At 39.0% G+C, this 288358-nt stretch overlaps 1 pseudogene; it reads right to left on the bottom strand.

Annotated features, from left to right (window-relative positions):
• Nucleotides 1–70462: 70462 nt before the first annotated feature.
• LOC149188240 (uncharacterized) lies at nt 70463–197378 on the bottom strand (annotated as a pseudogene).
• Between the last annotated feature and the right edge of the window lie 90980 nt (nt 197379–288358).

Below are 288358 nucleotides of genomic sequence, written 5' to 3'. Positions count from 1 at the left end.
ACTTTGGTTCTTCAAGTACGGTAAAAACCCATGATATTTGTGGATTACTATCTCCTTTCCCATCATATAATGCTTCCACTTCTTCACAACTTGCACCATGGCATAAAGCTCCTTGTCATAGGTAGGGTAGTTAAGAACTTCCCCATGAAATACTTTAGAATGGTAGCATACAGGCCTTCCTCCCTACATCAAGACAACTCCAATAACATACCCACTTGTATTTGTCTCCACTTTAAATGGTCGTTGCAAGTTTGGTAATGCCAAAACTGGTGCTTGACTAATATTCTACTTTATCTCCTCGAAATCCTTTTGGTAACCTTTTCCCCACTAGAAAATATTTCCACGTTTTTGTTATGGCATGGAGTGGTGCTGCTACCATTGAAAATGAGGCTATGACTTTCCTCAGGTACTATGTTGCACCAATGAAACTCTTGATCTTAGAAACATAAGTAGGTACCGACCATTTCGTGATGGCCTCAATATTGGAAGGATCTATCTTTAGTTCTACTCCACTCATCGCATACCCCAAATACATCAAGGACTGCTGCACAAACTCACACTTCTTGAGATTTGATAACAATTGGTGCTTCTTCAGTGTTTGTAGCACCTGCATCAAATATGAAATATGCTCCTCACAGGTAGCATTATATACGAGTATATCATCCAAATAGACAATAAAAAATGAATATATAAAAGGTCGCAACATATCATTCATTAATGTCATAAATGTATCTAGTGCATTACATAGGAAAAATGGTATAACTAACCACTCATACAAACCTTTCCTAGTTTTGAAGGTGGTCTTCCATGTATATTCTTCTTTTATTCAAACCTGGTGAAGTACTTTGTTTGCTACAACTGACCTAGAAAATTGTCTATCCTCAACAGGGGGTATCTATTGTTGTGTGTGATTTTATTCAACACTCTACAATATCTACACATATGACAAGTCCCATCCTTCTTTACCACAATGACTATGGGTGACCCACATGGTGATGTACTTAGTCGAATAACACCTTGTTCAAAAAATTGCTACAACTATTTCTTCACCTCACTTGATTCTATAACAAACTGCATATACAACCCAATATTTTGCAATGGAGAGTCTAGTAATAGATGGATCCTATACCCCACTTATCTATTAGGTGGTAACATTTTGGGCTCTAGGAACACATCCTTGTATGCCTGTAAAAACTCCTTCAATTCTTATTTATGTTTCTTATTACACCCTTCTAGGGATGCCTTTCCTCTTATTGACTCCTCTTCACACTAAGTTTCTCTTAAAAATAATAAAACATACTTCTTATTGGAACTAATCAATTTCTTAGCTTGGTTGGCACTTATCAATGAAATTTTAGACTTGCCTTTATGTGTGTTTATGATGAAATATTTTCCATCCTTGATGAACCAATATAGGTTAGCTATCCTCATGAATATTTCATGACACATATACATGTATGGACTCCCAAACATGACTCCACATAGTACATCAAGGGGAACCACATCTAGGTCTACCTCATCAATAAAATCAACACTAATAACAAATCTAATTTTACATTGTTTTGTTACCTTCAACTCTTCATCCTTATTTACCCATTTCAATGGATATGGTTTTGGATGATCATGAACTTCTAGCCCCAACTTCTTGACTAGATCTTCTCCAATGAGATTCACATATCATCCTCAGTCAAACAAAACATCAATCTTTGTCTTCTTAACCTATATCTTTATATGGAAGATTTTGGTCATTTCTTTCTCTTCTTATTGTTGAAGGATACTTAGATTGACCTCCTTCTGCAATAATGTAAAAATGATCATCTAATCCATGTCTGAGGTACTTTAACCTTGCTTACTTGAATAGGTGGCCATGAGATTATTCTTCTTATTATCTTTCTTCTTATTCTTTAGGTTTAGCTTTGGATGCAATTTCCAACACTTCTCCTTTGTATGGCCATCAATGTTGTAGAAGTTGCAGTGGTTGCTAGGATATTTGCACTAGTGTGTTGTGGCTACTATATTTTTATATTTTACCCATTTTTACTTCTTCTTCCCCTTCTTAGAAGCTTCATGTTTCTCCTTCTCCTTCAATCCACTTGATTGCAGTCTTTTCAGGCCTATTTTCTCAAGGTATTGTACCTGTACATAAGCCTCATCCACTAAGTTGGGATTGAAAAAAATCACTTTCTCATGTAGATGGAGGTGTAGACCCCCCAAATAATTGAGGAGTACATCTTGTTTCCTTGGAGAGATACCCAAAATTATAACCATCTTTCTGAATTTCATGGTGTATTATTGCATGCTTTGGATTAGCTTTTGCGAAAAGTAATGCCACTAGATCCACTAGTCCTTCACATACCCTATGGGATAAAACTATGACTTAATGAGGCCTTTGAATTTTTCTCACTTAGTCATCGAAGGTTCTCCCTCCAACCTTAGGGTTTCCATGTGGCTCTCCCAACAAGTCAGTGCATGACCCTCCAATTTCAGTCGTGCGAATGAGATTTTCTTCCCTTCCTCAATCTGATGGATGCTGAAATAAACTTCTAGTTGCTACAACTAGTGGTTCAACTTTAGAGCATCAATATTGTTGTCGTATGACTTGATATCAACTTTTGCTTCCATTTTAGGTAGGGATTGGTTCACAAGACTCGAACTAGGTTGATATTTTTCAGGTTCTTTCTTTGGTTGGTTCTTTGTGTCTTCCTGACCTCCCGATCCCCCTTATGATTTGTCTTCTACATTCTAACCCCCATCTTCTCCAAATATCCCAAAATTATTTCTTAGGGCTACCATGAGGAATTTTACATTATGTTTATATCCACGACTTGTTATTTGAGCCGAAAAAACCTCACCTCTGTGGGATCACGAGCTTCATTTACAAATTCATTGGCCATGATTAAGTTTTACGATTTTTGGCCCCATCGATCTAGATCCATGAAATCTCCACAAAATACCCAAATAAATATTTTATAACATTAAAAGATCCATAAACTATCCTATCTATTCAACTGGAGAGTTCATCATAGCATATCTAATAATATTATATTAAAACTCTGGAAATTATGCACTATTATAGTTTATTAAACTTTAAGATTTGTGGATTTAATAGTAATTAGTGCATGCATGTAAATGGAAATTATTCAGAAAATTAGAGAATGAAAAAATAAGCACATACACATAGAAGACACAATATATGCTCTCTAGGAAACCTTTCGGGATAAAACTGAGTTGGAAGGTGAGGCTGCTCCACTCTCTTTCTCTATCTGGAAATATGGTTGTAGGTAAAAAGTAGTAATGACTATGGCTTGTTGATCTAAATTTAAACAAGAAGGAAAAAAATTACATATATAACCATAAATATAGAGATGCAACATAAATAACACTTCATTTCGTTAATATCAAATACTAAAATATGCTTACAAACAGAATGAAAATAAGGCTAGCTCGGGCAATTACAACTTACCTCTGAGAACACATGTGGTGGCTACATCCCTCTAAAATGTGTTACAATGAGGCTTGAAGGCCTATTTATTATTGAGAAAGAATGGAAAAACCTAACCCTAGGAGTTGAAATGCCGAACTATGGGCCCTGTTGGGGTAAGTTGGTACATCAACTTCGTGGGGTCGTATCTTTGGCATTCGATCTCCGTTTGATGCACATGGTACCTCATTAGAAAGATATATCAGAGGATTACAATTACTGACAGTGAATAGGAAGTTAAAGTATTATATTCGCCACCGGTGGGTTTCCCAAAAAATGTCATTTAGGGCCTCAAAACAACGCCGAAAGTTTAGGACCCAAAAAACTACCAAAAATAGTAAATTGTGCTACAATTGAGGAAACTAAAAAAATGAAAGAAATAATGGTGGAGGTCCAAGTGGAATAGGTGGGTGGCCACTAATATCCACCTAAATCACTCTTGGGATGCTACAATGCATAGATCCTCTTTGTGTTCTCTACCGTCTATCTCTCCTCGCTATCATTTGTAGTTAATTTTGACTACATCAACTCTTCACTAGAGTTGCAATATAGACTCTTCTATAGTCTTTTATATAATAATCACATGGCTAGCCCATTTTCCATGAATAATGGGGCTTAACATGGCATCCTCTTGAACTATAGGTGTCAAAACAAGAAGGTCAACTTCCGAGGCATAACTTTTTCATATTGACTCTAATTGATGCGCTTGTTATACCGTTGGAAATATCTATGTGTGTAGAAAAGAATCAAATGATGCCACATTGAAGCGGAAAATTTTTACCCCTACAAATGCCATTTGATGCCTCAAAATGCTCTCAAAAAGTTTCAAGCCCCATTTCGCCAAACTGGGTCTCACTGGTAATAATTTTCCTGTGAGGGGATTCCTCCAATTTTTTCACTCCAACTGCATCAAGATGGATGAAAAATAATATAATGATCCAATTCGGATCAATAAACCATAAGGATTACCATAATAATAATGAGAAGAGATACCTAATGGTGTTCCTAATTAACATATGTATAAACCATTAACCATTAGAGAGAATATAAATGTGGAGTTACAATAATGGTTACAACAAATAAATGAATTAACTACATAAATTGAAGATGGAGCATTATCATATATATATATATATATATATATATATGTATATATGTATATATATATATGTATATATATATATATATATATATATATATATATATATATATATATATATATATATATATATACATATATATATATACATATATACATATATACATATATATATACATATATACATATATACATATATATATATATATATATACATATATACATATATACATATATATATATATATATATATATGTCTGAGGTATAAGTTAGGGTCTTTACAAATGGTATCAAAGTTGTTGTTACAACATTTGGCCTCTTATGGATCCTAAAATTAAATTAATTATACCTATCATGAAAAAATTACATAAAAAGAACTGAATAAATTGAAGTATGGATGAATAATTTAATGGAACAACCTCTATAGGATCACGAAGGGGTGATGAAAAGAATGACACCAAATTAAAAATGGTTGATGGTGGAACCAACGATGTAGAAAGGAAAAAATATGAACTATTGCAACTAATAAGGATTTTCAAAATAAATCTAGATGATATAAATGAAAATCAGGAAATGTTGGCCAAGGATAGAGAGGATCAAGAGGAGATAAATGGGTATTTGTTAAGGATATTATAAAATAAGAAATTTGATAAAAATACTCACACAAAAATATCTAGGAGTAAATCTACTAGCATGTCAAGCATAACCAATTCAATAACTTCTAGTGAAAACTAAACAAATCAGTCTAGTGGTCAAGAAAAGTAGAAATCCACTAGAAACACCTCTTTACCAAGGAAAAGGAGATCATCCTCTCAATTATAGGGAGAATTTAAGAAAATCACACCTCCGAATTTTGATGGTCAATTTGAGGAAGGAGTAGAAGCATGGCTCCTCAGTGTGTCTAAATACTTCGAAATATTCAATTATCCAAGTAATCTCATGGAAAGAATGGTAACTAACCAGTTTAAAAGTAAGGAAATCTTATGATAGGAAGAAAATAAGTTTGTCAAAAGAATCAGAAGCAAGAATCTAACTTGGAAATTGTTTAAGAAAGAATTTGAAAGGAAATATATCACTGAGATATATTTTGATGAAAAGGCTAGGGATTTTCATGAGCTAAAGTTGGGAAAACTTACTATGGATGAGAAGAAGGAGGAGGAAAAAACCGAATTTTTTTCCAGTAACCTACCTTTATCATATAGGGAAAGCATGGAGTTTTATCAACCTAAAACTATGGATGAAACCATTAGGAAAGCTAAACTATGTTTCAACTAGAGGAAGCCAAAAGGAGAAAATTTTAAAGGATGGATATCAAAGAAGCCTTACCAATTTGACAAAAAAAGAAAGGGTTTTAAAAATCCCAAGAATGGAACTACAATAGGAATTTTAGTTAGTAGAAAAGTTTTGGACATAAAGGAGGATATGTTATAGGAAACAAAAAATTTAGTGAGTCAGTAAAACCACCTATAAAATGTTGTGGTTGTGGTGAAAACTACTCGTGGATAGATTTTCCACAAAATCCATTAAAGAAGAAGATAAATTTAAATAATTTTTAGGAAGCATCCTTTGTAAATGATGTTGCATGTAACATACGTGAAATTAGCACTGCATTGGATGGGAGGCAAGCAGATCATTATTCAACCACGGTTGAAGTTCAAGATAAAATCTCTAATAAAATTGTTTTTGTACTCATAGATTGAAGATCTACATTAAGTTATGTTTCCCTTATTGTAGTTTAAAAGTGTAAACTTGGAAAAGAAAAACAATATAAGCCTTGGTTAGTATAGTTGGCCACAAGAACTAAGAGAATAGTGACTGAAATGAGTAAAAACTGCACAATAAATCTGAACGGAATGCAAACTACCCTTAATATGAACATCTTACCATTGGGATATTATTATATCCTCGTAGTAATGGATTGGTTAGGAGCACATAAAGTGATATTAAACTGCCTCAAAAAGTCTTTTACCTATGTTGATGATGAAGGAAAATCTCGTATGCTTCAAGGGATTTCAAGAAAAAAAATTGTTAGACAATTTTTTGTTATACAGATGAATAAATATTCTAGAAAAGGGTGTCGTCTATTTATATTCCAAGTACAAGAATTTTCTGAAAATAAACAACAACCATCATTAGAAGAATATCTTGTATTAGAACAGTTCAAGGATGTATTTCCAAAAAATAACAAGACTTCCTCTAAGGAGGGATATTGAATTTACCATTGATATTATACATAGTGTTGTTCTAGTTTCCAAGGCCTCATACAAAATAAGTGTTCTTGAACTAATGGAGTTGAGTATTCAATTATAGGAATTATTGGACAAAAACTATGTAATCCAATTGTATCTCCTTTGGGAACACCAATGTTATTTATGAAAAATAATGATGGAACATTGAGACTATGCATAGACTATAGACAACTGAATAATACGAACATAACAAATAAGAAGCCCCTGCCAAGAGTAGATGATTTATTTGATCAAGTTAGAGGAGCTTATTTATTCTCTAAAATTGATCTAATATCAGGGTATCATCAAATCAGGATTATGGATGTGCATGTTAACCCTATACAAAGATTACCTAGAGACAAATTGTAAAAAATTACAAAATAAACAATGATGAGAATATAAAACAAATACATAGATATTTTCCCCTCGATCCCAAAACTGGGACTACCAGATTGATTTTTCATTATGTTCCTTTCAATGTTACAATACATATGTATACATAATGAAGAATTCATAAACCCCAATCTATTAACCCTGGATTAGAACATAACCATAGTTTCCTTGATCGGATCTATAAAATACCGTGCATAGAAAACCATCATGCCCAAAACCATGTGCAAAACCCATGCACAAACCATAAGTAGGTTCGACCACCTAATTTATGGTCCAATTTTTTTTCTAGGGCACTACCTTGGACCTCGTGCAGGGGGGTTGTGCCCCCGTGCACATGTGACTAGTTGTGGAAAGAATATACCACACACTCAATATTCTCCCACTTGTTGTTTTCTTTTCCAAACAGGGGGTCACAGGAGAGCTTAGTCATTGGTCCAGTGTTGTAATGTCCATTATTTCTCTACACCAAGAAAACTTCTCAATACTCACATACTTCATCAATGCATCTGCAACATTATACAAAGTGTCCACCTTTACCAGGAACACCTTTTTGTCCTCAACCATATCGCTCACAAAGTGATACTGAACATAAATGTGCTTTGTCTTTGAATGATAAGAAGGGTTCTTTTCCAAGAAAAATCTACTTTGGCTATCACAGTCTATCCTTATAGCTCGTTGTACTAACCCCATACTTGAACACAATATCTGAAACAAAAATACTTCCTTTCTTGCATGAGTGGCTTCCATGTATTCTGCCTCTATAGTTGAAAATGCCACTACATACAGTCTCTTTCTCATCCAACTGACTGCACCTACAAATAGCGTAAAAACCTACCCACTTGTAGATCTTCTCCAATCTAGATCTCTAGTGCAATCTGCATCAAAAAAGCTGAAGATTTCGAAACCTGTGTCCAATATTTGTCTTCCTTGGTAGCACAAACCATAATCAATAGTGCCACACAAATACTTGAAAACCTGCTTCACTGTTGTCCATTTCTACTTCCTTAGTTTTGACATAAACTTGTTCAATACTCCCACTACACGTGCAATGATTGTTCTAGTACATACCATTGCATACATCAGGCTACCAACTGCACTTGCGGATGTAGCATGAGGCATGTCCTCCTCCTCTTCTTTCATCTTAGGACATTGTTCAACAAATAATTATACACCTACAGGAATCAAAAACTTAACTAGTGTACTATCCTACATATTAAATCTTTGCATTATTGTCTCGACATATTTCATCTAGTTTAACCAGAGCTTCCTCTTTCCCCGGTATCATTTAATTTCCATGCCCAAGATATAGTTTACACTACCAAGATCCTTTATGTCGAATTTGGAGGAAAATTGGGTCTTCAAATTATGGAAAATTTATTTTTCATTTCCAACCAACAACATATCATCCACATACAAGACGAGATAAATAACATGGTCATCAATTGATTTAAAATGCACACAGTGATTCGCTTTTCTTCTTGTGAAGCCAAGTCCCCGTATATATGTATCAAATTTCTGATACCACATCCTTAGTGATTGTTTTTACCCATACAAAGACTTTTTTAACCTGCATATTAGTTATTTCTTTCCCTTCACTGCAAAGCCTTAAGGTTGCTTCATGTAGATATCTTTTTCATGATCCCCACAAAGAAATGTTGTCTTCACATTCATCTATTCTACCTCAAAATCAAACGCAACAACAATGGACAAAATTAATCTAATAGAAGCTACCTTTGTAACAGGAGAAAAAATATTACCAAAATCAATTCCCGACACCTGGGAATAACCTTTTTCTACCAACCAAGCTTTGTATTTCTCCACCTTTCCTTCTACATTCATATTCTTCTTAAGCACCCATTTGCTTCCCAACATGATGAGAACATACACAAGACAATGTTTCACACACGTTATGGACTATATGATTTTATAGTTCTTCCATTGGAGTTGACTAATTTATAGTGTTACATTCCTGTGTCTCATTAAGAATTTACTAAGGCGATTTCTAGATAAGTTTGTAATTTTCTTTGTAAACAATATTCTGGTATATTCAAAGAGTAAGGAAGAGCACGACCAACATCTGAAGGCGATCCTTCAAACTCTCAGAGAAAATGAGCTATATGCTAAATTTAGCAAAGTGTTCATTTTACCAACCACAAATTCACTATCTAGGACATGTAATATCAGAAGAAGGAATTGTTGTAGATCTTAAGAAGATAAAAGCAATGATGGAATGGCCAACGCCCAATAATGTGGAAGAAGTCAAACATTTTATGGGCATCACATGCTACTATATGACTTTTATATAAGTTTTTTTTAAGCTTGCATACCCAATCACTAGTCTACATAATAAGGGGATCGAATTTGAGTGGAGTCAAAAGTGTTAAGATAGTTTTGAAAACCTTAAACAACTTTGCATCCAACTAGAATTTTAAAATTGACTGACCCCAACAAGGAATTTGTGGTGTGTGTTGTCACCTACTACACCTTTTCATAATTGTGTAAAATGATGTCAAATGGTGGCCAAAAAGGGGAGCTGAAGTGAAAAAAGGCTAAAGAGGAAGCCAAAACCAAAAGCCTAAGTCTCGAAGCCAAAAGGAAACTCGAAATCTAAAGAGGAGTGCCGAAATTCCATTTTTTAAGTATAAGTGAGGGTATTTACAGAAACAATTTCTATTAATAACATTTACATATTGGTCAAAGGTGCATACCTTATACCAAATGGAAATTTTCTAGAATTATGATGACACCAATAAATATTCACAAGTTCCACCTTAGATGGAGATAATATGTTCCCTTGAAATTCAATAATGAATCCAATGAAAAAAATAAAATATCACAATGTTTCAAGATGTTGAGAATTCAAATATTATCTTTCTTTGGATAATGTGAAATAATTATGGATTCCCTAGGATGTAACTGTGAAAATTGAAAAAAATGGTTGAATATCAAGATGTAAACAAATAGTATCACTCTAAACTTGCATATTGTTGTAATAAAGCTCATGTTTAAACTCGCGTTTAGTCATCGATTATAGAAAGAGTACCAATGAAATGAACTAGTATATTCATTTCTAATATTGCATTAAGAATACCATAACACTTTGTCAATTTTATCACCTAAACATGTTTTTCACTAAATTTGAAAAAATATCCTCAAAGTGAGTCGATAGCTTATAGACCTATATAATAAAAGTTAAACCAACATTTTTCTAGAAACTTATTAACAAGAGTTAAATGCACACTTTTATAGATGTATGGATATAGGTATGCAAGTTTGTATTGAATAACTTGGTATCTTATAACCTATTTCTATGAACTATGGACAATTTTGTTTCAAGCAGTGCTACCATATTGTTGTTTTGATGCATAAAAGTTGAAGAGATGAAATTTTGCAGCTGCCACAACATGTAGATGACTTTGAAAACCTTAGAAGTAGTAGAAAAGAAGCATATTTCATTTCTAATGTTGATCATAAATTCCATATGGTTAAACACAAAGCCCCAAAAGAAGAAGAAGAAAAATATGTATTAAGTTTATTTTGTTTCTTTTCTTTAGTCACTTTCTAGTAGTAGGGAAATGATAGCAAAATAAAATTCATTTTTTCTTTTATAAAACAGATGAATAACAACTATTCAAACAAAAAACTAGGTGATCAAATATTTAAATATATAGATCAAATATAAGTCTTCCTTGAACCACAAAAATCTCTTGTATATATATATATATATATATATATATATAGATAGATATAGATATATATATATATATATATATATATATATATATATATATATATATAAAGGTCATAACTAATAAAATTAGATGGTGATTACTAAAAATATTTTGATAAATTTACACTTTCATAACCTATAAGTTTGAAATCTTTATTATATTATTATTATTTTTTTGAAATTGTAGAAAATCATTTATGCTTATGAGTTCATGAGGTTTGTTGTTATAAAAATGGTTAATACCATTTACACTTATTAAGTGGTTTGCAATTATTATTTCCACTTAATGGTGATGCCCTTTAAATTATTAAACAATAACTTTCATTTTCATGTATTTGATAATAACCCTTAGCTGTCTTCCTAGCATGCCAAATTCCCATGCCCACAAAAAAAAACATTCAATTAATAGTATAACCATATTAGTCTTATAACAACTGTATGTTTATTTTAATCATCATAAATTGATATACATTATTAATATTAGGTACCCCATTTTTTAAAAATATTAACCAAGTATCTAAACGAATTAACTCTGAAAAACATTTAATTAACCTTAGAAATTATGAATTACAATTATTACGCCGTAAGGCGTTTCCTCTGAGAATAACTCTGGTCGCATGCGACCTGTCCAATTGTGAGTCATTGATTTTCATGTTAGATGATAGAAATAATTTCTGCCATCGGATTGATTGAAAATGGCTATTAATTGGTTATTAATGGGTATGACCTCACCCATCTTTGAAAGTCTTGCGAGCTAGCTTGGTTAGCATTGAGGGTTATTTTGTGCCAAATACTCAGGGTTATTTTGTGCCAAATATATTCAGTGTTGCTATCCTGGTATACGATAAGCTCACACAACACGGTTCTCTTCTCTCCAGATGTTTAACTGTCAGAAAGTTGCGGATTTGGATGGGAAGAGAAGCAATATTACTAAAGAATGAGAATGGCGTCGCCGTTCGAATGAAAACCATCGCACCAGGCGCCCCCAAAGCTTGGAATGCTAGGTCTATGGCCTCATGCTACGTCTATGGCCCTGTCTGAACGCTCAAATCTGGCATCCGCTCAGAAAAGGGCACTCTGGCTTCTGGTATGTAGACACTCAGGGAGCTCATTCCCGGAAGTCGCTGGCTGGACACGCCCGTTTTCTTGGAAGAGGTCGCTGACGACATCGTGGCGCTCAAGATGCAGGTCCAGGGTATGCAGGCACTCACATGATGGTACACAAGTTAGAGTGCTTATGCTGCTTGCCACGTCTATGTATAACGCCGCAAGGTCGAATCCTAGGCCAGTCAACCAAGGATGAAAAGCATTTTTCACGCAGAATCTGGTAGTATATACTATAATGGGTATTTGTTGCAGAAAGAACAGAAAATATTACACCGTGTCGAGGGTGGAGCGCTTCTAAGTGGAGATCCTAAATGATTTGGAATAAACAGACCGGGGAATTCATATGAAGAAATTAGGTTTTATTTCATTCGCAAAGCGAGCAACCCTCTGTATGTCATATATGTCTTTGATCATATTCTTCCAACATTAATTCCATGATAGAAATCTATGTATCTTCAGTCTTCCATTTGATAATTTTTCATTCCATCTAGTAGAGAAACTGTCAATATAATTTGGCATTCATCTTTAGGGTTCTGTATGTAGGGATGTGTGATGAATATGAAATTATAATGTTGGCTTCTGTTTGAAAAATTAGCCGTTCTTGTTTTGTAGAACTAGAATTACAGAATACATACGTACGTACTTTTAGCACTCTAGCATTCATCCACTACTTGTTCAGGTTTCCAATTCTTTTTCGGTTTTCTATATTAACAATTTCACATGCTCGAACAAATAGGCAGCCCTCAGCACCTAGTGAAGAAGTGGCTTAAACACGGCTCCAGGGGTAAGCGAATGATATTGGGCGTGGTTACAAATTCTGAATTAACTAATGGATACATATTGAACATTAAATTAAATGAATGATAACTTTAGATGCCTTTAAATTCTAATTTTATAAGCCATGGAGAAAGATGATAAGATTCTTCACATTTAAAAAGAGTTGGAAGAGGACCAATAATATATTCTTTATAACATTTCAATAGTAATTTTAAAATAAAAATTATCGAATTTCTACTTCAAAATAAATACATTTATTAATTTAATAACAATAAACAATAAATTTAGATTTATTTTAGTTTAAATTTATAAACGAATTAGCTAGATTTAAAAGATCTTCAAATATTTTTTTACCTCTTAAAAATGAATGAGAAAAGATCTTCAAATATTTTTTTACCTCTTAAAAATGAATGAGAAATAGACATTGAGTAATTTAATATTTTAATTCAAGATATTTATAATAAATATAGATCTATTTTAATCTTTTATTTACAAATTATCTAAAAAGATCAAATCTCTCCAATTGTGAACCTTTTTTTAAACACAAAACATGAAGAAAGATTTACACCTCTAAGATTCTTCACATTTAAAAAAAGTTGGAAGAGGACCAATAATATATTCTTTATTACATTTCAATGGTAATTTTAAAATAAAAATTATCCAATTTCTACTTCAAAATAAATACATGTATTAACTTAATAACAATAAACAATAAATTTAGATTTATTTTAGTTTAAATTTATAAACGAATTAGCCAGATTTAAAAGATCTTCAAATATTTTTTTACATCTTGAAAATGAATGAGAAATAGACATTGAGTAATTAAATATTTTAATTCAAGATATTTATAATCATATAGATCTATTTTAATCTTTTATTTACAAATTATCTAAAAAGATTAAATCTCTCCACATGTGAACCTCTTTTTAAACACAAAACATGAAGAAATATTTACACCTCCAAGATTTAATTCTCTTGACAATAAGATTTTTCACATTTAGAAAAAGTTGGAAGAGGACCATTCAAAATAAATACATTTATTAACTTAAGAACAATAAACAATAAATTTAGATTTATTTTAGTTTAAATTTATAAACGACTTAGCCAAATTTAAAGATCTTCAGATATTTTTTTACCCCTTGAAAATGAATGAGAAATATACTTTGAGTAATTAAATATTTTAATTCAAGATATTTATAATCAACATAAATCTATTTTAATATTTTATTCACAAATTAGCTAAAAAGATCAAATCTCTCCAAATTTGAACCTTTTTTTAAACACAAAACATGAAGAAAGGACCAATAATATATTCTTTATTAAATTTCAATGATAATTTTAAAATAAAAATTATCCAATTTCTACGTCAAAATAAGTACATGTATTAACTTAATAACAAGAGACAATAAATTTAGATTTATTTTAGTTTAAATTTATAAATGAAAAAGTTTTCAAATATTTTTTTACCCCTAGAAAATGAATGAAAAATAGACATTGAGTAATTAAATATTTTAATTCAAGATATTTATAATCAACATAAATCTATTTTAATCTTTTATTCAAAAATTATCTAAAAAGATCAAATCTCTCCAAATGTGAACCTCTTTTTAAACATAAAACATGAAAAAATATTTACACCTCCAAGGTTTAATTCTCTCCACCTACTAAATTTCTTAAAATTACCTCTGTGTTTGTGTCCAAAGTAATTTTGGGAATGTAAAGCATGGCAAGCTTCTCATCAAATTGTATTGTGTTGAGGTCGGCAACAGTTGGAACGAATTTGACTCCAGCAGAGTGTAAGTCGACCACATATGGAATAGCCAGTTCGTCATGCGTAGGCAGTATGATATTAATAGATGATTCTTTATCCCCCTCCTCAGTCCTTACGATATCCTTCTTGAAAAGACGAGCCAAGGGTCTCACTAACATAGTCAAAAGTGACAGAATACCAAAGATCAAATTCATTATGAACTACACTTCCCTCCCTTTGAGCGCTCGCTGACTTGAGTCCCTGAGAAATTGAACAGGGCCAGCGGTTAAAGAGAACATAGACTTCCAGAACATACTAGGGTCTCTTGTAATGGTTGAAGTCTCCACTCTATCAGCAACCTCCCTCAATCTCTTCCTCAATTGGATTTGTATTTGGCTTTGGATTTAGATTTAGATTTTGATTGTTAGGAAATGGAACAATATTGTAGCACAACACTTCTAGAACATGGCCTCTCTCGATTGTATGGATCTTTGAATCTTTGGGGAGATTTAAAGTGAAAGGCGATAATTCTTGGCACACAAGTCTTAGTAGATTACATAGCCTCTCCTCTTCTCTGGCTTCACAACCCAACTTCAACTCCAAAATCTTTTGCAAAAGAAATAACGACAATTGATTTTCGAGCATGAACAAATCTCTGACAATGGATTTGTGCGCAGTGTTGGTGCCAGTCGAATCAAAGACTCGACCAAGTTGCCTGACGTCTGCATCTAAGATTTGGTCTGCACGTCTCACATAAAACTGGCAGGCATTTGACAAGGAAGGCGACATTTGGAGCCATGATCCATGACAAGGTTGCTTCCTAGTATTCAATGAGCTATGAGCTCCAGATTCACGAGTCATGCTTCATAAACTCCTCCACAACGACGGACTCAAACTTTTGACCGTTGAGTCTTTTCTAAAATCTTTGAGTAACTTTCCCGTTGGGAACTATTTCTTCTTGTTGTAGGTCCATACCTTGCTTGATTTGAATAACAAACCCATTCTCATCGATTTTAACTTCAACCTCAGATTTGGATTCCATGTTTCCTAGTCAAATATTACAGAAAATAAAGAAGAAAATATGGGAAATATCAGTAACAGTTTGGGAGTATAGAGGCCAGAGGAGGTAATGGGTACTGCAAAGTTCCCTTCCCTGATAGAAACTTAGCATTGTACCTGGTAATGTCAAAATAGTTAACATGGCATTATGTTTGGTTTTTTTCCCGTCATTTGCTTGGGCTCATCCCGGTCAATTTACATTGAATAAACTGGACTTATGTTTGACTCCCTTTGGGATGTGAGCCACCGCCTAGTGAAGGAGTCACTTTGACTAAAGAATAAGTCTCTCACTCAAGTTAGTGAAGAAAGAAAGTGATAAATTTGTTAAGGGTTTATCCATGTCAAAAATGGGGGAAAATAAGTTCAATTCTCTGCTTTTGGAGAAGCACTAGTATAGAGGTGTCTAAGTAGGGGGGCATATAGGTACTTCTTGAATATCTCTCAAGAAGGAGTGATCAAGGAGTCTTTCAAGTGTGGAAATTTGAGTCATTTTAGACTAATTGCTACTAATTGGAACTTGTGTGAATAATTGTGGTTGTGTACGATTTTTCATTACATAAGTCATGGGAAGGCTCCCCCTTTGAAACATAAGGGAAAAAATGGATCCTTATCAATATTATTTTGAATTCGTGAAGTAAACCTACTCCTAGCTCCCTAGAAAACTGTTAGTTTTAACCTAATAGTCAGCTCCAAAAAGTCCTTTCAATGCCTTCCTTCTTATGCAGAACTTTAATGAGCATGAAATCCACATCAAAGAAGTGGAGATGCATTCAAATGGTCATTAGAAGAGATGCAAAATTATCTTGCTAAGATAGTAAGAGACCTTTTTGTGCATATAGAGAAAGAATAAGAGGATAAAAATTAGGTAAATAATTAGTTGTTGTGGAAATTTGCATAAATAAATAAACAATTGAAAGGAAAATAATATACAATGGAAACATAGATTCCAATGAGAGAACTCATGGATCAAGGAATTCACCCTCTGATTCCACTTCCTTAAGAGTCATCATAGAGTTATCATAATTTGATAAAAAGGTAGAAATACCCACCAATAATCTTCAATGAATATGAAATAAAGCAAAATTGCTAACATTTGATGCAAAGATGAGAATGAGGCAAGAATTTGAAGCATGGTTAACAAGAAGCCAAAAGGCAAGATTGGAAATATATAATTGGCTGAGAATACCTCATTGTCATGGGAACATAATCGACAAGGGAAGAAGCATAGACAAAGAAAAGGAACCTAGAAACAATTTAGAAGGTACCTTGATAAAAGATATTGATTTTTAGAGAAAGATTCTTCAACGAAAATCACATGGAATATCATTTGTCGACGCGTTTCAAACCAACCAGTGTGGTTCATAGTCAAGACAAGTTGAAGAAACAGATCAAGCTTATCATGCTAAATAGTCTGAGCGGAGCCTCCAACAGCTATCTTCTCTAACGGCTAGTTTGACTCTAGGACAGGGGTCAAAATTATTATATTAGTTTAATTAGTATAAAAAATTTTATACTAATTTATTTATTTTTATACTAATTAAACTAATATAATAATTTTGACCCCTGTCCTAGAGTCAAACTAGCCGTTAGAGAAGATAGCTGTTGGAGGCTCCGCTCAGACTATTTAGCATGATAAGCTTGATCTGTTTCTTCAACTTGTCCTGACGATGAACCACACTGGTTGGTTCGAAACGCGTCGACAAATGATATTCCATGTGATTTTCGCCGAAGAATCTTTCTCTAACTTGATATGGATCACAGAAGCCTGAACTCTAGATATTGATTTTATTCTTATTATATGAAAAAATTCAATGAGTTTCATGACCTAAATAAGGGAACTATGACACTAAGTAAATATGAATGTAAGTTCATGAAGCTTCTAAAGTATGTCTCATTTATCAAGGATGGACAATTTAAGTCAGTTGTTTTCTCAACGAACTGTAGATTCTAATAAAAAATGAGATTCAAGTCATGGAGCCAAATAAATTAGAGGAAACAATGTGACTTAAGACTAGTGAGGAGGCCAACATGATTTCCATAAGATATGGATGGATAAAAAGAGATAAGGGCAAGAAAATAGGAAGAAAGAGTATAATCATTTCTTCTTTAAGGGTAACAATAATACTTCTCAAACCCGCCAACTCAGAATCAAACTTATGATACAATGCAACCTCCAACTAAGAGAAAGCTAGTGAATGTGTAGCCTTTTTTGTGTGGGAAGTGCATTATGTAGTCCTAGTGTTAAGTTGTACTTGTAATAGCACCCATCACCCTAAATATTCCACACAATCCATGTTCCCAATAGACGACGAGAGTAGTATGCCAGACCACAAGAGAAGGTCCCCATCACTGAATACTTGAAAGAAAGAGAAGGCCTTTTAGCCACCACCACCACCATAAGAGATTAAGCCAAGATATTACCATATGATCTTCTTGAGTTCCCAAGTTTCCACTAGACTCGAGAAAATTAGTTCAACAAAGCCATGCAAATGAAATTTTATTATGTTGTTGGCCGGATGGAGGGGAGGTGATACTTAGCAAGCACCCATTCCCCAAACTCACCCATTCCAAGTTGCCAACAGATGAAAGAAGAGATGTTTGCCATATGAGAGAAGAGATGTCCCCCATCATTCCCAACTGATTAGAGAGGGAAGTACTTACCAACAAACAAGTGAGGTTACCACCAACGAGCCAACAAACAAGCTTGTCTACCCGAATTCTCCTAGCAAGCATCAATCAATAGCAATAGTGAAGAATCTGTAATGGATTCCAACCTTTTTGTTAATAATCAATTTAATGTATGTTTAATCTCTTCTGATTTTAATATATGTCTAATATGTTATACTTGGTTTACTAGCTTCAATTTCATAGTCTGCATTTATACTTAGCTCCTATTTTTATACTAGCTCCTATTAGGATAAATTTTATCCTAGGATTTTCTTAAAAGAAGGTTCATTAAAATCTCAATTTAAATCCTATTGCCTAGGGCTCCAACTTCCGAGTTGTAATTTTAAATGGATGTATTTGTTAATAGAATTTATAATCAATGCTTTACATGAATCGATTCCAATAACATATTTGAGTGGATTGATTTTGATGATAGATTTTATACTCTTTAGAAATATACTTGAATACTAGCCAAAATAAAATAGGGGATAGAGATAAAATAGTATGAAGTCAAATATGTTAAAAAACAAACCTTCAAAAAACTAGAAATCCCTAGAATATACAGAGGGGTTACCATCTAAGTTAAAAGATTGCAAAATGATATACAATTTGTGTATCACCACCTTTCTTTCTCTAAGGTGAGTCCTAATAACTAGAATGCAATTTTGAGTATCCTTACCTTTTCTTTCATAAGTAGAAACCTACCACCTAGAAGGCAATTTGGGAAATATTGAGAGCATAACATCAAAATAAAATAAGTATAAATAGTTGGAATTTATCTTTATATTTCTTCTAACTAAAATATGACATAATACTTGTTATTCTTCAAAATCAATAAAAATATTAAACAAAAATTTGGCATATTAATGTAAGTGATTTCTCTTTATCCTCTAGCCTTGAATGACATTTTGTTTACTAATTTTTATCTTCAATGATCTTTTATATATCATGATTCTTCTTGAATTTATGCCTTACAACGTTTCCTTTGCAACATCTAGTGCAATTGCTAGTTTTAACCATTTCTTATGTAATTAATCCCCAGTTATATATCAACTTGATTACACCTTAGTAATTTAAATTAAGTATAGTTAATGGTATTAGGTAATAAGAACAATAATAATATTAAAATTGAAAATTAGAGAAAAACAAAACTTTATGAAATCTTAAAATATAAGAAAGAAAAATAAAATTATGTAAACAATGCCCCTACCTGAATTAGAGGATTATGTAATGGAATTGGGGGGTTAGCCAACATGTGGCCTTGTATGAGGCCCACATCCCATCCCTCAATGGAGGACTTGGACAAAAACCCTACTCGCTAGGTAGTTTGGTTAATTTCTCATTTTTTTCATTTGAGTTTCGTGGTTTTCTCTCCATAGATTCAATGGAGCATGACCTTGTTTGTGGATTTAGTGACCATAGTTTTTCGTGAGATGATTCAACTAGAAAGGGTTTATTATGAGGAGGGGGGAATTACAATATCCCACAAGCTAATTTCTCATAAATTAGAACACTTTATATTCATAATGGATGTCGTCATCATGTCCCCCTTAAATTCCTCATCTCATCTTAGTGGTCCTACTCATGGTTTAAGGGTTTTTCTTTCATAATGCAAATGGCATGGTCTTAGATCCTTAGCCAATTTACCCTTCATTCATCTCACTTCACTTACTTTACATACCAAGTACTCTATTTTATTAAATACATCATGATTAAAACACCTCGTTAGTGGGCTCTTGCTTCCTATAATGCATTCCTTGCAAATATCAAATGATAAACAAAACACATAGTGTATTCAACCTCTTGAAACTGAATCATACATTACTGAGACTTTGGTGAATCCCTGTATTTGATTCTCATTTGGTTAAAGCAACATTGTGGTGCTTATTGCTAGAGACACTCAATAAACTGCCTAGACAATGGACTGCTTGCCTTGATTATCTATTAACTAAATATTACTATACATTCCCTTGCACACTTAACTCCTCCATATCTAAATATGGTTCAAGGGTGGTCAACTACAATAATTCTTTGGTATGTTGGCCTATGGTTGGGTGGAGAGTGGAAGTACTTCCAATTGAAAACCATTTTTAGATACACAACTAGGTATAATTATTTGTGCATATTTGGATTATGAGCCATCACACTCTTTGTTGTGTTTTTGGAAAATGCCTAGTCGTGTATGTTCATGAATGAGTAACAACATGCCCCCCCATTTGCTGAAAGTATTTTTTTTGTTTCATAAATTTTGGTGTGCTAGCATTATTTCATGTGTGAAATAAGATATTATGTCCAAATGTAACTCCCATGTTTTTACTTGAAAAAAATTGTCTAGGAATTTATACTTACGAGAAATTTTTTATTTTTTGGTAAAGGATTTATTAATTCAATTAATGGAAATATATATGTGCATAAATTAATGTCTATAGACTTGTGTCAGAAGTTTCCCCCTTGTATAATTCTTACCGAGCCTATAATTGACGGAAGTTGTTGGAAATACAGAGAGGGGGTGAATCAATATTTTAAGAATTATTATAAATTAATACTTTGAATTTTTTTAGCAATCAATCATATGAGAAGAATCGTAAAACATAAAATTGCATATAAACGTCAAGGAAAAATGACAGAAAGATTTTTGTGGAAACACATAACGGGACAAAACCACCATACTTATTCTCTTCTTGATATTCAATATTTTCTTACGATAAATTCACTTTCATTGACTCATAGGAAACACCAACTCCCTAGTAAAAATTTTCTACCACCCACCAATAGGAAGAACTGTTTTGGAGAATTTGGTATCTACAGATAAATACTAATTCGCTAGATAAGTAACCATATCTAGAACAATAGTTTAAAGTATTTTAGTCTTTCCTTATAAGCAATAGATAAGATGAGAAGATGAGAAGACCTACTTGTAGTTCTTCTTTCCTCTCGTCTCCTTTGTATTGATCTTGTCGCTCTTTCCCATACTTAATACACTTGAGAAGTACCTGCAAACACAACAGAAAACAAAGAATCAATCAAAGAAAGATATCTATTAAATGTAAGTGAATGGAATTAGATACATTTCACACATATAAGCATTATAAGACAATACAAAAATATGGGAGAAAGGTTCAAATACTTTATTGAATAGAATAAGGAATTACAACCATGGTGTCTGATTCGAAGTCATTCCTCCAACTTGGATCCCATCCACATCACATAAAAAGCATGACAAACTTGTATCATTACAATACTTGCTTCAAAGACAATTCTCATATCAACATTATCTCCTTACAATTCAACATAATCCAGCCCCTGATCACTTAGATGAGTGGTCAAGTTATAGGGAGATGAAGGAGGTTTTTTCATAAATGGTGGTATTGAATGGCCTTCCATAATTAGAATTAGTTCCATTGAGGAAGGGATGAGAGGATAGGATTTATCTTAACTTATTCGTCATCCATTTTCGAGCTCATAGGAGTTGATAAGTGAGGGAACCTTCTAGATGAATCCAAAAGATAAGAATATTCCCCAAACCCTATGTGAATTTCACTCAAACTCGCCCAGCGCAAGTGGAAGGAAGCCTAAGTGCTCTACAGAGCACCCTGGCATGGACTTAACTGCTCTGTAGCCCACCCTTACATGGGCCTACCTGCGCTAGTCCCTCTAGAGGCGATTTCTGGATGTCTTCAAGTCATGAAACTATTTGGGAAGGAGGCATTCAAATGGGTGAATTGTTTAGGGCATGTAGCAACTAAAATTAGGGTTTTTTGAGACCTAAAACACTAATCTGGATGATGGGAGTGATGTGCCCAAATGGATCTGTAATAGCTCCCCCCTAAAGCATGAAGTCGGAAAAATGCCAATGTTGAATGAAATGCTTTACAATGTGATGAGGGGATTTCGAAGTGGAAGGTGACCTGCATCAATTACAATACATATTGTTGGGTCTAAAATGTAGATGCAAATTAGAGTTTTATTTACTGTCAACCCAAGAAAGTAAAACTTCGAGGAACATACACCATATGTGGACTTAGAGACAAACTAAATTAAACTAGGTTGAGAAATACCAAATCTCCCTTACAGGAGGTCTATGCATTAATATTTCTAACCATTTGAATCAGTGATCGGAGAATCCACAGTATGAACATTTTTATACCAACGTTTCAAATCCCAAGTGGGATCCATCATCAGGGTTGAAGAATGATGATAAAAGAAGAGCAATAAGGCAGAATAAATACTAATGAGGAAGAAAATTTCAAGGAAGAACACATTGTCGGCTAGAATATTTAATTTTATATAATTTTATTTTTATTTCATATTAATTATTATAAATAATTAACATTTAAATTAATTAATATAATAATTCATACATTAATTAATGAAATAACTATTATATATATTAATATAATATTAATATAATAATAATCAATTATTATATAAATATGCAGATGCAAGAAATGACAATGATAAGGTTAACTTCGCAGTTATTTCCAAGGACTGCGCAGATTATTCTATCATTAAATCAAATAATGGAAGCGATAATAACTGCGCAGAAGTAAACGTTGTTAAGTCTCCCAAGGTTACAGCGGAACCAGTTAGCAGCTATGAAAACTACGCAGATGCAAGAAACGACAATAACTGCACAGTTAGTAATAACCCTAATTTAAAAAACATTGCTATCGGTTTCGGTCACAGCAGTCTTGAAGATTCAAAAGAGGATAGCTTTGAAAACAATTCATTAAAAACTCTCTGGTCGCACAATTGTGAGCACATTCAGAATTCTGGTGATGGCACGGGAAACAATAGAAATCAAGGCTTAGACATGAATGTCTAGAAAGAAGAAAAAGCTATGTCCTCAACAAACACCTGTGAGTCAAGATCTAATAGAAAAGTGGTCAACCTTTCTTCCCAAGAATTAGATCCTCTAGTAACCAATGTTCTCAGCAAAGGTATGGGGTTTGCGGTTGCTCCTAGAAGCCTCCCCATTGAGAGCATGATATGCAGCATAGAAGATGGGATTAGTAACCTCCCTTTGGAAGACAAAGAAGCATTGAGGCAAGAATTTTCTCTCATCATGAGAAAAGCCAATGCTCCCAAAAGCAACCTGAGTAAGGAAGAACAAAAAGCTTTCAAATCTTTGCGGAACAATGACAAAGTGGTGGTTCTTAAAGCAGATAAAGGAGGAGCAGCAGTCATCTTAGATAAAGAAGACTATGTGCGCAAAATGAATGATCACCTAAACTGTGGCAGTTATAAGAAGTTGAACAGTAATCCCATCCCCAAAATCATGAAGGATGTAAAAAAGATCATCTCAGATTCTAATCTCGACGAGAAATTAAAAAAGAAATTAACCCCATCTTGTGAAACCATCCCTAGAATCTATGGATTACCCAAGATCCATAAGGAAGGGGTTCCCCTTAGACCGATAGTTAATACTATTGGCTCCCCAACCTATGAACTTGCTAAATATGTTGCTAAAATCCTTAAACCCCTGGTCGGAAATACTGATTCCTTCATCAAAGACTCCCATGACTTTGTGAATCTAATTAAAAATGAAAGGATGGAGCGTGATGACATTCTTGTTAGCTTTGACGTGGTATCCTTATTCACAAAGATTCCTCTTGATGAAGCCATTCAAGTTATAAAAGATGTTACTGATCCAGGGACTGCAAAGCTGGCTGAAATCTGCTTAAGGTCAACAGTGTTCACCTTCCAAGGAATATTTTATGAGCAGACATCAGGTGTGGCAATGGGATCACCCCTATCGCCGATCGTAGCCAACCTATACATGGAACACTTTGAAAAGAAGGCTCTGGAATCTTATCCTTTAAAACCGGCGTGGTGGAAGCGTTTTGTCGATGACACCAACATAAAATGGACGCATGGTAAAGCAGAACTTGATAAGTTTTTCATTCACTTAAACTCCATCTCTCCAGAAATAAAATTTACGATGGAACTTGAAGAAAATATGAGCATCCCATTTTTGGACGTTCTAATCATCAGAAAGGAAGATGGCTCTCTAGGCCACAAGGTTTTCAGAAAGTCAACCCACACGGAAAGTTACCTCCATGCGGATTCCCACCATCACCCGGCCCAGAAGTTTGGTGTTCTAAACACCCTTGCCATCAGAGCCCTTCGAATTTCCGACTCAGAGCATCTAAATGAAGAAAAGAGGCATTTGGTTTCAGCTTTTAAGAATATAGGCTACAAAGAGCATGAGATTAAAAAAGCCATAGAGAGAGCTGAAAGAAAGTTGTCATCTCATGAGCATAAGGCGCAAGATCAACCTCAGGGTAAGATTTTTCTACCTTATATCCTTGGTGTTACAGACAAAATCGCTAAAATCCTAAGAAAGAAGAACATTATCACTCATTTCTCAGCTCCCGGTACCATCAGACAAGGTTTGAAATCTGTTAAAGATGATATTGACAATCTTCAGCTTAAAGGAGTCTATAAGATAGACTGTTCTTGTGGAAAAAGCTACATAGGTGAAACAGGTCGCTCCCTCCAGACAAGGCTCAAAGAACATGGCGCTGATATCAGGAATGGAAGATCTCGTACCTCAGCATTGGCAGAACACTCCTTGAAGACTAAGCACCATATTTTTCTAGAAAATGCATCTATTATCGCAAGAGAGGAACATCATCAAAGACGAAAGATCAGAGAAGCTCTTGAAATTATTAAGCATCCTCAGAATCTGAACAGAGACAATGGTATGGAAATTAGCGGAAGCTGGCTGCCCTTGATCAAAGAAATTAAAAGTCGCCAACCCATCCCCAGGTAATGCATCCCTCAGGTATGTTGTCCCCTCTCTTATTCTATAATAATTTGATTTCTATCTATATATAACTATTAATTAATATATTTATTATCATATTAGTTAACTATAAATATTAACTACTTATGTTCACTAATATAATTTAAATATATTAATTTATATAATAATTATTATATTAATTAATATATTAATTATTATATTAATTATTTAATTATTATTATATAATAATAATTAATTAATTATTATAGAATAATTGATTATTATTATATTAATATTATATTAAGTAATATTTGTATTATTATATTAGCTATCTATAAATATTAATTATTATATCAGTTAACTATAAATATTAAATATTAAATATTAATTATTTATATTTACTAATATGGTTTAAATATATTAATCAGTTAGTATGATTTAAATATATTATTTAGTTAATTATTATGTTAGTTAAACTATAAATATTAATCATTTATAATTACCAATATGAATTAAAAATATATTAATTTAATAATTATTTCATTAATTTATATATTAATTATTATATTAATAATTAATTATTTATTATATAATAATTGATTATTATTATATTAATATTATATTAATTTATATATTAGTTATTTTATTAATTAATATATGAATTATTATATTAATTTATTTTAAATATTAATTATTTATATTTTCTAATATGATTTAAATAAATATATTAAATTAGTTAGTATGATTTAAATATATATTATTTAGTTAATTATTATATTAGTTAACTATAAATATTAATCATTTATAATTACCAGTATGATTTAAATATATTAATTTAATCAATAATTATTATTATAATATTTAAATATTATTATATTATAATAATTAATTATTTATTATGTAATAATTGATTATTATTATATTAATTTATATAATAGTTATTTCATTAATTAATGTATGAATTATTATATTAATTAATTTAAATGTTAATTATTTATAATAATTAATATGAAATAAAAATAAAATTATATAAAATTAAAGATTCTAGCCGACAGTGTGTTCTTCCTTGAAAATTTCTTCCTCATTAGTATTTATTCTGCCTTATTGCTCTTCTTTTATCATCATTCTTCAACCCTGATGATGGATCCCACTTGGGATTTGAAACGTTGGTATAAAAATGTTCATACTGTGGATTCTCCGATGACTGATTCAAAAGACACAAATCACAGATCTCTTAAATCCAATTTCTAACCATCTTAATCAATAAACTAAGAAATGAAGGGATTTAAACATAATTCAAATTGATTACAGGAAATATTAAAGCTCTCTTACAAGAGACTATTCATTTATATTTCCAACATCGAGATCTTTAAACTAATGAAATTAAAAACATAAATGAAAGCTTACTATACCAAAACAAGTATGCAAGTGAGGCAATAGGGGCCCTCCATAGCTCCACAAGCACACCTAGAAAGAAGTCAAATGTAGAAGAAAATCCAATCCACTTTATTTATCACCAATTTCAAATTGCAATTACAAGCTCCAAGTTCTACATTCCAAGAGATTCTAAATCTCCATTATAATGATCCTAAAATCTAAAATTACAAATGAAGGACTAAGTTTCTAAATTCTAAGGGAAATTAAGATTACAAATGAAGGAGATAACACTCCTATTTATACAACAAGATGAGATAACAAACTCATAATGATGATCCACTATTCCCTCCTTTGATCCACATATTTCTCAACTAATGGTGACACATAACCCTATCATCCATTATCTTCTCCATGAGGTTCATGATCTCCTCAAATTCGAATTTGAACATAGAGTGCCACATAAGGGTGCCTTAGAAGCTTCCTTTGTACCTACACATGTCAACAAACTCATTCTAATTGTTAGGTATAAGTATATGGATATTATTTTCTAAAGTTTAACCACAAATTCTCTTAAAAATAGTAAGAATTAACAATGTTTTGAAAAACACAATGATAACCCATTTAATGATGAAAGTTAAGCTAATGTGATGACATCGTGATGGAATACAGGTGAGAAAATGTGTGAATGGAGAGAAAGTGGATGTTGAATGGAGTGAAAGTGGATGTATTTGAAGGATAATTCTTAGGCCCAACATACCCCCAAACTGAAAGTATTGCATGTCCTCATACAATTTATTACATTACTTTTGATACTTGAGCTTTAGCTTAAACTTTGCATGATATCATTTACTTAAATCTTGCAAAGTGTTTTTGATGAATTGCAACTTGGTTGGTTCTTTTGTTTCAACCATATTTTTTTTGTTGCATTCAATTTTAATGTATGATCTTTGCATATTGATAATGTGATTTTTATTGCAATATACTTTTGTTGGAATGCATCATGGTTGGTTCTTGTGTAACAACCATGATTTTGTTGGCATCCAATTAACTTTTAAATACTTTTTACAAAGCCATTTTTATGCTCATGGTGTTGTAATAGTAAATATATTTTGGAAGTATGTGGGTTTTAGAATGTGATATATGAATATGGAAAAATATGATGGTGACAAAGTATGAATGTAAATGTATCCCCCCGCCTCCCCCCAAACTGATGGTTTTGGCAATTTTGTGAAATGAGGAAAGGAAGTTTATTTTTATTTTTCCAAAAATTATCATTCTAGTTTTTCAAGGAATTAAATGGTTAAAAGTTAGAACATATCATACCTCAACTTAACCTTTAAAAAATTTATGAGAGTTGCGCATGCATGGCTGCAAAATTCTGATCATAGTCTTCTGCACTTGGTTGTGAAAATGGTGGATGAAGTTAAAAAAGTGAATCTTTTATTGTTGTTGCATCTGCTACTAAATCTGTTGTTGGATCTTCTGCTGAATGTTCGGAATCTGCTGCTGAATGTGGCTGAAAATGTGTAAGGCTTGGAAGGTATACAAAATTTAGAATTTACACTCCCCCCCAGCCTTGTTTATTGACTTGTCCTCAAGTCATTTACATCAAAAACTGAAAAGTAATGAAAGTAATTATGCTTCCTCTGCTACGAAATGATTGGTCTTCATGTCTTCAATGCTCATTGTTACAATTCTTGTCATGTGAATAAATGTTTCGGTGTCGAACATAACAAGAAATTGTTAACTTAGTGGCCATAGATGTATGCCAATAGTCAACACGAGAGCTCCCATATTTGATGTTGATGAGAGTCAAGATGCCTCGAACACATCTTTCTAAGTATGAATGAATTTGTTGTTGTCGAATACTCATAAGATCCGATGAACAAGGGACATTGATGTATTCTCTTGTTTATCAGCATGACAGCTTGCCCTTAAGGCATGCAAGCTTCAAGGTGTTTTTAGAAAAATATTTAGACTCAAGGACTATGGACTCAATGGTGTATGGAAGCAAGGTTTTATTTGCAAGGGTAGGAAAAAAGAAACCGACAATGAATATGTAAAGTGGAACAAAAAGCTTGTAAGTTAGCTTAGTCGGTTTTATTGGTGGATTAGGATTGAAGAAAATGTAATGATGTGTCTGTGGGTAATGGGAATTGGATAATGACTCTTGCTGGGAAAAACTGAATTTTGGCATGCAAAATCTCAAAAACAGCAAATCTGCTCATTAATTCCTAATTTATGCTAAAATAACTAAGTTTCACCATTGTTGAATAGCCTCCTATATTCTTTGCATTCATGTGTGGATAGGTATTTCACCATCCTTGTACATTTAGGAACAAACCCCAGATCTTCGAATTTGCTAATCTATCATGCAACATGTCAAACCATTAAGCTATTACAGGAAGGTTCAAGAACTTGTAATTTTCTGGAAATTTTGTTTATCTGCATGGACTTGTTTTTTAGAATTGTCTTTTGAAGACCAATTGTGTGCACAATTTTTTTCCTTAATGATCAGTTGATCATCCGAAATCTGCAAAAAAACTTGGCATAAAGAACATAAGTGTGTTCAAGAAGAATTAGCCATTCCCTTCCTGATTCTTACGCAAAAATTAATGCCAAATGAGACAGATTATGGAGAACCAAAAGCATAATTTCCAGTCCAATTTCATAACATTGATAAAAATCCGTTTTTAAGTAATAACCATGAAAATTAAATTACTTCCTGTTTGTGTCAGATGGTTCATGGAATGTGAATGGAAAAAGGCTTGGCATTAGAGATTTTTTGTGTCCTGCAGCTTAGTATGTTACATAAAAGCATACAACAAGAGTAAAAGCATAGTTGTTAATGCCATCTCTAATCCTCTAAATGTTCTATAAATGAATCCTCCTAATTTGTGTCCAATTGTGAACGTATTGAATCACTTTGACTTGTTATTCAACTATAACGCAGACCACTTGTCAATAATTCATTGTAGCCAATCGACATGCCATTCACCTTCTATACACGGTTTCAATATTTTTGTTGCATGTCAAATGTTAGATTGCTTATTTGACTGACTGAGTGATTGTCCAATCTTATTTCATTTCTTCCTTAAAAATATTTTGTTTAAGAATATTATATTTATAAAATTCTGCAAAAATCTACATTGTGATTGAGTAATTGTAAGAGTTATGATTAGAATATCATATTTATGAAAATCTACATTGTGAAGGAATTATAAGAAAATAGGAGCTAGGAGCTATTCCAGTTATGACTCTTTGAAATTTTCAATGAATCAATTTTTTTTCATATATAAATTATTATATTTATATGTGCTTTCAAAAAATTTACAATACATAGTATCCCCCTTTATTGCCCTTTATGTATACCATCGTTACTGAAGAAATCAAAATGTAGGTGAATTTTCAATCATTATTACACATAAATTTTGATGGGTGCTTACCTCTTACCTCCGACTACAATCGATTCTGGAATGACATATATGTGAAACAAACCATTTCCATACCGTCCTATCACGCCAACTTGTTCTCCTCGTGTAAATGTTTTTCTAAGATTATTCTTCATGAAGTTGATAATAGTGCAAGGATTCTATTCAATAGATCATATGTCAGTGATAAATGTTAGATCGTACCTAATTCGATGATATTTTTTTTCACAATCGGTGGTAAATTACCATTGGTATGCAAAGTTCTTGGCAAAATCCATGAAACAGCACATGAAAATTGGTAGCATTAACAACATTTGGTGGAGTTTTACGATGAAGGCATTGGTGGGATGATAGCCAACAAAAGGTTCCACGTTTGTTTGAGTTCTTTCTTGAGGAACGATATGTGCACAAATTTTACTCCACATTATCCGCTAGCGCTATTGCAATCCACTGTGGTAATTGAGGGATTATTTCAATGGAGGTTGGCGTATAGTGCACATGCCACATCGCATTTAGTACATTTTATAACGGTGGATGGAAGTGAATCATTTCTTTGACCATAGCTTGTAAATAAACAAGGTGGGTAGATCAGATTCGCATATCATGTGATCCAATCCTACGACGCGTTCCAACTCCTCCTGAAGCTTCTTCATCACCTGCGGGTTTCTCAGGGCTTCTACCATTGCCCACTCTATCACTATAGATGCCGACTCTAAGCCACCCAACAACATATCAAAAGCAAGTGCTTTTATAGTATCACATGAAATCTGGAACTTGCTATCTTTCTTTGCAGAAGTTGCAAGTAAGAAATCCACAAGATCACGTGCAATGCTCAAATCATATCAGTCAACGTGATTGTTCATTATTTTCTCTAACAACTGAAATATGTTTGGACATAACCGTCGACTCTCAACACCAAGACTCTTTCACAACGTCGAGTTTTTGAACCACTATACCAAAACTTTGGCCACAACACAAACAATAATGACTTTCCCCACATCTCCACCATAGATAATTGAAATTCATTTTGTCTACAGTAGTCGTGGTTGTGTCGGTTATAGTTCATGCATATACTCAAATCCTGGTGTCCAGAAACTATATACAATCTTGACTTATCCTTGGATGAAATATTCCTCACGCAATAAAATGGAAGAGTGTCCCTTTATTCTGGAATATTAATCCAAGTGAATGCTTTAGTGATGACCTTCCCACATACTTCACATAATTTCACATAACTTCTGTGTGAAGCCCTGAGAAAATAAACCTTGCATTGTAGAGAAGGAGATCTGCCTCTTTGGATTTCTCTACGCCAAAGCATGTGGCTCCAATGTTGGAGATGGCCAAGAACACGTAGCCTAAGGAGAGAGAATGTTATACATAGTCCACGATTCCTTTCTAGATTTACTTGCTTGAAGCTGCCACAACTACGTTTGGGGATGGGGTGTTGCCTTTCGTGGAGCTAGTGGCAATGACAAAAAAGAGTAGAGAGATAGATGTTGCTAGCCCATGCTTTCTTTATATACTGATGAGAGAAGAGGTGTTTGAGATAAAGGCACAAGCATATGAGGAGCATAATGGAGAGACGAAGCACAACAGGGATAGATAGTATAATGGAGTTAAATGAAAACCATGGGAGGATTGTTAGACCTTGAATCACATGCAAGTGCTTGTCAAACCTGTGCATCAATTCATAGATAAGACATCTGAACCCAAACACAGACATGAAGCAGCTCAAGTGAAGGAAATGAGGATTGGTTTGTGATTATCTTGTGGGCTGAAGTGATTACAAACAAGGCTGAGTAGGTGGAGGACATTTCTGGAATGGTACCAGATTCAAAGAAAACTGGCGGAGTTATGCTTGTTTTTTTTAGTAGTCTCGACAGAGGCCTGTCACTTAACCGGAGCATGGGAAGGGCAGCAACAAATCTCTATTGAGTAAACCTGTCAATGTACAGACTCCCAAGAGTAAATTCCTAAGCAAATGTACATTAAAGCTGCATTGATTTGATAAAATGCTCCTTTCAGTATTAGATTGACCGATTATGTAGGAAACACCGGAGTAGATGGTGGCTCCTTTCCTTTTTCTTAAGATCAAGATATGCAGATCGAATCTCTATTCTAGTGAAATGGCAGAAAATCTGCATGCAATCACAAAATCATTAATAGCTTCACAAAATCTGCATGTAATCCTCAAATCATCAAATCGCTCAAATCGTGCCCCAAAATATGCATGCTCAAATCGCTCCTCTCGCATTCTCTGCTTCCTTTACGAACTGTTGTATATATTCCGCTTGCCTCTGTTCAATTCAGGAAGCAAGAGCAACAACAAATGATTCAGCTACTAAGTTTGATTTCGATTATGATATAATCTCTCTTATCATCTGCCAGGGTCTTTGTTATTAAATGGAAACGTATGTAGCACCAAGTATCGAAATATTTACAGAGATGCAGAGGAGTAGATGCAGTCATCAAATTAATCCAAAATACAACTGTGCATTCATCATTGTTCGCTTTCTCTGGAATTCTCTTGGTACCGAATATTTTGGTGTTCTGCTCAGTGCTCAAATTGAAGTAGCTAATAGTGTTAACATTGGCAGAAACTACAAAGGTGTTACCTTATGATCTCTTGATGCAACAACTAGATGTTTCAAATGTTCGTGATGCAGAGAAGTTTTAACACAATTATCAAATCATGAAACTACAGATTTAATTTTGAAATCGAAAATAAATAATTTCTTAAAAAAAAATGATTTCGATTTCTTATAATGCTTGTAGTTTTAATGATTTGTGAAAATTCCTAGCAAGAAATTTTTATTTAATTTTGAAAATAAATCAAGAGATTTTTTTATTTCCCTGATCGCTCGAAGCGCAGGAAGAGAGCATACTAACCTATTGATTTGTTTTTTTTTTAAAAATTTTTTTTTGCAGGTTAGCGTGGATGAAATGGCTCTTACCTAGACTTATTCATGAGAAATGTGTATGCTTTTTTTTCAAAGAAAAACTAGGCTAAAAAATCTAGTGAGATCTCATTTTATTTTTCTAATCTATTCTACCTTAACTTGGTTGAAAGAAATTTTTTTTCTTAGCTAAAAGCATGCTTCCAGTGAAGCCACCTACATACTAAGAATTCGAAAATTCTCACCTCAAGATTTAAAATTTTTACCTGATTATTTGCAAGGATGTGAGTAACATGTCTTATTCTTGGAGTTGGCACAAGGTTCTTTTGAAACCAGTCTTCAATATTGTCCTTTCTCTCCAAGAAGTACCTATTTAAAATCTTCAAATTTCTCATCTGTAGATGAATTAGTAAGAAATGGGGGGTTTGATAAAAAAACTAAATTTAAAATCAAACTATGTATGAAAAATAAAAAATCTCAACTTGAACATCTTTATGAAGATCCTGCTGTCACCATGTTTCACAAGTTAGTCCATAAAAAGAAATTGCAATAAAGATAAGTTCCTAAGTCTACCTCTAAATGATCCTCCCTGGCAGCAGCGCCAAAATGTTGGGTCTAAAATGCGGATGCAAATTAGATTTTCATTTACTATCAACCCGGGAAAGTAAAACTTCAAGGAACATCCACCGTATGTGGACTTAGAGACAAACTAAATTAAGCTAGGTGAAGATGTTGGCATTATGATGCATGTGTTGTACTTGATGGAAACCCACTCGTAGAAGAACAACTCACTTATATATAACTAGATGAATCTACATAAGAGATATCAAATGTGAAAGAATACATGGGATGCAGGACAGCTCAAATGACAGCTCTCAGTATGACAAGATAGCTTTGCCATCAAGTCCAAAGGGGGAGATTGTTGGCATTATGATACAAGTGTTGTCCTTGATGGCAACTCACAAAGATGACAGATCATAGTGCAGCAGGTCAGTAGCAAAGAATTGATGATCAAACTACAAAGAATGAAGAAAGAAGAGTATATACGTAGGTTCACTATATACCAAGTCATGTACACACGCAGGTTCACTATATACCAAGTCGCGTATATACGCAGGTTCGCTATATACCAAGTAGGGTATACACGCATGTTCACTATATACAAAGGTGCGTATACACACGGGATTGCTGATCAAAAGTCGTGTATGTGTATGCATGCACTTTCATGCACGAAAAAGCGCGTACATGTGGGAAAGCTTATTTTTGGGTCCGTGGTATTTAGACCTATGGTTTTGGACCTTGGTATTTTGTTCGAAGTGTTGAACCTAGGTATTGGGTCCCTAGTATTGGTTCTAAATGGTTTTGGACCATGGTATTGAGTAAGGCCTAAGACTATAAAAGGAGAAGAAGATCATTAGGCAAAAGCATTGAGAAAGTCTTGAATATCTGATGAAGAATGAGATCCATTATGCAGGTTATGGGTTCATGATGCTTTGCTTGATCTGAGCTAAGGAGGAATCTCAGCGGTCGATGGGGAACAAGATCTAAGGATAGATCGGGATCTAATGGCTTGGAATGAATCATCTCTATACGGTTTGATCTTGTTTAGTCTAGATCTGTATACTGACACATGTAATGTAAATATTATGATCTGGGTATAACTCAAGTTTGGAATAGCTGCAAATCATGAATGAATATTTACAGACATATACGCTGGTTGACTATGATAAAAGTGCATACATACGTAGGTTAGATACATCTAAGTAGCGTATACCATATGAGCTATGATGTTTGAAGTTACAGGTGTTTCTGGTTGTTGATGAGTTTTGATGACTGTTTACTGGTGTCAGTATTCTGCATATTTAGACTGGTTGATTATGTTTAGCTTCAGTGTTATGGATGAGATCTATAATGGATCAGGATCAGAATGACTTATCTTTATGTGATCTGATGACCTAGATTTGGTTGCTAACATACGTATTATCCTTGTATATGTAATGATCTGGGTATGTCTGAAGTCAGGAAGAGCAGCGAAGTTATAAGTAAGTATTTAATGACATATATGCTGGTTTGCTTTGGTGAAGTTGCGTATGCACGCTGGTTCGGCACTTCCAAGTAGCGTATGCAATCTGATGCATGACTTTTGATGATACAGTTGGTTCTGAATATTATTGCAAAGTTCAGTGTTCTGCTCTGTGTTCTGGTGATTGCATTTTGTTGACAGAGTTTCAGTGATTCAGTATTGGGTGATTCATAGATTGATGATGCTAGTGTTGATTGATTGTGTGCTTCAATGATATTGATGGGTCGAGTATGAAAATTGGATGAAACAGATTATGGTGTTGTGCTTCAAGAGTATCCAGTCTAAAAATGTATGAAACGTGGTACCTGGAGGAAGAAAGAGAAGGTTGTAGCCTTTTGTAGGTCGGCACCTATGTACTAGTACATCAGTTAGTACAAGAGCCAAGGGGGTGGTAGCTCCCTTCTAGTAGCAGCTAGAAAACGAGTGAAGGTTGGAGCATTTAGTAGGCCGACACCTACGTACTAGTACATCAGCTAGTACAAGAGCTAAAGGGGGTTGTAGCTCCCTTCCAGGAGAAGTGTTGGAAATAATACTGAGAGGGAGGGGGGGGGGGGTGAAACAGTATTATATAATCTGTAAAACTTTTCATTTCCATAGTTAGATACATATACGCTACTTCAATTAAGTGAACCCGCGTGTATACGCAACTGTGTCTAAAGCAACTAGCGTATATCCAGAATACTTATGATTCAGTTAATCCATTAAATGTGAGTCTTTAGTTAGGCATCAGATCTTCATTAACCATATGAAAAGTAAGCAAGTGCAGTAAACAGAATAGATCATCACACACAAGAAGCACACATGAACACCATGATATAAGGTGGAAACCCAATGTGGGTGAAAACCACCTGCTGCAAGTCATCTCTATCTTTCCTTAATAAGAAACTTCAGTTTACAATCTTTTGTACTGGTGCAGCCTTATACCAGTACGCAGGCTACAACCTGTAGAGGGCTACAACCCTCTCTCGTTTTCGAGACTCTTCTAGATGGGAGCTACAACCCCCTTAGCTCTTGTACTAGCCGATCCATTTACTAGTACGTAGGTGCCTGCCTACAGAATGCTCCAATCTTCACTCGTTCTCCAGCTGCTACTGGAAGGGAGCTTCTACCCCATTTGACTCTTGTACTAGCTGTAGTACTAGTACATAGGCGTCGGCCTACAATCTTCTTTCTCCAGGGACCACATTTCATACATTTTCAGACTGGATACTCCTGAAGCACAATACAATAATCTGAAGGCCACATTTCATCCAATTTTCATACTGGACTGATACATATCATTGAAGCTCAAAAACAATCAATACTGACATCATCAATTTCTGAATCACTGAAACACTAAAACCCTGTGAACAACACAGTCACCAGAACACAGAGCAGAACCCTGAACTCTGCAACAACATTCAGAACTCACTGTATCATCAAAATCATGCATCAGAGTGCATACGCTACTTGGAAGTGTTGAACCTGCGTGTATACGCTACTTCATCAAGGTGAACCAGCGTATATGTCATTAATTACTTATACAAAAACTTCACTGCACTTCCTGACTTCAGATATAACCAGATCATTACATATACAAGGATAAAAATGTGTTAGCACCCAGATCTAGTCCATCAGTTCACATAAATATGAGTCATTATGATCCTGATCCAATATTAGTTCTCATCCATCAATACTGAAGCTAAACACAATCAGCCAACCAAGATATGCAGGATACAGACTCCTTTAAACTGTCATCAACAATTAGAACTACCTGCAACCTTAAACATCATAGCTCAAATGGTATACGCTACTATAATGAGCCGAACCCGCGTACATACGCTCTTTCTCCAAAGCCAACCCGCGTACAGATCTATAAATGTTCAATCATGACTTGCAGCGATTTCTAACTTAAGATATACTCAGACCAGATCATTATAAGCGTCAGTATACAGATCTATATTAAACATAATCAATCATATAGAGGTAGTTCATTTCAAACCATTTGATCCCGATCTCTCCTTAGATCTTTTTCTCCATCTACCAGTGAGATCCCTCCTTAGCTTAGATCAAGCACTGCATCATCAACCCATAACCTGCATACTGGATCTCATACTTCATCAGATATTCAAGACCTTTTTGATACATTTGCCTAATGATCTTCTTCTCCTTTTATAGCCTTAGACCCTTCACAATACCACAGACTAAAACCATAGTAACACAATACCATCAACTCAATACTAGGGATCAACACGTCTGTCGAGATACCATGGTCCAAAACCATAGGTTTAAATTCCAAGGACTAACCGCCACAGACCACAGGTAAGTTTTCCAACATATACGCACTTTTCCTTGCATGAAAGTGTGTGTATACGCATACGTGCGTTTATAAAGTCCAACCTGCGTGTATACACAGTTTGGTCTTAATGAACCTGCGTATATGAATTTTCTCTTCTTCTTATAGTATGATCATCAAATCCTTGCTGCTGACCTTCTGCACTATGATTTTCCATCTGTGTGATTTGCCATCAAGGACAACACTAGTCTCATAATGCCAACAATCTCCCCCTTTGGACTTGATGGCAAAGCTAACTTGTCACACTTAATTCTATCATTTGATTCCTTTGAGCTGTCCTGCATCCCATGCATTCAATCACATCTGATATCTCTTCTGTAGATTCATTTAGTTATATTAAAGTGAGATAATATTTTATGAGAGGGTTGCCATCAAGTACAATACATGCATCATAATGCCAACAATCTCCCCCTTCGGACTTGATGGCAACAACACCAAATCACTCTCCCCCTTTGACATCAAGGGCAAAGGGTGAACCAAGATATTCTCTTTCCTGGATGAGTATTATGTTGTTCATACTCCCCCTGAGTACCTGCTGAAATCTCTGAATGAGCTCCCCCTTTGTATATGCCAAGGTGTACCAATCTATCCATGCTACATGCTGAAAGCTCTGCTCTTGCTGAATTGTGTTGTTCATGCTCCCCTTGACTGTAGGCAAGATCTGAAAAAGATGCTCTTTAAGAAGAACAAAGACTTATACATCATAAAAGACCTTCCTATCACCAAAAGACTCAATACATACATCTATCACCCAACCAAGTGGGGATCATCCACCCAACCAAGTGGGGATACATCAGAAATTTACATATGACAACGAATTACATTACATCAATCATCCCAGGCATAGTGGGGAAACCAAAATAGGCCGTTACATGACCTTGACACCATAAAAGAGATACCACAAAAGAGATACATGACATAGAGACGAAATATCTAGACCAAGACTTATGAAAGTCACCAACAACTGATAGCAGCAGCATCTGTCAATCACCATTCAGATCAGCAACATGATTTCTTTCTAATCTCCCTCTGCATTTGTTCCACCTGAAACCAACAACAGCTGTGAACTAGCACTAAAAGCTTCTAAGGTAATGCCGACAATGCATTATTAGAAGTTAATCTGCTCCCCCTGAAGCTTTGCCAGATGGTCTCTGTCAGACCCATAACAGACTCTTCTCACCCTGAGTCTGGCCCACTGATTTCCTCCATATCAGCATATATGCGACTGTATCCACAGAAACAAGCGTATATACGCGGATACTCCTTATGAAACTCGCGTACAACCAATTCCATATCATCAGCCTATAAAATTCCTATGACAGGGTATGATTGCAGATAGGTATCAATTCATCATCATAGAATCATTCACATTACACCATAGCCATCTTATCAACAAGGTCATCCTTGTGTCACTTGGGAATATCTGCATCAATCAACATATGTAAGTATCAACCCATCAATATATGGATAAGAACTCATTATCATCATGTCTTCAACAACCAGCATTCTGTATCTTGAGCTCAAGATCATTTGTCAAGACTTATCTATATCATCATCATCAACAATCCTCATCCAAAATAGCTATAGGAATCCTTCATCACATATGCACCATCTAGGAACCAATCCACTAATATGATCTGAACATCAAATATATAATCCCAAGAAGCATATGAGATCAACTCATAGCCACAACATATCATAAGCATCATCATCAAGGATTATTAACCTTAATGCCAACAATGTATTATTAAAGGCATGTGCTCCCCCTCAACCTATGCCATTTGTTTGCTGCTAGATCTAAACATGCATACATCAGTAGTAAGCATCAAGACATCATCATCATCAAGTTAGGATTAAAACACTTCTAGCATCCTACACGTATCAAGACATTTCCAGACATCCTCAGCAGACTGTAACTGTTAACCAATAGAGCAGATACTGGACTGAATCATATCAGACCCCTTTTCTGAGGCTGTCCCCACTGCTTTTCTTCAAACTGACATATACGCGACTTTTCAGTGTATAACTCACGTATATACGCGACTTCCATTTATGAAACTTACGTATGAGTTTCAGGACACTGAAGTTTTACACCTTCAGCTCCCTCTGAGTTTGTTATGTCTGTGCTGTGCTGTACCTGAGTAATTTGTGCTGTGCCACATCTTTCTGGCTGTACTTCCTTCTTCTTCCATATCTTCAAGTGTGATGTTGTTTTCTCCTTTTGGTGTGATGTCTGCCCTTTGTTCCTACATTCCTTTGCTATATGTCCAAGCTTGTTACATGCATAACATCTTACATGTTTCATATTCCTCCTGTAGCAATCAGCAGCTTTGTGACCAAACATATTGCAAGAAAAGCAATGTCCATTAAAGTACCTTGAATGTGATGATCTTTCTGCATGATGTTCTTGAAACCTTCTTCTTCTACATATGGCTGCAACATGTCCATGATTATGACAGACATAACATTCAACATTATTCATAGGAGGAGTAAAAGATTTTCTTTGAGGAGTCTCTTTCCTTGATTGTTGATGGGGTTGACCTTTCATCTCCTTGTTGATCATTTTAGATTTCTCTTTAGAGTTCCTTGCCTCACCTTGTGAACTAGATTCACCTTCAACAGATTCATGAAAACCAAGACCAGTTTTGATAGCAGGAGACCTTTGGATATTAAGGATATCATCCAAGACTTTAGAACTATCTTGAAATCGTAAAAGCTTATCCTTTTCTTCTAATTTACCTTTCAAGATATTTACCTCTACCTGAAGATGTTCTTCCTTTTCCAGAGATTGCTTCTTCAAAATTTCTTCAGATTTTCTTCCTTCTTCCATTTATTCCCTTAGCTTGAGTATCTCCTTTTCTTGTTCTTCATTTAGATCCTGCTGCATTTGATGAATTCTGAATGCACATTCCAGCTGAGATTTTAAGCTGGTGACTTCGTTTTCTTGTTTTGCAATAGCTTGGAGTAGATCTGTATTCTGCTTCTTTGATTCTTCAAGATCTCCTTTTAGTGAGAGGATTGTAGCTTCAAGACTTTCATAGTAGTTGCATCTATCTTCGAGTTTCTTGATGGTTGTGCTCCTTTCGTTGACTTCTTTTCTTAATGATGTCACTTCATGCTGCAATTTTTGACATTGGTCTTCCTTGTCCTTGAGTAGCTTCCTTACCTTGTTTCCTTCTTCTAGTTGGGCCTGTAGTTTGGTAGCTTCTTCTTTGAAGTCACATTCCCTTTTGTTCAATAGATCTTGTTGATCTCTAATTTTGTCTGTCAGCCTTTTAAATTCTGCCTCTATTTGATATCTTTCTTGTTCAACCATAAGAGCAAATTTAGTAGTTTCTCTATCACTTTCATCTCTTCCAAAAGGAAAGATAGCTGGAACGTTAGAGGATAATATATTCATACCTGATAATGATTCTGAATCTGATTCTGAATCTGAAGAGTTTCTTATACCTAATCCCCAATCGATTCTTCCACTGTCATAGTTCTTCTGAGATGACTTCTTCTTCTTAGATGCTTTCTTCTTAAGCTTCTTTCCCATTGTTCCACGGATCTCCTTCAAGAAATCAAGCTTCTGTCAAAGGACCTGCTCTGATACCAATTGTTGGAAATAATATTGAGAGGGGGGGGGGGGGGGGGGGGGGTAAATCAGTATTATCTAATCTGTAAAAATTTTCATTTCCATACTTAGATACATATACGCTACTTCAATTAAGTGAACCCGCGTGTATATGCAACTGTGTCTAAAGCAACTAGCGTATATCCAGAATACTTATGATTCAGTTAATCCATTAAATGTGAGTCTTTAGTTAGGCATTAGATCTTCATTAACCATATGAACAGTAAGCAAGTGCAGTAAATAGAATAGATCATCACACACAAGAAGCACACATGAACACCATGATATAAGGTGGAAACCCAATGTGGGTGAAAACCACCTGCTGCAAGTCGTCTCTAACTTTCCTTAATAAGAAACTTTAGTTTACAATCTTTTGTACTGGTGCATCCTTATACCAGTACGCATGCTACAACCTGCAGAGGGCTACAACCCTCTCTTGTTTTCCAGACTCTTCTGGATGGGAGCTACAACCCCCTTAGCTCTTGTACTAGCCGATCCATTTACTAGTACGTAGGTGCCTGCCTACAGAATGCTCCAATCTTCACTCGTTCTCCAGTTGCTCCTGGAAGGGAGCTTCTACCCCCTTTGACTCTTGTACTAGCTGTAGTACTAGTACGTAGGCGTCGGCCTACAATCTTCTTTCTCCAGGGACCACATTTCATACATTTTCAGACTGGATACTCCTAAAGCACAATACAATAATCTGAAGGCCACGTTTCATCCAATTTTCATACTGGACCCATACATATCATTGAAGCTCAAAAAAAATCAATACTAACATCATCAATTTCTGAATCACTGAAACACTGAAACCCTGTCAACAACACAGTCACCAAAACACAGAGCAGAACCCTGAACTCTGCAACAACATTCAGAACTCACTGTATCATCAAAATCATGCATCAGAGTGCATACGCTACTTGGATGTGTTGAACCTGCGTGTATACGCTACTTCATCGAGGTGAACCAGCGTATATGTCATTAATTACTTATACAAAAACTTCACTACACTTCCTGACTTCAGATATAACCAGGTCATTACATGTACAAGGATAACAATGTGTTAGCACCCAGATCTAGTCCATCAGTTCACATAAATATGAGTCATTATGATCCTGATCCAATATTAGTTCTCATCCATCAATACTGAAGCTAAACACAATCAGCCAACCAAGATATGCAGGATACAGACTCCTTTAAACTGTCATCAACAATCAAAACTACCTGCAACCTTAAACATCATAGCTCAAATGGTATACGCTACTATAATGAGCCGAACCTGCTTACATACGCTCTTTCTCCAAAGCCAACCCGCGTATAGATCTATAAATATTCAATCATGACTTGCAGCGATTTCTAACTTAAGATATACTCAGATCAGATCATTATAAGCGTCAGTATACAGATCTAGATTAAACATAATCAATCATATAGAGGTAGTTCATTTCAAACCATTTGATCCCGATCTCTCCTTAGATCTTGTTCTCCATCTACCGGTGAGATCCCTCCTTAGCTTAGATCAAGCACAGCATCATCAACCCATAACTTGCATACTGGATCTCATACTTCATCAGATATTCAAGACCTTTTTGATATATTTGCCTAATGATCTTCTTCTCCTTTTATAGCCTTAGACCCTTCACAATACCATGGACTAAAACCATAGTAACACAATACCATCAACTCAATACTAGGGATCAACACGTTTGTCGAGATACCATGGTCCAAAATCATAGGTTCAAATTCCAAGGACTAAACGCCACGGACCACAGGTAAGTTTTCCAACATATACGTGCTTTTCCTTGCATGAAAGTGCATGTATACGCATATGCGCTTTTATAAAGTCCAACCTGCGTGTATACGCGGTTTGGTCTTAATGAACCTGCGTATATGAATTTTCTCTTCTTCTTATAGTATGATCATCAAATCCTTGATGCTGACCTTCTGCACTATGATTTGCCATCTGTGTGATTTGCCATCAAGGACAACACTAGTCTCATAATGCCAACAATCTCCCCCTTTGGACTTGATGGCAAAGCTAACTTGTCACACTTAGTTCTATCATTTGATTCCTTTGAGATGTCCTGCATCCCATGCATTCAATCACATCTGATATCTCTTCTGTAGATTCATTTAGTTATATGAAAGTGAGATAATATTTTATGAGAGGGTTGCCATCAAGTACAATACATGCATCATAATTCCAACAAGAAGCTGGAGAATGAGAGAAGGTAGTAGCCTTCTGCAGGTAGAAGCCTGTGTACTAGTATAAGATTGCACCAGTATAGAAACATTGTAAAAAGAAAGTTTCTAATTGAAAGAAGATAGAGACGAATTGCAGCAGGTGGTTTTCACCCACATTGGGTTTCCACCTTACATCTTGGTGTTCATGTGTGTTGCTTATGTGTGATGATCTGTTCTGTTTTACTGCTCTTGTTTACTATTTATATGGTTAATAATGTTCTGATGCACTCATAAAGGATCAACTAACTAAATCATAAGTTTACTGGATATACGCTTGTTGCATTACACACAGTTGTGTATACACGCGGTTTTCCTTAACTGAAGTAGCGTATATGAATCTGAATATGGAAACGAAAAAGTTATATTGATTTGATAATACTGATTACCCCTCCCTCTCAGTATTATTTCCAACAGAAGAAATACCAAAGCTCCCTTACATGAGGCCTATTCATTAATATTTCTAACCATCTTAATCAATAAACTAAGAAATTAAGGCATTTAAACATAATTCAAATTGATTATAGGAAATATTAAATCTCTCTTACAAGAGACTATTCATTTATATTTCCAGCATCAAGATCTTTAAACTAATAAAATTAAAAGCATAAATGAAAGCTTACTATACCAAAACAAGTATGCCAGTGAGGCAATGGGGGCCCTCCATAGCTCCACAAGCACACCTAGAAAGAAGTCAAATGTAGAAGAAAATCCAATCCACTTTATTTATCATCAATTGCAAATTGCAATTACAAGCTCCAAGTTCTACATTCCAAGAGATTCTAAATCTCCATTACAATGATCCTAAAATCTAAAATTACAAATGAAGGACTAAGTATCTAAATTCTAAGGGAAATTAAGATTACAAATGAAGGAGATAACACTCCTATTTATACAACAAGATGAGATAACAAACTCATAATGATGATCCACTATTCCCTCCTTTGATCCACATATTTCTCAACCAATGGTGACACATAACCCTATCCTCCATGATCTTCCTCATGAGGTTCATGATCTCCTCAAATTTGAATTTGAACATCGAGTGCCACATAAGGGTGACTTAGAAGCTTCCTTTGTACCTACACATGTCAAAAAACTCATTCTAATTGTTAGGTATAAGTATATGGATATTATATTCTAAAGTTTAACCACAAATTCTCTTAAAAGTACTAAGAATTAATAATTTTTTTGAAAACACAATGATAACCCATTTAATGATGAAAGTGAAGCTAATGTGATGACATGGTGGTGGAATAGACGTGAGAAAATTTGTGAATGGAGAGAAAGTGGATGTTGAATGGAGTGAAAGTGCATGTATTTTAAGGATACTTCATAGGCCCAACACATATATCATGATATTTTGATTTTTAAATGAACTTGCTGAGGGAAGGCATAACCATGCTCAGCTTATAAACTTTCATTACATGTACATAAACAGTCGTCTATAGATATAGACCCATGATCGGAATGACTATCAATGTAAAGCCATTGTACATATGATTTAGTACTCCTGAAATCACACCCCAGATGGATGAAACTAGATCCGAGTTCTTCTATATCGTTCAATCATTTACTCAGGTACGAGTCTAACCATGTGAATATATGATCTGAAGTCAAACACGGGAAGACACTGTCTAATTACCAGCCAATGATGTAATCTGTTAACAAACGTGAGAGAAATCACTGACAATGAAAATGATCCTCAAGGTAGTACAACACATTCTGCATGGTGTGAATGGATGATTTGATGTATAACACCATACAAAGTCTTTCGTTCGAAGGCCATTGATTTCAACCTATCGTTAGAAGTGAGAAACCTACCATTGATGTATGCAAGCCTCAAGGTACTGGAAGGGTGTTTCTAAGTCAACTGCTTGGATAATGTGTTGATGTCGACAAGAAGTGACTCATCGCAGGAGGGCCTTGATGTATCCCACATCAATGACACGAAATGATTGTAATGATTTTGGAGATGGAGTTTGATTGATGACACGAGGTTTAGGAATGGCGGTCATGAAAATGAAGGTTTATGGTATTGCAAAGGAAGAATTTTGATTGAATGACTTCTCTTGAACATGTCGACGACACTGAAATGAATTGGTAGCATTGACCCAAAACAATGTGATGGATGGTATGATAGACCAATGGTGTGATAACCATCAAGCTAATAACCCAACCCAAATAGTCACGGTGATGGAGCGAAAGTGTCATGTTCAAGAGTGACCTACGACCATAAAGTGGTTTCCCCCTTTTTCCCATTTTCCCTAGTCATTTCTGACCAATGCCTCTTTATTTTTATTAAGCTTGAGGAGGATAACATATTCTTGTTGTGTAATTCCACCCTTTGGGTGAATCCATCACTATGTGATGTTTTAATGAGTCTAGCGAAGGTGAAACTTAGACTTTTCTAGATGGACAAGTATGTCGCTATTTGATGTTTTAACGAGTTTAACGACAAAGAAACTCAGTCCTTTTCATGTTTAGAGAATTTGAAAATGGAAAAAAAGAAAACTCCATAAGTTTTTTCGTAAATTAATCTCTCAAGCCCGAAAAAGCGTAAAACAATACGAGAGAGATGTTGTTTCCAATCCGTTAATGAGCTGAAAAGGACAAGCACTCGGCAATATTTTCATATTTAGAGAGTCTGAAAAGAGCTTAAAGAGTACTCCACTTTGAGGAACTAGTAGTGTCTAGGGTAGCAACTGGTTCTGGTGATGTTGGAACTTCTCAAAACATGTTGATTTATGTGAAGAGGGTGGCTAGTAAGACCACTCATTGCAACTGTTCCTCAAAAAAGGGTAAAACAACCAAGTGAAAGCGTATGATCGGCCAAAGGGTGGGTGGCAATGGGATGAAAACAACCAAGTCTCATTTGACGAAAAGGGTTGATAGAATGGAAATCACGAGGGTTAAAAATGGAAATGGGTTCATTTTTACACAAGCTTGAACCATAGGGAACTATGCTTGGATTCAGTTTCATTTTTACACAAGCTTAAAATGAAGAACTATGCTTGAATTTAGTTTAACTTTTACACATGCTTGCAACGAAGAACTATGCTTGAGATTGGTTTACATGCCCCCAACATGATGAAAGGGAGAGTCTCATGTAACCAGCTCGAAGTCGTTGCGGTGAAGCAGGATGGTTATCCAACACCTTTTTGGCTTCGTCCAGATAGGGAAAAAGGTGAATGGGATGATTCCCTTCACATAACCTATAGGGAAACTTAACTTTACCACTAGATGCATGCCCCTCAAGCTTCATTACATTCACCTAAGTCGACTACTTGTGGCTGGTGAATGGAATAAAAGTTCATTTACGAGATCAAGCGAAAGACTCGACTGGGATTTTACAAGATCTACTCAAAGACTCGACTTGGAACTTTTCTCCAGGGGACCTTGTTTCATTTTTTTAATGAGCTTGACATAAGAAAAGGAACTTTGCTTAGATTATTTGTTTCATTTTTTAACGAGTTTGACACAAGACAAGGAACTATGCTCATATCCTTGGTTTCATTTTTGAACGAGGTTGACACAAGACAAGCAACTATCCTCATATCCTTGGTTTCATTTTTTTAACGAGGTTGACACAAGACAAGGAACTATCCTCGTATTCCTTGTTTCATTTTTTAACGAGGTTGACACAAGACAAAGAACTATCCTCATATTCCTTGTTTCATTTTTTAACGAGGTTGACACAAGACAAGGAACTATCCTCATATCCTTTGTTTCATTTTTCAATGAGGTTGACACAAGACAAGGAACTATCCTCATGGGAGATGTTTCATTTTTTAATGAGGTTGACACAGTAAAAGAACTATCCTCATATCCTTGGTTTCATTTTTTAAGGAGGTAGAGACAAGACAAGGAACTATCCTCATACTCCTTCTTTCATTTTTTAACGAGGTTGACACAAGACTAGGAACTATCCTCATACCTACTCTTTCATTTTTTGACGAGGTTGACACAAGACAAGGAACTATCCTCATATTCCTTGTTTAATTTTTTAACAAGGTTGACACAAGACAATGAATTGTCCTCGTATTCCTTGTTTCATTTTTTGACGAGGTTGACACATGACCAGGAACTATCCTCGTATCCTTGGTTTCATTTTTTAATGACGTTGACACAAGACAAGGAACTATCCTCATGGGAGTTGTTTCATTTTTTAATGAGGTTGACACAGTAAAAGAACTATCCTCATATCTTTGGTTTCATTTTTTAACGAGGTTGACAAAAGATAAGGAACAGTCCTCATACCCTTTGTTTCACGACCCATGATAGGAGGTCATGACTTCCAAGAGGTTCTCATTAGATTGGAGAACAATGCTCTGGAAGGAGATATTTGGTTCTAATGCCCCCAATACATAATGTACAACATCATTGAATTGATGGTTAGTTGATGTAGTCATGGAATCGGTTGCCACATAATTAACCCGTGGTGGGAATGATATTGTTGGTACAAAAGGACCATTTAGGGAAGATGGTTGACTGGAAGCCATATTTGGACCAAGAAATAAAATCTGGTCAAGAGTGACAATTCTTCCTTCATGCGGGAAACACATCACTCGAAAGAGTGTTGAAACAATAGTTCCCATGTCATAAACATAGTCACTCCCAAGAAGTAAATTGTAATCTTAAGGGCCTGGGACTATCATCACATTCAAATAAATGATTTTTCCTCCCAAAGTAATAGGCAACTGAGGAAGGATCCCTAATGGTTGACTGGTTCCTCTATTAAAATCCAACAAGTTCTGGGTAACTGGCACAAGCGGCGGTGAATCGAGTGCTTGCAAAGCAGTGGAGGAAAGGATACTCACTGATGAACCTTCATATATAATAGTACCGGCTACAATCATATTACAAACATGTACTATGATGTGGAAAGGCACATAAGAAGGAAGATGACATCCTACCAGTCGATTCAAATCAAAGGAAGTGACTAGACTACCTGGAGGGGGTATCGTAGAAATCGAAGTATTATCCCCTCGAGTTACGAGAATGGGAGGAGTTTCCTCCTATCTTGATGGAACAGGAGGGTTGCCCCCAAGCTCATTTGAATTTGAAGAAACAAAAAGAACCTGAGTGGTATCATATTCACTCTCTTTGGGAAAGGTAAGATTAACTGAAGGTGAAATCGAGTCGAGTGTTTCCTCGACCTGTTGATTTGGGTCAGGTATAGACTCATAGTATTCACTTTCAGAGAGAGTGTGTTTGACCGACGGTTTATTTGAGTCAGTCAATTCATAAACTACTGAAGGATTAAGGGAAAGCCTCCTGTAACTAGATGGAAGTCACTGCGGTGAAGCAGGACAGTTATCCAACACTTTTATGGCTTCATCTAGATAGGGACAGAGGTGAATGGGGTGATTCCCTTCACATAACCTACAGGGAAACTTAACTTTACCCTTCCTTCCATGAACTTTACTGCCACTAGTTGACGGTGTGCCACCAACAGGATCTCTAGAAGTTGATGACACAGGATGATGTGAACGAGAAGACCATTCTTCTAAGATCTGAGGAATATCACGACAATTTCGAAGAAGATGGTCTCCCGCACAAAGTTTGCATGGATATCAAACTTTGTGAGGCTTGATGGATGGTCTCTCATCAGATGTTGCATTCAAAGCAATGGTTACTTGGTTGCCCCTCTATTGAATTTGCTTCTTCTTCTTCTTCTTCTCAGCCATTTGGTTACTAGTACCAATACTTTCACGAGGTGAAGAGGAAAAAGGGAAGGAAGAAACAACTGAGGAAGAACGAAAAGGGTCAACTTTAGGATCAATTGGAGGTTGATTTTGTCCAATTGGAGGTGTACTCGATTGTGTAGAAATTGTAGGAATTTACAGGGTAAGTTCCTCAGACAGAACACCAAAGGACATCGCTCACAAATAGATCACAGATCAATACACCAGTATTTTTGACATGGTTAAAACCCTCAAAGAGGGAAATAGTCCACGGCCTGAGCCAACGCGGCCACTTCAGGCAATTTATTAATAAAATAATGAAAATTTACATAAGCTTCTCTCATGGACAGTTACCCTACAAATGACCCTCCATGCTCTTTAAATAGAGATCATGGACCAATCAGGTGTTAAACCACGAATCAAGTGTCGGTAATACTAAGGAGAGAATGAATCGTCGGATCACTACATATCGTGACCGTCGGATTGTAAGTTACAAAATGTACATAGTAAAGAAACACACTTTACCTAACTCTATAGTAAACCAAGTTATACTTAACTATTTCCTATGTGTCGGAATATCCTAACAGAAATCACGATGTTTTGAACTAAGGAGGTTGAAAACAACCATACTGGCAAGTCAACGGTAAGTCTCAGAAGGGACAATGTAGCAATATATGGAGCACCAATATTGCCAAAAGGATGAAAAGGACTAGGATTCCCATCAAAAGGAATTCCTTGATCGATGGACTTCGAATTTGTTGCCATACGTCTCAACCTAAGATCAACTAAGGAGCGAGCATGGAGAATGTTATCCGCAGTCAATTAATTTTATTTTAATCAAAGTAACATTGATAAGCCCCAAAAAAGGATAATTATATGGGCTCATTCAGCCTCCTAATTCGACTTAATCCACTATTCTTATTAGTTTATTGCATGTTTTTTATTGTATTTATGCTAATAGAGTGAATTGGGTTAGTCATTATGCCAACAAGTCTAATGTGTTCTTTATGCTGTCTTTTTGGTCAATTTGGAGACAAAATCAAAGGTTTAAATGAGCACTTGGCAGCCAAATTCGTGGAGAGGATTTTTAGGAAGGTGTCCCCTTCATTTATGGGCCCTTACCTCGAATTATCCACCATCAGCTCGGAGTTCAAGGGCCACCAAATCGATTATCACAAGGGCAACCAAGCAAGTCAAGTAGGACTACTGTTAACTGCAAGTTTTGGGTAGTCGAGTCCCTAAAGTTTAGGAGGACTGTTGGGGTCGTCAATTTGTATAATAAGAAGGCTTAGGGCCTCATTTCAGTTAGTCACTTTGTAGGTAGAAGTTAGCTAGTTGGCAGTTCGATTTTAGTCATTTTTTAGGCAGTAGGTTAGCTCTGCATTTCAGCACATTTTCAAGCTTTTCCTTGTGGACAGTTTTTTATGTAACTATTATTTCTTGCTCAATAAAGATGAATCCAGCTTTGCACCAGCTCTAATCTCTCTTAGGAGGCTATAGCTCTTGGGGTTGGGCCCAACTCAAGTGCCCAGTACCTCCTTTGTTTACTTTTATGTGTTTTTACTGCATTCTTAGAATAAAATCTGCTATTTAGATTTAAATCTTGTTTTGTTATTTAGGTTGCTTTTGATGATTAAAAAGGCTTTTCATGTTCAGATTGATTTGATAGGTTAATAACAGAGAAGATCTTCAGAAAAAGGCTATCAAGCACCCCTGATCTCACCTCTCCCTCAGTGGGATCATGAGCTGGGACCAAGGTGTCCTTGCTGCCACCAAAAACACTGTCTTTGCTTCACCATGCAATTATTAGTGTTAGATTTTCATTTGCTGAAGTTGATATCAGTTGTGGTTGCCTGCTTAGGTTCATGATTGCTTAGTTGCATAGTTACTTCACATGGTTTTGTTGCAAATAGGCTTCTGTTCATTTCCTTTGCTGTTAACTAGGTCAGATTAGGTCAAAGTAATTAGGTCCTTGATTTTCCAAGTCTTCATTTGTCCAATTCAAAAAATAACTTGTAGAGCACCTGTAGTACTTCTTCATCTGCCCGTACTCCATCAATCCTGCCCGCTCCATCCTCCAACTCAGATTCTTGCCTCACGTTTTCCATTTGCTCACTTTGCCCTAAATTCCCATATTTTTGTGCAACATTGCTCTACCTCTCCTTGAACAAATCCAACCATCCTCGCCACTCCTCAGCCCCATTCCCCAAGTCCTGTACCTCCTCACACCCTTATCTCACCTTCATACCCACTCCTTCATCTTTCTTCCTCTATTCATCCTCCAAAATCCCATTTCTGAACATCTTGTAGAAAATTACAGAACATCCTGTAGAAATTCCAGAACATCCTCTAGAACCCCTGCAGACTTCCTGTAGAATCTCACGAAAGTGGTTTCTGGAGATCCGATCACTGTGAAACTCTTAGGAAGGGTTCTAGGGAACCCTTAGGCCCTCTTCTAACCTTCCCAACCTCCTACAAGCAATTCCTTTCGCCAATCCACTTCTGCACAGTCAAAAACAGTTAAAGCACATGCACAATAATTCTGCCAACTTACTCAAAAATACAAAAAGATGTTTCTTTTCAGATTTCACTTTAGAAGTAGCTTAGTCACATGCATTTTATCTTTCGAAGAGTCAATGGCATTCCTTTCTGTAGCTTTCATCATTTTTCTTGCACTAGTAGGGTTAGTCGGTAAAACTAGGGTTTGTTAAGGTTTGCATTTCCTTTCCGCTTTCAGTTTCTTTCTGTAAGTAGATTAGCCTCCTTTGGGTTAGCTTTCATCCATCAGTTAAAAATATTCTTCTAAGAGCTCATAGAAGTTGGCTTAAGCTCCTAGAAAACTTGTGCCAGCTAATCAAGTGACAGCCGCGGCAAGAGCTAGTACTTGTGCATATAGCACTGTCGCTTCCAAGTTTGTTACGGACTACCGGGTTGATAAAAGTAAAGAAGGGAGCCCTAGGAGTTGCAACATTATTGCTACAATACTGGGGCCCACCATTATTTTTGGTGCCATTGTCGGGGAAGCGTCAGAGTATTGGTGATTGCTTCTTTTCTTCTATTTTCTACTACAACATTCTGCTAAGTAGTTTATTTCATTTCCATTTTGCAATTTCATTTCCGCAAAAGTAGATTAGACAATTCTTGCTTTCATAGTTTAGCATTTCAATTCCGCAATTTCAATTCTGCAAGCATAGATTAGCATTTCAATTCTGCAAGCATAGACTAGCATTTCATTCCTGCAATTTCATTTGAGAAAGATAGATTAGTCCTTTCCTGCTTTCATTTCAATTCCACATTTTCATTTTAGCAAGATAGTTAGTTTCAGTTTAATCTATTTTAGTTTTGCAGGTACAAGAAGAAAAATACAAAAATCAACCAAAAAGATTTCATTTCATGCCTTGTAGGAGTAGAGATAAGTCAAAAAAAATTTTGCACAACACCCCCATTGCTTCATACAACTAACCTTCTCTCTTCTTCGATGGCTGTGATTAAGAAGAACCCCTAGGTGGACAACAAGACATATTTGAAGAACCTCTAGGGGAGAAGAAGAAGAAAACATTCCTCTGGAGCGAATGGCTACAAGCAAAAACGTTGGGAGCAGTACCTTATCCAAAAACGAATTTGCAAATCAGATGGAAGATTTCAAGAGCAAGCTAAGGCAGTTTCTTGCCATGCAACTGGATACCTTGTGGATCCAAAAGAAGCAAGAAGAAGCCAAGAGGGTTTTGGCCATATTTTGTCCCAGGTGCACTAGAAAGCATCCTAGGAATGAATGTCCATTGCAATCCATAGAAGTGTGTTTTGTCTGTGAAAAAGACCATCCTACAGATCCATTCCCTTCCTTACCCAGATTCAAAGCTGCATATCAGAGGGCTAAAGGAGCCACTGAACCACTCTATTATATGAATCAAAGGAGGCCACATGGACCCATACCTTACCATCAGGGAATGCAAGGGACATCCCAGACCTATTACGACCCCTATCAAGCGACTTCCATGCCTTCTTGGGATCCCCCCGCTCATCCTTCCTGGTCCACACCTCCTCCTCAGTCATTCAAATATCCACGTTATGCCCAACCAACTGCTCATTAGTTTCACTCCTATGCTCTGCCACAGCCTCAGTGGAATGCATCTCATCAGGGGTGGAGGCCCCAGTACAACTCTCATCCCGCTCCTTTTCCTCCACCACCTGCTCAACCACAACCATCACCTCCTGCTCCACCAAGGCAACCCCAAATGCCTGCCCAACCACAACCCCATCCACATCCATCTCAAATATACACCCCCACTCAACTACCCATACCACCATTTCCAAACCTACACATTGGAGTAGCTCAACCCAATTGCAATGCTGAGGCACAACATGTCCAAATGACTCCTCTTGAGCTCAATGATATTCACCATAGCTCAGGAAGAGTATTGTAAAAAAGAGATTATATTGAAAGCATTGAAGGACCACATCCAGCAAAAGAAGATTGAAAGGAGGAGATCAAAGAACCATGGGCTGCACTTGATGAAGAGAAGACATCAAAATCAGAGATCGAGAGAGTTCCCTTATGGTTACCATCAAATCCTCCATGTATTCAAGAGAAAGATCAACGAAAAGAGGAAGATGTGAAGGTCATGATAGAAGGTGACATGAAGAATGATCGAGATCAGCAAAAGGACCAAGGATATTAGAGCTATATTGAGTTATGGTTCCAGACGGTCACTAAGTTACAACAGTACTCTCTTCCTCAGCTATGCTTGATCCCTTCAAAGTCAAATCAGTTGGTCTCTGAAATCTAGATACTTGTCAAAGCATGCATTTCAAGCCTCCACATAATTTTCCCTCTAATCTCGATGTGTTTGTTTTTCAAGTAGGGTAGGGTAGAAAAAAGAAAAAAAGAGAAAAAAAATGAAAAAATGAAAATAAGAGGAAAATAAAAATCTAAGGTGAAAACCCCCTCGGAGGCACCTTAGACTGGCTCATTGATTGAAAACCTCCATGAGGCAGTCAATGGGTTGGAAAGAAGAGAAAATAAAAAGAGAATAAGATCCCTGGGTGAAAACCTCCCTTGGAGGCACCCAGGGCAGACAATTAGGGTGAAAACCTCCATGAGGTGCCATAGTTGTTTTCAAAAAAAAGAGAAAAAGGAAGAAGAAAAAGTAAACCTAATTTCTATCGAATAATTGTAGGTTGCAAGAAGGACATTGCAGGTCAGAAGGATCTCTCAAAACAAAGACAGAGGAAGTTTTGTGCCTTCTACAGGAAGTTCTGTGTCTTCTACAGGAAGTTCTGTGTCTTCTACAGGAAGCCTACAAACAAGCCAAAATTGATCTCCGAAGAGGACCAGAAGGCTAGGAATATGTCCATGTGGCCTGCAAGCATCCATGTTTCTATCGCTCACCCTTCTCCATCATTTTTTCCATCTCCTTGTGCTTCTTTCCTAAAAACTGTGTGTTCTACAGGAAGTTCCTGTAGAAATTATAGGATTTCTACAGGAAGCTAGAAATGGATTTCAAAAAGGTAGTTTGGCGAACATGATAGCTTCCTCAAGGGTTTAGAAGTCCTCCTACAATCTTCAAACTCCTCCTACATCATCTCCATGCCTGCATCATAGCCCAAGCTCATTTTTTCTTTCTATGCAAAAACTTGCAGAATGCTTTGAAACAAAAATACATATAACAGAATTTGTTTTTTGCCTCACGTGAAAACCGTGCATCCATTTACAAAACCATTTTACGGGGAGTTGTACAGGGATGATGACAACATGCTTGAGCAGTTTCAGCCAATTCCAGTGCACGATTTCCAAGAAACCATCCTCCATCACCTTCAGCCATTTTTGCATTTTCTCCATATCCATGCATCCGTTTCAAAACCTGTTTCATGGGGAGATGCATATGGGTGATAGTAACCTACCCAAGAAGTTTTAGTTAATTCCGATGCATGGTTTCCGAGAAATTGACCTCTTTAATTTTCAGCCGTTTTCCATTTTTCTCGAAATTTGTGCATCCATTGATCACAATTTTACTATGGGAGGTGCATAATGATGATAGAACCATGCTCAGAAAGTTTCAGATCGATCCGGTCTATTGTTTGGGAGCTGTGGAGAAAACAAGTTGCTGTCTTGGAAAAATTCAGCATCAACAGCTTGAGGGTGCAGATCTGAACGTGGAAACAAATTCCTGCAGCTTAGATCCAGCTAGAGGATACCTGCACAAGAAAAAATAGCCATGAATCAGCCACCAAGCCATCATGCAACCACAAAAACAAATGCATGCAGCAGCAAAAAAAGGACCCTGCAACACGTCAACTTACAGGTATGTGTCTAAACCAGTTCCTCTATTTTTCATCAATATGATTCGAAAATGCTTAAATGAATGAAATGGTGGGATTAAGCCAGGAATCTAGAAAATTTAACCCGACAGTGCCTTCTCTAGCGCTCAGCCAGAAATCATGGAGTATATGTGGACAACCGACTCACGTGAAAAAAAAAAAAAAAAAACAGGGAGTGTTGGTCGGTTGAACTCCAATGCAACTGATCAAGAAGAGAACATGCAGTTCGTGATAGCATTGCAGTCTGCATGTGGCCACGTACCCCTAGCCACTTCACTCCCTCACCACGAATCACTTCGTAATTAAAATTGCTCGGCTAACTCTCACCACCTGCTGATTCTCACCACCTGCTGATTCATTTGCACCTGCAACGTTCTTAGCTGAAGTACGCATCCTCTGCTCTCACAATCTGTTAACTCGTTGTCCTCCACTGAGATTTTCAGCTTGGTTCAAAATTCTCCCACGTACCGGGCTTGTTCAGAGGCGCAGTGATATCCTTTAGAAGCCGGCAAGAGTTCTACAGGAAGACATTCTACAGGAAGTACGACATATCCTTCCGAAGCAGAGAAGCCTAGACTTTTCTTCATCAAGTTTGGAGTTCTGAGAGAGGTAGGCTTGAAAAAACACTCTTCCATGCATAATATGTTCAAAAGGTGGTGAATTAAACTGTTTTAAATAAGAAAGTATGAAACAAGTCTACCTGTGAGTCAAAAAAAAAATAGCAGCTGCCTGTGTGTGGCACGGAATTTCTTAGTCGATTTTGTGTCAAAATTCTCCTCCACAGTTCCCGTTAAAAAATTTCCTCCTGTAGAAAAGATAAAGCATTGTGAGGGCTAACCTGTGCATGAAGAATTCAAATTTACATGGCTGTATGAGCACTGGGGATGAGAATTGAGCTCTGTGCCCTATCTATGGAAACCTAAGTCTTCCTTTTATACATGGACAACTGAGTATTTGGGCAGCAAAAGTCTTGAAACCAGGGAATTGTTGTTCATTGATATCAAACAGCCGAGGAATTCTTCCTTGAGTCTAGGGGGAAACTATCAACAACATTTCCTTTTCTGACAAAAGCATAAGAAAAAGGGAGCACTCTCACCATGCCAAGGGGATTCATAATTCAGCATTATCCATGGTTATCATTTTAGGTTGCTGTGTGAACTTAGACATGGAATTGATTCACCTCCAGAAAAGAAGTTAAGCATTCTTTATTTTCTTCTGCAGTAATTAAGTGAATGTGCCACAAAAATGATTGAAGGGATTCCAAACCAGTTGGCCCATCATGGGCTCATCAAATTATTAGTAGAAGACGCCCTGCACACCTACACTATCCCCATATCATGGGAAATCTTCTGAAACATGTCTCGGGATGACAATATCAGAGTTTTGGCCAAAAATATCACCCCATATAGCAATGAGGAAGAAATAACACATTGAAAAAGGTGAGAAAACCAATGATGAAGAAGCACAACAAAAACAGAGAGGAAAAGGAGAAATGGGCCAAATTGCTAAGCCTAAAACTGTGGGAGGAACAATGGCACAAACACCCCGGGAAAAAATATTGCAGAATAGAGCAGAGAGGACTGAAAAAGTCCAAAAAAAGGAGGGCACAACCAAGGCAACCAAACAGGAATTAAGAGGAAAGCCACACCCAGCCAAGCAGACCGAAATAGTGAAGAAAGTTTCTACAGGAAGCCAGAAAACAGTCGACACAGGACTTTCTACAGGAAGCATGGAGACAGGGCAACAAAAGGAAAAATCGCCTGAGATTTTAGCCAGGGAGGCAACAGCTGTGCTGGCTACCCTAAGCACACCTCCAAAACAAAAAGGGAAGAGAAAAAGGCAAACTTCCCTGTACTTTAAGGCAAGGAGGAGCACACAGGTAGAAGTAGGTAGACCCTAGCCACAATCAAAGGAGAAAATTGTCATTAAGGACACAACAGCTAAACAAAAGGAGGAGTCTCCTTCAAAGATAACCATCACCTATGAACAAGGAAGCCAAAACCCTTCACTTGGAGAGAGAGAATTCAGATGATGGACTCAAAGACAGCTCTACAGGAAGCTGAGACAGTTCTACAGGAAGCTGAGAATTCTCTATAGGAAACTCGGGTTAAGTTAAAAGAGACCGAGAAATTGGAGGAAAATGTGGCCAAATAATCACAGGAAGAAGGAAAGACAAGAAAACATCTGATGAACAACAAGGAGAGGACAAGCTGCCGGCTGAGGTTGAAGCTTTAACAAAACTACTACAGGAAAAGGAGCACAAGCAGTGGGAAGAAGTAGAGAGAAAATCATGGTTCCATGACCGAGTAGAGGACATCACTTCAGAAGCTTGGCATGACAGGGAGGAAGAGATAGATTAGTTGCTCAGAGGATGAGCAACACTTTCATTAGGGGGTGATGATGAGCCCCAAAAATGGATAATTATATGGGCTCATTCAGCCTCCTAATTCGACTTAATCCACCATTCTTTTTATTTTATTGCATGTTTTTGATTATATTTATGCTAATAGAGTGAATTGGGTTATTCATTATGCCAACAAGTCTAATGTGTGCTTTATGCAGTCTTTTTGGTCAATTTGGAGACAAAATCAAAGGTTTAAATGAGCACTTGGCAGCCAAATTCGTGGAGAAGATGTTTAGGAAGGTGTCCCCTTAATTTACGGGCCCTTACCTCAAATTCTCCACCATCAGCTCAGAGTTCAAGGGCCACTAAATCGATTATCACAAGGGTAGCCAAGCAAGTCAAATAGGACTACTGTTAACTGCAAGTTTTGGGTAGCCGAGTCCCTAAAGTTTAGGAGGACTGTTGGGCTCCTCAATTTGTATAAATAAGAAGGCTTAGGGCCTCATTTCAGTTAGTCACTTTGAAGGCAGAAGTTAGCTAGTTGGCAGTTCAATTTTAGTCATTTTTTAGGCAGTAGGTTAGCTCTGCATTTCAGCACATTTCTAAGCTTTTCCTTGTGGATAGTTTTTGATGTAACTATTATTTCTTGCTCAATAAAGATGAATCTAGCTTTGCACCAACTCTAATCTCTCTTTGGAGGCTGTAGCTCTTGGGGTTGGGCCCAACTCAAGTGCCCAGTACCTCCTTTGTTTACTTTTATGTGTTTTTGCTGCATTCTTAGAATAAAATCTGCTATTTAGATTTAAATCTTGTTTTGTTATTTAGGTTGCTTTTGATGATTAAAAAGGCTTGTCATGTTCAGATTGATTTGATAGGTTAATAATAGAGAAGATCTTCAGAAAAAGGCTATCAAGCACCCCTAATCTCACCTCTCCCTCAGTGGGACCATGAGGTGGGACCAAGGTATCCTTGCTGCCACCAAAAACATTGTCTTTGTTTCACCATGCAATTATTAGTGTTAGATTTTCATTTGCTGAAGTTGATATCAATTGTGGTTGCCTGCTTAGGTTCATGATTGCTTAGTTGCATAGTTACTTCACATGGTTTTATTGCAAATAGGCTTTTGTTCGTTTCCTTTGCTGTTAACTAGGTCAGATTAGGTCAAAGTAATTAGGTCCTTGATTTTCCAAGTCTTCATTTATCCAATTCCAAAAATAACTTGCAGAGCACTTGTAGTACTTCTTCATCTGCCCGTACTCCATCAATCCTACCCGCCCCATCCTCCAACTCAGATTCTTTCCTCACGTTTACCATTTGCTCACTTTGTCCCAAATTCCCATATTTTTGTGCAACATTGCTCTACCTCTCCTTGAACAAATCCAACCATCCTCGCCACTCCTCAGCCCCATTCCCTAAGTCCTGGACCTCCTCACACCCTTATCTAACCTCCATACCCACTCCTTCATATTTCTTCCTCCATTCATCCTCCAAAATCCCATTTCTGAACATTTTGTAGAAAATTACATAACATCCTGTAGAAATTCCATAACATCCTGTAGAACCCCTGCAGACTTCCTGTAGAAGCTCACGAAAGCAGTTTCTGGAGATCCGATCACTATGAAACTCTCAGGAAGGGTGCTAGGGACCCCTTAGGCCCTCTTCTAACCTTCCCAACCTCCTGCAAGCATTTCCTTTCACCAATCCACCTCTGCACAGTAAAAAACAGTTAAAGCACATGCACAATAATTCTGCCAACTTACTCAAAAATACAAAAAGATGTTTCTTTTCAGATTTCACTTCAGAAGTAGCTTAGTCACATGAATTTTACCTTTCTAAGAGTCAATGGCATTCCTTTTTGTAGCTTTCATCATTTTTCTTGCACCAGTAGGGTTAGTCGGTAAAACTAGGGTTTTCTAGGGTTTGCATTTCCTTTCTGCTTTCAGTTTCTTTCCGTAAGTAGATTAGCCTCCTTTGGGTTAGCTTTCATCCATCAGTTAAAAATATTCTTCTAAGAGCTCATAGAAGTTGGCTTAAGCTCCTAGCAAACTTGTGCCAGCTGATCAAGTGACAGCCACGGCAAGAGCTAGTACTTGTGCATACAACACCGTCACTTCCAAGTTTGTTACGAACTACCGGGTTGATAAAAGTAAAGAACGGAGCCCTAGGAATTGCAACATTATTGCTGTAATATTGTGGCCCACCAAACATAACAAAACAAGAGGGATAATCTAGGCAAAAGGTTTACCAAGAGACTGTGAACTGCAGAATACCTCCCGCAAACCAGGAAGTATGGATAGACAATCTCCCTGAATGTTGTCTTCGGTGTATCATAGTGTACAAGGAGGGCGACTCGATTACCTAAGGATGGATAGAAAACTAGTGTTGTCCTCCCATTTATACCCGAAGGTACATGGAGACCTAATCCGTATAAGCGTTGTCTAATGCGAAACTGCATAGTGAGAGCATTCCCATATACTTTACATACTGTAACACTGCCCTATATACCTGAAGGTACATGGAGGCCCAATCTGTATAAGTGCTATCTAATGCAAAACCGCATAGTGAGAGCATTCCCATATACTTTACCTACTATAACACTGCCCAATATACCCAAAGGTACGTGGACGAGCTACGATATACTCACGTACGTGGAATGAGGTATCACACTTGGGATGTATTTCAGACAAGTTAGTGACGACTTCTTTGTTTTATGACACCGGAACATGTCTCTAGCCTAGAACCTCTAAATGTTATTCGTTAGGTGACAATGCTCCATTAGGTAAATTTAGATAAATTTTAAGTTGATCTTCTTTAGAATTTGCCTTTCAAGGTTCACCACTTGATGTATGTTTTCAATTCCTAAAATGCAGCTAATATGATAAGCATTCTTCTCATTCAACTGAACAATGAAAACCTTAGATAGTAGGGATAGAGCAATTAGATATTTGACAAAGAGCAAAGAGCACATATGATGGAATTTCCCTAGCTAGTCCTTTCAATAATTCACAAACTACAATATGAACGATGCAAGTTTTTCTTTTCAAATCCCTTAATGTTATGATGAAAAAAAAAGGAAACTAATGCACATACAATCAATCAAGCTTTAACAAGAATGAAGACTTTACGACAGTTCTGTTTCGAAAGAAAAGAAGACTTTTACAACACTTTATTTTGAACAAAGATTAATTGACTATAATCTAACTTTGACTATCGATCGATGATGACAAAAAAAACATTTAAGAACCATTAATCAACCAAGTCAAAGTAGGGCTAGCAAAGGAGATAGAAACTTGTTCTCCGAGACATGACATTTGTTGATCAATCAGCAGGCAAACAAACAGAGAAAAGTTGGCCAAAACTCATTCCAGAGGTGGGAAACTGACCCTAGGAGGATCAACGTAACCTTGAATGGGAGATAGTGCCCTTCACAGCACTGTCCCTAAGCCAGGGGTGCTCTGCAGTGCACTGTGTCCCTCACAATCCTGCGCTGGTGATAGTGAGCCATTTCAAAAGGCAATTTGACATCGTTTTGACGAAAATTTCAATGAAAAGGAGCTTAAATACAATCAATGAACACAAGTAGGCTCTGCAAGAATGTCCTAGGAGGTGGATAAGCTACTAGGAAAGGTGATCATCCCTAGTGGAGTTGCCAATTTGTTTTGGAGAATTTGGTATGTACGGATAAATACTAATTCCCTAGATAAGTAGGCATATCTAGAACAACAGTTTAAAATATTTTAGTCTTTCCCTATAAGCAATAGATAATATGAGAAGATGATAAGACCTACTTGTACTTCTACTTTCCTATTGTCTCCTTTGTATCTATCCTATCGCTCCTTCCTGTACTTAATACGCTTGAGAAGTACCTGTAAACACAACATAAAACAAAGAATCAATCAAAGAAAAAGATATATTGAATATAAGTGAATGGAATCAGATACATTTCACACATATAAGCATTATAAGACAATACAAACATATGGGAGAAAGGTTCAAACACTTTATTGAATAGAATAAGGAATTACAACCATTGTGTCTGATTCAAATTCATTCCTCTAGCTTGGATCCCATCCACATCACATCAAAAGCATGACAAACTTGTACCATTAGAATACTTGCTTCAAAGCCAATTCTCATAGCAACATTATCTCCTTACAATTCAACATAATCCAGCCCCTAATCACTTAGATGAGTGGTCAATTTATAGGGAGATGAAGGAGGTTTTATAATAAATGGTGGTATTGAATGGCCTTCCATACTTAGAATTAGTTCCATGGAGGAAGGGATGAGAGGATAGGATGCATCTTAACTCATTCCTCCTCCATTTTCAAGCTCATGGGAGTTTACAAGTGAGGGAACCCTCTAGATGACTCCAAAAGATAAGAATATTCCCCAAACCCTATGTGAATTTCACTCAAACTTGCCCAACGCAGGTGAAAGGAAGCCTAAGTGCTCTACACAATACCTTGGCATGGACTTAGTTTCTCTGCAATGCACCTTTACATGGGCCTACCTATTCTGGTCCCTATAGAGGCCATTTCTGGATCTCTTCAACTCATGAAACTATATAGGAAGGAGGCATTCAAAGGGGTGACTTTTTTAGTGCATGTAGCAACTAAAATTAGGGTTTGATGAGCCCTAAAACATTGATATGGATGATGGGAGTGATGTGCCCAAATGGATCTGTAACAAGAACCCAGTCCTTTTGCATTTTTTTTGTTGGGACTCACTAGAAAGAAGCAACTAATCCCTTTGCAATGTTTCACTGGTACCGACCAACAAGAAGCACCTACTCCCTCAAATAATTTCTCTAGAACTAACTAACTAGAAACACTGACCTTAAAAATCACCATGGACCTCCCTTTCATCCATTTTTAATTTGGATCCACTCCCTTAAGCATAAAATTTAGAATAAGATTCAAATCAGTATATACCTTCCTACAAATTCCTCTCTCTGCAAACATACTCTCACTCAATCATCCACAACACATTCTATCTTCTCACAATAAAATTACTATATTATCAATAAGTAGTCTCACAATTCATCATAGCATCAAAACCTTTGAATGATAACTAATATATATTACATCATCCTTGTCCAAACATTCTCATTAGATTTCATACCTAAGAAATAGCAAAGAACCAACTACAAATTGTGTCATCAACAACATAACCATACCATATGTCATTAGCAACACACTAATTCTCTAACTCTGTAGGAAGAACCATTAACAATATCATGCTCAACAATGCATTCTTGCATCAAAAATATCTCATGATCAAACCATGGTAGAAGAAATAAAACAATTTTTCTCTTCACATAGTATAACATAAAAATAATTGTAACATACTCAATGCAAGCTTGCATAAATGGTGAGTGTTCAACCTTTGTATCTACATTAAAACAAAAAGAGATTGATTTTTCAAAGATAACTCTAACACACTCCCATGTCTTACAAAAAATCTTTGTCACTCTGAACAACCCCTTACTCTATCACATATCTTAGTCACAATAGAAACATTGCCATACACCTAATCAACATTTATCATCTTACTCAACTACAACAACAAGACCGTCAGCATGAATTACTCTCATATAACACATAAGAACTCTTACAAGTATTTAATAAAACAATAAAACCATTGAACTCACTTCATCAAACAATTACATAGAAAACCCAACCATTATATAAACAATTATACCCTCTATCACAACAATGGGTTAATTTTCAAATTTTAAACTTATATAAGCACCACAAGAAGTAAATATTTCAAATAGTCCTAACATTGTTCCAAGGACCTGTTGTGCTATACAACAACGGCCCCCTCCCGCCCCCCCCCCCCCCCCCCCCCCCCCCCCCCCCCCCCCCCCCCCCCCCCCCCCCCCCCCCCCCCCCCCCCACAATTTCTAAAAACTTTTACAAAAACCTTTAGCTAGAAATGGGTCCCTTTTAAAACTTAGTGAAATTTGTGATTTAATAAACCTACATGCCTCGCATTAATCATATCATACATAAAAAACAAAAAACCTTTATCAAAAGGCCCGATGTAATTGAACTATTATATGAAACCTTTTGAATAAAATATAAAGTATTCCTTTGAACAAATCATCATAAATAATTTTCTGATGCGATAAAGCGATCGAAGATCGCATATTGCAATGATCAAAGGATACACTCAAAAAGGGGCCTCATCAAAACCTCTGATCCGATAAACGTAATTCTAATCGGTAGTCGAAGGTATCATATGACAAAAGGCCAAAGCACTAGTCAATTCCTCGATTGCGATTCATAAATAAGGCGCGCATTTCAAGGATAAATCGTTAAAGAGGTATGGTTTGCATGCATAAGTCTTTTAAAATAATAGATTTAACTAATTCTCTTAAAAGCATACCTCCACCTTATTATAATTTTACTCTATCGCAATCAGAGTTATTAGGGGCTATCACACTAAACCTTCCTGATTGAGATTTGTGATTTATCACTTATCACTGAATGGAGAAATCTAAAGACATGCTTGAAATAATCATTCAACATATGGTCAATGCGACGGGTAATTATGACATTTATTCACTACAATTAGCGGCTATGATGGTTATTAATTTGACAAGTTAAGGGTGAATCCTTCAAGGATTTCACCCGTGGTGTTTCTTAATTACATTTGGTTTATCATATGTGAATTGCCTTAACTCTCTTTTCATTTCCGTATTAGCTTTCAGCAGTAAAATATTTCTCTGTTACGTTTTCCATTTTCTGTGCAAAATTACTCTGAGCTCATGAATCCAGAGAAAATGGGAAAGAAAGCAAAGAAAGCCAAGGCCCCTACCGTAGTTAAAGAACCAGAGCCGAATAAGAAAGGATTGATATCATATACGACGTGCCTCGGTCTAGGAAACACATGTTGGGAGAGTCTCTATAATTTAATAGAAGCAGAAGAACCTGAAGAACTTGAAAAGAAAGGTACAGCTGATTCCACAAGCAAATCAGAAGGAACTTTGAAAGATTTGGCATATTCATACCTACATAGAATAGCAATGCGGGTAAAATTATTGATGTGGTTTAATAGGTTGTTGAGAAAATTCCAACCACAGATTGAACGTTTTCCATGGCCGATGGAAAAATATTCGGGTCATTTAAACCAGAGGATCTCAAGAAAATATATCATTTACCTCAGCTAGAAAAGCACTATAACAAGGCATTTCTGGAGGCATTTGAAAAATAAAATGACATAGAGTCGGACCCGATTAGGCACTGGAGGCATTTCCCGAATAAACATAAGAACGAGTCATCGGGTATGTATTTTGTTGATTCATTAGTCTCTCCTTATTGCTATGCTGGCGCTATGATGTGTAAAGTGTGGGGAGTCCATGATTCTGCTAAGTTCTCCATACGCATGGTCCCATTAATGGAAGTTGCAATTAATGGTTATGTAGTGGATTGGGCAAATATTCTCTCTGATAGAATAGCCACTGAGATACTGGAATATAGGAAAAAGAGGTATGCAACTACCCAAGTCATTCCTCCTTTTTATTACAGTGCCTATATTCTTGACATGATTTGTTTTAATTCTGAATACCCTGTTCTTGGATGGAAATGGACTTCCCAGGATCCCAATCCTATTCATATCTATCACAAAGAGCTATGGAAGGCCCATTTTAAGAATCATTTGTATAGAATTTATAATGGTTTTATTTTGCCTGTATATTATGCTATATTCAATAAGCCTGCCCCTAGGATATCTGAGGAAGCAGCAATTGACATAATAGCAGTGGGAAGTTGGTTTGGAGAAGATAAATTCACTTATGCATGGCTTTTTGGCAGCCTCATTGATCCCCATGTTCTTCCTCTGTATGTCCCTGATAAACTATTTGCCTGTGAGTTAGCATATCAGATAACAGTTGCGGGAACATCAAAGACCCTTAGGGATTCCAAGAAACACATGTGGCCTACATTTCCCCTTCAATGTGGCATTTTTACCTTGCATGATTATAAGCATGCACAGAAAGAGGCTGAGAAAATTCAGATGTTAAATCTCGCAACTATTCCAACGAGGCAGTATGACCCTAAAAATATTGCCTATAATGTTACTTCTCATGCTAAACTCACCAAATTTGATCATGAAGAGGATATCTTTGATGACTTGTTTTCTTCAGCAGAATTGTTTTTCCAGGTCAAGGGGTTGGCTAAGATTAAATTGGGAATAAAAGAATTCAATAGGATCAGAGCCCAGAGACTGCAAACCCTGCCTTTGGATTTATTAGCTACAACCCCAGCAGTTCAACCACAAGGTCAGAATGAACAGAAAATTGCTGAGAATCCCCCTGTAGTGGAAAAGGTTCCTGAGAAGAAGAAGACACCTGAACCAGAGCAGAAGTAGGTAACAGGTAGTGAAACCTTTGATACACACATTAATGTTGACCCAAAGTTGATCAAGGAATGGGAAAAATTTGATTTTATCATCAATACCCAAGGGTTTACTACACCAGAGGTGTCTATAGCACATAAAATAGTAGTCAACATAGTTCTGATTGAAGGAACAAGCAGCCCACCCAAGATTCATAAAGACATAGAGATAATCCCTGAAAATCCCTCTGATGAGATTGTTTTGCATGTAGAAGAGATACCACCACTAGATATCTTCTACAGCCCTAAGCATAGGGCTGTAGTCAAAAGGCAAAGGAAAAAGAGGAAAATTGATCACTCTCCTCTTTTGACTCCTCAAATGGAAATGATGAATGTGGTATGGAGGGAGGAAGTAAATCCTTCTGAAGATGTAACCAAACTTTCTCAGTATGTTGGAGCATATACAATGGCAACAATGGATAAGGCATCGAAGGTCAATAACTTATTGAAATAAAAGGACCAAGCAATCAGTCTGCTAGAGGCACAGTCACGGGAAAAACAACAGAAGATAGAATAGTTGGAACAACAGTTAACAACACAGAAACAACTTAATGAACAGTTGTGTTATCTCAAAATCAGACCCTGGAAGGCTGCTAACCAGGAAGACCTTAAGTAACTATTTCAAACCTACTTTAGGCTGAGGCTTAGCCTCCCCAACCTCACAGGGCTCTCTCAAAGGATTAATGTTTTTTGATTATGAATAAGATGGCTAACTCTATGAAACAAATGTAGAAATGTAAGTGGTGGAAATGCAATTAGAAAGTATCCATTGGGCTTATTTATTACTATGGGATGAGCCATAGTAATAAATAAGGTGGTTAACCCATGTCATGTAAGGGACCACAAGTAATTAATAATAATGTAAGGGGCCCATGGTATTAGTTGATGGTATGAGGGAACCATGGTAATGACCCATGGTATTGTATGTATGAGGCCTATATAAAGGCTAGAGACTCCACATGGAGGAAGATGAAGAGAAGAATTATTGTATGAACAGGCATATGGCTTGTGGAGTGCTCTCCTTCCTTAAGGAGTGAATGTATGGTGTTGCCCTACCATAAGGGTTTTGACAATAAAGAAGCATTTCCATTTATTTTGATCTTGTTATTATTGGGTATATTTGTTATTTCTCATATATTCCGGGTCAGATCTATAATATTTCTGGGTTAGATATACAACAATTGGTATCAGAGCTACAACAATTGGTATCAGAGCACTTTCTTGGGCAAACTGTGGAGAATTTTTTTTATTTTTGCAGGGATTTTTTGGGTGGCGAAATTGCAGATCAGATCTGTACGTTTTGGTGAAAAATTTGTAGAATCTAATTGCAGATCTGTATTCCTTGTGAAAAAATACCCAAATTGAAAAAAAAAATCAGTTGAATCAGAGTCCGGATGAAGGAGCTATCGCTGATCTAAAAATCAGTGGGGTTGCAGACAATTTTCAGGGCAGCGAGTTTTCTGGCGCAGATCTAGAATTCCTGGTGCAAGATCGGCAATATCTAATTGTAGATCTGGAATCTTTGTGAAAAAACACATGATTTCAAAAAAAAATCAGTCGAATCGGAGTCCGGATGAGGGAGATATCGCTGATTTAAAATCAGCTCTTTTTTTTCAGAAATTTTGGGTGACGGCGGGAGAATAGCAGCGCAGATCTGAAATTCCAGTGTCTGAATCAGGATTTCTATCACATGAGAAGATGCAGAATGGTTGTTCCATTTCCAAAAACAGGTTATAATAGAGATTCTGAGCAATATTGACGAAACTGTGACATTTTCAAATTTTCGCCAAGTAACTGAATTTTTTCCCAAACCATTCATGGCTTCTAGCAAGGTTCTATACTTTACAGGAAAAGATGATGGTCCTACTATTGAAGAATACATAAAACACCAGAAGTGGGCATGGGAAAAAAATTGGAGGAATTCATGGTGGTATGGTTTCAAAGATGAGGCTTACAAATGGTATCTCTCACTTGATAACAAACAGTTGACCAAACTCTCAGATGCAGAATTTGAAAAAGTACTTTTAGACAAATGGTCTCGTGCTAGAAAAAAGGAGAATGAGCCACGTAAAGGGTTATTTCCTACTGGTATATCTTTATTGCAGGTTCATGGATTGATTCAGAAAGAGAACATCATTGTTTCTATCAATCCTAGTTGTAAACATAATTTTATCAGTGTTAGTTTGGCAAAAAAATTGCAAGTCCCAGCAAAACAAATTGAACATACACAGGTTGATAATGAGAATGTTCAAGTGTACAAGGATTTGAAGATTTCTATGGATAAATATGTGTTGCATGGTGATTTTTATGCTTCAGAGATGGATAATATGGATGTTGTTTTGGGATATCCTTGGATGGAATCCGTGGGTACTATCAATATTAATGTGCAGAAGAAATTCCTGAAGCTATGGTATAAAAAGAAGAAAATTACATTACAGGATATTTCCATCCATAAACAGGTAGAGCATATGGAGGTTGAAGCAGAAGATGTTCAAGGGACTGACATATCAGATGATGAGCAGTTGATGGTCGACAATCAAACACAAACAGAGGATGAAGCAGAACAGGTTACAGGTGCTGACACATCTGATGAGGGTTCAGTGGTTGAAGTCATATTAGAAAAGAAGCCACGACAACAGGCACCACAGCAGGGTGAATTAAAGAAAAAGACACCGTGGGTTAAAACTTCAACATATCATCACCCACATCACCCCGCAAGAAAACAACCAACAAGATGGCAACCAACTAGCCACAAGGACAACAACCCCCGTATGATGGATAGCAAGGAGCCTAGATCCACCTACTACACATCAACACAGAAGAGCTGCCACGGTCAACTTCCATCTCAAGCGAGCGAGGCACCAGCGAGATCGAGGGTTCACCTTTCTCTTGGATGGCTAGATGCACGTGCATGGTACCAGTGGACTACTCTTTTGAGTAGATCTTATTATTTGTGTTCTTCCCATGTTTCGGGGACGAAACATGCTTACAGGGGTGGAATGTTATATACCTAGGGGGATAATATGGGGTACCAAGCGAGGTACCCAAGGTAATAATGTAATAATGGGATGGGCCATAGTAATAAATAAGGTGGTTAACCCATGTCATGTAAGGGACCACAAGTAGTTAATAATAATGTAATGGGCCCATGGTATTAGTTGATGGTATGAGGGAACCATGGTAATGACCCATGGTATTGTATGTATGAGGCCTATATAAAGGCTAGAGACTCCACATGGAGGAAGATGAAGAGAAGAATTATTGTATGAATAGACATATGGCTTGTGGAGTGCTCTCCTTCCTTAAGGAGTGAATGTATGGTGTTGCCCTACCATAAGGGTTTTGACAATAAAGAAGCATTTCCATTTATTTTTATCTTGTTATTATTGGGTATATTTGTTATTTCTCATATATTCCGGGTCAGATCTATAATATTTCTGGGTTAGATCTACAACACAAAATCTTTTCAGTATAACAATGATATCAACCTCACATAGAAGTCAGGACATCTAGAATTCAACCATTCAGAACACAGCAGAAATATATAGGACAACATAGTTTATAAATATGTGAAGGAAATTAGAGCACCATCAGTGATTTCTAAGTGATCACACATCTATACCACTGCAAATACTGAGGAGAGGATAATATACAACATTTTGAACAGTAAATTCCTTCTGATTCCTGAGAAGTAAAGCCAAGTCTTGTATTACTAAAACAGAGTCATATATATAGCACAATAGTTCCAATTTCTCTGAAATTTTCCAACGCTTGGTACATTGCTCTTTCTCCTATATATAGAATTTTTTACATAGCTGAGATTCCTCCTCTAGCATGAAGGGAACTCAAATTCTGCTTGCTATGACACCTACTCAAACTTTAACTAACTATTAAACGCAACAAACTACCAACTAGAAGTTTTAGAAACCTAAGACAATTAGGAGTCTAACTACATATCATGCTGGTAATAGCTTTTATTACAATCAAATCTCATTCTCTGACAAGTGGTCTCCTTCAGGTTGGCTTGGTGAATGTTTAAAACTCCTTGCTGGCCCTTAATGTCTCATCTCCTTTACTGCTCCTGAAAGGTAGGAAACTGCCCCTGTTTTTCTGCTTTTGGTTTCCTCAAGGATATTTGAAACCAATTAACCATGTTGTTCTTCTTTGATTACACCAAAGTGTATCAGAGTGCCACGTTCTTGATGTGTTGTAGACTCTTCCCATATACTCGTATGAAGACAAAACCTCTTCAAAGCTATTTGAAATGACGTAGACAATACTAGTGGTGATCATTTGCATGACAAAAAACTTAGAGTTCATATATCATTTCTTCTGCTTGTTTTACCCTTGCTGGTTGCTTGTACATTGTAAATGATCCTTTTCTGAAATCCCCTTTCAAAAAAGTTTCCCCTTGATTACTCAAAATTGGTCGACTGAGTTTAATTATGCAGCTACAGCAGTTTCGTAGTGTGCTACGAAACTGTTGTGCATTATGCGTTACCTATAGCAGTTTCATAGCGCGCTACGAAACTGCTGTGTAATCACAAAACACAGTTTAATACCAAAATCTGACTGTCTTGAGCCTCTTTTATATTTAAATGTCCCTTTCAACTGCCCTGAAACTATTCAAAATTGTTGTGTGATTTCCTTAAGGAAATCTTTCCCGCTGGCTTAGCTGCATCTTCAAAAAATTTAAATTGAAAGCTTATTAATTTTCTTCCCATGTATGAACCCTGAACGCGATGATGTTCTAGGTGCAATTTTTTTTTTTCGCTTCATCAATAGTGACAATCCGTTCAAGCAACTCCACTGGTGATGCCTCTGCTGAACAAAGTAGCTTCGCCTTGTTCTCATACATTACATCAACTAATGTGACAAAACGATATGCTGATGTCCTGTTGTGTGCTCCAAAAGTAGGTACGCCTTCCAGTGCAAGAGTATGGAAATGCTTGAAAAGCCCAAAATAATCTGCTGCACCCAAAGGTTTTTCACAGAGATCTTCAAACTGGAAATAAGAACAACCATTGGCTCCCAAAAGGAATCTGTAATGTCTGTCCCATGACAACTTCAACAGTTGTTGGAGTGGCCATATATCCACTTATCAATTCTTGAAATTTTTCTTTGAGCAAATGAGAAGAATCTTTGCCACAAAAATACAATCCTTTCTGAGCTGAAGTGAGCTTTCGATAGTCAGTGGAAGATCCAATCTCATGAACAACACATCGCTCGACCACCTTCATATAAATTATTAGGAGCCCTGTTGGAAGTGGAAACCAAGATAATTCCTTTGTTAAATAAATGTCTAAACATCTGATTCAGGATCAATGCATCTGCCACATCTGTTACCATGAACTCATCAATGCACAACAAAATTGCTTCACTTGAAATATCATTAGCAACAGCATCCAAAGGATCACTTAGACCTTTTTTCTTTTGAAGAAGGCTATGTACATCCAACATAAAATCATGGAAGTGAATTCTCTTCTTCCTCTAAGATTCAGGCATTTGCTCATAGAACATGTCCATTAACATTGTTTTGCCTGTGCCTACCCCACCATATAGGTACAGACCATGAACAGGTGACAAAGAAGCTTGTGGCTTTATGAATGAGAACCAGCTGTTGGATTTATTAGAAGATGTGGATCTTTCCAATCCACAAGATTCAGCTACATCTACCAGCTCATCATATAATATCTGGAGAGCTCTGAGGGTCTCTTCCTGACATGTGTCACCTGCCATGAGTTCTCCTGCTGCTATCCGCCTTTCATACTCTATTAGAGGACCCCCTCTCTCCACATCTTTGCTTGAATCTTTGGCTGTAGATGACAACAAGGTCCTTGAAGTTATAACCTGTTGTAAGCCTATGCTAATTTCCTTCTCCCCGAGAGGACTGCAAGATGTCAAAAATACCGAGGATGACTGCGATTTCACAACCAACCTTCCGCCCCTGCTTATGCACCCATCAGATCCACCCACTTGTGCACACCGAGATATTGATCTTGCACGATAGGCTGCTCTTATCAAAGAAACATCATCATGATTGTGAACACTCGGCTCCTTTTCGAAACTTGCAACCTGTGCGTACCAAGACACCTAATGACCTAATGATGAGGATAAGTGGTTGAATTGACAGGCAAAGTGTATGGGATGATAACTGATGATGTAGAAAGATAATGGATTTTGATAAGTTTGACAGCTGGATGAGATTTGCTATCGATTAGCACGAATCCCCGATTTCGTAGCGCATAAGAACTTTGAAATAGGATTGACATATGGAGCTTAGGTGTGATGTTAGACCAGTGATGGATGAAAACGGAGTGTTGACCTTTATTTGAACATACCAACAAGACTCCTAGGACTTAGACACTAAAGAAAACATGGAAAAATTAAACCCGGACTAACACCTAACCTTTACGATCGAACTGATGTGAACAATTTAGAAATTGTTCCTTAAGTGATAACAAGTTGAATGAGCAATTGCTCAAAGAAAAGAAAAGAAATGATGAGCAATCTATTCATAAGCAGCAAGAGTTGTCTCAAGCATTGAGCAAGTTATAACTATGGAATGAACAGATGAGTAAATCAAAAGAAGAGAAAATCACTCAAATGACAGTTTAGATAGAGCGATTCAAGGAATCTCCCCAAGTAGGAGAATTTAGAACTGAGGCCCTAGAAATTAACAGGGCATTGTCTCGGCAGTTGAACCTACTATTTCACAATATTTCATTGGCAATTCCTCTGTGCGATATCTCATCATCCATGATTGAAAAATCAGTGGATGCAAGACTGGAGTTAGAGAAAGCAGATGAGAAATTAACGAATTTTCTGTGTTGGCAGGATTCGAAAGAGGGAAAAGCTGCCAATTTACCACAAATCCAGGAATCGCATAAAGAAATTTTGTTCACCGAATGGGAGTCTCAGCTAATGAAGGCTGAGAGAGAAACATCCAGATGCAAATTAGCAACAAGTAACCTGGTTGAATTAATCATCAACAGTCTGTATCTATCAAGCTTAATAACAGAATGTTCCCCAGGCAAACTCCCACAAGTGAAATCATTAGAACAACAGTGGAAACAGGAGCTTGAGCAAAGGGAAAAACTGATCGCAGGCATTCACAGCTTAACATGGGAAACCTTTTGGTTTTTCCTTGTGAAACCACATAGTTAGCAAACAGCGATGAGATGTCTCACCGATGCGATTAGTAACATGATCCCCAAGCTTGCAGATGCCACATACACAACTCAGTTAGACTCACGTATGAGTCATCTGCCAGAAGTCCAACCGATGCTTGCCATTTGTCAGTTCTGATCACAAAATGATCAGCCAATACAGTGAACCTCTTTGACCGACTGCAGTACTACTATTTTGGGATGAGTCCCATATTTTTATGTTTCGGTTATACCAACGCATAGCATATTTTCTTTCATAGTTTGTTATTTTTGTAGTATTTATGGACCCTTTCAATGTTTTGTAAAGGGTCCTCAATTTTTTATATTAAGACTTAAATCGGAGGTTGTACTATTGTATTTCCAATATATATATTTTTATAAAAGATTGGACTAGATTTCTGAGTTTTGATAAAGAAGGCTTTTATGTGATATGCACTCTTGCTTCCTATGAAAGTAGTCTCAAATTAAAAGCCAGGATTTGAATGGGATTCATATTGGAGGAGACCCAAATGCATACGGTACTGCTATCTGTGCCTTTGCTATATGCTTCTATATGAATCGACATTTATCAGCTTTGCTAATATTGATGTGTATATGTTTCCATAACAATTTTTTAACCTGTCACTATTGAATGTTTCTGAATTGTCATCTTTCATATGTATATGTCAGTGATATATAACGATCAGTGAGATAATATTTTAATTATTAATTTATTCAATTACTTGAACAAAGTAATTATCTTATGAATGAATATTTTTATTTATGAGTAAGTCATATTCATGTCTACTTGTTAATAAGAAAAACCAAAAATCACTTTAAGAGAAAGAATTCTTGGGATATATTAGTTACTTTTATATATATTTTTTGTATTCTAGAATAGAGCACTTATCACCCCGTTATATATTATAAACCAATCATCCATCCAACTCATATATCATTGGGAAACTGGTCCCATTATATCCAGTCGTAGCCACCACACCAAACAGAAAAGGAGCTGCTTTAACGTCTAGACCGAGTGGTTTACCCTTATGTTGATGCAGCGATTTTCGAGGCATCAACATTTTTGGCGCTAGAAGGAGGGAAAAAGCTGTGAATGGTGAGCAAATCCAAACCTATAGCCCATTTTGAGAGTAAATCTCCCTCCACATCACCTCTGACTTCTCCCTCGCATTCTCAATCTCCAATTTCTAAGTGAGAAATTGAGAAAACAACAATCGCTACTGAACCCCAAAACATCTCAGATAAATCTACTCTTGAACCTCTTGAAGTTCAGTCTTTAATTCACAAACTTCAAGAATTTTCAATATCAATACAGAAATCTGAGTATCTCAAGGCAGTGTGACTTTGCAATACATTCCTTCCCATCCTCTTACCAAACTATAGAGTGAAAATCTTGGTATTGAACCTATAGAATTTCCACTACCTAAAAGAAAAAGAGCAAGGAGGACACCTGAAGAGTCTGATAGTGAGAGTCTTTCATCATCATCATCCATTTCATCAACTCCATTGCAAAGTCAACAATCCACCCCTCCACTCCATATTGTTGTTCAACAGGGTATTGGAACTTCAACGTCTTCTTCCCAACCATTAGGGACTTCATTTGCCCTTTCCTCTATTAGTAGCTCAACAATGGCTCAAAGACCATGGAACAATCGAGGGGCAATCACAATGCCTGCACCCTTGAGTCAATTTCCAGCTCATCTCGATAAATGGCTGCCAAAGTTTAACCCAGATACAAGCATACTAGTGGAAGAACACATAAACAACTTTATGTTGTCAATAAACTTAAAAGGAGTAAGTGAAGAAGATGTGGTTGTTAGGCTTTCCCGTATACTTTCCAAGGAGTAGCTGGGTCTTGGTATTTTTCATTACCATCAGGATCTATTACTAGTTGGAATATTTTCTAAGAGCAGTTCTTGACTAAATATGGGGATGATAGATCAAGAGTAACATTGGTCAACGATCTCTCAAATCTCAAGACTGAACCAAGAGAACCGGTCAAAGATTTCAACTCTCGATTTAATAAGCTCTTAAACAAGATTCCTACTACATCTAAACCTAGTGAAAAGGTTCGAAGTGAATGGTACATATCAGCCTTACCTTCAAATATAGCAATCTTTGTTGACAGAGCTGCAAAGCCCACTTTAGCAGAGAATATGAAGGAAGCAATCGCTGTCGAAAAATGTGTCATCGCCTTAGAGAAGAAAACTGCCATTGAAGAATGAAAGTCCAAAAAGGTTACCTTTAAAGATGATTCAAAGAAGAAAATGGCTAAATATCCATATGATATGGAAGGTCTCCAAAAGGTTCTAAAAACTATGTCAAATGAAATGGTAGAAATAAAAAAACAAGTAGCTGAGACCTCAACTAAGAAGCCATTTAGAAACTTCAAAAGAGCTGAAACAAAACCACCTGATGCTATATCTAATGTAGAATCAGATCTAGACAATGATGAGGAGGAAGATACTATCTTATCATCAGAAGAAGCTGAGGAAGAAGAGGTTGTTGAATTTCATGGTATGTGGGACTTCATTTTACCAAATTCTGATACTGAAAATGAATAGGAAGCATTCCCAGTAAGTACAAGAAGTAAAGGAACCACAGAAATTGTTCAACCAACTCTAAAGAAGAAAAATATGGGTCCTACTACCAAAGATAAGGTTCCCACAAGGAAGTCTACAACAATACCTACTCGAAATCAGTCAACATCTACAAATCCTTCCTCATCATCCAAAACATTGGTAGTCTCAGACTCTATGGATTATAATATCATAGAAGACATGAAGAAGACTAGGAAAATATTTCTTTATTTGAGATTAGTAAGCTCAAACATCAACAAAAATTAATACTTAAAGAATTAAATGTTGTGCCTTCTTCTCCTCTTCCAAGCGTTGTACTATCCAAGGCAACTAATGGAACAGGGAAGCCACCATCCGATAGAGTAGAAGCTATTGATGTTGTTTTAATCGAAGATAGATCTAATTCCCATACTCCTCCTTTTATCTTGACCAATGAGATTTATAATAGAAATTTTCATAACTTCTTGATAGACATAGGGGCTTCATCGAGTATAATGCCAGATTCGGTTTGTTCAAAGCTGAATATTGAACCCCAAAAGTCTGCTGTGCATATTGTCCAGTTGGATAGAACTAAGGTCCAAGTATTAGGAGAAATCAATTCAGTTACCATTAGGCTAGCAGCTGATCCAAGAGTAGTTAAGAGAATTGATATATTAATTGCTGATATTCCTGAGTTTTATGGTTTGATTCTAAGCAGAGATTGGTTTGAGAAACTTCATGGTTACATTTCTACCGATTGGTCTCACATGTGGCTTCCTTATAAAGGAAAGTCAAATCAAATTAAGATTGATCGGGAGAAGCACATGACTCATACTGTAACAGAATTCGATCAAGAGAATCAGCCTATAGCATTCAACAATAACATCCTTGGCAACTACTCATCTGAATCATTCTTTGGTAATTTTAATGCTCAATTATCACCTTTCTCAGTTAATAGTTTCACATCTCAAATATAAAATTTTTCTCATACAAATACATCAAGGTGTGTTAATATTGCTGAGGAAATTGTAAATAAAATTGTAAATAAACCTATATTTTGTTCTTTATATTTTGATGGGTCAAAGTCCAATGACGGTGCAGGAGCAGGATGTATTTTAGTCAGTCTTGAGGGAGAAAAGACTATGCTATCTTGCAGGCTAGAATTTGAGTGTACAAATAATACTGCTGAATATGAGGCATTGATCCAAGGACTTTACAAAGCAATAGGCTTGAAAGTGCAGTATCTTAAAGTATTCAGTGACTCTGAAATCATTATTAAACAAGTAAGGAATACTATACATTGCCTTTCTAGTCATCTTAAACATTATCAGTCCTTGGTTCAAGATCTTGTATCTCATTTTCTTGTGTTTAATATTTCTCCCATTCCTAGATCCTAGAATGCAGGAGTTGATTTACTAGCTAATGTCGCTTCTAAGCTACTACCATCTGAGGATTACAATCCATATAGATTTTCAGTTGAATTAATTTTTAGACCATCGATTCTTGACAATGTCACTAACTGGCGGGTTTGAATTTCTTGACTTCTGATAAATCCTATGATGACCAGATTATTGATGAGAGTGAGCATGATCTTCAAATGAAGCAAAGACTTGAGGATAATTCTATACCTAAACCAGTAGTCAAGCTTGAAGATCTTTATGACAAGGATAGGTTTAAATAGGTTACTAATTCCAAACTTCAGAGCTCCACTTTGAGGTTTGAATAAATAAATCTTGGCACTGAGGTCAAACCACAAACTATCAATCTGGGATTAGGACTTACTCCAGAAGAAAGATTTGCATTTATCAGATTGTTGAATAGATATAAAAATGTCTTCGCTTGGAATTATGATGACTTGAAAACATATGATACTTCTATCATACAACATACAATTCCAATGATATCTGAAGAGAAGCCAGTACAACAAAAATTGAGCATGATTCATCTGAACCTAGAAAGTTAGATTAAAGCAGAGTTAAACAAACTCTTAAAAGCTAAGATAATTTTCCCTGTTAGACATTCAAAATGGGTTTCTAATTTAGTGCCTGTTAGAAAGAAGAATGGTGACATTAGAATTTGCATTGATTTCAGAGATCTTAATAAATCTTGTCAAAAGGATAATTTCCCACTACCAATGATGGAACAAACTGTTCATTCAGTAGCTGGTTCTAAATTAATGCCTTTCTTAGATGGTTTTTCTGGATATAACCAAATATTGGTGCACCCCAATGACAGACTCAAGACTACTTTCAGAACTAAGTGGGGGACATATGCTTACTAGAAAATGCCTTTCGGTTTAATTAATGCTGGAGCTACCTTCCAAAGAGCAATGGATATAGCATTCAAAGGTCTGATTAATAAGTCAGTAGTTGTCTATTTAGATGACATTACTGTCTTTTCCAAGAAAAGATCAAATCATTTGCATGATTTGAAGCAGATCTTTGAACGCTGTATAAGATATGGAATTTCATTAAATCCCAAGAAGTCATTTTTCACTCTCAACCAAGGTAAACTCTTAGGATTCATTGTCTCAAAAGATGGTATTTACATTGATCCAGAAAGAATCAAAGAGATTTCTGATATTCCACTTCCTCATAACAAAAAGTCAATGCAATCATTCTTAGGTCAGATTAATTTTGTAAAATGATTTATCCCAGATTTTTCACAAATTGTTTTACCATTACAGAATATGATCAAGAAAAATTCGGTCTTCAAATGGGGGTATGAAGAAAAGGAAGCTTTTGATTCAATCAAGTAGTCAATCATAAATTCTCTTGCATTAAATACTCCAAATTTTTCTCATCAATTCATTTTATATACTCTAGCATTTGATACCTCTTACGCAGCAGTATTGACACAAATCAATTATCAAAACATGGGAGCACCGATATCATTTTATAGTTCAAATCTTCAAGATGCTGAGCTTAATTACTCAAAAGTTGAAAAACAAGCCTTTGTTGTGTTCAAATCCATTAAACACTTTAGGCCCTTCCTCTTAAAGACTCATACAAAAGTAATAGTCCCTTTTTCAGCAATAAGACAATTACTAGTGCAAAGGGAATTGGGAGAAAAGAGGGCAAACTGGGTTACAGCTCTACAAGAATATGATTTGGATATTAAACCAGCAAAGATTGTCAAAGGCCAAGGTTTTTGCAGGTTGTTAGCAGGAGCTTCTAATATTCAGGAACATGAAGATTCAAACAATATTGAGGAAATCAATGAGATAAGTATCATCAATCCTGAATCTCAATATGCAGATTTGATATTTTATTTAAAAAATGGATATGCTCCTTTTGCTCTTTCCTATAAAAATAAACGTGCCCTAATACTGAAAGCAAAAAACTTCATTATGGTTGATGATGTGTTGTTTAGGAGGAATTATGATTCGATTTTGTTAAGATGCCTGGAAAAAACTGAAGCCTAAAAGGTCTTGCAGGAATTACATGATGGTCCAGTAGGTGGACATTTTGGAGCTGATACAATAGCTCACAAAATTATACATGTTGGGTATTATTGGCCGACCTTATTTAAAGATACGTATGAATATGTGAGGAAAGGCAGAACGTGTCAAACTGCGAGTGGAAGACAAAGAAAGCCAGTTTTTCCTTTGCAACCAGTTAACATTGAGCAGCCCTTTGAACAATGGGGATTAGATATCATTGGAGAAATTACTCCTCATTCTTCCAAATAGCACAGGTACATCCTTACAGCCACGGATTACTTTAATAAGTGGGTAGAAGAAATACCTTTGAAGGCAACCAACTCTGAGACAATCATCAAATTCATAAATCAGTTCATCATTACTAGGCTTGGTGTACCAATGCTCTTATTTTCGATAATGTATCTTATTTCTCTAGTAATACTATACTTGAATTTGCTATCAAAAGAGGGTTTAAATTGAAATATTCTGCAAACTACTATCCTCAGGGTAATGGTGTAGCAGAATCAACCAATAAAAATCTCATCAAAATCATTAAGAGAACTGTTGATCAGAATCAAAAGAATTGGCATAAGTATTTAATATTTGCATTATGGGTAGATCTCATAATGCAGAAGGCCTCAATAGGCACTTCTCCATTTAATCTGGTGTATGGAAAGGAGGCTATCATACCGGCAAACTTAGCACTCCCTTCCCTGGCCCTGGTGTAGTTTATTGAAGAAAATCCCTCATCTTCTATTCAATTGAGACATAATCAGATCCTTAAATTAGAAGAAGATAGAGAGAAAGCCAGAATTACACATGCAAAGCATCAACAAGTTATTAAGTCTTCTTTTGATACAATTTCTACCAGCCCAAAATTTTTACAAGTTGGTGATCTTGTTTTGAAATGGGACAAAGCACACAAGGATAAAGGAAAACACACTAAATTTCAGAAAATGTGGCTAGGACCGTTTCAAATCATCGAGAAGATAGTCCCATCAACATTTATATTGCAAGATCTATCAGGAAAGAGAGATATTACACTAAAAAATGTCACCATGACTATTTACAGTTAGTATGGCTCTATCAACAGTCATGCTATCCCCTTAGGCAAGTCTTATGCCTCTGCTCTCCATGTCAAACTCCAAGAAGAGAGAAAGTCTTTGTAAATGTATTTATCTCTGGGTACGCAGGTTCTCTCAACCTTACCTGCAGGTACGCACCCAATGTTCACAATGCCTGCGTCCAAAGACGCTCTGTATGTAAAGGGGCATGTGCATCCCCCTGTAAAGGTCAAAATGCGCAAGTTTCATCTTTAAAAAGTTACTTGTGGTCATTTCTAGAGCATTCTAGAAGGTTGTTCGACGTGTATTGAGCGCCTCCAGATGGTTCATGTATCCCTACCAAAGAGGAACTTATCCCATCAAGAGAGGAGCTATCCCATCCAAAGAGGGGATTATCCCATTGATGGTGGACCTGATTAACTTCCTCTTGAGCACTATAAATACATGCATTGGGCCAGAAGGAGGGGAGGTTGAAAGCTAAAAATTTCTAAGGGTAGATGCTGCAGGAATTAGGACTCCCATTTAGAAGCTTGTGAGGAGAGATTACCATCTTTGCTTGTTCTATTTGGAAGTGGGTGAGCTTTGTCAAAGTAAAGGAGAACTCTTGATGGACCCTGGGAGGGACTTGCACAACACCAAGGCTCAGGTTGTAATTGTTCCTTTTGTTTCCTATTAATGCAAATGAGTCCATTCTTCTCAATAACTTGTTATTTATGAGTTGTTTCATATACTCCTTGGTCTATATGTTAAATGTGTTTTATTTTATGAGATTATCAAGTGCTATTTAATCGTTTGATTGTTAGTGAATGCAGGTTTCAAAGTGAAGGAGGAGCTCATCCGGATCGGCGAGGCTGGACTACTACAACAGCGTTGGACTACAGGTAGGATCTAAACACTTGATTTCTTGTATGGTAAATGCATGTTTAGAGAAGGATTGCTCTTGTTTGCCATTTTGTCAGGTGGAAAGAGTCGTTTGTGCGGACACAACCAACCTCCCTAGGAGCCTAAGACTCTCTAGTGACAAACAAGACAAACAAGAGCAATCCTTCTCTAAACATGCATTTACCATACAAGAAATCAAGTGTTTAGATCCTACCTGTAGTCCAACGCTGTTGTAGTAGTCCAGCCTCGCCGATCCAGATGAGCTCCTCCTTCACTTTGAAACCTGCATTCACTAACAATCAAACGATTAAATAGCACTTGATAATCTCATAAAATAAAACACATTTAACATATAGACCAAGGAGTATATGAAACAACTCATAAATAACAAGTTATTGATTCCGTGTGACAAAATGGCGACTCCGCTGGGGACTCCATTGATGTGAAAGTTTTTTTCTTTGAATGAACTTTGCTCTGAGAAAATTGGTTTATTTTTCTGGTTTTTGGCTCTGTGACTTTGTTTTTGGGTGGGTTAGCTTAGGATTAAATTAGATTTAGTTTTTCTTGAATTTTCTGGTAGGACGCACCCTCTGAGTATTGCACAGTGCGTCCCTGTACGCACTGTCGCTGTGTGCACAGAGCGGGCCCGCACCTGTCTTAACAGGTTGCCTGCGTCCCCTGCTAAAATTTAAGAAAATTTCATTTTTTACATTTTTCTCTTAGATTTTGCTTTTTCTTAGTTTTTACTGCCCAGATCCACTGGTTACCTGTCAGAGATCTTCATCTAAGCTTGTTTCATTGGCATTCTTACTCTAAGCTTTCATCAATTGGGTGTCTTGAGTCTCTTTTTGAGAAATTCTTGATTTGTTTTCCTTTGGTCATTACTTGGAGGTTTGTCTCAGTCTTTTCACAATTTTGCATCTTTTTGCTTCTGTTTTTGCAAAAAAAAATTTCCCCCTCATTCGCCGGGGGGGGCTAAATTGTGTATGAGTGTTAATCGCCTTTGAGTGTTTTTATTTTTGATCTTTGGAACTCTCACCCAGTTTTCTCGACTTGCACTTGATTGGTTCTTAGATTACATTAGAATTGTCTTGTGTTTGAGAATTCTCTTGCATAGATCACATTTGCATAATTAGAATTCTCATTTTAAGAATATGAATGAAAATGTGCATAGATTACATTTGCATACTTTTCAAGTGAATTGTGCCTAGATTACAATTGCATCGTTTACGTTCTGAAAAATCAATTGTAGATTTAGATCAGTTTTCTTTGATTTGAATTTACACAAAAAAATTAAAAACTGTTTGGGAATTGATTTGCATTAGTTTTTCTTGATGAAATTAGTGCATTAGAGAATTTGTTATATTTTCTCTTAGTGATCAATTTTTGCATTGTTGGAAGTGAATGGAAACTCTCTCCTTACTTTAGTTAGGATTCATCGAATTGAAAAGATTACATTATCATATTCGATTGCATTCAGTTGAGTCGGGTCATAACACCATTGGTTTCGTATCCATTTACCCATTTGAGTAATAACAGCCTTAATAACACAGCGCTTAATTAAAATTCATCTAGTAATTTTTACATTTCTAGGGCTCTGATACACCAACTAGCTTAGGCTAGTGTCTTGGATTAGGATCTAGTTAACAATCCAAGACAGTAAACCAAACAAGTAGCTCATCTTGTGGTAGGATAAATCCAACTGTTTCATTTGTACTCTGGGAAAGCTCCTCTTAAAGGAGAAGCACGAGACCGTGTCCGAACCAGTGAGGGGATCAATCCTCCTTCATTGGGAAAGACGCCAGATACGCACGTACTACAAACGGTAAACCTCGGATTATTGTCAAGGAGCCTGGGGTCACTTGTTGGTAAACCTTGGATTATTGTCAAGGAGCCGGCAAGGGGATTGAGCTTGTTACTCTGCCCTTGCGTGCTATCGGGTCGTAGACTGTTCCCCCAGGTATATTTGTTGCTGTTGGTAACCTTAGTGACCATTATCTTTAGGGTTCTACCCAAGGTGACGGTGGAGGGAAGATCCCACTGTACCTGGAGCAGACGTCGGCTAGACTCACTTGGATTTTCTGGGGGGTTCACTTCACTCGAGACGGTTAAAGTGGAGGAACTTGTGCCGGTCTATTCATTAAGCAGGTTGCCGGGGTAACTGTTCCACCCGCCACTTCTATACTGAATTCTGCGATGTTGGGTTCATCACCAACTAGTGTTTTCGGTCCGGAAGGTTACTGTTTGTGTGTGGTTTGACTCCTAGATTTGTTAGCGCGTGTTAATTTGTTTGTTTTTACTTTTAGAGACCATAGGTGTGAATAGTGAATTTTAATTGTTAGGTGTGAATTGTGAATTGTTAATTTTAGTTTTAAATTGTTAATAAAATTCACTGAAGTTGAATATAATGGCAAATGTTCTGGAATTTATCAACCTAGGAACCCCTCCTAATGAGAATCCTAGTACTTTTCCTTACTTTGGAAATGTTGGTCCTCCTTATATGGCTACTTTGTCATTACCTGGATTTACAATAGGTTTACCGATATGGTTATTTTCAACTTCGTTGGCCCAAAATACTCCAATTGTTCCACCTCAACCGAATGCTTCACCTCAACAGAGTTCACCATCTCAACATCACCAACCTTCTGTTGACCCTTTACCTTCTTCGCCTAATTTTTCTTCCTCCATTTCTTCCTCTTCGCCTAGTAAAAGCCTTGACGCTAGTAACCAGGTGTCTAAGAAGAAGAAGAAAGGGAAGAAGAAGAAGAAGAAGAAGAAGAAGCAAGATAAGAAAGAAGTCAACCAACCAACCGTGACTGTAAGTGTTAGTTGTGTTGAGGAAAACTCTGACATGCATCGTAAACCCAAATACCCTTGCAGGCTTTGGAAGGGTGACCACTTCCTTGTCAATTGTCCTGGTATTCCAAAGGTCTTGGAAGTATGGTCAGAAAAATCACATCAACTTTCCATTGATCCATCAACCAGTGATAGTCAGGTTCCTGGGAAAAAGGGTAAAGTTAGGTTTCCTTGTAAGTTATGCAAAGGGAGTCATCAAACTCACATTTTCCCTCACATGGATGAAGCCTCAAAATTGTTGGAAAACCTTCCTGTTCCACGGCAAGAATTTCCAACTGGTTACCGTAAAATTTCTCCCAACCTACCGTCAACTGACGGAGTGATTGATCTAACTTCAAGTACGGTCAATCACACTCTTCCATTGGGGAGTGAAACTCATGTCACTCACGTTGATGATCCATTAGTTGATCAAGTGGTCGATTCAATTTCACATTCGGTCGACCACACTCTCCCTTTCGAGAGTAAATTTCATACCGCTGATGTTCTTCTTGTTACATCAGATTCTTCTATGCCGGGGGGCATTTCACCTGTTTCTACAGAACCCCCTCCAAGTACTGAGGTCTTTTCCTTTGATTGGAATAGACTGACAGAACCTCGTCTTCCTTCCTCCATCGCTTTCCAAATCATTGTCAAGGCTGGTGGTAGGGACATACATCGTACTCAGGTAGATGAAGGTGCTTCTGTTAGTATTTTATCCTCAACTGTTTGGAAAGCTTTGGGTTCCCCTCAGCTTGCACCTATTACACAGAATCTGAAAGCTTTTAACAGAACCATTAGCGAACCTTTAGGGATCCTTCCTAAGTTTTCTATTACCTTGGAAGGTAAAATTGTCTGTATTGATCTTATGGTAATTCGAGGTCCCTTGGATTTCAATTTACTCCTTGGGCGAGACTATGTTTATGCAATGAAAGTTGTCGTATCGACACTCTTTCGCGTGATGTCTTTCCCTCACAATGGCAGTATTGTGACTGTAGACCAGCTTTTGTTCCCTAGTCTTGTTTCAACTACCAGTAATATGACACCCCTAAATGTTCCTGATTCTAAAGTGGTATCTACCCCGCCACGGGTTAATTATGTGGCAACTGGTCCCATGTTTTCAGTTACCGATGTAAGTGAGCCTCTCACTATTTGCTCATCTTCCTTTGATTTAGATCCGGTAATTGACATGGAAAACTCTATGGGATTACATGAACACGATGTTCTTATCCCTTTTGAGTCCCTTGACATGTGTTCCTTCCAGAGAACTATTCTTCCTTCTGATGAAGACCTCTTGGAAGCCATGATCAAGGTGTGTCCATTGACATGTCTTTCTTCCAATTAGAAGCCATGATCAGTGAGTGCGAGGAAAGTTCCTTTTACTGAGTCAACCTCGTTAAAAAATGAATCAGTGAGTACGAGGACAGTTCTTTTCCTGTGTCAACCTCGTTAAAAAATGAATCAGTTAGTGCGAGGATAGTTTTTTCCTGTATCAACCTCGTTAAAAAATGAAATAGGCTGTAGTGAGGATAGTTTTTTCCTGTATCAACCTCGTTAAAAAATGAAATAGGAGGTCATGAGGATATTTCTTTTACTGAGTCAACCTCATTAAAAAATGAATCAGGTAGGTATTAGGTTATATAGATAGATTGTAGAAAGTAGGATTAGTGAGGAAAGTTCCTGTTACTGAGTCAACCTCGTTAAAATAATGAATCAGGTTTGAGGAAAGTTCCTTTTACTGTGTCAACCTCGTTAAAAAATGAATCAGTGTGTAAGAGGACAGTTCTTTTCTTGTGTCAACCTCGTTAAAAAATGAAACAACTCCCTTTTCAAGTCGAATCTTTACAAGATCTTGAAAGTAAAGCTTCGTTCCATCCAACTGGTTGCATGAAATGAAGCTTGGGGGGCATGTACCTTGATTTGCGTCATTATGCTGGGGGCATGCGAACTTCTTGAGCATAGTTCCTTATCTTGTGTCAAGCTCATTAAAAAATGAAACAAGGATAGGTTAGATAGGTAGATTTTAGAGAGTAGTTATGAGCATAGTTCCTTGTCTTGTGTCAAGCTCATTAAAAAATGAATCAAGGATTTTAGAGCATAGTTCCCTGTCTTGTGTCAAGCTCGTTAAAAAATGAATCAAGGTTTTTAGAGTAAAGTTTTTTGTTAGGTAGCTTGTAGAGAGTAGTTACGAGCATAGTTCCTTATCTTGTGTCAAGCTCGTTTAAAAAATGAAACAAGGGTTTTGAGGATAGTTCTTTTCTTGTGTCAACCTCACTAAAAATTGAAACAACTCCCACGAGTCTTTCCAAGATTTCGAAAGTAAAGCTTCATTTCATCCAATTGGTTGAATGCAATGAAGCTTGGGGGGCATGTACCTCGTTTTGCGTCATTACGCTGGGGGCATGTGAACTTATAACAAGCATAGTTTTTCGTTTCAAGCTTGCGTAAACATGAAACTGAATCCGAGCATAGTTCTTTTCCTGTGTCAAGCTTGTTAAAAAATGAAACAAATCCTCCCCTAATTGAGTCGAGAGTTTGACTAGATCTCATAGATGTTAAGTTGTATATTTAGGTTAGTTATTTCAGTTTTTGTTTTAGGTCCAGTCTTTCAAATGATCTCGTAGCTGAACCTTCATTTCATCCAACTGTTTGAATGAAATGAAGCTGGGGGGGCATGCGCTCTAGCAATTATGCTTAGGGGGCATCAAGCACAGTTTTCTCTCTGTTTCAAGCTTGTTTAAAAAATGAAACTACTTTGAAGCATAGTTTTTCTCTGTTTCAAGCTTTTGTAAAAATGAAACCTATCTCGAGTCAATTTCAGTTATTTTCAAGACTCGTTAAACTCATGAAAATCCCGAGATTATTTTGCTATCTTTCATTCTCGTAAAACAAATGAAAATGTTGAGTTCTTTCCGTCTTTTCCTGCTCGTAAATTAAATTGAAAGTCGGCCATATGAGTACATTTTTATCATTTTTTCAAACTCATTAAAACTTACGAAAAAATGAAAACCATGAGTACATTTTTATCCCTTTTTCAAACTCGTTAAAACTTACGAAAAAGTGAAACCTTGGAGTTCTCTTTTAAGCCCTTTTCTGACTCCTAAAACATGAAAAGATTGCCAAGCGTTTCTTTTACACTCGTTAAAACGGAATTAAAAGACGGTCCTCTTATAGCCCTTTTCTGACCATAAAAACAGGAAAAGATTGCCGGGTTTTTGTCGTTTCAAACTCGATACTGGAAATAAAACGACGTGTCCTTGATCGCTTTTTACTTTTCAGGTCAGTGGCACTAATTATGAAAGTACTCCTTGGTCGCAAGATCAAGCGGTTCCCCCAGGTATTATTTTATACTTTTTCGGGCTTGGGGGACACAACTTTACGAAAAAGTTCAACCTAGAGTCTTCTTAAGTTTTTCAGACTCTCTAAAATTGAAAAACGCCGAGTTTCTCCTATACTGGGCTCGTTAAACATTTCACAGTAAAGGACCTATTCAATTACAAACAGGAACGAACCACTCCTTCCTAGGGTTCGAATCAAAACTAGGTTGGACTCATCCGAAGGATGAGCTTATAACCAAGCATATGTTATCCTCCTCAAGCTTGTTAAAAATAAAGAGGTACTTGCCAGAAATGGTGGGGGAAAAGAGAGAAGAATGAGCCCATTTGTTATCCTTTGTCTCAGAAGAAACCTTACTACCACTCTTGAACACGACACTTTTCATTCACCTGGGTTGGGAAATCCTTTGCCTCACAGTTGATCAAACCACATTGAAAGTCTTCAGCCGGGTTCCGGGGATTAACTTTGAGTCACTCGTTACCAAGCCATCTGTTGTGTCGTTATGTGTTCAAGAGGTCTGCAAACAAAACTTTCATCTGCAAAATACTTTGTCATCCATTTTGACCATCCCTGAGTCAGTCCTTACAGCAACATTTTCTTCAACTTGAACTATGATTTCGTGTTGTGGGCTTGCCTGCAACGGGTCGCTTTCTATCGACATCAGCACATTATCTAGAAAGATGACTTAGAAATCGTCAGTACCTTGAAGTCTGCATGCATCAATGGCAGGTTTCTCGCCTTTGACGACAGTTTACATCATTGACTTTCGATCAAGGGATTCCGTGACGTGTTCGACATCAACTCATTCATTCACATTTCATGGATTGTACTGGATACTTTGAGAACCATTGACATCACTGGTGGTCTCTCTCACACTTGTTAACAGTTTACATCATTGACTGGTAATCAAGTGGTTTCTACCATGTTCGACATCAACTCGTTTATTCGCATGGCTAGAATCGTACCAATTCGGGAAGTAGAAAAGAAGACCCTGGATCTAGTTTCCACCATCCAGGCTGCGAGGAGTTTTGTATTCATTATATAGTAGACCAATTATAAACAGATGGTTGCGTCCATACTGTGTCTACAAAAGTCTATGATTATGATGTACTGCAAGATCATTTCTGTATCAGAGTAGTTAGTCTGTTAGTTAAAGTTTTGATCTGAGTATGGGAATGCCTACCTCAGCGATGATATAATCTTATACATGTATTTTGTGTTGAAAATTGCAGGTTCTGACCGGGCTCTCCACGAGATAATCCTTGAAATGATAAAGCGCTTCACCCTTCCTAGATAATACAAAACCCTAATCTACTACAGGCTTCACACTTTAGGGGGCAATCTGTTACACTAAAAAATGTCACTATGACTATTTACAGTTAGTATGGCTCTATCAACAGTCATGCTATCCCCTTAGGCAAGTCTTATGCCTTTGCTCTCCATGTCAAACTCCAAGAAGAGAGAAAGTCTTTGTAAATGTATTTATCTCTGGCTACGCAGGTTCTCTCAACCTTACCTGCGGGTACGCACCCAATGTTCACAATGCCTGCGTCCAAAGACGCTCTGTATGTAAAGGGGCAGGTGCGTCCCCCTGTAAAGGTCAAAATGCGCAAGTTTCATCTTTAAAAAGTTACTTGTGGTCATTTCTAGAGCATTCTAGAAGATTGTTCGACGTGTATTGAGCGCCTCCAGATAGTTCATGTATCCCTACCAAAGAGGAACTTATCCCATCAAGAGAGGAGCTATCCCATCCAAAGAGGGGATTATCCCATTGATGGTGGACCTGATTAACTTCCTCTTGAGCACTATAAATACAGGCATTGGGCCAGAAGGAGGGGAGGTTGAAAGCTAAAAATTTCTAAGGGTAGATGCTGCAGGGATTAGGACTCCCATTTAGAAGCTTGTGAGGAGAGATTACCATCTTTGCTTGTTCTATTTGGAAGTGGGTGAGCTTTGTCAAAGTAAAGGAGAACTCTTGATGGACCCTGGGAGGGACTTGCACAACACCAAGGCTCAGGTTGTAATTGTTCCTTTTGTTTCCTATTAATGCAAATGAGTCCATTCTTCTCAATAACTTGTTATTTATGAGTTGTTTCATATACTCCTTGGTCTATATGTTAAATGTGTTTTATTTTATGAGATTATCAAGTGCTATTTAATCGTTTGATTGTTAGTGAATGCAGGTTTCAAAGTGAAGGAGGAGCTCATCCGGATCGGCGAGGCTGGACTACTACAACAGCGTTGGACTACAGGTAGGATCTAAACACTTGATTTCTTGTATGGTAAATGCATGTTTAGAGAAGGATTGCTCTTGTTTGTCTTGTTTGTCACTAGAGAGTCTTAGGCTCCTAGGGAGGTTGGTTGTGTTCGCACAAACGACTCTTTCCGCCTGACAAGAGATTGTCTTCCTGTCAATGGGCTTATTTTAAAAAACTTCTTTACTTGAGGGGGTAATCCCTTCTTATTTGTAAATATTCAATTTTTAGCTATATTTGTGTGAATTTGCAGTTTTGTTTGTTTCTTAGAAAATAAGGTTGTAAATAGCCTTCTATTGGTCTTTACTATTTTGAAAAAGTTTCTAAAGAAAATGGTGTTAATATTTACTTTTGATGAATGGAAGCCTTGAAGGAAAAGAGGAAAGTTCTAGGAAATAAGGTTATCAATAAAAATCAAAGATGATCCAAACTTAGCATCTTCAACTCTTAAACTGTCATCCATGTTCTCTTAAGGAGTAAATCATTCACCCCATCCATAAAAGTTTATGATTTTTCAAAGTGTAATTCTAAAATATGTTTAATATAAGAGATAATAGGTCTCATTACGAGTATGCTTACCATGATCATAGGGAACTAATTCAACTGACATTACCAATACTGCATACCAGAATAGGGTAATGAATTATAATTATAAGATAAGGGGTCTCATCACGAGCCAGCTTGTTCAGTTAAATTACAACCAGTGAATGGCATTGCCAATAGCTGGCCACCAAACCAGGACAATGGATTTTTATCTTTTAAAATAAGAAATAAAGAAGATGGAAAATACAAAAAGAAGCAAAATATGTGGAAACATATCTTTTTGGATTGATTCTTAGAAATTATACTCTCAAATGGATGGGACAATGAATGATTGAATGGTTAAAAGGTAACCCTGTCAAGACTATAAATGTTTGCTGGCAGCAAAGGATCTACCTGTGACAACAGAGCCATTATATAAGCTAAGTTGGAGAAATATTTTTGTTTTATCTTTATCGACCAATTAAGGATTAATAAAACTTGGAATGTTTTTTTTTGAGATAAGAAAGAGATAGCAGACATGGTTTTCATTATATTCAGAGTTCATAATTATCTAGTTATTTTAGATTTTTTCTATACCCAAAGGTTTTCAGATTAAGAAAGTTAGAATATTGCATTACTTTCTCAGAGATAACTATTTCTCCCAGTGAATCGCCAATTTTTGTGTTGTACAACAACCCTCCCCCATTTCTAAAAAACTTTTACAAAAACCTTTAGCTAGAAATGGGTCCCTTTTAAAACTTAGTGAAATTTGTGATTTAATAAACCTACATGCCTGGCATTAATCATATCATACATTAAAAAAAAAAAAAAAAAACCTTTATCAAAAGGCCCGATGTAATTTAACTATTATATGAAACCTTTTGAATAAAATATAAAGTATTCCTTTCAACAAATCATCATAAATAATTTTTTGATGCAATAAAGCGATCGAAGATCACATATCGTAATGATCAAAGGATACACTCAAAAAGGAGCCTCATCAAAACCTCTGATCCGATAAACGTAATCACAATTGGTAGTTGGAGGTATCATATGACAAAATGCCAAAGCACTAGCCAATTTTCTGATTGTAATTCATAAATAAGGTGCCCATTTCAAGGATAAATCATTGAAGAGGTATGGTTTGGAGAAGAGAAATTCACTTATGTAAGGCTTTTTGGCAGCCTCACTAATCCCCATGTTCTTCTTCTGTATGCCCCCAGTAAACTATTGGCTTGTGAGTTAGCATATTAGATAACAGTTGTGGGAACGTCAAAGACCCTTAAGCATTCCAAGAAACACATGTGGCCTACATTTCCCCTTTGGTGTGGTGTTTTTACCTTGCATGATTATAAACATGCAGAGAAAGAGGTCGAGAAAATTCAGATGTTAAATCTCGCAACTATTCCAACGAGGTAGTATGACCCTAAAAAGATTGCCTATAATGTTACTTCTCAGGCTAAACTCACCAGATTTGATCATGAAGAGGATATCTTTGATGACTTGTTTTCTTCAATAGAACTATTTTTCTAGGTCAAGGGGTTTGGCTAAGATTAAATTGCGAATAGAAGAATTCAATAGGCTCAGAGCCTAGAGACTGCAAACTTTGCCTTTGGATTTATTAGCCACAAACCCAACAGTTCAACCACAAGGTCAGAATGAATAGAAAATTGCTGAGAATCCCACTTTAGTGGAATAGGTTATTGAGAAGAAGAAGACACCTGAACTAGAGCAGAAGCAGGTAACAAGTAGTGGACCCTTTGATACACACAGTAATGTTGACCAAAAGTTGATCAAGGAATGGGAACAATTTGATTTTATCATCAATACCCAAGGGTTTACTACACCAGAGGTGTCTACAACACAGAAAATAGTAGTCAACACAGTTCTGATTGAAGGAACAAGCGACCCACCCAAGATTCATAAAGACATAGAGATAATCCCTGAAAATCCCTCCAATGAGATTGTTTTGCATGTAGAAGAGATACCACCACTAGATATCTTCTATAGCCCTAAGCATAGGGTTGTAGTCAAAAGACAAAGGAAAAAGAGGAAAATTGATCATTCTCCTCTTTTGACTCCTCAAATGGAAATGATGAATGTGATATGGAGGGAGGAAGTAAATCCTTCCGAAGATCTAACCAAACTTTCTCAGTATGCCAGAGCATATACAACGGCAACAATGGATAAGGCATTGGAGGTCAGTAACTTATTTAAAGAAAAGGACCAAGCAATCAGTCTGCTAGAGGCATAGTCACAAGAAAAACAACAGAAGATAGAACAGTTGGAACAACAGTTAACAACACAGAAACAACTTAATGAACAGTTGAATGAGAAATTGCTCAAAGAAAAGCAAAGAATTGATGAGCAAGCTATTCATAAGCAGCAAGAGTTGTCTCAAGCATTAAGCAAGTTACAGCTATTGAATGAACAAATGAGTAAATCAAAAGAAGAGCAAATCGCTCAAATGACAGTTTAGATAGAGCGATTCAAGGAATATCCCCAAGTAGGAGAATTTAGAACTAAGGCCCTAGAAATTACGAGGGCATTGTCTTGGCAGTTGAACCTACTATGTCACAATATTTCATTGGAAGTTCCTTTGTGCGATATCTCATCATCCATGATTGAAAAATCAATGAATGCAAGACTGGAGTTAGAGAAAGCAGATGAGAACTTAATGAATTTTCTGTCTTGGCAAGATTTGAAAGAGGGAAAAGCTACCAATTTAAAACAAATCCAAGAATCAAATAAAGAAATTATATTCATCGAATGGGAGTCTCAGCTAATGGAGGCCGAGAGAGCACCATCTAGATGCAGATTAGCAACAAGTAACCTGGTTGAAAAAATCAACAATAGTCTGTATCTATCAAGCTTAATAATAGAATGTTCCCCAGGCAAACTCCCACAAATGAAATCATTAGAACAACAGTGGAAACAAGAGCTTGAGCAAAGGGAAAAACTAATCGCAGGAATTCACAGCTTAACATGGGAAAACTTTTGGTTTTTCCTTGTGAAACCACAGTCAGCAAACAGCGATGATATGTCTCACTAATGCGATTAGTCACATGATCCCCGAGCTTGTAGATGCCACATACACAGCTCAGTTACACTCACATATGAGTCATCCACCAGAAGTCCACCCAATGCTTGCCATTTGTCAGTTCCGATTACAAAATGATTGGCCAATACAGTGAACCTCTTTGACTGACTGTAGTACTGCTATTTTGGGATGAGTCCCATATTTTTATGTTTCAGTTATACTAGCGCATAACATATTTTCTTTCATAGTTTGTTATTTTTTGTAGTATTTATAGACCCTTTCAATGTTTTGGAAAGGGTCCTTAATTTTTTGTATTAAGACTTAAATCGGAGGTTGCACTATTGTACTTTGGATATATATATTTTTATAAAATACTGGACCAGAATTCTGAGTTTTGATAAAGGAGGATTTTATGTCATATGCACTTTTGCTTCCTATAAAAGTAGTCTCAAATTAAAAGCTAGGATTTGAATGGGATTCATATCGGAGGAGACCCAAATGCATACGGTACTACTATATTTGCCTTTTCTATATGCTTCTATATGAATCAACATTTATCAACTTTGCTATTATTCATGTGTATATGTTTCCATAACAATTCTTTAAACCGTCACATTCAATGTTTCTGAATTGTCATCTTTCATATGTATATGTCAGTGATATATAATGATCAGTGCGATAATATTTTAATTATTACTTTTTTTAATTACTTGAACAAATTAATTATCTTATGAATGAATATTTTTATTTATGAGTAAGTCATCTTCATGTTTACTTGTTAATAAGAACAACCAAAAATTGCATTAAGAGAAAGAATTCCCGGGATAGATTAGTTACTTTTATATATATTTTTTGCATTTTAGAATAGAGCACTTATCACCCCCGTTAGATATTATAAACCAATCATCCATCCAACTCATATATCATTGGGAAACTGGTCCCATTATATCCAGTCAGAGCCACCACACCAAACGGAAAAGGAGCTACTTTAAGGTCTGGACCCGGTGGTTTTCCCCGATGTTGATGTAGTGATTTTCGGGGCATCAAAAGGACTGCAAAAGTATTAAATACAATAACACTACTTTAACATTTCATAAGTATGATCAATATTAAGATCAACATGATTCATATTTTCTTCCTTAAAATTCTAGGAAAAGAGTTTAAAGTAGAAGGAGTCTTCACACAATAATTAGATCTGGTATTAGTCTTTTTGACACTCTCTAGTCTTGTTCACTTATAGACATGGCATAGAGAATAATAGAAGTGTGTTGTGATCTTCGCTTATAATATAGTGTAATCCTTTGAAGCAATTATGTCATGCAATAGAGTCCATTAGGAGTTTTATTTATTAGTCTTTGGCCTTGTATACAATAGCTTCAATTTCACACAAATGTCCTGTAATGATTTGGAATATAGCTCTGCTCTATATTAGTGTTCCTTTGGTTTGTATGTTGCTAATATAACTCTCCTTCACACATCATCAATCCATTGCATACAATGAATGTTATGCATTGCATATATTTACTCAATAAAGATTTACAACAACATGTGATACATAATTCCTTCATTATTCATAGTTATATTTAAACTATTTTGCAAGGAATCTTATCATTAACCAAAGACATGAAGTATTATACCCGAATGAGGTCTGACCAATAAGTTGAATAATTTTTTCTACCATTCTTCCTACTTTGAGTAGATTTCAACATCTTGTATAGAAGTTTAAACTTCATGAATCTAAGATCCATACTTTAACTTTCCTCGGCTCACCAAAAAAATTCACCATGAACTCCCTCATGACGTGTTACATATTTATTTCATTGGCCCATATTCCTATGCTGCTTGCACCACTATTTGGATGGTATCAACTCCCAAGAGAAATCATGCGATGGACCCTATAGGGACATATTCCCTATTTTCCCAGTGCACTTAACTACAACTGAGTTTTGAATATAGTTTAGGCTCTATCCCTCACCCGATTTATTTCAAGACAAATTTTTAGATTAATCATGATTAGGCACATATGATCACAAGCTACAGGATTTATTCCCTTTTGGATGGATATAGCTATTCTTACTTGATCAATCTCACTTCTCCCACTTGATCGCACATAATATTAGACCACATACCCAGACGTCATGATGTCACCATACATAGGACAATAGATATTAAATTTAATCTTCAATTGAGCACCAGATCATACCATATACCCAGAAGTCATAGATGTGACCATATAGTTTAACCATATACTCATATAGAAAAAAATGTAGACACTTGAATTAATTGTATTTTAACACCGTAAAGGAGACACACTGATCATATGAGAATTTTGCAACCACCATACACCGATGATATAAAAATAGACACACCATTATAGTGATTGAACCACAACATTTAATTGTTCTACGTTGTGAACTCCTTGGATTCCAAATGTGGTGATTTATATCCACATTTGGTGTCAAAATCTAGCCATCTAATCAAATTACCATGGGAAACTCTATGGTAATGCTCGACGGTATTATGATTCGAAACTAAATTGAGTGACCAACATGAGAAGAATCCCATGGTTTTTGAGGTGTTTCATTGTTTACATGGCTTGGAAACATCTACATGGGCTACAAATAGAAACCATGCATAATTTACACAATATGTATAATACAACTTAAATTAGTTACACATAGAAGAAGTGACAAGACAATGTGAATTCTGCACTCACATATCTTTTCTTAGCCTCGACACTTTTCAACTATTAGGAAAGCTACATTGGAACCACAATTAGTTAAACTATAATGTATAAATTATCCATCATAGAAGCATCAATAAGTCATTTCCAATACACTAGATTAGAGTACTTATCAATCAATCAAGTAAAAAAATGATCCATGCCACCATAATTCACATTAATGTCAATGCAAAAAATTCCAACATTCTCCCTCTTTAGCATTGATGGTAACCACCTACTACAACCAAAGTTGTGGTTGATGTCTCTCTCCCCTTTCGACATCAATGGAAAAGGGAAATAATATTGGAATCCTTTGTTGTGATCCCAATACACCTCCAAGTATCAATGCCAACTACAAAAATTCTTGTGGTTACTACATATGATTATATATCATGTGGCACCTACTAACACATATTGCTAAGATTTTTTTTAAATTCCTACTTATCAAAACACTCACTCTCCTTGAGCATGTGTCGCACCTGCAAATTAATCATTAATAGCCATATTCTGTACTGATAAATCCTATTGTTCCTACATGTCAAACAATTATATTTTTTTTACTGATCCATTCTTTTGTTGCAAATGCTCCCCCTCAGCATGTGGAACACTCTAAACTGCTCATCTAGCTTTTTTCATCATGTGGTTGTCCATGCTATATGACATCTACCTTCTTTGATTCCTTTTGAGAGATATTCCTATGGACTTAACTACAAATTTGGACCTTTACAACTCTTATATTATAGCTTCATCTTCAAAGTTTATTTTCTTCCTCATATACCTTGAGATGTTGTATTGTACTCCTCCTAAGACTGCTAATATTTATTCTCTCTTTCTTTTGTGGTTCTCATTGTCTATATCTTGGGAATAAAGGACTATAGATGAGCCTTGCTTCCTTTATTCCAAATATGAAGAAGGGATTTCATTTGATCTCTAATTTATTCCTTTACTTCTCTTGAAGTGAATATGACTACATTTTCTCTAATACCTATTTGACCCACTTAGGATGTTGTGTTATAGTCCCTCAACAAATAGAACAATTACTCCATATATATTTTTGTAGTTGATATTGACTTTAAATTTTCCTATCACTTTAGTTGACGTATTATCTCCTAGAACAATATTTCCACAAATAGTTTTCTTCATAGTGATTAATCTACTCTTATTATAATTCTTGTGATTAGAGAATCCACTATCTATGTACCATAATTTTTCCTCATCTTCAACATATTGAGCAAGAATATATGTCTCTTGCTTCTCTTCCTTTGTCTACCATGCTTTAGTATGTTTAATTTTGTTAAATGGATATTCCTTTGATTTCTCATTCAATTTCTTCTTTTTTGTAAATTATTTCTACTATTTGGGCTCACTCCTATAATCCTTTTCCATGTGTACAAGTTTACTGCATGCATAATGTCTTAAATGTGTCCATAGGAGGGGGAAAATAATCATGCATTTTGAAACTATTGTACATATATGGTTTCTACCTGATATTCCTTCCATTTCCATTGCAATATACAACCTTATGCCCAAATAAAGTACAAGAAAATTAATAACCGCAGAAGAAAATTGTATACCTGGTAACTGATGATCTTCTTACGGGGGAGAATATTATTCCTTGACTAGTTTCTTGAGAAATATTATTCCATTTCATAATCTAATTATAAGTTCTAGACAATCTGGTTCTGCAATCAACTAAAATGCATCCATAGTTTTGGTAGATAATGAACCCAATATCATCTATCAAAGTATAAAATGAGTTGTTGTTCCTCCTTTGGAAGGTTATATTTTTTCCATACTCATCCCAGGGAACAAATTCTCTTCTTGGAAATTTCTTTCTTCTTGGTTGTTTACTTTCTTGATTGCTTCCTTTTTATTGACCACATTATTTTTTTCTCTATCTTGTTCCTATTATTTTATTTAACAATATTTTTAGATGTTGCCTTAATTTCTTTGAGACTACTATGGTATAGGCCTATAAGCTAGATTCTCCAATAGTCATTCCATGAAAGCCAAGACCTTATTTAATGGAGGGAGACGCTTGGAAGCTAAGGCGATTAGGAAATATCTTGGAACTATCTTGAAATTCCAATTGTTTGTTAATTTCTTCTATATCACTCTTTAATGAAACAACCTCAACTTATAATCTATTACAATGAACTTTTAGTTCCTTTAGTTGGTTACTCATTACTTATTCAATTCTCCTTTCTTCTTCTAAATGAGTTTTGAACATAGTAATTTATTCTTGAAGTTCATTTGTCTTTCCTAGATTAGTCCTTAGAGAGATAATTTGAGCTCCAAGTCTCTCACAATGACTTTCCTTTTCATTTAGCTATCTAGTCACTACTTCATTGGCTATTTAACACATTATCTTGGGATTTTAGGGCTACTTTATTATTATTTAATTCACCCAAATTTTGATCCCTACTTTCATATATTTGTAAGATCTCCTTGAGACTCTTAATATTTTCTAAGGAAGAGACAAGTTTCCTTCTAAAATCAAATTCCATTTCTAACCATTCTTCTTCTAAATTTATAACATCGTCTAGCATTAAAGGAACATATTCTTCTACATGGCCACACCCATCTTTTGATAGAGTACAATTTTCTTTAGACGCGTTGAATGTTTCCTCATTCCTATGCTCTTGATCATTATGATGGTTTCTAGAATAGTAAGAAGCAAGATGACCTATCTCCATACATAGAAACTTACCTGGAGATTGAACTTGTTCTTCATATACATAGCTTTCATTGTTGTCTCCTTCATGGAGGGCTTCCAACCTATTCCATGCATCATTTTTAGATTGTAGCTCGTCTCATATATCATTTTTTATTCCATTATGCATAATCTTCTTAAATTCAAAATTAGGTAGACTACAAAAAATTTCATTCAGAGCCTGAGAATTCTTCCACAATTATTTACTTGATGGGGGATTTTTTTTATAGCCATTACAAACTAGATTCCAAACATCAAATCAGAGTTATCTTAATCTAGATTTCATCATTAATTTCCAAACCAAATAGCTTTCATCATTGAGTAGAGGCAAAGATTGATGATCTATGTTTTCTGAAATGAATTATTCTGCATTTTACTATCCTTTCTCGACAATTTCTAATACTACAAATACACCTAATAGATTACTTTCATATTGAGAATCCTTCATATGAATTTCCTTATTCATTTGATATGTTTTCTTCTTGTGTTTCTTTTTATTTTCCACAATTCTTTGAATCTCCCTCTAGGTGTTAAAATAATGTTGAAGAACCTGGCTCTGATACGAAATGTTGGAAATAATGAGTGGGTGAATGAGTATCTCTTATTTATACTCAATCATTTCGTACATGAATTTATTGGAACAAACCAGTAAGAAGAACCTAATTACTTTCAATGTTTTTACTAGAAACTAGCAGTAAGAAGCACTCAATCCCTAGTAAATTTTCACTTGTAGCCACCAACAAGAAGCACCCACTCCCTTCACACCATTTCACTGGCACCCAATAGAAAGAATCACCCACTTCCTTTTCACTATTTTGATAGGACCCACTAGCAAGAAGCACCTAATCCATCAGATTAGTCTGTTTTCACTAAATGGTTAGAAGCATTGACCCCTAAAATCATTGTGGACCTCCTTTTATCCATTTTCAAACTATATCCACTTCCTTTGGCACAAACCTCAAAATAATTTCATACCAATTTTTTCCTTCCTAAAATTTCCTCTCTTTTCAAGAACATGTTATCTCCACTGTCATCATCAACACCTACAATTTTCTCTCTCTACAAACACACTCTCTCTCATTTTTCAACAACACATTATATCTACTCAATAACACACTTACTTTGTTATCAACAATTAGTCTCAAAATTCATCCCAACATCACAACCTTCGAATAATAAATAATATATCTTGTAGTATAATTTTCCAAACCTTATCATTAGCTTTCATACCTCTTCAATATCAATGAACCAACTATACATTCCATCGTCAACAACATCACCATACACTATGTCATAGACAACACACTAAGTATGTAATTCAACAACAAAAACCATTAATCAGTATCATGCTCAACACTATAGTTTTACAATATTATTATATTATAATCATCCCCTAGCAAAATAAATAAACCAATTATGTTCTTGACATAATTCTAACATAACAATACTCATAAAAAACTCATTGTAGTATCCATAAATTGTTGGTGGTGAATGTTTATATCTGCATTAAAATGAAAAGAGCTTGATTTTTCAAACAATCCTCTAACATTGTCCCATATCCTGCAAAAACCTCTATCACTATCAAAACTCCTTTACTCTATCACATATCTTAGTCACAACTTGAGTCTTGTCATACACCATATCAACATTCATAATCTTAATCAGCTACAATAACCAAACCATTATCTTCACTTACTCTTGGATAACACATAAAACTCTTATAAGTCCTGAAAAAGAAATTAGCAACACTGACCTCACCTCAACAAACAATTACATAGACAACCAAGTCATTATATAAAGAACTATACCATTTGTCACAACAATGGTTAGTGTTCAAATTTTGACCTTATATACACACCATAAGAACTAGAGATTTCAAAGAAGCTTGACATTGTTCCATGGATTGTCACAACTATAAGTCTAGAAACAACTTCAACATTTCATATGTAAGGTCAACATTAAGATCAATAGGCTTCAAATTTCCTTACTTAAAAAATACTCAAAAAATTATTTAACGAAGAGAGAGTTTTCACACAATAACCGGATTTGGTATTAGTCTTTATGACACTCTCCAATCTTGTTCACTTGTATGCCTAGCATAGAGAACAACATAAATGTACAATATCTTCCCTAATAATATAGCTTGATCCTTTGACGTAATTATATCCTGCAATAGAGTTAGTTAGGAGTGTTGTTTATCAATCTTTGGCCATACATACCAGAATTTTGATTTCACACATTGGTCCTACAAAAATTTGGAATATAGATCTATTCTATATCATTGTTCCTTTGGTTTGAATGTTGTGAACATAAATCTCCTTCACACATCATAAATTTGTTTCATAAAATGAACACTATACATTGTGCACATTTTGCCAATAAATATTTATAACAATATGAGATACATAATTGCTTGACTATTCACAAATATATTTAAACTAATTTGCAGGGAATCTTATCATCAATTAAACACCCTAACCATTATATGTGAATGATGTCAAAGCATTAAAATGAATAGGTATTACATACCATTCTTCCTACTTCGTGCATAGTTCAAGATATTGTATACAAGTTAAACTTTATCAATCTAAGATCCATACTTAGCCTTGTTTATGCTCACCACAAACTCCCTCAGAATGTGCTACCTATTTCTTTGATCAATCCATATGCCTATGCTCCTGGCACTATAATTTGGATGGTATTAACTCCAAAGAGAAATGATGCAAGAAATATCATAGAGACATACACCCTTGTTCCCCAATGCACTAAATTGTAACTTAATTTCACATACAGATTAGTCTTGATTCATAACCCAATTGGTTTGAAGATAAATTTCTAGATTAACCATGACCGCACACACATGATCACAACTTATAGGATCAATACCCTTTGGATGGATATTGTTATTCTTACCTCAGTGATGTTGCTTCTCATACTTGATCACACACTAGTTTAGACCACATACCCAAAATTCATTAATAAGACTATACAAAACAAATTAGAAAACAAATTTACTCTTCTATTGAGCACCAAATAAGGCCATATATACCGTATTCATAAATGTAACAATATACTTGGACTAGAACAAGGAAAAAAGAAAAAAGGTAAATTCACCATATTTAATTTTATTTTAAAATCATAAAGGAGATCCACCATCACATGAGAATTATGTGAACACCATGTTCCTGTGCCAAAAAAATACAAACACCACTATGCTAATCAAACCACACCAATTAATTTCTCTACATTATTTACTTCTTTGATGCTAAAAGTGGTGATTTATACCCACAATTAGTGACCAAATCTAGCCAACTGAACAAATTAAATTGGGAATTTCTATGGCATTATTCAATGGCAATATGAGCCAACACTAAACTGAAGATTCAACATGAGGAGAGTCTCAAGAATTATTTACAAGGCCTGGTAATGTTTGTGTGAATACAGTTGGGAACCAAGTGTAATTTCCATAATCTATAAAATACAACTCAATGTAGTTACAGAGAGTAGAGGGAAATCCATTGTAAATTCTACTATCACTTTTCTTTTCTTAGCCTTAGCACCTTTCAGTTGTCAAATAAGCTCTATTAGAGCCATAATTACTTACACTCTCTTTATAAACGACCCATCGGGGAAGCATCAGTAAGTCACTTCCAATACACTGTATTAGAGAACCTATCTATCAATTAGGTAAACAAATGAACCGTGATACAATCGTTGACATCAATGCCAACATAAGGTATGTTCAGAAGCAAGGAATGCATGGAAGTAAGACATGTGTGCAGCTAAAATCTATGTGGAACTTGGCATGTGCAAAGCTAAATTCTATCTTTTGGCCCCACCTAGTGTAGAGTAGTGGAACTTACCCTTTTACCTCTACACATACTTTACTTCCACACAAACTCTATCATTGTGTTATAACCCTATTTTCCACTCCATTATAGTGAGAGAAGCCCAATATCAACTTACCTTGGTTGTTTGGCTGAAATGCATCCATTTTCACCTTTTATTTTACTTATGTGAGATTTATCTCATGATAAAAGGGTGGAATTACATAATTAAGAAATTTCTCATAATTGATTTGCCAAAATATTATAATTATGAGATAATAATTATTTCATAATTGAGATAATTGAAAAAAGCTCATAATTGTTAAAAAGGTTTCTAGAGTTTTCCATTCCCAAGGATATCAACTTGACCCACTTGTGTATGATTTCGCTAGGGGTCCATTATTGTAGAAGTTTGCTAACTTCTCAATCCCCTAGGTGTCTAGATACATTCCCCTAAAGGATAAAATGACCCTTTATAATCTCACCAAGATTAAGGCAGGTAGGAAAAGGGGAGTGTCCAAACTATAGCACGAGAGCTCTACAAAGAGGATCTATTTTGTTGGAAGATATACATCTATTTTAATTTCATTTTGGATCAATAGATTCATGCTCATTTTCTGTATCTACATGTTTGCAGTGATACTTCTTAATTTTTGTATGATATTATAAACTAACAATCTTCTGAGAAAGCTCACTTGTTGTCTTTGTTTGTTTATGGTTGTATGTAGGGATTGAGATCAGCTGTGGACAAGGTAGATTACTTGAGTGGAGTGCGAGAATTTGCATCAGACCCAAAATCCTTCCCCAACCTGTGAGGAGGCTAAGTGCACACATATTTCCTTGTAGTATATAGAATCAACTCCCTTATGCATGTTTGATTGTTTGGGTTGGGACACTATTATATCACTATTGTATTTCCTTTATATTTCTGGTGATATCTATTGGCTTTGTGGGCCCTGACCCAAGTTCAACGTTAATTAGCCAAATAAACCCCTACACTACTGGCCCTTTCGGCATCAATTCGTGGAGCGTGGACCGAAGTTTCACCCGAACCCGTATGGGGGATGCTGGAACCAAGTTTCTGCACCATGAGATGGTCATGATGTCGGTTTATACCCTATGCCCCTTCTTTCACATAGGTTGCTAAGCCTTAGGGCCCTGTCAGTCTACCCTTTATTCAACCCTTCAGTACCTCCACAAAGGTTCATGATTGACCTTCACACAACCCTAACCCGTGGTCTAAGTACTTTCATGTAGATATGACAATGTATTGTATAGGTTCCCAAGTTATCTCAAGTCTTTTACTTATATTGCTAATCAATCACAGTTAGCGCCATGTAAACTGATATCCCTACTTGTGTTCAATTAACCGATACAATCACATATATTCGTGCATCAAATGAACATTTTAAATTAAACCCAAAATGAAATATAATCAGATGCATTGATAGGAACTAAACACATAGTAATTGCATAATACTTCTCTTTATTGATATCTTTCAGTTTAATATAGAATCTATCCGTCCTGCGCACACAGTTGCAGGTGTCCGTGCACTCAACTGTGGACTTCCACCCCAGGCCTCTATGCACTCAGCTGCAGAGCCTCTACCTATGCTAAGACCCGGGAACTTTAGACTTCTCCACTCTACTTCGCTGCTTTCTTCCTTACTTAACTTCACTACCTAGAGCGAGCTTACTTAGCTCCTTTTTATACAATCCTATGGTCCGCGAACCATGGGTGGATCTTTACAGCTGACTTGACACTTTACAAAATAAGGGTGGACAACCCTTTATGACTCTTGACACCTTCGCACTCCATGGCCACAAAATGCAGATAATTTACAACTTTATTACAAAATTATCCCAAAACATGGGCTTTTAGCCCCAAATCTGCTCTTGGGGGAACCCGTTCCCAACAAAAACCCAACAAAAACACAGTGACTCACCCTCGAGTCACTCAGTGGGTGTGAAGATCTTGGCACGAAGACCTCCGAGCTCGACTTGTATGACTACCACTTCGGCAATGCACTGCGCGACCTTCTGCTTCACTTCCTCAACCAACTGCTCTGTTGTTGATCTTGAGCTGTTAGCCTAAAGCTTCTACTGAATCGCTTGGAGATTAGAAAGCTTGCCTTCAATGGAGGTCGTGACCGAATAAGCTTCGTCCAACCAGGGCTTCAAGCACACCTTCAGTACTGCCTCTTTGTGTTATGCTACATCTACATGTTCCTTCAATGTTTTAGCCTCCTGTAGCTTCACCAGTCTCTGTGTGAGAGCGACGGTGCACGTTGTACCTTTTACTTCGTCGTAGTGCTACTGCAGTTCTCGTGCCTCTGTCTCTAGTCGTTGTACATTAGGATCCTCCTGCAGACTTGTTAGGACTTCGAATGATTGTTCAAACAGCCATGTGCAATCTGCTACTCCACTTTCTACCACTGCTATCACCTCTGTGACAGTGGTTACGCATTGCTCCTTTATTTCCAGTAGATTTGATGGCTGGGCCTTCAACTTTAAATCTACAATATGTAGGTTTAGCTCCAGCTGAACTTTAGCCAACTCTATGCAAGCGTCACACACCCCTATAGCAAGCTTGTAGACCAGTTCATTTAGCTCTACATTATCAGGAATGGCTAATTCGGAGACCATTCAACAGGCTTCCCTCATGGCCTTAATCATGTGCATATTTGTGTCAGTAAGTTCTACCATGGAAGTGAGGGCGGTGTCTCACTGTAGGGCCATATGTACATTATTAATCTTCTACTCACTAATTACCTACAAGGCACATTGTTCGTGGTCCCTCAGCTCTGCAATCACCCCATACTGTAGTAGGTGGAGTGCCTCACGAGGAAGTGCTACCAAGTTCAACACCATTGCCTTGAGGGCACTAACAGTGGGCCTGTCAGCTTTGTTTTTTGTGGTGAGTGCTCCATCCAACAGCACTATTGCTCGAGATTCCTTCGCATGCAGCATCTCGGTAGCTTCTGAAGTACCGATAGAGAGGCTGGTGGACAATGTGCCAGCCTATGATGCGTGGATTTGCAGCTCATGCAGACCCATATGAATATCCCCCAACAGTTGTTGTTGTTGCTGCTCGAACCAGTACCTCTGTGATAACATCCCGCACTGTGTCTCTAATGTCATTCAATCTCCCTTTTTTAGGGTGATTAGGTCTAGTGACGTCTTACTAGCCTTGGATTTTTTCTACAGCCCCACATTTTCTTTTTCTCTTGGAAATTTGATTTGTATGATGCTGTTTGTGGCTCTGCTCCATGCTGCTCTTTTTTCTTGTCCATTTCTTCCTCTGTTTCGGGTAAAGGCAACCTTGCACGTTTGTCAGATCCATGCTTTGTTTCGCCTATCTTATTTTCCACCTACTGGATGGCATCGCGCTCTACTTGGACCTTGTCAGCAGCCTCCTTCTTCCTCTTCTCAGCCAGTTGCACCATCTTGAGCTTGGCCTCCTCCCTTTTGTGTTGTGCAGTAGACTTGCTTGACCCCACCGCCGAGTCTGAGGCAGTGCACCACTCTGCCAGCCAGCGATCAAGAACTACATCAATTGCGACGTCTGTTGCCAAGTAAGGCAAGTCATGCAACTCTTTCTTAGGGTCATTCCATGCCTTGATCATGGCGCGCTATAAGTATGCCTTCAACTCCACATACTCCTGCAGTTTGGCAAAAACAGTTGGCGACAATTGCAGTTTGCGATTGATAGCCATGCATATGTTCATTTCCATCAAGATCCAAAAGATCTTGCTATCCTTGATGCACTAAGAATCCTTGGTCACCCATAGCGAAACATAATTCCCTACTTCTCGTAGGTCTGATGTGATTGAGGGGAACTGACTGTCTTTCGGCAGCTCCCAAGCTACCAGCACAATGAACAGCAAGAGCCACGCATAGTGAAAGGTACTGTTATGCTCTTATGCCTCGCAGTAGTTTGCAAGGAACTCATCGTAGAGATAGTGCACCAAATTAAACTGGACTCCTTCGGTGCATTGGGCTGCTAAAGCAACGATGGGTTCTGACACTTCATCTACGCAACACTTTCGCATAACTTTTACTGCCAGGATCTACATGGCCACCTTGACTGGAGGGTCACAGAAACTCGAGATGGCATAGCCACACAACTTCTTTACGAGCTTGAATTGCTCCTTCATGGCCTCTATGAGGGCCTGCGTGCCACATTTTCTACCAAACATCATGGTCAAATTCTTCCCTGTATAGGGCAGCCGCGTGATCCTATGGATCAACCTGTTGGAGATGGGTGTCGTCTCCTCCAGCCACAGACACCCATTGTCACCAAGCATAGCAACTGCTTGATGACCAATACTGTAATGGGTGTGCCATTGTAGTGGGGCACCCATAGCAGGTTGACTAGACCTACTTTGTCTACACGCCTAAGCCACTACCGCGGTTCCAATGCAATCATCTCAGTGATTGTGTGAACAATGCGATGCACTAGCTATTCTTTCACTAAGTGCAGGAACTTCTCATTGTTAGCAAAGTCCCAATCTTCCAGTTTTAACAGAGGAACCCACCCCAAGCACGGACCTTCAAAGACAATCTCATCCAGTAGTAGAGGTATGTGTAGGGCGACCTTGCTTTCGTCGATGTCCTTCAACACTTTGGTCTTGCCTTTGCACAGAGGGACGTATTTTGGCAACTTAGTGATAGGGTCAGAACCCTCAACTTCAACATCCTCCACTTCCACCCCCAAATCCTCATCATCCATCGAGATGTCCTCAATTTCTTCCTCCTCTAGCTCCAAGTTAATGGTCTTTCCCTTTTCCTATGCCATGGGATTTTCATTCTGTGGGTTTCTTCTAAGCGACGCGTGCACCGGTATCGTAACCTACTTTCCCTTCTTATCCTTCACACTCTTTTTGGTCAGGGTAGGCTTCGGTATAGGCATTCATGATGACTTGGGGACTTCAGCTAGTACCTCTGCAACCTCTGGAGCAACTCCCTCTACCTCTATAACAACCTTCGGCATAGCCCCCTCTGTTGTCATTGCTTCGGTGTCCATAGCTGCAGGTCTTGGGATAAAATCACAGATGAAATTTCTGTTTGACTCTAGAAATCGATCAAACATTAGCTAGTCAAGCAATTATTCGAAGAATGTGCAGATCCTGCACGTCTGAGAGCTCACCAACTCAATGTTCAAACTGCTAAGTGTTTTTCGTTGGGCCTCAACCTGTAATTTATAGGCCATTTTGAATTCAAATCTGACCATTCCCCCCACATTCGGTTCATTAATGCCGGATTGGCGGAAGATTTCCAAGGATCTTACCCATAAATTTTGTCTTAAATGTCGATTGCCCGCTCCATTTGGCTACATTCTCATCGTCAAATCATGAACAGTGACTTTAACGGTCACTTTCTGGATGACCTGCACAGTTTTTCCCTGGGTAGCACAGCTCTCTTCGTGTTGTCATGAACCCTGTGACATTGCCTCATTCTGCACAATCTTCCAATCGCGTAGTTCCCCAACCCAGGTAGTGTAGTTTATAGTCCCGCACCTCCCTTTATTTGTCTGGAGTGCTAAGACTATGCTACCTTCATATAGTCATCTAGCTAGATCACCAGTGTATGGCTTCAATCGACTGCCATTCACCTTTCCTGGGAAGGGATCTCCATTCAATTTAACCAACTAAACTGCTCCACCATCGGTAATCTCCTTAATGACATAGGGCCCTAGCCAATGCATTCTGAATTTCCCTAGAAATTTATCAAACTTGCTGTCATATAACAAAACCAGATCATTTACCTTAAAAGTGCACAATTTAATGCACTGATTATGCCATGCTTTTTCACGCTGCTTTTGGACCTGTTGGTGAAATCCAGCCAGAAATCTTTCTTCCTCAAGCTTAGCAAGCTACACGAGCCTCTCTTCCAGGGCTCCAAAATCCATCATACCTGTGAGTGTCGCTATGCGCAGACTAGGCACAATTTATTCCACGGGCATCACTTCTTCAGCACTATATACAAGCCTAAAGGGTGTCTGCCCAATCAACTTTATGCATGTCGTTTGATAGGCCCATAGTACTATGGGTATGTGTAGGTCCCAATCACTTCACTGAGCATTGCAAACCTTGGTCAACGCATTCTCCAGCACCTTATTGAATGCTTCCATCATCCCATTAGCCTGTGGGTTATAAGGTGTGATTTTCTGGTGATACACCTAAAATTCCTTTGTCAGAGCGCTAATCATCTTGTTCAGAAAGTGCGCACCGCGATCACTCATCAAAACCTTTGGACACCCAAATCGCATCAGTACATACTCAAAGAGAAACTTTATAGCAGTTGATCCTGTGCTATCATTCCCAGGATGTACCTCCGCCCATTGAGTCAAATACTCAATAGTGGTGATAATGTACCACTCTCTCATCTACTTTCCTTGGGTTGAATGGGTCCCACAAAATGTATGGCCCATTTCTTGAATGGTTCTAACATCATCTGTGGGTTCAGGGGTAGCTCATCTCTCCATGATGGCCTACCATTCCTTTGACACACGTCACACACCCTATAGTAGGCTTTAGAATCCTGATGGAGGGTTGACCACCACAACCCTACGTGTAGAATCTTCTGTGTGGTTGCTCTTCCAGCATAATGGCCTCCCATGGCACCCCCATGAGAGTCTGTGAGGATACTACTTGATGAGCCCCAATTTTGGTACAATTTGGGCTCATTTTGGCCTATTCTACTTGCTCAAACCATTCACTTTTTACTGCTTATGCATGCATTTCTTAGTTTATTCGTGTTGTTTGTAGGAATAAGGGTAGACACTTTATCTACGTGACTAATGCATTATGATTTCAGGTTTTTTGCATTAAAAGGGAGAAAAGACCACGTGAAAAGGAGACAAGGAGGCAATGAGGTGGCACTGCTGGTTTTTAGGAGAGGATGTCCACGGTCTTGGGGACATTCCTCGTGATTTCCACCAAGAACTCCGAGCTCCCAATCCATCTTCCCTCCGAGTTTAGAAGCAGCCAGCTGTCCTACAGGAACAGCGGTTATAAACTGCTCTACAGGAACAGTAGTTATGACTGTCCTACAAGATCTGCAGTTGAACTCTAGCTGGACAGCCGAGCTCCTAAAATCAAGGACACCTGTTGGATAGTTGTTTTGACGTAAATACTGAGGCCGTAGCCTTGTAGAGAAGCTTTTTTGAACCTTGGCATTACTCTTGTAATTGAAAAGTACGAGCTAGAGCTCAGTTTTTGTTCTTTTTGTAAGCCAATTTGGCATGACATCAGATTATGAATAAAGAAGGCAGATTTTGATCTAGTTCTGAGTTTTCACAAGGAGCTATAGCTCTCAAGTTAGGGCCCAACCTGAGAGCAATAGATCTCCTCAGTGTTGTAATGTGTTTGCATTTCGTTCCAGCACTTTGAGTTTGTTTATTTTCACATGCAATTCAGATTTCCAGCTTGTTAATTTAGCAGTTTTCATGAGCATAGATAGGACTCGTTTATGGTAATTTGCTTTCAGTGTTTAAGTTTGATACGAGGATAGATATAATCTCTTGGAGCTCCAGCAAAAACAGGTTGTAAAGTCTCACTGCCATCTCACTGTTAGGGATTGGGGTGTAGTCCATGACCAACCACCAAAAAGAACATCAGTCTTTTCATCTCCATGCAAGCTGCAACATAAACGTTTTCATTGAAGATCTATTCATGCATTTTTGACATCGATCCATACTGCACTTCCACGCATAGGTTTCATTTCTTGTTTTCCATTTCTGATTCATAGGTTTCATGGCACAATAGGTTAATGAATTTCTCGTCTTGATGCACAGGTCATTTGTTTCATTTACGCTGCTCTTTCTCAAACCATTTTCTTCTTCTTCTTCTTGATCTATCTGCAAGTTCTATTTACCCTCTGTCTCACTCATTTACCCTCCAACTCTCTCATTTCCCACATAGCTCCATCTCCTTCAACTTTCGTTGATTCCACCCTTCCAATCATCAAACCATTGCACACACCCTTCCTTCATCTGATCTTCCAGCTCCTGAGCCATCATCAGGTCCATCTCCATCTCACTTAGCCTCCCACACCACTCCAACACTCCATCATCTCCCAAAACCTCCACGGCCAATCATCCTGTAGAATTGCACAGCCATCCTGTAGAAAGCAGAGTATCCTGTAGGATCCCCTGCAGACTTCCTGTAGGAGGCCACTCACTCGGTTGCCGAGCTTCTGAATGTGAGGAACCTCTGTGGATGGATGCTAAGGATCCCTAGGGACCTCTCCTAGCCTCCCCAACTTGTCCCTCGCTTTCCTTCCTTCTCCATCCCACCTGCACAACCAAACCCTAATTAGCACAAGCTCACAATCATTTCACACACTTAAAGGAAAAATACAAAAACATGTTTTTCATGATGCAAGTAGGTTAGATCCATGCATTTTCACATATTAGAGGTAACAGCAGCCTTGGTTCAAGTTTCATTCACACTCTTTGCATTGTAGAGGTTAGACTGGTTAAATTAGGGTTTCTTAGGTTTACATGCTTTAATTTGCTTTCAGTTCAGTTTGCCAAGTAGAGTAGCCTTCCTTTGCATTAGCTTTCGTCCATCATTGATAAAGCTTCTTCTGAGAGCCTATAGAAGTTGGCTTGAGCCCTAGCGGACTTGTGCCAGCTGACCAAGTGACAGCTGCGACAAGAGCTAGTACTTGTGCATACAGCATCGTCGCTTCCAAGTTTGTACGAACTACCGGGTTGATAAAATTAAGAGACAGGAAGCCCCAGAAGTTGTAGCATTATTGCTACAATACTGGAGCTCACCATCTTTTTGGCGCTGTTGCCGGGGAAGCGTCAGAGTATTAGTAATTGTTGCTTTTCTTCTACTTTCGTACTCTTACTTCTGCTCAGTAGTTTATTTCATTTCCATTCTGCAAAAGTAGCTTAGCATTTCCTGCTTTCATAGATTAGCATTTCCTGCTTTCATAGATTAGCATTTCCTACTTTCCTAGATTAATATTTCTTGCTTTCCTAGATTAATATTTCCTGCTTTCCTAGATTAATATTTCTTGCTTTCCTAGATTAACTTTCCAATTCCGCAATTTCATTTGAGTAATATAGTTAGTTGTAGATCACTTTGTTCCAGTTTTACAGGTACCAGAGAAAAAAAGCAAAAGCACTCAAAAAAAAGAAAAGTCCTTTCCATTTCATGCCTCGTAGGAACCGAGATAAATCAGGCAAATTCCTACCCAACACCCCCACCACATCACTAAGTCACCCTTCTCTCTTCTTTGGTGACAGTGACCCAGAGGAACCTATAGGTGAAAATCCTGAGATATACCAAGACCCTATAGAAGAAGAAGAGTTAGAAACCACTCCATCTGAAGACATGGCTGATAATAGAAGAGAAGATGAGAGAATAGAAGAAGCTTTTCCCATCTGAGAGACCAATGGAGAGATGAGAATGAAGAACATTAGCCCCTCCGCCTTGCCTCACTTCCATGGACTGACCACTGAGGATGCTGATACCTTCTTGTTTGAGTTTGCTGTCCTTTGTAGAACCTATGACTATACTGAAGATGAGCAAAAGCTGAAGATTTTCCCTTCCACTCTTAAGGATGCAGCACTACGCTGGTTCATGGGATTACCTGGGAATAGTATCACTACTTGGGCTCAGATGCAACAAGCCTTCAATACCAAGTATAGGGATTACTGTAGGTCTAAGGAAACCAAGGGAGAAATCTTTCGGATGACCATGGGGAATGATGAGTCTTTAGAGGATTATGAGGAGAGGTTCCAACTTAGCTATAAACGGGCCAGATGCACACTTGACCCTGAATCCCTCAAGTTGGTTCTACTCCGAGGAATCCCTGAAGATCTCTTAGACACCCTTCACATGTTAGCTGGGGGGGACATTTACCAACTACCTTATGAGGACATCAAGACTGTGTTTCGAAATCATTCCAGGGCAGCTAGAAAACGAGGTAGAGGAAATCTCCTCTCCACTGGTGTCCCTTTCTCCAAACATGAGTTTACAAACCAATTAGAAGATCTCAAGAGTGAGGTGAGACAGACCATTGCCATGCAGCTGGACACATTTAGGATCCAGCAGAAGAAAGAAGAAGCTGAGAGAGCCTTGGCTGTCTTCTGTCCTAGGTGCACCAGAAGACACCCTAAGAACGAATGTCCATTACATTCGGTTGAAGTGTGTTTCGTTTGTGAGGAGGACCACCCAACAAATCAGTGTCCAATCTTACCTGGGTTTAAAGCCATGTACCAAGGAACCGAAGCCCCCACTGAACCTCTCTACTTCATCAACCAAAGGAGGCCTCAAGGATCTAGACCTTATCAGCAGGGGATGCAAGGGGCATCTCAAGCTTATTACAACCCCAACCACTCGACTCCCATGCCTTCTTGGGGTCCCCCTGCTCATCCTTCTTGGTCCATGCCTCCTCCATGGTCTTATCCACCTCAGTACCCTACTCAACCTACTTCTCATCCATATCACTCACATACCCAGTCGCAGCCTCAATGGAGTGCTCCTCAGTCGGGGTGGAGGCCCCAATACAACACTCCTCTTGCCATCTTGCCTCCACCACCAGTTCAACCTCAACCTTTACCTCCTGCTCCTCCAAGGCAACCTCAAATGCCTGCTCAACCGAACCCGAACCCCAACAATAGACAGGCCCAGTAGGTATACACTGGGGAAACATCATGTCCTACCTATGCTATGGAGATCCAGGAGATCAACCTTCGATCTGGAAAGACCCTACCAGATCGCCCACCTCCTCCCCCTGAGGAAGAGGAAGATCTACAGGAAAGTGAACCAAAGCCTATTCCACCCTTTCCTGAGAGACTAACTGCCACCACACAACCTAACCCTGAGGAAGATGAGCTTCTGGGTGAGCTCAAGCAGTTGTGTGTAAAAATTCCTCTTCTCCAAGCCATCAAGGATGTGCCCATATACAACAAACTGGTTAAGGAAAAGTGCTTTAAACACCCAGGCAGGAGAAAGAAGGATGCCTCAACTATCAATGCCATAGGACAACTGTCTGACCTTATGCTAGGACAAGTCATCTGCCCCAAGTATTTAGATCCTGGAAGTCCTGTAGTAGATGTTCACATCAATGGCACCATTATCCCCCACACCTTGATTGATCTGGGGGCGGCCATGAATGTGATGACCAGGGATACCATGCAAAAGCTCAATCTCCAGGGTTCCTTGAGAAAGACCTCGACAGTACTGCAATTAGCAGATCGCTCCACCGTGACTCCCGAAGGGATTGTGGAGGATGTCATGGTCTCTATTGACTCTTGGGAATACCCTGCAGACTTCCTGGTTCTGCAACCAAAGGCAAAGCTTACTGGATACCCTCTCATCTTGGGAAGGCCTTGGTTAGCTACTGCAGATGCTTACATAAGTTGTCGTGCGGGAAATATGACCATCAAAAATGGTCCCATGTCCAAACAGCTAGTCCTATACCCTCCTGCCCAACCCTCCTTAGAGCAAGATTTACCACTTTGGCTAGAAGAAGGAGAGGAAGACGAGGTGTACTCATCACCTCTGTGCACCCTAGAAACCACTAGAAGAGACCCTCCAACCGAGGATGACCTGATTGAGACTCTGATCCAGAATCCACCTTCCAGTGCACTATCTTTAGAGAAGTTGGTGGAGGATGCCCAAGCTAGCACCTTAGTGGACCTTTGTACAACCAGCCCTGTCACTCCTAGAGTCAAAAGTGTGGAGTTCGGCCCTGAGAGAGCATTAAAGATCAGCTCCTCCTTATCTCCTTCCCAGGAGAAGGAGTTGTGTAGCCTATTGGCCAGCCACCTAGATGCTTTTGCTTGGAGCTATAAGGAGATGAAAGGAGTCCATCCCTCCATCTGTACCCATCATATATACATCAAAGAGGATTGTAAACCAGTTAGGCAACCCCAGAGGAGAATGAATCCAGCCCTTAAGGACATTGTCAAGGAAGAATTGCAGAAACTGTTGGATGCTGGATTCATCTACCCCATCTCAGATAGTGAATGGGTGTCCCCTCTGGTTTTGGTTCCCAAGAAAAATGGGAAATGGAGAATCTGTGTGGACTACCGAGAGCTGAACAAAGCTACCAAGAAAGACCATTTCCCTCTACCTTTCATAGATCAAGTGTTGGATGGTCTGGCAGGAAAGAAGTTCTTCTCTTTCCTGGATGGGTTTAGCGGGTAAAATCAAATCCAAATCAGCCTGGAAGACCAAGATAAGACCACCTTCACTTGTCCTTGGGGTACCTTTGCCTACCGAGTCCTTCCCTTTGGGCTATGCAATGCTCCTGCTACCTTCCAGAGAGCTGTCTTGAGCATCTTCTCAGAGTTGGTCCATGATGCAGTTGAAATCTACATGGATGACTTTACTCCTTATGGGGCTAACTTCCAGGAAGCATTGTCCAACTTGGGAAAGGTCCTAACCAAGTGCATCGAGATGAACTTGTCCCTTAGCCCTGAAAAATGTGAATTCCTAATGACTGAAGGGACTGTGCTAGGCCATACCATCTCTCGCCAAGGGTTATAGGTGGATCCTAACAAAATCGCTCTAATCAAAAGGGTTCCACCTCCACAAAAGGTAAGGGATGTTAGGAGTTTCTTGGGATTAGCAGGATATTACCGAAGATTCATTAAAGATTTCAGCAAGCTAGCCTCGCCATTGTTCGGTCTGTTGGCAAAAGACGTGGAGTTTAATTGGACTGACGATTGTCAGAAGAGTTTGAATGAATTAAAAGACAAGTTAGTGTCAGCTCCAATCCTGAGAGGTCCAAACTGGGCCCTACCTTTCCACATCAACACTGATGCCTCAAACAAAGCCATAGGTGCAGCCTTAGGACAAGTTGAGCAAAAACTTCCATATGCCATTTACTTCGTTAGCAAAAACTTGTCCAAAGCAGAGCTGAATTACACTGTAACCGAGAAAGAATTCTTGGCTGTGGTCCATGCATTGAACAAGTTCCGACATTATATTACTGGTTACCAGACCTTTGTACATACTGACCATGCTGCTATTAGATATTTGATGAATAAACCAGATGTGAATGCTCGTATTATTAGATGGTTACTTTTATTGCAGCAGTTTGATCTAACCATTGTTGATAAACCAGGTAGAGAAAATGTTGTTGCTGACTTCTTGTCTAGATTGGATTTGTCTGCAGATGAAGATGGGACGGTGGATGACCAGATGCCTGATGAGCATTTGTTTGCTATCTCAGTACTCTCTCCATGGTTTGCTGATATAGCAAACTACCTTGTTTTAGCTCAGTTCCCTCCGCACCTCTCTTCAAAAGAGAAGAGCAAAATCATCAGAAAGAGTGCCTCATTTACATGGATTGGGGGCAACCTGTTCAAGCTTGGCCCCGATCAGATCTTAAAGCATTGTGTAAGGGAAGAGGAAGTCTTTGACATCCTCCTCACTTGTCATGATGGACCTTGTGGAGGGCATTTTGCAGCAAAGAGAACTGCCTTCAAGATCCTGCAGGCAGGCTACTACTGGCCCACACTTCATCAAGATGTCAGAAGATATGTCAGCCAGTGTGACCAATGCCAATGAATGGGGAAACCGACCCAAAGGGATGAGATGCCTCTCCAACCTCAAGTGACTCTTGAGCCATTTGAGAAGTGGGGCATGGACTTTGTGGGCCCAATCAACCCTCCTTCAAGGCAAAGGTCTTACATCATTGTGTGCAATGACTACCTGACAAAGTGGGCAGAGACCAAAGCAATCAAAGCAGCAACAGAAGAAAGGGTGGTCGAGTTCTTAAGAGAGAACATCTTATACAAGTTTGGCTACCCAAGAGAGCTGGTGACCGATCAAGGGAGCCAGTTCACCTCCAACATGGTCGAAGATCTACTAGCTCATCACAAGATCAAGCATAGGACTTCCACCCCCTATCATCCTCAAGCAAATGGGCAGGTGGAAGTCACCAATAGAGCATTAGAAGGGATCTTGACCAAGGTGGTGAGCAGCAGCAGAAAAGATTGGGCAGATCGTCTGGTTGAGGCCACATGGGCTTACAACACCACTTGGAAGACCACCACCGGCTTCACACCCTATGAGCTGGTCTATGGGAAGAAAGCTTTGCTGTCCATTGAGTTTGAGTATAACACTTTGAGGATGGCAGCTCAGCTGGATCTAGATCTTAGCCATGCACAACAAGAAAGGCTATTGCAGCTGAATGGACTGGATGAGCACCGCATGCAGGCCCTCCTTCACTCAGAAGTGGTTCAACTTCAGAGGAAGGTGTGGCATGACCAACATCTCCATGATAAGCAATTTCAGCCGGGAGATTGGGCTTTGTTGTATGATTCCAGATACAAAGATTTCAAGGGGAAGCTGAGAACCAGATGGCTAGGACCATATTCAGTGGAAAAATGTCATGACAATGCATCTGTTCTTATCCGGACCATTGATGAGGAAGCCATCCCCATGCTTGTCAACGGGCATCGATTGAAGATCTACAGGAAGCCTCCTTCCAGACAAGAGTTCATCAAAACTATGGAGAAGGCAGTATTGGTCATAGAGAAGGGTCCTGCCCCTGCTTTGGGCACACCCTGAAGAATCTAAAAAAAAAAAAAATAATAATAAAGATCCTTGGGTGAAAACCTTTCTGAGGCGCCCAAGGCGGGTGGTAGGGGTGAAAACCTCATTTGAGGCGCCCCTGCTATCTTTCAAAAAAAGAAAAAAAGAAAATAGAAATAAAGATCCTTGAGTGAAAACCTCTCTGAGGCGCTTAAGGCAGGTGGTAGGGGTGAAAACCTCATTGAGGCGCCCCTGCTATCTTTCAAAAAAAAAAAGAAGAAAAAAAAACAAGATCAACAAGTTGTTATGTGAAATTTGCATGCAGATTGCAGGTGTTCTATGGAGGAGAGGAAGCCTCTCAACTCAAGGTCAAAGGTCCTTCTCATGCAGTCAGGACACCTCACCAGCTCCTCCCCCAAGAATGCTTATGTTTTTTCAGGATATGTGCAATTTTATCATGGTTTGAATCTTCTACAGGAAGCTGCTGTCTGTCTATAGGAAGGCGCAGTCTTTCTACAGGAAGGCGCAGTCTTTCTACAGGAAGGCGCAGATTCTCTACAGGAAAGTGCAGACTCTCTACAGGAAGCCCGAACTTTCTACAGGAAGCTCTGTGTCTACAGGAAACTTCCTGTAGGAGTCTTGGGCGGCCAGAATTCGTCGTAAAAGGAGATTTCGCGACCATGGCTTGGTTTGGGTGCATGCAAGCCTCTGTTAAGCATCCTTGCACGTTGCTGTCACCATGCTCCACCACCTGTGTCGACATGCGGCCAAGTCCCTGCACAAACAAAGGAAATCGATGAGTTCTTGTGAGAAAGCCATTTCCAAAATAAAAAATGATGGGATCTCATACCACATGCATCAAGAGCTCCGGGATCGTGATCAGAACCGCCATCGTGCAGCATGCACCCAAGGAGAAAGCACTGTTACGAGACCCCTCGCGGGGATCCTGTAACAGTTCAACCTGCTCGAGTGGATGCCATTCACAGCACCGTCATCCGAGATGAAATGCAGGCGCATGCAAGCCAATCCGTCCACTCCAGCGTTGGCATTCAGGAACCACGAGCTTCCAGATCTGTGTAAGTCGCACGCAGCAGGCAGATCCGCTCACCATCGTCCGAGAACCGAAAAATCGTGTGCAGCTGCGCGCAGGTAAGTGTCCTCCCCTTCATTCCATCAAATCGCATGAATCTAACTTTGAATTTGTTTGCAAAGCGTAAAATTGAATGGTTGAGCGGCCGTATGGCCAGTCGACTGGCCACGTCGGCTAGTTAAAGTGCAATTGGGTGATTGGGTGGCGGACACGACAAAGAGAATGAACAGCATGCACGTGGGAGAACTCTCGTCAGAAGCATGAGTTTAACAGAAAAGGCGGCGGCAAATCTGAAGGAATGAATGCAGCAGTGAGTGAAAACACAGGCGGAGGATGGATGACGTCGCCCAACGGTCCTTGGGGACAGCTCATCCCCCACGCCATGGATTGCGCCGGTTCGAAATCCAATCGGCTAAATCAACTGCACGCATTTATCATCCAGCACTTCAACTCGGCTAGCCATTCTGATCTCCTCTGCATTTTGATACGCCGAGTTGTTGGCTACCAGAACGCTGGTCAAGCACACCGTGAGCGCGGCTAACTACAGTCCTCCCCGAGAATTGCGCGTGGCTTCTACAGGAACGCAGTCCTACAGGAAGCAGTCTCCCCAGGAACGTGGTTCTACAGGAAGAGGAATTCCTCACGTAAGAAAAGGTGGCAGAAAAAAGGTAACCCTGAAACTCCTTCCGCAATTGGCTTTCAAAGGTGGCAAGATCATTATTCATAGTCTGGTCATAAAAATATTGGATTGCTGTGCCTATACTATCGCTTCTACAGGATAGCAGTATCATTAGACTGTGTTTTGTGAATTTTATGCATGCTATGCCTGGAATAGACCGAATCTCCTTTGCATTTGTCGCCTTTAGTCAAAACCCCCCGTGTCCATCATGCCAGGTGGGTTTATAAGACAAGAGCCCACTGATTCAAATACATTAAGGAGAAACCCGGCAGTGGTTGAGCTCTTCACCAGAGCACAATGGATGCCTTTTTGTGATAAGCTACAGGGCTACGATGATGAAGTAGCTGAGGAATTCTTGCGGGCTCTGCAGCCTAAATCCTAGACACTGGCCACAGTAACCTTCAGAGGTCTAAGCCTCAAACTCACCCCAGAACACATCAGTCGGATCACAGAACTTCCTATGGGTCTGCCGTGGGACAAGGACGAGAGAAAACTGAGTCAGCAGGCAAAGAAGGAGTTCTTTCCACCTGAGGAAGAATTCTCTGAGGATAAAAACGGGGTGAGGAGAACTAGCCTGTCACCACCTTGGAACGAAGTTAGTTTGCACATTATGAAATATATTACTTGTGAAGGCCGGTTCAGTATCGTGTATGCATATCACTTCCGGCTCCTCACTGAGTTAAGGCACGGAATTGACCTTCCTATAGAGCAAAAACTAAGCATCCCTTATTATCTCCTGCAGTCCCTAATGGAGTGTGCTACAAAGCTAAGACAGGGCATCCCTGATCAGATAGCCCATCATGGGTTAATAAAATTGCTTGTGGAGGATGCACTACACGCATATAAAGTTCCCCTCTCCTGGGAGTCATTTAGGAATCTGACATGAGATGGGGACATTAAAATGTTGATCGAAGATAGTGGCTCCTCCAGCACTAAAGACAAGGAAGTGGTGGCTGAGGAAAAGAAGGCTGAAGAAAAAGCTGACTCCCCCATCCTGTCAGCAAGAGAAATAAGGTCAAAAAGCAGAAGAGACAAAGTTGGGAAAGGCCATGTCAGCCCAATTACCTCTCCAGCACTCACAAGCAAACAAAAGGATCAAACCCCTGCCGCAAAGCAAGTAAAAGTAAAGAAACCTGCCACTACAGGAAAGGAGAAGCGAGCTTCTACAGGAAGCCCGAAGATCAGTGAGAAGCAGGCTTCTACAGGAAGCCCAAAAAAAAATACCAAGGCTTCTACAGGAAGCCCGATAATAGCTTCTACAGGAAGCACAAAAGTGCAAAAACAGGCTTCTACAGGAAGCCCAAAAACGGAGAAACAGGCTTCTACAGGAAGCCATGCAAAATCAAAATCTGAGAAGCAGAAGGTGGATGTTTTGGCCAGAGAGGCAGCGGCTGTATTAGCTGGCCTCAGTACGCCACCTAAGCCAAAAGGAAAGAGGAAGAGGGACCCTCCTCTCTACTTCAAAGCACGGAGAAGTGTTCGGATAAGAACAAGGGAAACCACAGCAGCAGTCCAGCAGCCCAATTGTCATTGAGGACACCCCTGCTTCTCCCAAAGAAAAATCCCCCTCAAAGGTCACAGTTACCTACGAAAACGGAAGTCCGAAGAAGAGCACATGGCAAGACCGAGTGGACCTGTTGGACGAGAAAACCAGGCTACATGAAGCTAAAAACGTCCTACAGGATACCTTGGCTCGACTACAGGAAACCGAACAAAGAGAAGAAGGAGGACCCTCATCACCAAGGGCGGATGAGGCAGAACTACCTGAAGAAACAGCAAGAGAACATATACCCGAACCTAGCCCTTCGCCCAATCTGAATTCATATTATACCTTCTTTGAGGAGGGCAAGATCATCCCACAAAGATTTACTGTACCTCTATTCTTTGAATTAGAGAAAGAAAGAGTCCGCTCCCATACATGGATGCAAATTGCCAAATCAAAGGGGGTGGGGGACATAGGCCCTCTACAAGATCAGCTCAGGGAGGTCAGGAGCGAGTTCACCATGGCTAAACATGTGGCTAGTTGCCAGCAGGCACTTCTACAGGAAGAAAACCAGAAGTTACGGTTGCAGCTACAAGAACTCAAGGCAGGGGCAGAAACATCCTCCAAGGGCATCACAAATGAACAAGAAGGCAAGAAGGAGCTGACCACCAATCTTGAAGGGCCAAGGACACTTCTACAGGAAGAAGAGCAGCAGATAAGAATTGAAGTACAAGCCTTAAAGGAACAGCTGCAACAAAAGGAAACACAATTGGCTTGCATGGCCAGTTGGGCCATGGAGGCCCTGCAGTGCAAACATCCTGCAAAGTCTTATGGGTTGTACTTAAAGGATCAGTGGCTACAGTTCCAGATAAACACCCTAGCACAAAGAGGTATTGAGCAAATCCATAACCCACAGCACTTTGCTGAATTATGCAATACTAGCTCAGCAGAGGACAAAGCCAAGCTAGCAGAATTTTATATCCACAATCTCGTTCTGCCCAATGAAGTCTCTTGGGATCCCAATATCGCCTTGGGCGATATGCAGCTGATGGCCTTAGCTTCATGGCTGAATCATGAGGATCAGAGGGCCACTGAAGAAAAATCGGTCATGAGCTGAGAAGTGAGTGAGCCACTGTACATTCGGGCAGAACCAGAGGATCCGGTTGCCCTCATCTCAGCCCGCCAACAGTTATCCAATGATCCCACAGCTTCCTTGAGATTTATGGACCAGCAAGCCCAAGAAATAGCCCACTTTGAAGACATGGACAGATTATTGGGAGAAACTGCTGCCCAGGCTTGTGCACGTAGGTGGCATGCCTTGGCACATAGTTTAAAGATCCGGGAATACCATACCCCGACCAGAATGAGGGAAGCATTAGCAAGAGTGAACCTTTACAAGAAATCCCTGCAAAGACTTCAGGCCAGTTGGATTGGCCTTAAACTCAGCCCTCCATTGCTGCTAGGATTGGCTGAAGGAAGTACAGAAAAGGATGACAAGGCACAATGGGAAAAAGTGGAAAACACAGCAGGGTTTCATATCGACAAAGAAGACATCACCACAGAAGCTTGGGATGTAAGGGGAGTAGTGAAAGCCATGAAGGATGAGGATCTTGACTAAGTTGCTCAAGGATGATCAAATGGTTCAGCTGGGGGGTGATGATGAGCCCCAATTTTGGTACAATTCGGGCTCATTTTGGCCTATTCTACTTGCTCAAACCATTCACTTTTTACTGCTTATGCATGCATTTCTTAGTTTATTCGTGTTGTTTGTAGGAATAAGGGTAGACACTTTATCTATGTGACTAATGAATTATGATTTCAGGTTTTTTGCATTAAAAGGGAGAAAAGACCACGTGAAAAGGAGACAAGGAGGCAATGAGGTGGCACTGCTGGTTTTTAGGAGAGGATGTCCACGGTCTTGGGGACATTCCTCGTGATTCCCACCAAGAACTCCGAGCTCCCAATCCATCTCCCCTCCGAGTTTAGAAGCAGCCAGCTGTCCTACAGGAACAGCAGTTATAAACTGCTCTACAGGAACAGTAGTTATGACTGTCCTACAGGATCTGCAGTTGAACTCTAGCTGGACAGCCGAGCTCCTAAAATCAAGGACACCTGTTGGATAGTTGTTTTGGCATAAATACTGAGGCCGTAGCCTTGTAGAGAAGCTTTTTGAACCTTGGCATTACTCTTGTAATTGAAAAGTACGAGCTAGAGCTCAGTTTTTGTTCTTTTTGTAAGCCAATTTGGCATGACATCAGATTATGAATAAAGAAGGCAGATTTTGATCTAGTTCTGAGTTTTCACAAGGAGCTATAGCTCTCAGGTTAGGGCCCAACCTGAGAGCAATAGATCTCCTCAGTGTTGTAATGTGTTTGCATTTCGTTCCAGCACTTTGAGTTTGTTTATTTTCACATGCAATTCAGATTTCCAGCTTGTTAATTTAGCAGTTTTCATGAGCATAGATAGGACTTGTTTATGGTAATTTGCTTTCAGTGTTTAAGTTTGATAGGAGGATAGATATAGTCTCTTGGAGCTCCAACAAAAACAGGTTGTAAAGGCTCACTGCCATCTCACTGTTAGGGATTGGGGTGTAGTCCATGACCAACCACAAAAAAGAACAGCAGTCTTTTCATCTCCATGCAAGCTGCAACATAAACATTTTCATTGAAGATCTATTCATACATTTTTGACATCGATCCATACTGCACTTCCACGCATAGGTTTCATTTCTTGTTTTCCATTTCTGATTCATAGGGTTCATGGCACAATAGGTCAATGAATTTCTCGTTTTGATGCACAGGTCATTTGTTTCATTTACGCTGCTCCTTCTCAAACCATTTTCTTCTTCTTCTTCTTGATCTATCTGCAAGTTCTATTTACCCTCTGTCTCACTCATTTACCATCCAACTCTTTCATTTCCCACATAGCTCCATGTCCTTCAACTTTCGTTGATTCCACCCTTCCAATCATCAAACCATTGCACACACCCTTCCTTCCTCTGATCTTCCAGCTCCCGAGCCATCATCAGGTCCATCTCCATCTCACTTAACCTCCCACACCACTCCAACACTCCATCATCTCCCAAAACCTCCACGGCCAATCATCCTGTAGAATTGCACAGTCATCCTGTAGAAAGCAGAGTATCCTGTAGGATCCCCTGCAGACTTCCTGTAGGAGGCCACTCACTCGGTTGCCGAGCTTCTGAATGTGAGGAACCTCTATGGATGGATGCTAAGGATCCCTAGGGACCTCTCCTAGCCTCCCCAACCTGTCCCTCGCTTTCCTTCCTTCTCCATCCCACCTGCACAACCAAACCCTAATTAGCACAAGCTCACAATCATTTCACACACTTAAAGGAAAAATACAAAAACATGTTTTTCATGATGCAAGTAGGTTAGATCCATGCATTTTCACATATTAGAGGTAACAGCAGCCTTGGTTCAAGTTTCATTCACACTCTTTGCATTGTAGAGGTTAGACTGGTTAAATTAGGGTTTCTTAGGTTTACATGCTTTAATTTGCTTTCAGTTCAGTTTGCCAAGTAGAGTAGCCTTCCTTTGCATTAGCTTTCATCCATCATTGATAAAGCTTCTTCTGAGAGCCTATAGAAGTTGGCTTGAGCCCTAGTGGACTTGTGCCAGCTGACCAAGTGACAGCTGCGACAAGAGCTAGTACTTGTGCATACAACACCGTCGCTTCCAAGTTTGTACGAACTACCGGGTTGATAAAATTAAGAGACAGGAAGCCCCAGAAGTTGTAGCATTATTGCTACAATACTGGAGCTCACCACTACTTCTTTCAAACTCTGGTACATATCGTCGCAATACTTCATCAGACTCCATTTTGTACAGATGTCTAGAAATGATAGAAAAGTTTGCCACGTGCACCACTAACTCCTTTTTCTACTAAACAATGTAGCCTTGCGGAGTAGTTCCTATCGCTAGGAAGTGTATGATGTCTTCAAAGTGACCATTCGCGATGAACATTATAAAGATCTACACGTCAGGAAATCCCTCCTCCAAATTAGTGGGCTCTTCCCCTTTTTTGATGCGTGACAGTTGGTTTGGTCCCATGTTTAGTCGTCCAGGCTTCACAATAACTTCAAAACTCTACTCCTGGAACAATAATAACCACCTACATATTCTCCCCCAAATAGGCTTATTGACTAGGTATTTCAACGCAAAATGATCTGTATACATTTTAAAATGTCCACCCAACAAATAGTGTCTAAACTTCTGGAGCGCGTATACCATGGCTAATCCTTCGCACTTAGTGGTGGAATAGCTCTTCTCGGCCTTGGATAACCTCCTACTTGAGAATGCTGTAGGATGGTCCAAGTCTCCTCTGCCGACCTGTGTCAGTACTACTCCTAGTCCTATACATGACGTGTCTACATGTACATGAAACTCCTTCTTCCAATATGGGAAGACTAAAAGTGGTGCGGTGACCATTTTTCCTTTCAGCACGTCCAAGCTTTTCTGACAGTCCTCATTCCAACAGAACGTGACATGCTTTTTCAACGGCTTCTCCATAGACGCGGTGATCTAGGCATAACCCTTGATAAACTTCCTGTAGTACCCAATATGTCCCAAGGTTGCGCACAGTTGTTTCACACTCCTCGGCACCTCCAAGTTAAGTATCACTGCAATCTTCACGAGATCTACCATAATTCCCTCTCTATAAACGACATGAACCAACAAAGTCCCAAAAGGAACACAAAAAAAACATTTCTTCAAATTGAGCGCAATTTGGTACCTTTGACAAGTATCTAGCATTAAGCGCAAACTAGCCACATGGAATTTTACCAACCCAAACACATTCCGGTCATCAAAGTACACCTCTAGAAAATTATGAATGAAGTCTTTGAATGCAGCAATGACTACGTGCGAAAAAATCACAGGCACATTCTTCAATCCGAAAGGCATTATAGTGTACTAAAAACATCCCCATTCAGTCGTGAAGGTCATCTTGCTTCTATCTTTAGGCGTGATTTTGATCTGATGGTACCAAAAAAACCCATCAGTGAAGGAGTACGCTTCCTGGCCACCTACATTATCCAATACCTCATCAGTGAATGGAGTCGGGAAAGGATCATGCATGCAAGCATCATTCAACTTCCTGAGATCTATGCATATCCTTATTTCATCCTTCTACTTCTTTTCTTGTACCACCATTGGGCTCACCCAATCAGATTCTTCTACAGGCTCAATGATGCCTGCCGCGAGCATCTTATCTAACTCTAAGTGGACCTTCTCCTTATACTTCGGATTGAGATGGTAAGGTCTTTGCTTAACCGACTTTGCATTGGGTTTTAACGTGATCTTCATAATGCCCAGGTCTCTTATTATCCCCTTTAACTCCGTAAAATTAGTAGGGAAAAAATCCCGATATTCATGGAGTAATTCAATGACCTTATCTACCATCATGTCATCCCAGTAATCTCCAATCTTCATGAATTTGGGCTCTGCCTCCATACGAATATTTACCTGTTTGGTTTTTAGTGGCACGGTTACATCAGGAGTCTCGATCTTGTTAGAAAATATATATTACGAAGTAATGGGACACATAAAATATTGCAGAAATATAAACACACAAAATGCATAAAACAAGAGAGACACAGATATACGTGGTTCACCCAGTTTGGGCTACATCTACGGAGAAATAACCAGTCCTTCTTTTATTATATTATCCAGCAAACTGAAGAGATACAACCTACAGCAGATCCATTGTTACACCCTCTTTGTTCTCAATCTCCTCTCTCTCCCTCACTCAGAATACAGATATACATAGATGCAATACAATTCCCTCATATATAGTGAGGGGTTGCCCTCTAGGGAAAAAAACCCTAATGAACGGCCCAGATTGACTAGAAATTACTAGACTTTTACAAGGCAATTTTACATCTATTTTTAGTTTCGGGGGTGCTGCCCCCGAACACCCGCCGGGGAACTGCTGGCCACCGAACTCCCCAGCCAGGGGGGATTAGCCCCACGGACCCCCGTGGGGGGGACAAGTTCCCCCCGCTTGGAGGGGTGTACATTCTTCCTGGGGGGTATACATCTGGCTGAAACCTTTGAATACAGAAGATAATCAGGCTCCACACCCAACAATCTCCCACTTGGAGACTAACTATAGCAACTCCACCATTGCTTCATTTGTTAGATAATGACTCCACTTTGGACCTGGTTATTTTTCATCTTCTTCATCATACTTGAAGACCACTTGAAAATGAGCAGATTCTCAGTTTCTCCCTGGTTACAACTTTTGTTAGCATATCTGTAGGATTCTGGCTAGTGTGTATCTTTTCTAGCTTCAACTGTCCATCTTCTAATATTGACCATATGAAATGGTACTTGAGCTATATATTTTTAGTCTTGGAATGAAATGCAGAGTTCTTTGCAAGATGTATGGCACTCTGGTTGTCACTGTATAACCTGCCCAACTCTTGCTTCTTAACCAATTCATCCAGAAACATTTGTAACCAAATCATTTCTTTACTAGCCTCTGTAGCAGCAACATACTCTGATTCTGTTATTGAAAGTGCAACAACACTTTTGATTTTTGAAACCCAACTGATAGTTGTTCCACCTACAGTAAAGACATATCCTGTAGTACTCCTCCTATTATCGCTGTCACCTACCATATCTGCATCAACATATCCCTGTAGAGCAATGTTTGAACCACCAAAGCATAATGCTTGATTTGTGGTACCTCTCAAATACCTGAGAATCCACTTCACCACCATCCAATGTTCTTTTCCTAGATTATTCATGTCCTGCTTACAACTCCCACTGCATGTGCAATATCAGGCCTTGTGCAGACTATTGCATACATTAAGCTTCCAACTGCTGATGCATATGGAACTTCAGACATATGAGCCATTTCTTCCTGAGTCTTGGGACATGCCTCCTTACTTATCTTGAAATGGCTAGCCAAAGGTATACCAACTGGTTTTGCATTCTACATATTAAACCTTTTCAACACCTTTTCTATGTACTCACTTTGAGACAATGTTAATTTGTGATTCTTCCTGTCTGTAGTTATTCTCATACCAAGGATTTGTTTTGCAGCACCCAAATCCTTCATTGCAAATGAGTTTGCCAATTTCATTTTGATCACATTTATTTCCTGCATGTTAGAACCTGCAATAAGCATGTTATCTACATACAATAACAATATAATATAGTTGCCATCATTTTGCCTTTTGAGATAAACACAATGGTCAGAGTGACATCTAGTATAACCTTGTTCAGACATAAACCTGTCAAATTTTAGATACCACTGCCTTGGAGCCTTTTTTAAGCCATACAAGCTCTTCTTCAACTTGCACACTAGTTTCTCCTTCCCTTTTACCTCATATCCTTGTGGCTGATGCATATATATCTCTTCCTCCAAATCCCCATGGAGAAAGGCTGTCTTTACATCTAACTGCTCAATATGTAAATCTTCAGCAGCCACTAGACTTAGAATAGTTCTGATAGAAGTCATTTTCACAATAGGAGAAAATATCTCATCAAAGTCTATACCCTCTTTCTGTGCAAACCCTTTCACCACAAGTCTAGCTTTATACCTTTTTCTACCTCCATCTTCTTCCTTCAACTTGTAAACCCATTTATTCTACAATGTTGTTTTACCTGCAGGCAACCTGACTAAGTCCCAAGTCTGGTTATGTGCTAAGGAGTCCATCTCTTCTTTCATGGCTTGCTCCCTTCTTCTTGGTTTCTACCTGAACTGCTTCTTCATAACATTCTGGTTCACTAGAATTAGTTAGCAATACATAATATAATAAAGGATAGTATTGTTCAGGGGGTCTACTTATCCTGGTAGATCTTCTAACACCACTTTCAGGTGTTTGAGGTGCTTGTTGCTGTTGTGATTGTTGTTCTAGCTGTTGATCATTATGATTTTCAGGCACTATCACTTTTCCTATGATATCATCAAGCACTGTGTATTCTCTGTTTTCGTTTTCCTGTTTCTTTTCCTGCAACTGATTCTTATACAAGACCTTTTCATTGAATATTACATCTCTACTCCTAATGATTTTGTGATTTTCATAATCATATAAGTGATAACCAAAATCATTAACACCATATCCAATAAAGGTACATTTCTTTGATTTTGCCTCAAGCTTTGTTCTATTTTCTTTATTAATGTGGACAAAGGCTTCACAACCAAAAGTCTTTAAAAATGAGTAGTTTACCTTTTTACCTATCCATGCCTCCTCTAGAATACCACCATCCAAGGAACTTGAAGGCCCTTTGTTTATTAGATTAACAACAATGTCTACAGCATCTGCCCAAAATTGTAAAGGCAATCCTGCATGCAATCTCATGCACCTTGCACGCTCCATGATTGTCCTATTCATCCTTTCTGACACACCATTTTCTTCTGGTGCTCGTAGAACTGTCTTCTCTCTACGACTTCCATTCTCTGAACTGTACCTGTCAAACTCTTTGCTACAATATTCACCTCCATTATCTGATCTAAGACACTTCAACCATTTCCCTGTCTCATTTTCAACGAAAGCTTTCCATTTCTTAAAAGTATCAAATAAATCATATTTATTTCGAATACAATAAATCCAGTTTTTTTGGTTGCATCATGAATAAAAGTAACATAATAACAAGAGCCTCCAAGAGATGATACCTGAGCAAGTCCCCATACATTTGTATGCACAAGCTCTAATTTTTCGCTCTTCTTTTCTTTCCCAACTCTAAGGAATCTGACTCTCTTCTGTTTTCCATAAACACAATTTTCACATAATTTTAAATCACCATGCTTCAAACCTGGCAACAAATTTCTTGAGTGAAGAATCTGCATCCCTTTCTCACTCAAGTGCCTGAGCCTATGATGCCACAATGTCATATCTTCTCCTGTAGAGGTTAAAGAATTAACAGAATTAGAAATACCATTGCATAAATACAATGTACCAACCTTTCCTCCTTTTGCTATTACCAAGGCTCCTTTAGTGACCATCCAGGTTTTATCTGTGAAAGTACTTACGCAACTTTCACCTCCCAACTTCCCTGTTGAAATCAGATTTTTCTTCAGATCTAGAACATGCCTTACCTCCTTCAATAGCCACTGATTTCAATTTTGTTTTTTATGAAAATTGTACCCATTCGAATGAATTTATAGGGTTTATCATCACCCAATCGAACCTATCCAAAATCTCCTTGAACATAATCATGAAAATGTTTCCTATCAGGTGTGGAATGGAATGAGGCCCTTGAATCTACCACCTAGGCATCAATAATATTTTCTAATGAAAGAATGAAAGCATCTTGCAACACATCACCTGTTACATTCGGTTCATGATTGTTTTCTTGCTGCGTATCTCCTTCTTTTCCCTTCTGAGACTTGCAGTCTTTCTTCAGGTGTCCTTTCTTCCCATATTTCCACCACACTATCCCTGATCTGGACTTGGATCTATCTTTTGTTGACTTACTGCGATATCCCGGGATCTTTCCTCTTTCCATTTTTCTTCCCCTAGTCTCTGTAGTCAAAGCATTACCTGATGTCTCACCAGAGGATAAAAACGGGGTGAGGAGAACCAGCGTGTCACCACCTTGGAACGAAGTCAGTTTGCACATTATGAAATATATTACTTGTGAAGGCCGGTTCAGTATCGTGTATGCATATCACTTCCGGCTCCTCACTGAGTTAAGGCACGGAATTGACCTTCCTATAGAGCAAAAACTAAGCATCCCTTATCATCTCCTGCAGTCCCTAATGGAGTGTGCTACAAAGCTAAGACAGGGCATCCCTGATCAGATAGCCCATCATGGGTTAATAAAATTGCTTGTGGAGGATGCACTGCACGCATATAAAGTTCCCCTCTCCTGGGAGTCATTTAGGAATCTGACACGAGATGGGGACATTAAAATGTTGATCGAAGATAGTGGCTCCTCCAGCACTGAAGACAAGGAAGCGGTGGCTGAGGAAAAGAAGGCTGAAGAAAAAGCTGACTCCCCCATCCTGTCAGCAAGAGAAATAAGGTAAAAAAGCAGAAGAGACAAAGTTGGGGAAGGCCATGTCAGCCCAATTACCTCTCCAGCACTCACAAGCAAACAAAAGGATCAAACCCCTGCCGCAAAGCAAGTAAAAGTAAAGACACCTGCCGCTACAGGAAAGGAGAAGCGAGCTTCTACAGGAAGCCCGAAGATCAGTGAGAAGCAGGCTTCTACAGGAAGCCCAAAAAAAAAGACCAAGGCTTCTACAGGAAGCCCGATAACAGCTTCTACAGGAAGCACAAAAGTGCAAAAACAGGCTTCTACAGGAAGCCCAAAAACGGAGAAACAGGCTTCTACAGGAAGCCATGCAAAATCAAAATCTGAGAAGCAGAAGGTGGATGTTTTGGCCAGAGAGGCAGAGGCTGTATTAGCTGGCCTCAGTACGCCACCTAAGCCAAAAGGAAAGAGGAAGAGGGACCCTCCTCTCTACTTCAAAGCACGGAGAAGTGTTCGGATAAGAACAGGGAAACCATAGTAGCAGTCCAGCAGCCCAATTGTCATTGAGGACACCCCTGCTTCTCCCAAAGAAAAATCCCCCTCAAAGGTCACAGTTACCTACGAAAACGGAAGTCCAAAGAAGAGCACATGGCAAGACCGAGTGGACCTGTTGGACGAGAAAACCAGGCTACAGGAAGCTGAAAATGTCCTACAGGATACCTTGGCTCGACTACAGGAAACCGAACAAAGAGAAGAAGGAGGACCCTCATCACCAAGGGCGGATGAGGCAGAACTACCTGAAGAAACAGCAAGAGAACATATACCCGAACCTAGCCCTTCACCCAATCTGAATTCATATTATACCTTCTTGGAGGAGGGCAAGATCATCCCACAAAGATTTACTGTACCTCTATTCTTTGAATTAGAGAAAGAAAGAGTCCGCTCCCATACATGGATGCAAATTGCCAAATCAAAGGGGGTGGGGGACATAGGCCCTCTACAAGATCAGCTCAGGGAGGTCAGGAGCGAGTTCACCATGGCTAAACATGTGGCTAGTTTCCAGCAGGCACTTCTACAGGAAGAAAACCAGAAGTTACGGTTGCAGCTACAAGAACTCAAGGCAGGGGCAGAAACATCCTCCAAGGGCATCACAAATGAACAAGAAGGCAAGAAGGAGCTGACCACCAATCTTGAAGGGCCAAGGACACTTCTACAGGAAGAAGAGCAGCAGATAAGAATTGAAGTACAAGCCTTAAAGGAACAGCTGCAACAAAAGGAAACACAATTGGCTTGCATGGCCAGTTGGGCCATGGAGGCCTTGTAGTGTAGACATCCTGCAAAGTCTTATGGGTTGTACTTAAAGGATCAGTGGCTACAGTTCCAGATAAACACCCTAGCATAAAGAGGTATTGAGCAAATCCATAACCCACAGCACTTTGCTGAATTATGCAATACTAGCTCAGCAGAGGACAAAGCCAAGCTAGCAGAATTTTATATCCACAATCTCGTTCTGCCCAAGGAAGTCTCTTGGGATCCCAATATCGCCTTGGGCGATATGCAGCTGATGGCCTTAGCTTCATGGCTGAATCATGAGGATCAGAGAGCCACTGAAGAAAAATCGGTCATGAGCCGAGAAGTGAGTGAGCCACTGTACATTCGGGCAGAACCAGAGGATCCGGTTGCCCTCATCTCAGCCCGCCAACAGTTATCTAATGATCCCACAGCTTCCTTGAGATTTATGGACCAGCAAGCCCAAGAAATAGCCCACTTTGAAGACATGGACAGATTATTGGGAGAAACTACTGCCCAGGCTTGTGCATGTAGGTGGCATGCCTTGGCACATAGTTTAAAGATCCGGGAATACCATACCCCGACCAGAATGAGGGAAGCATTAGCAAGAGTGAACCTTTACAAGAAATCCCTGCAAAGACTTCAGGCCAGCTGGATTGGCCTTAAACTCAGCCCTCCATTGCTGCTAGGATTGGCTGAAGGAAGTACAGAAAAGGATGACAAGGCACAATGGGAAAAAGTGGAAAACACAGCAGGGTTTCATATCGACAAAGAAGACATCACCACAGAAGCTTGGGATGTAAGGGGAGCAGTGAAAGCCATGAAGGATGAGGATCTTGACTAAGTTGCTCAAGGATGAGCAAATGGTTCAACTGGGGGGTGATGATGAGCCCCAATTTTGGTACAATTCGGGCTCATTTTGGCCTATTCTACTTGCTCAAACCATTCACTTTTTACTGCTTATGCATGCATTTCTTAGTTTATTCGTGTTGTTTGTAGGAATAAGGGTAGACACTTTATCTACGTGACTAATGAATTATGATTTCAGGTTTTTTGCATTAAAAGGGAGAAAAGACCACGTGAAAAGGAGACAAGGAGGCAATGAGGTGGCACTGCTGGTTTTTAGGAGAGGATGTCCACGGTCTTGGGGACATTCCTCGTGATTCCCACCAAGAACTCCGAGCTCCCAATCCATCTCCCCTCCGAGTTTAGAAGCAGCCAGCTGTCCTACAGGAACAGCAGTTATAAACTTCTCTACAGGAACAGTAGTTATGACTGTCCTACAGGATCTGCAGTTGAACTCTAGCTGGACAGCCGAGCTCCTAAAACCAAGGACACCTATTGGATAGTTGTTTTGGCATAAATACTGAGGCCGTAGCCTTGTAGAGAAGCTTTTTGAACCTTGGCATTACTCTTGTAATTGAAAAGTACGAGCTAGAGCTCAATTTTTGTTCTTTTTGTAAGCCAATTTGGCATGACATCAGATTATGAATAAAGAAGGCAGATTTTGATCTAGTTCTGAGTTTTCACAAGGAGCTATAGCTCTCAGGTTAGGGCCCAACCTGAGAGCAATAGATCTCCTCAGTGTTGTAATGTGTTTGCATTTCGTTCCAGAACTTTGAGTTTGTTTATTTTCACATGCAATTCGGATTTCCAGCTTGTTAATTTAGCAGTTTTCATGAGCATAGATAGGACTCGTTTATGGTAATTTTCTTTCAGTGTTTAAGTTTTATAGGAGGATAGATATAATCTCTTGGAGCTCCAACAAAAACAGGTTGTAAAGGCTCATTGCCATCTCACTGTTAGGGATTGGGGTGTAGTCCATGACCAACCACCAAAAAGAACAGCAGTCTTTTCATCTCCATGCAAGCTGCAACATAAACGTTTTCATTAAAGATCTATTCATACATTTTTGACATCGATCCATACTGCACTTCCACGCATAGGTTTCATTTCTTGTTTTCCATTTCTGATTCATAGGGTTCATGGCACAATAGGTCAATGAATTTCTCGTTTTGATGCACAGGTCATTTGTTTCATTTACGCTGCTCCTTCTCAAACCATTTTCTTCTTCTTCTTCTTGATCTATCTGCAAGTTCTATTTACCCTCTGTCTCACTCATTTACCCTCCAACTCTCTCATTTCCCACATAGCTCCATCTCCTTCAACTTTCGTTGATTCCACCCTTCCAATCATCAAACCATTGCACACACCCTTCCTTCATCTGATCTTCCAGCTCCCGAGCCATCATCAGGTCCATCTCCATCTCACTTAACCTCCCACACCACTCCAACACTCCATCATCTCCCAAAACCTCCATGGCCAATCATCCTGTAGAATTGCACAGTCATCCTGTAGAAAGCAGAGTATCCTGTAGGATCCCCTGCAGACTTCCTGTAGGAGGCCGCTCACTCGGTTGCCGAGCTTCTGAATGTGAGGAACCTCTGTGGATGGATGCTAAGAATCCCTAGGGACCTCTCCTAGCCTCCCCAACCTGTCCCTCGCTTTCCTTCCTTCTCCATCCCACCTGCACAACCAAACCCTAATTAGCACAAGCTCACAATCATTTCACACACTTAAAGGAAAAATACAAAAACATGTTTTTCATGATGCAAGTAGGTTAGATCCATGCATTTTCACATATTAGAGGTAACAGCAGCCTTGGTTCAAGTTTCATTCACACTCTTTGCATTGTAGAGGTTAGACTGGTTAAATTAGGGTTTCTTAGGTTTACATGCTTTAATTTGCTTTCAGTTCAGTTTGCCAAGTAGAGTAGCCTTCCTTTGCGTTAGCTTTCGTCCATCATTGATAAAGCTTCTTCTGAGAGCCTATAGAAGTTGGCTTGAGCCCTAGCAGACTTGTGCCAGCTGACCAAGTGACAGCTGCGACAAGAGCTAGTACTTGTGCATACAGCACCGTCGCTTCCAAGTTTGTACGAACTACCGGGTTGATAAAATTAAGAGATAGGAAGCCCCAGAAGTTGTAGCATTATTGCTACAATACTGGAGCTCACCACTACTTCTTTCAAACTCTGGTACATATCATCGCAATACTTCATCAGACTCCATTTTGTACAGATGTCTAGAAATGATAGAAAAGTCCGCCACGTGCACCACTAACTCCTTTTTCTGCTAAACAATGTAGCCTTGCGGGGTAGTTCCTATTGCTAGGAAGTGTATGATGTCTTCAAAGTGACCATTCGCGATGCACATTATAAAGATCTACACGTCAGGAAATCCCTCCAAATTAGTGGGCTCTTCCCCTTTTTTGATGCGTGACAGTTGGTTTGGTCCCATGTTTAGTCGTCCAGGCTTCACAATAACTTCAAAACTATACTCCTGGAACAATAATAACCACCTACATATTCTCCCCCAAATAGGCTTATTGACTAGGTATTTCAACGCAAAATGATCTGTATACATTTTAAAATGTCCACCCAACAAATAGTGTCTAAACTTCTGGAGCGCGTATACCATGGCTAATCCTTCGCACTTAGTGGTGGAATAGCTCTTCTCAGCCTTGGATAACCTCCTACTTGCGAATGCTATAGGATGGTCCAAGTCTCCTCTGCCGACCTGTGTCAGTACTACTCCTAGTGCTATACATGACGTGTCTACATGTACATGAAACTCCTTCTTCCAATATGGGAAGACTAAAATTGGTGCGGTGACCATTTTTCCTTTCAGCACATCCAAGCTTTTCTGACAGTCCTCATTCCAACAGAACGTGACATGCTTTTTCAACAGCTTCTCCATAGGCGCGGTGATCTAGGCATAGCCCTTGATAAACTTCCTGTAGTACCCAATATGTCCCAAGGTTGCGCACAGTTGTTTCACACTCCTCGGCACCTCCAAGTTAAGTATCACTGCAATCTTCACGAGATCTACCATAATTCCCTCTCTATAAACGACATGAACCAACAAAGTCCCAAAAGGAACACAAAAAAAACATTTCTTCAAATTGAGCGCAATTTGGTACCTTTGACAAGTATCTAGCATTAAGCGCAAACTAGCCACATGGAATTATACCAACCCAAACACATTCCGGTCATCAAAGTACACCTCTAGAAAATTAGGAATGAAGTCTTTGAATGCAGCAATGACTACGTGCGAAAAAATCACAGGCACATTCTTCAATCCGAAATGCATTATAGTGTACTAAAAACATCCCCATTCAGTCGTGAAGGTCATCTTGCTTCTATCTTTAGGCGTGATTTTGATCTGATGGTACCAAAAAAACCAATCAGTGAAGGAGTACACTTCCTGGCCACCTGAATTATCCAATACCTCATCAGTGAATGGAGTCGGGAAAGTATCATGCATGCAAGCATCATTCAACTTCCCCAGATCTATGCATATCCTTATTTCATCCTTCTACTTCTTTTCTTGTACCACCATTGGGCTCACCCAATCAGATTCTTCTACAGGCTCAATGATGCCTGCCGCGAGCATCTTATCTAACTCTAAGTGGACCTTCTCATTATACTTCGGATTGAGATGGTAAGGTCTTTGCTTAACCTACTTTGCATTGGGTTTTAACGTGATCTTCATAATGCCCAGGTCTCTTATTATCCCCTTTAACTCCGTAAAATTAGTAGGGAAAAAATCCCGATATTCATGGAGTAATTCAATGACCTTATCTACCATCATGTCATCCCAGTAATCTCCAATCTTCATGAATTTGGGCTCTGCCTCCATACGAATATTTACCTGTTTGGTTTTTAGTGGCACGGTTACATCAGGAGTCTCGATCTTGTTAGAAAATATATATTACGAAGTAATGGGACACATAAAATATTGCAGAAATATAAACACACAAAACGCATAAAACAAGAGAGACACAGATATACGTGGTTCACCTAGTTTGGGCTACATCTACGGAGAAACAACCAGTCCTTCTTTTATTATATTATCCAGCAAACTGAAGAGATACAACCTACAGCAGATCCATTGTTACACCCTCTTTGCTCTCAATCTCCTCTCTCTCCCTCACTCAGAATACAGATATACATAGATGCAATACAATTCCCTCATATATAGTGAGGGGTTGCCCTCTAGGGAAAAAAACCCTAATGAACGGCCCAGATTGACTCGAAATTACTAGACTTTTACAAGGCAATTTTACATCTATTTTTAGTTTCGGGGGTGCTGCCCCCGAACACCCGCCGGGGAACCGCTGGCCACCGAACTCCCCAGCCAGGGGGGATTAGCCCCACAGACCCCCGTGGGGGGGACAAGTTCCCCCCGCTTGGAGGGGTGTACATTCTTCCTGGGGGGTATACATCTGGCTGAAACCTTTGAATACAGAAGATAATCAGGCTCCACACCCAACAATCTCCCACTTGGAGACTGACTATAGCAACTCCACCATTGCTTCATTTGTTAGATAATGACTCCACTTTGGACCTGGTTATTTCTCATCTTCTTCATCATACTTGAAGACCACTTGAAAATGAGCAGATTCTTAGTTTCTCCCTGGTTACAACTTTTCTTAGCATATCTGTAGGATTCTGGCTAGTGTGTATCTTTTCTAGCTTCAACTGTCCATCTTCTAATATTGACCATATGAAATGGTACTTGAGCTATATATTTTTAGTCTTGGAATGAAATGCAGAGTTCTTTGCAAGATGTATGGCACTCTGGCTGTCACTGTATAACCTGCCCAACTCTTGCTTCTTAACCAATTCATCCAGAAACCTTTGTAACCAAATCATTTCTTTACTAGCCTCTGTAGCAGCAACATACTCTGATTCTATTGTTGAAAGTGCAACAACACTTTTGATTTTTGAAACCCAACTGATAGCTGTTCCACCTACAGTAAAGACATATCCTGTAGTACTCCTCCTATTATCGCTGTCACCTACCATATCTGCATCAACATATCCCTGTAGAGCAATGTTTGAACCACCAAAGCATAATGCTTGATTTGTGGTACCTCTCAAATACCTGAGAATCCACTTCACCACCATCCAATGTTCTTTTCCTAGATTATTCATGTCCTGCTTACAACTCCCACTGCATGTGCAATATCAGGCCTTGTGCAGACTATTGCATACATTAAGCTTCCAACTGCTGATGCATATGGAACTTCAGACATATGAGCCATTTCTTCCTGAGTCTTGGGACATGCCTCCTTACTTATATTGAAATGGCTAGCCAAAGGTATACCAACTGGTTTTGCATTTTACATATTAAACCTTTTCAACACCTTTTCTATGTACTCACTTTGAGACAATGTTAATTTGTGATTCTTCTTGTCTGTAGTTATTCTCATACCAAGGATTTGTTTTGCAGCACCCAAATCCTTCATTGCAAATGAGTTTGCCAATTTCATTTTGATCACATTTATTTCCTGCATGTTAGAACCTGCAATAAGCATGTTATCTACATACAATAACAATATAATATAGTTGCCATCATTTTGCCTTTTGAGATAAACACAATGGTCAGAGTGACATCTAGTATAACCTTGTTCAGACATAAACCTGTCAAATTTTAGATACCACTGCCTTGGAGCCTTTTTTAAGCCATACAAGCTCTTCTTCAACTTGCACACTAGTTTCTCCTTCCCTTTTACCTCATATCCTTGTGGCTGATGCATATATATCTCTTCCTCCAAATCCCCATGGAGAAAGGTTGTCTTTACATCTAACTGCTCAATATGTAAATCTTCAGCAGCCACTAGACTTAGAATAGTTCTGATAGAAGTCATTTTCACAATAGGAGAAAATATCTCATCAAAGTCTATACCCTTTTTCTGTGCAAACCCTTTCACCACAAGTCTAGCTTTATACCTTTTTCTACCTCCATCTTCTTCCTTCAACTTGTAAACCCATTTATTCTACAATGTTGTTTTACCTGCAGGCAACCTGACTAAGTCCCAAGTCTGGTTATGTGCTAAGGAGTCCATCTCTTCTTTCATGGCTTGCTCCCTTCTTCTTGGTTTCTACCTGAACTGCTTCTTCATAACATTCTGGTTCACTAGAATTAGTTAACAATACATAATATAATAAAGGATAGTATTGTTCAGGGGGTCTACTTATCCCAGTAGATCTTCTAACACCACTTTCAGGTGTTTGAGGTGCTTGTTGCTATTGTGATTGTTGTTCTAGCTGTTGATCATTATGATTTTCAGGCACTATCACTTTTCCTATGATATCATCAAGCACTGTGTATTCTCTATTTTCTTTTTCCTGTTTCTTTTCCTGCAACTGATTCTTATACAAGACCTTTTCATTGAATATTACATCTCTACTCCTAATGATTTTGTGATTTTCATAATCATATAAGTGATAACCAAAATCATTAACACCATATCCAATAAAGGTACATTTCTTTGATTTTGCCTCAAGCTTTGTTCTATTTTCTTTATTAATGTGGACAAAGGCTTCACAACCAAAAGTCTTTAAAAATGAGTAGTTTACCTTTTTACCTATCCATGCCTCCTCTAGAATACCACCATCCAAGGAACTTGAAGGCCCTTTGTTTATTAGATTAACAACAATGTCTACAGCATCTGCCCAAAATTGTAAAGGCAATCCTGCATGCAATCTCATGCACCTTGCACGCTCCATGATTGTCCTATTCATCCTTTCTAACACACCATTTTCTTGTGGTGCTCGTAGAACTGTCTTCTCTCTACGACTTCCATTCTCTGAACTGTACCTGTCAAACTCTTTGCTACAATATTCACCTCCATTATCTGATCTAAGACACTTCAACCATTTCCCTGTCTCATTTTCAACGAAAGCTTTCCATTTCTTAAAAGTATCAAATACATCAGATTTATTTCGAATACAATAAATCCAGTTTTTTTGGTTGCATCATGAATAAAAGTAACATAATAACGAGAGCCTCCAAGAGATGATACCTGAGCAAGTCCCCATACATTTGTATGCACAAGCTCTAATTTTTCGCTCTTATTTTCTTTCCCAACTCTAAGGAATCTGACTCTCTTCTGTTTTCCATAAACACAATTTTCACATAATTTTAAATCACCATGCTTCAAACCTGGCAACAAATTTCTTGAGTGAAGAATCTGCATCCCTTTCTCACTCAAGTGCCTGAGCCTATGATGCCACAATGTCATATCTTCTCCTGTAGAGGTTAAAGAATTAACAGAATTAGAAATACCATTGCATAAATACAATGTACCAACCTTTCCTCCTTTTGCTATTACCAAGGCTCCTTTAGTGACCATGCAGGTTTTATCTGTGAAAGTACTTACGCAACTTTCACCTCCCAACTTCCCTGTTGAAATCAGATTTTTCTTCAGATCTAGAACATGCCTTACCTCCTTCAATAGCCACTGATTTCAATTTTGTTTTTTATGAAAATTGTACCCATTCGAATGAATTTATAGGGTTTATCATCACCCAATCGAACCTATCCAAAATCTCCTTGAACATAATCATGAAAATGTTTCCTATCAGGTGTGGAATGGAATGAGGCCCTTGAATCTACCACCTAGGCATCAATAATATTTTCTAATGAAAGAATGAAAGCATCTTGCAACACATCACCTGTTACATTCGGTTCATGATTGTTTTCTTGCTGCGTATCTCCTTCTTTTCCCTTCTGAGACTTGCAGTCTTTCTTCAGGTGTCCTTTCTTCCCATATTTCCACCACACTATCCCCGATCTGGACTTGGATCTATCTTTTGTTGACTTACTGCGATATCCTGGGATCTTTCCTCTTTCCATTTTTCTTCCCCTAGTCTCTGTAGTCAAAGCATTACCTGATGTCTCACCAGAGCTTTTCCATCGCATTTCCTCACTAAGGATTGCACCGACAAAATCATCAAACTTTAAAGTACATGATCCAGAAACAAAGTTACTAATGGCCATAACTAAACCATTCCAACTTTCTGGCAATGAGCATAGAAATAACAGAGCCCTAACTTCATCATCAAAATTTACCCCTACAGAACTTAACTGACTTGTAACTATATTAAAATCATTTAAATGGTCTGCAACAAATCCACCTTCTGACATATCGTCATATTAAACAAATGCTTCATAAGAAATACCTTATTTGAGGCCAAGGGTTTTTCATATAGTTTGGCCAATGCCGACATTAAACCCTCCTTTGTCATTTCCTTTGAAATATTAAATGCTACTGATGCCGCCAGGCACAGCCGTATTTTTCCGAGTGCCTTTCTATCGAGAAGATTCCATTCTTCATTTGTCATACCCATCAACATCTTGTCTTTCCGCCCAATGGTAGGTACAGATCTTTCTGATACAGATAATCTTCCATTTTCATCTTCCACGACAAGAAGTTTTGGCCATTGAATTTTTTGACCCTAAACCTACCATCTTTCGCCATTGCTCCCACTCGAACTGGGAACCCTTATCTCCTACGAGTTTATCAGCCAAATAGACCTTCGGCTATGATACTAGTTGTTAGAAAATTATATATTACAGAGCAATGGAACACATAAAATATTGCAGAAATATAAACACAGAAAATACATAAAACAAGAGAGACACAGATATACGTGGCTCACTCAGTTTGGGCTACGTCCACGTTAGTCCTTCTTTTCTTATATTATCCAACAAACTTAAGAGATACAACCTACAGCAGATCCACTGTAAAACCTTCTTTGCTCTCAATCTCCTCTCTCACCCTCACTCAGAATACAGATATACATAGACGTAATACAATTCCATCATATATAGTGATGGGTTGCCTTCTATGGCAAAAAACCCTAAATTAAACATAACTTCTACCGTCAGATCATCCACCTAATGAATGACCTAGATTGACTAGAAATTACTCGAATTTTACAAGGCAATTTTACATCTATTTTTAGCTTCAAGGGCACTGCCCCCGAACCCCCACTAGCCCCGGGACCCCCCAGCTGAGGGGGATTAGCCCCCACGAGCCCTCGCGGGTGGGACTTGTCCCCCCAGCACCCCCCCGCATGGAGGGGTTTACATTCTTCCTAGGGGGTATACATCCGACTGAAACCTTTGAATACATAATATAATCAGGCTCCACATCCAACAGATCTATGGTCCCTCGACCTCATGGTGACCCTCGGGTTCAAGGATATCAATCTTTTATGGGTCCTTGTCTTCTTCTTTGATTGTCACGTTATAGCATTCCATCGCGTGGTGTTATAGATATTTTTGGGCCCGGCAACCCTAGGCATAAATATCCATAAACTAAGGGCTCCTAAGTCCCTAAAAGTGTTGTTCCAACCCCTAAAGGAACAAGGTCAAATGATTACAGCTTCTCCCAGAAGTTGTCCATGAAAAACTGCTCAGAATGGGTCAAAACAGGATCAATGCACTTGATCCATGGCTAGGGTGCGTTGCAGCCCACCTAACTACACTATGAGGGTGCGTTTCAATGCAGGAATCCCTTCTATGAGGTGCACTGAGTGAGAAGAGACAAATGGCAGTGTCATTCTACAAGGTGGAAAAGCATGGAATCTTCCAGAACTTTCTCCTGTGACACTTGCCTCTCTGAATTCGACCAAGGATGAGTAAGAGATCATCAATCTCCAAGTGGAATCAAGAACTATCAGAGGGAGGACACTAATCAAAACACAAGCTGACTCATCCCCCTTACAGATATCTATATATGGATCCCTCATCCCAGAGATCCAGAGGCTGGAATTTTGCATGTAGTAAGGAATTGTTGTTGGTTTCTTGAGGTAACATCAGTGTATGTTGGGTGATCTAAGCTTTGTATGAGGTGAAAAGAGGGCTTTTCTTGTCAAGAGGATGATGCTGGGTCGGAACAGCTGGTTGTAACTCTCTTGACTCTACTTTGATTATCAATAAAGCTATTCTTGTTTCCTTCCATACTCTTGTGTAATTTATGTTTCATGCATTTGTATGGTTAATCTATATCTGACCCTAGATTATTTATGATAATAGATCCATGTTCTTGTATAGTTTTGTGCTACTTTGATCTTGTAGGTACTCTGTGAAGCTGGGTGTACGAGAAGGTGAGCAGTGAAAGACTATCAGAAAAGAGAAGAACCGAACAAGGAGTCAAGCGCAAGAGAGAGGTTGGTCTCCTTATTCTTCTTTCATCTATCTATCGTAAAAGGAAACGAAAGTAGACTTTACCTTGTTTGTTTCTAAGGTATCTACCACACCTTAGTGGGATAGAGCAGTTCTATATAGACACTTTTCCCTGTAACAAAATGGCGACTCCACTGGGGAGCGAATAGATTTTTTGTTCATTTACATCTGTTTACTTTATAAACATACAGACGGAGCCTGAAGCTAAGCCAACTAGCCTTCAAACTGCATTCGTAAAATAGATCAATGCTGCTTCAGTCAATCTCCGGGTTTGTTTATGACTTAAACATTTGATCTATAAGCTCTCTAATTGCCCTTTGTGGTGGCCTTAGTAATCTCATTTAGATCTACCCCTGATTGTTGAGTTACTGATTATCTTTTTTACAGCCAAAAACCCTGAACTGAACTACAAATTGTGACCCGGAGCCTGTTCAAAGTCTCGTCTCTGGACCAGCGCACTCTCTGTTCTGAGAAACTGCATTTCAGCGCACTTCCTGAGTGAGGAACCTATGCTGCAATCCAGTTTCCCTGTGTTACAGGTGCACTGATCAGATTGAACTTTGTCACTGGATTTTGGTTTCTGTGTCCACTCCTTTTAGTTCTATTCTTGAATTTGCAGCCTGTGATCAGTACACCTCTGTTTGAAACCCCTTTCCTTGATGCCATTCCACCTCCAACGTGCAAAGGACTGTCAATGTTTTAAGTGTATTTTTAGTCATTTTCAGTTCTCTATTTGTAAAAAAGTAACATAATCGAGTTGTCGTCATTTGATTTGAAAGTGTCGTAACTGTCGTTTTCAGCCATAGACAACAATCCTCCTGTTTGGTAGTCGATTATATGATTTACTATTGCATATGATTTGAATTGGTGTAATTTTTAAAGTGTCGAAAAGCAATATTTCATTTCAAAATCGTTGAGTGTCTCTTTTACCCTCACTTCTTTTTGGAAAGAAAGTTGTTAAATTACAGTCGCTTTAAAAGTAATTCAAATTTGCACATTAAACTTTCTTTTTATCATCTACATATTAAGAAAGTCGAAAAACAAATACATGCATGTGCATTTGCATTTAGACAGTTTGATTGGTTTGATTTAGGAAAAGTGCATATAGTGTGTGCTCTTTGCTCTTTGTTGAAAGAAATCTGTCTATCTTTCCTTAGTAGCTAGGATTTTCATGGCATAAAGAAAATAAAACGTTTGTTTATCATCTTAGATTTCATTTTAGGAATTATATCTATACATCACGCGGTGAACCCAAAAGGCAAATTTCATAAAAAAGATCAACTCTAAAATAAATTGAATGAATCTAACAACGCTTTGGAACTTAACGCAACATCTAGAGGTCAAGGATAGAAACGTGTTCCGGCGTCGTAAAACGTGGTAACTATCGCTTTCACTATTGGTTGGGTGATTCCTCCACTTTGAGACAACAAGTGCCAATACGGACTTGTGCTCCCACGTACCATCGAGTATATTTTGGGAGACCACTATATGCTTTATCCTTTATCCATAGGAAGTCGTGTCTATTGCCCTATCGATCGCAATGCACTGAACACAGCATTCGGGAAGATTGAGTGCCGTACCGTAAAAAGTATTCTGCAGTTTTGCGATTGGTTTGGTAAACCCTCTACCTAGATCTCCAGAGCAGTCCCTTTCGTTCCTTTTCAGACTCTTTAACAGAAAAGGTCCATCTGAGCACTTGTCACTTCAGGCTCATTAAAAATCGAAGGAGACTAGACTCATCTTTTGTTTTTTCTTGACTATTTAAAATTGAAAAAACAAGTTGTGTCAAAGCGTCTTAAAATTTATTTTAAACAGAATAATCATCACCTTTCCTACATTGGTCTTTGGTTGAGAAAATGGAGTCCACCAACCAAGGAATTCCCCTTGGAGGGAATCCTAGTCCCTTCTCCTCTTGGGGAGATATTGGTGCACCCCACATGGCCACATTGTCACTTCCAGGATTGACAATAGGCTTGCCGGTATGGCTCTTCTCAACCTCTGTCGTTCAGAACACCGCAATTCCTGAACAGTCAAGTCAGCAGCTAGACGATCCAAGAGTTACCCCCCAAACCTCCACTTCATCCAATTCTTCCTCTCTTCCTTCCTCTTCGCTTGATGGGGCTGGTAAAGCCAAAAATCAAGTACCTGAGAAGAAGAAGGAAAAGAAGAAGAAAGAGAAGAAGAAGAAGGAGCCAAAAATGAAAGGGGGCAACAAATCGTTATCTAGCGAAAATCCACACACTGCACCGACCAGGCATAAATTTCCATGTGTCATTTTCAAAGGAGACCATTATCACAGAGATTGTCCCTGCATCCCTCGGATCTTAAGGGACTGGTCTCCTCATTTGCACAATCCGGTGTCGTCAACCTCTAATAATCATGTTGAAAGCACACTGTCGACTAGTGAAAGTGAAGTTCATGGACAAAAAGGAAAATATAGATTTCCTTGTAAAGTGTGTGAAGGCGATCATGCCGTCCACCGTTGTCTCTTCTTCGACGAGGCAAAAAGAGTTCTGGAAGATCGTCCGGTTTCATCGTTACGACTTCCACCTGGATATAAAAAACTCTCGCCAAGTCTGCCACTAGTCGAGAATCCGGCTGGCCCTCTTAAGTGGTCGGCTGAAGCATCTATCACTGAAGATGAACCGTCTGAATCCACACCAGACAAAAGTCAAAAGGTCGAGACAGCAGTTGACCCAGTCTTGCCTTCAGAGGTTCCATCTTCGGATGATACCATCACCGAAGAGAACGAGGATGACACCGTCCAAATTCTTTTCGTGAACATAGACTCCGATGAACAAGGGAGAAATTTACCCATTCCTTTACCGCAGGAAGGAAGTTCATTAGAGTCATATCCGGCCATCTATTTAGTCCCACCTCCAAGCAACCTAGTTGTTTCCTTTGACTGGAATCAACTAGGCAGACCCCGTTTACCGACTAGTGTACCGTTTCGAATTATTGTTCAAATATATAAAATGGTTATGGCCGGCACCATCATAGATGAAGGGGCTTCTGTGAGTATCCTTTCCTCAACTGCTTGGAAAGCGCTTGGTTCTCCATCGCTTTTGCCTGAAATGAGAAATCTGATAGGCTTTGACAAAGGAACGAGTCGACCTTTAGGAATCCTTCCTAATTTACCCATAACATTGGAAAGGAAAACCGTTCAAATGAATGTAATGGTAGTCCAAGGTCCCCTAGATTATAATCTACTCCTTGGGCGAGACTATATTTATTGCATGAGAGTGATTGTCTCCTCACTCTTTAGAGTAATGTGTTTTCCACACGAAGGAAGAGTGGTCAAGCTCGTAGACCAGCTTTCATTCCCCGGCTCACACATAGCAAATAGTCGTACACCATTCCTAAATGGTCTTTTCACGCAAGGAATGTCTCAACATGATCCAGGTGGATGTTGGTGGCCACCCACCAACCCATTTGGACCCTCACAACTGTCTCTTTCAGTCTTTTCAGTTTCCTTAATTGTAGCACAACTTACTATTTTTAGCAGTTTTTCGGGTCCTGAACTTCCGGAGCCGTTTTGAGGCCCTAAACGATGTTTTTTTGGAATTCTGGGGCAACCGAGCTCTATGTTGCCTCCCAAAGTGGTAGTACTCGGATAGATCTTTCTAACGAGCTATCGTACGCGTCAAACAGAGATCGTATGCCAAAGTTACGACCCCGGGAAATTGATGTACCAATTTACCCAAACGGGGCCCACAATTTGGCGTTTCATCTTCTAGGGTTAGGTTTCGGTATGTGAAGGGTTTTCCATTGTTTCTCAACAATAAATAGGCCTTCGAGCCTCATTGTAATATAGTTCGGAACAGTTCAGAGGCATGTAGCCGCACATCTCTTCTCAGAGATAGCTACCATCGCCCTAGCTGGTTTATTTCCATTTCTGGTTGTAAGCATATTTCAGTATTCTCCATTAATGAAATGAAGCATTATTTCCGCTGCATCTCTATGTTTATGGTTATTGCATCTCTGTATTTATGGTTATCTCTATAATCTATTGCGTTCCTGTTTAAATCCGGATCAGTGGTATCAGAGCGGTCTGCTTTTTCTCTGTTTTTCTTTGCATGTCCCCAACGAGGTCGGCATATAAGGAGTTAGGGCTTGAACTGGTCGAACCTTTGCAGGACCAGCCTCGCAAATCCCGATGGCCTCCCATGACGGATTAGAAGAAAGATGAGGGGGCAGGAGATCCTATCAAAATCTTGCTCGAAGAAGCACTCGAGCGGCAAAGGAACGCGATGGTGGATAGCTTTGCGCAGATCCTTCAGCGGCTACTCAGAGGCGACGCATCGGCTTCCAACAGCGACTTCGGAAATGCCACGCCATTTAAGGTACAAGTTAATTTTTAAATCCCCATCTTCGAGGGTCAAATAGATGCAGATGCCGTAGATAAATGGTTAAATCTGCTAGATGGGTATTTTTCTGTTCACGAATTTTCAAGTCGGGAAAAGATTGTTTTCGCTCTTCTCAAAGCAGCCCCCCACGTCAAGGACTGGTGGGAAACCTACTGCGAACAGAAGGATGAAAGTACAGGCTCACTATTTTCAGCCGCACCCACTTGGAATGACTTTCGAGATGCCATCAAGGAGCAGTACTACCCTGTCGGAAGCTATGAGGACAAATACATCAAATGGACCACACTGCGGTAGGGACGAGACCAAGATGTGCCGGAGTTCACAAACATTTTTCATACCCTTCGCACACAGTTGGGTATCAAAGATTCTGAGCTGCATCTGGTACTCAAATACCGCGGCTGCCTGCACAAATACATCCAGGAAGAGATGGTGTTCTTGAACATCTCCTCACTCGGCACAGCATACCGATACGCTGTCAAAATCGAACAAAAGTTCAAACAGAAGAAGCGAGACTTTGGATCTGCAAATCCGAAGCCCAAAGGACAAAACCAAGGTGGGGTGACCCAAGATAACCCGTCGAAGCCACAAGAAAAGAACAACACCACGAAACCGAAGAAGGACACAGGGAAGTGGTGTGAGTTCCACAAAAGCCCCACTCATAACACAAGTGAGTGTCGGACCAAGCAGTCGCTGGTGGCTGAGTTGAAGGCTTCCGAATCAGATGCATGTTCCGATCCTGAGCCAGAACCCGACAAGGGGAATGGCAAAGGGAAGCAGATCATTGATGCGGATCCCAGTGCCACTGTTGCCACTGCCAAGATCCAGAAAGATGAGCCGGAAAATCCAGAAGAAGGGGAGCGTCTTTTCCACTCACAGATGTGGGTGAAGGGTTCGCTGCTACAATTCATTGTCGACAGTAGCAGCCAAAAGAACCTCGTTTCAGCAGAGGTCATGAAGCGGTTGGGCCTACCAACGACACCACACCCACAGCCGTACAGTATCGGGTGGCTTCACGAAGGACGAGATATCAAGGTTCGCCAGCAGTGCCGCCTTCCCTACAGCATCAAGCCCTTCACAGACGAGGTATTGTGTGATGTTACACCTCTGGATGTTTGTGATGTATTATTAGGCCAGCCATACTTGTGGAGGCGACATGCTGTGTATGAGTCCAGGCCTCGTGTTGTCATTATTTCTTTGAACAATTCATTATACAGGATACCGGAGGTAGCCCCACCTACCGCCACATCTTTGATTACTACCAAGAAATGCAGCAAGCTCATATCACAAACCAGGAAATTCATTTGTCTAGTTCACTCCCAAAGTAAGGGGAAGATCGTTGCTACATCCATGACCCCTGCAAAGGGTTCCTCCATGCAGCAGCAGCAGCAAAGGGATACGGTCATGACAAAACACAGGAACAACTTCTCCTCAACCACATGGGTACCACACAAGTTTCAGGTGGGCAACAAAGTCTGGTTGCATCGACAGAAAGAACGCCTTACCAGAACCCATCAGAAGCTCAGATCACTCCGACATGGTCCTTACAGCAGTACCAAGGCTATGGGGAACAATGCTTTGGAGCACATAATTCCTCCATTCCTTCGCCTGCACCAAATGTTCAATGTGGACCATCGTCGACCATGCTTCCCACCATCACTGGACACATCAGAGATTGCAGGACAAGTTCAGCAGATGGAGGAACTCAACGCAATGGGGACCATTGCTTCCTAAGGGGGGAGGAATGATCCAGGTGGATGTTGGTGGCCACCCACCAACCCATTTGGACCCTCACAACTGTCTCTTTCAGTCTTTTCAGTTTCCTTAATTGTAGCACAACTTACTATTTTTAGCAGTTTTTCGGGTCCTGAACTTCCGGAGCCGTTTTGAGGCCCTAAACGACGTTTTTTTGGAATTCTGGGGCGACCGAGCCTCATTGTAATACAGTTCGGAACAGTTCAGAGGCATGTAGCCGCACATCTCTTCTCAGAGATAGCTACCATCGCCCTAGCTGGTTTATTTCCATTTCTGGTTGTAAGCATATTTCAGTATTCTCCATTAATGAAATGAAGCATTATTTCCGCTGCATCTCTGCGTTTATGGTTATTGCATCTCTGTATTTATGGTTATCTCTATAATCTATTGCGTTCCTGTTTAAATCCGGATCACAACACCCAGTCCGTCAACCCGATGAGCGTGAGTAATTCGGGGGCATGACTGAAACCCAGGGGTCATGCACCCTGGTCTGCTTCAGTAGGAAAACTTCAGGTATAGGGTAGGTTTCTGCGAGAGATATATGACCTTCGTACTCCCGTCCGTGATTGGAAATGGGGGTTGGACTGGAACAAGATACTCTTGTCAAAGTTATGTGATTGAGTGAGTGCCACCACTCGCCTTTGTTTATTTTGGTAGACATCGTCGAAGAAGTGTATCATTTGCACCATGAATAAGACATTATTTGGTAACCTGTAAGAGGTAGGCCTCTCTCGATAAAACAAATGTTTTGGTGGATATAAGAAGGGGTAACCTTGAAACTCTATTTTATACTTGGGGGCATGCAAACCTTTTGGCATGCAAGTGAAGAATGACCATTTATTTTTTAAATTTGTAGGTCCTCCCTTTAAACCCATAGGCTAACCCTTTAAACTCGTAGGATTGGTCGTTTCCTAACATGCATAAAGAAAGGATGTGAGGCAAAGAGTTGAAAATTTGCCATTTTAAATGAGACATTCTTTTTATATGACTGGATTAATCGAGCAGTTTTAATGCGGACTTCATGCTCGTTAAAAAATAAATATAAGCAATGAGCACATGTTCCTCCAAAGTTTAAGCTCAATAAAAAATGAAGCAATTTTCGGTAAATAACCATCGTGAATGTAAGATTCCAGCCTTTAAATCCTTGGGCGTGTTTGCACCATCACCTCCACTTTTGCATTGGCCGATCATTCACCTCCACTTGATTGTTTACCTATTTTGAGGAACAGCTGCGAAGAGTCATCATGTTAACCATCCTTGTAACACTGTCGTGATTGGAAAGTTCCAAACCTTACCTAGAATCAACTGCTACCCATTTTATCACTCGTTCCTCAAAAGACGAGTCTTCTTTGAGCTATTTTCAACTGACTCGTAAAATATGAAAAGATTGCTGAGCTATTGGCCTCTCTAGCTCATTAAAGCGAGCGGAAGTGCTATCCCTCCTTTAGATTTTAATCTTTTTGGACTTGAGAGATCATTACACAAAAAGATCGAGCACTTGTTTTGTTCGGCTCATTAAAAGAATCGAAAATTCATCCCTTCTATATTGTTTTATACTTTTTCGGACTTAAGGGATTAGGTGATGAAAAAGGAATGTTGGAGTTTTCTTTACGTCCCTTTTCAGACTCTCTAAAATTGAAAAGGACCGAGTTATCTTTGTCGTTAAACTCGTCAAAATCATAATAGTGACAAACTTGTCCGTGGCAGACAAGAACGAGTCTCACTATCGCTAGGCTCAATAAAACATAGCGATGGGTTTGCCCGAAGGGAAAATTATAGAACAAGCATATGTTATCCTCCTCAAGCTTGATAAAAGTAAAGAGGTACTGGTCAGCAATGACTAGGGAAAAATTGGGAAGAAAACTTGAAGAAACTTTCTTGGTAGCAAGTCACTCTTGAACATGACACTTTCACTCCGCATCCATGTCGGGTTGGGTTGTTTCATTCACCGGTCACATCACCATGGTCATATCACACCATCCACATTTGGGGTTAATGCTACCAATCCATCATGTCAGTGTCGCCGATATGTTCAAGAGAAGTCATTCAGAGAATTCACCCGGGTTTCACCCACCACAATACATCTATACTCCATTCTTTCATGACTGCCATCCTGAACCTTATATCATCAGACAGTTTTCACCTCCATAAAAATCATTTGCTCCGTTCCGTGTCATTGATGTGGGATTCATTAAGGCCCTCCTATGACGGATCACTTCTTGTCGACATCAGCTCATTATCCAAGAAGTCGATTTAGGAATACCCCCCTCAGTACTTTGAAGCTTGCATGCCTTAATGGAAAGTTTCTCACTTCCGGTGAAAGGTTTACATCAATGGCCTTCGACCGAAAGATTTTGTGTGGTGTTCGATGCCAAGTCCTTTATTCACACCACGTATATTGTACTACAGTACCTTGAGGGTCATCATCATTATCAGTGATTCCTCTCGCGCCTGTTAACAACTTACATCATTGGCTGGTAATCAGGCGATGTCTTTCCATGTTCGACTCCAAAACATTTTTCACATGGATCGACTTGTACTTTGAGTGAAGATCGAATGAGATTGAAGACCCCAGATCTAGTTTCATCCATCCAGGCTGCGATATATATTCAGGAAAATAAAAACATCAAATGTACAACATTACGGCACAGATAATCATCCAATCAAAGGGATGATGGCTCTATCTGAATCATCAGTCTATACTCAGACGATTGTCTGTCCTATGTACATAAAAATGAATTTATAAAGCTGAGCATGGAAATGCCCGCCTCAGCTAGATCATGAAAATGTTATGAAGATAATGTATTGTGTTGTATCTTATTACAGGTCTCCTCTCGGCTCGAAAGAACTCAGGATCCTTATTATAAAGCATTTCACCCGACATCTAAAAAGAATTAACGACCTCATGCTTTAGGGGGCAACTGTTATAGATGTTTTTGGGCCCTGCAACCCCAGGCATAAACGTCCATAAACTAAGGGCTCCTAAGTCCCTAAAAGTGTTGTTCCAACCCCTAAAGGAACAAGGTCAAATGATTACAGCTTCTCTCATAAGTTCTCCATGAAAAACTGTTCAGAATGGGTCAAAACAGGATCAGTGCACTTGCTCCATGGCTAGGGTGCATTGCAGCCCACCTAAGTACACTATGAGGGTGCGTTGGAATGCAGGAATCCCTTCTATGAGGTGCGCTGAGTGAGAAGAGACAAATGGCAGTTTCATTCTGCAAGGTGGAAAAGCATGGAATCTTCCAGAACTTTCTCCTGTGACACTTGCCTCTTTGAATTCGACCAAGGATGAGTAAGAGATAATCAATCTCCAAGTGGAATCAAAAACTATCAGAGGGAGGACACTAATCAAAACACAAGCTGACTCATCCCCCTTACAGATATCTATATATGGATCCCTCATCCTAGAGATCCAGAGGCTGGAATTTTGCATCTAGTAAGGAATTACTGTTGGTTTCTTGAGGTAACATCAATGTATGTTGGGTGATCTAAGCTTTGTATGAGGTGAAAAGAGGGCTTTTCTTGTCAAGAGGATGATGCTGGGTCGGAACAGCTGGTTGTAACTCTCTTGACTTTACTTTGATTATCAATAAAGATATTCTTGTTTCCTTCCATACTCTTGTGTAATTTATGTTTCATGCATTTGTATGGTTAATCTATATCTGACCCTAGATTATTTATGATAATAGATCCATGTTCTTGTATAGTTTTGTGCTGCTGTGATCTTGCAGGTACTCCGTGAAGCTGGGTGTACGAGAAGGCGAGCAGTGAAAGACTATCAGAAGAGAGGAGAACCAAACAAGGAGTCAAGCGAAAGACAGAGGTTGGTCTCCTTATTCTTCTTTCATCTATCTATCATAAAAGGAAACAAAAGTAGACTTTACCTTATTTGTTTCTAAGGCAGCTACCACACCTTAGTGGGATAGAGCAATTCTATATAGACACTTTTCCCTGTAACACTTGGCTCAACTGAGTAGTCCAATCGGTTTAATCAGATCCAAAGGATCCTGCGGTATCCTATATATTATTGCTTTAACTTCTTGTAGTGCTTCATCAATACAGTCAAACCCATATTCAAAGCTAAACATCATTATGAATACTTCACGCAGAAAATCCCATTCTTTTACGCCATGGTGGAGCTCTGTCTCCAATTACCAGTCCATCGGGATGACATCCAAGGTGTGACAAAACAAGTGCACCCATTCAGGTTGAGGCTTTGTGCCATAGGCCTTAGCCATTTGGCCAAGTGTGCGCGAGGATTTTCCTTCCCGTCATGCTTGTCTGTCACTCATACCTTCAGCTTCCCAAAGCATGTTCTCATCATCCTCCTACACTCACGCTAGTCGTCAAAGCTACCCTTGTGTGTACCCCACCATCTCGCGGGCGTAGCGCAGAGTGTCTAGTCTAAAGCCTGGAAGCACTTCTTCTCTCATACTTCCCTCTCAAATGCATCCAAAAACACATCCACATTATTCAAGCCCTCATAAGTGGATAGATTTCATGCCTCTGGCGACACACAGCGCAGCAACCGGGTCATCATGTTACATCTTAGCATAGCTACTTCATGTAGCTGATTCTACCACTGCTCTAATTCTTCATCCAAGTTTGAGGTGCAGGAGCTCTTGTGATCCCATGTAATTCGGCCCGCTGTGAGATTCACCCAATATTGATCTCCCATTGTTATTTTATATATGTAGTCCAAATCATCATAGCTTTCGTAATCGCTGACTGGTTTAGTATAGCATGGTCCTTCAGCCGGATCTAGGGGTACTATTACATGAAGCGATTTCTTTCAAGTATCATATTTCGCTTCTTTAGGTTGATTATCCCATTCATGTTAGTAGCCCAATCAATGCTAAGGAGGGCAAGGTAGGGGTTGCTATCATCCACAACTTCTATCACTTTAAAGTCAGCCAATGCGCTCGCGCCTTCAATATCTACAATTACTCCTTTCAACCATCCCATGGGGATGATTGTCTGCTAATTTGACATCCTTAACTAAATCGGAGACCACTGTAGTGCGGGTCTCCCCATTCACTCCCAAGTTTGCTTCAGCAAGATGTTTGCATCTTGTTAGAGCCTAGATTTGCCTCAGGCTGAAAAGACAAGGTTCTACGTCCACATCAAACCACGCTCAACCTCGTAGCTAGCCCTACGAGGACAGGAGAGGGCTCTCTCCGGGTCGATCTCGGAAAAAGACAAGTTATGGGGCTCGAGATGACTGAAATAAAAGCAAATTTTAGGCTAGGTATGAAGTACAAATTTTTGATTTGAGTTTTTGGGGGGTTTGTGTTGGAAACATGGAAAGGCAAATTGGGCTTGGGGATGAGGCACAGTTTCTGCAAAGTTCTGATTGGGGGAAGGAAGGCAATCGTTTTGATGCTTTAAATTGAGTGAATGAATAGATCGAACTGGTGGGGAGCTAAGGAGAGCAAGAGAGTCTCAAGGATTCTCCTTAAGCAGATGAAAAGATGGAAATTTAAACAAATTCAAAGGCAGAGCATAATAGTTAATGGATTCCACCTTAATCACTCATTTGTTCAAATTCAGAACAAAAGAGAGGAAAATGATACAAATAACAACTTAAAATTACTCAGAGAAGCACACCATCAAAACATAAAGCCACATGGATCCCAAATAGTGTTGCAAAACCCTAGTCTTTCCTTAGCCAAAAATGCAGAGATAGAATGTACAATGATATACCAAAGCAATCCCAAGTGTCCAACACTGAAAATGACTTAGGAATTACATGATATAGACAAGCCCAACCCATTCCCTTGCCTCTAGGGGTCGAGATCATCATTCTAGGAGCTGTTTGAACTAATTCTAAACAAGGAATTGAAAACTAGGTAGTCAAACAACTTACCCCTATAAGGTAGGAAACTGATTCATTCATTAAATTTTCACTTTTTAGTGAATGAATCCTCTAAAACAAGTAAATAAGTGCCAAAATTACATCACTATTATCCAATTACATCAAGATAGATCAAAAACTACATCACAAAGCAAAACTAGTCAAACTGGCCGAATTTCTGAGCTGGAAGGTGAAAAATTGGGCAAAAAACCTCTGTGCGCCGCGCCAATTTCTCTGTGCGTCGCGCCACTTTGAGGCTGAGTTTGAGGCACTTCCTAAAGTAAAAATTTAGCCCAAGTGTGATTTTTGCAAATACCTTCCTGTCTAATTTCCAGCTCAAGTGGAATTTCTAAATTTGGTGCCCATTTGCCCCTCCAAAACCTCAATCTCCCAAGACTACTTCCTGTGTGTGAAATTAGGGGCAGAGAGGTCATTTTTAGGGTGTTTTTGACCTCCTGAGGACTCAAGACTTGCCCAAAATTCTTGGCCATGCACCAAAAGTCATGATTTTTCATGAAAAATCTAAAACTGTAAACTTTTTTTCATTTGGAGCCTCTTATCATAAGCGCGCGCCACGTGGTGCGACGCACAGGGAGAAGGCGCGACACATAGAGCCTGTGCGTAGCACGTTTTACAGGAGACTTTTGGAGGCCTTCCTAGCATCCAAATTGGGTTCAGGATAGCTCGTTGGAAAGGTATTTGAGTCTAATATCCAACCCAACTAGAACTTTTCAATTTGGAGTTCATTTTCTCTATCAAAAATCAAATCTCCCAAGATTGGTCAAAATGTGCCAAATGAGGCTGCCTAAAGGCAGAGTGTTGTTGCAGTCAACTTTTGAATGCTTTCCTCAACTACAAATTGAGCTCATGATGGCTAATTGGAAATCTATTTGTGTCTAGTTATAATTTGACTCATCAAGCAAGTCATTTGACCAACCAAGCTAGGAGAAAACTTGATTTTCCCAAGGTCACTTCATAGGTGCATCAATTATCCTAAGGCAACTGTATTTTTGACATTTCTCTAAAACAATGACACCTATGTAAACAGTGAAGGAGGTTTTTCTTCCTTGGCCTATTATGGACAAAAAACACTCTATTTTTTCAAAAATTCATCTTTGATTGCTCAGAAACATCATTTGAGTAAAATCTACCCCGATGTGTGGAACAAGGGATTTGTCGAAATAAAGGGAAATGAAGGGGATAAGGGGCTTCTAATTTTTGAGAAAATTTTGGGAAGGTAGGGAGGGATGTTAGGAAGTAGGGGAAAGTGGAATCTCAGATATTGAGTGAGGGGAAAGGGTCCAAAAGGGAAAAACACAGGCCTAGCCTCGAAAATAGGGTTTGTGCGAAAATGAGGAATTTGGGGGATCTCAATGATGGGAAGTGTTTGATAAGGTACTTTAAGGATAGAGGAAGGTGTATGAACATCATGATGCAAGTTTTGCTGATGATTTGACTGTCTAAGAGAAATTGCCTTCAAAACCCTAGGAGAGGGAAATGACCTTACCAAGGTGCAACTAAAGCATGAACAAGGTGTAAAATGACCCATTGGAACTTGACATGATAATGAAAACCCTCTAAATGATGACACACTCATTTGAATGGTGACATGGATAGAAATTTGGACAACTTGGGAAGGAGTAAAGGCAAACCCTAGACATAATGCCTAGTGACCAAATTTTGCTTGAAGACTCACTGAAATGACAAAATTTGACCTTAACACCTTAAAATCACTTTGTAAGAGCATGTTTGATCACTGGAGGAAGGCTGGAAATATTGACACTAACATTGGCTCCAATGGGGATGGTAGCTCCTTGGAGGTGCCAAGAACGGTAGATCTTTGGGAGAGCAGACCAATGCCTTTCGTCCATTGGGCTATGGAGTCATTATCTCGACAAACAACACAAGACTTTGACTCATTTATTGGCTGAAACTTGGCTAAAACTAACTCTATGCAATACTGAAATGACTGAAAAAAACTTGACTCTAACAAACTAACTCAAAATACTAAGACCTGAACTTAAAACTTAAAGCTTGGTGGCAGTACTTGACCACCCGTGTTTCTTACAAGACAATATATCATCAAACTATATCAAAATCCCAATGTAACCAATAAAGAAGATGGCTTCTTAACTGATTCTTCCGATCAGATCTTCTGGTCAACAATTGATACTGGTAACTGGACATCCAAAAACATAATTGACCATGGTCTCCTTCATCACTGAACACTGCAATAATCACTTTCACTGCTAGCTGCAACAGATTTGCCATTGGATCCTGAAAAACATGAAATCTTTCCTCCTGCTAAAAGAGCAAGGTGTCTTTCTCTTTTGATTATGATCTTTCTTCACACTGTACTTCAATATGTTCCTGGTCCTTAGAAAATTCAGACCAACTAGCTGAGCAGATTTCCTCTTCAAAGAACACTTCAAAACATGAGACATATGAGGAAGAATCTGAAAGAGAATCCCGAATGGTCTGATCTTCTGAAGTCTGAATATATGGTAGGTCATTTTCATATGATATGACAGCCAGATTCTCATTACATTCATCAATCATAAGAAAAGAAACTTCAGATGTTTCGTGAAACTCAAGCATGACATTTCTATCATCTACCAACGATTCATCCAAGGAAACCTTTTCACTTACTTGAACGAAGATCTCGTCTTGTTTGTCATAGAGGGAATGAGCTATCTCCTCATGAAGATCTAGTTCTGGTGAGATGAGAGAAGTTAGGTCTATAACTCTGTCTTCTTTATTTGAGGTAGTCTTAACTATGCAATCCTCTTCTATGTGATCCGAAACAACATGTTTTTCCTCATCACAATCTGTCTCTCGATATGTTTTATCATCATCATTTTCTGAGATTGGAACATCATTTTCCTGCGTATCCTCCTTTATTTCAACCAGATCTGAAATAAAACTTCTTCTTTCATCATTTTCAGCCATATGGGAATCTTCAGCCTGCTGATCCTGATAAGTATCCTCTAAGAGTTCTGTGTGTTGCTGAAACATATTTTCATACAAGGCTTCCATGATCTCATCATCCATGAAATTATCATCTTCATAATATTTCTCAAGGCTTTCAATAAAACTATAAGCATGCTTGCAACAGTCCTGAACTAAATTTAATGATGGATAAGATTCTTTACACCTTTCAAAGAACATGGTATGAAAATCCTTCAAACAGTAAATACAAGCAAGCGACAAAATTTCATACCAAGATTGGGCTTCACCTTCTAGAGTGGCCAAGAATATCTTCATCAAGCAATCTTTAGGAAAATCAACCTTCAACTTGCGAATATGCATGTGAAATCTAACCAGATGTAAAGCAGCATCCTTCCTACCATCATCTTTAAATGTAGGCAAATTCCTTAACCAATCTACCTTCAGAATTTTATTTGGAAAGCCTGGAATGTGCTCTCGGCTCATAGGAGTGTATCTTCTTGCAACCTGTTCCATCTTGAAAATCTCAAACCTACTGATCTCTCTGCAGTGGAATCACCATGAAGCATCGATTATTGGATTCTTCAGTGAATGAAGTCGCCAGGTGAATGATTTCATCCTTGCCAGTGTCTAATCGTTGTCCACCATCAACAATCAGATCTGAAATTGATACATGTACTGGGGCAATTAACAAGTTAGATGTCACAATTACAAGCTAGACTGGAGATTGACTAAAGCAGTGTTTATCTACTTGTGCTAATGCAAAGCAAAAGCATTTCGACGGCTACCTGGCATAACTTCAGGCTCCGTCTGTAGCTTATAAAACAAATGACATCAACAAGCAAACCATTTTCTTCCCCAGTATGGTCGCCACTATGTTAGAGCCTAGATTTTCCTCAGGCTGAAAAGACAAGGTTCTAGGTCCACATAAAACCATGCTCAGCATCGTAGCTAGCCCTACGAGGATAGGAGAGGGCTCTCTCCGGGTCGATCTCGGAAAAAGACAAGCGATGGGGCTTGATATGACTGAAATAAAAGCTAATTTTAGGCTAGGTATGAAGTACAAAGGTTTGATTTGAGTTTTTGGGGGTTTTGTGTTGGAAACAGGGAAAGGCAAATTGGGCTCAGGGATGAGGCACAGTTTCCGCAAAGTTCTGATTGGGGCAAGGAAGGCAATCGTTTTGATGCTTTAAATTGAGTGAATGAATAGATCGGACTCGTGGGGAGCTAAGGAGAGCAAGAGAGTCTCAAGGATTCTCCTTAAACAGATGAAAACATGAAAATTTAAAAATTCAAAGGCAGAGCATAACAGTTAATGGACTCCACCTTAATCACTCATTTGTTCAAATTTAGAAGAAAAGAGAGGAAAATGATACACATAAAAACTTAGGTTAAAATTTCGAAGAGACTCTGGACAATACTCGCTATCCCGAAAGATTTTTATTTTTATTGAAGAAGAAGGAGAGGTGGGAGCGGGAGGAATATCTATGGTCGCAATTACTCAGAGAAGCACACCATCAAAACATAAAGCCACATGGATCCCAAATAGTGCTGCAAAACCCTGGTCTTTCCTTAGCCAAAAATGCAGGGATAGAATGTACAATGATATGCCAAAGCAATCCCAAGTGTCCAACCCTGAAAATGACTTAGGAATTACATGATATAGACTAGCCCAACCCATTCCATTGCCTCTAGGGGTAGAGATCATCATTTTACGAGCTGTTTGAACTAATTCTAAACAAGGAACTGAAAACTAGGTAGTCAAACAACTTACCCCTATAAGGTAGGAAACTGATTCATTCATTAAATTTTCACTTTTTAGTGAATGAATCCTCTAAAACAAGTAAATAAGTGCGAAAATTACATCATGCTTATCCAATTACATCAAGATAGATCAACAATTACAAGACAAAGAAAAACTAGTCAAACTGGCCGAATTTCTGAGCTGGAAGGTGAAAAATTGGGCAAAAAACCTCTGTGCGCCACGCCAATTTCTCTGTGTGTTGCGCCACTTTGAGGCTAAGTTTGAGGCACTTCCTGAAGTCCAAATTGAGCCCAAGTGCACTTGTTTGAAAGCTATACCTATCTACTTTCCAACCCAAGTGTAATTTTTGAATTTTGTGCCCATTTCCCCTCCAAAACCTCAATCGTCCAAGACTGCTTCCTGTGTGTGAAATTAGGGGCAGGGAGGTCATTTTTAGGGTGTTTTTGACCTCCTGAGGACTCAAAACTTGCCCAAAATTCTTGGCCATGCACCAAAAATCATAATTTTTCATGAAAAATTCAAAACTATAAACTTTTTTGCATTTGGAGCCTCCTACCATAAGCGCGCGCCATGTGGCGCGGCGCACAGGGAGAAGGCGCGGCACATAGAGCCTGTGCGTAGCACTTTTTGCAAGAGACTTTTTGAGGCCTTCCTGGTGTCCAAATTGGGTTCAAGATAGCTCGTTGGAAAGGTGTTTTAGTCTACTTTCCAACCCAACTATAAGTTGTGAATTTTGAGTTCATTTTCCCTATCAAAAATCAAATCTCCCAAGACTGGTAAAATGTGCCAAATGAGGCTGCCTCAAGGCAGAGTGTTGTTGCAGTCAACGTTTGAATGCCTTCCTCAACTCAAAATTGAGCTCATGATAGCGAATTGGAAATATCTTTGTGTCTATTTATCATTTGGCTCATCAAGAAATTCATTTGACCAACCAAGCTAGGAGAAAACTTGATTTTTCCAAGGTCACTTCAAAGGTGCATCAATTCTCCCAAGGCAACTATATTTTTGATATTTCTCTAAAACCATGACACCTATATAAAAAGTGAAGGATTTTTTTATTCCTTGGCCTATTTTGGACAAAAACCTCTCTCAGTTTTCTAAAATTCATCTTTGATTGCTCAGAAACATCATTTGAGTAAAATCTACCCCGATGTGTGGAACAAGGGATTTGTCGAAATGAAGGGAAATGAAGGGGATAAGGGGCTTCTAAATTTTTGAGAAAATTTTGGGAAGGTAGGGAGAGATGTTAGGAAGTAGGGGAAAGTTGAATCTCAAAGATTGAGTGAGGGGAAGGGGTCCAAATGGGCAAAACACAGGCCTAGCCTCGAAAATAGGGTTTGTAGCAAGAAACTAGGGTTTGTGCAAACATAAGGAATTTGGGGGATCTCAGTGATGGGAAGTGTTTGATAAGGTACTTTAAGGATAGGGGAAGACGTATGAACATCAGGATACAAGTTTTGCTGATGATTTGACCGTCTAAGAGAAATTGCCTTGAAAACCCTAGGAGAGGGAAATGACCTTACCTAGGCACAACTGAAGCGTGAACAAGGTGTAAAATGACCCATTGGAACTTGACATGATGATGAAAACCCTCTAAATGATGACACACTCATCTGAATGGTGACATGGACCGACATTTGGACAACTTGTGAAGGAGTAAAGGCAAACCCTAGACCTAATGCCTAGTGACCAAATTTTGCTTGAAGACTCATTGAAATGACAAAATTTGACCTTAACACCTTAAAATCACTTTGTAAGAGCATGTTTGATCACTGGAGGAAGGCTGGAAAGACTGACACTAACACATCTCACCCCAGATCTAGAATAACCTGATCCATTTCATATTCTGCTATCTGCGTGGTGAGTCTCATCTCACACCCTGTCCTTGCCTTATGCTTACAAATCTTTTGTAACACGCACGGTTCACCTGGAGCGTTTTCGACGCATCTATCTATAAGTTCCTGTAACTTATTCATAGCCTTGCTATCATGCATCAGCTTCATGTAGGTCTCTAGAAAGGTCGTAAGCATAGAAGGGTCCATTTCCTAAACAGGCTTATCCTGGCTCCCTGAGGTAGAGACCTCGACAAAGCTCTTTTTTGCTTCCATGAATGTTTCATGTGCATGATCCAAAGAAAATTAAACCTCCTTCACCAAAGCTTTGTGAACCCATGTGCTGTCTTCGGGTTGCTTCCCCTTATCGTTGTGCATTGCAATTTCACTTCGGAGCACTATATTCACATTCAGATCCTCTTCGTGAGGCTTATCCCTCATCATCTGCAAGTTCTCAATCGGTTGCTGATTTGAAATGGGGGTCTAACTTCTTGTCATACTTACAAGAACCTCCCACTCCAAAGCTTAACAAATTTATGATCTAGCTTAGATTGACAAATGCAGAATTAAGGACTTTAATTAGGTCTATGTCCTTGTTTATACTATTTAAGTGCTTATTTTCTTATGTTGATATTAAAGACAAATAATAGTAAAATGCAACAAATAGACAATCACACATAACAACAATATAATATAGGAGTTCACCTTGATATCATGGGCTACATCTCCTTGAGCTCTAGTCAACTTGACTAGGCTCTTTGGGATTATGGTAAAACTTCTTTTACAAGTTCCACACTCAACTCCAAAGGTTTACAACTGAACCAATGGGCTTAGAATACCATCTTATCCCTGGTTGTCCTTACTCTGCAGATAGATCTAGGCTTCTCTGGACTAGATTCCTTCAATTAGTACACTGAGCTGACTTGAGCTTCTGGATGGCACTAACTCCCTCAGAATTATGCTAACTGTCTCTGGAACTCCTTCTTCTATCTTCAACACACATCAGACACCAGCAACAAACTGATCATTTGATCATTTGTTGTTCTGAAACTTCACTGTAGCATCTTGGCCCTTAGAAGTCTTCAGATGCTTCTAAAAATCCCCTCAATGGATTCAGAAGGTCCTTTATAGTCAGAATGGATTGTTGGATCACTGAGAATGAGCTCTGGTAGCTCTTGCAATTGCCTCCAACCTCTAGTGGCTTCTGAACTATAGAATCAATATTCTTGGATGGAACTCCCCATGAAGATGACCTCTTCAACTTCTATCGATCATTCCAATAGCTTCAGAAGGATCTATTTAGTCTAGCTAGCCTCTTGGTTCACTCTCAAGCTCTGCTTCTGTCTCTCTGAACTCTCTGCAAAACTCCTTTGTAATCCCTGTTTCCCTTTGGAATTTGGAATCCATCATCTGTCAATTATTCTGTCTCTGCTTTTATTTGATAGCTCAACCAAATTTAGCTATCGCACCTGACTTCCACTAAACTTAGCACATTCGATAAACTCTAGCCATTCTTCCAAGCTGACCGTCAGAGGTAGCCATTTATATTACTGCAACTGCTGGGCGCACTTATGTGCGATATAACCCCGACAGTTAGGGACATTAAGCCATTGAGATCTTATGGTTGGGCTCATCCTGGACCATCGATTTGTCTCGTCTTCCAACGGTTGTCGCGTCATCTGATGGCCAACTTGCCTGGACAATCTCCACCATAGATGTGACCCCACTTGATCCAATGAACATTGCTCATATCACGCAGATTTCCTACACGAACGATATCTAATTGAGGGTGCGTGATAAGAGTAGTTTTACTCTACTATGTGTTGCTTGCTGAATGGAATCACATGCTCTTGGCCAATTACCCCTTCCAGCCTTTCACCCGCGTGATATACCATTTACCACTTTGGCCAATACAACCCACGTGCTTTATTTGGATTTAATGAAAAATCACTTTATAAAAGGTTTTGTGCTTAACTAAGAATTTATCGCTTTAGCAAAGGATTTAGCGCTTAACAAAGGTTTTGCGCTTTAAGGTCAAATGAACCTTTTTAACCCTTTAACCTCTTAACCATAGTTCTTTAACCTTGGTTCTTGACCGCGGTTGAAGTCTTGGATCATTGTTTGATCACTCCTTCTCACTGAGAATATTTTGGACCCCAAAAGACTGATACACTGATCTGAACAGTAGATGAGAGTATGAAATCCTCTTCTTTCAGCCTCCATACACTTTCCCTACATGACTAGTGCCTATGAACCAAAACTTTGAAGCTTTCCTTCTTGGATGCACTTGTTCTCCTGTTAAGAATTGTCCTCCTGTTAAAAATGGTTTTCCTTCCTGAATTCATGCAGAACTCCTACTGAGAAGGTTACAGAAGGAAGTTTGAACCTCTATGCCTTTATCATTGATCCAAGGTGCTTCAAACAACTGTACGATTACATATTCTTAACAGAAATGTACATTTGTACCAGTTATAGTATGCTTTTCTGACATATTGTTAAAAACAACAAAATACAAGAAAACAACTGGATGGCCTAGACTATTGCTTCATCAAAAGGAACATATTTCACATCTTGTGAATCACTGTCATGGCTTTACATCTTTGTACAAATGATTGACTAGTTAACAAGCCAACAAAAACATGCCTTTACAACAATTGACCCTTCAAGTCAAGAATGTAAAATGAACTTAAGGATTCTTTTTCAAAGATGAAACACTTCATCACTTTCTCCCTTTTACAATCTTGGAAACCAAATCAATTTTTCCCAAGTCAATATTACATTACATGCAGTTTAAAAAGAAAAACAAAGCAATCAACCCTTCACATTAATTACACATACATGTTTAGGTACAAGGAAATCATCAACAAACCTATTTTCACACATATCTTTCTCATGCATGCTCTCCATCCTTCAACTTTGTCTTAAACACAATGTTCTTTCAAAGCTGAAATGAATATAATGTTTGTAGCAATAAAGTGAGTCTACATACTCAACTTTACCATTCACCTTATTGGTAAACCCCGCAACTTGCATCTCATTAGCAAAGAAATGCATCAAATCAAAAGACATGCAACCTTTAATTAGTTAAGAACTCTATCCATTTCTTACCAATCCATTTCAAAGGTGCCTCCTTTGTCTACTTATTGACTTTAGCCTGTGAATCATCCTGCAACACATCAATTATGGAAAATTCCTCTCCATTCTTGCCATTCTCTATTTCCACCTTCTTCGGATTTTGTGGAAGCAATTTTGGATTCAGAGTCCAACACTTTTCAGCAATGTGTCCTTGCTTATGGCAGTAAGTGCAATGCATGTGCATCTTCTTGACAGCATGATTTGCCTTGTCCAGTGAACCTTTGGCTTCTTGTCTCCCTTTCTTCAATAGTTTCCTATATGTGGCCATTATCTTCCAACATCTAGAAACACTATGGTTATACAAACCACAAAAGGAACATGCAATTCTTTTCCCATGCTTATGCAGAAATTTTTCATGCTTTACATAATCAAAAGGAATATGATTAAAATAAAATCTATACCTTTCTCTGTCACCTTTTTTACCTTCATGAGGAGGTGAATCGAATGAAGAAGTGACTTCCTTTGGAACACCATCAATCTCTTCAATGCTTTCAGAGATTTTACAACTCTCTGGTTCAAGTGCCTACTTATGAACACTTTCTTCCTACAAATTATGTTTCAAACTATTCAATTTCTCAAGAATACAATATTTACACTCTTGAGGTAGAAGACTTGACACAAAACTCCTTCTAGGAACCGTTTCAATTTCCTTCATGGCTGCATTTGAACTTTCTCCATCAGCTTGTCCATAGCCAAGACCCAAATACTTAGGCCTTTCCTCAACCATTATTGGCTCAACTATGCCCTATGCATGTTTGTCCACTCCTTTTCCTTCATAGCCCATTGGTGACATCAACTTGGACCCTATGCCTCTTGTATGTTTTTCAAAAGAACCAACATTTATATTCTCAAAGGAAATTGAAGAAATACTGGAATTGTTTACCTATTCTGCAAGTTGATACTTGACTACAGCTTCTTTGGAAATAAGGAGCTGTGTCTCCAACTCGTGCATCTTTTCCAAGTTCATATTTGCAATATGAAGTTGGCTTTCCACTTCTTGCAATCTATCAAAAAACAACTGCTTCTCTTCCTTCATGGAATTCAACTGCTCTCGCAATATGATGCTCTTCCTTCCATCCTCATTAATTTCTCTCACCATATTCATCATGATGAACATGTCTTGCTTCAAGTCTTCATCAAATAATCTTGTGAAGGAGGAGGATTTTGAGAACTCACTTGTAGAAGTTGTCATTATAACAATGAACAAAAGAACTTCAACACAATTCACAAAGAGCTTGTTCAAGCAATCTTTAGCAATCAAACCTCTTGTGATTCAAGGATTGCCTTGAGGTCCTTGGGGTAAGGAGAATGCCTTCAGCTCTTCTTCCTTCTTGTCCTCTCCTGGACTTAGCTATCAGTAGCTTTCCCTTCACCTTTGCAAACTCAAACAATAGTCAGTTTACAAACAATCAAACAGTCAAATCATTTGTATTGTTTAAACACCTTTCAAGTCAAACAAGCAATCTATTCTTTGTCAATCAACCGTCTATGCTTCTGTCAATCAAGAAGCTAGATCTGATACTACCTAATCTGAAATGGGGTTCTAACTTCTGGTCATACTTACAAGAACCTCCCACTCCAAAGCTTAACAAATTTATGATCTAGCTTAGATTGACAAATGCGGAATTAAGGACTTGAATTAGGTGTATGTCCTTGTTTATACTGTTTAAGTGCTTATTTTCTTATGCTAATATTAAAGACAAATAATAGTAAAATGCAGCAAATAGACAATCACACATAACAACAATATAATATAGGAGTTCACCTTGATATCATGGGCTACATCTCCTTGAGCACTAGTCAACTTGACTAGGCTCTTTGGGATTATGGTAAAACTTCTTTTACAAGTTCCACACTCAACTCCAAAGGTTTACAACTGAACCAATGGGATTATAATACCATCTTATCCCTAGCTATCCTTACTCTGTAGACAGATCTAGGCTTCTCTGGACTAGATTCCTTCAATTAGTACACTGAGCTGACTTGAGCTTCTGGATGGCACTAACTCCCTCAGAATTCTGGTAACTATCTTTGGAACTCCTTCTTCTGTCTTTGGCACACATCAAACACCAAAAACAAATTGATCATTACATCATTTGTTGTTCTAAAAATTCACTTTAGCATCTTGGCCCATATAAGCCTTAGATGGTTCTGAAAATCCCCTCAATAGATTCAGAAGGTCCTTTACAGTAAGAATGGACTGTTGGATCACTGAGAATGAGCTCTGGTAGCTCTTGTAACTACCTCCAACCTCTGGTGGCTTCTGAACTCCAGAATCAATCTTCTTGGATGGAACTCTCCATGAATATGACCTATTTAGCTTTTATGGATCATTCCATTAGCTTCAGAAGGCTATATTTAGTCTAGTGAACCTCTTGGTTCACTCTTGGGATCTTCTTCTGTCTCTCTGGACTCTCTACAAAACTCCTCTGTAATCCTTGTTTCCCTTTGGAATTTGGAATCCATCATCTACCAACTATTATGTCTCTTCTTTCATTTGATAGCTCAACCAAATATATCTGTCTCACCTAACTTCCAATCAACTTAGCACATTCGCTAAACTCTAGCCATTTCGCCAGGCTGACCGTCAGAGGTAGTCGTTTATATTACCGAAACTGCTGGGCGCACGTATGTGCGATATAACCCCAATGGTTAGGGACATTTAGCCATTGAGCTTTTGCGGTCGAGCTCATCCTAGACCGTGGATCTGTTCCTTCATCTAATGGCTATTGAGTCATCCGATGGCCAACTTGCCCGGATAATCTCCGTCGTAGATGTGACCCCACTCGATCCAATGGACACCGCTCATATTGTGCAAATTTCCTGAATGAATGATATCTGACTGAGGGTCTGCGATAAGAGCAATTTTGCTCCACTACGTGTCGCTTGCTTAATGGAATCACATGCTCTTGGCTGATTTCTGCTTCCAGCCTTTAACCCGTGCGATATACCATTTACTGTTTTGGCCAATACAACCCACGTGCTTTATTTTGATTTAATGAAAAATCACTTTATAAAAGGTTTTGCACTTAACCAAGAATTTAGTGCTTTAGGAAAGGATCTAATGCTTAACAAAGGTTTTTGCCTTTAAGGTCAAATGAACCTTTTTAACCCTTTAACCTTTTACCCTTAGTTCTTTAACCTTGGTTCTTGACTGCGGTTGAAGTCCTGGATCATTTTCTGATCACTCCTCCCCATTGAGAATATTTTGGACCCCAAAAGACTGATACACTGATCTGAACAGTAGATGAGAGTATGACACCCTCTTCTTTTAGCCTCCATACACTTGCCCTGCATGGCTAGTGCCTCTGAACCAAAACTTTGAAGCTTTCCTTCTTGGATGCACTTGTTCTCCTGTTAAGAACTGTCCTCCTGTTAAAAATGGTTTTCCTTCCTGAATTCATGCAGAATTCCTGCCGAGAAGGTTACAGAAGGTAGTTTGAACCTCTCTGCCTTGATCATGATCCAAGGTGTTTCAAACAATTGTAAGATTACATCTTCTTAATAGAAATGTACATTTGTACCAATTATAGTATGTTTTTCTGACATATTGTTAAAAACGAAAAAATACAAGAAAACAATTGGATGGCCTAGACCCTTGCTTCATCAAAAGAAACAGATTTCACATCTTGTGAATCACCATCATGGCTTTACATCTTTGTACAAATGATTGACTAGTTAACAAGCCAACAAAAACATGCCTTTACAACAATTGACCCTTCAAGTCAAGCATGTAAAAAGAACTTAAGGATTCTTTTTCAAAGATGAAACACTTCATCACTTTCTCCCTTTTACAATCTTGGAGACCAAATCAATTTTTCCCAGGTTAATATTACATTACATGTAGTTTAAAAAAAAACAAAGCAATCAACCCTTCAAGTTAATTACACATACATGTTTAGGTAAAAGGAAATCATCAACATCCCTGTGTTCATGCATATCTTTCTCATGCATGCTCTCCATCCTTCAAATTTCCCTTAAGCACACTGTACTTTGAAAGCTAAAATGAATATAATGTTTGCAGCAATAAAGTGAATCTACATACTCAACTTTACCATTCACCTTATTGGTAAACCCTTGCAACTTGCATCTCATTAGCAAAGAAATGCATCAAATCAAAGACATGCAACCTTTAATTAGTTAAGAACTCTAACCATTAATTACCAATCTATTAACACTCAGGTTGTTCCATTTGACTCCTAAGGGAATACGGCCGAGGTAACCACAAACCAACTTTGGATTACAGGTTCTAGCCTACTTGCAATCAGAGAGGGCTCTCTCTTTTTGATTTAGCTTTGTTTTGGGTATTTTAGGCTAGTTATGAAGTATAGAATTTTGTTTGAAATTTGGTTGTCAGATATTTTCTAAAGAAGGGTTTGTGATGCTCAAAGAGGTTTCATTCCATTGGGCAACTGGAGTCCATGATTGAGTATTACTTAGTGCATGTGATAAAGATGGTGTTAATGCAGAGCTAGATAGGTATTCATGAAACAAACATTCAATTTAAAGAAAACAGTATGGCCTCACACAATAAAAGGCAGTGAGGATTTCTTTCACTGAGATAAGGGTTAAATACTATTCAATAGCAAACGAGAATTCCTGAATAGAGTTGGCTATGAAGATTAGAGCAAATGAGAGCATTCAAGATTTCCACATTTACAACTAATCCTGAAGAAAACATAGTTAGCAAGAAAGATTGAGTTTAGGGTGTCTCAATGGACAAATCTTGAACTATTCATTTTCCTTCCTACTAAGATTATCAAACATATAGCATAGATGAGTTATGTAAACAGATAAAACAAAGACATGGTTAAGAAAACACTTATTGCATCATGAGATAACACGAGAGTTCTGCAACAGCCAACAACCCCATCATAACATGTCCAAGCAAAGCCAAGTTGAGAAAACCAACAGCTTCTTGTATTATACTTCTCAGAATATACAACCAAGTTCTTCAGAACAAATAAACAACAACCCCAAATAAGCTAAGCGGGGGCGTATATATACAAAATTATCTTACAAAATATCTCAAAGATGAGTCATTGACTCATAACTTTCCCTACTAACTCTCAAAAATAGTGGATACAATAGTTATTTCTATTAAAGCAGATTGATTACAGCTGTTCATTCCTATCAGAGATCTTTGAATTTTGGAGCGCATTGGGACGGTTGAGCGCCTTTGCATTGATTTTGAGAATTCTTGCCTTTATGCTGCCCTGTCACAATGTTGTTGTATTGGACACATCAGTTGCATTATCCAGCTATACCCAGTCACTGTCCTTTTCATCCAGCTGCCTTCCACTGTCGCTTCCAGGTAGATTTGATACATGAGTCATTTAAAAAATGCTGACTCGCGGTTGATCAAAGACTTTAGACCAAAATTAATTCATCAAAGTAAAGTTTCTATCATACTCCTCCACCATTCTTCAGTGGGCAATTGGTGCCTCTGTATTTTAATCAAAGTTTCATCAACTTCAATATATTTGTAATAATTTGGTGGTACCTCAAAAAGGTGCTTGATCTCATGCTCAATAAAGAATAGATTTTCCAGCTTGTCATAAAGATCCTGCCCAGATGGGGGCCTTGCTTCCTCTGGAGCGCTTGCAGATGCTATTATTTGATTTGTTGCAAAGTTATTGACCCTTTTGGCATAATGTTCATGTGATAAAAATCTTCCTACACTGGTCACCAAGCTGGGGAGGCCCCTGTTATGTAAAACTGTGATTTTTGCAATAAACTCATTCACTTTTGCTTGTATTTCTTGACACTTTCTCTCCAGCGTCAGGATATAATTCCTCAGGGTAAGCACCCTTTTTATCATCAAAATAGTATCAGTCCTGTCTCTAATGCCCATTCCTACCAGCTGAAGGCCAATCCGATTGTTAAGGACATTAATCATTCTGTTGGCTATTTCAGGCATACTCCCTAAAGATGCCCTGGCTCTTTGATTTTCAGCTTGAGCTCTGCTCAGGAGATCCATTTGCTCATGAATTGTTTCAATGGACTACCATTGATTTGTAATGGATTGGCCAATTTTAGCCCATAGAATTTTCTTTATATCAGCTATAGTCTTGCTCATGGTCAATTCCTTTTCCAGCTCCTTTATCTTCTTTTCTAGGGTTCTTATTTCTCTTGTCCTCTCAGCCACATGCTGTTTTGATTTGTCATATTTCTCTTCCAGTTTGGCTAATTTTTCCTTGGCATCCTTTAACTCAACCATTTGTGCTTCTAGCGCCTCTAGCTCCTTCATCATGTTCTGCATACTGAGGCTGGGTGCTTGCTCTGGTGCTGCCACTTATGCTGCCACATCTGGTGCTGGTGCTGAAGGGCCCGCTTCTGATGTCTTTTCAGGGGGAGGAATTATTATTTGAGGAGCATCCTCAATATTTATAACTGGCTGAGGTGGCTTGGACACCTGTTCTCCTTCCTTTTGCTTTAGGGCTACCTCCAAGTCACCCTCTGTCTCTACCAACCTTTTATGCGAGGCCAACAGCATGGCCATCACATCCTGATCTTTTCTTTGCTGGGCAACACCTTCAGTCTGAGGGTGAAAGGTTGGTAGCAGTTTGACTAGCTTCTTCAAAGCTGCTATATCCTCATCCTTCTTCTTCATTAATGCTTGCATTCCCTTAGGGTCATTTGGATCATGCCCCAGCTCTATGATAATTTCTTCCAAGGACTTGATTCTGTTGTCCTTGGCTTGAGAGGAAGCCTTCTCTAGCTCGAATTGAGCAGTAGTGTTATGCAGGGAGTTTTGTAACCTATGTGCCAATAGATTCTTATCAGCCAATGTGGAATAAACCATCTCCCCTGTTTGTTTGTGCAGCTCTATCTGATCCATGGGATGGATGTCCTTTGCAAATACCTCTAGGTTAGTCCTGATATAGTCAGCAGCTGATTGGGGCTGCAGCGTGGTGGGCCTAAAATGACTTAGAGTCATTTTTCCTTCCGAAATATCATAGGCTACCATGAGCCTTTGTTGATTTGTTGGCGCCATCTTGAGCAGTTGGTTATAGAGTTGGTATCTAATTGGCTCATTTCTTGCTTTTATCTCCATGAACTGCTTCTTGATGCTTGGCTCTGATCTTGACTGCTGTTCTAATGAACTAACTTCTCCTCCATGCTGTCTCTCTTGTTCCTGCTGAAAGGAACTGGCCGATGCCTCTGTGCTAGGAGCACCCATACCCACAGCTGGTCTATTAGGCGTTTCCTCCTCAGAGAAATGGTTGAGTCTTTGTCTTTTCTCCCCTTGCTGATCTGTTGAGGTAGTGAGAGGAGTTTCCCCCTACCTATCTCTCTTCCTGGTTCTCTCTTCATTTGCTGGAGTTTGTAGCACCGTGGTTTCAACTGTTACCTCCTGCCTTGGAAGGACTTGTTCCTGAGTTTGTTGCTCTGTGGTTGCAGGTGCCTCAGCCATCTCTTCTTGCTGCTCTGCTTGCTGCTCTACATTAGGAAGGGGCTCCTCTTGTTGTATCTCTTTTCCTTTAGTTGTAGTTGATGCTTGAGTAGTGGCTTGGGCAGATTGCTGGGGAGCAGCAGAAGAGGAAGCAGCTACTCCAAGATGCTTGAGTACTGGGGAGTAAACCTGTCCAAAAAATTCTAAGTCAACTGCTTTTTCTAACCCCTTGACTGTTTTTTGTGCTATTTCTTCCTTAGAACTTGCCTCCACTAGGGTGCCCTCTTTCCATTCTAACTGATTTGCATATTTTTCAATGTGTAGAATTCTGAGATGGTCATAGCTGGCAAGCCTGTATCTGACTCTCCTAAGGCTTATGAAATGATTGGGGTCATACGGTGACCAAAGGAAGCTTGTTTGTAGCTGGAAGCTCTTTAGGATTTTATCTGCTTCTTCCCAAGCTTCTTCTCTTTTGTTGAAAATGAATGGGCCTAATTGGTGCTTGATTTTCAGCTGTGCCTTCTTGTTTTTGCTATGAAAGTGGAGCATGTCTACATTTCCAAACTGCCTGAAGTATTCTAAGGCAAAAAGCCTCATGGGGACATATTTTGGCAGCCTGTATGGGGCTAGCTCACAGCCATATATTCTAATCACTGTATGGTATTGGTAAAAGTACCAATCTCCAATGCTATAGCTCTTTGAAAGCTGGAGGATCTTCTGCATCTCATCTGTGAGTCTGGGAGGAGGAGAACTCAGCAACAAGGACATGGCTGGATGGATGAATAAGTCAATGAATTCACAGTAACTGTATGGAGAATAGGAGACATGATGAAAGATTGATGACCAGAATACTACAGATCTTTTGTTTCCTTGTGCATCCAACTTCTTGAGGGAAAAAGGAAAGTTGTCAGGCTGATTGAATACTAACAAGTGATAGATGTAGGAAGTGTACTTGAACACCCTCTCCCTCTCCAGATTCATGAATTGCTCATGAATCTTATTAGCAATGAATGTAGCATAATCATATTGAACACTAGGAGGCCTTCCTGGGGTGAACATAGACAGCATAACCAAGATAGTTTCATCCACATATTCAGTTGTATTGTACCCCAGGATATAGGTGATCATATCTATAAGGATTTTGCCTACTTCATTGAGATGTACATGCAGGAAAGGAGGAGGCCTCTCAGGTTGAGAATCTGGCTGCAAGAACAATTGGGTAATTCTTGTAATTTGGGCACTGGAGAGTTTGGCACCTTGGTCTATTAGGTGTTGCATAGACAGAGGAGTCAATGACTTTGCTGACTGAAAGTGAAGCATTTGATTGATAGCTTCAGGGGTGACATAGAATAAAACAGAGCCTGAAGGACTGAGGACAACCCTTTGATTAGGGTCATAATTTGTACAGCACTGATGGATCAAATCAGGGAAAACATTGACCTGAGGAAGATAAAAGATAGGCAAGTGGGAGTCCCAAATTCTTAGGATGTCAGTTCCATTCATGTGTTTGGCTTTTAACTCATTGATCACTGGAATGTGGTACTTGCTAGACCCTTCAATTACCTCTGCCATTTGGTAGTCTCTGTCAGCAAGGGCTAACCACTCTAGACTCTTATGTGGAGCATTTAGGGGCGCGATATTCAAGGCCACAGGGGTCTCCATGCTTCACTTGTCCTTTGAACTAGATTATACTTGAATTGTGGATGAATGCGGTGCTGAGCGGTGAATTCTGATGGATGAAGAAATTTACAGGGAGAAACAGGGTAGTTTTGGTGAAATTGAGGTGAAATGCTGTCAAAGGAGGCAAAATAGGATGAATTATCTTGCAGTGGTCGTCTGCAAGGTGAGAAATGCTCGCTATGGGGTCTAAGCTTGGAGAGAGTGTAGGCAGTGCGGGAATTGAATGAATTTGGACCCTCTGATGGACATTAATTTGATTATACAGTGATGGGAGTTTTAGAATGCAGTACAATATGGTGACTTTGTGTTGTTTTTACAATGGAAGACTGAAAGAAACCAAGTTGCGCAGAAGAGAGGGTAAATACCTGGTTATCGCGCGGCCTGAAGGAGTTGATCGTGTGGAGTTCGGGGAGGTAGCAGCTCAAGGTTGAAATTTTCAAATTCGGCGAACAAACGACGTGAAATTGCATGTAGGAGACACAGTGCTCATTCGTTGAAAAATGAGAAAAATACTTTTTTGCGCAAAAATATGGAAAAATTGGTTTTTTGGCGCCTTTTTGACGGATGATGTCAGCATGATGTCATTGGTGGGGTCAGGTACGGCGGGATGACGTGGAAACTGGTGAGTGGACTGACATGGACGAGTGACGTGGCGGTCATCTCAGAAAAATGGCAAAATGGGAGCTGACGCGACGCTAATGCGGCAGTGACGTAGCGATGACGTAAGGTGGAAAGGAAATGGTGGTAAGTGGTTTTATCGGACCGCTTTTGGTACGGGCCCGGTTTGTGTCGGGAGCCGCCTGATACAATCAGAAGCCGACATGCGTCCAGGGATAGACGTCAGAAATCTGACAATATCGGGCGCTAAAGGAGGCGATCGGGGGTGGTCCGAAATCGCCGAGGACCATTGGATGGGAGGGCCCGGATCCGACGGATGATGGGACGTGAAGATGACAGAGCGATACGGCGGGGCCCGTCCAATAAACAATTATTATTTCTGGAAAATTGCGCCGGGATAAACTTTGGATAAACTGAATTTGGGGGTTTTGTGAGGTTTTAGGAATCGGTGGGTAAACAATATATACTTTTATAAGGTGCGCTAGGGCTATTAAATCAACCAGCTATTGATTTAATTCGCAAAAATAAAATATGAACACACATTTGCATTAGCGCCTGAGTTTATCATGCCTTGACCCTTTAGAGTATTAAGGCTATATCACCTGAGGGGGGAAATATATGTACTTTCTGGGATTTTTTACACAAAAATGGTATAATAATAGGGAAAAGGGGAAAATTGGGGAGCTAAATAGTAAAATTAGGGGTTAATATGGATTTGAGATGGGAGAGAGGAACTAAATACTAAGTTTAATGAGTAAACTCAGGTGCAGAAACAGATGAAAATGATCAATGATTTTACACAGGAAATGTGGCTTTCTTGTGTAATAGAAATCAACTTCTTGGCTTGATGTTGCTATAATCAACAGGTGATGCTAGGACTCAATGGGGAAATCCCATTGGACCATTTAGGGAATGTTAGAAAGAACTTTTGTGGGGAATGATGGGAAGTTAGACATGCTTCCATGCTTTGTTACCAAGGAGCCGAGTAGAGATCTCTGTTGTTGCCAATTTATGCTTTCTTTGTGAAGGCCAGCAATATGAAGGAAAACAAGCTTCTACAACCCCTTTCTACCTACCCATCTTAGTGCCTAGCATTTTTTATTACTTCAAGGAGGGTGCACTTAGACTTGCAAACCCTCAATTTCTCTTTTTCTTTTTCTTTTTCTTTTCTTTTGAATTTCTATCTAAAACTACCCTTATCACTTCCAAGGCCCCAGATTAAGCAGTTGGGAACCTTTATTCTCTACCTAACTACTAATCTGCCAAGATTAAACAGTTTGGATAGATTCTCTTTCTCTATTCTACAACATCAATTTAAACATGGTATGATCCAGATTAGACTGTTGGATCACCCATCCAGAAGTAGGACACCATCAAAACTATGTACAGACATGTTCTTTCACAGAAATATGGGATCTTTGCATCATCAAAGTAGAACATATTTGGAATTTCCCCTGCCAATCATGAAAAATGAAACCTATTGGTATAGGATGCTAACAGTGGCTCCACTTGGGGATGGTTTTTCCATATGAAAGACCAAGAACAGCAGGTCATAATGCCATAGTCCTTGACTTCTTGCCAAAACTTGGAACTTTGCTTCTTTGATGGATAAAACTGGGACTTTTCAAAACAAAATGAAAGATCTTAAAGTGGTGCCCTTTCCTTGCTTTCTTTTCAAAATCTAGAAGATGGTTCACTATTTATCTGCTGAAAACAAACTACTACAACTAACTGATAATGTACAAGGCAATCTCAAGTTATATACATGGAAAATAGTCAAAATAGTGCTTTAACATCCGGCCATTTACAGGGCCCTCTTCAACTTCAGTGTCATCCAAACTTTTCAAGAAATATGTGTTATTTCCTTGCACTGCTTGAATAACAAAGGGTCCTCTCCAAAGGGAATCAAATTTTCCATGTTTTCCCTTATCTTCTCTTCCTGAATCCCATTTAAGCACTTTATCACCAATGAAAAAGTCTTCTGCTTTTGTTCTTCTGTCAAAGATTTTCTTTAACTTCTCTTTTAAAACTTGAACTCTGTTGTATACCTAGTCTCTAGTCTGCTGCAAACAGATTGTTTGGTTGATCCTTCTTTGTATATCATTGGGTTCAGCTTGGATTTCTTGAAGCAACTTGATGACTGGAAGCCCCAGTGATGAAGGAAATTTGGCCTCCATTCCATAAACCAACTCATATGGGCTAATCCCAATAGATCTCTTGGTTGTTAGTCTATCTGCCCATAAGGCATTTACAAGCTTTTTATGCCAATTTTTCTTATTTTCCTCCAACATCTTCTTGATGATGTTAATAAGGCTCTTATTAGATGATTTAGCTAAACCATTGCCTTGAGGGTAGTATGCTGTGGAATGACCCAAATTAATATGGAACTTATGGCAAAAATTGACCATTTTCTTGGATCTGAAAGCAGCAGCATTGTCTGTAATGATTTTTTCAGGACAACCAAATCTGGATAAAATATTAGTTTCAAGGAACTGAATGATAGTGGAATCATTTGCTTGCCTACATGGAACAGCCTCAATCCACTTGGTAAAATAATCTGTGGCTGTTAGGATCCATTTGTGTTGACCTGAAGATGAAGGATGAATTTCCCCAATAAAATCTAAGCCCCATTGTTGAAAGGGCTTCTCTGTGGAGATAGGCTTTACGGGTAATGGCAATAATTTTCTTTTACCCTTAAACATCTGACACTTATGACATGAAGTAACAAATCTCTTGACATCTACAAATAGAGTAGGCCAATAGTAACCAGCCCTTAATATCTTATCCACAGTGGATTTCTAATATAGATGTCCACAACAGTCACCTGCATGAAAATCTTTCATAACATTGTCAGTCTCATTCATTGTTAAACAATTCAGCAATATACCTTCATGATTCTTCCACAATAAATTACCATCTATAACACAAAATCTTGAAGCTTTCATTTTTAAAAATCTTCTCTTGGTTCTGGACAATCCTGGGGGAGCACACAGGTTTTGCAATACATAACAAATATCAGCATACCAAGGGGATTGTTCAAAGGCTATATTGATCTGTGGAGTCGCCAGCTCCGGTTCATTGTCCAGTTGATTGATATCCAAGGCCTGAAAGTTTGCTTCAGACATAAGTTTAGCTAAACCTTGTCCCTTTATCAGTTTTGTAGGTCTTATTTCAATGTCATACTCCAAAATACTAGCAATCCATTTTCCTCTTTTGCCCTCTAACCCTTCTTGAGTCAATATGTAATTCACAATGGCATTTGGTACATAAGCAATAACATGAGAGTATAGGATATAAATCCTAAAATCTTTGATGGCCTTAACCAGGGCATAGGCCTGCTTTTCCATAATCTGATATCTCAACGGTGCATCTCTAAGGGCTCTACTAAAGAAGGCAATGGGTTTCTCACTTCCTTGATCATCCTTCTGTAGTAAAACAACAGCAATAGTATGTTGGGAGGAAAAGGAGAAGATAATGAAATCTCTATCAAACTGGGGACTTGTAAGAACCGGTGTTTGAGTCAAAGAAGTCTTGATGCCCTCAAAGGCCTGTTTGGCCTCTAATGTCCATTTCACTTTGGAATATTTTTTCAACATATGGTTTAATAGCCTTATCAATTCTGCTAGATTTGGGATAAATCTCCTTAGAAAGTTGATTTTTTCTAAAAAGGCTTGCAGTTCCTTTATGTTTCTTGGTTGTGGGACTTCTAGAATGGCTCGAATTCTATCAGGGTCAATTCTAATTCCCTCCTTTGAAATGATATGACCTAGCAACTTACCCTCTTCCAGACCAAACAGAGACTTCTTGGGATTTAAGGAAATACCATATTTCCTACATGTCATAAGTATTTGCCTCAGGTGTCTAAGGTGCTCTTGGTCTGATTTTGAAAAAGGAGTGAGATCATCAAGGTAAACAACTAAGAAGTCATGAATCTCCTTGGCAAAGGCAATATCCATTGCTCTTTGAAAGGTAGCTCCTGCATTTTTTAGTCCAAAAGGCATTTTGACATATTTAAATGTTCCCCATGGGGTTGTGAATGTTGTTTTATCCTGATCATCAGGGTGGACCAAGATTTGATTAAAACCTGAAAATCCATCAAGTGATGAGATTCTTGAAGCCCCCACCACTCTTTGGAGAATGTGATCCATTTTGGGTAAGGGATAATTGTCTTTGAGAGATACTTGATTCAAGTTTCTTAGGTCAACACAAAGCCTAATCTCACCTGTTTTATTCCTTGTAGGAACAAGATTAGAAATCCATTCTGAAAATCTGATGGGTGCTATAATACCTGCTTCAAACATTTTTTGTACCTCTTTCTCAATTGAAGGGAGAAGCATAGGATTAATTCTCCTTAATTTCTGCTTGAAAGGCTTTTGATTTGGTTTGAGGGGAATTGTGTGTTGAATGACTGAAGTATCATAGGATTTTAAGTCCTCATAACTCCATGCAAACACATCTTGGAACTCTTTAAAAAGGTCAACATACTTCGGATTCTGATCAGGAGGCAAAGACTTTGATAGTTTTATTATCTTGGGTTTTTCAATTGTCCCGATGTTGCATTCTTCAATCGCAGCATTTAGGGGCTGCATCTTTGGTTTCCTAGGAATATCGTTCGAATCAAAAATGTCTTCCAAAGGGGTCAGGCTTGTGGGTAAAAAATTGTCCTTTAGTTGTATGACTTCAGCGTCTGCTCCAGCTATTTCATCAAGATTGATTTGCTTAAGCTCTTGCACACTCTTGCTATCAAAGGCTGTTGGGTGAAGTATTTGATTTTCTGTTTTGACTGATATAGTTGTTTGACCTTGGTTGCTTTGTTGTTGGGAGTCTTTTACAGCATCAACATCAACATTTAAACCTGAAAATTCTTGTTGCAAAGTTAAAAAGTTATTTATCTGTGTGTCATCTTCAAATACTTGCCAGTATTTGACATTGTTTGGGATAGAAGGTCTGTGTTTTATCTCAGCTGTAAAACAATGGTTGGGTTCAAAGGGTAATTTGCAAGTACTAGCAAAGGTAGCTAGACTGTGTTCATGAAGGTTGTGGCTTCTAGATATCTTGGTCAGTTGAAATTCAGTAAAGGTATTGAGTATTTCAGTAGCGGTAGACCTGTAGGATCTCAATATTTTGTCATTGGTGACAAAATTGCCTTTCATTTGTTGGATGATGAGGTCAGAATCTCCCAGAATTGACACTTTTGTTGCCTGTAAGGATTTCATCAGTTTGAGGCCTAGTAAGAGAGCTTCATATTCTGCCATATTATTACTACATCTAAAATTTAGCCTATAGGCTCGACCCTCTGCATGATTGTTTTGTTTATTGTAAATCCACACTCCTGCTCCTGCCCCTAACCTATTAACTGATTCATCAAACTCAAGAAACCAAAGGATTTCTTGATTTTGGGCAGAATTAGGAGACTCACTAGGATTTGGAATAGAGAGTTGGAGGTCTTGTTTTTCATCTGATTTGTTTTCTAGAACAGTTTGATCAATTGATTGCATAATTTCAAGGCTTTGGGCAGCTGATTGCTCATTTGTATGCATATTTTGTTCAAGAGTAAAATATTTATTATCAGCTGTAGGACATGTGTCATCATTGAAAAGAATGAAGGAATCCATATCAGAATGGACTGCATAAATAGGGAAATTTTGGGGTTTTTCTTCACTGCTTACCATATATTTCATGAGTGTCTCTCGATATAGCCTCTTTGGTTGCCCAAAGACTAAGATAGTGGCATAGGACATGTCTAATTGTAGGGAACCTTGGAGCTTGGATCCCCATGATCTTGATAATAACATTCCATATTTAGGTGGGATATCAGCTACCACCACATCCATTAGAATAGTTTTGTTTGGATACTGGACAAGGGAAACACACAAATATTTGATTAGGCCCAGACATTTGACTTGGTTGGAATCAAATGAGAAAAGGTCCTTGTATGGCCTTGTGACATCTAGGTTTAATCTTTCCATCACAGATTTAGGCATGAGATTATGTGAGGCACCTGAATCAAACATTGCATTGTGTAGTATCTTGTCATGGATGTGCAGGCTTACATAAAAGGGTAAAACCCCTGTGCTGATTGTTTTCCCATCCACTTCTGGACCAAAAAGTAATTCAAGTGTATCATCCAGTACATTGACATCATCTTTACTCTGAGTTATTTGGACGGATTTTTTGTTTTGCTGCTAGTAAATGTCATGCTTAGCCAGCTCTAAAAGAGGGATGGCTATCTTCAATTTACCAATTTCAGATTCTAGGTCAAATGGTTTTTCAAATTGGGTCTTGGCATTATAATTAACAGCGTTTTCTTTCTCAACTGATTTTTTGGAGGTTTCCTCTTGGTTTTCAGTTTTATCTTGGGCTTTATCTTTTTTGCTAATCTTTTGAGGAATGTTACTCTGATTATGCTCTGAAGGAGATGTTGCCAATGGTTGTTGACTTGGGGGGTGTATTTCAGTTACATCCTCCACTGTTATTTCGTTTGAAATAGAGCTAGTTTTGTCAATTGGTTCTGTAAAAGTGACCTTCTCCTTTAACATCTTGGGCTGTTGGTTATCTTTTGTTTTCACAGGCTATGGCACGTTTATGGTCCTGCTTCTCAGCTTTTATTGTTTATGAACTTCAAAGACAGCTATGTCATAGCCCTGCTTGAAGTCAAATGACTCACCAGATTTGGTTTGGAACTGATCCACCTCATCCTCCTCCTGATCTTCTTGGCTTAGAAAAACCTGTTGTTCATTGTTTAGACCCATCAAATTGATGTGAGTGTCATCTATCTGTTCACTAGAGGTAGATGCTTCAACATAGTTTTCTTGGAAAGGAGGTCTAATGTCTTGTTCTGGGCTAGCCCTTCCAGTATTTGGATTTTGGTTTCTTCTATAGCCGAGATTTCTGACAGCATTATTTTGTGGTCCCTCCCATGATGATTTCCTTTCAACTGATTCTACTCTATCTCCAAGTCTATGCATACCAGTGATTATTGCATCTAATTTCTGATCCCAGCCTGAAGGCTCTTCTTTGAAGGTAGTCTTTCTCTCAGTCCTTGCCCTATTTCTCTTGGCTATCAGGTTGGCTTCCACACTGACTGCTATATCTTGCATTTCAGCTAAAGTTTGGGGGGCTCTTTCTCTCAATTGGTATGCCATGTCTGAATCAAACCCATCAGGAAAGGTGTATAAAGCCAGATCAGGTGGAGGCCTCAGATTTTGGGGGATGGCATTGTATACATTGTTAAATCTAGCACAATAGTCCAGGACAGTTTCTTGAGGGCCTCTTTTAATAGAATTGTACTCAGACAATATGTGAAGTGGGTCTTTCTTCTTTTCCCATCTGTTTAGGAAAGTTTGGTAGAGGGCTTCTGGGTCAGCAATAGAATTTGCTCGAAGAGATCTGAACCAGGACCTTACATCTCCTGTCAAGCTTTAAACAAAAATCTTCATTCTAACCCCATCATCATCTATCTCATAATTTTCAAAGTAGTCCTGCATTTTTTTGGTATGTTGCAGGGTTGAATAGGAACTAGTACCATCAAAATATGGGATCCTGGTTTGGTAATCCTGAGGCATAGCCCTTGGGTTTGCTGGTAACTGTAAAGGAGCATATTTATTAGCCATGTTTACTGGGATAACAGGGACAATAGGAACAAATGGAACAAGTGGAGGGAAGGGGATGAGAGGGGTATGTGTATTTAGTGGGGGAGTTGAACAAGCACTATGTGAAGTGGATGTAGAACTGGGAGACTGTGAAGTTGTGATATGAGGATGAAAGGAAACTTTAGCAGGGGTAGGAATGTTACTCTGAAATCCTGCTTCCGGGTTTGAATCTGGACTAGTTTCTTCCTTTTCTTGTTTCCTAAGAGTCCTCGGAATCAGGTTTGGATTTTCAAATACAGGTGATGGATTTGGATCTGGATTAGATATGGTATAACGTGTCTTCTTCTTAGGAGCCAGCTTCTACCTGTTTTTGGAATTGACTAGGAATCAGACAATGGCTGGGAAATTAGTTCAGTTCCCTAGTGGAGTTGCCAATTATGTTAACACTCAGGTTGTTCCCTTTGACTCCTAAGGGAATACGGTCGAGGTAACCACAAACCAACTTTGGATTACAGGTTCTAGCCTACCTGCAATCAGAGAGGGCTCTCTCTTTCTGATTTAGCTTTGTTTTGGGCATTTTAGGCTAGTTATGAAGTATAGAATTTTGTTTGAAATTTGGTTGTCAGATATTTTCTAAAGAAAGGTTTGTGATGCTCAAAGAGGTTTCATTCCATTGGGAAATCGGAGTCCATGATTGAGTATTACTTAGTGCATGTGATAAAGATGGTGTTAATGCAGAGCTAGATAGGTATTCATGAAACAAACATTCAATTTAAAGAAAACAGTATGGCCTCACACAATGAAAGGCAGTGAGGATTTCTTTCACTGAGATAAGGGTTAAATACTATTCAATAGCAAACGAGAATTCCTGAATAGAGTTGGCTATGAAGATTAGAGCAAATGAGAGCATTCAAGATTTCCACATTTACAACTAATCCTGAAGAAAACATAGTTAGCAAGAAAGATTGAGTTTAGGGTGTCTCAATGGACAAATCCTGAACTATTCATTTTCCTTCCTACTAAGATTATCAAACATATAGCATAGATGAGTTATGTAAACAGATAAAACAAAGACACGGTTGAGAAAACACTTATTGCATCATGAGATAACACGAGAGTTCTGCAACAGCCAACAACCCCATCACAACACGTCCAAGCAAAGCCAAGTTGAGAAAACCAGCAGCTTCTTGTACTATACTTCTCAGAATATACAGCCGAGTTCTTCAGAACAAATAAACAACAACCCCAAATAAGCTAAGCGGGGGCGTATATATACAAAATTATCTTACAAAATATCTCAAAGATGAGTCATTGATTCATAACTTTCCCTACTAACTCTCAAAAATAGTGGATACAATAGTTATTGCTATTAAAGAAGATTGATTACAGCTGTTCATTTCTGTCAGAGATCTTTGACTTTTGGAGCGCATTGGGACGGCTGAGCGCCTTTGCATTGATTTTGAGAATTCTTGCCTTTATGCTCCCCTGTCACGATGTTGTTGTATTGGACACATCAGTTGCATTATCCAGCTGTACCCCGTCACTGTCCTTTTCATCCAGCTGCCATCCACTATCGCTTCCAGGTAGATTTGATACATGAGTCATTTAAAAAATGATGACTCGCGGTTGATCAAAGACTTTAGACCAAAATTAATTCATCAAAGTAAAGTTTCTATCATACTCCTCCACCATTCTTCAGTGGGAAATTGGTGCCTCTGTATTTTAATCAAAGTTTCATCAGCTTCAGTATATTTGTAATAATTTGGTGGTACCTCAAAAAGGTGCTTGATCTCATGCTCAATAAAGAATAGATTTTCCAGCTTGTCATAAAGATCCTGCCCAGATGGGGGTCCTGCTTCCTCTGGAGCACTTGCAGATGCTGTTATTTGATTTGTTGCAAAGTTATTGACCCTTTTGGCATAATTTTCATGTGATAAAAATCTTCTTGCACTGGTCACCAAGCTAGGGAGGCCCTTGTTATGTAAAACTGTGATTTTTGCAATAAACTCATTCACTTCTGCTTGTATTTCTTGACACTTTTTCTCCAGTGTCTGGACATAATTCCTTAGGGTAAGCACCCTTTTTATCAGCAGAATAGTATCAGTCCTGTCTCTAATGCCCATTCCTGCCAGCTGAAGGCCAGTCCGATTGTTAAGGACATTAATCATTCTATTGGCTATTTCAGGCATACTCCCTAAAGATGCCCTGGCTCTTTGATTTTCAGCTTGAGCTCTGCTCAGGAGATCCATTTGCTCATGAATTGTTTCAATGGACTGCCATTGGTCTGTAATGGATTGGCCAATTTTAGCCCATAGAATTTTCTTTATATCAGCTATAGTCTTGCTCATGGTCAATTCCTTTTCCAACTCCTTTATCTTCTTTTCCAGGGTTCTTATTTCTCTTATCCTCTCAGCCACATGCTATTTTGATTTGTCATATTTCTCTTCCAACTTGGCTAATTTTTCCTTGGCATCCTTTAACTCAACCATATGTGCTTCTAGCGCCTCCAGCTCCTTCATCATGTTCTGCATACTGAGGCTGGGTGCCTGCTCAAGTGCTGCCACATCTGGTGCTGGTGTTGAAGGGCCCGCTTCTGATGTCTTTTCAGGGGGAGAAATTATTATTTGAGGAGCATCCTCAATATTTATAACTGGCTGAGGTGGCTGGGACACCTGTTCTCCTTCCTTTTGCTTTAGGGCTGCCTCCAAGGCACCCTCTGTCTCTACCAACCTTTTATGCAAGGCCAACAGCATGGCCATCACATCCTGATCTTTTCTTTGCTGGGCAACACCTTCAGTCTGAGGGTGAAGGGTTGGTGGTAGTTTGACTAGCTTCTTCAAAGCTGCTATATCCTCATCCTTCTTCTTCATTAATGCTTGCATTCCCTTAGGGTCATTTGGATCATTCCCCAGCTCTGTGATAATTTCTTCCAAGGACTTGATTCTGTTGTCCTTGGCTTGAGAGGAAGCCTTCTCTAGCTCCAATTGAGCAGTAGTGTTATGCAGGGAGTTTTGCAACCTATGTGCCAATAGAGTCTTATCAGCCAATGTGGAATAAACCATCTCCCCTGTTTGTTTGTGCAGCTCTATCTGATCCATGGGATGGATGTCCTTGGCAAATACCTCTAGGTTAGTCCTGATATAGTCAGCAGCTGACTGGGGCTGTAGCATGGTGGGCCTAAAATGACTTAGAGTCATTTTTCCTTCTGAAATATCATAGGCTGCCATGAGCCTTTGTTGATTTGTTGGCGCCATCTTGAGCAGCTGGTTATAGAGTTGGTATCTAATTGGCTCATTTCTTGCTTTTATCTCCATGAACTGCTTCTTGATGCTTGGCTCTGATCTTGACTGCTGTCCTGATGAACTAACTTCTCCTCCATGTTGTCTCTCTTGTTCCTGCTGAAAGGAACTGGTTGATGCCTCTGTGCTAGGAGCGCCCATACCCACAGCTGGTCTAGTAGGAATTTCCTCCTCAGAGAAAGGGTTGACTCTTTGTCTTTTCTCCCCTTGCTGATCTGTTGAGGTAGTGAGAGGAGTTTCCTCCTGCCTATCTCTATTCCTGGTTCTCTCTTCATTTGCTGGAGTTTATAGCACCATGGTTTCAACTGTTACCTCCTGCCTTGGAAGGACTTGTTCCTAAGTTTGCTTCTCTGTGGTTGCAGGTGCCTCAGCCATCTCTTCTTGCTGCTCTACATTAGGAAGGGGATCCTCTTGTTGTATCTCTTTTCCTTTAGCTGTAGTTGATGCTTGAGTAGTGTCTTGGGCAGATTGCTGGGGAGCAGTAGAAGAGGAAGCAGCTACTCCAAGATGCTTGAGTACTGGGGAGTAAACCTGTCCAAAAAATTCTAAGTCAACTACTTTTTCTAACCCCTTGACTGTTTTTTGTGCTATTTCTTCCTTAGAACTTGCCTCCACTAGGGTGCCCTCTTTCCATTCTAACTGATTTGCATATTTTTCAACGTGTGGAATTCTGAGATGGTCATAGCTGGCAAGCCTGTATCTGACTCTCCTAAGGCTTATGAAATGATTTGGGTCATAGGGTGACCAAAGGAAGCTTGTTTGTAGCTGGAAGCTCTTTAGGATTTTATCTGCTTCTTCCCAAGATTCTTCTCTTTTGTTGAAAATGAATGGGCCTAATTGGTGCTTGATTTTCAGCTGTGCCTTCTTGTTTTTGCTATGAAAGTGGAGCATGTCTGCATTTCCAAACTGCCTGAAGTATTCTAAGGCAAAAAGTCTCATGGGGACATATTTTGGCAGCCTGTATGGGGCTAGTTCACAGCCATATATTCTGATCACTGTATGGTCTTGGTAGAAGTACCAATCCCCAATGCTATAGCTTTTTGAAAGCTGGAGGATCTTCTGCATCTCATCTGTGAGTCTGGGAGGAGGAGAACTCAGCAACAAGGACATGGCTGGATGGATGAATAAGTCAATGAATTCACAGTAACTGTATGGCGAATAGGAGACATGATGAAAGACTGATGACCAGAATACTACAGATCTTCTGTTTCCTTGTGCATCCAACTTCTTGAGGGAAAAAGGAAAGTTGTCAGGCTGATTGAATACTAACAAGTGATAGATGTAGGAAGTGTACTTAAACACCCTCTCCCTCTCTAGATTCATGAATTGCTCATGAAACTTGTTAGCAATGAATGTAGCATAATCATATTGAACACTAGGAGGCCTTCCTAGGGTGAACATAGCCAACATAACCAAGATAGTTTCATTCACATATTCATTTGTATTGTACCCCAGGATATAGGTGATCATATCTATAAGGATTTTACCTACTTCATTGAGATGTACATGCAGGAAAGGAGGAGGCCTCTGAGGTTGAGAATCTGGCTGCATGAACAATTGGGTAATTCTTGTAATTTGGGCACTGGAGAGCTTGGCACCTTGGTCTATTAAGTGTTGCATAGACAGAGGAGTCAATGGCTTTGCTGATTGAAAGTGAAGCATTTGATTGATAGCTTCAGGTGTGATATAGAATAAAACAGAGCCTGAAGGACTGAGGACAGCCCTTTGACTAGGGTCATAATTTGTACATCACTGATGGATCAAATCAGGGAAAATATTGACCTGAGGAAGATAAAAAATAGGCAAGTGGGATTCCCAAATTCTTAGGATGTCAGTTCCATTCATGTGTTTGGCTTTCAACTCATTGATGACTGGAATGTGGTACTTTGCTAGACACTTCAATTGCCTCTGCCATTTGGTAGTCTCTGTCAGCAAGGGCTAACCACTCTAGACTCTTATGTGGAGCATTTAGGGGTGCGATATTCAAGGCTACAGGGGTCTCCATGCTTCATTTGTCCTTCGAACTAGATTATACTTGAATTGTGGATGAATGCGGTGCTGAGCAGTGAATTCTGATGGATGAAGAAATTTACAGGGAGAAACAGGGTAGTTTTGGTGAAATTGAGGTGAAATGCTGTCAAAGGAGGCGAAACAGGATGAATTATCTTGCAGTGGTCATCTGCAAGGCGAGAAATGCTTGCTATGGGGTCTAAGCTTGGAGAGAGTGCAGGGAGTGCGGGAATTGAATGAATTTCGACCCTCTGATGGACATTAATTCGATTATACAGTCATGGGAGTTTCAGAATGCAGGACAATATGGTAACTTTGTGTTGTTTTTACAGTGGAAGACTAAAAGAAACCAGGTTGCGCGGAAGAGAGGGTAAATACCTGGTTATCGCGCGGCCTGAAGGAGTTGATCATGTGGAGTTCGGGGAGGTAGCAGATCAAGGTTGAAATTTTCAAATTCAGCGAACAAAAGACGTGAAATTGCATGTAGGAGACACAATGCTCATTCGTTGAAAAATGAGAAAAATACATTTTTTGTGCAAAAATATGGAAAAATTTGTTTTTTGGCGCCTTTTTGACGGATGACGTCAGCATGATGTCATTGGTGGGGTCGTGTACGGTGGGATGACGTGGCAACCAGTGAGTGGACTAACGTGGATGAGCGACGTGGCGGTCATGTCGGAAAAATGGAAAAATGGGATCTGACGCGATGCTGATGCGGCAATGACGTAGCGATGACGTAAGGCGGAAAGGCAATGGTGGTAAGCGGTTTTATCAGACCGCTTTTGGTACGGGCCCGGTTTGTGTCGAAAGCTGCCTGATACAATCAGAAGCCGACACGTGTCCAGGGATAGATGTCGGCAATCTAACAATATCGGGTACTAAAGGACGACGATCGGGGGTGGTCCGAAATCGCCGAGGACCGTTGGATGGGAGGGCCCGGATCCGATGGATGACGGGACGCGAAGATGACAGAGCGATACGGTGGGGCCCGTCCAATAAACAATTATTATTTCTGGAAAATTGCGCTGGGATAAACTTTGGATAAACTGAATTTGGGGGTTTTGTGAGGTTTTAGGAATCGGCGGGTAAACAATATATAGTTTTATAAGGTGCGCTAGGGCTATTAAATCAACCAGCTGTTGATTTAATTCCCAAAAATAAAATATGAACACACATTTGCATTAGCGCCCAAGTTCATCATGCCTTGACCCTTTAGAGTATTAAGGCTATATCGCCTGAGGGGGGAAATATATATACTTTCTGGGATTTTTTACATAAAAATGGTATAATAATAGGGAAAAGGGGAAAATTGGGGAGCTAAATAGTAAAATTAGGGGTTAATATGGATTTGAGATGGGAGAGAGGAACTGAATACTAAGTTTAATGAGTAAACTCAGGTGCAGAAACAGATGAAAATGATCAATGATTTTACACAGGAAATGTGGCTTTCTTGTGTAATAGGAATCAACATCTTGGCTTGATGTTGCTATAATCAACAGGTGATGCTAGGACTCAATGGGGAAATCCCATTGGACCATTTAGGGAATGTTAGAAAGAACTTTTGTGGGGAATTATGGGAAGTTAGACATGCTTCCATGCTTTGTTACCAAGAAGCCGAGTAGATATCTCTGTTGTTGCCAATTTATGCTTTCTTTGTGAAGGCCAGCAATATGAAGGAAAACAAACTTCTGCAACCCCTTTCTACCTACCCATCTTAGTGCCTAGCATTTTTTATTACTTCAAGGAGGGTGCACTTAGACTTGCAAACCCTCAATTGCTCTTTTTCTTTTTCTTTTTATTTTCTTTTGAATTTCTATCTAAAACTACCCTTATCACTTCCAAGGCCCCAGATTAAGCAGTTGGGAACCTTTATTATCTACCTAACTACTAATCTGCCAAGATTAAACAGTTTGGACAGATTCTCTTTCTCTATTCTACAACATCAATTTAAACATGGTATGATCCAGATTAGACTGTTGGATCACCCATCCAGAAGTAGGACACCATCAAAACTATGTACAGACATGTTCTTTCACAGAAATATGGGATCTTTGCATCATCAAAGTAGAACATATTTGGAATTTCCCCTGCCAATCATGAAAAATGAAACCTATTGGTATAGGATGCTAACACAATCCATTTCAAAGGTGCTTCCTTTGTCTGCTCATTGACTTCAACCTATGAATCATCCTACAACACATCAATTATGGAAACTTTCTTTCCATTCTTTCCATTCTCTCTTTCCACCTTCTTTAGGTTTTGTGGAAGCATTGTTGGATTTAAAGTCCAACACTTTTTAGCAATGTGTCTTTGCTTATGTCAATAAGTGCAACACATGTGCATCTTCTTGATAGCATGATTTGCCTTGTCCAATGGAACTTTGGCTTCTTGCCTCCCTTTCTTCAATAGTTTCCTGTATGTGGCCATTCTCTTTCAACATCTAGAAAAAATATGGTTATAACAACCACAAAAGGAACATGCAATTATTTTCCCATGCTTACATAGAAATTTTTCATGCTTTACATAATCAAAAGGAATATGATTAAAATCAGATCTATACCTTTCTCTATCACCTTTCTTACCTTCATGAGGAGGTGAATCGAATGAAGTGGCTTCCTTTGGAACACCATCAATCTCTTCAATGCTTTTAGATATTTTACAACTCTCTGGTTCAAATGCCTCCTTATGAACACCTTCTACCTGCAAAGTATGTTTCAAACTATTGCATTTCCCAAGAATACAATCTTTACACTCTTGAGGTAGAAGACTTGACATGAGACTTCTTCTAGGAACTATTTCAATTTCCTTCATGGCTACTTTGGAACATTCTCCATCAACTTGTCCATAGCCAAGACCCAAATACTTAGGCCTTTGCTCAACCATTATTGCCTCAACTATTCCCTATGCATGTTTGCCCAATCCTTTTCCTTCATAGCCCATTTGTGACATCAACTTGGACCCTATGCCTCTTGTATGCTTTTCAAAGAACCAACATTTACATTCTCAGAGGAAATTGAAGAAATACTGGAATTGTTTACCTTTTCTACAAGTTGATACTTGACTAAGGCTTCTTTGGCAATAAGGACTTGTGTCTCCAACTCATGCATCCTTTGAAGGTTCATATTTGCAATATGAAGTTGTCTTTCCACTTCTTTCAATCTGTCAGAAATCAACTGCTTCTCTTCCATCATTGAATTCAACTGCTCTCGCAGTATGATGCTCTCCCTTCCATCCTCATACATTTCTCTCAACATATTCATCATGATGAACATTTCTTGCTTCAAGTCTTCATCAAATAATCTTGTGAAGGAGGAGGATTTTGAGAACTCACTTGTAGAAGTTGTCACCATAACAATGAACAAAAGAACTTCAACAAAATTCATAAAGAGCTTATTCAAGCAATCTTTACCATTCAAACCTCTTGTGCTTCGGGAATTGCCTTGAGGTCCTTGGGGTGAGGAGAATGCCTTCAGACCTTTTTCCTTCTTGTCCTCTCCTGGACTTAGATATCAGTAGCCTTCCCTTCACCTTTTCAAACTCAAACAATAGTCAGTTTACAAAAAATCAAACAGTCAAATCCTTTGTACTATTTAAACACCTTTCAAGTCAAACAAGAAATCTATGCTTCTGTCAATCAAGCATCTATGCTTTTGTCAATCAAGTAGGTAGCTCTGATACCACCTGATCTGAAATGGGGGTCTAACACCTTTTCACACTTACAGGAACCTCCCACTCCAAAGCTTGACAAATTTATGATCTAGATTAGATTGACAAATGTGGAATTAAGGACTTGAATTAGGTGTATGTCCTTATTTATATTATTTAAGTGCTTATTTACTTATGTTGATATTAAAGACAAATAATAGTAAAATGCAGCAAATAAACAATCACACATAACATCAATATAATATAGGAGTTCACCCTAATATCATGGCCTACATCAACTTGAGCTCTAGTCAACTTGACTAGGCTCTTTGGGATTATGGTAAAACTTCTTTTACAAGTTCCAAACTCAACTCCAAATGTTTACACCTGAACCAATGGGCTTAGAATACCACCTTATCCCTCATTTTCCTTACTCTGTGGATAGATCTAGGCTTATCTAGACTAGATTCCTTCAATTAGTACACTAAGCTGACTTGAGCTTCTGGATGGCACTAACTCCCTTAGAATTCTACTAGCTATCTCTGGAACTCCTTCTTCTGTCTTCAACACACATCAGACACCAACAAAAAACTGATCATTTGATAATTTTATGTTATAAAATTTCAATGTAGCATCTTGGCCCATAGAAGTATTCATATGGTTCTGAAAATCCCCACAACAGATTCAGAAGGTCCTTTATAGCCAGAATGGACTGTTGGATCACTGAGAATGAACTCTGGTAGCTCCTCCAACTGCCTCCAACCTTTGGTGGCTTCTGAACTCCAGAATCAATCTTCTTGGATGTGTTATCACTCAGGTTGTCCCTAAACTCCTTAAGGGATACGGCCGAGGTAACCACAGACCAATCTTTGGGCTACTGGTCCTAGCCTACCAGCAGTCAGAGAGGGCTCTCTCTTTAGGATTTAGCTTTGTTGATAATGATTTTAGGCTAGTTATAGGTTTCAAGGGGTTTTGTTTGTGTTTTGGTGGGAAGGTGGAAAGGGGAAAGCTTTCAAGTAGAGAGGCAATGCATAGTGAGGCAAGTTTCAAACCATTGGGCATGGAGTCATGGAGTAGGACTGCTGGTGCGTTTTCTTGGTCACAAGAGGAATAAGGAGCAAGGTAGCTACATCAGAAAACAACATTTTAGGCTAAAATGTAGATGGATTGAATGCTAAGGAATGAGAGACAACAGAGAATCTCTCAAACAAGTTAGCAAAGGGAAAATGAACGAGCCCTATCTAGGAGAAACTAAGAATTCCTAAATAACAGTCATTCATAGCTGAATTAGGGAAAATATGAGCCTTGAGGAATCCATATTTATGCCTAAATCAAAGAAGAAAACATTAAAAAATCATAGAAACTGAGTGTAGAGTGCAATTATGCAAATTCTAAACCATACTTTCATTCTGTGACTTGAGCATATATGAAATTGAAATAACAGAGGGAAGAAACACTTATTGATTCATATGGCAGCACAAGAATTCCAACATTCACTCATTACAACCATTAACAACACATCAACAGTCCACTCTCCAAGCTTTTAGCAATCTTTGATTGAATAAACATATCAGATACAGAGCGAGACTCTCTTTGGAGTGTGTTTCCCAAATGACCAACAGCCAACCCTTAAACAATGAACTCGGGTGGTTTATATAGAACAAGACATCAAAAATATTTATTACATCTGACGTAAAACAGGTCCACGGAAAAAGTTTCTTTTAACCTAAACTCGTGCTGGAATTAAATGCAAGAAAATATCTACTGAGCTGCGCCGGAAGCAGCCGTAAAAAGAGTTAATATGTCTTCCTTTGGTGGCTTGATACAATGCTTCTGCAGTAACTGCGCTTTGGGTTTTGATCCACTGATCTCATGTGACTTTGATGTGCATTAACTGAGAATTGAAAGTCTTTAAATGGCCTTTAATGCTTTATTGACTTTGCTGGGGGGCTCTTTAATGCTGAATCTGCTTCGAGCCGCTGAAAAAATCCTTATTGGCACTCTTCGCTGCATCCTGATACTCTTTGACACTGGTTTTGGCTTCATCTACTTCTCCTGGCATTCAAAACTACTAAATGGCCAGTTTCTGGCTCAATTCAGGCGAAAGGGCCGCTGCAAAACTGCACAGGAAAGGGGATTTCCATTTTGGTCCTTTTTTCTTAGTGATGCGTGATTAGCGCTAGGCGCTAATCATGCATAAAAACCTACCTCAGAAACTGATTTCAGGCATCCTAAGTCGCGATTTCACCTCTCACACCTTTTTTGCGGTGACGTCAGCAGGTGGGACCCAGTACGACGGGTGACATGGCAGGGTGACGTTGCAGGGTGACGTGCCAGGGTGACGTGGCAAGGTGACGTCACACTGGCTTGAGGGTACAGAAGGTGGTTTCCGGTTTATGTCACACCACCCTTGTGCAGAAGGCGGTTTGGGAGGAGGGGGCTCTGCCACAGCCGAGAGGGCGACGCGTGGCGGGAGTATGACGGGAAAACCGCCCATCTCCCAGACGCTAACCATCGGCAGGTCGGAGGGGAAGAAGACCCGCCCACCGTAGATCTAGGGCGTGCCAGATCTAACAGCTGGCAGAACGGCCAAGGTGGCGGAGGGATAAGGGACGGGGCCCGCGCGCTTTTTAAATTGATTTAATCATACCGCGGGGAAAACTTTAGGAAAGGTGGGTTTTTATGATTCGGCAAAGGGTCTTTATGGCTTTTGAATGGTTTTTGGGGCTTCGGAAGGGGTCTGAAGTATAGCAAGGAGGAAATTTAATGGATTTGAGAGAGTTTTTGGCCAAAAGGAGGGGTTTTATGCAATGAGAAGGTGGAAACCAGGCCAAAAAGATGGTCATTTTATATATGGAGGGAAAATTATGCAAAGGAATGGGTCCTTATGCATTTGGAAGGTAGTTAGAGGGGGGAAATGAGGGTTCTTTCTATGTTTCAGGTAAACTTAGCAATTCACAAGGATGAATATGGTTATTTTTCAACCAGGGGGAAGGGATAAGTATATAGGGGACTTATGTACATAGTTTTAGTAGGGGAAGCGGAAATAGATAGGGAGCTACATAATAAAGTTAGTAGTTAATATGACAGTGATGAGAGAAAGCGCTAAGTATGATGTCTTAGGCTATCAAATGGGGAAAAGGACTCATAGACGGAGTATGAACATCCCTTGAGTAAAGCAGATCTTTACCAAGGAAAATGATATGGAACATGATGTGACTGAGAGGTATCAAGCAGATCTTGACCTTTTTAGGGGAAGTTAGTGAGTGACTTGGGGAATGAGAGGAAAGGGGAGTTAGACATGCCTCGCTTGATCTGAACCAGCTGAAAAATGCCTCAAAACTGTGATATGAATAAATATGGCACTTGAAAACATGACCTGGATCACATAACTTGATTCTGCAACCACAAAACTACTTACCCAGCCTACTTACCTAGCATTTTTTCTTCTTTTCGGTTTGGGTGCACTTGAATTGGCAAACCCAGCTTTTCAACTTTTTCTTTTTTCTATTCTCCTATCTACATATACACTTATTTCATCCAGGGTCTCAAATTAAGCTGTTGAGCACCCTTGCTTCTCTACCTATCTACAAATCTGCCAAGATTAAACTGTTTCGATAGATAATGATTCTCTATATTCTACAACAGGAAATTGAAACCTGGGGAGGCCAAGATTAAGTTGTTTGGCCTTCCCTCCAACTGAAATTCTTCAAAACTGGATAACTGATCAAAATTGGCATACAACAGTGGCACTTAGAGTAGCACAGTCTCATGGATATTCTTCTGGCCATCTGGAAATATGGAGCATTGCAGCATGCAAAGAATGACATATTTGGCTTGTAAAATTGTCAATCATGAAAAATGAACACCTGTTGCAACAGGAGGCTAACAGTGGCTCCACTTGGGGATGGCTTCTCCTTGTGAAAAGCCAAGAACAGCAGGTCAGACTGCCTTGATTTTCTATTGTTGTTGTAGACTGGAACTTCTTCTGCAAAAATGATTTGAAACTTCTGAAATCTGAAACAACATTCTCAAAACTGAATTTTTACCCAACAGCAGCACCGCCTGCTTTCTTCTGCGTGCTCTATCATCAAACTTACTTTTGTCTGAGAACTTGTTTTTGAAATAAACATGATATCGGGAACCAAAACTGGATACAAAACTGGAGCAATCAGATCGCTTATCTAGCCATAACAAAAAAACTTCTGTTGTACAATCACTTATATACAGGTATACACAGGAATATGTTACTTCTCAAAAAACTGGATCAAGGTAATGTTTTAACATTCGGCCATTTACAGGGCCTTCTTCAGCTGTGCTGCCATCTGTAGACTTGAGAAAATATGTGTTATTGCCTTGCACAGCGCTGATAACAAATGGACCTTTCCACAGAAAGTCAAATTTTGCATGTTTGCCCTTGTCTTCTCTTCGTGAATCCCACCTTAGAACTTTGTTGCCAACACAGAAATCTTCAGCTTTAGCTCTCTTATCAAACATCTTTTTGAGCTTCTCTTGCAAAATTTGAGCTCTGTCATACACTTGCTCTCTGGTCTGCTGAAGATGGATGGTCTGGTTGATTCTTCGTTGAATGTCATTTGGTTCAGCCTGAATTTCCTGTAACAGCTTGATAGTAGGAATTCCCAATGATGAGGGAAATCTGGCCTCCATGCCATATACTAGCTCATAGGGGCTCATACCAATGGATCTTTTGGTGGAAAGTCTGTATGTCCACAAGGCACTTGTGAGCCTTTTATGCCAGTTCTTTTTGTTTTCTTCCAGCATTTTCTTTATGATGTTGATGAGGCTTTTGTTGGATGACTCGGCCAAGCCATTGCCTTGAGGGTAATAGTCTGTGGAGTGGCCTAAGGTAATGTGGAATTTATGGCAGAAATTGATTATCTTTTTGGACTTGAAAGCAGCGGTGTTGTTAGTGATGATCTTCTCAGGGCAGCCAAATCTAGAAGGGATATTGGACTCAAGGAATTGGATGATGGTGGAGTCATTGGCTTGCCTACATGGGATGGCTTCAATCCACTTGGTGAAGTAGTCGGTGGCTGTTAAAATCCACTTGTGTTGGCTTGAAGAAGAAGGATGGATTTTTCCAATGAAATCAAGACCCCATTGTTGAAAAGGTTTTTCGGTCGAGATGGGCTTAAGGGGCAAAGGCAAAAGCTTTCTTTTTTGTTCAAAGTTTTGGCATTTGTGACATGAAACAACAAAATTCTTGACATCTGCAAAGAGAGAAGGCCAATAGTAACCAGCCCTTAAAATATTATCAGTTGTAGACTTCCAATATAGGTGTCCTCCACAATCTCCAACATGGAATTCTTCTATGGTACTGTTAGTTTCATTCATAGTCAAGCAATTGAGCAGTATGTCTTCATGATTTTTCCAAAATAAGGCATCGTCTAACACACAAAACTTTGAAGCTTTCATTTTCAAAAATATTTTCTTGGTTCTAGACAATCCTGGGGGAGCACACAGGTTTAACAATACAAAGAAAATATCAGCATACCATGGGGAATGCAAAAAGGTTTCACTAATCCGTGGAGTCGCCAGCTCCTGTTCATTGTCTAGTTGGTTAATATCTAAGGCCTGGAAATTTGTTTCAGACATGAGTTTGGCTAAACCTTGTCCCTTTATCAGCTTGGTGGGTTTTATTTCTATGTCATATTCAAGAATGCTGGCAATCCATTTGCCTCTTTTGCCTTCAAGTCCCTCTTGAGTTAATATGTCTTTCACAATAGAGTTTGGGACATAGGCAATCACATGGGAGTATAGAATATAAACTCTGAAGTCTTTAATGGCCTTAACCAGGGCATAGGCCCGTTTTTCCATGATTTGGTATTTCAATGGTGCATCTCTTAAGGCTCGGCTGAAAAATGCAATTGGTTTTTCGTTTCCTTGATCATCTTTTTGCAAAAGAACAGCAGCTATGGTGTGCTCAGATGCAAATGAAAAAATGAAAAAATATTTATCAAATTGTGGACTTGTGAGGACAGGGGTTTGAGTCAAGGTAGCTTTGATACTCTCAAATGCTTGCTTGGTCTCAAGAGACCATTTTACATTGGCGTCCTTTTTTAACATGTTACTTAATTGTCTTATTAGCTCAGCTAGATTTGGGATAAATCTCCTTAGGAAATTGATCTTTCCAAGGAATGCCTGCAGTTCTTTTATGTTTCTTGGATAGGGTATTTGGAGAATGGCTTGGATTCTTTCCGGATCAATTCGGATACCGTCTTTTGAAATGATGTGGCCTAATAATTTACCTTCCTCAAGGCCAAACAGAGACTTCTTGGGATTTAAGGAAATGCCATATTTCCTACATGTCATGAATATTTGCCTGAAGTGTTTGAGGTTCTCTTGATCTGATCTGGAGAAAGGGGAGAGGTCATCGAGGTAGACAACTAGGAAATCATGTATTTCCTTGGCAAATGCAATATCCATTTCCCTTTGAAAGGTAGCCCCTACGTTCTTTAGTCTGAAAGGCATTTTAACATACTTAAATGTTCCCCACGGTGTAGTAAAGGCTGTCTTGTCTTGGTCATACGGGTGAACAAGTATTTGATTAAAACCTGAAAATCCATCTAGCAAGGAGATTCTAGATGATCCCACTATTCTTTGCAGGATGTGATCCATTTTGGGCAAAGGATAGTGGTATTTTAGGGAGACTTGGTTTAAATTTCTTAGGTCAACACACAGTCTGATCTCACCTAATTTCTTTCTTGTGGGAACAAGGTTGGATACCCATTTAGAAAATCTGATGGGTGCTATAATACCTGCTTCAAACATTTTCTTTACTTCCTTCTCAATCAAGGGAAGAAGCATTGGGTTAATCCTTCTAAATTTCTGCTTGAATGGTTTTTGATTTGGTTTTAAGGGAATGGTATGTTGAATGACTGAGGTGTCATAGGACTTCAAGTCCTCATAACTCCATGCAAATACATCTTGAAACTCTTTGAATAGATCGATATACTTTGGCTTTTGATTAGGTGGAAGATTTTTGGACAATTTGATCATTTTGGGCTTCTCTACTGTCCCTATATTGTGTTCTTCTACGGCAGCATTCAAAGGTTCCACTTTAGGATTTTTTGGGACATCATTGGCATCAAACATATCTTCTAAGGGAGTTAAGCCAGCAGGGAGAAAGTTATCCTTCAGATCAATGATCTTGTCTTCTGTTTTGGCTATTTCTTCCAAATGCGCTTGTTTCAGTTGTTCTATGTTTACACCGTCGAAGATGGTTGGGTGAAGGATTTGTTTTGTTGTAGCAGCTGTTACAGCATGCTGGTTTTCCTTTGTTTGCTGTAGGGGATCATCCATGGCATCCATGTCAATGTTTATAGTTAAAAACTCATGCTCAAGAGTGAGAAAATTGTTAATCTGGGCATCATTTTCGAACACCTGCCAGTCTTTAAAATTGTTTGGGACAGTAGGCCTGTGTTTTATCTCTGCAGTGAAATGGTGATTTGGCTCGAATGGAATCTTGTAGGTACTAGCAAAAGTGGCTGTGCGCATGAATGTTATGATCTCTTGAAATCTTGGCAAGATTGGATTCAGTGAATGCATTAAGTATATTAGTGGCAGCAGTCCTATAGGCTCTCATTCTATTGTCATTAGTAACAAAGTTACCTTTCATTTGTTGAATGACTAAATCAGAGTCACCCAGGATGGACACTTTTGTAGCCCCTAGAACTTTGAGCAGTTTGAGGCCTAAAAGGAGAGCCTCATACTCTGCCATGTTGTTGGTGCATCTGAAATTTAGTCTGTAGGCATGGCCTTCTGCATGGTTGTTATGAGAATTATGAATCCATACACCTGCCCCTGCTCCTAATTTATTAACAGAACCATCAAACTCTAAATACCATGTGATTTCTTGCTTGGGATTTGTATTAAGAGTTTCAGTTATTTTAGGATTGGGCAGATTTGAATGTTCTATTTGGGAAGGTTCTTCTTGCAAGCTGGTTGTATTGGTTGTTGTGACAATTTGTTGAGTGTGTGCAACCGATTCTTGATTGATATGTGCTTGCTGCTCTAAAGCCAGAGGCTTGTCATCAGTTAAAGGGTAGCTATCATCATTGAACAAAATAAAAGAATCCATATCAGTATGGATTGAGTATAAAGGGAAGTTTTGGGGCTTTTCCTCACTACTTACCACATATTTCATCAGTGTTTCCCTGTACAGTCTCTTTGGTTTCCCAAAGACAAATATAGTGGCATAAGAGAGGTCTAATTGAAGAGATCCTTGGAGTTTTGCTCCCCATGATCTTGATAGGAGCATACCATATTTTGTTGGAATATCAGCAACTACTACGTCCATTAGGATTGTCTTGTTGGGAAATTGGACTAAAGACACACAAAGGTCTTTGATTAAGCCTAGACATTTTCCCTGACTTGAATTAAAGGAGAATAGATCTTTGTAGGGTCTTCTTATATCAAGGTTTAATTTTTCCATTACAACTTTGGGTATAAGGTTGTGTGAGGACCTGAGTCAAACATAGAATTATGCAAGATTTTGTCATGTATGTGCAGACTGACATAAAAAGGTAAAACAGATCCATATGTTGATTTTCCATTAACTTCTGGACCAAACAACAGCTCAGGGGTATCATCTAAAACATTTACACTATCTTTGACCTCTGGCATTTGAAGTGATTTTTGGATTTGCTGCCTATAAACATCATGCTTGGCAAGTTCTGAGAGGGGGATGGATATCGTAAGTTTACCAACCTCTACTTCTAAGTTAAATGGTTTATCCAGTGAAATTTTTGTGTTAGCAGTAGTAGATTTCTCTTTTTCAAGTGTATTTTCTGGGCTTTCCTTTTGATTATCAGTATTTTGATGAATAACAGTTTCTGGTATTTCTGTTTTTGGAAGGTCTTTAGGAGTACTGTTCGAATTTTCTTCTGAGGATAAAGGAGGCAGAGGCTGATCAATAGAAGGCTGCATGACTGTTATGTCCTCTACAGTCACTTGATGCGGGTTTGGGACTGTTATATCAGCTGGTTCTGTTACAATAACTTTGCCTTTATTTCTGTTGGGTTGTTTATTCTCTTTTGGTTTGCTAGATGCAGGGATATCAATGGTTCTAGTTCTCAACTTGTACTGTTTGTGAACCTCATATACAGCGGAATCATATCCTTGATTAAAATCAAAAGACTCTCTGGACTTAGTCTAAAATTGACTTATCTCATGGTCATCTTGGTCTTCTCGAGTTAGAAAAATTTGTTGCTCACCCTTCAAATCTAACAAGTTCATGTGAGTCTCCTCTGTTGGCTCACTAGAGGGGGATGCTTCTGTGTAGTTCTCTTGAAAAGGAGGCCTAATATCATGGTCGGGACTGGCCCTTCCAACGTTTGGGTTTTGATTCTTTCTGAAATTTGGGCTCCTTGTGGTATTTGGCTGCTGTCCTTCCCAGGATGATTTCCTCTCAATACTCTCTACTCTGTCTCCCAGCCTATGCATGCCATTAATAATAGCATCCAGCTTTTGTTCTAAGGCTGAGGGTTCTTCCTTGAAGGTGGTTCTTCTCTCATTTCTAGCTCTGTTTCTTTTGGCAATTAAATTTGCCTCCACAGTGACAGCCAAATTTTGCATCTCAGCAAGGCTGTTAGGGGCCCTTTCCTTTAACTGGTAGGCCATGTCTGGGTCAAATCCATTAGGGAATTTATACAAGGCTAAGTCAGGTGGAGGTCTTAAGTTCTGAGGTATTGCATTATAGACATTATTGAATCTTGCACAATAGTCTAAAACAGTCTCTTGAGGGCCTCTTTTAATCATATCATATTCGGCTAGTATGTGCAAGGGATCTTTCTTTTTCTCCCATCTGTTGATAAACGACTGGTACAAGGCTTCTCGGTCTACTATGGAATTAGCTTGGAGTGATCTAAACCAAGTTCTTACATCACCTGTCAAACTTTGGACAAAAGTTTTCATTCTGATACTATCATCATAAATCTCATAGCTTTCAAAGTAATCCTGCATTTTCTTTGTATGTTGAAGGGCTGTGTAGGCACTTGTGCCATCAAAATAGGTTATTTTAGTCTGGTAATCCTAAGGCATAGCCCTGGGATTAGCAGGCAACTGCAAAGGTGCATATCTGTTAGCCATATTTGCAGGGATAAGCAGAACAACAGGGATAAATGGAACAACTGGGACAACTGGGATAGTAGGAGTAGTGGTGGTAATGTGTGAAGTGAATGAAGGTGTGGAAACAGTGCTTGGAGAAGTAGATGATGAACTAGGGGAAGTAGGGTTTGAACAAAACAACACTTTGACAGGGGTTGGAACACAACTAGGCTGAACAGTTTTAGGACTAGGAACGATACAGTCTTCTTGTTTTTGTTTGTTAAGGCTCCTAGAGATTAAGCTGGGATTCTCAAAAACAACTGGAGGATGTGGGTCTGGATTTTATCTTGTATAATATGAATTCTTCTTGGGAGCCAGCTTACAGCTTGCTTCTTTGGGTATTTATCTAAGAATGTATGGAATAGAAAGAAACTTTTGGAAGGTCAGATTCTTCCTGGAGTTCTATACCTGATTCGTGAGATTAACTGAGGATTTCCCCAGCGGAGTCGCCATTATGTTATCACTCAGGTTGTCCCTAAACTCCTTAAGGGATACGGTCAAGGTAACCACAGACCAATCTTTGGGCTGCTGGTCCTAGCCTACCAGCAACCAGAGAGGGCTCTCTCTTTAGGATTTAGCTTTGTTGATAATGATTTTAGGCTAGTTATAGGTTTCAAGGGGTTTTGTTTGTGTTTTGGTGGGAAGGTGGAAAGGGGAAAGCTTTCAAGTAGAGAGGTAATGCATAGTGAGGCAAGTTTCAAACCATTGGGCATGGAGTCATGGAGTAGGACTGCTCGTGCATTTTCTTGGTCACAAGAAGAATAAGGAGCAAGGTAGCTGCATCAAAAAACAACATTTTAGGCTAAAATGGAGATGGATTGAATGCTAAGGAATGAGAGGAAACAAAGAATCTCTCAAATAGGTTAGCAAAGGGAAAATGAACGAGCCCTATCTAGGAGAAACTAAGAATTCCTAAATAACAGTCATTCATAGCTGAATTAGGGCAAATATGAGCCTTGAGGAATCCATATTTATGCCTAAATCAAAGAAGAAAACATTAAAAAACCACAGAAACTGAGAGTAGAGTGCAATTATGCAAAATTCTAAACCAGACTTTCGTTTTGTGACTTGGGCATATATGAAATTGAAATAACAGAGGGAAGAAACACTTATTGATTCATATGGTAGCACAAGAATTCCAGCATTCACTCATTACAACCATTAACAACACATCAACAGTCCACTCTCCAAGCTTTCAGCAATCTTTGATTAAATAAACATATCAGATATAGAATGAGTCTCTCTTTGGAGTGCGTTTCCCAAATGACCAACAACCAACCCTTAAACAATGAACTCGGGTGGTTTATATAGAACAAGACATCAAAAATATTTATTACATCAGACCTAAAACAAGTCCGCGGAAAAAGTTTCTTTTAATCTAAAGTTTCTTTTCTCACTAGTTTCAATCCCACTTCTTCACCCCTGTGAGCATCACCCGATGCAATGAGTGCTAAGTGAACTATTCGAAAATCATGAGAAATTAGTCAGTTACGACTACCTCTCATGGAAATGGTCATACGTGAATGACTTACTTAACGCAGTTGAATCCCAAAATGATATCTAATATAATGCACTGCGTAAACCCCCATACTTAAATTCAAAAAGAGTCAAGGGATCTCTACTTGAATGGTTCATGAGGCACAATACTTGCTAAGGTTTTGCAAATGGGGTAGCAAGCTAAGTGGGCTTGATTGTGGGGAAAACTCCACAGTTAAGCGCGCTTGAGCCAGAGGAGTTCTAGGATGGGTGACATCCTGGGAAGTCCTGGTTACCGGGTGCAAGCCCCGGAAGTGATGATTGATGCTATGTGATTCATTTCACTAGTTTCAATCCCACTTCTTCACCCCTGTGAGCATCACCCGATGCAATGAGTGCTAAGTGAACTATTCGAAAATCATGAGAAATTAGTCAGTTACGACTACCTCTCATGGAAATGGTCATACGTGAATGACTTACTTAACGCAGTTGAATCCCAAAATGATATCTAATAAAATATCTACTGAGCTGCACTGGAAGCAGCCACAAAAAGAGTTAATATGTTTTCCTTTGGTGGCTTGATACAATGCTTCTGCAGTAACTACACTTTGGGTTTTGATCCACTGATCTCATGTGACATTGATGTGCATTAACTGAGAATTGAAAGTCTTTAAATGGCCTTTAATGCTTTATTGACTTTATTGGGGGGCTCTTTAATCTTGAATCTGCTTCGAGCCGCTGAAAAAATCCTTACTGATACTCTTTCGCTGCATCCTGATACTCTTTGACACTGGTTTTGGCTTCATCTGCTTCTCCTGGCATTCAAAACTGCTAAATGGCTGGTTTCTGGCTCAATTCGGGCGAAAGGGGATTTCCATTTTGTCCCTTTTTTCTTAGCGATGCGCGCCTCAAAAACTGCCTCAGAAACTAATTTCGGGCATCCTAAGTCACGATTTTGCCTCTCACGCCTTTTTTGCGGTGACGTCAGGATGACTTCAGCAGGTGGGACTCAGTACAGCAGGTGACGTGGCAGGGTGATATCACGCTGGCTTGAGGGTACAAAAGGTGGTTTCCGGTTTATGTCACACCACCCTTGTGCAGAAGGCGGTTTGGGAGGAGGGGGCTCCGCCACAGCCGAGAGGGCGACGCATGGCGGGAGTACGACGGGCAAACTACCCATCTCCTGGATGCTAACCATCGGCAGGTCGGAGGGGAAGAAGACCTGCCCACCGTAGATCTAGGGTGCGCCAGATCTAACGGCTGGCGAAATGGCCAAGGTGGCGGAGGGATAAGGGACGGGGCCCGCGCGCTTTTTAAATTGATTTAATCATACGGCGGGGAAAACTTTAGGAAAGGTGGGTTTTTTATGATTTGGCAAAGGGTCTTTATGGCTTTTGAATGGTTTTTGGGGCTTCAAAAGGGGTCCGAAGTATAGCAAGGAGGAAATTTAATGGATTTGAGGGAGTTTTTGGCCAAAAATAGGGGTTTTATGCATTGAGAAGGTGGAAACTAGGCCATAAAGATGGTCATTTTATATATGGAGGGAAAATTATGCAAAGGAATGGGTCCTTATGCATTTGGACGGTAGTTAGAGGGGGGCAATGAGGGTTCTTGCTAAGTTTAAGGTAAACTTAGCAATTCCCAAGGATGAATATGGTTATTTTTCAACCAGGGGGAAGGGATAAGTATATAGGGGAGTTATGTACATAGTTTTAGTAGGGGAAGGGGAAATAGATAGGGAGCTACATAATAAAGTTAGTAGTTAATATGACAGTGATGAGAGAAAGTGCTAAGTATGATGTCTTAGGCTATCAAATGGGGAAAAGGACTCATAGAGGGAGTATGAACATCCCTTGAGTAAAGCAGATCTTTACCAAGGCAAATGATATGGAACACGATGTGACTGAGAGGTATCAAGCAGATCTTGACCTCTTTAGGGGAAGTTAGTGAGTGACTTGGGGAATGAGAGGAAAGGGGAGTTAGACATGCCTTGCTTGATCTGAACCAGCTGAAAAATGCCTCAAAACTGTGATCTGAATAAATATGACACTTGAAAACATGACCTGGATCACATAACTTGATTCTGCAACCACAAAACTACTTACCCAGCCTACTTACCTAGCATTTTTTCTTCTTTTTGGTTTGGGTGCACTTGAACTAGCAAACCCAGCTTTTCAACTTTTTCTTTTTTCTGTTCTCCTATCTACATCTACACTTATTTCATCCAGGGGCTCAGATTAAGCTGTTGAGCACCCTTGCTTCTCTACCTATCTACAAATCTACCAAGATTAAACTATTTGGACAGATAATGATTCTCTATATTCTACAACAGGAAATTGAAACCTGGGGAGGCCAAGATTAAGTTGTTTGGCCTTCCCTCTAACTGAAACTCTTCAAAACTGGATAACTGATCAAAATTGGTATACAGCAGTGGCACTTAGAGTAGCGCAGTCTCATGGATATTCTTCTGGCCATCTGGAAATATGGAGCATTGCAGCATGCAAAGAATGACATATTTGGCTTGTAAAACTGTCAATCATGAAAAATGAACACCTGTTGCAACAGGAGGCAAACAAGATGGAACTCTCCATGAAGATGACCTCTTCAGCTTCTATGGATCATTCCATTAGCTTCAAAAGGCATTATTTAGTCTAGTGAACCTCTTGGTTCACTCTTAGGCTCTGCTTCTCTCTCTCTGGACTCTCTGCAAAACTCTTTTGTAATCCCCGTTTCCCTTTGGAATCTGGAATCCATCATTTGTCAACTATTCTGTCTCTGCTTTTATTTGACAACTCAACCAAATTTAGCTATCACACTTGACTTCCACTAAACTTAGCACATTCACTAAACTCTAGATATTTTGCTAACCTGACTAACAGAGGTAGTCATTTATATTACTGCAACTGCTGGGTGCACATATGTGCGATATAGCCCTAGTGGTTAGGGACATTCAGCCATTGAGATTTTGCAGTCGGGTTCATCCTGGACCATGGATATGTCCCATCATCCAATGGATGTCACGTCGTCCAATGGACAACTTGTCTGAACAATCTTCGTCATAGATGTGACCCCACTTGATCCAACGGACATCGCTCATATCCCACAGATTTCCTGAACGAATAATATTTGACCAAGGGTGCATGATAAGAGTAGTTTTTCTCCGCTACGTGTTGCTTGTTGAATGGAATTACATGCTATTGGCCAATTATCGCTTCCAACCTTTCACCCGGGCACTATACCATTTATTGCTTTGGCCAATACAACCCGCGTGCTTTATTTGGATTTAATGAAAAAGCACTTTATAAAAGGTTTTGCGCTTAACCAAGAATTTAGTGCTTTAGCAAAGGATTTAATGCTTAACAAAGGTTTTGCACTTTAAGGTCAAATGATCTCTTTTAACCCTTTAACATTTTACCCTTAGATCTTTAACCTTGGTTCTTGGTTGCTGTTGAAGTCCTATATCATTTTCTAATCAACTACGGTGATAGCACCCCTTTGTCAGGTATCCTCTCTATCAGTGTACGACAATCCTCCATCTCAGGATCAAACTGAGTACAATATTTGCATGAAAAACTCGTTGGGTTAGTGCATTCACGGGTATAGTGTCCTGGTCCTCCACAATTGTAATAGATCAGTTGTCCTCGACCTCTTCTAGGTCCTCGTCCGCCTCGGCCTCATCTGTGCCCCTGATAGCCTACTCGTGCCATCCCAATGCTCCGGTGAGGGGGCCGCATTTCTACTTGAACTCTATAGGTGGGTGTTTTTTCCATCATTAATTCATAACTTTGACAGTTGCGCTCATCATGCCCTATCGACCTGCAAAATTTTCAGAATAGTTGTTGTAGTGTTTGTACAAACTTTTGTAGCAAATGACAATTATCAACCATATGTTTCCCTGCTACCTGACATATAGCACAACACAATGCAGGCCTGACGCTCAGTCCTGCTTGAAATTTCGGCCTCAAAGGAATCGGTCCTCCTCCTGCAATATAGTTCGCAAAGACTAGGTAGTGGTCTTTGTCATGCCCCTGATACTTACATTTCAGGCACCATATCTCTTTGCGTGCCTTCGGCCGAACTGTTATATCCTACTTCAAGCTTTGCATTTTGAGGCAAAGATTTTGCAACTGCACATGGATTTGCTAAACCCCCAGCTTCAGATCTTGCATCGGTGTTTCATGCAGTCTTAGTCCAATCTCCAAGGTCTCTGCCTAAGTCATAATCTTCTGTTGTGACAGTGCAACCCTTAGGTGAGGCAGGAGTGAAGCCATGAACCACTCGCAGTGCTGTCCATCTGTTAAGTTCATATTAGCTTCACGGATTTTACACTTCAATCTTTGATCCAATTCCTAAGGTGTCTCACCCACTTTCATCATGATTTCCTTGAACCTCACAATTGACTATGCCTCAAATTTAGGCCTACTAAACTCTTTATTCAGCGTGGTCTAGATCTCTACCAACCTAGCGTTTGGGTTATCATTAGAGTACTTGATGTACCAAGTTAGTGCACAATCCTGTAAAGCACTAACCAATGTTGCCTTCTTCATGTGATCATCTGTGACACCCTAAGCTTCCCATAAAATTTTTATGATGAACCAGAACTGGTCCGGGTCCTCAGTTCCCAAGCCCTTAAACAAAGGCAACTTCATAGAATTCGCCATGTTGAACTGTGGTGGAGGTGGTGGTGGTGTGGGCAAAGTCGTAGGTGACGGTGGTGAGGTTGGAGGTGGTGTAGGTGGAGGTGGAAGTCATGGGAATCCTTGTTTCATTAATTGAAATGCACTTCGTGGAGAAGCCTGCACTATTACCTCTTCATTACTCAAACGAGGTGAAATTAGTGGGCTATATTCAGGTCCCTTTCTTCCTCCGTTCCCATAATTCTTTCCACTTCGCGTAGCTCTTAACATCAAGGTATTTGCATAACCCTTTTTTCACACAATAACATCTTAATCCAAGTATTCAAAGACTTCAAGTACTTACCTCACGGACCATAAAAAAAGCGTCGCTCCACCTCATTGTAACTGATTGAGGTATCGACCATAAATTCACTCACAAATCCTCCAATGATATGATCGAGCCAATGATTGATAGTGTGGGCGATCTTATCCTCAGAAGCTTCCAGTTTCTATACTAGCTTCGGGTCCAGACAATAGGACCGTCAAGCCTCCACCTTCCTTGGCTATCCGCTAGCTTCGTAATCCACTCGTATAATTCAACTTGAAAGAAAAAAAATATATCTCATGGATTTCTGTAAACAGGTACCTGTCTAGCCCTTGTTCCTTTGTCAATCGTGAGTTTCTGTTCTCGTGTGCCTTGAATTCATGGATCTTTCTATCCAACCAATCCTCGACCTCTTTCTTAGTTGGATTCCAGTGATACGGCATCACACATCTCTCATGCAGATTTCGGTCTCGGCAATGAAACCATTTGTTGGCTTTGTGGGCCCTGACCCAAGTTCAGCGTTAGTTAGACAAATAAATCCCTACACTACTGGCCCTTTCGGCATTAGCCTACGGAGCACAGACCGAAGTCTCACCCGAAGCAGTATCCAGGGGTGTTGTAACCAAGTTTCCGCACCCTGGGATGGTCGTGATGTCAGTTTATACCCTCTACCCTTTCTTTTGCATAGGTCACTAATCCTTAGGGCGTTATCACTCTACCCTTTATTCAGCCCTTCAGTACCTCCGCGAAGGTGTACAATTGCCCTTTGCACAGCGTTAACCCATGGTCCAGGTACTTTTCAGCTACGACAATGTATTGTATAGGTTCCCAGGTCATATCAAGTCCGGGCAAGAAGACAAGTGCATGGTATATCATAACTGCGACCGAGTATTTGACCAGATGGGTAGAGGCACAACTCGTGAAGGAATATACAGTGGAAATAGTAGTGAATTTCTTATTTGAATATGTGTTGACCAGGTTTGGTTGTCCGAATATTTTGATGAGTGATCGTGGTACGCATTTCCTCAATGAAATGATCAGCATGCTGACAAAATAATTCCAATTTTATCACCAGAAGAGTATGCCATATCATCCTCAGGCCAATGGGATGGTTGAGGTGTTTAATAAAATATTGGAGGGTGCACTAAAAAAGGTTTTCAATGCACAGAGGAATGATTAGGACATGCACATACCAACAATATTATGGGCTTACAAAACTACTTGTAAGAAGCTTACTAGTCAGACACCTTTTAGGCTAGTCCATGGCATAGATGTTGTGATGCCTATGGAGTACATTGTGCCTAGCCTATGCATAGAGGATTTTACGGGAATGGCGGACTGTGGAGCCTTAGAAGAAAGGCTCATACAGCTAGCAGAGCTTGAGGAAGATATATTTTTGGCTAGATTTCATCAGCAGGTTCAGAAGGAACGCGAAAAGGCATGTCACGATTGACACATCAAACTATGCACCTTCAAGGTAAATGATTTAGTTTTATTATATGACAGTAAGTTTGATAAGTTTCCAACAAAATTTCAGATGCATTCGCTGGGGCCATATGTCATCAAAGAGATTACTGATGGTGGGGTAGTTGAGCTCGTGAAATTGAATGGATATCCATTTTTGAGAAAGATAAATGGAAGCCAATTGAAGCCATACACCGAGGATCTGACCCAATGACTACATGACGGTAGCACAGTCTTAGTGCTCTAGGCAACTGCAAGGAGGATCGAGACTATAACATACATTGGCCAGTTTGTAGAGTTATGCCACAAGTGGTAAGAGTGAAGCAGAAGGGTGTCAAGGTACTAGAAGAAGCACGAAGAGAGTTGCGCTATAGTGGGGGAGGCCATGCAACATAGCTAGAAAATGACCGTTACCATCACTATTAAGAGGAGTGGGGGACGACATTTAAGAAACAGGCAGAGTAGGAAGAGAACAACTTCGAAAGAAGTCAAAAGTCTCCTTCACCCAAAACGGAGGAGGAAGAGCGGTCAGAGCAAGGTGCCGGTGAGCTTTAGGGGAGAACTCCCTTTCAAGTGAAGCAGTAAAGGGAGAAGGAAAAGGAAGGACCGTAGAAGAAGACAAAATCCACCAAGCTATTGGTAGATCTAATTACTTTGATCGATGGCGACCTAGATTAAATTGGAGATAAGGTGCGAGATACTACCGCAGAACTACTGCAGCAATTTGAGCAGCAACAAAAGTAGGTGTTGAGCCTTGAACTTGCATCTTTCCTACACACTTTCCTAGACTTTTTCCATTCACCTGGACCTCCCAAGCTATCAACATCATTGCATATTAATCATAAAAGAGCATTTAAAGTGGTTTTTTAACTATGTCTTTGTGTTTGCTTTTTGAATTAGATTTTGCTTATGAGCTACAGAATGCAGCCACTTTCCGCAGCCGTTTCTTTTAAACTCCAGGTTGCAAGTTTCATCTGGAAAAACCAGACATGTGGGTAAGTTAGAAATGACCTGGACATGGTGTTATAGATATTTTTGGGCCCTACAACCCCAAGCAGCAAATATCCATAAACTAAGGGATCCTAAGTCCCTAAAAGTGTTGTTCCAACCCCTAAAGGAACAAGGTCAAAAGATTATAGCTCCTCCCAGAAAGTTCTCCATGAGAAACTACTTAGAATGGGTCAATTCAAGATAAGAGCACTTGCTCCATGGTCCAGGTAAGTTTAAGCCCACCTAAATACACTGTGGGAGTGCGCTTAAGAGCAGGTAGCCCTTCTATGGGGTGCGCTGAGCGGGAAAGTGACAAATGGCAGTGTCATTTTGCAAGGTGGAAAGGCATGGAATCTTCCATAACTCTCTCCTGTGACACTTGCCTCTCAGAATTCGACCAAGGATGAGTAAGAGATGCTCAATCTCCAAGTGGAAGCAAGGACTATCAGTGGGAGGACACTAATCAAAAACACAGAAGCTGACTCATTTCCTTGTCAAGATGCTATATATGGATCCCTCATCCAAGAGATCCAGAGGTTGGAATTGGGCTTATTGCAAGGAATTGCTGATAGTTTCTTGAGGTGATATCAGTGCTTGTTGGGTGATCTAAGCTTTTGTATGAGGTGAAAAGAGAACTTTTCTTGTCAAGAGGATGATGCTGGGTCGGAACAACTGGTTGTAACTCTCTTGACTTCACTTTGATTATCAATAAAGCTATTCTTGTTTCCTTCCATTTCTTTGTGTAATCCATGTTTATGCATTTGAATGGTTAATCTATACTGACCCTAGATTATTTATATTAGTAGATCTTTGTTCTTGCATAGTCTTGTGTTGCTGGGATCTTGCAGGTATTCCTTGAAGCTGGGCATACAAGTGGGCAAGCATCAAAAGGCTGTGAGAAAGAGGAAGAATCAAACAAGGAGTTCAAGCGAAAGACAAAGGTTGGCCTCTTCATTCTTCTTCTATCTACTTATTATAAAAGGAATCAAGATAGACTTTCTTCTGTTGTTTCTAAGGTAGCTACCATACCTTAGTGGGATAGAGTAGTTCTAAATAGACACTAATCCCTGTAACAAAATGGCGACTCCACTGGGGAGCGAATAGTTTGTTTGTTCATTTGTAATTGTTTACTTTATAAACACATAGACGGAGTCTGAAGATCAGCCAGCTAGCCTTCGAACTGCATTCGTTTTACGAATGCAAAGTAGATCAAAGCTACTTCAGTCGATCTCCGGGTTGTTTATAATTTGAACATTCAATCTACAAACTCTCTACTTGTTCTTTGTGGTAGCCTTAGTAGCCTCATTCAGATCTACCCCTGATTATCAAGCTTACTGATCCTTTCCACGGCCAAAAATCCTGAACTAAACTGAAAATAGTGACCCGGAGCCTGTTCAAAGTCTCGTCTCTGAACCAGCGCACCCTCTGAACTGTGAACCTGCTCTTAAGTGCACTTCCCAAGAGGTGAACCTGCTCTTAAGCGCAGATTCCCTGTGTTACAGGTGTGTTGGCCAGATTGAGCCTTTGCCACTGAATTTTGTTCTCCAGATTCATTTCTTTCAGTTTTATTCTTGAATTTTGCAGCCTGAGATCAGTAACCCTCTATTTAGAAACCCTTTTCCTTGCTGATATTCCAACCCCTAATGTGCAAAGAACTGTTAATGTTTTAAGTGTATTTTTATCATTTTCAGTCTCTCTTTCGCAAGAAGTAACATAATCGAGCTGTCGTCTTTCGTTTGAAAAGTTTCGTAACTGTCGTTTTCAGCCATAGATAGCAAAAGCCCTTGGAAAGTGTCGATTATATTATTTACTTTTGCTTTTGATTCGAATTGGTGTAATTTTTAAATTGTCGAAAAGCTATTTCTCCTTTCGAAAATCATTGAGTGTCTTTCTACCCTCACTTGTCTTTGAAAAGGAAATTGTTAAATTGCTATCGCTTTTAAAAATAATTCGAATTTGCACATTAAGCTTTCTTTTTATCATTCATATACTAAGAAATTCGAAAAAAAAATACATGCATGTGCATTTGCATTTAGACAGTCTGATTGGCTTGATTTAGGATTTTCATGACATAAAAGAAGATAAAAGTTTGTTTATCATCTTTAGACTGCATTTTAGGAATTACATCTATACATCACGCGGTGAACCTCAAAAGGAAAATTTCATAAACAAGATCAACTCTAAAATAAATTGAATGAATCTAACAACGCTTTGGAACCTAACGCAACATCTAGAGGTCTAGGATAGAGACGTGTTCCGGCGTCGTAAAACGTGGTAACTGTCGCTTTCACTGTTGGTTGGGTGATTCCTCCACTTTGAGACGATAAGTGCCAATACGGACTTGTGCTCCCACGTACCGTCGAGTATATTTTGGGAGACCACTATAGGATTTATCCTTTATCCATAGGAAGCCGTGTCTGCTGCCTTATTGATCACAATGCACCGAACACAGCATTCGGGAAGATTGACTGCCGTACCGTAAAACGTATTCTGCAGTTTTGTGATTGGTTTGGTACACCCTCTACCTAGATCTCCATAGCAATCCCTTTCGTTCCTTTTCAGAATCTTTAACAGAAAAGGTCCATCTGAGCACTTGTCACTTTAGGCTCATTAAAAATCGAAGGCGACTAGAGTCATCTTTTGTTTTTTCTCGACTCTTTAAAATTGAAAAAACAAGCTGTGTCAAAGCGTCCTAAAATTTATTTTAAACGGAATAATCATCACCTTTCCCACGTTGATCTTAGGTTGAGAAAATGGAGTCCACTGACCAAGGGATTCCCCTTGGAGAAAATCCCAGTCCTTTCTCCTCTTGGGGAGATATCGGTGCATCCCACATAGCCACATTGTCACTTCCAGGGTTGACAATAGGCTTGCGAGTCTGGCTCTTCTCAACCTCTGTTGTTATGGACCCCGCAATTCCTGAACAGTCTAGTCAGCAGCTAAATGATCCAAAAGTTACCCCCCAAAACTCCACTTCATCCAATTCTTCCTCACTTCCTTCCTCTTCGCTTGGTAAGGCTGAAAAAGCCAAGAATCAAGCGCCTGAGAAGAAGAAGGAAAAGAAGAATAAAGAGAAGAAGAAAAAGGAGCCCAAAATGAGAGGGGGCAACAAGTCGTTATCTAGCGAAAATCCACACACTGCACCGACCAGGCCTAAATCGCCATGTGTCATTTGCAAAGGGGACCATTATCACAGAGATTTCCCCTCTATCCCTCAGATCCTAAGGGATTGGTCCCCTCATTTGCACAATCTGGTGTCGTCAACCTCTGAAGCTCATGTTGAAAGCACACCGTCGACTAGTGGAAGTGAAGTCCATGGACAAAAAGGAAAGTATAGATTTCCTTGTAAACTGTGTGAAGGCGATCATGCCGTCCACCATTGTCCCTTCTTAGACGAAGCAAAAAGAGTTCTGGAAGATCGTCCGGTTTCACCTATACGACTTCCACCTGGATATAAAAAACTCTCGCCAAGTCCACCACTAGTCGAAAATCCGGCTGGCCCTCTGAAGTGGTCAGCCGAAGCATCTATCGTCAAGGATGAACCATCTGAATCCACACCAGACGAAAGTCAAAAGGTTGAGATGGCAGTTGACCTGGTCTTGCCTTCAGAGGTTCCATCTTCGGATGATACCGTCACCGAAGAGAATGAGGATAGCACCGTCCAAATTCTGTTCGTGAACACAGACTCTGATGATCAAGGGAACAGCTTTCCCATTCCTTTACCGTAGGAAGGAAGTTCATCAGAGTCATATCTGGCCGTCTATTCAGTCCCACCTCTAAGCAACCTAGTTGTTTCCTTCGATTGGAATCAACTAGGCAGACCCCGTTTACCGGCTAGTATACCATTTCGAATTATTGTCCAAATATATGAAATGGTTATGGCCGGTACCATCATAGATGAAGGGGCTTCTGTGAGTATCCTTTCCTCAACTGCTTGGAAAGCGCTTGGTTCACCATCGCTTTTGCCTGAAATGAGAAATCTGACAGGATTTGATAAAGGAACCAGTCGACCTTTAGGTATTCTTCCCAATGTACCAATTACATTGAAAAGGAAAACCATTCAAATGAACGTGATGGTAGTCCAAGGTCCCTTAGATTATAATATACTCCTTGGACGAGACTATATTTATTTCATGGGTGCAATTGTCTCCTCACTCTTTAGAGTGATGTGTTTTCCGCATGAAGGAGGAGTGGTCAAGCTCGTGGACCAACTTTCATTCCCCAGCTCACACCATTCCTAACTTGTATTTTTACGCAAGGAATGTCTCAACACCCAGTCCGTCAGCCCGATGAGGGCGAGTAATTCGGGGACGTGACTGAAACCCAGGGGGCATGCACCCTGGTCTGCTTCGGCAGGAAAACTTCGGGTATAGAATAGGTTTCCGCGAGGGTATATGACCTCCGTATCCCCGTCCGTGATTGGAAGAGGGGGTTGGACTGGAATAAGATACTCTTGTCAAAGTTATGCGAGTGTCGGACGGCACCACTCCTTGTTGTTTATTTCGGTAGACATCGCCAAAGATAATCTGTTTCTTTGGTAACCTGTAAGAGGTAGGCCTCTCTCGGTAAAACAAATATGTTTTAACAGATGAAAGTAGGGGTAACCTTGAAACCATATTTTATACCTGGGGGCATGCGAACCTTTTGGCGTGCAAGCAAGGAGCGACCATTTATTTTTTAAATTTTTAGGTCCTCCCTTTAAACCTGTAGGCTAACCCTTTAAACTCGTAGGATTGGTCATTTCCTAACTTGCATAAAGAAAGGAAGTGGGGCAAACAAATGAAAATTTGCCATTATCAAATGAGACATCCTTTTCATACGACTGGATTAATCGAGCAGTGTTAATGCAAATTTCATGCTCATTAAAAAATAAACATAAGCATTGTGAGCAAATGTTCCCCCAGAGTTCAAGCTCATCCAGAAAAAATGAACCAACCTCCGGTAAATGACCATCGTGAATATAAGATTTCAGCCTTTTAAAGCCTTGGGCGTGTTTGCACCACCACCTCCACTTTTGCATTGGCCGATCATTCACCTCCATTTGATTGTTTACCCATTTTGAGGAACAGCTGCGAAGAGTGATCATTTATAGCCATCCTCGTAACACTGCCGTGATTGGAAAATTCCAAACCTTACCTAGAATCAGCTGCTACCCATCTCATCACTCGTTCCTCAAAAGACGAGTCTTCTTTAAGCTCTTTTCAACCGACTCGATAAATATGAAAAGATCGCCGAGCTATTGGCCTCTCCAGCTCGTTAAAGGGACCGGAAGTGCTATCCCTCCTTTAGATTTTAATCTTTTTGGACTTGAGGGATCATTACACAAAAAGATCAAGCGCTTGTTTTGTTCGGCTCGTTAAAAAGGATCGAAAATCCATCCCTTCTGTATTGTTTTATACTTTTTCGGACTTAAGGGATTAGATGACGAAAAAGGAATATTGGAGTTCCCTTTATGTACCTTTTCAGACTCTCTAAAAATGAAAAGGACCGAGTTATCTTTGTCGTTAAACTCGTTAAAAAACCTAATAACAACAAACTTGTCTGTGGCAAGCAAGAACGAGTTTCACTATCGCTAAGCTCGGTAAAACGAAGCGATAGGTTCGCCCGAAGGGCGAATTATAGAACAAGCATATGTTATCCTCCTCAAGCTTGACAAAAATAAAGAGGTACTGGTCAGCAATGACTGGGGAAAAATTGGGAAGAAAACTTGAATAAACTTTGTTGGTAGCAAGTCGCTCTTGAACATGACACTTTCGCTCCGCATCCATGTCGGGTTGGGTTGTTTCATTCACCGGTCACATCACCATGGTCACATCACACCATCCACATTTGGGGTTAATGCTACCAATCCATCATGTTAGTGTCGCCGATATGTTCAAGAGAAGTCATTCAGAGAATTCACCCTGGTCCACCCACCACAATACATTTATACTCCATCCATTCATGACCGCCATCCTGAACCTTATATCATCAGACAGTTTTCACCTTCATAAAAATCATTTGCTCCTTTCCGTGTCATTGATGTGGGATTCATTAAGGCCCTCCGATGACGGATCACTTCTTGTCGACATCAGCTCATTATCCAAGAAGTCGATCTAGGATTACCCCCTTCAGTACTTTGAAGCTTGCATGCCGTAATGGCAAGTTTCTCACTTCCGGCGAAAGGTTTACATCATTGGCCTTCGACCGAAATATTTTGTGTGGTGTTCGACACCAAGTCATTTATTCACACCACGTAGATTGTACTGCAATACCTTGAGGGTCATCGTTATTATCGGTGATTCCTCTCGCGCCTGTTAACAACTTACATTATTGGCTGGTAATCAAGTGATGTCTTTCCATGTTCGACTCCAAAACATTTTTCACATGGATCGACTTGTACTTTGAGTGAAGATCGGAAGAGATTGAAGACCCCAGATCTAGTTTCAGCCATCTAGGCTGCGATATATATTCAGGAAAATAAAAACATCAAATGTACAACATTACGGCACAGATAACCATCCAATCAAAAGGATGATGGCTCTACCAGAATCATCAGTCTATTTTTAGACAGTTATCTATCCTATGTACATGAGAATGAATTTATAAAGTTGAGCATGGGAATGCCCGCCTCAGCTAGATCATGAAAATGTTATGAAGATAATGTATTGTGTTGTATCTTATTATAGGTCTCCTCTTGGCTCGAAAGAACTCCGGATCCTCATTATAAAGCATTTCACCCGACATTTTAAAAAAGAAAATTAACGACCTCATGCTTTAGGGGCAACTGTTATAGATATTTTTGGGCCCTACATCCCCAAGTAGCAAATATCCATAAACTAAGGGATCCTGAGTCCCTAAAAGTGTTGTTCCAACCCCTAAAGGAACAAGGTCAAAAGATTACAGCTCCTCCCAGAAAGTTATCCATGAAAAACTACTCAGAATGGGTCAATTCAAGATAAGAGCACTTGCTCCATGGTCCAGGTGCATTTAAGCCCACCTAATACACTGTGGGAGTGCACTTAAGAGCAGGTAGCCCTTCTATGGGGTGCACTTAGCGGGAAAGTGACAAATGACAGCGTCATTTTGCAAGGTGGAAAGGCATGGAATCTTCCATAACTCTCTCCTGTGACACTTGCCTCTCAGAATTCGACCAAGGATGAGTAAGAGATGCTCAATCTCCAAGTGAAAGCAAGAACTATCAGTGGGAGGACACTAATCAAAAACACAGAAGCTGACTCATTTCCTTGTTAAGATGCTATATATGGATCCCTCATCCAAGAGATCCGGAGGTTGGAATTGGGCTTATTGCAAGGAATTGCTGATAGTTTCTTGAGGTGATATCAGTGCTTGTTGGGTGATCTAAGCTTTTGTATGAGGTGAAAAGAGAACTTTTCTTGTCAAGAGGATAATGCTGGGTTAGAACAGCTGGTTGTAACTCTCTTGACTTCACTTTGATGATCAAGAAAGCTATTCTTGTTTCCTTCCATTTCTTTGTGTAATCCATGTTTATGCATTTGAATGGTTAAACTATACTGACCCTAGATTATTTATATTAGTAGATCTTTGTTCTTGCATAGCCTTGTGTTGCTGGGATCTTGCAGGTATTCCTTGAAGTTGGGCATACAAGTGGGCAAGCATCAAAAGGTTGTGAGAAAGAGGAAGAATCAAACAAGGAGTTCAAGCGAAAGACAAAGGTTGGCCTCTTCATTCTTCCTCTGTCTACTTATTATAAAAGGAATCAAGATAGACTTTCTTCTGTTGTTTCTAAGGCAGCTACCATACCTTAGTGGGATAGAGTAGTTCTAAATAGACAGTAATCCCTGTAACACATGGATCAGGTCCTATTTGTCTAGCTGGATTCATCAAAGAAAGCTATGGTCAATAGTGGTCAAAGAATGATCTAACGAAGGAGTCCGATGGCAGTTGGACTCTGTTTTCAACCACGTGCATGATTCGTGGCCATTTCTAGATCCCTGGAGGCTCGTTGACACCTGTAGGCTGCCCCACGATGTGAATCCAACAGCCGCGGTTGATAGATTTAATAATCACGACAACCATTATGCTAAATCCATGGACGCTATCTTTTACGTGTCTTTTGTCAATGTAGTTTCACAGGAAAACAGTTATAAAGCTTTGGTTATAAATAACGCATTTCTATATGCATAGTTTTTAGTCTTTTTGCTTATGTAATTTTACTATTAAGTTGTTGTGCCATGACACTAGTCCCACTGTGATAACGCTGTTTTGAAATATAAAAGAAGACTCTATTCTACATGATTGCATGAGCATAATTTTTGATTGATAGCCTGTTGATCAAGGCTGTGCAGAGAGCCCTTGTACACTGAGGTTTTGTTTTCTTATTTGCTGTATAGTTTTATGTAATGTTTCTTTAATTCCATTGCATATATTCCACAGTTATTCACTTGTGTATATTTCTTTTGCTATGATATTAACACTTCACTCCTGTTCATGATTTTACAAGATTTGTATATTACTGTTAATGCTGATCAGTGTGTGTGTATGTTTCAGGATAGAATTAGGCCCAGGCACTTTTACACATTTCATTTTGCAAAAACTAGTGACATGGAATCAGTCTTTCTGCTGACTTGCTTTTCTTAGTTTTTTTTAATTCCAGTCCTGTTTTGTTGATTTAAGTTTAATTCATTTGCTTTTTTAGATAGTTTAGAAATAAACTTGCTCAAGTTATTTATGATTACCTCTGAAATCCATCGCTTAGACTACCTAGCGAGGGATCAGACTATGAATTGATGTGATTTGATTTTAGTTTTACTTTTCTGCAATTATATATCAGATTGCTCAAGTTATTGATGATTACCTCCGAAAGCCATAGCTTAGACTACCTGGCGAGGGATTAGACTATGAATTGATGTGATTTATTTTAGTTTTACTTTTCTGCAATTAGATATCATATTGCTCAAGTTATTGATGATTACCTCTGAAAGCCATAGCTTAGACTACCTGGCGAGGGATCAGACTATGAATTGATGTGATATGATTTTAGTTTTACTTTTTTGCAATTAGATATTAGATTGCTCAAGTTATTGATGATTACCTCCACAAGCCATAACTTAGACTACCTGGCGAGGGATCAGACTATGAATTGATGTGATTTGATTTTAGTTTTATTTTTCCGTAATTAGATATCAGATTCCTCATGTTATTGATAATTATCTCCAAAAGCCATAGCTTAGACTACCTAGCGAGGAATTAGACTATGAATGATGTGATTTGATTTTAATTTTATTAGATTGCAATTTTTTATTTGTTTGAGTACAGTAGCTTAATTCATTTTTCTATTTAGACAGTAGTATGGATAATGGTTTCATGATCAAGAGTTCATTTCTTGTTTGACTTAAGTAGCAACACATCTTCATTTTTGTTCAGGTATTAAAATTTCATCATTAGTATGTTTTAAGACCCTCTGGAGCGTTAAGATCTGGAAATCACTATAGAGGATAGAATTGCCTTAAAAATCTATATACATACTTGCCTTCTAGAGTTTTCTTAAGAATTAAAGATAGAATTCCCATTCACATTAGGAGACAAACAAAGATAAAACCCCCAAAACAAAATAAAAATAAAAAACGACAAAAGTAAGAAATAGGTTATCTTGCACATATAGTATGCCACACTTCATCAGCTTACAAATCCCGGATTGATAATTAATGTAGCAATTTAGGACACACCAAATTGACCAAACATTTTGGCGTCATTACCGGGGAAGTGTAACTAGGTAGCCAATTTCTTAAAAAAAAAGAAGAAGGGAAAAACTGATAACTTCTTGAAGTCTGCTCTCCTCTTGCACCTAGTGTGATCTGGAGGATCAGAAAAGAGAGTTGTTAGTTCAATAATTTCTTGATTATGCTCTTTTCTTGTACCTAGTGTGATCTGAAAGATCAAAAAGAGAATTATTAACTTGACTTGAATAGAAAAACAAAAATAAAAAATTACATGCATAGAGCAAGAGATTCTAGGGGAAGGTTTATAGCTAGGGCCAAGAGTTTGATTTTCACAACTCCAGCTACTTCAAGGCATAGACAAGATTCACCACCATTTACTCCTAGCCTTAAGATTCCTAGAATTCAAGGAGCAGCAACTGAATTAGAGGATTCTCCTACACTATCTACCAAATCTCATCTAGGAGAAGACCCTTTCTTCACTTGTACAGGGGAACATATTGTAATCAAGGAAGTAGAATCACCTGAAGAAGAGAAGGAAGAAACTCTCTCTCATCCACCCTTGATAGAAGAACTAGAAGACTCTGAGGAAACTATCATGACGGAGGAAGTAGTAAGTGGATTTGGGGGTAGAGGTAGAGGAGGAGGAAATAATGGAGGCAACAATGGTGGAGGTGGAGGTAATAATGGTGGAAATAGGGAAGGAGATAACTCATTTGGATTCCCTATAGTTGATGAGGAAACTCACACAACAATGAAAAACATCTCACCATTTGTCCTCCCAAACTTTTATGGGTTGCGAAGTGAGGATCTTGAAACATTTATGTTTGAGTTTGAAGTCGTGTGCCAAACCTATGACTATATGGAAGACTCTTAAAAACTCAAACCATTTCCTTCAACATTGAAGGGAGCCGCTTTGAAATGGTTCATGGGATTAGTCACCCAATATATTAGGACTTGGAATGATATGAAACAAACATTTTTGGATAGATACCTTGACTATTGTATGCCCACCAATCACAAGGATGAGGTATTCAAAATGATGCAAAAAGAAGATGAAAACTTGGAGGATTTACTTGAAAGATTCCAATACAAATTAAAGAGAGAAAAAATGAGTAACGTATAAGAGGAAACCTTGAAAGCCCTTCTATTGAAAGCCATTAGAGATGAATGGATAGATATTTTAAACATGATGGGGAAGGGAGACATTTCTCAACTTCCACTTTGTGACATAGCAGAACTATCTGTCCATCTCTCGAGAGGAAAATCTAAAACGGGAAAAGAGCCTAGAGATCCCTCTCTTATTAGAGCAAACAAATCTACAATTGGATCAGTAAGCAGGGCAGAAATTGGCAATATGCTTGATGAGTTCAAAACTGATATTCTAGGGAGCCTTAGTGAACAGCTAGACACCCTTAAGATACAAAACAAGCAGAAAGCAGAAATTGATGCTCTGGCCATCTTTTGTCCAAAATGTAGGAAGAAACATGCTCTAAGGGAATGCCTTTGGATGCAAAAGTTGTAGAAACATGTATGATTTGCTTAGAGAATCACGAGACCAAGGATTTTCCTTCAATTCCTGGGCTCAAAGCTGTCTTTCAAGAAGATCCAAATTCAGTAGAATCTCTCTGTTTTGTTTCAAGAAGACCTTGGCAGGGGCAACAAAATCAAGGGTTTAACAACCCTATGAACTTTCAACCCCTGCCAAATTGGAATTCTTGGAAACAATTTTGGCCTCAACCTCAAAATCCATATCAATCATGGGCATAGAGGATGCAAAATCCTTATGGGATATTTGCTCAATTTTATCAATATCCTCCATCTTTTCAAAATCAACAAACTCCACAACTTCTAAACCAAATCCACAACTTTCATTGCCATTTCCACAACAACAACCTTCTCAACAAAATCCAAATCCTCAACTTATGCTTCCATTTCAACAAAATACAAATCAACTGCCAACTCAGCCATTGCCAAATCCTAACAATAAAAATCCTCAGAATACTTACATGATAGAAGGACAACAATTTCCTACCTATATTATTGTTCCTCTTAATGATGTACAACTCAGGTCTGGTAGAGTTTTAGAAAAACCTTCTATAGATGTCCAAGAGCAACATACCTCTAAGGAGGATTCTCTTAAAGTCAATAAAGGTTCTAAGGAAGCATCTCTTCAAAACTCAAACACTTGAAAAGAGAAAGAAAAAGAGTCAACCCCCACAACTCCTATAGTTAAGCAACCTACATCTTCATCCACACCTCCTTTTCCTGAAATATTACAAATTGACAAAGGGGTGGAAAAACAAATCTTGTTGCCTAACTACGATTTTCTAGATGAATTAAAGAATGTCTGTATCAAGATTCCCTTGCTACAAGCCATTAGAGAGATTCCTATACTAGCAAAAACAATAAAGGAGTTGAGTCTCAAAAGACTAGGAAGGAAACCAAGAGATACAAGAAGAATCCATCTGGTAGCAAAAATTGCAGATATCATGATGGGAAAAATTACCATGCAGAAATATGTAGATCTAGGTAGTCCAATTGTCAAGACACATATAAATGGGATAGAAATTCCAAACACATTGATTGACTTGGGGCTGCTATCAACATTATGAGTAGACATACTATGGAACGGCTTAAACTTCCTAATATTCTCTTTACACCCACCTTGCTGCAACTTACAGATAGATCAATAATCAAACTAGACGGTGTATTAGAAGATATTTCAGTTTTCTTAGATTCTTGGGAATATCCAGTAGACTTTACGATTTTGACTCCCAAGAGTAATTTAGGAGGGCACCCTCTCATCTTAGGAAGACCTTGGCTAGCCATAGCTGATGCTTTCATTAGTTGTAGATTTGGGGACATGTATATTTCTGATGGTAGTTCACCAAAGAAATTCAATTTGTATCCCCCAGCAAAAGCAATTACAAAAGTAGGAGACAATGAATGGGTCGATGATGAGGACACTATACAACCTGTCTTTACCATTTCTGAAATTAGTGACGATAGTCAAATTCTGAACACATTAGAAAATTTTGAAACATCTTCAGAATATGACCACACACAATTTCAGTTAGATTCTGACATTGAGTATTTATCATCAAGAAAAATGTCTCTTTACTTTATCGAAGAATTCGGTAGTTCCACCATTGAGGTTTTTCCAGGTAAAATATTAAATATCAATAAAAATTTGGAAAAATCACAATAGGAAGAACTAACCAGAATCTTGCAAAAACATTCTATTGCATTTGCATGGGAGTATACTGATATGAAAGGCATTGATCCTAAGACTTGCATCCATCATATCTATATTGAGGAAAACAGTAGACCAATCAAACAACCTCAGAGAAGGATGAATCCAAATCTTAGGGAGATAGTGAAAGAAGAGCTCCAAAAACTACTCAATGTAAACTTCACTTATCCAATTTCAGATAGCCGATGGGTTTCTCCTTTGGTTATAGTGCCTAAAAAGAATGGTAAATGGACGGTTGCATTGATTATAGGGAATTGAATAAAGCAACTTTGAAGGATCACTTTACTTTTTCCTTTATCGATCAGGTATTAGATACATTAGCAGGCAAAAAGTACTTTTCATTTCTGGATGGTTTTAGTGGTTATAATCAAATTCAGGTAGCACCTGAAGATCAAGATAAGACCACATTTACCTATCCAGGGGGAACTTTTTCTCATCGAGTGCTTCCTTTTGGATTATGTAATGCACCCGCAACATTCCAAAGAGCAGTACTAGGAATTTTTTCTGATATAATCCATGATTGTGTAGAGGTATATATGGATGATTTTACAGTTTATGGCGATTCGTTTGAAGAGGCATTAGAAAATTTGGAAAAAGTCCTTATAAGATGTAAAGAAACAAACCTTTCATTAAGCCATGAAAAATGATTTATGATGTTTACTGAAGGTATTGTTTTGGGACATCATATTTCAGGGGATGGGATTAAAGTTGATAGATCAAAAGTTGAAGTCATCTCCAAGTTGTCTATTCCAAATTGGCAAAAAGATGTTAGAAGTTTTCTGCGATTTACTGGATATTATAGAATATTTATAGAGAAATTCACCGAAATAGCATCTCCACTCTTCAAACTACTTAAAAAGACTGTGAATTCAAAAGGGATCCTGATTGCCAATCAGCATTTGAAGCTTTGAAAACAAGAATATCTGAGGTACCCATCTTGAGAGGACCAAATTGGAAACTTCCTTTCCATATTTCTACAGATGCTTCAGATACAACTCTAGGGGCTGTGTTGGGACAAAAGGATCTAGTTCCTTATACCATTTACTCTACCAGTAAAAATTTAACTCCCACTGAGTTGAACTATACTGTGACTGAAAAAGAGTTCTTAGCTATTGTTCATGCAATCAATACAGGCGATGAAACTTTTATTCATAATGATCATTCTGCAATTAGATATCTAATGAACAAACCTATTACTAATGGTAGAGTTACAAGGCGGCTCCTATTTTTATAGGAATTCAATATCATTGTGTTGGATAGACCAGGAAAACAAAATACAGTAGTTTATTTCTTATCTAGGATTCAGAATACTAAAGAAGATTCTCCTATAGAGGAAAAGTTTCCTGATGAATATTTATTTACAGTAACTACTAAGACTCCTTGGTATGCAGATATAGCTAACTATTTGGTTACAGGGAAACTACCTCCACATTTATTTCCTGGTGAAAGAAGAGAGATTATTCAGGAGAGTTCAAAATATTCATGGATTTCTAAGGAATTGTTTAAAACAGGGCCAGATCTTGTGATCAGAAGATGTGTTAGGGAAGATGAAATACCTGATATCCCCAAAGCATGTCATGATGAACCATGGAGTGGACACTTTGCTGACAAAAGGATAGCCTATAAAATCCTCTCTTTGGGATATTATTAGCCATCCCTTTTCAAAGATGCAAAACAGTATGTCAAAAGGTGTGACAGCTACCAAAGAGTAGGGAAACCTACACTTTCAAATGAAATGCCATTGCAGCCACAGGTACTCATCGAACCCTTTGAAAAATGGGCTTTAGATTTCATTGGACCTATTAACCCACCATCTAAACAAAAAAAGTATATATTGGTATGTACTGATTATGTCACTAAATGGGTAGAAGCCAAAGCATTATTTTCTGCTACTGAGCATTCAGTTATTAGTTTTCTTTATGAGGATATTTTTACCTGCTTTGGTGTTCTAAGAGAAATTGTGACATATCAGGGAAGTCAATTCACATCCAACCTGGTGGAGAAGCTGATGGAAGAATACAAAATCAAGCACAAAAAATCTACTCCTTACCATCCGCAAGCAAATGGTCAAGTGGAGTCTACAAACAAAGTTCTTGAAGGCATCATTACCAAGACTGTTCATCTACACAGAAGAGATTGGGTAGAAAGGCTTTTTGAAGCCTTATGGACCTACAGAACTACATGGAGGAATACAACAGGACATTCTCCCTATGAACTTGTTTATGAGAAAGAAGTCCTGCTCCCCATTGAGTTCCAAGTTAAAACTTCCAAGATGGCAGTTCAGTTTGGAATGGATCTATTAGAAGCCCAAAAGCATAGAATGGAGCAGTTGAATGAACTAGATGAGATCAGATAAGAGGCAATCCTAAGAACTGATCTAGTTCAATATCAAAGAGCTAAGTGGCATGACAAGTACATCAAAGAGAAAAAGTTTCAAGAAGGAGATTGGGCATTGCTATTTGATTCCAAGTTCAAAGACTTCAAAGGTAAATTTCAGACTCATTGGCTTGGGCCATATGAGATCGACAAAGTCTTTAGCAATGGAGCGGTAAGAATAAAAACCATTGATGAATATCAAACTCCTGTTATTGTGAATGGTCACCAATTAAAAATCTATCATAAGCCACTCTCAAAGGAGGAATTTGTCAAAGCCTTTCAGGATAATTCTGCAATAAGGTTGGTGAAGAAGAATCCTTCTTCTCCACCAGCCTAGTCCTTGTTCTTTCTCTGATATATATATAGAAAAAAAATAAAATTGTATAAGCCTGAAAACCAATCACTAATTGGCAGTCTTATACAGAAAATACAGGACGAAAATCAGAACCTTCTGACGCCCTATATTTTCCAAAAAAAAAAAAATCTCTCTCTTATTCCACAATTTCATGTCGCTTCCCTTCATTTCACTCCACTTCACTTCATTTCATTCCACTCCATTTCATTTCATCACATTCTGCCAATAAGAGTCTTTTTTATGACTGATTTTCATTCACTCAGTCATCATTTATCCATCTCCATTCAGTCATGTGATCATTGTATCAGTTTCTGCGGTTGAATCCTGTTTCTGCAGCTGCAAACTGATTCCATAGCTAGTTGTTGTTTTCACAGCTAGCACCCTGTCATTCAACGTCGACAGTCAGATGATAGTAAAAAATAATAAAAATCGAATGCAGGTATGACCGAGGGCATATTATGAAGACATAAGGCACCTAAATGCATCAACAAGGAGCAGTTGATCAAAGGTTAATGGACAAAAAGTGGCAAAAATTTCAAGGTATGAGTAGAAATTTATTTCAAATAGCATTCAAAGCACATTTTTACATAGTTATGAAACCATAGCTCCACTATATGCAATGATTGGCATTGATAGCCTCCATAACCGTTCCACGACCTATGATTCCTCCACGAACCATGCATTTATTTTTCAAACGGCCTCATGATCAGCCTTCGGATTTAACTCGTGTTTGGTTGTACTTTGACACTCCACCTGTAATCATGGGGACGTGGTCGATTTTATCACGGCTCTTCTCCACCGCACAAATTCCGCAGCCATTTCATGAGCATGTTTATGTCTACTCCGCAGCCATCCAGTTTTAAACTCTGTCGGGTTCACTTTACTCCCCTACTATTCTATTGAAGTCACGGTTGCATTTCCACCTTGTTCACATAAGCCTCCGCTCCATTCCGTGAACTCACTCCCGCTACCTATTCTCTGTTTTCCATTTACAGTCACTGGTTTTTTCTTCTCCATAAACCCTGTTCACTCCCGCTAACCCAGCCGTCTCACCTCCGCTAATCCCTTAGTCATGCAAATGTATTTTAAGATAGAAGGAAAGAATGGGTCTATTGTTGAGAGCAGAATCGGAAGGGCCCAAGTTTATGGAGGGGTACCCGCAATTGAAAAAAATATTGAATAATGCACGGTGGCTACAGTTCATTCAAAAATTCAAAGGCTAGAACAAGGAAATTATAGACTTTTGCGAGGTCTTTTAATGGCGTAGAGGTTGAGGTTGGAGACCTCAAGTTTTCAGTTACCGAGGCATCTATAGCAGCTACTACGGAACTCCCACAGGAGGGGGAGTGCTGGTTCAAGAACAAAAGCTTTGACGAGAAAGCCTGGAGGGTTATCCTACGCAATCCAAGTATGGATGTAACTATTTTCAAAAGAGGAATCCCTGTTTATGCTTTAGAAGAGAAGTGGGCCAGTCTATTGTTGATTATCCAGAAGTTCATTACATGTGAGGGACGTTTCGGTTCAATGTATATGTATCACACCCAATTGCTGATGAACTTCTTAGAAAATCAAACCCTCAATCTACCTTACTTTTTACTGCATAGCTTGAAAAAGATGTGCACAACCGTCCAAAAGAATATAGAGGACATAGAACCCCACCTGTACCATCACGGGCTTGTGAAAATTTTAATTGAAGACCAGTTGAAGAAAAAGAAGGACACCTGGGAATGGTTTTTTGGTGAGAAACTTCTTTCAAGATCCACCTGAAATACCTGAAAGCAGTACATCAAGGAAGAGTAGGAGAAAGAAAACCAGTGTGAGAATTCAAGACACTCCTAAAGAAATTAATCAAGAAGAGAAGATACCTGAAAGAACTGAGGATAGGAAGCAAAGAGAATTGAAGGGAAAAAGAAACATTGAGGTTGTCCATCAAACCCTAGAACTTTCCTCAGCAGAGGATCACCAAATACTGTTTGAAAGGCTAGCTCATCTTCAGGGACAATCAGCTGCAGCCAAGAATAAAGGAAAAGAAAAACAGAGTATGGAGAAAGAGGACACCAGCCCACAAAATTTAGGAGGATCAACAGGCTTAAAGGGAAATTGAGGACAGTACAAACCAAAGGGCCCCACTTTATTGACTTAGGAGGGGAAACACCGAAAAAGCCTCCAGCAACCTCTCCTGACCATAGCCCACACCACACTCATATTTCTCAGCCAGAATTTGAGAATAGTCCTTCTCGGTCGGACTTTGAGAATAGTCCTTCTCATCAGGATTTTGGGGTCAGCCCAAGAAATACTACACCTGAGATAGACCCAAACCAGCAAGAAATGTATGATTACATAGAATCCTTGGAGAAAACGGCCACAGATCCAGGAACTTCTTCTACATAGCCTAACACAGCACAGGAAGCTCAAATCCAATCACTGAAATAGTAAATTTTTGAAATGGAGGTCTTAAATAGACACATTAAAAATGAAAATGAAAAATTAAAGGAACAAAGCAGATTGGATAAGATCATTCATGACAACACAATGTTGCATCTTGGGCTGTGGCAGAAGAAGAATAGGAAATTGAAGAAAAAGTGCAGGAGGTTGAGTAGAGCACTTATCAACCTCAAATTTAGATGCTTGATGAGGAAGCCTAGGATGCTAGTAGTACCAAGAAAGAGGAGAAGAGGGTTGGATGTGCTGGCAGAGGTCTCAGAGCACATGAACTAAAGAGAAGATGGTCAAAGTTTTGGTTGCATGGGGACATGCAACACCTTCACAGTGGGGGTATGTTGAGCCTTGAACTTGCATCTCTCCTACACACTTTCCTAGACTTTTTCCATTCACCTGGACCTCCCAAGCTATCAAAATCATTGCATATTAATCATAAAAGAGCATTTAAAGTGGTTTTTTAACTATGTCTTTGTGTTTTCTGTTTGAATTAGATTTTTCTTATGAGCTACGGAATGCAGCCAGTTCAACTTTCCACAGCCGTTTCTGTTAAACTCCAGGTTGCAAGTGTCATTCGGCAAAAACAGACACATGGGCAAGTTAGAAATGACCTGGACACAGATCAAGTCCTATTGGTCTAGCCGGATTCATCAAAGAAAGATGTGGTCAACGATGGTCAAAGAATGGTTTAGCGAAGGAGTTCAACGGCAGCTAGACTCTATTTTCAACCACGTGCATGATTCATGGCTGTTTCTAGATCCCTGGAGGATCGTTGACACCTGTAGGCTGCCCCACGATGTGAATCCAACAGCCACAGTTGATAGATTTAATAATCACGGCAACCATTATGCTAAATCCATGGACGTTGTCTTTTATGTGTCTTCTGTCAACGTAGTTTCACAGGAAAACAATTATAAAGCTTGGTTATAAATAACGCATTTCTATACGCATAGTTTTTAGTCCTTTTGCTTATGTAATTTTACTGTTAAGTTGTTGTGCCATGACACTAGTCCCACTGTGATAACGCTATTTTGAAATATAGAAGAAGACTCTGTTTCTACATGATTGCATGAGCATAATTTTTTATTGATAGTCTGTTGACCGAGGCTATGCAGAGGCCTCCTGCACACTGAGGTTTTGTTTTCTTATTTGTTGTATAGTTTTATGTAATGTTTCTTTAATTCCATTGCATATATTCCACAGTTATTCACTTGTGTATATTTCTTTTGCTATGATATTAACACTTCTCTCCTGTTCATGATTTTACAAGCTTTGTATATTACTGTTAATGCTGATCAGTGTGTGTGTGTGTTTCAGGATAGAAGTAGGCCTGGGAACTTTTACACATTTCCTTTTGCAAAAACTAGTGACATGGAATCAGTCTTTCTGCTGACTTGCTTTTCTTAGTTTTTTTTTTTTTAATTCCAGTCCTGTTTTGTTGATTTTAGTTTAATTCATTTGCTTTGTTAGATAGTTTAGAAATCAACTTGCTCAAGTGAAAGCCATAGCTTAGACTACCTGGCGAGGGATCAGACTATGAATTGATCTGATTTGACTTTAGTTTTACTTTTTTGCAATTAGATATCAGATTGCTCAAGTTATTGATGATTACCTCCGAAAGCCATAGCTTAGACTGCCTGGCGAGGGATCAGGCTATGAATTGATGTGATTTGATTTTAGTTTTACTTTCCTGCAATTAGATATCAGATTGCTCAAGTTATTGATGATTACCTCCGAAAGCCATAGCTTAGACTACCTAGCGAGGGATCGGACTATGAATTGATGTGATTTCATTTTAGTTTTACTTTTCTGCAATTAGATATAAGATTGCTCAAGTTATTGATGATTACCTCTGAAAGCCATAGCTTAGACTACCTGGCGAGGAATTAGACTATGAATGATTTGATTTGATTTTACTTTTATTAGATTGCAATTTTTTATTTGTTTGAGTACAATAGCTTAATTCATTTTTCTATTTAGACAGTAACAAGGATAATGGTTTCATGATCAAGAGTTCATTTCTTGTTTGACTTAAGTAGCAACACATCTTCATTTTTGCTCAGGTATTAAAATTTCATCATTAGTATGTTTTAAGACCATTTGGAGCGTTAAGATCTGGAAATCACTATAGAGGACAGAATTGCCTTAAAATCTATATCCATACTTTCCTTCTAGAGTTTTCTTAAGACTTAAAGATAGAATTCCCATTCACATTAGGAGACAAACAAAGATAAAACCCCCAAAACAAAATAAAAATAAAAAATGACAAAAGTAAGAAATAGGTTATCTTGCACATATAGTGCGCCACACTTCATCAACTTACGAATCCCGGATTGATAATTAATGTAGCAATTTAGGACACACTAAATTGACCAAACAGTAGGCACTGAGCACCATCTAGACAAATCTGCACAAGCTGTAGATCCAGATGACTAGAATCCAGGCAGGTGTAGGACAAAGCAGCACTACATCAACAAGCTTGGCGTTGGCAACAATGCAAGCCACAGAGATGGTTCAGTCGTTGGACCTCTGGGCAGTCAGGTTGGTTGATGGAGCTTTGACCATGGAGGTGGCCACTAACAAGGCTATTGTCAGCTCTTTGAAGAATATTGGCCTTAACCTAGTCACGCTCCCCAATGCTTTTCTTCACACACTTCAAGCAGGTGTGATAGCAGAGGGTAAGGACTGGGAGTAGCATGCGTTGAGCCTAATAAGAGAGTACAAATTCAAGAACGAATAGATTTTCATGGATAAATCAGCAACGCTGGAGGCATAGAAGAAATTTCAGTCGCAGAATGACCAACTTGCAGCCATGGTGGCTGAGGCATGCAGAACAGTCACTGAACTACATATCCCGGAGGAAGCGCCATTGGAGGCAAAGATCAAGAAGTTGGCTATAGGTGTGCGCAACGCTAAGATAGAAGTGGCCAAGGTTCAGTTTGAACTGAATCTAAAAATCACAGAGTTAGAGTTGAAGTCACATCCTTCAACTCCACCAGAGGTTAGAGAACAACACGAAGCTGCTGTAAAGGATGGAGTCACAACAGTGGATGCTGTAGTGGTGGATTGCACCGTGCTCTTTAAGAAATCCATGGAGGTAGTCACAGCTCTATAGGAAGATCCTAACTTGAAGAGGTTAAATATAGAAACCTATCAATTTCTGTAGCAGTATGATGAAGCGAGAGTGATGGTGCACATCATTGCTATAGCACAACGATTAGACAAGCTGTAGGAGGCGAAACAGCTTCTTGAACAAGTGGAAGTAGCGTAGAAGAAAGAGGCTATCCTCAAGGCTAGATTGTGGCCTTAGCTGGATAAGGCTTACATTATCTTCAACAACATTCAGGAGAAGTTGGAAAGACTACAGAGCATGCAGCAAAAAAATAAGGAAGACAATGCGGGACCAACAACAGAGCATCTAGTGGAGCAGATCAATCAAGCAGCCACGTAGAGCGCGGTCGAGGTAGTAGTGGCACAAGTAGATATGGGAGGTCTTTGCAGTAAGATCCCATGCCAGAAGAGTGACTCGAGGGTGAGTCACCATCTTTGTGTTGGGAGCCTGTTGCGACAGGGTCCCCTAGGGTCAGTTTTGGGGAAAAAACCCAAGTTTTGTTGTATTGAATGCAAAGCTCCGTAAGTTGTGATCGTGGAGCACATAGATAGTAAAGTGTCATAAAGGGTTTTACCCTTATTTTATGTAAGTTGAGTTGGCTTTTGAATATCTACCCATGGTCCGCAGACCATGGGATTGTATAAAAAGGTGTGTCTTAGGATGTCTAAGGAAGTAGTATCGATGAGGAAGATGAATGTAATGGGTCAGTAGGAGGAAGAGAGAAGAAGTATTAGAGTAGAAGAGAGGCTCTTTAGCTATGTGCACATAGGCCTAGAGTAGAGTCTACAACTGAGTTTGCAGACCCCTGCAGCTGAGTGCGCAGGGAAGTCGTGAGTCTATAAGTAGAACTGAATTATTAATAAAGAGATTATTCCAGAAATTCCTGCGTTTTGTCTATTTACTTCTGTTATGAATGAATGCACCTTTATGTTGTAATGAATGATGGGTTTGTGAAGTAATACTATACTTATGCACGACTTTACATAATTGATTTTGTTATATGAAAGCACTTAATATTAACTGTTTCTGCGAAGCATATCTTATTGCATGTTGAAGTTCTCAACGCTTAGGATGATCTGGATAAATACAGGATTAAGAGTAATCACAGAGTCACGTAAGTAGTTGATTCACCTATTTAGGGTGCATACAAAAGACAATCATAGACCTTCGTGAAGGTCTAGAGGTTGATTAAAGGGAGTTATATTGATAAGCCCTAAAGGCTTATCGATCTATGCAAAGGCAGGTTTAGGGCATAAAATGACATTACACTAATCTTTGGATGTGGAAACTTGGTTCTAACATCCCACCACACTGCTTCAGGTGAGACTTCAGTCTGTGCTCCGTAGATTTATTCTGAAAGGGCCAGTAGTGTAGGGATTTGTTTGGCAAAACAAAATTTGAACCTGGGTCAGGACCCACTATGCCAACAATCCTACAACTCACTTATCCCTTGGCCTTGGGACAACTTACCAAGCATTGTTCCTAATAATGGAGTCATAATTATCTACCATGGCATCAATCTATACTAGTTTCTCCCCTACTTCCTTGAACGAGGATGGCTTAGTCTCTACACTCTCGCTCATAAGAGCCATGCAGCCAATGTAACAATCTCGTGACCTCCTTTGCCTATACTGTGATGTGCCTACTCCCACATTCTCTCTAGCATCATGCATCAACCTGTCAACCTCTCCAGTGTGCTTCCTTCCATCTCTGGATGTCTCTGCATGAGTGGGTGCTTCCACTCTCTCCTCTATTTGTGGCTACTCCACAACCCACTAACATTGTTTCTTTGGAACAAAAAGCTCCTCTTCTACATGACACTGAACCTCCCTCTCAATGGAACATTCCATGGCTTTCCCTTCATCGAACTTCACATATTTACAAAAAAATGTCATCCTGTGAGATGGAAGGTACACTCGATAGTTGTGAGGTGTATCATTGTACCCCACAAATATTCCCAACTCTATTGTTGTTTCTATATTTTTCCTTGTATCCTTGGTAACATGACAGTAAACTAATGAGAAAAGAATCCTGAAATGTGCCACATCTAGTTTCTTACCTGAAAAATCTTCCTGAGGTGTATTCATCTTGAGAAACCGATGAGGACTTTTTTTCTAGAATTGTGTTGCATTATTCAATCCACAAGTGTAATGGTAAGCCTTGATCATGCAACATCGCTCGTGCAACCCCTACAATATGTTTTTTCTTTCTTTATACAACCCCATTCTATTATGGGTTATGGGGTGCTATTAAATCTCATTTAATCCCTTCTTATGCATAGAAGTTCTTGAATTCATTTGACACATATTATCCACCATTATCACTCCTGAGAGCCTTCAATTTCCTACCTGTGTATTTCTCAAGAAGTGCTTTAAACCCACAAAAAAATGAGAATGTTCAGTATTTCTTTTGCATGAAGAATATCTTACACTTATGTGACAAATCATCAACAAATATCACATAATAAATGTGCTTGGCCATCGAGGCTGTCAAGAACAGTCCACACACATCTGAGTGAACTCTTTCAAGGATCGCTTACGCTTGACTATGCTTATCATGAAAGGTGGATTTTGTGTACATCCCCAATGTACACCCGTTGCATGTATCTCTCTAATCTAGTGTACCCTTGGTAAGTCCTGTAGAAATTTGATGCATGATCTTCAAAGCTCCATTGTGCAAATGGCTAAGTTGCATGTGCTATAATTCGCTGATGTCTTTGCTCTGCACCTCCTCTTCTTTTATGCTCAAAGTAGCACAGTCTTCTACATCCAATTTTTAGAGGTTCTTCACCTGAACCCCAATCCTCTTCACTTTTTCATGTGGCTATGTGATGAAATAAATCCTTTCCTTTTCTAAATATCACATCATAGTGACAGTCTTCGTGCATAGCAACTAAAACATTGGGTGAACCTAGTTAAGTATTGTGGTATTGTGTCACTCTTCTCCATCTCAATTTTCTTGATCTTTTCATTTAGTGTCAGTTTCTTATGGTCACCATTGTTCTAAAACAAGTTTGTCAAGTCTTTCCATATTCCATATAGAGTCACCTTACCATAAAGGTTCGATGCAATATCATCTCAAACTCCTTCTAGTAGGATCCTTCTTGCTTTTTCTACACACTTCTTCCACTCTACTAGATCATGTGCATCATTTCGAGATGGTTTCAAGATGTCCCTATCACTGAATTCCTTCAATCCATTGTCTTCCATGACTACTTCCATCTGGTCTCTCCATGAAATGTAATTCAAGCTATCCTCAAGTGAATACACTAGCCTCAAACCATAGAACTTCGTCCTAATCTAGTTGCTAGCTCTGGAGAAGAGATCTAGAAAACTCGTTCCTCCTGCAAGTACAAACTCATATTCTTCTCTTCTATTTTGCTTTCAAATCTGATACCATTTAGAAATTCCTTGTAGATTCAAACTGATAATTGTAATTTACTAGAAAAATAGAGCTGAATCTACTCTACCAACTGCGAAAATAATTAATGATCACAAAATCATGAAGCATACAAGAGAAATAATTCAATCAAAACATTACACAATGATTTCTTGGGGAAAGCTACAAATAAAAACCCCGCTATCCTTATATTTCATTAGTCAGAAAATATGAGAAGATTACAATGCTTTGCTCAAGCTTGAACAACCTCTACATTATCACTATCTATCTCACTACTTCCTAGACAAGCCTAGGCTAATACTCAACAAAATTTTGGCTTACCTAAGTCCCTATTTCCTTGTGTTGTTTCCTTGGGTAATTAGCCCCTACTAATTAGGAAAATCCACATTCAATACTTCATAATCCATCATAGGCCTTTCTCTGATTGAATTCACCACCTGTACAATTTGGATGATTATACAATTGATAGCATACGTCCCTTGAACTCCAATCTCAACTAGGTAACTCACAGTTCATACATGAATGAGTTATTTATGGTTGATTTATCAGTTATTTGGTTGATCACTAAGTGCGGTTGAAGTTCCACTTCCACACTTTGACCTTCCACTAGTTCCTCCAACTGTTGGAACTAGTTAAACTAAGTTTAACTCAGATAAACTGAATTAATCAATTACATCTCAAAATAAACTCTACTAGGGCTCCTATAAAGTAGGAGCCACCCTCCATGACCCAAGTTAGACCCTCAACTCAAATTAATTGGACAAACTAAGTCAAACTAACTTAGTTAACTCATACAAGTTGTCATGTGATGTCAAATTACAATTTTCTTCTAATTTAATTCAAGCGAAATTTAATTTAGAATCTTTCTTGGTGTCATTTTCAACATTTCTTGCTCCAAACAATATCAAAATCAAAGATGGGGTAGTTCAAATGAGGATGATGAGCCTCATGTTGAGTAACTACAACTCCTTTATAGGGAAATGGATTTTACATGATCGTTCAATGTTGGTTTGCTCCCCCCTTCCTCCTAGACAGTCTCATATGTTTCGACTTTGGGAGTTGAGGGAAATTATGTGCATAATGTCTATATTTTCTACAAATGGTGCAATATTGGTTAGCCCATATACCAGCATTATTGTTTTCATTTTTCACGTTTTTCATACCCTAGTTTTGGTTTTATTTGTGATTGGGGGGATTTTCCCCAGTTAGTGCCCTAGTTTTTTAGTGGCCTTATGTGGGTTTGCACTGTTGAGTTTTTCAAATGACTGCTACTACAATTGCAAGAAAAAGTAATTTCAAGAATAAATCAAAAAGGAGAGGTGTTATTATATCCACTTTGCAATGATTATGATGCTTCTTTCTGTAACACCCTCCTCCCACATCTACCCAAGCGACTGTCCAGCTAGGCTAAACATGCAAGGAGAGGACACTATGATATTGTTCGACCTCCTAGGTGACGTTAATGAAGTGGAATTGATGAACACACACCATACAAACATTCAACATCAACATTAGAATTTTCAGGAGCCAATCCAACCATTATGCCAACCAGTCCTTGGGTCCCACTAAGATTTTGGAAACCTTAAACCCCATTAGTCCGCATGCTATAGGCATGCTAGCATCTAAGGACTTCTGGATGCTCTCACGGACCTCTCTGCCAACGTTCAAGGACTATTTTTGTTAGTGTTGTGCCAGTGTCCCCTATATTTGAGCCACTTTTTCAAGCCTAGAGTCTAAGTCACTAGCCAAAATTGAATCACATCTTCAAAATAATAAAATAACATGGAAATGATAGTACTAAAGAAATTACTTGGTTAAGATCTTGACTATATCCCTACTAGCAATGACAGGCATTTCGTCAAACATATCACGAATATGGAAAATACAGGTGTAAATAACATATGTAAGCATAAGGGTCTCATACTTAGTTGAGAGTCACTCAAAAACATTGATGTCTCAGAACATCAACTTCCATTCCATCCATTATGTCATAGATACATTTAACATTCATTTACAAGTAAAAACATGATGAGAGCCATACATAGCTTATGTTATAAAACACGCAAATAACTAGCATAATAGAAACATAAATATCAATGAAAGTACAACCATATAGACTACATATAATCCATCAGAATGCTCATATAAATACAAGGAGAAATAAACTTTCATTAATGATGCAAAATCCAAACCTGGAACGGGACTTCCATGTTCCACGCAACCATAGAATGGCTAAGCCAGATCTCTATTCATCCATTCACCCCCATGCCATATGCCAAGCATGAATGTGGGATCTCATAGAACACATCAATCCAAAACCATCCAGGGCTTCGAGGGGCCATCCACCTCAACTAATCAAACAATGATTCCACCTCATTGTTGGACATCACAAAACCATCATTAGATTGGTATCCATCCAAGCCTTCTAGGGCTTCTTGAGTGTTTTTTCCAACCAAGGCTTCCAGGATTAATAACTCAACCCATAGATGTCATCGGGATTCTAGAGAATTTCTCAGACCTGGGCTTCTAGGACTATTAACTCAACTCACCAAGGGATTCGATAGCATTTTCCCAACCAAGGCTTCCAGGATTAATAACTCAACCCATAGATGTCATCGGGATTCTAGAGAATTTCTCAAACCTGGGCTTCTAGGACTATTAACTCAACTCACCAAGGGATTCGATAGCATTTTCCCAACCAAGGCTTCTAGGACTAGTCACTCAAACCAAGTTGCTATAGGGCCTCCAGAGTGTTTGTCCAACTAGGGCTCCTAGGAACTAATAATGCAACCCGAGCTAAGTAAATATGAGAACCAACAAAACAAAACAATGGAGATGAACCCACAATCCCCGTGGCTATCTAGGAAATGGCAAGGCTAGGAAATCCACTGCCAATCCAGGAAATCCTCCATACAAGTGACAGATCATGACCAATAATCCACATGCATATGCCATGCATGCCAAAACTAGTGAAGAAAACATACATGAAATCGGTACCTGCAAGAAAATCTGATATAGCTGTTATGGCCTAAATCTACCTCAGGCTGAGAAAGGCAAGTCTAGGGTAGCATCAAACAATGCTTAACCTGGTAGCTAGCCTTACCAGGTCTGGAGAGGGATCTCTCCTTGTCAATGTCAGGAAAATATAACAAGTGAGGCTTGAGATGACTGATGTAAAGACTAATTTTAGGCTAGGTATGTGTTCAGAGGAGTTTGATTGAGTTTTATGTTTGTTTGCTGGATCATATGGGAAAGGCAGTTTTGGGTCCGGGGAATGGACTCAGCCTTGTAGAGGTTTCTGTGGGGCGAGGTAGGAAAATGCTTTAGTATCTTGAATTAAGTGAAAAGGAGAGTCTTAAGACTGATGAGGAGTTGGACAGGACATGGGAGTGTCATGAGTCCTTTTCAAACAGTAGAAAACATTTAAAGCTAAACAAACCCTAAGGTAGAGCACTGCAACATCAATGATTTACACCTTTATACTTGATTCATTTAGTTAAGCTGAAAAGAGAGAGATGATGGCACACATGAACACATGTAAACTTGAATCACAGAAGGGAAAACAATACTAAATCACCTTGCCACAAGAATGCCACAAAATGCTGCAAACCCTGGTCTATTTCCTTACCAAACTGCAGATATGAATGTACAATAATGCTCAAAGCATTCACAAGAGTCCAACCTTTTCAAATGACTGAAAAAGTGCTAGATATAGGAAACAAACCACCCATGCTAGCCTTTAGGGGTCGAATTAATGATTTTAAGAGCTGTTCCAACAAGATCTAAACTAAGAACTGAAAAATAGGCAGTGGAACAGCTTGCCTCTAAAACATAGGACGTTGATTCATTCAGTTCAAAACCACCTATACATGATGTATCTACCTCCTTGAGTCAATTTTCATCATTTTTACATCAAAGTACATCAATTTGCATCAATTTACATCATGAGTTTGACCATGAGAGAGAAAAAGTCAAACTGAGAAAAAACTAGGTGAAAAACGGAGTTTTTTTAGCAAAACTGGCACTTTTTTATCCTGTGCGTAGCACTTTTTCCCAGCTGCACTTGGAGGCCTTCCCCTTCACCAAATTTTCTCAAAGTGGGCTGGTTAGAAAGGTATGTTTGTCTAATTTCTAGGAAAAGTGGAATATTTGAATTTTGTGTCCACTTTCCCATTCAAAAATCAGTTATCCCAACACTGCTTCATGTGTGGCCAAAAAGTGGCAGAGAGGGCATTTTTGAGGTGTTTTTGACCCTTTTGGAGGCCCAAAACTTTCTAGTAATTTCTGGGTATACAACATTTTTCATGAGAAATCCAAAAATTTAATTTTTTCCTCCAGAGGATGTCCCTATCAAAATCGAGCGCCGGGTGGCGCTATGCACCTGCTGGAAAAACCTGTTTTTTCCTTAAAATTTCCAAAATTTCCAAAAAGTTTGCCAAATTTCTTGAAATTTGGCATGAGTGATCTGCATCAAGTACTATGTTGGGCCAATGAAGATTTAGCCAAGATATTGAGCCTATCTTTCTCTTTCTTTCTCCTCAAAGTCTTCCTCAACTTGGCTTTTAAGCTCCTTATCCTTGCTTTGCAAATCTTGTTTCGTGCCAAATAGTGATAAGCCATGTGCCGCAACATCTTTTTCTCCTTATTGGCTTTCTCAAGCAGCTTCTCCAAGTGCATATTTTCCCTCTCTAGCCAAGATTCCTGGTCAACATCAATCTCTTGCTCAAGCGGTGTCAATTTGACTTTCCTCCTCTTTGTTACTTTCCTGTTTTCCCTTATGTTTTGCAGCTCCATGATTGTCTGCTTATTCTCCAACTACTTGTTCAATTGCTCAAGTAATTTATGATCCACTTAGCTCTTTCAAGGTTAAGAGATAATTCATGGATGTCAGCTTCTTGTTCTTTGATGATCTCTTTGAGTTTTGAGCTTTGGGAGCCCAAATCAGTGTCCTCATCCTGAATCAAAATGAAATTTCTCTCCTGACCTTCAGAAGGCCCTTCATCATGCAATGGTTGTTTCCCTTTATCTTGTACCTACTTTGCTGAAGAATAAGGTAAATCCCCTTTCACCCCAGGTGAAGATAGCATTTGCCTATGGTCTGATGAAGGAAACAAGACCCCTTCCACCCCAGGTGGAGATACTACTCATTTGGCAGCTACAAATAATCTCACTGTGCCTTTTTGATAAGTAATAAAAATTGTCACAACTGCAGTTTGAGTCTCATGAACTTCTTGCTGATTTGAAGGTCCTCCTGCCTCTTGAAATACTGATGGGGTCACTTGAGGGCTTTTGAATACCTCATGTGAAATGAAAGCATCCCATGAAACATTCAACAAGCTCAGCTGATGCAAAACAACAATCTTGATCAACTTGAAGTGATAAATGTTGTTGTGCTATTGATGAGGAGGTTTTCTTTCCACCAATGTGGTCATTTTCTCAATATTTTTGTATATGGAATAGGGGAGGTTCATCATCCTCACTCTAGTGAAATGCATCAATAATCTAACATGATAAGGGTATAAGCGAGAAAATCTCCCTTCACAGCTGAATTATTTGATAATGAGCTTCATGAGTTGAGCATAAGTGTCCTGTAGGTATCTGAAAGGAAAGACCCTACTGATTTGCTTTTGATAACTAGCCTTGATATAAGGCTCATAATGCTCTTTGTCCACAAGCTGTCCTTTGTTCCATTGTTCACCCACATTAGGAATACCTGTTGCTTTTGCTATAGTTTCAAGTGTCAAAGTGAAGGTAACACCTGCTAAATTGACCTGGCCATTGTGAACATGGAGAAAAATAGTCTAGCAAGCTCATGGTGGTATTTCACCCTTTCCACCATCTCACAAAACTGGTAGCAATACTGATGTTTGAAACATGCTACTGCAAGAGGACAAGCCAATAACTCTGTGAGTGTAGTGGGCTCCTCCCGGATGTGTTTTCCTCCCTTATGTGGTTTTCTTGGTGCATGAATCTCTTGGGAGGAATCACTCACAATTTCCTCATCCCTTTCATAAGCTGAATCTATTTCCATATTTCCTACTGTATGGTGTAAAATGATGAGTATGAAGAGATTTTATCTCAAGAATAGATGGTTTCTATTTGATGAATGGGACTGATGAGTGGGACTAATGAATGGAGGATTTTGATGCTGGCTATAAGGTTATTAGGGAGTGATAGGGTTTTGGGAATGAGGATTAGGGTTTAGGGTGGAAATCATGTGTTAGGGTTTTAGGATTTTAGGGATAGGAGGTAGGATGAGTGTAAGTGAGAGAGGGAAAGGGAAATGAAATTAGGGAAATCATTAGAGAGGGACGTGAAAATGATGCAGGGGAGTCAAATAGCAAGAATGACAAAAATTCAAAACCCTAGACAGTTTTTTTCAATATCACTGTGCAGCAATAAGGGTTTGATTTTTACTTATTAAAACACCATCAAGGATGATCAAATGTCTTGCTATGGCAATTAGGAGGCTATACTTACTTGGAGGAATGATGTTTGCAAGATTTGGAGCTTTAGAAGATTCTTTGAGTGAAATTTAGGCTTGGCACACTGGTGCGTCGCATCAACACCCAGGTGCGATGCGCTTAACAAGTGCACAGCACTAGTTCAAGTTCCTTTGTATTTTCTGGGCTCTGTGCACCGCGCTGGGCAAGTGCACCACACCAATACCCAGGTGTGCCACGTCTAGGGAAACTTCTAAGTTTTGCTACAATTTCCCTTCTTTCGCCTCAAAAACATGATTTTCACTTGTTCTCTCTCTCTTTGAGCAAAAATGAAATTTTTAACACAAGAAACACTTTATTTACCTTTTGACTTTAATTTTTTCATTTAAAAAACCCACTTTCTAAATTTTTCTTTTCCACTTTGTTTTCTAAAAACTCTGTTTTGCAGTTTGTCTCTCTTTTTGACATTTGATGGACTAATGCTTGGATTTTCTTGTCTCTTTTGTAGGAGTTGGAGTGTAGGAGTTTTGGCAAGGTGACCCAGGGCTGCATTTCCAAACTTATTACATATAGGAAAATCAAAATTACATGAAATTTTTATACATAGAACGTAAAACTCTGTTTTTCCTCAAAAGAGGGTTTTGAGGAAAAATCAATTACTGAGCGTGTCATTATTGAAATTTTTTACGCTGAGACCTTATTAGACCTCCTCATGTGCCTGCTGATCATTATTGAGATTTTACAAGACTATGATGACAAACCCTAAACCTAATGAGACCTAAAACCCTAAAAATGGCTTTTGCAAATGTAAAGACAAAATATCACTGTAAATGACCTAAACTTGTGAAAATAGTCCAGCAAGTAAAAACCATGAGGGAAATTTGATAATGAACCACTACCATCAATTGATCCATGACCTAATGGAATGTAGCTAATCAAATGAGACACCTAATATGCATGCAAAAAGAGAAATTTTGATCACTAATGGAGGGATGAAGATACTGACACTAACAATAGCTACTAATATCGATGCCCTCTTGCGCTTTCCTACTCTTCCTTTTCCTTCTTGCTCCAAAAATCCAAGTATAACACACCTTCCAACAGTGCTCAAAGAATCCTCTAAGTCTCCAAGAGTATGAGAGAGAGAGAGAATAACAAGATACCTCCAAAACTAAACTGACAATAGGTTACCAACGGATCCTGAGAAGCCTTTTTATGTATGAGGCCTCTATTTTCTTCATTTTCCATTATTTTCCTTGATTTTCCTCCACACATGAAACCTGTGACCTTTCACCTCCTTTTTCTCCTAATTTGCATTATTATCATAAATAATTGTGCCAAAATGCCATTTTGCCTTTCCAAATAGTTAGCCATTAAACAATCACAAGTGATCCCCATCACTAGGATTTTGCCCAACATTTCGCTGTGAATAAGTCTCCCATCAACCATGGCTATTATTTTTCCTTTTATTAACTTCTATTACATGAAATTTTTACCAGGGTTGTTACAAAACCCTCCCCCTTGGGGGAACACTATCCTCGGTGTTCAACAACACCTATAACCACAAAAAAATGTTGTAAGAAAAATATATTATCAATGGAGATTTATAACTTAGATTGATGTAGTATTTACAATGATTAACCTGCTGAGAAGAAAACCAACATGAAAATATAAAAACATAACATCACCATGACATGACACCCATACCATTTCTTGGAGCTTTATAGCATATCTCATGGAAGTATTTACATCCATATACATATGCACATATAGCAACATCACCAAAACGTATACCAAAACATATACCAAAACACCATGCCAAAAAATCTTTGCCTCAACTGGAAAACAAGGAACAATACATAGCCTGCATCTGATCTGCCATCTCCCATGTAGCCTCATCGGGCCCAAATTTCTTCCACTACACCTTAACTTGCTTGATTACTCAGTTCCAAAGCATGAGAACCTTTTTCTGCAATATACACTGAGGCTCCAGTTGGAATTCTCCCTTTTGTTCCACCTGCAATATAGACCAGTTAATCACATGATCAACATCTTTAACATATTTCTTAAGAAATGACACATGGAAAACGTCATGGTATTTCACTATCATACGCAGTTCAAGTCGACAGCCTACTGGCCTAATCCACTCAATAATGTTGAAGGGTCCACAAAAACATGGTGTGAGCTTGGCACATGATCCAATCCTTAAGGATCTCTTCTTCGGTTTGATATGAAAGTACACTTGTTCCCCAACTTGGAACTCCTTAAACTACATGTTCCAATTTGCATAGCTCTTCTTCCTATCATGTGATACCTTTAGATTTTTCTTGATCACCTACATTTCATGTTACATGTTTGCCAACATGTCTGGTCCAATCAACACCATGTTCACTGGATTACTCCAACTGATGGGAGAGTTACAACTCCGCCCATACAATGACTCAAAAGGGCTCATCTTCAACGACTCTTGATAACCATTGTTGTAAGAGAAATATACCAGCGGAAGATACTCTTCCTACTTTCATTTTTGATGCATCACATACATCCTCAACATGTCATCCAATATCCTATAGACCCTCTTTGTCTATCCATCTGTCTACGAATGATAAGTTGTATTGAATGCCAACTCTATGCCCAAACCTGCAAATAACTCCTTCCAAAACTTGGAAGTGACGTTTTCATCCCTATCTGACACAATCTTCTTTGGAACACCATGCAATATAACCACATATCTAATGAATACCTATGCTACATCACCAGCTGAGCATCTAGACTTCACTATGTTAGCATAGTTCTAGGCTAAGTCATGAGTAGGTTTTGAAATTTTTTATTTTTAGGATTAATTTTTGTAAATTTCAAAAAAAGATTAAAACACTACTGGAATTTCCAGTAGCGCCCTCTTTTCTCGTTCAGATAGTCTCCCCTGTTTTCCGGACATTCCTTCCGTTTTTATGCTATTTCTTGCTTTTTTTTTACTTTCCGACGCTACTGGTAGCATTTCCCAATTTTAAAAATAAATTCAAAAAACACAACCATTTATAATTACCCACGTGTCATGTCAGTAGAATATCAAATCCAAATCATGAGATTTTGTGATTGGATAGGTCATGAACTCCAAGTCAAGTCAACTGGTAGTCATTAATCGTTTTGGTTGATCATGTTTGCTAGGTGTCAACCATAGCCTTATCCACTATTTTCTACCCCACCCATCCTAAATAACTCGGGTTTCCCAAAGCCTATAGCATGTCTACAGTGTTAGTTTCAGCTAGATATCTAAATTCTTATGGTCATTCTTTTTGTTCCGCGTAATACGATACCGGATTTTCCGGTAGCATCTGAATTAATGCAAGAAAATTGGCATATTTTCAAGATTCTCCCATAGCCACCTGTAGCAGATTAGCTGGACTCTCCAAGGAAGCTAGACTTCATCATTACAACAACTTGTTATCTATCATGACATGAAATCTTGTGTAATCAAGAAAGATTTTATGCATAGGAGATTGAACCATGGCTTCATCTCAAATATTCAAAAGTGAAAGAAATGTCACCATTTCGAATTTCTGAAGAGCAGCTAAGGAGACACAGTTGAAGGAGTTAAAGAACATATCCTAGATTTCTATGCAGCCTAACTCAAGATAGTTGCAATAGCTGTTGGGTAAGGATTCAAACACTTTGACACCTATTCTTCATAATCAACAAGTAGATATTATATGGCACCAAAGTCTAAGAAAGGTGGAAAGCTCAAGAGAATTGAACCCCAACAAGCTGAGTTAGTCGATGCTAATCTAAAGGTAAGAAGGTTGTTCATTCAGGAAAGCTAGTATCCACTCTACACGAGGTTAGGAGACTCAAATCAAGGAGTAGCCTGTGAATTTGCTCAGACTGTCAAAGGACAAGAAGTTGTCATTTTCGGTTTTCAGTTGCAGGTTTCAGAACAATGTATTACAAAGGCTTTTAACCTTCCCCGTGAAGGAGAAAAGTGGTTCACAGGACAACTTATCATAGGAGGATATCTCAATGCTTTTATCAGATATGAATACCAAAATCCCAACTGGGCCAAAGGAATTCCTAGCAGTTATTTGAAGAAAGAATGGGAAGAAACAGTCAAGCTAGTTAAGATCTTCCTCACCTGTTAGAAAAGATATATAGTAGCTTTTATATACCATTTGACGTTTTTGTTTCATTTGTAGGTATGAGGGCTCCTAATCTACCTTATTTTATATTGAAAAGCCTAACCAAAATGGCAGCTAGGATTCAAACACATCAAGAAGCATCATAGTACAACCTATATCATCAGGCAATTATCAAGGTTCTACTTGAATAAGAATTGAAGAAGAGGAACTAGACTTGGGACCATTTCTTATTTTATAGACCAGGCCAACCTGCACCAAAACCCCAAGAAACAGGTAAGCCTTCTTCAACACGGTTTCAGACAAAGAAAACATCAACTGCATCAGCTGAGGGAAGCTCCAAAAGAAAGACAAGAAAGGAAGGTGTGAGAAAAGGTGCCAAAAGCAGCAAAAAGAAGCCTTCAAATACTAAAACTAAAAAGAAAAAAGAGCGAGGAGAAATCTCTTCTGCCAAGAAAGTTGAAAGCTCAAAAAAGGTTCCTCATGTTAAACATTTTCCTAAAGTTTACTTCAGAACTAGGAGAAGAAAACTTGTAGCTGAAGAGAAATCTAAAGCATAGGTGCTTCCTGAAATTTCGGAAGCATATCAACAGTAACAACAACAAGAAGACCAACCTCTTGATTCTGATGAGGAAATATTGAAGGAAGTAGGGTATGCAAGAACCAAAAAAAACAAGGAAGAAGAGCAAAGACTAGTTGTTGGAACTAGGAGGAGGCATACTAGGGAAAATAACAAATACAGACTAAAATCAAAGGCCCTAAATAACCCTAGTTTGTTAACTAAAGTAATAGTTATAGAAGAACAACCCATAGAGTTGTAGACTAAGGATCCTTCAATTGCAGAAATCAGAAGATCCTTGAAGAAACAAAGAGACAAAACTCCCATGGACCAGCCATCAAAGTCTTCAAGAAGAAAAAAGATCCAAAAACAAGCAAAAAAGAGAGAGGTCATCATCAAAGAAGACACAACAAAAATCATAAGGTCTAAATATGTTAGAATTAAAACCAACTTGGATAACCTTGTAGAGGCTGCAGCTCACATAGGATGAAAGGGTATTTTGAAGCATTTTTTGTTGAAATTTTTAAGTGGAAACATTATCCTATGGAAAGCTTCGAAGTGTTTCCAGTTTTTTTTCCATTACAGGTATTACCGGAATTTCTGCTAGAACCTGTCACAACAAAAAAATATAGCTTACTGCAGCAAACTACCGAGCCAGTTTTGGAAGAAAACAACTTATAACGATAGGGATAAGAAATATGATGGATATAAGATAGTTGTGAGGTTGTTCAAGGTTAGATTTAATGAATGCATATGGTCATTCAATAGGCAAGACCATAAAGAGAAAATTCAGCAGCAAAAGGGGCAGCCAGTCAATTTTCCAGTAGCAAAGTGTCATTCTTCCTATTCTTCTCATCTACACCTATACTTTCTATTGTAATTTGATAGGAGATGATATTAATGTCTAAGAGACACTCATGTAACAAGAATATAGTGGAACCACCAATTTATCAGATTTGGAGTTGGTGCATCTCTCCCTATATATACCTTTCGTAAATATCACTTCGGGGTTGGATTTTGGTTCACCTGAAGACTCAGCTTAATAAAAGATATTTTTATACACTTCATGCTGGAGGATTCTGTGATTCAAGTCATATCTGATGTGTGTTTTTTCTATCTCCTGTTTTCAACTTTCTGAATTATAAATTTGTAGTAGCTAGTATAGTATGAGTGAGAATCATTCAAAGGATCTAATGATGACTTATCTACTGTCCAATTTTCTGTGAATTATAATATGTGTTCAAGTAGAACTTGCTAGTGAAGGTTTCACAAAGGATTTGTTAGATACTTCATACCTGTTTTTACTTCCTAATTGTTGTTTTCCTTGTCAAGCCTGTTTTAATCTTTTAAATGATAAATTACAGTAGCTAGTATAGTATGAGTGAGAATCATCAAGAGGATCTAATGATGACTTATCTACTATCCAGTTTGTTGTAAATCATAATATCAGTTTAAGTAGAAATTTTTAGTGAAGGTTTCATAAAGGATTTGTGAAATACTTTATCTTTTTCCTACTTTCTATATGTTATTCTCCTCATCAAAAAAATAGAGTTTGCTATAAGGCTCTATGTAGTTGAGGTGTCTGTCTTAAGATACTCAGTTTTCTTAGGATAAGTATTAGCTACCTATTCTCCTTCCTCTGCTCTCCTATAATACTCACTTAACCATACAATTTATGCTTGCCACAACTTCCCAAATGCATGAAAGTTAAAGAGGAACTCAGTCATTTCAAAACTCCTTCAGAAGCCATCCCACCACTCAAAAAACCCTTGTAAATTTTGAAAAGAAATTGTAATGTGTAAGGCTTAATCCTTTTGTAGTCTAGGAGTAACTCCTTGTGCTAACATCTTTGGCGTCATTACCAAAGAGGTGAATTGAAGTTTACCCCAGGGTAAATAACAAAGTTATAAGTTTGGTTCTGAGGTGTACAGTTACAGCTGTCCTTTTAGACTGATTTACACGTGGCGACTCCATTGTAGAAGTTCTGGCTCCAAGTAAGGCTACAACCAAGGCAAACCCACATTCTCCTTTGAAAAACCAAGTCCCTGATCCTGAGAAGCTAATCAAGAAAAAGAGTAAGTGAAATCTTGTTTCTTTTGTTTTTGGTTTTTCAAAATCTATTCCTAAAAAATTACAACAAATTGTTTCTCCTGATTTTACAAAAATTTATGTACCTTCCTCATTTTCCAATCAACAAATAGCCTCTACATCGAGTGTTGGTGCTTCCTCATCTACTATTCAAAATCCTCAAATTGTTATTCCACAAATCCCAATAACTACAATATTATTCCAAAAATCCCAGTAACTCCAACCATGGCAGGTCCTAATCCACCCTATAATCGAATGGATGCAATTGTTGCTGCTAGGTATGCTCCTTTAGTTTTACCTTAACCTATGAATGCATTACCTGTAGGAAATTATCTCAAGTATATACCTAAATTTAATGGGGAACGGGAGGTAACAACTGAAGAACATCTTGTTGATTTTTATGCTTATGCTGATAATCTGAACATTGAGTATGAAGATGTTTGGATGAGAATTTTTGTTCAGAGTCTTGAGGGTGATGTAAGGAAATGGTTCAAATCTTTGACAGCTAGTAGCATCACTAGAATTGAAGTCGTAGATGATACATTTTTAAGGAAATCAGGTGACAAGAAAGTTTTTTTGTATTATATCATAGAATTTGGTGCAATCAAAAGAAATGAAGGAGAATCAGTTTCTGATTTTTTTGAAAGATTCAATAAAATGTATAGAAATATACCTACTGAAATCAAGCCTACTAAGGCCTCTGTTAAAATCACTTATGCTGGTGCTTTTGATCCTAACTTTTGTTTATTGTTGAGAGAAAAAATATCTACTATGCTATAACAAATGCAAGATAGTGCACTAGGGGTTGAATCAAATATATTAGCAGCTAATAGACTCAGAGGAGGGATTGAAAGAGAAAAAAGAAAGCAAAAAGCTGAAGTTTCTACTTTAGGAACTTCTGACATAGATCCTAAGCTAGATGAGCTTACCAAGATGGTAAAATGATTGACTACTGATATGTCTAAGTTGAAGATGGAATCAAGACCATCTACTACCAGAAATGTTTCATTTGGTTTTCCAAATAGACAGCAGTTTAGAAGACCTAATGCTCCTCAAATTTTGCAAAGAGAAATAAGAGATGTTGATGATCAAAAGGTGGAGCTTCCTTTGCAGAATGTTATATTTGAAGATGAAGAAGAAGCTGAAGGGTTGGAAAGAGGTGCTAATATAAATTGTCTTAGAGACAAATAAGGGATGATTTATCTTACACAAGCACAGTATGAAGAATTCATGTCATATACTCATAATAATGAAGTGAGTCCTGATCATTCCATGATTGCAGCTGATCATAAAAGCAGATACAAACTTAGATAAAAAAAAATGATGATACTTCTAAGCATGTTGCACAACCAAAGAAGAATAAAGATGTAGTTAAAGTTTTAGCGGAAAAATCTCACAGACCGGAAATTCCGGTAGCATCCGATATTCCAGCAGAGAAACAAGTGACCAAATCTGACAAATCGGAAATTCTGGTAGCGTCTAATTTGCCTTTACTTGAGGTAAAATTGCTCACAAACCTCAATCTTCTTTCAATTTTGAAAATTAGATTCAGAAGATCAATGTTCATGTTCCCCTTGTTGAACTCGTGAAAAATCAAGATTTCAAAAATACTTTATTGAAAGCTTGTCAACCGTCACCTACTAAAGTAGTCTTTGATTTTGTTAACCTTCAAGATGATAAGCCCAATGTTATTTTACGTCCATTGGTAGAAGAAAAAGATGACTCTACACCTCCCTTCTATCTATCTCTGAATATTCATGAATAGACCCTGCATAATTGCCTTATGGACTCTGGAGCTTCACATAATCTAATGCCCAAGGTAGTTATGGATGAGCTAGGTCTTGAGATAACTAGAGAGTACCAAGATCTTTATTTTTTGATTCCTAGAAATTCCAATGCCTTGGTGTCATCAAAGACCTTGCAATATATCTTTTTCAGTTACCTATGAGAGGGATGGTAATGGATATTATTGTAGCTAATATCCCTCCCAGATTTGGTATGTTACTTTCTAGGTCATGGATTAAAAGGTTGGGAGGAAACTTGCAAATGGATTTAACTTATTCTGCTGTTCTTATTTTTGGAGGAGAACAAAGAAGAATTTACAGAGAAGCTCAGTTGGCATATATCATTAGTGATAGCAAAGACCCTACTAATCATCCGATATATTCTAAAACAACTAGAGTTGGTTCAAGTATTCTACATATGGTTGACTCCGCCTTGCATACAGAAAATTTTCAGATTTTAAAACCCGCTGAAAATCAAATCAGTCATGAAGGATCAAAGGTATGGCAAATGTTTTTTGATGGCTCATGTTCCAAAGAAGGTGTTGGTGCAGGGATTGTTCTTATTTCTCCTTTGAAGGAAATTTTCACTTTTTCTTTCAAACTTGAATTTGAGACAACTAATAATGTGGCTGAATATGAAACTCTATTAATTGCCTTAGAAAAGGAAAAAGATATGAATATATCATAAATTTCTGTTTTTGGAGACACCGAACTTATTATTCAGCAAATTAGAAATGTTTATCAAACTAAGCATCCTAGACTTAGAGATTACAGGCATGCAGTATGGCACATTGTAGAAAAATCCTTCCTCACCTTTAACATTTCTTTTGTTCCAAGAGAAAGGAATATTCTAGTGAATTCACTCTCTATTTCAACTAGCTCATTCAAAATTCCAATGTCTGTAAAGTTTAAATATGAAGTGGAAGTTAGGTTTAGACCTGGCATTCCTGATAATGTTAAGCATTGGAAAGTTTTTTAAGATGACTAGGAGATCAGAAAATTCATTGAAGTTGTTGAACAGTTTGTTGTTCTAACTATTGATAAAGAAGAAGACCTACCACAAGTTAATGTTGATCATCAAGATTCTAGAAATCTAAAAAAACAGATTGTTGATCAGCCTATCATACATTTGCCTACCAATCATATCCCCAAGGGGCTAATTCCACTTGAGAAATTTTTTTACCAAAATGATGTTGCAATCAAGCCATGGTTAGCAGAAGCAGATGTTGAATTAGAAGATTTCAACTTGGGTACAGCACAAGAACCAAGGTATGTGAAGTTGTCAAAAGATTTACTAGATGAAAGAAAGATGGAATATCACAAGCTGTTTTGTGAATTTTTTGATGTTTTTTCCTGGAAATATGAAGATATTAAGACATATGATACATCTATCATTGAGGATAGAATACCATTGAAATATGGTACTAAACCTTTTCAACAAAATTTAAGGAAAATCAATCCACTATTGCTACCAGTGATGGAAAAGGAATTGAAGAAACTGTTGGGTGCTAAAATCATTATTCCATTGAGATACTCAGATTGGGTTGCCAATCTAGTGCCAGTAAGAAAGAAAAGTGGTGAAATTAGATTGTGTGTGGATCTCATAAATCTTAACAAAAACTCCAAGAAAGATAACTACCCATTGCCGAAGATGGAACATATTCTTCAAAAGGTGATTGGGTCAGACAAAATTTCCATGTTAGATGGTTTTTCTAGGTACAATCAAATATCTGTTTGGCCAGAAGATCGAGAGAAGAATGCATTCACTACTCCTTGGGGTACATTCATGTATGCAAAGATGCCATTTGGGCTCATGAATGCTGGAGCTACTTTCCAACGTGCTATGGACTTTGCATTCATTGGAGAAAAGGACAAGTTCTTGGTTATCTATTTGGATGACATTACTATTTTTTCAGCTTCAAATCAAGAACACCTTCAGCACTTGAGACAAGTATTTTTTAAATGTAGAAAATATGGTATATCCTTGAATCTGAAGAAGTCTCATTTTTCTCTCAAAGAAGGTAAGATGTTGGGTCACATAGTTTCTAAAAATGGAGTGAGGATTGATCCAAAAAGAGTGATTGCAATTCAAGATTTAACACTTCCAAGATCCAAGAAAGAGATTCAATATTTCCTTGGTAAGATCAACTTTCTCAGAAGATTCATCCCAAATTTTTCTGAAGTGGTGAAACATATTACTTGTATGCTAAGGAAGGACAAAGAAGTCAAGTGGACAACTGAATCCAGAAATTCATTTGAGTTGATCAAAAAAGCTATCATTGAAGCACCTCAATTGGTAAGTGTTGAATATTCAAAACCTTTCTTAATATTCTCATTTGCTTCTCAACACTGTTATGAAACCAGCTCACAAAAAGATAGAAAATATAGATCAAGCCTTAGAATTCAGCCTCTTCGAGGGGGCAACCTCCTTTACATTACACAAATGAATGATTCTTTGATGATATAAATGAAAACACCTCCTTTCTATATATAGGAGTCTAAGGAGTCACAATATAACCTAGCCGACCTAACAATAATAATATAAAGGCACAAAAATAACAATAGAGGGATTCTAAGGGGCACAGTAATAACAACATGGGGACAATAGGGGCACAACAATATTAATAAGGGATACAACTACAATAGTAATGGGGTAATCACTAGTATTATAGGGACCTAACATGCCCCTATCCTTCAAAAAAGTGTTGTCCTCAACGCCTGAGTAGTTCTAGATGCTTCTGTATAAAATTCTCATCCTTGCATGTGGAATCTTTAGTGGATAAGTTCTTCCACTTGATGAGATACTCCGAAATTGATCAATTTCGTAGCTGTCAAGTTCTTGTTTCTGTGACTGCTTCCGGTTCCAATATAATTTTTCCTTCCTCGTCAAGTTCTGGCAATTTTGTTTGAACTGGGAGCTTGTCGCCTATAACCTTCTTTAAACATGAAACATGGAAAAATGGGTGCACTCGAGAAGTTGTGGGAAGCTCCAATTTGTATGCCATAGTACCAATCTTTTGCAACACCTTGTATGGACCATGATACTTTGGTGATTATTTATTATCCTTCTTAGCTTGCTTGAGGGACATTTGTTTATATGGTTGTAGCCGTAGGAATACCCAATCACCTACATCAAAACTTATTTCGCTGTGATGTTGATCTTCCTGTTGTTTCATTCTATTTGGCGCCAACACGAGGTTATCCTTAAAGAGTTGGAGGACTTGTTGTTGATGCTCGATGTGATGTTCCACTACTTGAACCTTAGAATTTTCTATTAAATATGATGTGATGGATGGTGGCTGATATCCATAAAGTGCCATAAATGGGGTCATTTTTTTGCTATATGGAAGGAAGTGTTATACCACCTTTCAGCCAGAGGCAACCATTTGACCCATTGTGTCTGTTTATCAAATACAAAGCAACGAAGATATCCTTCCAAAAATTAGTTTACTATCTCAGTTTTCCCATCAAATTGAGGATGGTAAGATGAGCTATGAGCTAACTGAGTATCGAGACAAGAAAATAATTCTGTCTAAAAATTTCCAGTGAAAATGGGATCTCAGTCACTTACAATAATCTTTGGGTTTCCATGTAGCTTTTGAATTGTTTCCATAAATGCAGTAAAACCTGTACTGGCTTTAAATGGATGTGATAATGCACAAAAGTGTGCATACTTGGTAAGTCTATCAACTACCACCATGATGACACTCTTTCCCTCAGACTTGGGTAAACCTGTGATAAAATCCATTGAAACCTCCTCCCAATGTTGGCTTGGAATGGATAAAGGATGTAATAGACACGGGGTCTTAATTTTTTCAACTTTGTTTTGTTGGCAAACAAAACATTCCGCCACGAACTTTTGAATATCCGATTTAGGGCCATCCCAAAAAAATTCCTTCTTAACCCTGTGGTAAGTTTTTAAAAATCCTGAGTGCCCTCCTAAGGGAGAAGTGTGCAATTCCGTAAGAATCTTTTGTTTGAGTTGGGAATTCTTATAGAGGTATAAGCGATCTTTGTACCATAATGAATCATTTTGCCAGCTAAATGTATCTGATGTACTGGAATCTTGTTGTAACTTTCGAATAAGTGCCCACACTTCTTCATCATTCTTCCATTCCTCCCTTGTTTCTTTTATCCAATCTGGTTGGATAATAGAAATGGTGCACAACAATTCTTCCACATCCGCATGCTTTCTGGAGAGTGCATCTGCCACGACATTTTGCTTCTCTTTTTTGTAGATGATTTCAAAGTCATAACCCAGCATCTTTGTGACCCACTTTTGTTTCTCTTCAGAGGATAATTTTTGTTCTAAAAAGTATTTAAGGCTATCATGATCTATTTTTACCTTGAAGTGTCTTCCCATTAGGTAGGGTCACCATTTCTTAAGTGCATGTAGTATTGCCAACATTTCCTTCTCATAAGTAGCTTTGTGTAAAAACTTTCCCTTGATTGGATGACTTTCAAAAGCAATTGGTCTTTCATCTTGCATTAAAACAGCACCAATTCCATTTCCTAAAGCATCACATTCCACAATAAAGTTTTTTGTGAAGTCCGGTGTAGCTAAAATCGGTACTTGGCACATTGCCTCTTTAAGATGTTTGAAGGCCTTTGTTGCTTCTAGAGTCCATGAAAATGCATCTTTCTTCAATAATGTTGTTAGAGGTGCTTCTATTCTCCCATAATTCTTAACAAACTTGTGATAATACCCTGTCAACCCGAGAAATCCTCGCAGATGCTTTATGGATGAGGGGATTTTCCATTCCTTAATGGCTTTAATTTTGCTAGGGTCTACCTTAACTCCTTCATGAGATGCAATATGACCCAGATATTACACCTCTTGTACTCCAAAGAAACATTTGGATCTTTTTGCATATAATTGTTTCTCCTCCAATATTTGTAGCACCCTGCCAACATGTTCAACATGATCCTTCCAAGACTTGTTGGTGATTAGTATATCATCAAAAAATACTAACACAAATTTTCTAAGGAAGGGTTTGAAAATGGAATTCATCAAACCTTGAAATGTAGAAGGTGCATTGGTAAGGCCAAAAGACATGACCAAAAATTCATAATGGCCCTCATGAGTTCTAATAGAAATGTCTTTAGTCTTCATTCTGATTTGATGATATCCTAAATGAAGATCCAACTTGGTGAAGTAAATTGATCCATGCAATTCATCGAGTAATTCATCAATGACAATAATGGGAAACTTATCTTTAATAGTGAGCTTGTTGAGCTCCCTATAATCCGAACACATGCGCCATGATCCTTCCTTCTTGTGCACCAATACTACTAGAGTAGAGAAATAACTTTGACTAGGTTGAATTATACCAGCCTCTAGCATTTCTGCAACCATACGTTCAATTTCACTCTTTTGGGCATAGGGATATCTGTATGACCTGATGTTTGGAGGAACACTTCCTGGAATCAGATGAATAGCATGATCATGGTCACGAATAGGTGGGAGACCTTTGGGAGTCTCAAATACCTTGGAATGATTGTCCAAGACTTTTTGGAGATCTGGAGAAATAGATGATTTCGATGTGGAAACATCTAGTGAACATAATTGTGAAATTACACCTCTTTGTTCCTTTTTTAGAAGCTTTGTCATACCATTAAAGTTGATTATCTTTCCTGGTTTCCCTGCAATACCCCTTAATTCAACTTCCTTTCCTTCCATAGAAAATTTCATGAAAAGTTCTTGAAAATTAAAAGCTATTGTACCCAAGGATTGTAGCCATTGGACTCCTAGTACAAGATCAGCGCCTCCCATTGGAATGGAAAGCATTGGGCTAGTCAATACATATTCTCCCATGGATAGCTTGATATTATGGCACTTTCTAGAGCACTTTATTGTTCCTCCATTTGCAACCATCACTTGACACTCTGGTGCTGGATATAGGAAGCAATTCAATTCTTTTGCTACCTTCCAATGAATAAAACTGTGGGTACTTCCCGAATCAATCAACATTATTACCTTTTTCTTCTTGATTTGCCCTTCTATCTTGATGGTTTGAGGAGTGGTAATTCCAGCCAATGCATTACAAGATATGGTTGGATTCATTTCTTCTTTATCTAGGCTCTGTTCCTGGAGTATATCTTCTTCTTTTGACCTTTCTTGCCCCTTTTCTTCTTCCTCTTCACAATCTATGTAGAATAATTTCTTCTCAGCACACTTATGACCTTTAGTGTATTTGCTATCACAACTATAACAAAGCCCTTTTGCTCTTTTTTCCTCCTATTGTTGTGGTGTCAACCTTATAGGTTGTGGAAGACTAGGGGCAACAACACTTCCATCTTTATAGTTGTGAGTGGTATGCTTCCTGGTTTCCATAATTTTGCTTTCCATTTTTCTTGCTAACCTGAATGCCTCCTCTAATGAATCAGGTTCCCAAAAGCGAACATCATGTTGGATGTTATCCTTTAAAGTCCCTATGAACACATCAATCCTATGCTTCTCTGGAATATTTTTTACCCTTATGTTCAATTTTTGGAACTCCTCAATGTGCTCCATTATTGAACCCTTTTGTTTGAGACTTATCAATTGGCTAAAAAAAGTGTTGCTTTTTGTATCCTCATAATGTGCTGTCAATTCTTCCATAAAAATTTCCCAAGTGATAATTTTTTTACAAGAGCAAAGCCATTGATACCATACAAGCTAATTTGGTTCCAAATATAAAGTTGCAATACGTACCTTTTGTGTGTTTTGCACATTATTGAGATCGAAAAATTGCTCCATCTGTAATATCCATGTTGCGGGATCCTTGCCACCAAACTTCCTCATATCAATTTTTGGAATATGGTGGGTCTTCGATCCAACATTAGAGTCTATGAAATCATGATTAAAATTTCTTTTGTTCACATCATGAGTTTCCTTTACTACCCTTTCACCATTAGTAAGTATTTCTTGTAGAAAATTTGTCAAATTTGTCTTCAAATCTGTCTTCAAATATATCTTCAAATTGTTCATATTAGCTTCCACGCCATTCATCTTAGCTTCCATGCCCCTTATCTTAGATTCCATGCCATTTATCTTAGATTCTGTTAGCTTTTGTGAGAGTGACATTTGTTGCACTTGGTCTTGTAATTTTGATATATCATGTAGCATTTCTTCCTCTTCTTCATGAGTCATGCTAGAGCCTTCATGTTTCTTACTAGGTGTTTGCATTTTATTTCCTTGAGGCATCAGTTACTGATAATAATTCTCTACTATGCCCTTTGAATTCCTTCAAAATAATTTTTCAAGCCAAGCTTAAGCAAAAATTTTAAAAAAATCTACACACCTTTTTTCATTTTGTAGGAGCTCGATATTGCCTCTGATGTATCTTTGTAATTTTGGATCATCCAGTTCTGAAATTTTGATCTACAGTATCCCTCGGTGTCCTCTTTCCAATGCCACCAGTCTAATCCGAATTGGATTCTCCAAGGAAGAGTTATGCCAAATCTCCCACAGTGACATGATTATAGACTAGTTCAGTAGAGCGAACTTGTACGACGTGCCACATGTCCCTGTTTCAACCTTTGGCTCTAAAAAATATGTACAAGAAACTAAAGTCCATCCTATTTCTGTACCTTCTTATGAAATTTCAATCCGATTCTCAGAGAGAAAGTTATGAAGATTTTCCCCAGGTCGCCTGTTTGGAATGTAATTCAGGAGTATACAAAAATACCAACTTCCTCAAATTAGATCTTTGCAAATATAGCGTGAAAATCTCTGAAATTTGAAACCGAGGTTCAGTGTGATTTCGTCTCAAATTGGATTTCTTTTTCGCTTCTGGAACGTCACAGAAAAAAATTTATAGCGAAATTTCCACGATGACCTATTTGGAGTAGCGAAACCCTAGAATCCTAAGCTCTGATACCAAATGTTATGAAACCAGCTCACAAAAGGATAGAAAAGATAGATCAACGCCTTAGAATTCAGCCTCTTCGAGGGAGAAACATCCTTTACATTACACAAATGAATGATTCTTTGATGATTCAAATGATAAAACCTCCTTTCTATATATAAGAGTCTAAGGAGTCACAATATAACCTAGCCGACCTAACAATAATAATATAAAGGCACACAAATAACAATAGAGGGATTCTAAGGGGCACAGTAATAACAATATGGGAAGAATAGGGGCACAAAAATATTAATAATGGATACAACTACAATAGTAATGGGGTAATCACTAGTATTATAGGGACTTAACAAAGACACCATTGCTGCTGTTTTGATACAAAAAGATTCAGAAAATAAAGAAGCGCCCATAGCATTTTTTAGCAGAGCTCTTAGAGATGGAGAATTAAAGTATGAAATGTTGGAAAAACATGCTTATGCATTAGTTAAAGCTCTAAAAGCTTTTAGAGTTTATATTTTGCATGCTCAAGCGATAGCCTATGGCCCTTCATCTACCGTTAGAGAGATACTAGTTCAGCCTAATATTGATGGAAAGAGGAGTAAATGGGTGACTAAAGTTCTTGAATTTGATTTAGAGATAAAGCCTACTAAACTAATCAAAGGTCAAGGATTAGCCAAGCTACTTGCTAAAGAAAATGGTAAAGTTTTGGATTTTAATTTCATGGATGATAATCTAGAAGGGAAAATTTCAGAACTTTTTGATGATATGACAGTAGATTCAAAGCTTTCTGAGTGTAACTGGTACAAAAATGTTGTTTATTTTCTGAAATATTTTAAACCCCCTCTAGAGTATGATAAAAACAGAGTGAGATCTTTGAAGTTGAAAACCATTAACTATTCCATCAAGGATAATCGTTTGTATTGGAAATATCCTACAAGAGTTCTATTGAGATGCATTGATCCATAGGAATCTAAAATGGTCATATTTGAAATGCATAGTAGTTTTTGTGGAGGCCATCATTATTGGAGAACTACTGCATAAAAAATATTGAGGGCTATCTATTTTTTTCCTAGCTTATTTTCTGATGTATATGCTAAGGTGAGAACATGTGAAAGATGTCAAAGGCTCACTAGTAAAAAGCATCTGAAATCATTACCTCTAAAGCCCATAAGTGTTTTTGCACCTTTCCAGCAGTGACGATTAGATTTCATTGGTGAAATTCATCCACCCTCAAGTGGGCAGCATCATTGGATTCTTGTTGCTACTAATTACTTCACTAAATGGATCGAAGAAATACCTACCAGGAATGCCACTCATAAAGTTATTATTAACTTTTTAGAAGGAATCATAACCAAATTTAGATGTCCATCAAGACTAGTAGAAGATAATGTAGCTACTTTTAAAGACACGCCATTTGTAAATTTCTGTGAAGATTATGGTATTCAACTTACTCATTCTACAACTTACTATCCACAAGGGAATGGTTTAGCTGAATAATCTAATAAAAGTTTGGTAAGAATAATTACCAAGTTGTTGGAGCAAAACAAGAAAGCTTGGGACTCAAAACTCAAATTTTCTTTATGGGCTGATAGGGTGACAATCAAAAAGTCTATCAATACATCACCTTTTCAGATGGTTTATGGGATTGATGTTGTTTTTGCAGTCCAATTAGCTATTCCTCTAGCCAAACTACTACAAGATCATGAATCTGAACCAAATGACATGAGCAGAAGAATGTATTAGATCATAGAAGTGCAACAAAAGAGAGGACAACAATATGATTTGGTAAGAAAATATCAGCAAGTTATGAAGGAAGTATTTGATAAAAGGACTAAAAAATAAGATTTTCAGGTTGGAGATCTGGTGCTGAAGTGGGATGCATAGCACCAAGATCCAAGTAAGCATTCAAAATTTGATGCTTTATGGCTTGGTCCTTTCAAAATCTCAAAAGTCTTGCAGAACAATACTTTTGAGTTGCAGAATCTTGATGGGACAAAACTATATGGAGGCCCATTTAATGGGCGTTTTTTAAAAAAAATCTTTTACTAACACTGTTGGTAGCCTGAGTTCACTATAAATACCAGTGTGATTTCATAATAAGACTCCATAGCCCAATGACAAGGCACTGAAACTGCAAAAAGTTCTTAGAGCCTCGCAGGGAGAGCTCTATCCCCTGTGGAGCTAATGTTAGCACAGTTCTAGGCTAAGTCATAAGTAGGTTTTGAAATTTTTTATTTTTAGGAATAATTTTTGTAAATTTCAAAAAAAATTAAAATGCTATTGGAATTTCCGATAGCACCCGCTTTTCACGTTTAGACAGTCTCCCCTGTTTTTCAAACATTCTTTCCATTTTTATGCTTTTTTTTGTTTTTTTCGATGCTGCCAGAATTTCCAGTAGTGTTTCCCGTTTTTAAAAATAAATTAGAAAAAAACAACTGTTTCTAATTACCCATGTTTCATGTCAATGGAATATCAAATCCAAATCATGAGATTTCATGATTAGATAGGTCATGAACTCCAAGTCAAGTCAACTGGTAGTCATTAATCGTTTTGGTTGATCATGTTTGCTAGGTGTCAGCCATAGCCTTATGCAGCCATTTTCTACCCCACCCATCTTAAATAACTCTTGTTTCTCAAAGCCTATAGCATGTCTGCAGTGTTAGTTTCAGCCAAATATCTAAATTCCGATGGTTGCTCTTTCCGTTCCGTGTAATACGCTACTAGAATTTCCAGTAGCATTTGAATTAATGTAGGAAAATTGCCAGATTTGCAAGATTATTGTACAGCCACCTGTAGCAGATTAGCTAAACTCTCCAAGGAAACTCGGTTTCATCATTACAGCAACATTATGTCTATCATGACATGAAATCTTGTGTAACCAGGAAGGATTATATGCATAGGAGATTGAACCATGGCTTCATATCAAATATTTGAAAGTGAAAGAAATGTCACCATTTTGAATTTCTGAAGAGTAGCTAAGGAGACACTATTGAAGGAGTTAAAGAACATATCCTAGATTTCGAGGCAGCCTAACTCATGATAGTTGCAACAACTATTGTGTAAGGATTCAAACACTTTGCCACCTATTCTTCATAATCAACAAGAAATTATTCTATGGCACCAAAGTCTAAGAAAGGTGGAAAGCTCAAGGGAATTGAACCCCAAGGAGCTGAGTTATTCGATGCTAATCCGAAGGTAAGAAGGCTATTCATTCAGGTAGGCTGGTATCCACTCTGCATGAGGTTAGGAGACTCACATAAAGGAGTAGCCCATGAATTTGCTTAGACTTTCAATGGACAGGATGCTATCATTTTTAGTTTTGAGTTGCAGGTTTCAGAACAATCTATTGCAGAGGCTTTTAACCTTCCCCAGGAAGAAGAAAAGTGGTTCAAAGGACAACTTATCATAGGAGGAGATCTCAATTCTTTTATCACAGATGAATACCAAAATCCCAACTGGGCCAAAGGAATTCCCAATAGTTATTTGAAGAAATAATGGGAAGAAATAGTCAAGCTATTTAAGATCTTCCTCACCTATGAGAGAAGATATACAGTAGCTTTTCTGTACCATATGATGTTTTTGTTTCATTTTGTAAGTATGAGGGCTCTTAATCTGCCTTATTTTATATCGAAAAGCCTAACCAAAATGGCAGCCAGGATTCAAGCACATCAAGAAGCATCAGAGTACAACCTGTATCATTAGGCAATTATCAAGGTTATGGTTGAATAAGAATTGAAGAAGAGGAACCAGACTTGGGACCATTTCTTGTTTTATAGAGCAAGCCAACCTGCACCAAAACCCCACGAAACTGATAAGCCTTCTTCAATACGAGTTTAAACAAAGATAACAACAACTACATCTGCTGAGGGAAGCTCCAAAAGAAAGATAAGAATGGAAGGTTTGAGGAGAGGTGCCAAAAGCAGCAAAAAGAAGCCTTCAACTACTAAAATTTAAAAGAAAAAAGAGCAAGGAGAAAGCTCTTCTTCCTAGAAAGTTGAAAGCTCAAAAAAGGTTCCTCTTGTTAAACCTTTTCCTAAAGTTTACATAAGAACTAGGAGAAGAAAACTTGTAGCTGAAGAGAAATCTAAAGCGCAGGTGCTTCCTGAAATTCCGGAAGCACATGAACAACAACAAGAAGACCAACCTCTTGATTCTGATGAGGAAATATTGAAGGAAGAAGGGTATGCAAGAACCAGTAAAAACAAGGAAGAAGAGCCAAGACTAGTTGTTGGAACTAGGAGGAGGCATACTAGGGAAAAGAACAAATATAGACTGAAATCAAAGGCCCTAAATAACCCTAGTTTGCTAACTAAAGTAATAGTTATAGAAGAACAGCCTACAAAGCTACAAACTAAGGATCCTTAAATTGCAAAAATTAGAAGATCCTTGAAGAAACAAAGAGACAAAGCTCCCATGGACTAGCCATCAGAGTCTTCCAAAAGAAAAAAGATCCAAAAAGAAGTAGAAAAGAGAGAGGCCATCATCAAAGAAGACACAACAAAAATCACAAGGTCTAAATCTGCTAGAATTAAAACCAACTTGGATAAGCTTGCAGAGGTTGCAGCTCACATAGGATGAAAGGGTATTTTGAAGCATTTTTTGTTGAAATTTTGAAGTGGAAACATTATCCTATTGAAAGCTTCGAAGTGTTTCCAGTTTTTTCACCATTACAGATATTACCGGAATTTCCAGTAGCACCTGTCACAACAGAAATATACAGCTGTCAGCAGCAAACCTCTGAGCCAGTTTTAGAAGACAACAACTCATAACAATAGGGATAATAAATATGATGGACATAAGACAGTTATAAGGTTTTTGAAGGTTAGATTTAATGAAGACATATAGTCATTCAATAGGCAAGACCATAAGGAGAAAATTCAACAGCAAAAGGGGCAGCCAATCAGTTTTCCAGCAGCAAGGTGTCATTCTTCCTATTCTTCTCATCTACACATGTACTTTATGTTGTAATTCGATAGGAGATGATCTTAATGACTAAAAGACACTCATGTAACAAGAATATAGTGGAACCACCAATTTAGGAGAATTGGAGTTGGTGCCTCTCTCCCTATCTATACGTTTTGTAAATATCACTTCAGGGTTGGATTTTGGTTCACTTGAAGACTCAGCTTAATAAAATAGCTTTTTCTACACTTCATGCTGGAGGATTCTATGATTCAAGTCATATCTAATGTGTGGTTTTTCTATCTCCTTTTTTCAACTTTCTGAACTATAAATTTGCAGTAGCTAGTATAGTATGAGTGCGAATCATTAAGAGGATCTAATGATGAGCTATCTACTTTCCAGTTTTCTATGAATTATAAAATGTGTTCAAGTAGAACTTGCTGGTGAAGGTTTCACAAAGGATTTGTGAGATACTTTATACCTATTTTTACTTCCTAATTGTTGTTTTCCTTGTCAAGCCTATTTTAATCTTTTAAATGATAAATTACAACAGCTATTATAGTATGAGTGAGAATCATTAAGATGATCTAATGATGACTTATCTACTATCCAGTTTGTTGTAAATCATAATATCAGTTTAAGTATAAATTGTTAGTGAAGGTTTCACAAAGGATTTGTGAAATACTTTATACTTTTTCTTACTTTCTATATGTTATTCTCCTTATAAAAAAACAGAGCTTGCTATAAGGCTTTATGTAGTTGAGGTGATTGTCTTAAGATACTTAGTTTTCTTAGGATAAGTATCAGCTACCTATTCTCCTTCCTCTGCTCCCCTATACTACTCACTTAACCATACAATTTATGCTTGCCACAACTTGCAAATGCATGAAAGTTAAAGAGGAACTCAATCATTTCAAAACTCCTTCAGAAGCCATCCCACCACTCAAAAAACCCTTGTAAATTTTGAAATGAAATCATGATGTGCAAGGCTTACCCCATTTGCAGTCTAGGAGTAACTCCTTGCACTAACACACTAGAATGAAATGTGTAACCTCTATCAACCTATCCACAATAACCATGATGGAATGATGTTGTCTCACTGTTCTCGACAACCCTGTGATGAAGTACATGGAAATGGCCTCCCATTTCCACTTCGGAATCGCAATTGGTTGTAGTAGTCCACCTCGATGTTTACACTTTTCTTTCACACAGAGACAATCAAAGCACCGAGCCACAAACTTTGCTACATCGCTCTTTAGGTTTGGCAAGTAATAAAATCTCTTCACTGTAGTCAACATCTTCTGATAACCTGGGTGACCTGAATATGGTTTCACATGAAATTCTCTCAAGATCACCTTCTTGAGCTCACTGTTGTTTAACACATATATCATGCCTCGGAATCTAACCAATCCATCTGATTTTAGATAATAATCCACATCCCGTGAACCTGAACCTATACCATACTACCTATAGTTATAGGTACCTATAGCTGTCCCTGTACCTATAACTGTGCATGTACTTGTACCATCACCTGTATCTATACCTATAACTGTACTACCGCCTATGCCTGTACTATAAGCTATGCACAATATCCATATATCTCACATCTTGCTAACCTGCCTGCAAGATCCTATCTTGAAATTCTATCCCATAGGAGCTCATAACTACTAATTGATTTAGCTATATTTGCATGTTAAGAGCCTCTACCACTCTGTTTTCTTTACATTTAATGTACCTGATCTTGAAATCAAACTCACTGATCATAGCCAACCATCGAGCCTGCCTACCATTCAATTCGGTTGGTCAAAAAGATACCGCAAACCACTATGATCACTCATCAATGTAGATCTCCTGTCAAAAAGATAGTGTCTCCACATCTTCAATGCATGTATGATCACTGCCAACTCAACATCATGTGTGGGGTATTTCTACTCATGCTCATTCTATTTCCACTACCCATAGGATACCACCTGTCCATCTTACATAAGGACTCCACCAAGTCCTTTCTTGCAAGCATATATACATACTATAAACTCTTTGTTCGGATCTGCAATCTTTAACACTGTTGCATGTTTCAACAACATCTTAAGCTACTCAAAACTAGCCTCACATTCCTCTGTCCATTCAAATTTATTTCCTTTCCTCTATAATGATGTAATAGGATAAGTAATCCATGAGAAGTTCCTGATGAACCTCCTGTAGTAGCCGAAAAAACCCATGAAAGATATCACCTCATCCACATTCTTAGGAGCTACCCACTCCATGATGGCTCTTATCTTTTCTAGATCTACTGCAAAGCCCTCCTTGGAGACAACATCCCTAAATAAATTTACCTCGGTTAAAAAGAAACTACACTTGTTGAGCTTAGCATACAATTGATGCTCTCTCAACAACCTCAATACTACTGCTAAATTCTCGACATGATCTTTTTCATTTTTAGAATATGCCAGTATATCATCAATAAACTCAATAAAAAATGTATCCAAATACAGATGCAACACTATACATCAAGAACATAAATGTATCTGGAGCATTAGTCAAACCGAATGGAACTACAACAAACTCATAATGTCCATACCTAATCCTGAATGCGGTCTTGTAAATGTCCTCTTCTTTGATATGTACCTGATGATATCTGGATCTCAAGTCGATCTTTGAGAACATTGGTGCTCCTTTCAATTGATTTACCAAGTAATCAATCCTCGGTATAAGATACATGTTCTTGATGGTCACTTTTCTCAACTACCCGTAGTCAATGCATAATCTGGGAGTACCATATTTCTTCTTCACAAAGAATACTGGTGTGCCCCATTGTTATACACTTGGCCTAATGTATCCCTTGTCCAACATTTCCTTTAGCTACAACTTCAATTCTACCAACTCAGCTGTGCTCATCCTGTAAGGTGCTTTTGATGTTGGAGCTACCCCTAGCACAAACTCAATAGAAACATATACCTCCCTATGAGGTGGAAACTTTGAAATATCCTCAAGAAATACATCCTTGAACTGTTGTAGAACTCGGTACCTGCTCAAAAAATCTATATCCTCAACCTCCTTACCTTTATCACTAGAAATGTATACTGCAAATAACTTACACCCTTTCCTGTGAATGCGCTTTTCTTGCATAGTTTTCATCATCCTAACTAATGTGGCTTTCTTCTTACCTTATAATACGCTTGATTCCCCATTTTCATCCAAGAACTCAATATATTTATCATAAAAATACACCTTGGTTCTATGAAGATACAACCAATCCATGCCCAAAAACATAATGTATGATCCCAACAGTAATACATTCAAATGTGTTGCAATAGGCATACCATTCAAATCAAATGCACAAGCTCTTATCCAATGATGAACTTTCTTCTTTGTACCTGTAGCCAACTTCACTAACCAAGGCTCTGCATGAAATTCCTTACTCGAACCACACTTATCTACCAAGTGAGGATGAACGTAGCTATAGTTAGATGCAGGTTCAATCAAAATAGAAATAACTTGATCACAAAGCTAACCTTCCATCTCAATGATAGATGCCTAATGGTTTGCCTGTTTGTTACCGAATGTTGCATACATATGTGGAATACTCTAACCAACATCCCCAACATTTTGTACCTCTTGTGCACTATATAGATGAGGTCTATCACACTAATTCTGTGAACAATCTCTCATGTGATGAACTTTGCCACAAGTCAAACACTCTATAGGCTTCCAGCCTGCACCCATGTTCTACTCCTCATATCGATGTCCCTGTCCTCTATATGATGCATTGAACCCTCTTATATGGTGCAACACTATCTTTATTACCTGTACCCTAAGGTCTTGTTCGCTTTCGGTCCCATTTTCCTTTGTTCTTTGCATTACCTTTCCAATATGGCTTAGTCTTAGATCCGTGCTTCGATTTCTCATAACAATTTCTCAACTTTTGAATGGCCTCCGTCAATGATCTAGGCTCATTAAACACAATATTATCTTTGAATGCAATCGATAACCCACTAATGAAACTCTGAATATTAGCCTTTTCCTCTATGAGATAAGGCACATACCTCAGTGGCTCTAAGAACCTACTAGTGTACTCCTCATTTGTCATGGGTCCCATCTTTAGCTCATAGAATTATTTTTCCTTGTCATCAAAATATCTCTTTGATAGGTACTTCTTATTGAATATCCACTCAAAATCACTCCAGGTAAAGTCTTCCTCGTGAGTGCACCTGACATTACGCACATCTTCCCACCAAATGTCTGCCTTACCTCTGATACTTAATGTAGCTACTCTTGATTTCATGTTCTCTAAATAATCATGTCACCTAAAGAACATCCTCATGCCAAGTAGCCATGCCTTTGCATCCTTTGGTTTCTTCATCTCTCCATCAAAAGTAGGTGGTTTTTATTTCTTAAACTCATATGGAAAGTATCCCCTATCACTCCTCCTATAAGGATGATAATGATGATGATCATAGTGCCTATCTGAATCAGAACTAGATTAGTACTTGTTTGTATCCCCTATCCTATCTAGAGTGTCCAACAATCTTCCATCTCTGATTGTTTCATCTCTATTTGATTTGTGACCACCATGCGATATACTACCATAGGACCCGTTAATTATTCCCTCTTGCTCATAGCTGATCTAGCATGGCCCCTGTCACTGAAAGTCTAACAAACTCTAAAGTATCACTACATTTGCCTGTGCTTCTTTCTCCTACGCCTACGTGATTATGTCATTATATTCCTTACAAATCCTATTTTTTCTTTTTATCTTCTCAGTGTCACTGCCAAATAGGAAGATTTCCTAACACCATATTGCTCTTTGGATTCATAGGGAGAGTCTTTGTAGTCAACCATCTTGATATCCATTTGATATTTCTTCTTGCAAGGTATATCATGTTAGCTAACCCAAATCAAATTAAAGCAACATACCTTAGCATAGATCGGGGAAGATTCCTTGTCTGTAAGATCAACAAATAACGTGATACATGCATAATATAATAATAACAACTTATAGAAGCATAACACATAAACATATATCTATGCAACCATCATTCTATCTAGGGTCTAGTCATCAATGCATGACCTTAACAAAAACACATATTACAACCTCATGCATGATAACAACGACTTCATCACTCTACACTTGACCACATGAAAACATTAACATGCATAATCAATGCATAACCACACATACCATGACCTTATGCATGACGACATAAATCGTACCAATGTATGTGGACAATGCACAACCATAATGTAGGCAATACACCAGTCTACATGCAGACAACACTCAAGCATAAATATAGACCACACACACACATAAACACATATAATCAAGCATAAACAAACAACACTTTTAACCAAGCCTACAAGAATGATAAATGCAACCATGCATACAAGAATGTAACCAAGTGCATTGTTGTCACCTTCTGCAAAATGTGTTTTCAGCTATAAAAAGACTGCAAAAGAGCAGATAGGTTCGCATCCATCTTCCAAGCCATATAAGCACTCAAAACCCAAATCATACCCTTTCCATTGGAAATTTCTCTAAACAAGATTTCCAATGGTATGTGGAAGTCCAAAAATGGACTTCTGGATCAGAAGATATGGCATGTTGAAGTCTAAGGGTATCAAGACTTAGGAAAGAAGGAATACTAGAGGCCCTATATCGGAGATCAACAATCGAAGGATCAAGAAACATGGCATATCAACACCTCGTGTAACAAAATTATGATATATCATAGGTGGAAGATCGCTAATTGCAATAATCAAAGGTCCTAGCACATCAGCGATATGCACACCAGAGTTGTTCGGCATATTTCTGATTGCGTATCGGCAATCAACGATTCTGAACATGAAATCTTTTAAAAAGCTACGAAATGGTAAAGTGTTGATTGTGTGTTAAACTATCGAGGAGCACTGGGAATGATTTACAAAAGGATTTCAGTGAAAAACCAAGGGTGGACGGGCCCTTTTTTTCTCTCCTCCATGAGGAAATGTGGCAGCACAAGATTGCTTCTAATCAGGACACGTGGCAATCTTTTTTGGTGTTTTGAGGGGGACCATGGGGGTATATATGGGTGACACATGTCACCACTCAGGAAGTTCCATGTGGCAGTGATGACATCACCTCAAATATTTGTTATCGAAGGTTGACGGATGTCGATACTTTGCAGTAGTGGACACTTGAAAAAGTGCTAATAAGGGGGCTCTAGTATAAGGGCTGGCACCATGGTCACAAGGACTTGAATAAGGAAAGGCATAGTCGGGGTTAAGCACCAATCATATATCAGTGATCAAAGAATTGAAATATCGTGACACCCAAGTTAAATCCCCAACCGGAAACCTCCGATGAGTAGAGCTCTCATATATTTGGCTAAGCGCGAGGTCTAGAGGAAGTTAAAGAAATCAAGATGCAAAGCACCTTATAAAGGGAAAGTAGCCCCTGGGAAGGAACAACATGCCCCAATGCCTTAAGGCTCAGTACCAGGTCATGTACCACGGTTCTATGATACAAAAACGAAGAAGGGGGCTAAAGAAAGGGGCATAAGGATAGCCAAGCTCACTATTTCATAATTTCTGTTATGAATAAACTGTTCTTAGGCATGGAATCCCCCATAGCATGTTCTTGGGGCTCAAAACCCAAGTTTTGGTCAACGATATTGTAAGACTCTGTGAATTTTGGGCACAGAGTGCGAAGTCTAGGATGAGTCATAGGGTTGTCCGCCCTAAAAGATTGTAATTTAATGTAAATTTGTGTTGGCCTACCCATGGTCTGTGGACCATGGGATTGTATAAATAGAGTGAGGCTCTAAGTTGTAAAGTAGGGTCAAGTAGAGATAGAATAGCGAAGGAATGGTTCACGGTTAGAGTTGGATCTGAATTGTACTGGGTCATAGTAGTAGGAAGAGGCTCTGCAGCTGAGTGTGCAAAGGCCTAGTAGAGTCTGCAGTTGAGTGCGTGGACCCCTGCAACTCAATGCGCAGGGTAGAGTTGGGTCTGTACTTGGGATTGAAAGTTAATAAAGAGAAGTTTATTATGTGCATCTATTCTTGAATTTGTCTTTTGATGTTATGCATTACTTTTACTCTATTTATTTACTACACGCAATTGGTAAATACTTGTATGAATGCTTATATATGAAAATAATATAAGTAATCAGCTAACAGAGCCTAATTAAGGAAGACTTGGGTAAATAAAATGGGTCGTGTTGCAGCTAGAACTGCGCAAAGACTGTATCACAGGGGGCAGGGTGCCCGCTAGTCCGTGAAGCATAGTAAGTGTGAAGGTTGGACCACGTACCAATCACCTCATATCAGACATCCCCATAGTGTGGAAACTTGGTCCTAGCACCCTCCCATACTACTTCGAGTGAGACCTCAGTTTGCACTCCACAGAATATTGCCGAAAGGGCCAGTAGTATCGGGATTTGCTTGGCTAAATCACTTTTGAACCTGGGTCAGGGCCCACTAAGCCAACAAATGGTTCCATTGCCAGGACTAGGATCTGCATAAGGGATATCTGATGTCGTGCCACTGGAACCCAACAAAGAAGGAAATTGAAGAGTGGTTGGACAAGAAGATTAATGAGTTCATGACACAGGAAAACATAATTCTGCAAGCATCTAAGGAAAGGTGGTTGGAGCACTGTGTGTATATGGAAATCCATGAGATTTTCTTTGCATCCTTACCTTCTTAGCTGTATGAGTGGATTGCAAAGTTAGCTGACACCCAAGGAAGGTGTAGGCTCAACAAACCAATAGTGTGGACTCTGGAATTAGTGCGCAGACTAGAAGCATCGGAGGATAAGATCGCACGAGCTGTAGACCATTGGCTCAATCGGATAATACGGGGATTTATCACTGAGTTTGCGGTAGAAACGACTGTGAGCTACAACGAGGCAGAACGATGCTTTATCAAAGGACCGTGAGTTAAGTATATTAAATCTTTGAATACTTGGATTAAGATGCTATTCTATGAAAAAAGGGTCATGCGAATACATTAATGTTTGGAACTACACGGAGCGGAAAGATCTGCAAAATTAGGGAAGAATTAGAAAGCAGTCCCTTAATTTCACCCTCGTGAGAGAGCGAGGAAGAGTTCGCTAAAGTCTCTCCAAGAAGTGTGGTCAGTTTGATAAGGCAGCGAATTCCGTGGTTACCACTTCCACCCACACTGCCACCCACTTCACCTCCCTCACCTCCACCTTCACCCACTCCACCTCCACCACCTCCACAGTGCAGTATGGCGAGTGCGATCAAACTACCAGTATTCAGAGGAGTAGGGAATGAAGATCCAGACCAATTCTAGTTCGTGGTAAGAGCAGTATGGGAAGCACAAGATGTCACGGACGACAATATTAAGAAGGCTACATTGATGAGCGCATTATAGGATCACGCATTAACATGGTATATAAATCACTCTAATGACCACCCAAATGCAGGGATATCAGAGATCTAGTTGAACTAGCAATTTAGCAGGCCAATGTCAGAAACACAATCAATCATCGGGTTTAAAGAATTCACGATACTCTCACGCGAGACTCCCTAGAATCTAGATCAACAACGGAAGAGTACGATCCGTGAAGCCAATATGACATTGACAGATGGAAAACATTGCACATGGTTTGTAGCATCTCTGACGCTACACTTGAGGATGACGCTATCACAACAAAAATTTTCCACCCAGACCAAAGCATTGGAAATGGAAATGAGAGTACATGAGACCTCGATACAAGACCCTGGGTTAGGAGTTCAACAAATCCATGTGCAACTATAGAACCTGTGTTTGGAAATGCAAAGTTTAAAGCAGGATAGGGCATTGTGGCCAGAGGCGCGCGAGGAAGTATGGTGCATAAAATGCAAAGGCCAGGGCCATGACAAGGATCATTGTCCAGTGTTCACGAACTACTTGGTAGGAGGAGGGCCAATTCCGTTGAGACTAGAAGCACAGACAAGGCCGAGTGTGGCACCCGCTTTATGGTGCGCGATTTGTCAGATAGGAGGGAAACACATGACGGATAATTGTCATTTGTTGCAGAAGTATACACAGACACCCCAACAATTGTTTTGTAATTTCTGCAGGTCGGTAGGCCACGATGAGCGCACTTGTTGTAGTTATGAGCTAATGATGGATCAGACCCCTTCCTATAGGATGCATGCCGAAACGCGAGCCCTCGACCTAGATGCAGGGATGGTGCACACTGGATTTTAGGGGCGAGGTTGAGGACGAGGTGGAATGGGACTAGGAAGGGACCACGGACAATTAATTTGTTACAATTGCAGAGGACCAGGGCACTATGCCCGCGATTGTACCAACCTGATGAGGATATCTTGTTTGTATTATGCTCAATTTGATCATGAAACAATAGATTGTCCTACGTTGATCATAAGGATGCGCGAAAAAGGGGTATTCCAGCCTCCCCCGACTCAGAATATACAATTTATGAGGTCTGAGCCATGCGAAGAGGACCCAAACATAAACATGATGCTCAGAAGAGGTATGACCATGGGAGAAGATACAGGGAAGCAGCCAGAGGAAAGTACATGAGTTCATAAGGTTCTTGCAAAGGAACCCAAGTTTGACTTAGAACACGCCAAGGAGACATTCATGGAAGTTAAGAAGAGCTTCACGGAGGCCTCCACTTTAGGTAGTAAGGATCAACTAGAGCCAGGAATGGATCCTTCAATGCTCGCTGCCTTTTTGGAGACATGCATGAAACTGTTGCATGACAACAAGGTAGTTAAAGGACTACAAGAGCTGACTACCAGGTGCGCAAGGTCAGGAGAACCGTGCATAGTCCGGAAATTGGGGAAGCATGCATTGCGCACTGGAAGGGAAATGAGGTTGACTGCACAAATTAGTGAATTTGAAATGGATCAAGTAATCCTAGATCTGGGTTTGGACACGAATGTATTACCAAAGGAAACATGGGAATGCATGGTCAGGCCCACGTTACAATGGTCCCCTATTCAATTACGAATGGAAAACTAACAGAATATTTTGCCCATGGGGAGGTTGCAAGGGGTAACAGTTGATATTGATGGTGTGAGCGCGCAGGCAGATTTTGAAGTAATAAAGATTGTCGATGAAAAAAATCCCTATCTCGCGCTGTTAGGAATAGACTGGGCCACTGATATGAACAGATTTATCAACCTGAAGAAGTGCAAAATTATCTTCGAGAAAAAGTCACTACGTGTAGTAGTCCCACTAGACCCAGCAAAAGGAGCACACTACACTAAACCAGTGCGCGACAATGATCTTGATTGTATTTGCAAGATAAATGCATGTAGCCAGGATATGGTGAATTCAACTATAGATGGGAGGATCTCGTGGGAGTGTGAATGCTCCTACACTTCGGATTCAAATGACAAAGTAGAGCGATGGCAGAATCGGTTGCACGAAGTGAAGACATTGAATTGCAACATGATGGTTAGAGAACCGCGTCACGTGACAATAGAGGCGAGAGAGTTGCTGAAATATGATGGATTGACAGTGGTGGATGAATTCCTGAGAAAATTTGAAAGCGCAGTACCGGAACAGCAGCGATTCGATGCGTTGAAGTGGGAACTGTGCGCAACATTGGCACGATGGTGGGGTACACATCAAGGAAATTTTGAGGACTGGTGTGAATGGAGAAGGATGATGTGCCTATGATTTGGTGGCCCCCAACTTCGAAGAAGAGTCGGTCAGAAAGGACAAAGAAACTTATGCGCCAACCTGTCTCGATGGGTACAAACATGTGTTGTGCAGCCTACACAAGCACACCCCAAACTCAGGGTCGAAAACTAGAACAGGATGCAGCAGCAAGAAAGGCAACGCACACCACGTGGAAGAATTCAATAAGGTGTGCGGAGTCCTAAATAGGGTTCACCAAGTGAAAAGAACTGATTGGGACCTGCGCATGCCAATGGCTCGATGGATCTATAGGACCATGTGCAAAACCCTGAGCATGGAGACGATTCCAAAGTTGTGGAACAAAGTCGAGACCATAAGTTCAGAGGAAAGGAATCCTCACACAATAGCTCCCATAATTGGGACAGTATGTGAGTCCAGGATGAACGAATTATGCAGCTACACAAGGGTGAACATATGCGGATTCAAGAAGCCAATCGGTGAGGGAACCTTAAACTTCGTAAACTCGAAGAAGATCGGGTATGACTGAGTTAATGGATGCGAAGATCAAAAAACTGGAAAATGAAATCACGCAAGCATGTCTTGTTGATAAACTAAGAATGACAAGACAAGATACGGATAGCCATACTACTGCATTAGAAGATTGTCGCTGAGAATTTCTAACTCTGCTACCATGGATGCAACCGCACATTACCAAACAAAGTAACTAGGAGAGCGCACCGCACAAGGAAGAATGCGTGACGCTGACTGTCACAAGGGTAATTAAGGAGTTCCCACAGACTAGGTTGGAAGGTGAATTGAAGACTCGCACAAGTGGTGCAACCACCTGACTAACCATAGGAAGCACAATCTCAGCGCTCCAAGAAGTTGAAAGAGAGCGCGAGACTATAAAAGAGTCTGTGATGAAGCTGCGCGATAAAAAGGTGGCGTGCAGGATCAACATGTCACAAGGGTCATGCCTACGTAGAGGGGGCTACGCTGCCCTACGGGTAGGCTAGGAAGTGATCGTTGGTGTCACGGTTCTTGACAAGATGTCCAATTTAAGACAAAGAGGAGCGGGTGGCGGGAAATTAAGACACGAAGTGAAAACTAGATTTGGGACGATCTGCCACCAAGAATGCATTAATGACTCAGAAATGGGGGGAACAGTCAAATTCGAATTCAAAAGATGTTATAAAACTACCAAGGCGGGCCACGAGCCAACACTTGTTTGTTTTAGATTTGAGTTATTACAAAGGGCACAGAGTGTTGAGCGCCAACCAGTGTTTGAGCCTCCAAAATCACAAACAACTACAGACAACTCCAACAAGATGACAACTACCAGGAGAGGTGTAGGATTTGTAAAGAGTACCAATGAGGAAGCTACGTAGAACCCTATGGAGCAAGTGGGGGATGCACTGGAAATTCCAAAATCGCCCTGGACAATGAGGCCCAAGACGGATACATAGGCAGTGAGACCAGTCTGCATGTCCCCGTGAAATCCACGGTTTGGTAAACTTTCTATGGAAGACAAGGGAAAGACTGTTAACCTTGAGACAGATGATGAGGAGGAGGACCTCTAGGCTTTCATAGAGGAGATAGAGGTAGATGAAGAAATGGAAGAAGACATCCAGCCGATGCATGCTACAGTAAGACTGCCCGAGTATGTCCCTCTATGGAAAGGGAAAGCAAAAGTACCCAAGGATTTGGATGTCGCTAAGAGCGCACTCTAAACCGCGCTCCTCCCAGATGGAATTCTGTTTGAAGGCTCGGTCCTGGGCCACGTGCCCACGATGAAATTTGAAGATTGGGACCTCACGGACAGTGAAAAGTTCCCATATTTGGAGACTAGCAACCTCATGAAACAGAGCAAGGAAGGGTCAGCTACAGTGCTAGAGCTGCAGAAATAGTTGCTCAGTGTAGAGAAGGCTGGGCTACGCCAACTACTATGGATTCCACACTTTTACCGGGCACAGATCTCGATCTTTATCATTAGGCAACTGCTTTGCCTGGTGCACGATGGGTACTCGTGGCTGGAGGAGCCTATTCCCATCACAGTGGAGCTTATTCATAGGATTTCTCAGCTTCCCTATAAGGGAAGGGACCCCACAGAAATAGTTGGCAAAATTGGAGATTTGGCACTCGCAGAGGCAATGAAGAAGAAATACAAGTTGGAAAAGAAGCAAATAGGCTATGTAATTAGTAGCATTCCAACAAAGTGGTGTGTGTAGCCAGCCATCTGCTAGCCAAGAAGATGATGAGAAAATGTTGTGGCAACGAGGTACTAGTGTCAGTCGTCACGCTGGCCAAACAATGCATGGACGGGATTCAATTCAATTGGGCTGCCTTCCTCTGTGAAGAATTCCTCACCATCTGCAAGGAAGTCCAGGAGTAGGGAAATACCTTCCACTATGCGTGGTTGCTCTTGTCCATATTACTGGTGTCAGGGGAACTGCTTGACGACAGTCAGTTTCCTCCTCTTGAATAGGATTTGCCAGAGGCCACAAAATATGCATTACTCTGGGCTACGAAGGACGCCACATGGATCCTCAAGACCAAGATCTTCTGGGTGCTCATGGAGGTGAGCATCTAGATGTGGATTAACAAAAGGTCGTGCCTATCCCCCACCATGTACAACAGTTTGCGAATCTTTGCAAACTTCAAGGCAGATATGCAAAATGTGCATATTAAGGTGCGTAAGGATCCAGTGTAGAATTGGACCAAACTTCCTTTCATCGCTATTGATGATGCCATTTTCATCATGCTCGACTCATGCCCTCCTGACTAGCACTCCATAGATCTAGCGGAGCACAATAAGGCAGCAGTACAAAAACAAAAGGATCCCACCAAGCTATTAGCTCAGTAGAAACACAACGAGAAGTTTGTCGCGGAGGTAAGGGCCTTTCACGAGGTAGCGAATGCCGCCGAAGAGCAAACCAAGGCTGTCGAAAAAGTAGAAACATCACAAGCAATAGGGGCCACCATGATGTGGGAGGAAGGAGGCCCGAAATTGACCATGGGACAGGGAACAGAGGACACAGTGGAAGGCACAGACCCAAGCACAACATCTACACAATTGAAATGGCCGCGCAATACAGAATGAGTAGGCCCAAGGAAGCAGACCAAGGCTTCCAAACTAGGCAGTGAACCTATTACACTGACAAAGGGTGACCTCTATGACATCAGTAACACAGTTTGCGAGGTCACCAGGGAAGCACTCCAGGAAGTGATGATAGAGCAACAGAATGTGTTGGGGGCCCTCAGGACCCAACTGCAGGAACTGCAAGTGCGGCTCCCACAAGAGGGAACGGTAGCCACCTATGGTGTGGCAGGTACATCAACAATGAAGTAGTTGTTGCGGGCCAAAATGGCTAATACCATCATGCTGCTGAAGGAGCACTAACAGTGGAAAGCATGAAGGACAGAGCCGTGGTGGGCTAGATCAAGGGACTTGGCCTAAACTTGGCTTCCCTTCCGGGGGATGCATTATACCATCTATAGGTTGGAGCAACAGCAGAACTCCGTGCTGGGGAAGGACACAGTACAGATTCTCAGTGAATAGAGAATCAACATCGAGCAACTTAATCTACAACGTGATCAAGCGCTAGTGCAGAATCAACAGCTAGAGCAAATGGTAGAGGAAGAATGTCGCCACGTTCCATAGCTAGAAATTGCGACAGACCTCCTAGTGGGAGTGCGAATTCACAGATTGGCTAGTAGATTCCACGAGGAAAAGGAGGAAAAAATGAGGATACAGTTGTACCTCAACCTTAATATTATCGAACTGCGATTAAAGGCACAGTCATCCACACCCGCGGAAGTTAGGGAACAGCGTGCTAGTGCTATCCAAAAAGGGCTGGAGGAAATAGGACAGCAAGTGCAGACCTATACTACTATGTTGGAAGAATCCTTCGCAGTCCTCACTTCCTTACAGGAGGACCCCACCATACAGTGCCTGGAAACAGAGGCGTGAGAGCTTTAATTGCAGTATGACAGTATGCGCAGAATGGTGGAGATAGTTGTCCTGACCCAATGGCTAGTGAAGCTACAGCAGGCGAAGGCATTGAAGGAATAGGCAGATGTCGCACGACAAAAAGAGGTAGTACTTAAAGAACTCATCTATCCTTGGATTGATGAGGCCTTCCTCATCACTGCTGACATCGAAGGAAAGCTCGGACAGATGAAACTGATGCATGCCTTAAGACCGGGATTTGCCCCTGTCAGCGAGCATTCGGTCGAAAGAGCAGAGTAGATCCAGCAGACAGTAGAATAGTGCGTTGCGGACCTTCGCGCAACACAACCATAGTTGGAGGGGCTCCGTGCCAAGATCGCCGCACTAGGAGAGTGACTCAGGATGAGTCACAATTATTGTGTTGGGGGCTTGTTGGGCATGGGATCCCCTGCAGCATGTTTTTGGGGCTCAAAGCCCAAGTTTTTGTCAATGATGTTGTAAGACTACGCGAATTGCGGGTGTGAAGCGCGAAGTATAAGATGACTCATAGAGCTATCCACCCTAAAATATTGTAATTTAATGTAAATTTGTGTCAGCCTACCCATGGTCCGTGGACCATGGGATTGTATAAATAGAGTGAGGCTCTAAGTTGTAAAGTAGGGTCAAGGAGAGATAGAATAGCGAAGGCATGGTTTAGGGTTAGAGTCGGATCTGAAGTGTACTGGGTCATAGTAGTAGGAAGTGGCTCTACAGTTGAGTGCACAGAGGCCTAGTAGAGTTCGTAGCTGAGTGCGCGGACCCCTACAGCTGAGTGTGCAAGGCAGAGTCGGGTCTGTACTTGGGATTGAAAGTTAATAAAGAGAAGTTTATTCTATGCATCTGTTCTTGAATCCATCTTTTGATGTTATGCATTACTTTTACTCTGTTTATTTACTGCGCACAATTGGTAAATACTTGTATGAATGCTTATATATGAAAATAATCTAAGTAATCAGCTAACAGAGCCTAATTAAGGAAGACTTGGGTAAATAACACGGGTCGCATTGCGGCTAGAACTGCGTGAAGACTGTATCACGGGGCGCAGGGTGCCGCCTGGTGCATGTATTGCAGTAAGTGTGAAGGTTGGACCGCATACCAATCACCTCATATTAGACATCCCCAGGGTGCGGAAACCTGGTCCTAGCACCCTTCCATACTACTTCAAATGAGACCTTAGGCTGGGCTCCATGGACTATTGCCAAAAGGGCTAGTAGTACAGGGATTTGCTTGGCTAAATCACTTCTGAACCTGGGTTAGGCCCCACTAAGCCAACAACTGCTAACTAAACGGGCTCCGATATTTGGCTAAGCACAAGGTGTTATAGACATTTTTTGGCATTGCAACCCCAATCATAAATGTCGATAAACTAAGGGCTCTTAAGTCCCTAAACGTTTTGTTCCAACCCCTAAAAGAACAAGGTCAACTGATTACATCTTCTCCTAGAAGTTCTCCATGAAAATCTACTCAGAACTGGTCAAAACTGGACCATTTCACTTGCTCCATAGGCAAAGTGCGCTGCATCCCACCTGAATACACACAGTAGGTGCGATGCATGTCAAAAATCCCTTCTGTGGGGTGCGATGGGTGGGAAGGGACAAATGGCAGGGTCAATTCGCAAGGTGGAAGAGCATGGAATCTTCCAGAAACTTCTCTTGTGACACTTGCCTCTCTAAATTCGACCAAGGATGAGTAAGAGATCATCAATCTCCAAGTGGAATCAAGAACTATCAAAGAGAAGACACTAGCCAAATCTCAAAAGCTGACTCACCCCCCTTGCAAACATCTATATATGGATCCCTCATCCCAGAGATCCAAGAGGCTGGAATTTTGTATCTTGTAAGGAAGTGTTGTTGGTTTCTTGGTGCAATATCATAGTGTTGAGTGATCTAAGCTTTTCATGAGGTGAATAAGGGCTTCTTGCTGAGAGGATGATGCTGGGTTGGAACAATTGGTTGTAATTATCTTGGATCTTTCTTGATTATCAATAAAGCTATTCAAGTTTTCCTCCATACTCTTGTATGATTCATGTTTTATGCATTTGTATGGTCAATTTACATCTGATCCTAGATTGTTTATGATAATAGATCTATGTTCTTGTATAGTGTCATACTACTTTGATTCTCCAGGTGCTCTTTGAAGCTGGGTATATAAGAAAGCAAGTAGCAAAGGACTATCAGAAGGGAGAGGAACCAAACAAGGAACCAAGCGCAAGACAGAGGTTGGTCTCCTTTATTCTTCTCTCATCTATTTCTCATAAAGGAAAATTAGAGTGGTTTTAGTTTGTTTGTTTCTAAGGCAACCACTAGCCTTAGTGGGATTAACAGTTCTGCATAGACACTATTCCCGTAACAAAATGGCGACTCCGCTGGGGAACAAATAGATTGTTTGTTTATCTACATTTGTTTACTTTATAAACTTACAGATGGAGCCTGAAGCCAAGCCAGCTAGCCTTCGAACTGCGTTTGTTTTACGAATGCAAAGTATATCAATGCTGCTTCAGTCAATCTCCGGGTTTTTGTTTATGAATTAAACATTTGATCTACAAGCTCTCTAATTGCCCTTGTGATGGCTCTAGTAACCTCTTTAGATCTACCCCTATGATTGATTTACTGATTACCACTTTCTCGGCCTAAATCCCTGAACTGAACTGCAAACTGTGACCCGGAACCCAATCAAAGTCTCGTCCTTGGTCCAGCGCACTGTCTGTTCTGTGAACTTCAAATGCATCGCACTTCTCGAGTGTAGTAGGTGCGCTGCATTTCAAATTCACTGTGTTACAGGTGCGCTGATCAGACAAGGCCTTGTTCCTGAATTTTTTTTCTGTGTTCACTCTTTTCAGTTCTATTCAAGAGTTTTGTTGCCTGTAGTTAGTACACCTCTGTTTGAAACCCCCTTCCTTGCTGTTATTCCGCCTCCATTGTGCAAAGGACCATAAATGTTTTTATGTATTTTTTGAGTCATTTCCAGTTCTCCTTTACAAAGAAGTAGCGTAATTGTACTGTTGTTTCTTGATTTGAAAGTGTCGCAAGTGTCGTTTTCAGTCATAGAAGAGAATATGATTGTTCTTGATAGTCGATTACCCTATTACTCTTGTATTTGATCTGAATTAGTAGTTTTTCTAGTGTCGAAAGCAAGTTTTCAATTTCAAATAGCAAAGTGTTGTCATTATCCTCATTTTGTCTTGAAAAGAAACTTGTTAGTAATTGTCGCTTTGAAAAATAATTCAGATTTGTGCATTAGCTTTCTTTTTATCATTTATATATTAAGAAGGCTGGAAACAAATACATGCATGTGCATTGGCATTTAGACTGTTTGATTGGTTTGATTTAGGACAGTGCATATAGTGTGTGCTCTTTGCTCTTTGTTGAAATAACGCCATCTTTCTTTCCTTAGTAGCTAGGATTTTCATTTGCCAAAAGAAGATTAAACAATTGTTTATCATCTTAGATTGCATTTTAGGAATTGTACATCTACATCACACGGTGAACTTGAAAGGCAAATTTCTTAAGCAAGATCAACTATAAAATAAATTTAATGAATCTAACAACGCTTTGGAACTTAACGCACAACATCTAGAACTCTAGGCTAGAGACATGTTCCGGCGTCGTAAAATGTGGTAATTGTTGCTTTCGTTGTTGGTTGGGTGATTCCTCCACTTTGAGACGACAAGTGCCAATATGGACTTGTGCTCCCACGTATCGTCGAGTATATATTGGGAGACCACAATAGGCTTTATCCTTTATCCATAGGAAGCCATGTATGATGCCCTATCGATCGCAATGCACTGAACACAGCATTCGAGAAGATTGATTGTCGTACCGTAAAAAGTATTCTGCGGTTTTGCGATTGGTTTGGTAATCCCTCTGTCTAGATTTCCAGAGCAGTCCCTTTCGTTCCTTTTCAGACTCCTTAACGAGAAAGGTCCATCTGAGCACTTGTCACTTCAGGCTCATTAAAAATCGAAGGTGACTAGAGTCATCTTTTGTTTTTTCTCGACTCTTAAAAATTGAAAAAACAAGTTGTGTCAAAGCGTCTAGAATTTATTTTAAACATAATAATTATCACCTTTCCTACGTTGGTCTTAGGTTGAAGAAAATGGAGTCCACCAACCAAGGAGTTCCCCTTGGAGGAAATCCTAGTCCCTTCTCCTCTTGGGGAGATGTTGGTGCACCCCATATGGCCACATTGTCGCTTCCAGGATTGACAATCGACTTGCCCGTATGGCTCTTCTCAACCTCCGTTGTTCAGAACACTGCGATTCTTGAACAATCAAGTCAGCAACTAGACGATTCTAGAGTTACCCCCCAACCCTCTACTTCATCCAATTCTTCCTCTTCTCCTTCCTCTTCGCTTCATGAAGCTGGTAAAGCCAAAAATCAAGTACCTCAGAAGAAGAAGGAAAAGAAGAAGAAAGAGAAGAAGAAGAAGGAGCCAAAGGCGAAAAGGGGCAACCAAGAATCATCTAGCGAAAATCCACACACTGCACTGACCAGGCCTAAATCGCCATGTGTCATTTGCAAAGGAGACCACTATCATCGAGATTGTCCTTGCATCCCTCGGATCTTAAGGGGCTGGTCTCCTCGTTTGCACAATCCAGTGTCATCAACCTCTGGTGATCATGTTGAAAGTACACCGTCAACTAGTGAAAGTGAAGCCCTTGGACAAAAAGGAAAATGTAAATTTCCTTGTAAACTGTGTGAAGGCGACCATGCCATTCACCATTGTCCCTTCTTAGATGAGGCTAGAAGAGTTTTGGACGACCGTCCGGTTTCACCGTTACGGCTTCCTCCTGGATATAAGAAACTCCTGCCGAGTCCGTCACTAGTTGAAAATTCGGCTGACACGCCCTTATGGTCAGCTGAAGCGTCTATCATTGAAGATAAACCATCTGAATCCACACCAGACAAAAGTCAAAAGGTCGAGGCGGCAGTTGACCTGGTCTTGCCTTTAGAGGATCCATCTTCAGATGATAGACTCACCGAAGAGAACAAGGATGACACCGTCCAAATTCTTTTCGTAAACACAGACTCCGACGAACATGGGGGCAGTCTACCCGTTCCTTTACCACAAGAAGGAAGTTCGTCAAAGTCGTATCCACCTGTCTATTTGGTCCCACCTCCAAGCAACCTGGTTGTTTCCTTCGACTGGAATCTACTAGGCAGACCCCATTTACCGGCTAGTGTACCATTTCGAATCATTGCTCAAATATATAGAATGGTCATGGCTGGTACCATCATAGATGAAGGGGCTTCTGTGAGTATCCTTTCCTCAACTACTTGGAAAGCGCTTGGTTCGCCATCACTTTTGCCTGAGATGAGAAATCTAACAGGCTTTGAGAAAGGAACCAGTCGACCATTAGGGATCCTTCCTAATGTGCCCATAACATTGAGAGGGAAAACTGTTCAAATGAACGTAATGGTAGTCCAAGGACCCCTGGATTATAATATACTCCTTGGACGAGACTATATTTATTGCATGGGAGCAATTGTCTCATCACTCTTTAGAGTGATGTGCTTTCCGCACGAACGAAGAATGGTCAAGCTCATAGACCAACTTTCATTTCCTGGTTCACACATAGCAAATAGTCGTATACCATCCCTGACTGGTCTTTTCATGCAAGGAATGTCTCATCAATCCCCAGTCCGTCCTCCTGATGAATGCGAGTGATTCAGAGGATATGACTGAAACCCAGGGGGCATGCACCCTGGTCTGCTTTGGCAGGGAAACTTCAGGTATAGGGTAGGTTTCCACGAGGGATATATGACTAGTTTGGGATTAGACTAGAATAAGATTCCCTCGTCAAATTTATGTGTGTAGAGGTGTCTGCACCACTCACCTTTGTCTATTTCGGTAGACATCACCGAAGAAGTGTTTTAATTGATAAAACAATCTTTGGTAACCTGAAAGAGGTAGGCCTTTCCCGATAGAACAAATGTTTTGTCGGAAAATTGAGGGGTAACCTCGAAACTCTATTCTATACCTGGGGGCATGTAAACCTCTTGTAAGCAAGTGAAAAGAGACCAGCGTAACACTAACCTCATACATTTGCTAACTATAACTGCTTAAGTTAGGTGAGTGGTCGGGTCGACCATTCATTTCGCAAGGGGCCTTGAGTTCCAAAAGGCACCGATGAAGTAAAGGAGAGATTTCATACCTAACTTTAGTGGTTAGCTAACCCCATAAACAGTAGTTGGTCACTCCTAGCTTGCGTGCAGGAGGCTCCAGAGCAAAGCTTTGTAAGGTGCAAGCTGCATAAAAAATGGTATCTTAGATGATACATTCTTATTATATGACTGGATCGAGCAGTTTTAGCGCATAGTTCAAGCTCGTTAAAAAATAAACATAAGTCATGAGCAAGTGTTTCTCCCCGCATTTAAGCTCATTAAAAATGAACAGGTAAATAACCATCGTGAATGTAGTACTTCAGCCTTTAAAGCCTTGGTCGTGTTCTCATCATCACCTCCACTCTGTATTGGCTGATCATTCACCTCCATTTGATTGTTTACCCCTTTTGAGGAACAGCTGCAAAAAGTGATCGTGTTAGCCATCCTTGTAACACTGCCGTGATTGGAAAATTCCAAACCTTACCTGGAATCAGCTGCTACCCGAATTTATCACTCGTTCCTCAAAGACGAGTCTCCTTTAAGCTCTTTTCAACTGACTCGTAAAATATGAAAAGATTGCCAAGATATTGGCCTCTCCAGCTCATTAAAGTGACCGGAAGTGCTATCCCTCCTTTAGATTTTAATCTTTTTGGACCTGAGGGATTATTACACAAAAAGATCAAGCGCTTGTTTTGTTCGGCTCGTTAAAAGTACCGAAAATTCATCCCTTCTGTATTATTTTATACTTTTTCAGACTTAAGGGATTAAATGACGAAAAAGGATTTCTGGAGTTTCCTTTACGTCCCTTTTCAGACTCTCTAAAAATTAAAAGGACCGAGTTATCCTTGTCGTTAAACTCGTTAAAACCTAATAGCGACAAACTTGTCCATAACAGACAAGAATGAGTTTCACTATTGCTAGGCTCATTAAAACATAGTGATGGGTTTGCCCGAAGGGCGAATTATAGAACAAGCATATGTTATCCTCCTCAAGCTTGACAAAAATAAAGAGGTACTGGTCAACAATGACTGGGGAAAAATTGGGAAGAAAACTTGAAGAAACTTTGTTGGTAGCAAGTCGCTCTTGAACATGACACTTTCACTCCGCATCCAAGTAGGGTTGGGTTGTTCCATTCACTGGTCACATCACCATGGTTCCGTCACACCATCCACATTTGGGGTAATGCTACCAATCCATCATGTCAGTGTCGCCGATATTTTCAAGAGAAGTCGCTTAGAGAATTCACCTATGTCTCACCCACTGCAATACATTTACGCTCCATTCTTTCATGACCGCCACCCTGAACCTTATATCACCAAATCGTTTTCACCTCCATTAAAATCATTTGCTCCATTCCGTGTCATTGATGTGGGATTCATTAATGCCCTCCTATGACGGATCGCTTCTTGTCGACATCAGCTCATTATCCAAGAAGTTGATCTAGGAACAACCCTTTCAGTACTTTGAAGCTTGCATGCCTCAATGGCAAGTTTCTCACTTCCGGAGACAGGTTTACGTTAATGGCCTTCGACCGAAAGATTTTGCGTGGTGTTCGACACCAAGTCCTTTATTCACACCACGTGAATTGTACTGTAGTACCTTGAGGGTCATCATCATTATCGGTGATTCCTCTCGCACCTGTTAACAGCTTACATCATTGGCTAGTAATCAGGCGATGTCTTTCCATGTTCGACTCCAGAACATCTCTCACATGGATCGACTTGTACTTTGAGTGAAGATCGAACGAGATTGAAGACCCCGGATCTAGTTTCATCCATCTGGGCTGCGATATATATTCAGGAAAATAAAGAAATCAAATGTACATCATTGCTGCACAAATAGTCATCCAATCTAAGGGATGATGGCTCTACCAGAATCATCAGTCTACACTCAGACGATTGTCTGTCCTATGTACATGAAAATGAATTTATAAAGCTAAGCATGGGAATGCCTACCTCAGCTAGATCGTGAAAGTATTATGAAGATAATGTATTGTATTATATCTTATTACAGGTCTCCTTCCAGCTTGAAAGAACTTCAGATCCTCATGATAAAGCATTTCACCCGACATCAACAAATTAACGACCTCATGCTTTAGGGGGCAACTGTTATAGAAATTTTTGGGCACTGCAACCCTAATCATAAATGTCGATAAACCAAGGGCTCTTAAGTCCCTAAAAGTGTTGTTTTGACCCCTAAAAGAACAAGGTCAACTGATTACATCTTCTCCCAGAAGTTCTCCATGAAAATCTACTTAGAACTGGTCAAAACTAGACCATTTCACCTGCTCCATAGGCAAAGTGCACTGCATCCCACCTGAATACACACAGTAGGTGTGATGCATGTCAAAAAGCCCTTGTATGGGGTGCGATGGGTGAGAAGGGACAAATGGCAGGGTCAATCCACAAGGTGGAAGAGCATGGAATCTTCCAGAAACTTCTCCTGTGACACTTGCCTCTCTAAATTCAACCAAGGATGAGTAAGAGATCATCAATCTCCAAGTGGAATCAAGAAATATTAGAGAGAAGACACTAGTCAAATCTCAAAAGCTGACTCAGCCCCCTTGCAAACATCTATATATGGATCCCTCATCCCAGAGATCCAAGAGGCTGGAATTTTGTATCCTGTAAGGAAGTGTTGTTGGTTTCTTGGTGCAATATCATAGTGTTGGGTGATCTAAGCTTTTCATGAGGTGAAGAAGGGCTTCTTGCTGAGAGGATGATGCTGGGTCGGAACAATTGGTTGTAATTCTCTTGGCTCTTTCCTGATTAGCAATAAAGCTATTCAAGTTTTCCTCCATACTCTTGTATGATTCATGTTTTATGCATTTGTATGGTCAATTTACATCTGATCCTAGATTGTTTATGATAATAGATCTATGTTCTTGTATAGTGTCATGCTGCTTTGATTCTCCAAGTGCTCTTTGAAGCTAGGTATATAAGAAAGCAAGTAGCAAAGGACTATCAGAAGGGATAGCAACCAAACAAGGAACCAAGCGCAAGACAGAGGTTGGTCTCCTTTATTCTTCTCTCATCTATTTCTCATAAAGGAAAATTAGAGTGGTTTTAGTTTGTTTGTTTCTAAGGCAGCCACTAGCCTTAGTGGGATTAGCAGTTCTGCATAGACACTATTCTCGGTAACACAAGGGTCAAGATGAACTTGAAGGACCAAAGGCATAAGGCCACTTTACACAAGAAAAACGGCCCCTCAGTAGGAACTAAAAGCCCTAGCACCTTAAGGCTAAGAACCTGGTCACCATCCTTGATTCTATGGCGAAGAAATCTAGAAAGGGGCTAAATCAAAAGGAGCTCATCATTCAGATATAAGAAATCAACAGTTTTAAATGCCACACCACTGTGAAGTTTGCAACAGGGTTGTTTTACAAGGCATATTGGGTTCTGATATCTTGATACAAGAACTAAAGGAGATGGATGGGTCGGTAGTTGCATTGAGAGAATGTTTAAAGCCATCATGGGTGATTGATCACGGCTCTGGAAGATGGGGAATTCGAGCTGATGAGTTGGAAAGCGATGGGAACTAGCCGAGAAGTGAGAGATGCACTTTGAGGCAGAGATGTGGCTTGGCGAGAGGCCATAACCGAAAGTGGCATGGACATATTTTGATATAAGTCATAATTCATTTTTCACATGTTTTGCTAAATCTGTTGTTTTGTTATTCTATTATAATCATATTTTAAAGAAAAGAATCATTATGTTGCAATGATTTGTGTGATAGATACCTTGCATGTCGAGACAGCTAGTCGATCAAATATTTGGAGCTCGGGATGGGATATTTTTGTAATAGATTTTTGGACTCTCCCTCTCCTTATAAAAGGAGGGATGAAACACTTAAAGAAGGTTCATAATTTTTGGGAAAAACTTCTCTTACGGGACCTTTTCTTGGATTCCTAGAGGCATGTATGAATCTTGTTGTACATTGTTTTTCTCAAAAGATTAATACAATATTTGTGCTGATTCCAACTTATTGGATTGTAGTATGTTCTTCTACCTCTGTATTTTAATATGTGTTAAATATTATTCTAAGATTGCATGTCATGTAGTAGCTAGAAATATTTTCCTTTAGATGTAGATTCATTTCAATCAAGTTATTGTTGGATAATGCCTTTATTGATGGGGAAATTAAGTCTTTAAAAAATCTCTCCATGCATCTCAGAATTCCATAAATGCTCCCTTTCTCTCACTTCTCTCTAAATCCATATGTATAGAATTCTTATATTTTAGTCTCTGTATGATGGATTTCTCCTTGACGGTCTTCTACCATTACATCTATCTCAACAATTAATTTGTTGCAAACTCTCAATTTGATTTGGCCACCACTAGTTGAGGATTATTTCCTGTGTATAAGTTTCTTCATATATTTTATCTTTATGATTTGTTTTGAATCAATCCCATTTGCATTACTTGTGACAAAATATAATGACATAAGTCTTCAAGATATATATGGCAGAACACTTTAACATGTCCTAGGCACTAGTCTCCCATCAACCTAGAAGTTGTCTCTAGGTGTGACAACATATTTTTGGCACCACTATCAGGGAACAGATTAGAGAATTTTTCCCCTAGGTATGAAAAATATCTACATTCCCTCTATCAGGTGAGCAAGGGAAGTGTGGGTTAAATATCTCTCCCATTTGCGACTCCACTATCTGAATTTCCTTATAAACACCTTGGCGACTACACTGTCTGAATTTTTATTTGATCATCCTGGCTTATAAGAGGCCCCATACCCACTCTGATACCTCTTAGCAAAGAACTCCATATGTAGTTGACCCAGAAGGAATAATATTCAAAAGGATTTGGAAGGAAAAAACCCCAAATATTGGTGCTACTATCTCTTCGTTTCTTGAAACAACCTCATCCATCTCACACAATGCCATAATTCATTGCTATGATTTTCCTCCTATAGTTTTGGTATATCCTTCAAAATGTGGTTAGCTACTCAGTAGCGCCTCCCTAGAGGTCAAAGAATGAGAATTTCCAGTCAACATCCCTTCTCTCTCATTTCCTCTTGTCCCTATAGTTGAGGAGATAAAAGATATACTCTAGAGTAGCCCTACCCAGAGTGTGAACAATTTATCATTTCACGGTGGGTCCGCTGTCTGACAATTGGTCATACTTCAAAGACCCATAATAAATAAAGCACCACCACCTCTGATCCATATGGGTGTCCTAGGTTTCTTGTTAAATAAATATTCTCAATTAAACCTGCCTCAACCTTTAAATTTTATGCCACATGACTATCTCAAGCTCCTACCCAAGTTTAATGAAGAGGCTAACATATCAGTGCAAAGACATAGAATTTTTATGTGCCTTTGTAGAAAAATTGAATGTTGAGCACTAGGATGTAGTGTTGAGGCTCTTCATCCAATGTTTGGATCGGGAAGTTAGGAAATGGTTCAAATCCTTTCTAGATGCTTCCATTACCACTTGGGAAGAAATGGAGAATTAATTTATGTAGAAATGGGGAGAGAAGAGAGATCATAGATACATTATTACTGATTTCAATGCTATAAAGAATAAATATGGTGAGGATATCTTGGATTTCATAAAATGTTTAATGAGGCATACAACAATCTACCTACTAAGATTAAAACTCCACAGGCTTCTTCCCGAGTATTTTTTATTAGGGTCTTTGAATCAAAGTTTGGCTTTACACTCAAAGAGAGGAAGTCCCCTACCTTGGACCATATTCAAATTGATTCCCTCGAGGTAGAAGCAAATTTTACATAAACAGGGAAGTCAAGAAGCAGAACTGACCTTGGAGAGAAGAAAAAGGGAAGGAGGAGGCATCTTCCTCAAGTCATGGAAGAGACTCCCAAGAATAAATGATAGAGGAGATGGATGAGTTGATAAAGAACTTATCAAATAAACTAAAAAAGGTGGTGCTGGAAAATAAAATCCCTCAACAAAAGAACTTCTCGACTGCTAATCGGGGTTTTAATGCCTAATACAGAAGGCCTCCCCTATAGATACTACAAAGGGAGAGGAAAGAAAAACAATATCACATTCATCCTCCCTTATATATAGAAGATGATCAAGAGGAACATATACCATATGCATATGAAGTTCAGTGGAACCTATATTCCTCTTTCTCTGATGAAGAACAATAACTCGTAACATATTAAGAAGAGGAGGAGGAGCTTGACACAATGTTGAACGATGATGATATTGATGATTACTGTAAGTAGTTCACTAATTTCATGCAAGCTCAGCTGCATAAGAATTACGAT

This window comes from Pinus tabuliformis, chromosome 3_1, assembly GCF_031772625.1.
Source record: "Pinus tabuliformis cultivar Carrire ecotype Pingquan chromosome 3_1, CPIR1, whole genome shotgun sequence".
NCBI lineage: Eukaryota > Viridiplantae > Streptophyta > Pinopsida > Pinales > Pinaceae > Pinus > Pinus tabuliformis.
This window is presented reverse-complemented; position numbering and strand designations above follow the sequence as displayed.